Source organism: Gorilla gorilla, chromosome 17 (assembly GCF_029281585.2).
Source record: "Gorilla gorilla gorilla isolate KB3781 chromosome 17, NHGRI_mGorGor1-v2.1_pri, whole genome shotgun sequence".
In the NCBI taxonomy this organism is placed as follows: domain Eukaryota; kingdom Metazoa; phylum Chordata; class Mammalia; order Primates; family Hominidae; genus Gorilla; species Gorilla gorilla.
In genome coordinates, this window is record NC_073241.2 from 83,112,514 (window position 1) to 83,400,871 (window position 288,358).

The 288,358-nt window shown below is 38.9% G+C and overlaps 1 long non-coding RNA gene across 1 annotated transcript; it reads right to left on the reverse strand.

Moving 5' to 3' along the window:
• Positions 1–98,901: 98,901 nt before the first annotated feature.
• Positions 98,902–220,818, reverse strand: LOC134757400 (uncharacterized). Its single transcript, XR_010131288.1, has 4 exons — positions 220,714–220,818; positions 218,512–218,654; positions 201,696–201,748; positions 98,902–98,956 (listed from the first exon to the last, which is right to left on the reverse strand). It is a non-coding gene; the product is annotated as an uncharacterized lncRNA (long non-coding RNA).
• Between the last annotated feature and the right edge of the window lie 67,540 nt (positions 220,819–288,358).

The following is a 288,358-nucleotide window of genomic DNA, read 5'->3' on the forward strand; positions in this document are numbered from 1 at the left end:
ACAACATAAAAGATCCTTTCACCACTAGGAAGTTTTTGCAGCCTGACAAGCATCTGGATGTTTCCAAACAACTGGATATTTAACATTGCAGAAACAAAACAGTTGCCTGACAGTTTAATGTTTTCACTTTTTATCCAGATGTTTTAGTATCTTATGAGCACTTTCTCACTATTTTCATGCAATATATCCTTGTAGAGCTTGGCATCTTAAAGATTGTATTGTTTTAACATTGAGAAGTAAAATTAAATGTGAAAATAAAAGGAGTAAAATATCTTTCATTTCCAACTGAAAAATATTATGAGTAGATTCATGGCTATAAAGAGATGGAAAGGATTTGCCAAAGTGAATTACAGTCCAATCTTCATTTTAAAAAATAGCTTTGTTATATTTAGACTTTAGTTTTCCTTCATATTTGCAAGTTAGAATATCTATAATATTAAAGTATATATTTGAACTATTATATTTTAAAGTATAGTATTTAAACTCCAGTTGAAGGACCTTATAAAGTACACTAAGGTATTAGATGACTTTCATAAAATAGTTCATTTCTTACTTATAACTTTTAAAAGAGTACAAAAATTAAGTTTAAAAAATTCCTTAAAATTCTAAATCTTTTCCTGAACAAGAAAACTCCTTAATCTGAAAAATAAAATTCTACCTTACTCTCATGAACCTTATTCATGCATTACTTGTGTCTCTCTGATACCTTTTATTTTTTTTCATTTCCTGAACATGTATTTTTTTGTAAATGGACCTTCTGTCAGGATATCATCTCGGCCTTCCATATCCTTCTATATCCTTACAGTTTTTCTCGCTTTATTTCTTGAAGTCCAAGATAAATGAAATAAAAAGACAAATATGAGTTTGAGCAAACGGGCTTTTATATCAAACAAGAAAAAGACTTCATTCAGATCCTCTAAAGATAAATTGAGGATGGTTATTTTTATCTATACCTGTAAAGTCATTTTCAGCTGAAGAACAAGAATAGGAAGCAGAAGCCTCTTCCTCTGGTTTTGTTGTGTTCAGTGTGTCTTGGATGATCTAAAGCGGCAACATGAGACAATGTTCCACAGTTGGAGGCCACTGGAGAGATGGCTCAAAACCCAGACATTTATTTTATATATACACACACACAATTCTCTGTATAGATTCACAGAACTATTGACATATATAACTCCCTTTAGACCTGTACTGTATTGTCGATTCCATCAATATTGTAATGTAGACACTCAAATGCCTCAAAAAGCACATGAGCAGGTAGCATCGTCTTCCACTATTATCTGCAACAAGAACAATGTCGGTATTTCTCTGAATATGTGGCATGCAAAGAGTACACCCACCATCTGCTGAACTTGTCAATGAATGTGTTTCTACCACAGACATAGAACACAATGGGAAGGAACATTGGAAAGCATCGAATTCCTCCGTTAAAGATAAGAAAACTAAAGGTAGATGAGGATGTGTGACTTTTCTAAGATCTCCCCAAAAAGCCTGTGGAAGATCTAGGAGCAGAATATCTCTCTTTCAATTTTTTTAAGTGTTTTCATTTTTTTAACTTTTAAGTTCAGGAGTACAAGTGCAGGATTTTTACATATACAAACTTGTATCATGGGGGTTAGTTGTATAGATTATTTCATCACCCAGGAATTAAGCCTAGTATCAATTATTTTTTCCTGATCTTCTTCCTTCTCCCACCACCCTCCACCCTCCAAAGGGGCCCAATGTCTGTTGTCCCCCTCTTTGTGTCCATGTGTTCTCATCATTTAGCTCCTACTTATAAGTGAAAACATACAGTATTTGGTTTTCTCTTCCTGTGTTAGTTTGCTAAGGACAATGGCCTCAAGTTCCATCCATCTTCCTGCAAAAGACATGATCTCATTATTGTTTATGACTGCATAGTATTCCAAGGTGTATATGTACCACATTTTCTTTATCCAGTCTATTATTGATGGGCATTTCAGTTGATTCCATGTCTTTGCTATTGTGAATAGTGCTGCAATGAACACATGCATGCATGTGTATTTATAATTTAATGATTTCTATTCCTTTGAGTTTACACACAGTAATGGGATTGCTGGGTTGAATGGTAGCTCTCTCTTAAGGTCTTTGAGGAAGCACCACACTGTCTTCCACAATGGCTGAACTAATTTACACTCCCACCAATAATGTATAGCATTCCTTTTTCTCCACAATCTGGCCAGCATCTGTAACTTTTGGACTTTTTAATCATAGCCATTCTGACTGGTGTGAGATAGTATCTCATTGTGGTTTTGATTTACATTTCACTAATGATCAGTAATGTTGAACTTTTTTTCCATATGATTGACTATTGGCCACATGTACATCTTCTTTTGAAAAGTAACTGTTCATGTCCTTTGCCCACTTTTTAATGAGGTTGTTTTTCTCTTGTAAATTTGTTCAAGTTCCTTATAGATGCTGGATTTTGGTCCTGTGTTGGATGCATAGCTTGCAAAAATGTTCTCCCATTCTGTAGATTGTCTGTTTACTCTTATGATAGTTTCTTTTGCCATACAGAAGCTCTTTAACTAGATCCCATTTGTCAATTTTTGCTTTTGTTGCTATTGCTTTCGTTGCTATTGCTTTCAGTATCTTTGTCATGAAATCTTTGCCTGTGCCCACATTCTGAATGGTCATCTTAGAGAGTTTTTATAGTTTTGAGTTTTACATTTAAGTCTTTAATCCATCTTGAGTTGATTTTTTGTATATGGTGTAAGGAAGGGGTCCAGTTTCAATCTTCTGCATATGGCTAGCCAGTTATCACAGCACCATTTATTGAATAGGGAATCCTTTCCTGATTGCTGTTTTTGTCAGGTTTGTTGAAGATCAGATAGCTGTAGGTGTGCAGTCTTATTTCTGGGTTCTCTATACAAGAACAGAGTATCTCTAATCCACTGCTCTTTGTAGCACAATATACTTTGGCTGACTTTAGCTTGTAATGATTTATCTTCTTTCTTTCAGCAATATTAATATCTAAAGATTTCTTCCTCCCCTACTAGGTTACATAGGGTGTAAAAATATTATCAAAATATTCTCAAAAATATTATCTTGTAAAAACTACTTAGATTTGTTATCACCAGTAAAGAAATAGTGACATGTACTAATACTTTTAGTTGACGAGGAGAAAAGATTAAATGTGCCAATGACTTTTAAGGAAAAGTAACATAGGCAAGGACAAGTTTGAGCTTACAGAATGCACACTTTCTAGAAAGTTCCAGTTCATTGCCTCCCCACCAGCGTGTGTACTGAAGTAGAAGTCCCTCTATTAATGTCTCAAGATATTTAGTCCACAACCAGAAATACTTCTTTGTGGGCAGGGAAATTTACTGGAATAGAGAGGCACATTAAGCAGCATTGTGTGTTACAGCCACTGCACCCTTGAGCTATTGAGAAAAAAGGCATTCCATCTGAACACAAATATGTGGAAAATAAGGCAGTAAAATGGGGTCACATCTTAAGTACACTTCACTTACAGGTGACTTTAGAAAGAACTTATTTTCCCACCACCATCCTCACCAACATCACACACCCACTGTGCCTCCCAACGCACACACATGCAGCTCCACCACCTCACTTAATTTTCAAAATAAATATATATTTATTTAATGTATATTAAGATTAAAGAGCATGAATAATGAAACAACTCAGGGAGCAAGTAGGAAAAGTATCAAATGATCTACCTATACATAATTCACTAGTAGGTATATAACAATCTGGCATTTCCAAATTTCTGTTACAGACTCCCCTTTTATCTAGCTTGGCAAGCATCTAAATTTTAGTCCATATAAGAATCGCTTATGTTGCCATAAATATAAATTGTATATACCACACTACATAGAAAAATTTGAAATTTTAAGGGTAATTTTAGCCATATGCAATTTTTGCCTTATGCCTTACACTTCAAAATTTTGACTCCAGGCAAAATGCATATTAATTACCTGCACAAGTGGAGCCTTAACACAAAACGTCTTAATGTCTAGGTTGAGATATTCACATTTCATCTGTAAGGTTGGGGAGATGGTATAAATTCCTTAGCTAGCAAATATCATGGCAAAATATTTTTAAGAACATTAATCTAGTGACTTTGCCAGAGATACATGGGAAGGGAGAGTCAGGGATAGAATGGAAGAAGAAATATCAATTTATAGATCACTTCAATAGTCTGGGCATGCAATAAAGACATCCTAAATTAGGATGGTTGTAGAAATGTAAAGGAAGAAGGAAGCATTACAAGGAAGACTCTGGGTGTGAAAGAAAATACTAATAATGTAACACAGTTAATAAAAGCAAAGCCTTTTCTATTTTACAGAGTTGGATTAAATTCTAGTTATTACTACCATCTAATCATGTAACAACAAACTTTTGTTTATCACCGCCATGATGATTAATTTTATATGCCAGCTTGGCTGGGCCACAAATTGCCCAGACATTTGGCCAATTATTCTGAGTATGTCTGTGAGGGTGTTTCTGGATGAGATTAATATTTGAATCGGTAGACTGCATAGAGCCGAGTGACCTCTCTGATGTAGGTGTGCCTCATCTGATCAGTTAAAGACCTGAATTTAAAAAAAAAAAAAAAAAAAAAAAAAAAAAAAAAAAAAAGCCTGAGTAAGTGGTAACTCCTCCTGCCTGGCTGTCTTGAGTTGGGATATTGATTTTTTCCAGCCTTCAGACCTGAGTTGAAACACTGGCTCTTGAGTCCTAAGCCTGCCAGCTTTGGGACTGGAGCTTACACTATCAGCTCTCCTCATTCTTAGGCCTATGGACTCAGATTGGAGCTACGCATTGAGAAAGTTCCAAGATCTGCAGAATCATCTGAGCCAATTCCTTATAATAAATCTCTTTCTTGGGGGATCTGGAAAGATGGCCCAACAGCAACAGCTCCATTCTGCAGCTCCCAGCGAGACCATCGCAGAATATGGGTGATTTCTGCATTTCCAACTGAGAGGCACCTGGAACCCCAGCGAGACAGAACTGTTCACTCCTGTGGAAAGGGAGGCTGAAGCTAGGGAGCCAAGTGGTCTCATTCAGAGGGGCCAACTCCAATGGAGCCCAGCAAGCTAAGAACCACTGGCTTGAAATTTCTTGCTGCCAACACAGCCCTCTGAATTTGACCTGGGACAATCGAGCTTGGTGGGAGAGGGGCATCACCATTACTACGGCTTGAGTAGGCAGTTTTTCCCTGACAGCGCTAAGGGGCCTGGAAGTTCGGACTGAGTGGAACTCAACACAGCATGGCAAAGCAGCTGTGGCCAGACTGCCTCTCTAGACTCCTCTTCACTGGGCAGGGCATCTCTGAAAGAAAGGCAGCAGCTCCAGTCAGTGGCTTATAGATAAAACTCCTATCTCCCTGGGGCAGAGCACCTGGCGGATGGGGCGGCTGTAGGGCACAGCTTCAGGGGACTTAAACAGTTTTGCCTGCTGGCTCTGAAGAGAGCAGCAGATCCTGAGAAGGAAGGTTCTCCTAGCACAGAGCTCGAGCTCTGCTAAGAGACAGACTGCTCCTCAAGTGGGTCCCTGACCTCCATGCCTCCTGATTGGGAGAGACCTCCCAACAGGAGTTGACAGACACCTATACAGGAGAGCTCCAGCTGGCTTCAGGTCCATGCCCCTCTGGGACGAAACTTCCAGAGGAAGGAGCAGGCAGCAATCTTTGCTGTTCTGCAGCCTCTGCTGGTGATAGCCAGGCAAATGGGGTCTGCAGTGGACCTCCAGCAAACTGCAGCAGACCTGCAGCAGAGGGGCCTGCCTGTTAGAATACCTAACAAACAGAAAGCAATAACATCAACATCGACAAAAAGGACCCCCACACAGAATCCCATCCACAGGTCATCAGCCTCAAAGTACAAAGGTAGATAAATCCACTAAGATGAGGAAAAAACTGTGCAAAAATGCTGAAAATTTTAAAAAAACAGAATGCCTCTTCTCCTCCAAATTATCCCAGATCCTCTCTAGTAAGGGCACAAAAATGGACACAGAATGAGTTTGAGGAATTGATGGAAGTAAGCTTCAGAAGGGGGGTAATAACAAACTCTTGAGCTAAAAAAGCTTGTTCTAACCCAATGCAAGGAAGCTAAAAACCTTTAAAAAAAAAAAAAGGCCACATGAACTAATAACTAGAATAACCAGTTTAGAGAAGAACATAAATGACCTAATAGAGATGAAAAACACAGCACGAGAACTTCATGAAATATAAGCAAGTATCAATAGCCAAATCAATCAAGTGGAAGAAAGGATATCAGAGACTGAAGGTCAACTTACTGAAATAAGGTGTGAAGACAAGGTTAGAGAAAAAAGAATGAAAAGGAACAAAGCCTCCAAGAAATATGGGACTATAGAAAAAGACCAAACCTATGACTGATTGGGGTCCCTGAAAGTGATGGGGAGAATGGAATCAAGTTGGAAAACACATTTTAGGATATTATCCAAGAGAACTTCCCCAACCTAGCAAGACAGGCCAATATTCAAACTCAGGAAATACAGAGAACTACTAACACACTCCTTGAGAAGAGCAACACCAAGACACGTAACTGTCAAATTCTCCAACATTGAAATGAAGGAAAAAATATTAAGGGCAGCCAGAGAAAAAGGTCAGGTTACCCACAAAGGGAAGCCCAACAGACTAACAGCAGATCTCTCTGCAGGAACCCTACAAGCCAGAAGAGGATGGGGGCCAATACTCAACATTCTTAAAGAAAAGAGTTTTCAACCCAGAATTTCATATCCAGCTAAACTAAGCTTCATAAGTGAAGAAGAAGTAAAATCCTTTACACACAAGCAAATGCTGGGGGATTTTGTCACCACCAGGCCTGCCTTACAAGAGCTCCTGAAGGAAGCACTAAATGTGGAAAAGAAGAACCAGTACAAGCCACTGCAAAGACACACCAAAATATAAAGACCAAAGATACTACCAAGAAACTGTATCAACTAATGTGCAAAATAACTAGCTAGCACCATGATGACAGGATCAAATTCACAGATAACAATATTAACTTTAAATGTAAATGGGTTAAACGCCCCAGTTAAAAGACACAGACTGATAAATCGGATAAAGAGTCAAGACCCATCAGTGTGCTGTATTCAGAGGACCCATCTCACATGGAAAGAAACATATAGGCTCAAAATAAAGAGGTGGAGGAAGATTTAACAAGCAAATGGAAAGTGAAAAAAAGCAGGGGTTGCAATCCTATCCTCTGATAAAACAGACTTTAAACAAACAAAGATAAAAAAAAGACAAAGTAGGGCATTACATAATGGTAAAGGGATCAGTGCAACACGAAGAGCTAAGTATCGTAAATATATATGAATCTAATACAGGAGCACCCACATTTATAAAACAAGTTCTTAGACACCTACAAAGAGACCTAGACTCCCACACAATAATAGTTGGAGACTTTTGCACTCCACTGTCAACATTAGACGGATCAATGGAGACAGAAAATTAACAAGGACATTCAGGACTTGTGCTCAGCACTGGACCAAGTGGACCTAATAGACACCTACAGAACTCTCCACCCCACATCAACAGAATATACATTCTTCTCAGCACCACATAGCACTTATTCTAAAATAGACCACATAATTGGAAGTAAAACACTCCTCAGCAAATGCAAAAGAACAGAAATTATAACAAACACTCTCTCAGACCACAGTGCAATCAAATTAGAACTCAAGATTAAGAAATTCACTCAAAACCACACAACTACATGGAAACTGAACAACCTGCCCCTGAATGACTACTTAGTAAATAACGAAATTAAGGCAGAAATAACGAAGTTCTTTGAAACCAACGAGGACAAAAAGACAACGTTCCAGAATCTCTGGGACACAGCTAAAGCAGTGTTAACAGAGAAATTTATAGCACTAAATGCCCACAGGAGAAAGTGGGAAAGATCTAAAATCAACACCCTTACATCACAATTGAAAGAACTAGAGAAGCAAGAGAAAACAAATTCAAAAGGTACAAGAATACAAGAAATAACTAAGATCAGAGATGAACTGAAAGAAATAGAGACATGGAAAACCCTTCCAAAAATCAACACATCCAGCAGCTGGTTTTTCAAAAATATTAACAAAATAGATAGACCACTAGCCAGACTAATAAAGAAGAAATGAGAGAAGAATGAAATAGACACAATAAAAAATGATAAAGGAGATATCACCACTGATCCCACAGAAATAAAAACTACCATCAGAGAATACTATAAACACCCCTACACAAATAAACTAGAAAATCTAGAACAAATGGATAAGTTCCTGGACACGTACACCCTCCCAAGACAGCACCAGGAAGAATTCGAATCCCTGAATAGACCAATAACAAGTTCTGAAATTGAGGCAATACTTAATAGCCTACCAACCAAAAAAAGCCCAGGACCAGACAGATTCACAGCCAAATTCTACCAGAGGTACAACGAGGAGCTGGTTCCATTCCTTTTGAAACTATTCCAAACAATGGAAAAAGAGGGACTCCTCCTCAACTCATTTTATGAGACCAGCATCATCCTGATACCAAAACCTGGCAGAGGCACAAAAAAAAAAAAAAAAAAAAGAAAGAAAGAAAATTTCAGGCCAATATCGCTGATGAACACTGGTGCAAAAATGCTCAATAAAATACAGGCAAACCGATTCCAGTAGCACATCAAAAAGCTTATACACCATGATCAAGTCAGCTTCATCCTTGGGATGCAAGGCTGGTCAACACAGGCAAATCAATAAATATAATCCATCACATAAGAGGACCAATGACAAAAACCACATGATTATCTCAATACATGCGGAAAAGGCCTTCGATAAAATTCAACACCCTTTAGGCTAAAAACTCAATAAACTAGGTATTGATGGAACATATCTCAAAATAATAAGAGCTATTTATGACAAACCCACAGCCAACATTATACTGAATAAGCAAAACTGGAAGCATTCCTTTTGAAAACTGGCAGAAGACAAAGATATTCTCTCTCACCACTCCTATTCAACACAGTATTGGAAGTTCTGGCCAGAGCAATCAGGTAAGAGAAAAAAAATAAAGGGTATTCAAATAGGAAGACAGCAAGTCAAATTGTCTCTGTTTGCAGATGGCATAATTGTATATTTAGAAAACCCCAATGTCTCAGCCCCAAAACTCCTTAAGCTGATAAACGACTTCAGCAAAGTCTCAGGATACAAAACCAATGTACAAAAATCATAAGCATTCCTATACACCAATAATAGATAAACAGAGAGCCAACTCAAGAGTGAACTCCCATTCACAACTGCTACAAAGAAAATACAATACCTAGGAATACAACTTACAAGGGACATGTAGGAGTTCTTCAAGGAGAACTACAAACCACTACTCAAGGAAATAAGAGAGGACACAAACAAATGGAAAAAGATTCCAAGTTCAAGGATGGGAAAAATCAGTATCATAAAAATGGCCATAGTGCCCAAAGTAATTTATAGATTGAATGCTATTCCCATCAAGCTACCATTGACTTTCTTCACAGAATTGGAAAAACTACTTTAAATTTCATATAGAACCAAAAAAGAGCCTGTATAACCAAGGCAATCCTAAGCAAAAAGAACAAAGCTGGAGGCATCATGCTACCTGACTTCAAACTGTACTACAAGACTACCATACCCAAAACAGCATGGTACTGGTACCAAAACAGATGTGTAGACCAATGGGACAGAAGCCTCAGAAATAATACTTCTGCAACCATCTGATCTTCAACAAATCTGACAAAAACTAGCAATGCAGAAAGGAATCCCTATTTAATAAATGGTGTTGGGAAAACTGGATAGCCATACACAGAAAACTGAAACTGGGCCCCTTATTTACACCTTATATAAAAATTAACTCAAGGTGGATTAAAGACTTAAATCTAAAACCTAAAACCATAAAAACCCTAGAAGAAAATCTAGACAATACATTTCAGGACACAGGCATAAGCAAAGACTTCATGACTAAAACACCAAAAGCAATGGCAACAAAAGCCAAAATTGACAAATGGCATCTAATTAAACTAAGAGCTTCCACTCAGCAAAAGAAACTGTCATCAGAGTAAACAGGCACCCTACAGAATGGGAGAAAATTTTCACAATCTATCCATCTGACAAAGGTCTAATATCCAGAATCTACAAGGAACTTAAACAAATATAGAAGAAAAAAAACAACCCCATCAAAAAGTGGGTGAAGGATATGAACAGACACTTCTCAGAAGATGACATTTATGTGGCCAACAAGCAAATGAAAAAAAGCTCATCATCACTGGTCATTAGAGAAATGTAAATCAAAATGAGATACCACTGAGATCACAATAAGATACCATTTTACATCAGTTAGAATGACAATCATTAAAAAGTCTGGAAACAACAGATGCTGGTGAGGATGTGGAAAAATAGGAACACTTTTACACTGGTGGTGGGAGTCTAAATTAGTTCAACCATTGTGGAAGCCAGTGTGGTGACTCCTCAAGGATCTAGAACCAGAAATACCATTTGACCCAGGAATCCCATTACTGGGTATATACCCAAAGGATTATAAATCATTCTACTATAAAGATGCATGCACATGTATGTTTATTGCAGCACTATTTACAATAGCAAAGACTTGGAACCAACCCAAATGCCCATAAATGATAGACTGGATAAAGAAAATGTGGCACATATACACCATGGAATACTATGCAGCCATAAAAAAAGAATGAGTTCATGTCATTTCCAGGCACATGGATAAAGCTAGAAACCATCATTCTCAGCAAACTAACACAGGAACAGAAAACCAAACATTGCATGTTCTCACTCAGAAATGGGAGTTGAACAATGAGAACACATGGACCCAGGGAGGGGAACATAAAACTGGGGTCTGTCAGCAGGTTGGGGGCAAGGGGAGGGAGAGCATTAGGACAAATACGTAATGCATGAGGTGCTTAAAACCTATATGACCTGTTGATAGGTGAAGAAAACCACCATGGCACATGTATACCTATGTAACAAATCTGCATGTTCAGCACATGTATTATATGTGTGTGTGTGTGTGTATATATATATATATCCTATTAGTTCTGTTTCTCTGGAGAACTCTAATATGTTCACTAAGCTTTTTCTCTTGTGTACAATGAGTTCTATACATTTACTCACAGTTTTATTGAAAGGATTAAAATGACATAATGTATGTTGGTGTGATAATATGTGTAATATATACATCACATAATGATACGATATAGCATAATGTATGGTATTTTAAAAAAATAGTGAAAGCAAAGGTTTTGAAAAAATTAAGCTCATTTAAGTGATGTAGATAGAGTTGCTTTAATATATGGGTTTCTTATGTAATAACCCCTGCAAGTACATGAGGTTTAGGTGAGGAAAGAGAGGGCCAGATGTGTGGCAAGTATTTTCATGAACCCATTAATGTGCCCTGAACTGTGTTTCAGATTAGTGAGATCTTCAAAATAATTGCTGGAGGGATAGAAGAAAATATCTTGTAATTATGTAGTTGCACTACAAAAATAATCAGAGGCGGATCCCAATGCTGCTGGAAGATGTAGCAAAACCTGAGTATAACTTTGGTTCAGTGGAGTGGCCAAGATGCTCTCCCCACCTCTGCACACCCTCTTAAGGAAGGACATGATGCCTAAATATGAATTCAATTCCAATCATAAGTTCATGCTCACTGAAACTTCCTCCTGACTGCGAAGCTCCAGCTTCAGAGAATTTTCTCTGCTAAATTCTCTCATGAGGAACACAGAAAACTCTGGCTGCCTTCCTCACTTGGTGTTGAGGAAGATAGAGTAAACCACCTCAGATATTTCCTTCCCTTTAGACTTCCCATTCTCCATAGCCATCTCCATAGACATCTCCTCTGTTTTCACTCCATAACAATACTAGAGATTTCTACTAATATCTCACGTTCTGGACAAGGAATGCACTATCAATCTTATATTTCCAAAATGTATCTAGAAGACTCATTTCTCTCCCCCAAGACTCAACTCAGCTGGATGGTAAATTCAGGCTCCCTTCCTAGGATAAACACCAGGTTCAATGTTTATTTCCTTAACATCCCTCCTTCTCTCCTGGTCCCAAAGGATATGTATCAAGGTAAGAAAGGGGAAAAGTACCTCATTCAATGTTATAATTTGTTTTGTTTTGAGACCGGGTCTTACTCTGTCACCCAGGCTGGAGTGCAGTGGCGAGATCTCAGCTCACCATAACCTCTGCACCCTGGGTTCAAGCAATTCTCCTGCCTCAGTCTCCTGAGTAGCTGGGACTACAGGCACACGCCACCATACCCAGCTAATTGTTGGATTTTTTAGTAGTGATGGGGTTTCACCATGTTGGCCAGGCTGGTCTTAAACTCCTTTCTTCAAGTGGCCCACCCACTTCGGCCTCCCAAAGTGCTGGGATTACAGGCATGAGCCACCGCACTTGGCCATGATTTCTTTCCAAAGCTGGTGCTGCATGTATGACACAAGCTTTATGACTTGATTCGTTTAAGGCTTTGATTTTTATACTCCAAGCCAAGCTTTTAGAAATTATAAAACTACTTTCTTTTTTTTCTTCTTTCTTTTTTTTGGTGGGGGACCGAGTCTCGCTCTGTAGCCCAAGCTGCAGTACAGTGGCGTGACCTCGGCTCACTGCAACCTCCGCCTCCTGGGTTCAAGCAATTCTTTGCCCCAGCCTCCTGAGTAACTGGGATTACAGGTGCCTGCCACCATGCCTGGTTAATTTTTGTATTTTTAGTAGAGACGATGTTTCACCATCTTGGCGAGGCTGGTCTTGAACTCCTGACCTCATGATCCACCCACCTCAGTCTCCCAAAGTGCTGGAATTACAGGCATGAGCCACCGCGCCTAGCCAAAACTTTACTTTCTTAAAACACTCAACTTGTACAAACCAGAAGCCTCATTGTTCAAGACTATTGTCTCTGCTTTGCAATACAAAAGTTGAACATCTTGCTTCTTACATTTTGCATTTTCTATAATAAAAACATTCTGCCAAGGATAGTAGCTTTCTCAGCAATTTAATCACAATATGGATAAAATAAAGAGTAGAAAAAGCCCTTAGATTATGCTTATCTTCAGGGTGCCTCATATATTATTGTGCCACACATCAAACAGATATAATGTTTATCTTTGGGGTGCCCCATGCAGTCCTTCCTTTGGGGTGCCCCATGCAGTCCTTCCTTATTTGTCCTATTTTTACCTTGTCTTCTTTGCCAGGCGGCATACACCATCAGGCTATTGGCTTCTATGAAATCAAAGATTTTAGCTAAAAGCAAAACCCAAATCTGGAGTAATGAAATTCCCAGCATCAATTAGCCTCTGAAGAGGCACATTTTAGACCAAGGAGTGTTCCCAGAATTCTTAAAATTACACCAACAGACACTTGTTTCTCCACCAGACATTCCAACTATGTGTTAGAACTCCTATTTCTCTGATCAAAGTTTATTGTTTCAAATCCCACTTTTCAGTGATGTAGAAGAAAAATACACGCTGTACATGACCCATTCTAATAGGAAGTAAAGTATGGTAACACTAAAGTAGACTTCTAATTAAAGTATTTGAAATTAAAGTATAATTGTAAACCATATGTGTTAAATTGAAAAGATATGACCACGTAGAAGCCGCTGGGGTGTCAGTTTTATCTAAAGCTTGTTTTAAGGCAACTATTAAAGTGTGCAGGCATTTTATGGTTGAGAAAGATTTCAAAAAGCTACAAAAGATTATGTTATAATATCATATGTTGATAAATTGAAGAAATGGTCTGGAATCGATACAATGAAGGTCAAATAGTGTTGATAAAATGCAGAATAGAGCAAAGATATAAAATACAGAATACAGAAAGATATAAAATGAACAATCATATGGGAATATCTAAGGTAAGTCACACCCACAGAAATAATGATTCAGACAGACTGCAATGAATGTAGATCAACCTTGAATGTTGCCTTCTTCCCACACCTAAAAGGCAAATGCCTTCAATAAGAAGTACAAATAGAAATATTACAGATCCACATACATAATATTTACATATTGTATACACTGATTTTGAAACAGTATCAAAATCATAAACTAAAAGGACTCCAAGAATCAAAGGCCATTCAAAATAGAACAAAATGAGGTTTTTCTTAGGTAATTAAATGGAAAACCTCTGAAGAAAGAAAGTTTAGTAGGAGAAACCACTAGCCGGAAATATGCAACTAAGTTGCTCATAGACTCTTAATCCTCAGAAAATGTGAGATGATAAATACATGATACTTTAGGATGTGAGTTTTGGAGTAATTTTTTACACAGCAATAAGTAACTAATACAAGCATTAGTTATACGATAAAAGAATCTGTAGTATATTTATAAGGTTATTCTAAATGTAAATAAATTTGTCAAAGCTTATTTTCCCATCTCATAAATAAAGCTGTTTCAAATGTTTTGCAATAACTGAAAAGTAGAACAGTTGCTAGGATGAAACAGTAATAAAATACTGATTAAAACATAAAAAAACCCGAATTTAAAAAAATATGTGGTTCTGCCAATAGGATCAGTAACTGGTGACAAAGATAACTGTTTTTAAAAGTATAAATGGCCATCATTAAAAGTCAGATACTTTGGATGTAAAGAGGGATTTTTTCAAATAATGGGATTATGTGATAGTCTTAAAATTTAGATTAATAAATTTTTAGGCCAATGAATAACTTAGCAACATAAACTTGACAGAGGAGGTAAAGACAATAAAGAAAATTGATATTGATAGTCTAGTAAAAAGTAACTTTTGGGGAGACAGATGAAGCATAATGAAAATTACGCTCATCATGACAGTATAAGGAAAAACAGATAATATTTAAACATTAATCAATATAAATCTTTCCTCCTCTGAATTTATACTCACAATGAGCAATAGAACATGAGATGTATTGCTTCCATAAGTTGACAAATGGTGTTTTTTGATTATCACTGAGTGCCAAACACCATGATGATCATCAGACTACTAAAATAATATTGATACTATAGTGTCAACTTACATTTGTGTGGTGCCTCACTCTCAGCAAATCTTTTCAATTTGGCTTTCCCCGTCTGCCTCAAATTGCCCACAGACACCTTGTTCTCTTGATCTCTGACTTTACACTCCTTAAATTCTGCATTTTGAGATCATATTAACCAATTAGCTTAATCATCATTGGTTCTTGTCAATGGATCACACAAGCTCTGCTTCTAATTTTGAGAATGTTTTTCAAATCAAGCTTCGCAATGACATGGAGCAACGCTAATTATACTCTCGAGGGGTGCTGTGAAGTTCTCAAAATAAAATTAATCTTTTATTTCAAAACTAATCTGGATGCTACTTCCAGAACTGCCATCACAATGTATGGGATGCAAGAGGATAGATACAATATGAATAAATAAAAAGGCATCAGGATCACAAAACAATAAAGCATCATAGCTCTGTGGGAAAGTGTTTATTTCAAGGAAACTTTTAAAATAGAACTGAAGAAGAGGTATCAAATAATTTGAGGACTATTATTTATCTCTGACCTGGGAGCCATGGAGCTACCAGAAAGTTCCTGACTTTGAGAAATACAATTTTAATAGAAAAGACTAACAAAAATTAAAAGATAACACTATAAAAAGTGACATATGTAATATTCATAAACTATATTAACTATGTAATATTCAAAATGTATACCAAAGAAGCTTAGAACAGGGAGAGATCAGTGGGTATATCAGTACCCTAGAACTTAAAGTATAATAAAAATATATATTAAAACAAGAGAAGGGAGACCATTTTTTGTATGGTAGAGAAGAGCAAGATATGAGATCTTTTTACATTCCTGGAAAAAAGATCAGTATAAATCAGGAAATGCATGCAGAGATGTGCAGAGCAGGTGAGGGCTCCTGTGGGTGAGAATACTTAAACATAACGAAAATCTTCAGAAAGCCAAGATGATATCAGATTATAAAGGGTCATAAAAACTTCACGGTTAGTTTAGGTCAGATACAATGGCAGTGTGAAGTCATCAAGTGAGAAAATAACATAATAAACGTATTGATAAAAGAGGCTAAGCCATGCAGAGGGATTTTTTCAAAGCTCTGAATTCTAGTCTAGTCACAGCATCATTGTGCAAACTGGATGAAATCACAATATTCTCAAGGCCTGAGTGTAGCCTTAGGGTCAGCCACATGTATGCTTTATGCATACAGATGACATTGCTGGGACATCATTAATAGAACATGTGCTTTGGGTTAATTTTAAGTAGGTAGATGTTATTTGTAGCACACCCAGGGAAAAGCAAGTCTTCTTAATGAAATACCCACCCAAGGATGCTGCCAACACATTGCCCACTTATACAATGGTATCTCGGGAGCAAATTCAGTGCACTCTGCCCATTTTAAATCTGTATTTACAGCAATACTGGCAATAATTTTTTTAACTTGGGAATTTATAGAAATGACATGTCTCCAACAGATTGGGAATGACTAAACCTGTGCAATGAGAACTATAAGTTTTGACGCAGTTAATATAAGTTGATCGGTATAAAACGAACTGGAAATAGTAACTTGCAATTCTTCACCCAAAAGGGGTAAAATGGTATGCTTAAGAGAAGGAGTTCTGTTAAGTCATATTTCTTCTTGTCTGGGTCCTATTTTTAAGCTCTCTTCTACTTTTGTCATCTCGTATGTGATAAGTAGCTGCAAATGTCCAAAGTTGAGTTTAGAGAGAGTCTTTATTAATTTTATCGATAAGAAGACAGTTCAACACTCACCGCAAAAAAAAAAAAAATTGTTCACTGGTTTCTTGTGAGCAAACAGATCCTCTGACTTTTCATGCTTCTGCAGATTCAGCTTTTTGATCGTAGTACTCTGCTAATCAGCCTGCCTTTCTCTTCTGCTTGAACTGCAGCAATTAGAGTTTTCAGGAGCCTCCATACTGATATCATCTTTGCTTTCTGAAGATGTTTCCATTCTATTCAGGTGTTCTCTTCTACAGCCAGACCTCACCTGCTCTGCACATCCCTGCATTCATTATTTGATATAATCCAGTCTATTTTCCAACCTCCTCTTGTTTTGGTTGAAAGAATAACTTCGAGATTGAAGTCCAAATTTAAAAAGCAATCTTCCAGTAGACAGAAGCATCCCAAAATTATACTTCTTATGTAATATTATTAAACACTTCTTTTAATTGTAAAGATCAGGATTTTTGGCACTATTTAATCATTTCATATCCAATGTAGCCCAGTAAAACCTTTTTTCCCCTTTCTTTCAAAGGCACATATTTATAAAATTGTGAAATGTTTTGAAGTTAAGTATGTAGCTGATCACAGCTCTCCCCTTAGCAACAGACTGATCTACCCACCAACTTGCCATATAGGCTAACAAATTACCCATAAAATCTTTCTCAGTTACTAATGCTAAAAGAGAATATCAACTAGCCTAGGCATTTTAACTGAAAAAAGAAAAATGTCCACATACCCACACATGTTTATTTACTGAAATGGCATGCAAGAACTGCTTTCATAGATTAATTTAGTCATTGGATGTTTATTAAACAAACATTATGTGTCAAGCACTGTGGCTAAAAAATACCTCCGATAGACACTATATGCTGAGCTAAGAAAAGAACTGATCCGGAAACATTCTTCTGAAATCATACATACCCCTGAACATATTCTTAGGAAAAGGAATTGTGGTTTACTAACAGCACATTATGGATAAGTGGGATCAATCCAAGAAGTTTCACTTTAATGGAAAAGGAAAAGATAGAAAAAAGAGAGATTATCCTGTTAGTTCTTAAAGCCACCACTTGTCTACCATATCACTTTTTAGAGCTCATGTCCTTGTCAGTTACCAAGGGCATGATCTCAGTAACTAAAAGAGATGTGATAAATGCAGAGCAGCAGAAAACATACATAGGAAGTTGAGTTTTAAGGTGGGGTCATTTACCCACGTTGTGAAAAACGGAAATCTCTGTGGCACATGTATATCGTATGGGCTCTTTTGTTTGACAACTCATCCACTTACAATTTCTTATTTCATTTTAGGCATAATAAGTAAGTTGCTCTCAAAGCCCTCAATTGTTAATTGGTCTACTTTAAAATGAAGTAATGTTCTGTTTCTTATGGTGGGTGCTGTATTTGAAATGCATTAGTATTCATTTTTAAATGCTTAATCATGTAAAATTTTGTTTCAAACTCAATCATTTAGCCTGGCAAATTTCTAGCTGATGAAAATGTCAAACACAAAAAGATAAAAATGTTTAATCAGTTAAGTGCCTTAAGTTTTTGACAAATACTATGCTTACTTGTTGAACACTTTCTGCCAGAACTCAGAGTTTTCTTAAAAATAGAAATGGAGAAAATCAGCCTCACTAAATACATGATCCCTCATTCCCTAGGCTAAGTCAGATCTTTCCTCATGTCTCATTCTGAGTCTCTCCTCTGTGAAGGGTCATTTCTGTATTCTGTTTTGCTTGTATTGACTGTATGTTAAATAAAAAAGAGAACTGAGGAAGAAGGAAGGCTTAGGTGTTACAGGTAAATGAGTGTGAGACTCTGAATAAACACGTTTTGGTCTTCTGGCCTATGCTTACTCATCAGCAAAAGCAGGAGACTGAATCAAATGATCTCTTAGATGCTGTATTAGTTATGGCTCTCCAGAAAAAAAATATATAAATATTTATATATGTGTGTGTATATATACGTATATACACACATATATATGCACACACACACATACACACACACACACACAGAGGTAGAGAGAGAATTATGAGGAATTGACTCAAGCGTTTATGAGGGCTGAGATTTCCCAGGATCTATTGTCTGCAGGCAGGAGACCCAGGAATGCTGGTGGTGTAATTCAGTCCAAGTTCAAAGGCCAGAGAAGTAGGGGGGCTGATGGTGTAAATCTCTGAGAGCAGGAGAATATGACATAAGATGCCCCTACTCAAGCAGTGAGGCAGAAATCAAAAGGGCATGAATTCCTCTTTCCTCTGCCTCTTGTTCTATTCCAGCACTTAAGGGATTAGATGATATCCACCCATATTATGGAAAGTATCTATTTTAGAGTACATGGATTCAAATACTAATGTCATCAGGAAACAGCCTCAAGGCACTCCTAGACATAATATTTAATGTGGGCACCCCATGACTCAATCAAGTTGCCACATAAAACTAATCATCACAGATGCTTTCAGTTCATTCCTTCTATGGATTCAATTTGTAAAGTCATTTCCCTCTTCATTTCTTCCTTATTTCCTTATTTTCTTCCTTCATCCTTATGGAAAAAATGATGGAGGAAGAAAACTGCATCAATTTATTTTTTTCATTTTATTTTCTTTATAAGACTTTTATTGAGATATAACTCACATACCATGTAACCTACTCGCTCATCAGTTGAATTTTAACCATAGATGTTTTAAAGTTAATAATTAAAATATCTTCCATGCATCACATGAGATGCTTGTTAAGAAGCTTATATTCAAGTAGAAAACTAAAACCAGATAGCCAACTAGACACAGCCAGGAAGAGCTTCTCCCACCAAGAGACTACATCATCAATACTGGCACAAGCAGATCCAAGCAGATCTTTGGAGGGAGGGCATTGAGAGTGGGCAGAGGGAGGATGTAGACCCTGGGCTGGAGGAGGAGGAAGGTGGAAACACTGCATGGGGTTGCCAAGCACCAGAACTAATTCCAGACCCCCAGAAGCTACTGGGGAGGGGCTGTGTTAAACAAGCAAGGAGTGGCCCACTCTCTCCATGGACCTCTGGAATCCTTGCTACAGAAGACCCCATGACCCCCAAAGACATCTGAGCTGGCAGGGAGAGCCACTTAAAGAGGTGGCAGGGATACAACTCTAGCCTGTGTAGAGCCCAGAGTGTTTGGTGTGGGAATGGCTGCAGTGGAGCACAGCCAGGGACACCTACCCCTAAAGGTTCACCATGCTCCTCCAGGTGGCTTCAGCCTCTATTGACTCTCAGGCCTAGATAGAGCAGGCTTGTCTTGCCCATGAGATATAGCCAGTCTAATATTAGCCACTCCCCCACCCCCATAAGCTGGCCTCTTCCTGGGTCCCTGCCAGACTGTGACTGCTTGCAGTGCAAAGTCAGATGCCCAACCAGGGTGCTTTTTGGCAGCCACCACCATAGCTCTTTCACCAACAGACACCACCTAGCCATTAGAGAGCTTCCACAGGCAGGCCCATGGCAGTGTAAACCCATCCACAGCCTATCTCCACTGCTTTGCCAGCACACATTCACCTGAAGCCTTCCCTGACCTCTTTGCCAGCATGCACATACACACATACTTTGCCATTGCCACAGCCTTGTCCATACCAGCACATGCACAGACCCCACCACCCAACTGCCACTGGTGCACACACACAGAGCACACCACCCTGTCACTGCTGGCACATGTGTGTGCATGCACCTTACCATGCCACTGGAGCATGGACCTTACCATGCCATAGCCACCAGCTCATGTGTGTACACACAGGTCCTGCTGCACCATTACCCTACTGTGGCTGGGGTGCACACAAGCACAGACACCACTACCACTGCCACAGCAAAGCACTTTTGCTGGCACTCCCCATTGGAGTTGTTGCCAGAGGACCAGGAATACCTCAGCCTCTCTAAAGTAGCAGCTGCTTAAGCATGAGGGGCCAGAAAACAAAGCTACAGTACTTCTCCCAGCCCAACAGGTTATGGCATGCAGCCCAGGAGCCCTGCCTCCATAAAATAGCCAAGAAATGAAGCCAATCAATAGCAACTTCAAAGATTAAAGAAATATCACCCCACCCAGATGAGAAAAAAGCAATGCAAGAACTCTGACAACTCAAAAAGCCAGAGTGTTGTCTTACCTCCAAACAACCACACTAGCTCCCCAGAAATTATCCTTAACCAGGCTGAAATCACTGAAATAAAACACATGGAATTAAGAACCTGGATAGCATTGAAGATCACTGAGATTCAAGAGAAAGGTGAAACCCAATCCAAGGAATCTAAGAAATCCAGTAAAACAATGTAAGAGTTAAAAGATGAAATTGCCAATAACTCTATCAAACTGACCTTATAGAGCTGAAAATCAAACTACAAAAATTTCATAATACAGTCAGAGCTACTGACAGACCAGACTGAGGAAAGAATCTCACAGCTCAAAGACCAGTTATTTGAATTAACACAGTCAGATGAAAATATAGAAAAAAGAATTTAAAATAATGAGCAAAATCACCAAGAAATATAGGACTATATAAAGACACAAAACCTATGAATGATTGGTGTCCCTGAAAGACAGGGAGAAAGAGCAAGCAACTTGGAAAATATATTTGAGAATATCACCCATGAAAATATTCCCACCTTTGCTAGAGAGCTCTGAACATTCAAATTCAGAGAACCCCTTCAAGATATTATACAAGACAACCATTCCCAAGACACATAGTCATCTGATTCTCCAAGGTCAATGCAAAAATTATATATACACATATATAATAAAAATTATATATAAATATAAATAAAAGATAGCTAGAGAGAAGGGGCAGGTCACCTACAAAGGAAACCTTATCAGGCTAACAAAGGATCTTTCATCAGAAATCCTACAAGCCAGGGAGGTTCCCAGATGGCCAAATAGGAACAGCTCCAGTCGACAGACCCCAGGGTGAGCCACACAGAAGACAGGTGATTTCTGCATTTCTAACTGAGGTAGCGGGTTCATCTCACTGGGGCTTGTCAGGCAGTGTGTGCAGCCCATGGAGTGTGAGCTGAAGCAAGGCAGGCATCGCCTCACCCAGGAAGTGCAAGGGGTCGGGAATTCCCTTTCCTAGCCAAGAGAAGCCAGGACAGATGGTACCTGGAAAATCAGAACACTCCCACCCCTAATACTGAGCTTTTCCAACTGTCTTAGCAAACAGCACACCAGGGATTATATTCTGCAACTGGCTCAGAGGGTCCCACGCCCATGAAGCCTCGCTCATTGCTAGCACAGCAGTCTGAGATCAAACTGCTAGGTGGCAGTGAGGCTGGGGGAGGGGTGCCCACCATTGCTGAGGCTTGAGTAGGTAAATAAAGTGGCCAGGAAGCTCAAACTGGGTGGAGCCCACCACAGCTCAAGGAGGCCTGCCTGCCTCTGTAGACTCCACCTCTGGGGAAAGGGAATAGCTGAACAAAAGGCAGCAGAAACTTCTGCAGACTTAAACATCCCTGTCTGATAGCTTTGAAGAGAGTAGTGGTTCTCCCAGCACAGAGTTTGAGATCTGAGAACGGACAGAATGCCTCCCCAAATGGGTCCCTGACCCCCAAGTAGCCTAACTGGGAGACACCTCCCAGAGGAGCTGACTGACACCTGATACAGCCAGGTGCCCCTCTGAGATAAAGCTTCCAGAGGAATGATCAGGCAGCAACATTTGCTGTTCTGCAGCCTCCGCTGGTGATACCCAGGCAAACAGGGTCTGGAATGGACCTCCAGCAAACTCCAACAGACCTGCAGGTGAGAGTCCTGACTGTTAGAAGAAAGACTAACAAACAGAAAGGACATCCACACAAAAACACCATCTATACGTCACCATCATCAAAGACCAAAGGTAGATAAAAGCACAAAGATGAGGAGAAACTGGAGCAGAAACACTGAAAATTCTGAAAATCAGAGCACCTCTTCTCATCCAAAGGAATGCAGCTCCTCTCCAGCAACGGAACAAAGGTGGACGGAGAATGACTTTGATGAGTTGAGAGAAGAAGGCTTCAGATGATCAATAATAACAAACTTCTCCGAGCTAAAGGAAGACGTTCAAACCCATCGCAAAGAAGCTAAAAACTTGAAAAGAACAACAAAATTGATAGACCACTAGCAAGACTAATAAAGAAGAAAAGAGAGAAGAATCAAATAGATGCAATAAAAAATGATAAAGGGGATGTCACCACCAATCCCACAGAAATACAAACTACCATCAGAGAATACTATAAACATTTCTATGCAAATAAACGAGAAAATCTAGAAGAAATGGATAAATTCCTGGACACATACACCTTACCGAGACTATACAAGGAAGAAGTTGAATCCCTGAATAGGCCAATAACAGGGTCTGAAATTGAGGCAATAGTTAATAGCCTACCAGCTAAAAAAAGTCCAGGACCAGACGGATTCACAGCTGAATTCTACCAGAGGTACAAAGAGGAGCTGGTACCATTCCTTCTGAAACTATTCCAATCAATAGAAAAAGAGAGAGTCCTCCCTAACTCATTTTATGAGGTCAGCATCATCCTGATACCAAAGCCTGGCAGAGACACAACAAAAAAAGAGAATTTTAGACCAATATCCCTGATGAACATCGATGCAAAAATCCTCAATAAAATACTGGCAAACAAAATCCAGCAGCACATCAAAAAGCTTCTCCAACACGATCAAGTTGGCTTCATCCCTGGGATGCAAGGCTGGTTCAACATACACAAATCAATAAATGTAATCAATCCCATAAACAGAACCAAAGACAAAAACCACATGATTATCTCAGTAGATGCAGAAAAGGCCTTTGACAAAATTCAACAGCCTTCATGCTAAAAAGTCTCAATAAATTAGGTATTGATGGGATGTATCTCAAAATAATAGGACCTATTTATGACAAACCCACAGCCAATATCACAGTGAATGGGCAAAAACTGGAAGCATTCCCTTTGAAAACTGGCACAAGACAGGGCTGCCCTCTCTCACCACTCCTATTCAACATAGTGTTGGAAGTTCTGGCCAGGGCAATCAGGCAGAAGAAAGAAATAAAGGATATTCAACTAGGAAAAGAGGAAGTCAAATTGTCCCTGTTTGCAGATGACATGATTGTATATTTAGAAAACCCATCGTCTCAGCCCAAAATTTCCTTAAGCTGATAAACAACTTCAGCAAAGTGTCAGGATACAAAATCAATGTGCAAAAAATTCACGAGCATTCCAATACACCAATAACAGACAAACAGAGAACCAAATCACGAGTGAACTCCCATTCACAATTGCCTTCAAAGAGAATAAAATACCTAGGAATCCAACTTTCAAGGTATGTGAAGGACCTCTTCAAAGAGAACTACAAACCACTGCTCAATGATATAAAAGAGGACTCTAACAAATGGAAGAACATTCCATGCTCATGGAGAGGAAGAATCAATATGGTGAAAATGGCCATACTGCCCAAGGTAATTTATAGATTCAGCGTCATCCCCATCAAGCTACCAAGGACTTTCTTCACAGTATTGGAAAAAACTTTTAAAGATCACATGGAACCAAACAACAGCCCACATTGCCAACACAATCCTAAGCCAAAAGAACAAAGCTGGAGGCATCACACTACCTGACTTCAAACTATACTGTAACCAAAACAGCATGGTACTTGTACCAAAACAGAGATATAGACCAATGGAACAGAACAGAGCCCTCAGAAATAATACCACACATCTGCAACCATCTGATCTTTGACAAGTTTGACAAAAACAAGAAATGGAGAAAGGATTCCCTATTTAATAAATGGTACTGGGAAAACTGGCTAGCCATATGTTGAAAGCTGAAACTGGATCCCTTCCTTACACCTTATACAAAAATCAATTCAAGATGGATTAAAGACTTAAATGTTAGACCTAAAATCATTAAAACCCTAGAAGAAAACCTAGGCAATACCATTCAGGACATAGGCATGGGCGAGGACTTCATGACTAAAACACCAAAAGCAATGGCAACAAAAGCCAAAATTGACAAATGGGATATAATGAAACTAAAGAGCTTCTGCAGAGCAAAAGAAACTACCATCAGAGTGAACAGGCAACCTACAGAATGGGAGAAAATTTTCACAATCTACTCATCTGACAAAGGGCTAATATCCAGAATCTACAAAGAACTTAAACAAATTTACAAGAAAAAATCAAACAACCCCACCAAAAATTGGGTGATGGATATGAACAGGCACTTCTCAAAAGATGACATTTATGCAGCCAACAGACACATGAAAAAATGCTCATCATCACTGACCATCAGAGAAATGCAAATCAAAACCACAGTGAGATACCATCTCACACAAGTTAGAATGGCAAGCATTAAAAAGTCAGGAAACAACAAGTGCTGGAGAGGATGTGGAGAAGTAGGAACACTTTTACACTGTTGGTGGGACTGTAAACTACTTCAACCATTGTGGAAGATAGTGTGGTGATTCCTCAAGGACCTAGAACTAGAAATACCATTTGACCCAGCTATCCTGTTACTGGGTATATACCCAAAGGATTATAAATCATGGTGCTATAAAGACACATGCACATGTATGTTATTGCGGCACTATTCACAATAGCAAAGACTTGGAACCAACCCAAATGTCCATCAATGATAGACTGGATTAAGAAAATGTGGCACATATACACCATGGAATACTATGCAGCCACCAAAAAGGATGAGTTCCTGTCCTTTGTAGAGACATGGATGAAGCTGGAAACCATCATTCTCAGCAAACTATTGCAAGGACAGAAAACTAAACACCACATGTTCTCACTCATAGGTGGGAATAGAACAATGAGAACACGTGGACACAGGAAGGGGAACATCACACACCAGGGCCTGTCGTGGGGTCAGGGTAGGGGGGAGGGATAGCATTAGGAGATATACCTAATGTAAATGACAAGTTAATGGGTGCAGCACACCAACATAGCACATATATACATATGTAACAAACCCGCACATTGTACACATGTATCCTAGAACTTTAAATATTAAAAAAAAAAAAGAAATCCTACAAGCCAGAAGAGATCAGTGTCAGATATCCAGCATTCTTAAAGAAAAGAAACTCCAGCCAAAAATTTTATATCCAGCCAAACTAAGCTTCACAAATGAAGGAGAAATATAATCCTTTTTAGACAAGTAATGATAAGGGAAACTGTCACCACCAGACCTGCCTTACAAGAGGTCGCTAAGGGGGTGTTACATGTGTAAATGAATGTTAACTGCCATGACAAAAATACAGTTAAATATATAGCCCACTAAAATATAAAGCAACTACACAATCATGTCTACATAACTATCAGCTAACAACATGATGACAGGATCAAATCCACACATATTAATATTAAACTTGAATATAAATGGGCTAAATGCGCCATGTAAAAGGCACATAGTGGCAAACTGGATAAAGAAGCAAGACCGAACTGTATGCGGTCTTCAATAGACCTATTTCATGTGCAATTACACCCAAAGGCTCAAAGTAAAAAGATAGGGAAAAATTTACCAAGCAAATGGAAAACAGAGAAGAGCAGAGTATACCATTCTTATTTCAGACAAAACAGACTTTAAGCCAACAACAATCAAAAAGGACAAAGTAGGGCATTACATAATGGTAAAGGGTTCAATTCAACAAGAAGACTTAATTAACCTAAATACAAATGTACCCAACACGGGAGCACCCAAATTCATAAAACAAGTTCTTAGCAACCTATAAAGAGACTTAATTAACCACACAATAATGGTGTTAGATGTCAACACCCCACTGACAGTGCTGGGCCATTGAGGAAGAAAACCAATAAAAATATTCAGAATCTAAGCTCAAGACTTGACCAAATGGACCTACAGAACCATCCACCCCAAAACAAAACAATATACTTTATTCTCATCCACACAAGGCACACACTCTAAAACTGACTGTAAGTTCAGTCATAAAGAAATTCTGAAAAATTAAATAAAAAAGAAACTATGCCAACCATACTCTTGGACCATAGTGCAATTAAAAATAGAAATCATCACTAAGACGATCTCTCAAAAGAATACAACCATATGGAAATTTTAAAACCTGCTCCTGAATGACTTTGGAATAAACAATAAAATTAAGGCACAAATCAATAAATTCTTTGAAACTAAAGAACACAAAGATACAACATATCAGACTCTCTGGAACACAGGTAAAGCAGTGTTAAAAGGAAAGATTGTAGCACAGAACACCCACATCAAAAAGCTAGAAAGACCTCAAATTAACAAGCTAACATTATACCTAGAGTAAATATAGAAACCAGCACAAAATAACCACAAAACTAGCAGAAGAAAAGAAATAACCAAAATTCAGAGCTGAACTGAATGAAATTAAGATGTAAAAAATCATACTAAAAATCAATGAAAATAAAAGTTTGTTCTTTGAAAGAATAAACAAGATAGACCACTAGCTGGACTAATATAGAAAAAAATAAGAGAAGATTCAAATAAACACAGTCAGAAATGACAAAGATGACATTATCACCAACCTCACAGAAACACACACACAAAAAAAACCCTTAGAGTCTACTATGAATGCCTCTATGCACACAAAATAGGATACCTAGAAGAAACAGATAATTTCCTGGAAACATACAACCTCCGAAGATGAAACCAGGAAGAAATTGAAACCCTGAACAGATGAACAATGAATTGCAAAATTGAATCAGTAATGGAAACCCTGCCAACAAGAAAAGGTCCTGGACCAGATAGATTCACAGCTGAATTCCACCAGATATATAAACAGCTAGTAATAATCCTACAGTAAGTATTCCAAAAAATTGAGTAGAAGGGACCACTCCGTAACTCACTCTATGAGACCAACATCATTCTGAAACCAAAATCTGGCAGATTCACAGTGAAAAAAGAAAACTTCAGGTCAATATCCCTGATTAACAAATTTGTAAAAATCCTCCACAAAATGCTAGCAAACCTTATCCAGTAACACATCAAAAAGCTAGTTCACTACAAGCAAGTAGGCTTTATTCTTAGGATGAAAGTCTGATACAATATACACAAAGCAATAAATGTGATTCATTGCATAAACAGAGTTCTCTAAAAAGCTACATGATCATCTCAATAGATGCAGAAAAGCCTTTCAACGAACTTCAACATCCCTTCATGATAAAAACTGTCAAGAAACCAGGCATTAAAGGGACATACCTCAAAATAGTAAGAGCCATCTATGACAAGCTCATAACCAAAAGCATACTGAATGGGGAAAAGCTGCAAGCATTGTCCTTGAAAACCAAAACAAGACATCCTCCTCACCACTCTTATTCAGCATAGTACTGGGAGTCCTGGCCAGAGCAATCAAACAAGAGAAAGAAAGAAAAGGCATCCAGATAGGAAAAAAATGAAGTCAAAGACTGTCTCTTCACAGAGGATATGATTCTATATGTAGAAAACTCCATAGTCTCTGCCAAAAATCTCCTAGATCTGCTAAACAACTTTAGCAAAGTTTCAGCATTAAAAAAAAATCAATGTTAAAAAAGCAGTAGCATTTCCATACACCTGATGTGGTTTAGACTTCTGTCCCCACCCAAATCTCATGTTGAATTAGAAGAGGGCCTGGTGGGAGGTGATTGGATCATGAGGGCAATTTCCCCCCTTACTGTCCTTGTGACAGTGAGTGAGTTCTAATGAGATCTGATCATTGAAAAGTATGTTGCACCCACCCTCACACCTTGCTCCATCATGGTAAGACTTGCTTGCTTCCCCTCCCTCCATGATTGTAAGTTTCATGAGGCCTCCTGGCCATGCTTTCTGTTAATCCTGTGGAACTGTGAGTTGACTAAACTTCTTTTCTTCATAAGTTATCCAGTCTCAGCTAGTTCTTTATAGCAGTATAAAAATGGACTAATGTAGGAATTTGGTATCAGGAGTGGGGTACTGCTATAAAGATACCTGAAAATGTGGAAGCAACATTGGATCTGGGTAATAAGTAGAGGTTGAAACAGTTTGGAGAGCTCAGAAAAAGACAGGAAGACGTGGGAAAATTTGGAACTTCCTAAAGACTTGTTGAATGGTTTTGACCAAAATGCTGACAGTGATATGGACAATGAAGTTCAGGCTGAGGTAGCCTCAGGTGGAGAGGAGAAACTTATTGGGAATTCGAGCAAAGACCATTCTTTGTGTGCTTTAGCAAAGGGACTTCGTGACATTGGGCCCCTGTTCTACGGATCTGTGGAACTTTGAACTTCAGAGCGATGATTTAGGGTATCTGGCAGAAGAAATTTCTAAGCAGCAAAGCATCCAACATGGCTGCTTCTAAAAGCCCACAGTCATATGCATTCACAAAGAGATGGTCTGGAAATGGAACTTTTTTGTTTTTAATTATTATACTTTAAGTTCTAGGGTACATGTGCACAACGTGTGGGTTTGTTACATATGTATACATGTGCCATGTTGGTGTGCTGTACCCATTAACTTGTCATTTACATTAGGTATATTTCCTAATGCTATCCCTCCCGCCTCCCCCAACCCCATGACAGGCCCCGGTGTGTGATGTTCCCCTTCCTGTGTCCAAGTGTTCTCATTGTTCAATTCCCACCTATGAGTGAGAACATGCGGTGTTTGGTTTTTTGTCCTTGGGATAGTTTGCTGAGAACGATGGTTTCCAGCTTCATCCATGTCCCTACAAAGGACAGGAACTCATCCTTTTTGATGGCTGCATAGTATTCCATGGTGTATAAAGTGCCACATTTTCTTAATCCAATCTATCATTGATGGACATTTGGGTTGTTTCCAAGTATTTGCTATTGTGAATAGTGCCGCAGTAAATATGTGTGTGCATGTGTCTTAATAGGAGCATGATTTATAATCCCTTGGGTATATACCCAATAATGGGATGGCTTGGTCAAATGGTATTTCTAGTTCTAGATCCTTCAGCAATCACCACACTGCCTTCCACAATGGTTGAAGTAGTTTACAGTCCCACCAACAGTGTAAAAGTGTTCCTATTTCTCCACATCCTCTCCAGCACCTGTTGTTTCTTGAGTTTTTAATGATCACCATTCTAACTTGTGTGAGATGGTATCTCACTGTGGTTTTGATTTGTGTTATCTCTGATGGTCAGTGATGATGAGCATTTTTTCATGTGTCTGTTGGCTGCATAAATGTCTTTAGAGAAGTGTCTGTTCATATCCTTTGCCCACTTTTTGATGGGTTACTTTTTTCTTGTAAATTTGAGTTCTTTGTAGATTCTGGATATTAGCCCTTTGTCAGATAAGTAGACTGCAAAAATATTCTCCCATTCTGTAGGTTGCCTGTTCACTCTGATGGTAGTTTCTTTTGCTCTGCAGAAGCTCTTTAATTATATCCCATTTCTCAATTTTGGCTTTTGTTGCCATTGCTTTTGGTGTTTTAGTCATGAAGTCCTCGCCCATGCCTATGTCCTGAATGGTATTGCCTAGGTTTTCTTCTAGGGTTTTAATGGTTTTAGGTCTAACATTTAAGTCTTAACCCATCTTGAATTAATTTTTATATAAGGTGTAAGGAAGGGATCCAGTTTCAGCTTTCAACGTATGGCTAGCCAGTTTTCCCAGTACCATTTATTAAATAGGGAATCCTTTCCCCATTGCTTGTTTTTGTCAAACTTGTCAAAGATCAGATGGTTGCAGATGTGTGGTATTATTTCTGAGGGCTCTGTTCTGTTCCATTGGTCTATATCTCTGTTTTGGTACAAGTACCATGCTGTTTTGGTTACTGTAGCCTTGCAGTATAGTTTGAAGTCAGGTAGTGTGATACCTCCAGTTTTGTTCTTTTGGCTTAGGATTGTGTTGGCAATGTGGGCTCTTTTTTGGTTCCATATGAACTTTAAAGTAGTTTTTTCCAATTTTGTGAAGAAAGTCCTTGGTAGCTTGATGGGGATGACGCTGAATCTATAAATTACCTTGGGCAGTATGGCCATTTTCGCCATATTGATTCTTCCCATCAATGAGCATGGAATCTTCTTCCATTTGTGTCATCTTTTATTTCATTTAGCAGTGGCTTGCAGTTCTCCTTGAAGAGGTCCTTCACATACCTTGAAAGTTGGATTCCTAGGTATTTAATTCTCTTTGAAGCAATTGTGAATGGCAGTTCACTCGTGATTTGGTTCTCTGTTTGTCTGTTATTGGTGTATTGGAATGCTCGTGATTTTTGTACATTGATTTTATATCTTGAGACTTTGCTGAAGTTGCTTCTCAGCTTAAAGAGATTTTGGGCTGAGATGATGGGGATTTCTAAATATACAATCATGTCATCTGTAAACAGGGACAATTTGACTTCCTCTTTTTCTAATTGAATACATTTTATTTCTTTCTCCTGCCTGATTGCCCTGGCCAGAACTTCCGACACTATGTTGAATAGGAGTGGTGAGAGAGGGCAGCCCTGCTTGTGCCAGTTTTCAAAGGGAATGCTTCCAGTTTTTGCCCATTCACTGTGATATTGGCTGTGGGTTTGTCATAAATGGCTCCTATTATTTTGAGATACATCCCATCAATACCTAATTTATTGAGACTTTTTAGCATGAAGGCTGTTGAATTTTGTCAAAGGCCTTTTCTGCATCTACTGAGATAATCATGTGGTTTTTGTCTTTGGTTCTGTTTATGGGATTGATTACATTTATTGATTTGTGTATGTTGAACCAGCCTTGCATCCCAGGGATGAAGCCAACTTGATCGTGTTGGAGAAGCTTTTTGATGTGCTGCTGGATTTTGTTTGCCAGTATTTTATTGAGGATTTTTGCATCGATGTTCATCAGGGATATTGGTCTAAAATTCTCTTTTTTTGCTGTGTCTCTGCCAGGCTTTGGTATCAGGATGATGCTGACCTCATAAAATGAGTTAGGGAGGATTCTCTCTTTTTCTATTGATTGGAATAGTTTCAGAAGGAATGGTACCAGCTCCTCTTTGTACCTCTGGTAGAATTCAGCTGTGAATCCGTCTGGTCCTGGACTTTTTTTAGCTGGTAGGCTATTAACTATTGCCTCAATTTCAGAGCCTGTTATTGATCTATTCAGGGATCCAAATTCTTCCTTGTGTAGTCTTGTGAGGGTGTGGGTGTCCAGGAATTTATCCATTTCTTCTAGATTTTCTAGTTTATTTGCATAGAGATATTTATAGTATTCTCTGATGGTAGTTTGTATTTCTGTGGGATCAATGGTGATATCCCCTTTATCATTTTTTATTGTGTCTATTTGATTCTTCTCTCTTTTCTTATTAGTCTTGCTAGCGGTCTATCAATTTTGTTGATCTTTTCAAAAAAACAGCTCCTGGATTCATTGATTTTTTGAAGGGTTTTTTGTGTCTCTATCTCCCTCAGTTCTGCTCTGATCTTAATTATTTCTTGCCTTCTGCTAGCTTTTGAATGTGTTTGCTCTTGCTTTTCTAGTTCTTTTAATTGTGATGTTAGGGTGTCAATTTTGGATCTTTCCTGCTTTCTCTTATGGGCATTTAGTGCTATAAATTTCCCTCTACACACTGCTTTAAATGTGTCCCAGAGATTCTGGTATGTTGTGTCTTTGTTCTCATTGGTTTCAAAGAACATCTTTATTTCTGCCTTCATTTCGTTATGTACCCAGTAGTCATTCAGGAGTAGGTTGTTCAGTTTCCATGTAGTTGAGCGGTTTTGAGTGAGTTTTTTAATCCTAAGTTCTAGTTTGATTGCACCATGGTCTGAGAGACAGTTTGTTATAATTTCTGTTCTTTTACATTTGCTGAGGAGAGCTTTACTTCCAACTATGTGGTCAGTTTTGGAATAAGTGTGATGTGGTGCTGAGAAGAATGTATATTCTGTTGATTTGGGGTGGAGAGTTCTGTAGATGTCTACAAGGTCCACTTGGTGCAGAGCTGAGTTCAACTCCTGGATATCCTTGTTAACTTTCTGTCTCCATTGATCTGTCTAATGTTGATAGTGGGTTTGACAGTGGGGTGTTAAAGTCTCCCATTATTATTGTGTGGGAGTCTAAGTCTCTTTGTAGGTCTCTAAGGACTTGCTTTATGAATCTGGGTACTCCTGCATTGGGTGTATACATATTTAAGATAGTTAGCTCTTCTTGTTGAATTGATCCCTTTACCATTATGTAATGGCCTTCTTTGTCTCTTTTGATCTTTGTTGGTTTAAAGTCTGTTTTATCAGAGACTAGGATTGCAACCCCTGCCTTTTTTTGTTTTCCATTTGCTTAGTAGACCTTCCTCCATCCCTTTATTTTGAGCCTATGCGTGTCTCTGTACATGAGATGGGTCTCCTGAATACAGCACACTGATGGGTATTGACTCTTTATCCAATTTGCCAGTCTGTGTCTTTTAATTGGAGCATTTAGCCCACTTACATTTAAGGTTAATATTGTTATGTGTGAATTTGATCCTGTCATTATGATGTTAGCTGGTTATTTTGCCCATTAGTTGATGCAGTTTCTACCTAGCATCAATGGTCTTTACAATTTGGCATGTTCTTGCAGTGGCTGGTACTAGTTGTTCCTTTCCATGTTTAGTGCTTCCTTCAGGAGCTCTTGTGGGGCAGGCCTGGTGGTGACAAAATCTCTCAGCATTTGCTTGTCTGTAAAGGATTTTATTTCTCCTTCACTTATGAAGCTTATTTTGGCTGGATATGAAATTCTGGGTTGAAAATTCTTTTCTTTAAGAATGTTGAATATTAGCTCCCACTCTCTTCTGGCTTGTAGAGTTTCTGCTGAGAGATCAGCTGTTAGTCTGATGGGCTTCCCTTTGTGGGTAACCCGACCTTTCTCTCTGGCTGCCCTTAACATTTTTTCTTTCATTTCAACTTTGGTGAATCTGACAATTATGTGTCTTGGAGTTTATTTTCTCAAGGAGTATCTTTGTGGCATTCTCTGTATTTCCTGATTTGAATGTTGGCCTGCCTTGCTAGATTGGGGAAGTTCTCCGGGATAATATCCTGCAGAGTGTTTTCCAACTTGGTTCCATTCTCCCTGTCACTTTCAGGTACACCAGTAAGACGTAGATTTGGTCTTTTCACATAGTCCCATATTTCTTGGAGGCTTTGTTCATTTCTTTTTACTCTTTTTTCTCTAAACTTCTCTTCTTGCTTCATTTCATTCATTTGATCTTCCATCACTGACACCCTTTCTTCCAGTTGATCAAATCAGCTACTGAAGCTTGTGCATTTGTCACGTAGATTTCGTGCCATGGTTTTCAGCTCCATTAGGTCATGTAAGGACTTCTCTACACTGTTTATTCTAGTTAGCCATTCGTCTAATCTTTTTTCAAGATTTTTAGCTTCTTTGTCATGGGTTTGAACTTCCTCCTTTAGCTGGGAAAAGTTTGATCATCTGAAGCCTTCTTCTCTCAGGTCATCAAAGTCATTCTCCATCCAGCTTTGTTCCCTTGCTGGCAAGGAGCTGCGTTCCTTTGGAGGAGGAGAGGCACTCTGATTTTTACAGTTTTCAGCTTTTCTGCTGTGTTCTTTCCCCATCTTTGTGGTTTTATCTACCTTTGGTCTTTGATGATGGTGACGTACAGATGGCGTTTTGGTGTGGATGTGCTTTCTGTTTGTTAGTTTTCCTTCTAACAATCAGGATGCTCAGCTGCAGGTCTGCTGGAGTTTGCTGGAGACCCTGTTTGCCTGGGTATCACCAGCAGAGGCTACAGAACAGCAAATATTGCTGAACAGCAAATGTTGCTCCCTGACCATTCCTCTGGAAGCTTCGTCTCAGAGGGGTACCCAGCCATGTGAGTTGTCAGTCTGCCCCTACTGGGGGGTGCCTCCCAGATAGGCTACTCGGGGCTCAGGGACCCACTTCAGGAGACAGTCTGTCCTTTCTCAGATCTCAAACTCTGTGCTGGGAGAACCACTACTCTCTTCAAAGCTGTCAGACAGGGACATTTAAGTCTGCAGATGTTTCTGCTGCCTTTTGTTTGGCTATGTCCTGCCCCCAGAGATGGAGTCTACAGAGGCAGGCAGGCCTTCTCAAGCTGTGGTGGGCTCCACCCAGTTCGAGCTTCCTGGCCACTTTATTTACCTACTCAAGCCTCAGCAATGGCAAGCGCCCCTCCCCCAGCCTCGCTGCCTCCTATCAGTTTGATCTCAGACTACTGTGCTAGCAATGAGTGAGGCTTCATGGGCATGGAACCCTCCAAGCCAGGCACGGGATATAATCTCTTGGTGTGCTATTTGCTAAGACTGTTGGAAAAGTGCAGTATTAGGGTGGGAGTGACCCGATTTTCCAGGTGCCATCTGTCACGGCTTCCCTTTGCTAAGAAAGGGAATTCCCTGACCCCTTGTGCTTCCCAGGTGAGGCGATGCCTCGCCCTGCTTTGGCTCATGCTCAGTGGGCTGCACCCACTGTCCTGCACCCACTGTCTGACAAACCCCAGTGAGATGAACCCGGTACCTCAGTTGGAAATGCAGAAATCACCCGTCTTCTGTGTCACTCATGCTGGGAGCTGTAGACTGGAGCTGCTCCTATTTGGTCATCTTGGAACCTCCCCAGAACTTATTTTTAAAAGGGAGGCAGAAAATAAAAGTTTGGAAAATTTGCAGCTTGACCATGTGGCAGAAAAGAAAACCCCACTTTCTAGGGAGAAACTCAAGGCATGCCAGCTGCAAGAATTTGCATAAGTCAAGAGGAACCAAATGTTAATAGCCAAGAAATGAGGAAAACAACTCCAAAATGTGTTTGAGAACTTTGAGGCAGCCCCTCCCATCCCAGTTCAGGAGGCCTCTGAGGAAAACAGGTTTTGTTGGCCAGGCCCATGGCCCCACTGCTCTGTGCAGACTCAGGATATGGTGTCCTGCATCCCAGCTACTCCAGCTTCAGCCATGACTAAAAGGAGTCAAGGTAAAGCTTGGGTCATTGCTTAAGAGGGAGCAAGCCTCAAATTTTGGCAACCTCCACCTAGATTTCAGAGCATGTATGGAAACACCTGGATGTCCAGGCAGAAGTCTGCCGCAGGGGCAGAGCCCTCATGGAGTACCCCTACTACAGCAGTGCAGAGGAGACAAGTGAGATTGGAGCTCCCACACAGAGTCTTCACTGGGTCACTGCCTAGGAGATCTGTGAGAAGAGAGCCACCATGCTCTAAACCCAAGAAACGTAAATCCACCAATAGCTTGCACTGTGTGCCTGAAAAAGCTGCAGGTACTCAATGCAAGCCTATGAATGCAGCCATGAGGACTGTAACCTGCAGAGTCACAGGAGTGGAACTGCCCAAGGCCTTGGGAACCCACCCCTTGAATCAGTGTCACCTGAATGTGAGACATGGAGTCAAAGGAGATCATCTTGGAACTTTAAGATTTAATGGCTGCCCTGCTGGGTTTTGGACTTGCATAGGGCCTGTAGCACCTTTGTTTGCTTTGGCCAATTTCTCCCATTTGGAATGGGAGCATTTACCCAATGCCTATATTCCCATTGTATCTTGAGTATAACGAACTTTTTTTTTTTTTTTTTTTTTACATACTCATAGGCAGAAGGGAGTTGCCTTGTCTCAGATGAGAGTTTAAACTGTGGACTTTTGAGTTAATGCTAAAATTAGTTAAGACTGGGGGATTGTTGAGAAGGGATAATTGTATTTTGCAATGTTAGAAGGACACGAGATTTGGGAGGGGCCAAGGGTGGAATGATGTGGTTTGGATCTGGGTATCTGCCCAAATCTCATGTCAAATTGGAGGATGAGCCTGGTGGGAGGTGATTGGATCATGGAGTGGATTTCTGTCTTGCTGTTCTCATGATCGTGAGTAAACTCTCACAAGATCTGATCATTTAGAAGTATGTGGCACCTCCCCACTCCCACCCTCTCTCTCCTGCTCTGCCATGGTAAGACATGCTTGCTTCCTCTTTGCCTTCTGCCATGATTGCAAATTTCCTGAGGCATCCTAGCCATGCTTCCTGTTAAACCTGCAGAACTGTGAGTCAATTAAACCTCTTTTCTTCATAAATTATGCAAACTCTGGTAGTACTTTATAGCATCATGAAAACAAACTAATACAACACGAATAATGTCCAAGCTGAGAGCCAAATCAAGAACACAATTCCATTAACTTTAGCCAAAAGGAGAATAGAATACCTAGGAATACAGCTAATCAGTGAGGTAAGAGATCTCTACAATGAGAATTACAATACACTGCTGAAAGAAATCAGAGATGACACAAATAGAAAAACATTACATGCCCATAGATAGGAGGAATCAATATTGTTAAAATGGCTATACTGCTCAGAGCAATTTATAGATTCAATATTATTCCTATCAAACAACCAAAACATTCTTCACAGAACTAGAAAAAAAAAACTATTTGAAATCTCATATGGAACCAAAAAAAGAGCCCAAATAGTGAAAGCAATCCCAGGTAAAAAGAACAAACCTGGAAGCATCATGTTATCTGACTTCAAACTATACTGCAAGGCTATAGTAACCAAAACAGCATGATATTGGTATGAAAACAGACATATAGACCAATGAAAAAGGTTGGAGAACTCAGAAATAAAGCTTCACACTTAAAACCATCTGCTTTGACAAAGTTGACAGAAACAAGCAATGGGGAAAAGACTCTATTTAATAAATGGTACTAAGATAACTAGTTAGCCATACGCAGAAAATTGAAACCTGACCTTGTCCTTTCACCATGTACAAGAATCAACTCAAGATGAATTAAAGAGACTTACGTGTGAAACATAAAACTCTAAAATCCCTAGAAGACAACCTAATAAAAAGAGTTGAATTTTGTGAGCCTCCACCTAGATTTGGAGGCCTGAAAAAGATTTCATAATGAAGACTCCAAAAGCAATGGTAACAAAAACAAAAGTTAATAAGTTGGACCTAATTAAACAAAAGACCTTCTACACAGCCAAAGAAACTATCAATGGAGTATACAACCCACAGATTGCAAGAAAGTATTTACAACCTATGCATCTGACAAAATCTATATGCAGCTTTAACAAATTAATGAGCAAAAAAAAAAACAACCCAATGAGCAAATAGATAAATGACATAAATAAACAGACACTTCTCAAAAGACATATATGTGGCCAACAATCATATGAAAAATGCTCAACATCACTAATCATTTGAGAAATGCAAATCAAAACCACAATGAGCTACCATCTCATGCCAATCAGAATGGCTATTACAAAAACATCTAAAAATAACAGATGTTGGTAAGGCTGTGGAAAAAAGGGAACACTTATACACTGCTGGTGGGAATGTCAATTAGTTCAGTCACTTTGGAAAGCAGTCTGGAGATGTCTTAAGGAACTTAAAACAGAGCTACCATTTAATCCAGCAATCCCATTACTAGGTATGTAACCAAAGGAATATAAATAATTTACTGTAAAGAAACACGCACACATATGCTCATCACAGCACTATTCACAATAGTGAAGACATGGATTCAACCTAGATGCCCATTGGTGGTGAACTGGATAAGGAAAATGTGGTACATATACACCACGGAATACTATGTAGCAATAAAAAAGAATGAAATCATGTCCTGTGCAACAAGGATGTAGCTGGAGGTCATTATCCTAAGCAAGTTAACAGAAACAGAAAAGCAAATACTGCATGTTCTCACTTGTAACTGGAAGCTAAAAGTTGAGCACACATGGAATCTAAGAAGGAAAAGTAGACACAGGAGCCTACTTGAGGATGGAGGTTGGGAGGAGGTAAGTATGGAAAAACTACCTATCAGGTACTGTGCTCATTACTTGGGTAATGAAATAATCTGTACGTCAAACCCCTGCAACACACAATTTACCCATGTAACAAACCTGCAAATGTACCCCTGAACCTAAAGTAAACATTGGAAAGAAAAAAAAAAAGGATAAATAAGAAACACCAAAAAAAGAAAAATCGTACAAAACCACAAGCCTTCTCAGTGCTCATAAAGTAGCAGCAAGACATGGTGGCCTTACTAAAGCTAAAAGCATCCCAAATCTATTTTTTTTATCTCAGAATGCTCTCCTAATAGCCAGAACCCATTTTTCTTCCTGGTTGCTGGAAATTTCTATCTGAATATTCAGAAACAATAATTCAGTCTCCTAAACTCTTCAAGTTCCCCTTAAAAGTGTATTTTTTCGTGCACCATGATCTTGATGCACAGAACCTCTATCCTTCTTGTTCCCCATTTTGGAAGGCTAATCAGCACATTTTAGGGGTGCCTCTCCTTTGGTCTCCAACCTGAATCAGTTAACAAGATTATCCAAACTAATTTCTAAATACTTCTCTAATCTTTTTCTTTTCTTCCCACACTTAATTAGTTGCATTTATCATCTTGCATTATATTAAAACAAGCAATGGGTGGTGTAAAAGTAATTGCTATGTAATATTTGTTTATAAGTTTCTTTTTCACCGCTATTAAACTGACATCCCATGAAACTTCTTAAGTTTTTGTCCTGAGCATATTGTATAATATTTGGCACTCAGCGGGTACACAATAAATTGAGTTATACTCCTAATAATTAAATAGTGGGCAAATAAATGTTTACTACTTCCTTGTGAATTGATACTTCCTAAAATGAGTTTTATACTTTTTAAATATTCAGGGATAAAGCTTAACATCCTAGAACAATGAGATAAGCACATTTACTCTAACATGTATGATTTTCTACATTTGCAAAATCTGCCCCCACCAACTGCTCTTAAATTCTGTCTCCATACCCTTTTTCCCATGCTATCATTATATTATTTCCCATTCTTCTGAAATGCAACTAATTTAGGAGTTATTGGACACCATCCCATATAAAACAGCAGATTTATACAACCCAAATCCTAGAAACGTGTGTTCTTTGCTTGCCAGGAAAGCAAGTTGTGTGTAAAGTTCTGTTGAGGCTTCTTGTTCCCACAGAATAGCACCTAAAGGAGGCGATAGAATGCTGGAACATGTGGCATTATGCTCGGAATGTTTCTCTGCCTAATTGGCCTGAATTTATGAGTACATAATAACCCTCTCTATGCATTTTTGAGCACAGGCAGCATTATAAAATAAGCCTGAGTAATATCCAGGTTGCTTTGTTTTATGGGGATCTTTATAGCATGAGCATGTTGTGGAACAAATGCACGGGGTATGCACAGATGTTTACATTCATTTATACTTCTCTGGGCAGCAGCAGCAATATGAATGCAGTTTGGACAGCATCATTAAGAATTACACTTGGACTCACTTTATCACATAAAAAGGAAGTGTGTTTCTTCCCACTTCTAATCCACTTTAGAAGTCAAGAATTAAGTTGGTCAATAGGTGATTACATCTCTCTTTCCAAGCTCTTTTCTCAAATCATTATTATATTTCTTTTTCCATTCCAGTCACTTGGTTTCTCTGTTGTTTTGTATTTCAAATAACAATCAGCTCCAGGAGTAGAACATTACTGCTGCTCAGGGCCTGCTAGTTTTTTTCTTACTGTCTGGTTTCTTGAATTAATGCTATAATATTTTGGATGCCATTACACTATGCCAGAAAAATCTTTCCTCTGCTATGGGCACCAGTGGAGAACAGTTTGTAAGTAATATTGTACTTTCCTGATTCAATAAGTGGGTAATTTGTTCCAGTGAGCAAACATGCATGACTTTATTCTTATGAAGATAAATGAAGTAAGATATTCACCTGGATTTTCGGAACTCTACTATGAGGTATGTTTTGGATTTCAGAAGATATTAAGAAAGACAAAGAGGTAAAAACTCTGGAAAGCAATGCAAGATTCCTTGATGACATCTCAGATGCAGCTGGTAAAGAGTTTGGTCATTCTGCTTTATAATCTGCCAGGCTTCTCAAAATACAGTTTTTAATTCACAAACATCCGGTATAAGACAGAATCAAACAGGCCCACCTGAAATGACCATTCTTAACTAGGTTCATTCCAGGCAAGAGCGGCTCCCAGAGGACATTTCCTGCTCAGACAGCCCATATATACCAACATTTTAAAATCTGTAATACTTCTGGGGACTTGCAGTAATCACAAAATAAGATTGATTTTGTATTTTCTCTTATAAAATCCTATCCCAACCACCCATTGTTTTAGTAACATATTTAGCCAAAACTGCCAAATCTGCCAAATCCAACTGTCTATTCAGTCACATAATCTGCTTTTCAAAATTTCTCTAAACCAGAGTATCTCCACCTCACCACTACTGACATTTGGCACTGCATAATTCTTTGCTGTAGGGAGTTGTCCTGCGTACTGTACACTGTTTAGCAGCATCACTGGCTTCTACTCGCTGGATGCCAATAGCACCCTCACCAAAGCTGTGACAACTAAAATTGTTTCTGGACATTGCCAAGTGTCCCCCGGGGGGGCAAAAATCACCCCTGGTTGAGAAACACTGTTTTAAATAAAACCAACTCAGATTTAGTGAAAAACAAACAAACAATAACTTCTAGTGTTGCTCGATCCCCAATAAGCCAGTGTGACATAATGGTGGCACACGTTGGGGTAAACGCATGGTTTTGGAATCAGCCCACTCAGGGTTCAGTCTCCTCATCTATAAATAAGCAGATCATAAAATGCTACTTTTGAAGGTAGCTGAAACATAACACATACAAAATACTAGCAAAGTGTCTGGAGGATATTAGCTATTTTAAAAAGACCGGTTTCTTTTATTATCAGCAAATGGTATCCATTAAACTTTACTTTCAGCCTCAAGATCATGTTAGGGTCCATTTTAAAGTCCATCTTCATTGAGAAATGAAGATGATACAGAATATTGGACTAAATTTACACTAATCCCACAACATTCTTTGGACTTAGTTTTCCACATAAGTTTATCTATTTTAGGCCTGAGAAAAAGCTGGCAACTGCCTCCTATGGTGGAACAAGTTCTAGGGCTGGTAGACTCACTGATAATAGTTTCAGTCTGGCTATGAGAAGTAGTCTCCAAGCAGAAGAGCAATCCCCCATCGTGCTCTTCCAGGCAAGTTCCAGCAACCAATGTTCCCAGGAACAGCAATGGATCACAGCAAATGGACTTAGAAGTTAGGGAAGGTTTCTTATCCCTCAGTATGGGGATTCTTACGAGTCTAGGAAGAAAGATGGTTAGCTCTCAGGAGATATTCTATTCATGGGTAACAGGCTGGGGTGAGGGATCAGCTTAATGGAATTATCAGAGTCAGATATGGAATTGAATAAGAGGCTTTCAAGGCCACAAGAAGAGCTTAAAAGCAGGAACTGAGGAAGAAGCCAAAGCTTATAAACAGGAATATCTTGGCAACCTTCAAAACAGCAGTAATAATAGCTTTCTCTTCATAGGTTCAGGATCAAAGAGTTCTTCCCTTTAAGTATTTAGCCTGCAATCAGGAAGAACATGGGAAAGCACCTGCTGCAATCTGGTCTCCACATTGAAGACAAGTTTTGAATAAGGCAGCCATCTCATAGTATGAGGAGGGCAGAGTTGGGTAATTGATCTTGGAGTGACAATTGAATATCAAGCAAACAGTTTTTACTTATGTGATTAATGCATTGAACAAATTAGGTCCTTTCTTCCTTTCACTTTTACTTTTACTTTCTCAAACCCAGTCTGCAGATTTTGTTCTTTCTTCCCCTGAATGAAAACCAGGGCAAGTTCTGCAATGTATATGCACACACTCACATGACTAAATCTTGTCCATCATGTTGGCCCCTAAAACAGTCAGAGTTGAATCATAAAAATTCCTTCCTGGCTGGGTGCGGTGGCTCACACCTGTAATCCCAGCACTTTGGGAGGCTGAGGCAGGTGGATCATGAGGTCAGGAGTTCAAGACCAGCCTGGCCAACATAGTGAAACCTTGTCTGTACTAAAAATACAATAATTAGCTGGGCGCGGTGGCACATTACTGTAGTCCCAGCTACTTGGGAGGCTGAGGCAGGGGAATCGCTTGAACCCGGGAGGTGGATGTTGCATTGAGCCGAGATCATGCCTCTGCACTCTCCAGCTTGGGCAACAGAGCAAGACTTTATCTAAAAAAATAAAAAATTCCTTCCAATGCAATACCAAAGTTTGAAACTTTGGTAGGTTTGTCTGAAGATTATTGCCAGAAGAAAGAAGTAGAGTGGAGTTTGGAAATCTTTTGAACTGAAGTATCTGAAAGTTACTCTACAGCAGAGACGTGGAGAAGAGGGTAAAAAAATTTGTGCATTTTTGCAGAGCCCTCATTGCTATGGACCTATCCCCTGTCATTCTCTGCCACAGTGGTACACTTCCTGGCTGCACCTGCTAACCATTTAGGCTCCTGGTTCTCTGTAGTCCTCCTCTTCACAGACTCTTTCTTGGGGGCTCCATTCCCCTCCAGAAAGCCATCTTGGAAGAGTCCCTGCAAGGTGACTATAGACCCTAGCAGGCTCTCTTTCTCCCTGATCACCACTAGCCTTGGGAGACACGTGTGTGTAACCCATAATTTGTGGGAATGTGGCACAGTCCCAAACACAAATGCTGCACTGTGGCTATAGTTCACTTTGCCTGTTAGAACTCTTAGGCAAGAGTGAGATCATTGTCTACTATCTTGCCAACGCAGAGGCCACACAAAAGCTCTCCAAGTGTTGTCCTCAAAGCCCCTCTAATTAGCCTTGATGTGAGGGAAAAGCTCAGAGAACTAAAATTCTCCAATCTTTAACCACCACGCTCAGGCTCTGCAGTGTTAATTTTAATGTTAAGTGATTGAGGGGACAAGTGCCTAGTCCCACATCAGGGAGCTCTGGTGTCTCATCTTAGAATATGTGGAGCAATCAGACCTGACTCTCAGCCAACATTGAGAGGAAATGTTCCCACATCAGTGCACAGACAGCTCCTGGGGGCCAGCTCTCTCCAACATATTAGAGGAGTGCAACACCTTCTTTGCCTTCTGGAAATGGCAGAAACTTAAGCTACATAATATCAGAATACACACAGTGTCACTAACAGCAAGAAAGAGTGCCTGTAAAATAAAGAGGGCTGGGTGATTCATAGGCAATTCAGATGACTCAATACATTAAATTGGGCTGCTGGTTAAAATTATTTGGGAATCCCAGAGAGTTCTCTTCTGTTTTCTACCTCTAGAGTCTATAAACCTGCTTCCCTAGCCCTTTTTCCCAATTACAATTTTATCACTCTGTTCTTATTCAAATAATCACATGCCATATTGCTGCAACAGCCTTTCTCGAATGAAGAATGATTTATCTTTGAGGGTGACACACTCTGAGCTTGTGACCAATGATTGGTAGCACAGCACATACGGACAGGAAATTGTGTGTCTTCCACAGAACGCTGCTCACATATTTTACTATCGAATATAAAACACAGAGGGTATGTTTGGGGCAAAGAAACCTGGGCCTCTTGGAAATCCACATCCCTTCAAGCCCCTCACAATATGACCAAGTAAGCTAATAAATCTCCTCCATCTTCCAGCTGTATCCCTCCAACAGGGAACATCAGAGAGCTCCCTGTTTTATGGTTTTCAACTCATAATAAGTTTGAAATCTATCGAAGAGAAATCTTCCTCACTACCATTTTTCCCATCTGGAGCAGAAGAAAATTCTGAAAGAGTAGACTAAAGATGATCTCAGTTGTCAGGAGTAGCTGTTTAGGAGTTTCTTCTGACATTTACATAAGTCCATATTCAGCAGAACAACTCTTCTTTAACACAAACCAGCCTGTGGCAGAGATCCCTGATGCTGACTATGCAGTGGGTGCCAAATAAATGTCATTTGTTATCATTGTCATTTATTTCCTTATCAAAAGTAGCCTAGGGCATGAAAATGACATGTTTTTCTTTCAAATGTTTATTTTTATTGAAGATTATTTTGTTGATTTACTTCTCCTAACATTCTGACTTGCCTTAAGTAATGCATAACATCCATAACTACCTATTCTGGGGAGGTGGGCAGGGAGAAGAGGGGCATTTTTCCGTAAAAAGACAAGTGGCATTTCAGTGAATGCTAAAGTTTGAGGAGAAAAACAGTGTTCACTTGGACAACATATTCACTGAAACAGCTATAACTTTTACAAGAGCCGAATATTTAATAAACCCATATACAGACATATTATATATGTATAAATGCTCATTTCTAAATATAAAAATATATATTCCTATATATTTATATGTATTCCTAAATATATATGAGATTAAGAAAATACTCAAGAATGGAATGGAATATGTATATACTATTTCAGATTATCTATATTGTTCCTCAGTTACCACATTCTATGATGAACTTACATTTGCATACACAAATGCCTAGATAATAAAACTCAAAATAAGTCTACTTGGTTTTCTTGAAATTATCTCAGATTTCCAGTCTACTGGGTGTAAATAAAGTTCTGATTTAGATATGTTGCCCAATGTTCTGACTTCAGAAGACTGCCAGTAAGTGAATGTTGTATTTCATTCATCACATTTTGTCCATTTGAAAAAAAGAGGCACAGTTATTAACATGAGAGATCTACTTGTAGAGATTATAGGCAATGTTGCCGTGCTATTGAGAACCTTTGTGATATAACACAATTTCAGCACTAGAAAACATGCCTATTTGAATCTGAGTCAGAAAAAGCTTTAAAGAGGAGATAGGAACAGTAGGCACTGGGCATCAACGTATTTGGATTGAAAGAAGAAAGAATTCATTGCAAGAAGTGAGGGGGAGAGGTGAATATAAGAGTTACTTACAACAAAGTTCAATTGACAATTGCAACAAATTCTTAGATCTGAAGGACTTTAGCATCATAGAAGCAGCACTGTCCCAAGAGTCAGGAAACTCTGTCCACTTCCCATTGCCATCAATGTCATTAACTAACACACAGTCATGGCTGCCTTCTGGGCCTTTTTTAAACTGCTTATTTAGTAGACTAAATGGAAGAAAATAATATAAAATTTTACTTAGTAAATCACAACATTACTCTTAACTGTCTCAAGAGATAAGACTATTTTACTTCAGAGTAGACTGTCTTATAACATAAGGCCAAGTGGAAAAGTGAGTAATAGCTTCCATGGTGAAACACCATACTCAATGGTGAAAGGCTGACAACTTTTCCTCTAAGATCAGCAAAGATCAAGAATGATCAAGAATATCTGCTTTTGCTACTTCTATTCATGTAGTACTAGAGCTCCAACCAGAACAATTAGGCAAGTAAAAGAAATGGCATTCAAAATTCGAAAGAAAGATGTAAAATTATCTCTGGTTGCAGACAACATGATCTAATACATACAGAACTCTAAAGATTACACACACACGGGGCCGGGCACAGTGGCTCATGCCTATAATCCCAGCACTTTGGGAGGCCAAGCCAGGTGGATCACTTGAGGTTGGGAGTTCGAGACCAGCCTAACCAACATGGAGAAATCCCATCTTTACTAAAAATACAAAAAAAATAGCCAGGCATAGTGGCGCATGCATGTCATCTCAGCTACTCGGGAGGCTGAGGCAGGAGAATCGCTTGAACCCAGGAAGTGGAGGTTGCAGTGAGCCAAGACCATGCCATTGCACTCAAGCCTGGCCAACAAGAGCAAAACTCGTTCTCAAAAAAAAAAAAAAAAAGATTACACACATACACACACGTAAAAATAGTAATTCAGCAAAGTTGCAGAATAGAAAATCAACAGGCAAAAATCAATTGTGTTTATTTACACCAGCAACAAACAATCTGAAAATAAAATATGAAAAACAACTTCATTTATAATAGCATTGAAAAAGTAAAGTACTTAGGAGTAAACCAAGAAGACACTGAAAACTATAAAATGTTGTTACAATAAATTGAAGATACAAACAAGTGGAATGCCATTCTTTGTTCATGGATTGGAAGATTTAATATTGTTAAGATGTCAGTGCTACCTGAAGTAACCTACAGATTTTATGCAATCCCTGTCAAGATCCCAATGGTGTTTTTTGCAGAAACAGAAAAACCCATTCTAAAATTCATATGGCATCTCAGGGGACACCAAAGAGCCACAGCAATCTTAAAAAAAAAAAAAAGTTGTATGTCTCACACTTTGATTTTAAAATGTATTACAAAGCTACAGTAATAAAAATAGTGTGGTACTGCCATGAAGACAGATGTGTAGAACAGTGGAATAGAATGAAGAGGTCAGAAATATTGTCATATGACTTTTGGCAAGGGTACCAAGATGATTCAATGGGGAAAGGAGAGTTTCTTCAACAAATGGTGTTGTGAAAATCAGATATCCACATCTGAAAGAATGAACTTGGATCCTTACCTCATACAGTATTAAAAAAAAAAAAAAACTTAAAATGAATCAAAGATCTAAACAAGACTTTAAAAATCTCAAGTCATAAGGGAAATATTTCATTACATTGGATTTGGCAATGATTTCTTGGCTATAAAACCAAAAGCAAAAGGTATCAAAAGTAAAAGTATTAATAAACTGTACTACATCAAAATTAAAAACTTCTGTGCATCAAAGGACATAATCAACAGAGTCAAATGGCAACCTGTGAAATGGAAAACAATATTTACAAATAATATATAAGAGAAGAGGTTAATGTCCAGAACACATAAAGAACTCCTACAACTCAACAACAAAATAACAACAAAAAAAACTGATTAAAAAAATGGCCAAAGGATTCTGACAGAAATTTATCTGAAAAAGTTACACAAAGAGGCCAGCAAGCATATGAAAAGATGCTCAACATCACTAATCAATAGAGTGATGCAATGATATATCACTTTACACTCATTACAATGGCTACTATAAAAAAAATCAGAAAATAACAAATGTTGGTAAGAATATGGAGAAACCGAAATCCTTATATACTGTATAAACTGTTGGTGGAAACAAAAATGGTACAGTTGTATAAAAAACAGTTTGGCAGTATCTAAAAACTTAAACCTGTAATTACCATATGATCTAGCAATTCTACTTATAGGTATATATTTAAAAGAACTGAAACTCAGGTCCCAGAGAGGTATTTATACACCCGTGTACATAGCAGCATTATTCACAATAGCCAGAGTTAAAAGCAACCTACATGTCCATCAATGGATGAATAAACAAATTGTGGTGTATATGTATACAATGGAATATTATTCAGCCCTAAAAATGAAATTATGACACATGCTACACGGATGCACCTTGAGAATATGTGAAATAAGCCAGTCACAAAAACACAAATACTGCATTATTCCACTTACATGAGGTATCTGGAATAGTCAGATTCATAGAAAAAGAAAGTTCTCAAGTGGTTGCCAGGGGCTTACAGGAGGGGAAAATAGGGAGTTGTGTTTTAGGATATACAGTAACATTTTGCAAGACAGAAAAGTTTTGAATATTGGATGTGCAACACTGTGAACACAATACTACTGAACTGTATACTTAAAAGTGGTTAAGATGGTAAATTTTGTTAGGTGTATTTTACTACAATTACATTTTTTTAAAAAACATGAATAGTAGCAAAGATAGAGCGTATTAGTCTGTTCTCACACTGCATTAAAGAACTGCCTGAGACTGGGTACTTTATAAAGGAAAGAGATTTAATTGACTCACAGTTCCACATGGCTGGGGAGGCCTCAGGAAACTTACAATCATGGCAAAAGGGTAAGCAAACTCATCCTTCTTCACATGGAGGCAGGAAGGAGAAGAATGATAAAAGAAGGAAAAACCCTTTATAAGACCATCAGATCGCCTAAGAACTCACTCATTATCATGAGAACAGCATGAGGGTAACTGCCTCTATGATTCAGTTACCTCCTACATGTCCCTCCCATGACATGTGGGGATTACAGGAACCACAATTCAAGATGAGATTTGGGTAGGGACAAACCATATCACAGAGCTTAGCCCGAGAGTTTATTTGAGCCACATTTATTCTCAATTCCTTTAAAACCTTGTCTAACTCCCCCATTTACTCCAAAAAAGAACATGTCTAAGGAATTTCAACCCAAAGGAATCTTTCCCTTTTCAGTATTATATATGGCACCTAAGAATTCTGAATACTATCTATCTCAAATCCAGTACTCCCTATCAAAGTTTCTATTTCATCTTCAGGAAGTTTCATGCCCTAAGAGCAACCTTGCACTGATCTAAAGATTCCAAGAGACAATAATAATATTAAAACACTTGTTATTAAAACCTTTCCATTAAATGAGGAACCATTTGGTCATATTCTACTATTCACAAGATTTCCACTTCCCAACACTCTATTTTTCAGGGCATACCTCTAGTCCCATATTCTCCATGAAACTGCCTAACTACTTCCTTCCCTGCTACAAAATTAAATTGGTATTTTTAATGTTGGTATTGAAGACAAACAAAATTTCATGTTTTTTTAGGTAACAAACTTTGCCTTGAAATCATTGTATCTCAACTATACTATAAGCATTTTGTGAAATGTATTACATACAGATACTGCTTGATTTATGAAGTCAGTTGTTAGCCAGTTTTCCCTTGCTCATTTGCCATGGAAAGTGTTTCAATTCTCTGAGATCCCTCTTCAAATTGTACTTGCTTAATGAAGCCATTTCAATAAGGCAGTGAATTGGACTTCTAGGACATAACAATGAGAATTGAAAGAGGCTGCCGACCACGTCACTTTAGTGTAAATCATTCATCCTCCCCTGAGTACACTTCACACTTGCAATTTCTCAGTCTTACCTTGATTGTTAGCTTGCATGGCTCAAATTATGTCTCTATGTGCATGTCTTCATCTGGAGCTGGATAACTAATATCAGGTATCATACATTTACTTTTACTCATTGCAAAGATTTTCCCTGTACTCCTACTGCCCTGTACTTGTGTGCTTGTAGTATATTTAAATTGTATGGCAATACTAGATATGTGTAATGTGAAGAATGGGGGCTTATTACTCATTGCTCTGCAAGCAGCATGAGCATCATCATATTTGCACCAGTTTACTTTGTCCCCAAGTCCCACAGGCACAATGCAGATAGATGCCTATGCACACAGTTGGTGGCATTACAGGAAAGGAACTTTTAATTTAGGGATCCAAATCTTTTATAACAGCAGTATATGCCTGCCTTTTGCTCTGGAGAAAAACTAACTCTATTTTCCAAGGCTGTTCACTATATAAATATTCTTGAAAAGATAGTCCAGAACAAAGGACATTTACTGCCTCCCTCATAGTGTGTACAGAAATGCAGGAATTATCTTCCAACAAAGCATACTACTAAGAAAGAAACATGATGCCAACGCTAATTGTGCTGTGACAACAGACGTGAAATAGGACTTTTCTGGACAATTCAGGATGTAGGTTCACTAGTGGATACCTACCAGTCTCTGACACACCTTTTAATTCTGTAGTATCTACCATCTGAAGGAAAACTATAAAAGACACCAGCTCTTTAGGGACCAAGAAGTACATAAAGGTAACAGTGCCCAGTACAGCCATTTTCCAGTTATCACAACTGGCTTCTTAAACTTAAAGCCTCTAGTGTTAGGATCTTGAATGGATTTGACATGTTGTGACATTACTGTTGTGTTATTTAGTGTAAGGGGTTTAGACTAGGACACCAGGCACCTAAGATCGAGTCAGATTTTCTATTAATTTTATTTCTGATCTTGGACATGTCACTTAAAATTTAACCTCAATTCTTTAATTCTGTGTAATGTGTTACTAATGTCTTTCTCTGTCTCAGGTGTGACTTGAACTAAGCCATGGATCATGGTCTTGTAAACTGAGATGAAACTAGGTCACTGGATAACTTCCTTGGCTAAAGTATCTTTGGCTCCACTAATTCTGAGTTCTTGCCTCTTCTAGAAGATATTTCATATTTGTGCTACAGAATGCAATGAAGTGTTCTTTCTCTTAAACCTGTTACATTTTGGTCTAATTCTTGAAGAAATTTAATAGGATTTAAAGTGATTTAATTTAAGTGATTTATTTATCTTCTGTTTTCAGTTGGGTTTGCTTGTACCATAGGCCTCATATCACATACCAATCCCAGCTGCTATTCTGGAAAACTGTAGAGGAACTTTCTGAGATCATGTTCATATAGGTACAGGAGAAGAGACTGGTGGAAGTTGTGCCAAATGACTTCATCTTTTTTTCTGAATTCTCCCTCCTTATTTGCCATTGTTTGATCCATTTCTTTCCATCTAATTACTTCAAAGAACAATTAAAAGAGGGAGAATCTCTTTAATTGCTTTTTCAATAAAGACCTAAGAAACAGTTCACCTACTATGTCTACTATGTAGTATCTCCTTTTTATCCATAATCTTCAGTTAGTTCAATTAATTCTTAGGTGTTTTCTTACCTTTCATGTTTTAATTATTTTTTAATATTGGTTCTGAAGTCATTATAACAGGTTTTGTAAACTTTGGCAGTGAAAATGGGGTGGGGAGAGGCCTGCCAATATGCCTGATTTCTGATCTGCAACTTTGCAATGTTTCTATCCTTCTCATCTCATTTTCAGAAAATCCTTTTTTTTTCTTTTTCTTAAAATTGTCTTTTGCAAATTAGTCCTATAGGATTTCAGTTCAAAGAACTGGTCTAGGTCTAGGCTTCCAATTGTGGTATTTTTAAACGCAAACTCCAGGTTTCCTGTGTGGGTTCTTTGTTTTAAACTTTTTGTCAGTATCTTCTTAATTAATGTCCTTATTTTATAACAATTTCCTATTTATAATTTAATTTTTCATTTAATTTTCTTTGCTTCATAAAGAAAAGTGAATATTGTTTAGGAAGCAAAAAGAACAGAAGGGCTTATAGAGAAAATCAATAATTCTCTTTTCCATGCCTCCCCACCCACAGAGTCTTAATCCCCAGAGGCACCCTTTTAACTGCTTGCTTTTTGTTTTCCTGAGCCTTGCCTTCAAATACTTAATTAGCACATTTATTCCACTATTTATCTGTTGGCCTCCTGCTATGAGAGGATTTCATTCACACCACTCCCCACCTACTCAAACCTTTCTCTCTAGTTTTATCACTATAGCTTTCCCTCTGAACACCTCTGCAATAACAACAACACTAGTTAAATTTTCATTTCTTGGTCTATAAACTATAGAGAATATATCTTGGTTATATTCTTTTTAAGTCAACAGGACACTAAAGCCCCCACCCTTTCCTTCTCTCTTTCTTCCTTCTTCCATCTCTCATCTCTGTCCACACTTTTAATAATGGCCTGTTGATACCGTTTATAATTTGTCCTATAATCTTAGCACAGTCTTCCATGATCTATCAGCTGATTCTAAATTAATTTACTATGCCATGTTAATAACGAGTTAGGTAATAAGCTGTGACTCCATTTCTTCCTCCAGTGGCATGTTCTTCACTTAAAGTAGAATGGACTTAGAATTAGTTCAACTGGGTTCTTTTTTTTCTTTACAGTTTACCAATTTCCTTTAGCATATTCTCAAATATTTCTAGATTCACAATAGTATTATGTGTCATTTTGTTTTCCCTTTCTTTCCCTTTCAAAGATCTTCCTTTTGGAGTCTTAATTCTCTTTCCATATGTGGATTAGTTGCTTTCTAGGCTAATATACACTTTCCCTCACTGCACTCTGGTTTGGATCTTCTGTTTCCTGCATCCTATGTCTTTATTCTTTATTTGCTATTTTTCTGGAGTATATCCTCAAGGAACTTTCTGTGAAGAGGTACCTAGGCATTTTGATGAATCTGAATATGTTTTCATTCTACCATCACATTTGCTGTATTGGCTATTTTCCGTGAGTATAATGTGTTGTTGGTAAGAAGTCTAATTTCACTACGTTGTAGGCAACTTTTGTTTAAACCTCTCCATGGCCCATTTTTGGGGATATTCTTCTCATTTTTTGTGTTTTGAAATTTCATAAAAATGGGTTTATGAGATACCTACCTCTGTTAGTTATCTCTTTAACAGAGTCATTATGGTTAGTACTGTCTGAAAATTTGTATTTCAGTCTGAACATTTGTGTACTTTTTCAATTCTGGGAAATTTTCTTCTGATTTCTTCTCTTCCACATATTTGCTGGATCCTAGTCTTTTTCTTTCCCCTAAATTTAGGGCTCAGTCCTGCCTCTATATTCCTTTTTCTTTGCAGCCTCTCCCTAGATAATATCATCACCTCCTATGGCCTAAAATTTATCAATAATTTGATAACTCCTGAATTTATATTTCCAGCCTGCCCTCCTTCCAGATCTATAGATTCTAAAGACCTATAGATCCAGTTGTCTATTTGACCTACGTACTTGGATGTCTAATATACGTCTCAAACTTGCAAGGCCCAACTAGAACTCTTAATTATTTTTACCCTTAATACCCTTGTAATATATTCATTTTGTCACAAGTCAGTAACATCATCCACTTAATTGCTAACAAAATAATATAGAAGTTATCTGTAATTCCTATTGCTCCCTAACACCAAATAGCAGATTCAGCAGCAAAAGCAAAATGTATTCTTAATCTAACCACTTCTCACCAATTCATCTCATCAATACCAAAATTATCTTTTCCAAATACCAGTATCCCAAGAGTTTATAATCTGATGTGTAAGTATACATGTTCTAGAGTCCAACTGACTGGCTTAGTTTCAAATTCCAGCTTCACCACTAAATACCTGTGTGACCTTGAGCATTGTCCTTAATAAGCCTGTATCTTAGTTTTCTCAGTTATAAAATGCAGATAAGTGATTCCTTATGGGGCTGCTGTGTAGAGCACACAACACATCCTTAATGAGTGCTCTTTGTCAAGATTACTGTAATTACTATAATAACTTCCAATCTAATTTTCTTAACTACCTTCTTTTTGCCCCCATCCCCCAGCTGCCAGGATAGTCTCTCTCTCTCCTTTTACTTTAAAATCATAATGGAATATAACACACATACACAAGGTGTAACATGTGTGCACAACTCAATAATTTTCAGAAAACAAAGATCTATGAACTCACAACCAGGTAATGAAATAAAATTTTGCTAGCCCCCCAGATGAATCCTTCATACCATTGCTCAATCAACACTTCCCCTCTTGTTCCCAAAAGTAACAATTACCCTTTTCTGCAACACTATAAATGTGTTGTGTACCTTTAAGACTTTATGCAAGCCAAACTACACATTATGAATTCTTTGATATCTGGGCTCTTTTGCTTATTATCGCGCTCGTGACAATCATTCATGTTGTGTTCAGCAGAAGTTCACTTATTGCAATAGCAATTCATGATACGAGTGTTAAAAATTGTTTATTTAATATACTGTTGATGGGCACATGGGTTGTTTCCAAGCTTTAGCTATCACAGATAAGGCTACGACAAAAAATGTAGTGCATGGCTCTTGGTACACAGCCGCATGCATTGCTATTGGGTCTATAAGAGTTGAATTTGGGGGGTCATAGATTGAGTGTATGTTCAGTTTTAGCAGAAAATACTAAACAGATTTTCCAAGTGACTGCATCAATTTTTACTCCTGCCAGAAGTTTATGAGAGTTCTAGTTACTCTAAAACCTTACCAACACTTGTAATTAGTGTAATATTTTTTAACTTTTGAGATTTTTCTGGGTATGTAGTGATATCTCATTGTGGATTTGTGTCATGGTGACTAATACATTTAGGAACCTTCCCAAATATTTATTAGCCATATGGATATACTTTTTAGTGTCCAAAGACAGGAACTAGTCAAATATAGATAAGTCAAGCAACTGGAGGCAAGGAGAGGATGAACAGAGGCTAGATTCCAAGAGGCAATTTGAAACCTTGAAGGTAGTCCACTATGAAAGAAGAAGTCTGGCTCAAGTAACCAGATTCAACAAAATAGTCAAAGTCATGGTTTTTGAGGTTTGAAAGCCTTCCGGACCCCGTTCTCTTGCCTGAATGTGAAAACAGCAGGAGAAAAGGCCTGTATTCATGAACTAGAAGAGCTTTCTCATTAAACTCCTAAGCATGGCTTCTGTGGAACCCTTACACCATGGAGCGCACACAATGGGTAGAAGAGTGACACTACAACCTGGTATCTGTCAGTTCTGTTGAGATTTATACCCCAATGGTAAAATATCGGCTCTGAGAAAACTCAGTTAAGGAGGGATGAGGGCAGCATTTCTAGTTTTCGGTGAAGATAGAATTTTTGGTTATGGGAAATTACTACAGTATGAAATTTTTAGTTTGTCAGAGATGAGGTAAGTATTGTTATCTCACGCAGTGCTACTGAAGAGAGCCACTATAGGAAAGAAAAGAGAGAGGGAGATCGATCCTTCCAGCAGGTGTTGAGTTATGTTCCTGAGACTCTGTGATGAAAATTCATGTGAAATTGATTTATTTGGAAGTATTCGCAGGAAAATCTGGGGAGAGTGGGAAAGTGAACCAGAGAAGAACACAAAACTAAACAGGGATACACTATCACGTAAGCCCCATGAATGGGAATTTTAGCTCAGTCACACAAGGAAGTTGGAGACAGTGTTGGTTGTCCCTCAGAGTCACTCCCACTAGGGACATGGGAGCTGGGGTACTTATGCCCCTGCACTGTCAGCCATTGGTTAAGGATTGTTTCAGGGAAACAAACATTCCAAGATCCTTCCTGTTTTATGGAAAACCAAAGCAGACTCAGGAGTGGAACAGTCCCTAACCACAGACACTGGTGCTGGCTGTTTGGAGTGGAAGAGCACAAAATAATCAAGGAATCCAAGGTAATATGGTAGCTTTGATATTGCTTGCTGTAAGTGGCCTCCTAGTGCCAAAGAGAATACAAAAAAAAACCCCAAACTCTCTTGTAAGGGCCTCCATACCAAACATGATTGTCCATTTTTGCCTCTGCCACCTCTTCTACCATCGCTCTTCTCCCACATTCTCTCACTACAGACCCGTCTTGCAATCCCTCCCCGTCCTTCAGAGGAAGAAGTTTTCACCTCAAGGACTTTAGACTGTTTTTCTCCATACAAAAGTATACAAATGATATTTTGGATCGTCAAGTACTCAGAAATGATTTAAGAATCGGTTTCCAGGGGAAAATTACTCAGGGAACACCTCCAGCCAAAATACAAATAAACCAGAAAAACAGAAGTGAACATCCAGAATAGGAGAGATACAACCATCAGAAAATAGTGGTAAGAAAACTAGTAACCTAAAATTCCAAATGATTTAAGCAAAACCTGAAATTTAAGAATAGGGTTAGGTTGTGTAAGAAAAAAGCAGGGGGAAATGAAGTAAAACAAAGCTAAAGGTTTCATCTTCTTTGGAGAGAATTGTGCAGAAACTGTAAAATTATCTATGTATTAAAATGGTTTTTCAAAATAAATGTAGAAGGATAGAAAAAGATATAAAACTTCCAAACAACTAGAGAGAAAAAGGAAAAAAAAGAAAAACAAATTATTTCACCTAGAATAAAAAATTGAAGAATAAGAAAAAAAATTTAAAAGCTATCAAATTCCATACAAATTACATATTTAAATGCAAAAATAAAACAAAAGTATGTTATAAACCATTAGGCTGGGAAAAAGCAACACGTCATCAATACCAGAAATTGTAATAGAAATGATTAATAGGTTTAACAGCATCAAAAAAGTAAAACAAAACTCCAAAGCTTGAAAAACACAATGTATGACAGAAAAACTCAGTAGAAAAACAACACAAATGGTAGAAAAAATGGGTTTCAATATATAAAACTTCCTACACATTAACAAGGAACATATAAAAAAGAAAACATTGTTAAAAAACATAAGTAGGTAATCCACCAAAACATAAAAGCATTTGGCCAATTCAAATATGAAAAAATACCTAGCTTCACTAAATAACCAAATGAATGTAAGTTAAAATTAAGAGCTATCATCTTGTACCTATCATATTAGCAAAGATTTCAAAATAGTAACAGTATATGTGAAAACAATGAGGAGCAGGTCCTCATATTATTGATGGGAGTATAAATTGGTGCAATATTTTATAAAGCAATTTGGAATGTGCATCAAAATTTAAAATGTATTATACTGCTCAACCCAGAAATTCTCCTTCAAGGAATTTATCCTTAGGAGTACTAATGAAAGTTCACCAAGATATCTACACAAGAATGTTTATGTAGAATTATGCACAATAAAAAATGAAAAAAATAACAACTTAAAAATGTTTCATTAAGCTTGTTAAATGAAGTACTTTATAGGTTCTGGATATTAGATCTTTGTCAGATGCATAGTTTGCAAATATTTTTTCCATTCTGTAGCTTGTCTGTTTACTCTGATGATAGCTTCTTTTGTTGCGCAGGAGCTCTTTCATTTCATTAGGTCCCACTTGTCAATTTCTGTTTTTGTCGCAATTGCTTTTGAGGACTTAGTCATAAAATCTTTCCCGAGCCTGATGTCTGGTGTTTCCTAGGTTTTCTTCTAGGAATCTTATAGTTTGAGGTCTTACATTTAAATCTTTCATCCATCTTGAGTTAATTTTTTATATGGAGGAAGGTAAGTGTTCAGTTCCATTGTTCTGCATATAGGTAGCCAGCTATCCTAGCACCATTTATGACCCCTTTAAAAAGTGGGCAAAAAACATAAACAGAAAATTCTCAAAAGAAGATATACAAGCAGCCAACAAAATGAAAAAATGCTCAACATCACTAATCATCAGAGAAATACAAATCAAAACCACAATGAGATATTATATCACACAAGTCAGAATACCTACTATTAAAAAATCAAAAAACAACAGATGTTGGTGAAGCTGCAGAGAAAAGGGAACTCATACCCTGTTGTGTAGTAATGTGAATTAGTTCAGCCACTGTGGAAAACAGTTTGAAGATTTCTCAAGGAACCTATAATAGAGCTATTTTTTGACCCAGTGACTGGGTACGTATCCAGAAGAAAATAAATTGTATTACCAAAAAGACACATTCATGCATATGTTCCTCGCAGCGTTATTCACAATAGCAAAGACATGGAATCAACCTAGGTGCCCATCAATAAATGAATTGGATAAAGTAAATGTGGTACCTATACACCATAGATTACCATGCAGCCATAAAATAGAATGAAATCACGTCTTTCGCAGCACCACAGATATAGTTGGAGGCCATTATTCTAAGCAAATTAATGCAGAAACAGAAAACCAAATACCAAACATTCTCACTTATAAGTGGGAACTAAATACTGGGTACTCATAGAAATAAAGACGGCAACAATAGACACGAGGGACGACTAGAGGGCAGAAGGGCAAGGGTTGAAAAGCAACTATTGGTTATTCTGCCCACTACTTGAGTAAGAGGATCATTCATATCCCAAATCTTAGCATCATACAATTAACTCACATAACACTGCACATGTGCCCCCTGAATCTAAACAAAAGTTGAAATTATTTTTTAAAAAGCATAGTAATACAATTATGTATGGTATGTAGTATTTGATGGCAGTAATAATTGGCTAAGTTACTGCAAAAAAAACTATATTTTTAAATATATTCCATTAAGAATTATTTAAAATTATGGTATAGTCATAAAATAAAATAACCTATAATCACCAAGAAGAATGAGATAAATCTCTATATACCAGCATGGGAAGATGTCAATGACATACTAAGTTATAAAAGCAAATTACTGAAACATACTACATGTTTAAACTTCAAATATATGAGGCTAAGTTTTAAAAGATAGCTGTGAAAAACCACACATTGTATGATTCTATTTCTATGAAATGTCCAGAAAAAGCAAATCTTGAGAGACAGAAACAGATCAATGGTTGCTTGGGGCTGGGATGGAAACAGGGTTTGCCTGCAAATGGCCATGAGGGACCTCTCTGAGGTGATGAGAATGTTTTAAAACTGGATTGTAGTGATGGTGAAACAGTTAACTCTGTCAATTTACTAAAAATTATTGAATTTACTTTGTGAATTTCATGGTATTTAAATTATACCTCAATAAAGCCATTTTGTAAGAAAAGCAATATACTGATCAGTATAGTAATAGCATGTGGATATGCAGCTATATTTACATCCACAAAGAAAACTCTGCCCTGGGGTATTTCTATATTGTTTGAGTATTTTCAATAATAAATATTACTTTTACATTCAAAAATGTATGAAAAGAAATACCAACAGTATCTTTCAAAGCTCTTAGATCAGGACCCTTCATCTCAGCACCCAGAAAAGCAAAACTTGATCTCATGTATTATCTGCCAGAGATGGCAGTTTGATATATTTTGCAACAGTAGAGTGGATAAAGACGACCAAGCCATTTGTAATAACAACATCACAGAATGGGATGTAACAAAGGTACTCAGTCACTAACACTTAGTGGACACTACTGTAAGTACTTCAAACAAATTCAACTATTTAATTCATGTTGCAGTCCCAGTGTTGCGGTCCAACTTCTATGCACTTGGCAAGAGCCACAGAATTGGAGAATGTAGATCAGGAATTTAAGCCCAAGATGTCACACTTCAGTGCCTGGGCTCTAAAACCTACATCAGATTGCCCATACCCAGAGGGGGCTGTATTTCATAACCAATTCTCTGATTAGCCATGTTCACTTCAGTAGAATATTTCCTACATTATGATTCTGGTAGCAAGCTTTTAAACACATATTCATATTTTTTCACTATTTCCAAATTGCCAGTTTAAGTCAATGGAATTCTTAAAATCAGGAACTCACAGTTTTCGTTTACACAATGCTGAATAGCTACTATGGGAAATGGCACAGAGTTGGGGCTTAGAAAATATTTGCTGAAGGCGGGAGCAGTGGCTCATGCCTGTAATCCCAGCACTTTGGGAGGCCGAGGCAGGCGGATCATGAGGTCAGGAGATTGAGACCACCCTGGCCAACATGGTGAAACCCTGTCTCTACTAAAATACAAAAAAATTAGCCAGGCGTGGTGGTGCGCACCTGTAGTCCCAGCTACTCGGGAGACTGAGGCAGGGGAATTGCTTGAACCCGGGAAGCGGAGGTTGCAGTGAGCCAAGATCACACCACTGCACTCCAGCCTGATGACAGAGCAAGACTGTGTCAAATAAAAAAAAAGAAAGAAAAGAAAAGAAAATATTTGCTGAATTATATGAGATATATTTAAACAATATTTCTCTCTACAAATTCAAATAGTCTGATAGTTTTGGAAACAACCTCTAAAAACAGAAAGACATAATGAATGGGCCAAATCCCTTCCCATTTATTTCAAGTTTAAGACATCAGAAAGCCTGATTCAATAGGGATTGCCTATAGAAAAAAACACAGAAGCACATCACATTTCAATTATTTCTACATCTTCAGTGTCAAGTAATTAATAAATCAAGCTCTTAGAGACACTGATCATATATCAAATAAACATGATGTGCTCTCCTACATCTCCCACAGCAACAGGTAATGCAATAGGTTAGCACTGAAATAGGATATTAAAACCCATTTATATTCTCACATCATTAGATGAGGAAAATAAATCTGGACACTAATGTTTGGCTGATATCCTTAAAATGATGCTGATTCTGCTAAGTCCTATATTTCCTCAGAGACTACAAATGTTCACATGACAAAAAAAAGAGCCTCAGAGACTCAAAGATTTCATTGGTCTTAAAATTCGAAAATAATGGCCACTTTTTTATTAAGTCACCCATAAATCCCAAATAAATGCAAACCCCAGTGTATGCTACTGTAGAGGACTTCCACCTTTGTGTTCTGTTATTGATATTTTCCCTCTATATTTTTTTCTATCAACCTGAGATAAAAATAACTTATCTGAATCAGCTGGGTTCACAACTCAATCTAAAAAGCTTCATTTAAATATAGCTTCATTTATTAATTTTGAAATTAAGTTATATTAGCTCTTGCCATGTCAATGTTAAAGTCCTCAAATATACATGAAAAAATCATTCTTCTACAGTGTTTAAAAATTAATAATGGTGAGAGTCCAATTTTAAACTACCCACATCATAGAATTACTCAGTAAATTGCATGGATTTCTAAGTTCAGGCATCATTAGTACTTTTAGACCCCCTTTGAACTTATAAGCAACACTTATATTCTGTCGATATCATCATATTAAAACTCTTTGCATTATCAAGCTAATTTTATATATCAATTTCTCATTGCTAGGCAGACTCTAGACTGGATAACATTTTTCTGTTAAGCCATTGAGATAAGGAGTTTCTTCTGGCTGAATTTTTATTGAGAAACTTAGTTTTGTTTGAAATGTCCATTTCAATCTTTGGAATACTGATGTAAGCTCCTGTATTGTGTGTTTTGAGTTTAATTTTTCTACTGCGCTTCCAATTTTAATTTTTATGAGAATCGTTTTAGGTCATCTTCTGTTAGACAATTTAGCAACAGTTAGCATAGGTCTAACATGCACATCGAACTGTCTATATACCTATTGACTTGCAGGGAAGTGTCAAGAAAGTAAGCTTTGCTGTGCAAATAGTGTGAGTTCTCATGGAGTTTACATAAGTCACCTTACAGATGAACAAATTACACTATATAATAAAGGCAGGCTCTATAATTTTGACCTTCTCTTCCTAACAGGAAAATAAGTTTTATTTTATTTTGCATCTCCGGTATCTAGCACAATTCTCTAGCACACATTAAGTACTTAACCAGAAGGAAGAAAGGAAAGAAAAAAGGGAGAGAGGGAGGGAGGGAGAGAGGGAGGGAGGGAGAGAGGGAGGGAGGGAGAGAGGGAGGGAGGAGGGAGGGAGGAAAGAAGGAGGGAGGGATGGAGGGAGGAGGGAGGGAGGAAGGAGGGAGGAAGGAGGGAGGGAGGGAGAAAGAAGGGAGGGAGGGAGGGAGAAAGAAGGGAGGGAGGGAGCAAAGAGGGAGGGAGGGAGGAAGGAGGGAGGGAGGGAGGAAGGAGGGAGGGAGGGAAAAAGAAGGGAGGGAGGGAGGAAGAAGGGAGGGCAGGAGGAAGGAGGGAGGGCAGGAGGGAAAGAGGGAGGGAAGGAAGCAGGGAGAGAGGGAGGGAAGGAGGGAGGGAGGGACAGAGGGAGGGAGGGAGGAAGGAGGGAGGGAGAGAAAAAGAAGGGAGGGAGGGAGGAAGAAGGGAGGGCAGGAGGAAGGAGGGAGGGCAGGAGGGAAAGAGGGAGGGAAGGAGGCAGGGAGAGAGGGAGGGAAGGAGGGAGGGAGGGACAGAGGGAGGGAGGGAGAGGCGCTTTCAAGTCTGTAAATGCTGTGCACATATAAGAGCATAATGTTATCATTATTGTTTTAATCAGTACCCAGGAAAGTGGCTGATCTCTTTATTAAAGGATTAGTTGTTCTTATAGCACGTCCTCCTTATGCTTACATCTCTTGCTTTCTTGGTAGGACTGTTCCCTTGTTAAGGCTTGACAATTCCTAAACCAAAACAAATCCATCTTCTTAAGTACAAAGAACAACTGTTGCTAACCTAGGCCTGGTTGACAAGTGAATACATAGCTTCTCCATTTGACAAAAAAGAAATGTAGTCTGTGTTTTCTTTCAAATTTCACACTAACTCAGACTTGCAGATTCCCCTAAAGAAAGAATGAATAGGCCAATAGGCCATCCAGATCAACGTCACAAAGCAAAAACTACTCAAACTAAACACCGCTGCTTTGTTTTCATACAGATTTATATTGTTTATTTATCCTCTCACAGTGCCCTTTTCTGAAGCTAGAAAGTATCTTTAAATTACATCTTAAAAACAAGACTGCTCTGTGAAAATCTGTCAAGATGTGTTTTTTTTTACTAGTTATGATTGTCTAGTTTTATTAAAAATAACAAAACAGTAACATTGCTGACACGTACAAAGAAGTTCTATTCAAGGACTTGCAAGTGAAGCATACAACCTGATAAGATGTGTATATGTGTGAGTGAAAGAGAGACAAAGAGACAAAGGGAGAGACAGAGGGAGAAACAAGAAGGAGAGACAGAGGAAGAGGGCACGCGCATACTTGTGAATATGATGAATGTGTGACAGTGTGTGATATATCCCACCTTGGACAGAGCACATCAGAAATATCAGATTTAATTCTAGTTATATTTTGAGAGGAATAGTGAAAACTGGGATATGTACAGAGAAGAGTGTGATAAATCTGACTGTTGCTATATGAGAACATTTGAGCAAAATAGGCTTATTAAAACTGCATCCCAGAGAATCCACGAATAAAAGACACATGGCTATTTTCTTTAAATATTTGAAGTTCTCACCTATTGAAGATGCAGGAAGCACATTTTGCATGTCTCTTGATGACATAGCTAGGACCAATGCACTCAACATAAAAATCCAAATACCACGTGGGATATTCAGTTCCCAGCCACTTAGGGAAGAAATTCAAGAGTTTGGTTTAGGAAATGTAATCTTGAGATACCGTGTAGACATCCGAGTGGAGATATCAATGAGATATTTGATGTTCTGAAAAGAAGACAGAGCCTTTGGTATAATTCTGAAGGATATTTGAAATCTTAGGTTTACATGAAATCACCTGGAAAATAAATTTAATTAAGAAAAGAAGTCCATGGACTAAGCCCTGGGTTATTCTAACATGTCCAGAAGATAACCCAGAAAAAGTGATTAGAAGTGTCTTAATTTGGGTTCCCAAGCAGTAGACCCTGAGGCAAGGATTTGAGTACAAATAGTTTATTTTGGAGGTGGTTCCTGGAAACCCTGGTAGGAGAGTCTGAACTAGAGACAGGAAAGGGAAAACAGCCAATCAAGGGTACAACCAGAGCTGAATTTCACTTGGGAACTCTCCAAACCATTGCAGAATGCATGCTTCGAAGTGATCCTTCCAAAGAGAAAGGAAACCAATTGCCATCAGTCTTTAGTTGGAAACTGCTCCCAGGAGACACTACTTCTTTGGTACTTAGAGATTCTCATTTTTCTAGATAAAGTGTGCTTGAATGGCCAGAAGAAGCTCAAAGGTGCATAGCTGAAAATTGGCTTGAACACGCTGAACTGATGATGCCTGAAGAAGTATGGGCAGGGCAGTAGCCTCTTTCACAAGGTGGAATGGTCAAAAAAGATGGGATAAAAGAACAGAAAAAATAACTTCCTGGAAGCCCAGTGAATTACAGGTTATTAATGCAAAATAGATGCCTGCCTTATGCTTGATATTAGGGATGTGCCCTCTACTTGTCCTTTCAGCAACGATATTCTGTTATATTAATAAGCAGAATTAAAAAAAAAAAAAAACCACTGGTATCAAGTCCTGAAAGTAACATTCTCCTTCCACTTTTAAAGCAAGTTTTGTGTAATAGGAGATAGGTGGCTTATAAAGATAAATTGAGCAATATGATAATTAAAGGAGTGGTGCCGAGTGCATGAGCATTTATAACCTTGTGGCAAACAGAAAACCTCATTTTTGGAGGACATCATGGTGGATATAGTTTTGTATAAAAGATAGTAGCTGAGCAATCATCAATAATGTTTATAATTAAGTACATTATACATTTTATAAAATCAAGGGAATATGCTTATTGGTTTCTGTATCCAGCTTAGATTTCATAAAAACTTAATGACTTCTGAAATAAAACTCCCCAATTTGAAAGGTCCAAAGTCCCACAAATTATGTTCTCTTACTCATTTTACATATTTCTTTTAAAAATATTTTCTTCATTGTATGAAAAATAATTGTTTCTTTTTTAATTCTTAAGTGTGTGTAAGAGAACCAGAGGAAAACATTTATCTGTAGGAAAATAAGTAAATGAGATTTGTTCTTTTGTTCACCTTCATGTAAAAAGGTAACCTTTTGTGACTTTTCAATCAGGACACAGCACATACCAAAGAAATTTGCTGCGCAATTTATGGCCCTTAGCATAACAAGCAGCAAACATATCCTAAAGCACTCTTCCTTAGGCAAATCTTAAAAACATATTCAGCATCTGAGCACCACCATTCTGTGTGTAAAGGATACTACTTTGAAATAACTCTACTGAAACTTGAATTTGCACATTTATTTTGAAGATATTTATCAAGAAAAATAATCATAGCTGATTTTTTGTGGGCTGGACAGTGTTTCCTTGGTTGTTTGCCTTTAAGAACCATTTAAAGGACCAAGGGAAGAAGGAAAATTGAAAAGTAAATTAAATGTCACAAGTGAAGAGCTGTCACCTTAGATTTAATAATGTCATCACGGAAAGTTAAATACCAGGTAATTATGAATATGAAGACGTACAAGAAATCTACTGAATAATTACAGAAACATAACCAGGATTCTCAGAGCTGAGAAGAAATTTGACTTCACCCGAAGAAGTTTCTTATTCATGAAAAAGTCTTGATTTACTGATTTTAAAAAATAATTTCAACTTTTATTTTAAATTCAAGGGGCACATGTGTACCTGCAGAGCTACCTAAAGGACTAGGACTATATACACAGCTTGCCCTTACCAGTCCAACAAATCTAGGTAATGAGAAGTTCCTGGAGTCATAAGGATGGGATTTGGTTCAATTTTACTCAAATGCAATCTATTTTATTTTTTTCCTATGCTTTTAGTCCTTTACAGTGAATGTGGCCCACTGTCAATGGTGTATATGACTAGACACCTTGCAGACTGGTTCCCTCTGCAGGCAAACACGTTGTGATTATCTCACGTTGCACAGGGATAATAATTGTCACAGTGTTTGCAGGGATCATTCAAAAATGCACAGCACAGAGACTCATTCTTCAACTTCACTCTTCCCTACCTATTATGATATACATCATCGGAATGATGACTTTCAGGACGATATTTCAACAGCACATGTCTTTCTCTTGATGTATTGGGTTTCATACCATCGCTTTTAAAGCAACACAGAATTCCTGGTAAGTGCAAACTCATAAATAATATTACAATTAAAAATAAAAGATTACTTAGAAGGTAGCAGCATATTTAGGTGTGACTTTCAAATGATGGATGTGGGGCATTTTTCAAATCTCAGAAAGATCTATTATGTGCACTGTGAGGGAACTGGGGAGATGATGGTTTTTCATACTTTCTATACTTTTTTAATCCTTTCACAGATAAATACACAGAGACAAACTTACACTCAGATTTTAGAAGCATTAAGAACATAGGTGGATATTTATATTTTGATATGATAAATACGTTTCTCAGGTTGTTAACCTTCCCAAAGTGTCTTTGTTTTTATTGTCAGTTCCCACTCCTCTATCTTCCTCATTTTTCTCCTCATTAGTCATCTGGACAAGAATAAATGGAAGTGTAAGGAATAGGGCATGAGGAAGTGCAGAACAGCAGTTCTCTCTCAAGTCAATTCTAATGACCACTATTCCAAACTCTACTGAAGATGCCAAGCTAATACAGGATGACAATTCAAAAACTACAGGTACTTCATACAAATGTTCCAGGGACTAACAGACCAGGGACCACCTAACTCACAGAAACCAACGTGGTCCCAAGCAGTAACTAGTTCTTTTTTTCTAATTATTTAACAGATATGTTTTACAATATGTTTATTACAAAGATAGTCCATTTATGTAATTTTTAAAAAGCACAACGTTTAAAAGAGTAGACAGTAAAAACTGAAGCTTCATCTCATCTTAAATCTCCAATTCCACTCCTCAGATGCAGCTATATTTAACACTTTCCTGTGTATTTGCTAGATTGGTACTGTCTAAACTGAAATGTCATCCAAGCCATATATGTAATTTAAAGTGTTTTAGTAGCAGTATTTTAAAATTGAAAGAAACAGGTGAAATTTCCATTACTTTATTTAACCCAGTATATTAAAAATGTCATCATTTCAACTTGTAATCAAAATAATAATTATTAATAAGGTATTTTACTTTCCTTTAATAATAAGCCTTGCAAATCCAGTGGGTTCTTTGTTCTATAGCATACCTCAGTTCAGACTAGCCACATTTCAAGGACTTAATAGTCACATGTGGTTATTGGCTACTATATTACATAATACAGTTCTAGATATAATGTGCTTGATTTTTTACACGTATGGGAATAAACTTTACACATTGTTCTGTGCTCTGCTTTAACAAGGTATTACAAAAATTTCAATATTAGCAAATGAAGATATGACTCATTGTTTATTAACAACTGCATTTTGTATACTGTCTTTTGCTATGAGTATTCCTTAAAATACATTATTTGTCACATGAGTGAGAGTACAGATTTATGTGAATTTCTTGGCCTAAGAGTACATGCATTTTAAATTTTTATATTTGATACTAAATTGCCTTCCAAAGTGGTTGGAAAGATTTATGTTCTATGCTGTATTTTCAAACTTTTCAATCCCAGCCAATTGGATAATGTAAAATATGATATTTTGTTATCTCCCTGATGTCTAATTATTTTTTAATTGATTTATAAGTACTTTCTTTAATATTAACAAAATTTGCCTTTTCTCTGTCAAATGTGTTATAACATTTCCTCTAGTTTGTGGTAGGGCTTTTGACATTGTATACAGTATTATTTTGTTGAACAGGAGGTTTAAATTTTTATTTAGTCACATTTATCAACCTTTCCTCTATTGTTTCTGTATTTCTTACCCACTCTATGGAAAAAATAACTGTTTTCTTATACCACTGTTTTTGTTCTACTTTTATTATTATCTTTGGGATATTTAATTATTATCTTTTGAATACTTAGTTATTATCTTTGGACTTCAGAGCCAGATAATTAAATTAACCATAATTTTTCCTTCATGATATACTTTCATTCCCATGTATGGATGACTTATATTTAGGTATTTAGTTTCAGTAATGTAGAAATCATCAAAACCCAAAAGTTAAAACATTCACAACAAATAACAATTTACCATATGATTCCTCATATCCTATGCTCCTTGCTCCCCAACACCATCAGAAATAATTATTATCCTGAATTCTGGGTTCATCACCTCTTTGCCTAAAATTTCCTTTAAAAATTATTTGTTGTAATATTTGCTGCATTTATTTTGACTAACAAGTAAAAATTGCATATATCTATGCTGTACATCATGCTGCTTTGTTATAGTTATACAGTGTAGAATGATTAAATTGGTAATGAACATATCCCTCACCCCATCTACTTATCTTTTGTATATATGTGAAGATACTAAAACTTATTCTCTTTTTCAAGTATACAGCATATGATTACAAACAGTAGTCATCATTATATACAGTAGAGCTTTGGAATTTATTCCTCTTGCCTAACTGAAATTTTGTATCCTTTCTGTTCTGTGGGCTTGACAGTGTTTCCTATTAAACACTTGAAATGTGGATGGTCCAAATCAGATTGTGCTATAGGTGAAACTACACACTAGATTTCAAAGACTTAGTATGAGAAAAAGAATGTAAAACATCTCCTTAATAATACTTTATGTTGATTACAGGTTGAAATGTTAATTTTTAGACAAATCAGGTCAAAAAATTATTAAAATTAATTTTACCTGTTCCTTTAATATATATACATATCATTTTTAGAGAGGGGAAAAAAAACGCGACAGCCTTACCTAGGCTGGAGTGCAGTGGCATGATCACAGCTCTTTGCAGTCTCAAAGTCCTGGGCTAAAACCATCCTTCCACCTCAGCTTCCAAGTAGCTGGGACTACCGGTACATACTGCCATATTCGGCTAATCTTTTTAAATTTTTTGTAGAAATGGGGTCTCGCCATGTTGCCCAGGCTGGCCTTGAACTCCTGGCCTGAAGCAATCCACCCAAAGATCCTCACTGGCCTCCTCAGCCTCTTAAAACACTGTGATTATAGGTGTGAACCACCATGCCCAGCCCTCTAATTTTTTAATGTGACTACTAGAAAATTTAAAATTACATATATAGTCTTATGAGATATTTTTATTGGACAACACTGCTCTGCAGGATTCTTGGCATAGGTGGAGCTATGCAGTTAGTGTAAACCAAGAAGAAACAGAATTATGGAGATATAATTGCTGATGTGGTCTACACAACCAGGCAAAAGCTAAAGGGTAAAACTGGCTGCTAGTGCTACTTTTAGTGTGATCCACAGGATGACATGAGCCTACAGACTGCCACTGGTCCCTCAAAAGCAACTAAATTGAAGGTACATCTTCAGAAACTTTTATACAATTTGACAGCAATTCTAAATCTTTTGCATCTAATATCTTTTTTTAAGGTGGGTTTGTATTTTGCATATCCTTGTGTACTTTTACTTCATTTCTATTAATTTACTTTTATATTTTATAAAATTATCAGTTTGCAATATTGGAAATAGGATCTTTACCACAGACTGAAAAGCATTAAGATATACAATTTTGGTGATGCAAATGTTTAGTTTTGATATTCATGGGAACAGATTTGTGAATTTCAAATATACTTAGTGAAAGCCGGTATTTAATGGAGAAAAAAATGTATTCAAATTTCATACACCTACCTCAAGGGTTGATCTATCTAAATATCTTTAAATGCATAGACATGTTAATTATAAAGGAAACTAACCTCTTATCTCTATAGAAATGTTTCATTTTCTGCAAAATATAGAAATTAGAAAAATGTATATCTGGCCAGCTTGAAAATTACATAATTTGGAAAAATTCAAGTTTATTTGAGGAGCTTGGTAGAAGTCTTCATGACAACCTGGCCTCTCACTACCCTGAATCTGTGTAAATTGGCCATATGACATATTTCAACCTGGAAATGCGAGGGCAAAAAAAAATAGTAAATCCTATTTCATAATAATCAGAAGAAAAGACATGGAAGTTAAGTGCAACCCAGTCTGGCAGTTCATTAGCAAATAACTGCCACTATGCCAAAGTACGAAAACAAAACAAAATGAATCCTGCTTAGAAGAGCTGAAGATTTCTTTGCTTTCCTCCAAAACAAGGAACTCAAACATGTCAACAGTAATCCCTGTCTAAATGCATCAGAAAGCCAGGCAATTCCCACTGTACCCACTCCGACACCAGGGCGTTCAGAAATACTTCCCAACTATCACAGGAGCTCTTCAATCTTTGATTTTGTAAGATGTTCCCACATACAAGAGACTAAGAAAAAGACACATCCACAACAAAACAACTGGGACATTTTTAACAGAAAGGTATGTTTCTCTCATATCTAACACTCTGATTTGGCAATTCACGTAGCTTCCTTTCTCCAAGTTCCACAAAAGAGGCCACAAATGGCCCCTTGATAAAGTCTCCTTTCTCAGATGTTTTAAAGGCACTTTATGCTGGATATCATAACAGTTAATCTGACTTTCCTCCATTCCATTGACTTATTTAATTTGCTCAGAGATGTAAGACCATTCAGGGACTTGAGAGAGCTGGGGAAAATGGGGGAAGAGTGTTAAAACGAAAAATGAAAGCAGTGTATTCTAGATGTCAGTTCTTGGCAGCAGACACACTACCTTGCTCATAGCACTTAGAACAATGCTTGGCAATTAGAAAATGCTCCATAAATATTTTGACTGACTCCAGGTGGAGAAATGTTAATTAAGCATTAATCATCTACCATAAGCCCACACTGACTGAGCATTTAATTCTTCAACATAATCCTGTAATATTGGTATTTTATGATAAACAGATTCAAAAGTAAGAAAAGTTAGATACGAAATTCAGTCAACACCTTCCCCTCCACATGCATATACTCTCCTACCCATAGCAAACAGCTCAGATGCACCTGCTATGCCGCCTACTATTTACTAAGTGTTCCCCCATGAGTTCCCTTCTCACTCTGACTCTGGGTGAGTGTTAAGCTGCTCTGAAAATTAAGATAAGTCTCTTAAGTTGCACGGCATGGTTTCTCTGTGACTTTAGCTTTGCCTCTATAAAAGTAATGTCATAAGTTAAAGCATGAAAAACTCACTTCACATGCATTTGAGGTGCTTTCTGATCAACAGCTTCCCAAGGAGATCATTTACCTGACTTGTTTTCCTACAGCCACCTTGCTGGGCAGAAAAGGCCTGAACTTTGTCTTTCACATTTAGAAAAGAAAAGCTGAGTGTTTATCCCTTAAAAATATGAGGAAACTATCTGCGTGGGACTGACTTTATGCATACGGAGATTAGGCTGCCATCAGCAAGAAGGATCCTTCCTTCTACAATGTAATGTTTCTACTCTTAGCTGAAATCTAAGTTCTTGACAAAGATGACAAAAAGGTATTTTCTACTCAAAGTTTTCTTCTGCAATTACAAGAAGGCAGCGTGCTCAAAGGCTATAAGCCTTGCAGTCAGGCAGACTTAAGTTATATCACAACTTTGCAATTTAATTACTGTGTGACTTAAAGCAAAAATTTCAAAAGTTTAATCAGGAAAACCAAAATCAGTTCTAAGCCTTTCAAGTAGGAAGGAATTGGGTTACAAAATTCCTGAATGAGCTAGAGTAGTAGAAAAGAGAAGACAAAGGAAGGTGGTGCTATCTAGAACTCAGGAAGAGTCGGAAGCCTGCCATCATTGCCCAGTCCCACACTCTGTGCCACCACAAGCTGCTGCTGAAACCCCCCAGCCCAAGCTTCCACCAAGGGGCCCCCTCCACTTCTTCACTGCTTCAGGTACCCACACTTCCTGCTTCCATCACTAACACTTTTGTAGCACTCTGCACCATTCCAAAGCCAAAAGAGTAACTTCTACCTTCTTTTTGCCTACCAGTCTAATCCCAAGTAAGAGCCTCACATTGAAGGAAACTAAACAAAACCTCTGCTGGAAAATGTAGCTTCTAGGCTTCCAGCCTCTGCCATACAGGGAAAAGCAACACAAATAGCCATTACAACAAGTTGTATAATCTATCTGAGCCCCAGCTTTCTCCTCTATAAAATAAAAATAATGCCCTTATCCAATACGCATTTCTATAAGTGTCTACTCCATGTGGGTTACTATTTGCTACATATTGATCTAGGAACTGGATATAAAGTTGGTTTCAACTACAATGTTTTCTTGTATATGCTTATGTGAAATATTCAAACAGATAATTATAACAACAGTTTAATGCCCAATCTATACACAAAAATATTTTTAATATCACACCAAAGGTGGGGGGTCTATCTAACTTACTCGAGGAGGAATGGAAGAGGTTCCTAAAGGAGGTAATACCCATTTGTTGCAGAAGACTGGGGGTAGAGAAAATCCATCATTTCAGGAAGAAATGCAAACAAATACAAGAGAACAGATATAAAAACAGTATCGGCTAGGTGCGGTGGCTCATGCCTGTAATCCCAGCACTTTGGGAGGCCGAGGCAGGTGGGTCACCAGAGGTCAGGAGTTCAAAACCATCCTGCCCAACATGGCGAAACCCCGTCTCTAATAAAAATACAAAATTAGTCGGACATGGTGGCACATGCCTGTAATCCCAGCCACTTGGAAGGATGAGGCAGGAGAATCGCTTGAAACTGGGAGGCAGAGGGAGGTTGCGGTGAGCCGAAATCGCGCCATTGCACTCCAGCCTGGGCAACAAGAGCAAAACTCCATCTCAAACAAAATTTAAAAATATATAAAAACTAAAAACAGCATCAAGTGTAGAAAATAATATAGGCAGCTTTAAGTTGCTTAAGAATAAAATTCAAAGAAGGAAATGAGAAGAGACAGATAGGCCAAGCCTGGATCAGCAAACGTCTTTGTGTTCTGTTAAAAAAAAAAAAAAAAAGTTCAGATATCAGATATCAACTTGTAGGAAAAGGGGTGATATTTAGCAACTTGATGCCCAGGTGTGGTGTGGTCAAATTTGTGCTGTCTAGTGGCTATGAGAGAATGGATTTGAACAGGAGAAAACACAAGCAGAGAAGCCAGTTTGGAAACATTCAATAGTTCTGTAATGATTTAATGAAAAGCTGAACAAGATCAATGCCAAAAAAGAGAAAGTCCACCAGACACATTCTATTATAGGCATGAAAACAATGCTGGAAGTTTAACATGGTGGAGCACCTTGGATTTACAAACCTCGTTTTCGGAGTAGAAGTATATGCATTTAGAAAGAATTATTTAATAAAACAACTGGAGTAAAAAGGAAGACTGCTCACATCTCAAGGGGTCATACTTACTATATAAGGGGAGGTTCAGTCAGGAGCAGGGCTTTCATTTTACTAGATGGGGACACAAATTTAGGGTAGAGCTAAATTACTCTAGACAACAGAGGAGAGACTAAAATCCTACAGCTACCAGGAGTCCCTGTCTCTATAGGTTTTTGTTTGTTTTACACAATGATCATCCTATTAATTAGATAATATTGGTCTGAAGTGGCCCAAATTATTAGCCTGCCCTGATTACCCACATATTGAAGTCAACCATTGTCTAAATTACTGACAGCAGGAATACAGGCAAAGAGAAAGATTCTAGAAATAGAATTAAAATTGTCAGGATGTGATGGTTGGTCATGTGAAAAATGCCCAAAATGAGAAATCAGGAATGTATATTAAACAGCATAACTAATGGACACTAGCCTGAATAACTAACTGGGTGACAAAATAATCTGTAATCAAACCCCTATGACACAAGTTTACCTATATAACAAACCTGCACATGCAACCCTGAACTTAAATAAAAGTGAAAAAAAGAGCATAGCCACAGTCTCTTATATGAAATCCATATATTCAGAAGTGTTTCAGGATATGGAAAGTTTCTGGTTTAATACAAATAATATGATATATATATACATATACATATATTTACATACACACACACACACACACACACACACACACACATACATATATTTCACAGCACAGGCAGGAAGATCTACACCAGTGCCACAGTCAAACATATTAACATTTCTTCAATGAAGTATGAGTATTAGTATCAAGTGACATCAATTAAGAGGTAACTTCATTTCAGTCCAGTCCAGTTCTGCCTCAAAGGAATTGAAGCCAGGTCAGATTTCATTGCCAAATGGTTGGTGAGAACTTCTTACTTTTCAGAGTTCTTTTAACTTCAGAATTGTGGAATTCATATTTTTCTGGGGTAGAGATGAGAGTGCTGGGTGATTTAGGCAGGGTCACCCTCTGATTGTTCCTCTCCAATGGTCTCTGAATAAAGTAGGAAACTTCTTGACTACCACGAACTGAAGCAGGAATATGGATACCCAGCCACATTCTCTGACTGTCATGGGTCCCAACAAGTCACCTGACCTCAGCATAATACTTATTAGAGTTTATGAATTTTTGATGATCTTAGTGTGTTACCTAGAAGTCAGGGAATAAAGTCCCCAAGAGATTATCACCATGAGATCGTAAAAAATCTGTCAATATATGCCAGGTTGAGTAGCAAACTTAGCATAATGCATACTGCATGCTGGGTACCTTGAATCAGAAACAGCAGCAGCTCCAGGTAGAATGAGACTCTGCCTATCTCCTGAGCCAGACACTGTCTCTTCCCATGAACAGACATCATTAACTCTGACAATTTTTTTTTAAAAGCTCAATGAGGTGGTCATCCAGAGTTTAGAGTAGAAAAAAGGGTCAGGCGTGGTGGCTGACACCTGTAAATCCCAGCACTTTGGGAGGCTGAGGCAGGTGGATCATGAGATCAGGAGTTCGAGACCAGCCTGTCCAAGATGGTGAAACCCCTTCTCTACCAAAAATACAAAAAAATTGGCTGGGCATAGTGGCAGGCACCTAGTAATCCCAGCTAGTCGGGAGGCTAAGTCAGGAGAATTGCTTGAACCTGGGCGGCAGAGGTTGCAGTGAGCCAAGATCGCACCACTGCACCCCAGCCTGGGCAACAGAGTGAGACTCTTTCCCCACCCCGCCAAAAAAAAAAGAAAAAAAAGAAAAAAACACGCACAGGACATGAGTTGTGTGTTTGGAGGGAAGAGTGAGATAGTACCTATCCAAGAAATGGCCCATGGAAATCGCAGATCTGAAAATGACCAAGGATGACAGCAGAGAAATACAGAAGGTTATAACCATAAACAGCAGGGTGAGAATGATCCATGGAGCCATAGGGACTAAAGCAATATGCACCAGAACATAGAATCTGCATAGCTGTTGAGTAAGTCCTGATCACCACACCACACATTGCCTTCTAGAGGGAAGGGAGAAAACCAGAATGAATAATGTCCCTGCTTGAAGCAGCTGGGGGTGAGGGGTATGATTATGCTTAGAGGATTACTATACATTTTACATCTTTGTACTCACTAGCAAGAGTCATGTGAAACACACTGTTTATACAAAACTTGCCGGTTTATAGCTATCTAAGTGGATAGTGGTGCTACCAACCAAAATCTTTTTTCTTAAGTGGGGTTTCAGAAGAAGATGGTTAGTTCATTTGGGGTCATACTGAATTGGGATGCTTATATATTATACAGGTAGAGATGTCTCATTAGCTATTAGATATACACAGCTCAAGTTAGAAGGAGATATCTGTGCTGGAGATAGCGATTTAAGGTGTTGGTAGCAGATAAAAAGAATGTTGAAATTACTTGTAGAGAATAAGCTGATGAGAATATTGTACATTGATGATAGGATCCTGAAGAATACCACCATCTAAAGAATAAGCAGTGAGAGAAAAACCAACAGAAAAGACAGAAACAAAGATGAATGGAAGAACCTCTTATTACCAAGTCAGGAGAGAATAAGATTAATAAGGAGGTAATAATTGTCTAAGTGAGAGAAGAAAATATATCCATTATATTTGGAAACAAGAAGGATATAGATGATATAAAGGGAAATTTTTCAATACAGTGGTGGAATCGGAAACTAGATCATAGCACATAGAGGAAGAGTAGGTGGAAAGATTATGTATAGAATACTCTCTCCAGGAATTTTTAAGAGATCAGATGTCGTTTGTTAGCCGACTGCTTGGTAATTAGTGGGGATTACTGTAACACAATCATCCAAATCAGAGTGGTATAAAGCTTGATATCAGGTCCTTTCCTGAAACCATACCTGTGTAGATGAGAGGAGAAGATAGTCATTGATTCCCTGTTCATCTCTCACGACCTCTATTTGGCCACATCCAACCCTCTAGCAGACTGGAATGGCAGAGGGAGCACCTTGAACAGCAGCCTCGATGCTGCTGAGATGCTGGACCTGGGAACCAGAATGTGGGAACAAAATGTTCCACAGTAGTGGGTTGCTTCAGAAATTTATATTTGATTTCCTACTCCACAAGAAAATGCATTTAATATTTTATAATGTTTATTAATGAAACTAATGCATTTGTTGCTAAAACACTTAACTTGCAACCAGCCCAATGTATCACCTTCATAGCATTTTCTTATATGATAGATTTCAAAGCCATCCCAACTTTACTATCATGCATAAAGTCTAAAACCCTTGACAGTTATCCAATTTTTGATCTCTTTATCTCTGACATTTCAGAGATCCCTCTCATTTTCTCCTGAGGGCAGAATACCTTGCAAAAGTGCCAGACCATTTTCTTAACTCTCACTCTATCCTCTTTAACCTTCCCTACTTCCTCCACCTTCCTAATCAAGAATAGATGGGAGCACAGAAACTCAAACTCACCAAAGTTGTCAGAGATTATGGTCTTCGGGTTGGCAAAATACCTTCCAAAACAGGTGGTTATCACCTTTCTCAGAGCACCCAGCTATTCACCTTGAAGCAGATGACTAGGCAGGTACAGGGAGGCCATGACTTATTGATAGAGAAATCAAGTTTCCAGTTTTCATACATTCCATCTTTTCACAATTGCTTTTCCTTTGGGAGGCCAAGGTGAGCGGACCACCTGAGCTAAGGAGTTTGAGACTAGCCTGACCAATATGGTGAAACCTCATCTCTACTAAAAATACAAAATTAGCCGGGTGTGATGGCAGGCGCCTGTAGTCCCAGCCACTCAGAGGCTGAGACAGGAGAATTGGTTGAACTCGGGAGGTGGAGGTTGCAGTGAGCCGAGATCATGCCCACCGCACTCCAGCCTGAGTGACAGAGCGAGACTCCATCTCAAAAAAAAAAAAAAAAAATAGCAGAAGCTCTTTCCTTTTGCTCTCTTCCTTGTGGTAATGTCCGGCCCTCATTTCGAAGAAGATAGCTGCCACTATTTTACTCCTATCAGAACAGGCATGGGAGACAACACTCAGTAAAGATTTATTGGGGCTCTCTAGCATTCCATTCATTTCTTTACACCCGAAATCTGCAGAGAGACATCCTTTAACCTTGTCCCTGTGCTCTGAACCCAAACCAAATTATTCTGATCACCAGGAAAATTAGCTTTAACCTGTCTAAAGTTTTTTCCAGACAGCAATGTTGGTGGCCATAAAACAATATGACGGAAGACTTACAATGCACGTGATTAAACCAGTGACAGGAACCAGGTCTGCAGCAACTCAAAGATGATCTCATGAAGCAGGCTTAATGTCACCACTTTGTACCAATATAAATTATTTAGCTCATGAACTGCTGTCAACCCCTCCCTAAATCATTTCCAAATATGGAGCTAATTAGACCACATGTTGCTCTGAATCTGATTACAATATATTTGATTAGCATGTAGAGTTTTATCCCAGTAAATTGTCATCATCATAAGGTTGGAAACCCTATTGCCAGGGCATCCTGCAGGGAGATATACACAATTCAGCCTTTATTAAAATTCTAACTTAGTCAAACTTAATGGTGTTCTTGGTTCTCATCACTAAGTCAAAAGAATGCCGATTTCTCTCTCTCTCTCATTGATCTCCCCCAAAATTACTAGCGACTTTTGTATGTTTCCTTGGGTTTACTTAACACAAAATTTCTATTCACCAACCTTGATATCATTTTTTCCTCCAAAACCATAAATTTGCCTCTTGGATTCCCAATCAAATCAATACTACCCCCACAAAAAGGGAATACCACAAAAGTAGGAAAATTGATGCAAGAATAGTGTGTTCCATGCACAACTATTTTAGTTTAACTTTTAAATTTCCAATTATTATGGATACATCATAGCTGTACATATGTATCAGATACATGGGATATTTTGATACATGCATGCAATGTCTAGTGATCAGATCAGGGTGACTGGAGTGTGTATCCATCACCTCAATCATTTATCATTTCTTTGCATTAGAAACATTCCAATTGTACTCTTCGTTGTTTTGAAATATACAACAAATTGTTAACTATAGTTAGCATATTGTTCCACTATGGATCTTATTCCTTCTATCCCATTTTTATACCCATTAACCATCCCATCTTTATCCATCCCTTCCCAACCTCTGCTAACCATCATTCTTCTCTCAATCTCAGTGAGTTCAATAATCTTTAGTTCCCACATGAGAAAATGCAATATTTGTCTGTGCCTGGCTTATTTCATTTGACATAATGTCCTCCAATTCCATTCATGTTATTACAAATGACAAAATTTCCTTCTCTTTTATAGATAAATAATATTCTATTGTGTATATGTGCCACATATTCTTTATCCATTTATCTGCTAATGGATACTTAGGTTGATTCCATGCCTTAGCTATTGTGAATGGTGCTGCAATAAACACAGGAAAGCAGATGCCTGTAACATACTTATTTTATTTCTTTTAGATATATACCTAGTAGTGGGATTGCAGATAATATATTTCTATTTTTAGTTTTTTGAGGAATCACCATACTGTTCTCCACAGTGGCTATACTAATAATATACATTCCCACCAAGAGTGTATGAGGGTTTCCCTTTCTCCATACCCTCTAGTATTTTAAATTATTTTGATATTTGAGGCTCAGCTCATTACCCTTCCTCCATGAAGTCCTTCTTTAAGCGTCCCAGAAAGAAAACAATATCTAATGTTCTCATTCTCTGAATCTTATTGGGCATTTGCCCATGTTCCTTTGCTGGGGGTTCATTTCAGGCCCTCTTCATCTGGTTCACTCCTGCACCTGGAGATGTCACTCAAGGAGGCTGGAGAACAGCAAAGATGGGTGCCTTCTTCTTCCTCTAGGATCTCTGACCTCAAGGGGTACCGACCTGATGCCAGTAGGATTGCTCCTGTAGAGGGTGTCTGCCAACCCAGTTGAGTGACATGGGAAGGAGGACCCATTTAATGAAGCACTTTGACTGTCCCTGGGTGGAGGAGGTACGCCATGCTGGGGGGAAACCCACTCATCTGGGCTGCCCAGATTCCTCAGAACTAGCAGGAGAAAAAACTAAGTCTGCTGGTCCACAGAGACTGTGGCCACCCCTCCCCTAAACGCTCAGGCCCGGGGAGATCTGAATTCTATCCCTGAGCCCCTGACCGGAGTTACTGGAGTTCCTGTAGGGAGGTCCCGCCCAGTGAGGAGAGAGAGGCCAGGGTCAGGCCTGAAGAAGCACTCTGGTTGCAGTCTGCCACATTTGGTGTGTTGAGCTGTGGGGGACACCTCTTAGGACCAAGTGGTCCAGCCTCCCTGGCTCCAGCACGGTAAAAGCACAGTCTGGAGCTACAGAGATGGCTGCAACCCTTGCCACACTTTGGGAGCTTGGTGTGTTCAGCAGATATCAGTCCCAGTGCTGGCTGCTGCCCCTCCCCACAAGGACCTCAAATGGCTGAGAGAGCAGACAGCTGCAGCTGTGGTGCCGGTTGCCCCTTCCCCCAGGAACTCAGCAGGCTTAAGCTTTAGTTGAATGGCTGTTGAGAATATGCTTGGCTCCTAGGCTCCAGTGGTGTGGGTTCACGAGTGGGATCTTCCAATCCATGGGTGGCACAGTTCCGTGGCAAAAGCACGGTTTCCCAGGCTGGGTAGCACACTCACTCACCGTCTCCCTTGGCTGGGGGGTGGTGGCTCCCCTGCCTCATGTGGCTCTCAGGTGGGCTGCCCACCACACTGCTCTTTCTTCCTCTACATGGGTCACACCAGCTGCCTAGTCAGTTCTGGTGACAGAACCCGGATACCTCGGTTGCCACTGCAGGATTCACATGCTATTATGTTTCTTTTTGATGGGAGCCTCTGATCATGCTGCTTCTAGTCGGTCATCTTGGCCCCACCCAATATTAATATTATTTGTGATTAAAATATTTTTCCCGATAGTTTTCAATGTTAATCACAAATAAAGTTTTCTGATTAATATTGAATACTATAGGGGAAAATATTTGTGTGCAAATTTTAACCCATTGTTCCAAATATCATAAAGCAGACTCTATTGTAAATTGTTATGATCCTTTTGGGATCATGAGAGCTCAACTCCTAATATCCATAATCAACATTAAATAAAAATTTATGTAATATCTTTCCTATTCTTCTTTATTACGCAAATCACAGAGATAAACTACACTTAAAAAGCTCTGATTCTGGATAGTGAATGATTAATTAATAACACCCTGAACTATTCCTACAGAGAGATGCTTAATGTCAGAAGACGTGTCACTGCCTCATTCATTCTGCTCAGTGTAGCATCAATTTTCTCCTTGTACCCCAATTTTAAAAAGCACTTTTTCCTCAGAATAGTTGGAATGGTGGAACACTCCATCAACACAAGCATTCCCAAGAACGTTCTTCATAAAGGAAAAGAATGCACCCCAAACAATAATATAGGTTAACTCTTTGGATATTTTTTATTAGTAGGTATTCTAGACAGAATTTGCTCTACCTAAATACTGCAATGTATTCAATACTCTGGACACCAAAAGAAGAGAAGGCATGCTATCAGTGCCATTCAGAAGACTGTATTCACTGAGATCATTTCTGTCTAGATCTCATGCATATTTGTTCCACCTGAATGAATGATACTGGTGAGGCTTTCTGTGACTAAGAGCCTCATCATCACTGTCCCATGGAGGCAGACAGAAATTCTAGATTCTACTTTGTGTTTGCCAGGACTGGCTGTCATAGAAATTATTACCAAAATTCCATTTCTGCTTCATTTTCACCACTTTAGATGCCTCGCTCAGCTTTCTCATATTACTGCCCCCATAGGCTTTTTCTCCCACACCTCCTAGAATCTGCTTTCTGACCCTTTAAAAGTCAAGCATGTGAGAATATCTTTGTATGATCCCTCCTAGAAATACTTGTGTCAATAACTGAAATAAAATTTCATCCAACAGCTAGCAGGTTGTGGGAATGGTGTCTTGCAAGAGGAGAGCTAAGGCAGGGCTCTCCCAAGAAGGCCATGAAATCACACCATGCACACAGTGCTCAAATCCACCTGTGAAATGACTGGCCTGGAGTAAGAAATAAGGTTCTAGAAAAAAATTATACCTCAAATTGACCATATTCCTGCTGCATGACTGGCATTTATTAAATGTGACATTTTGTTTGGCACTCTTGTATCCTACCATTGTTTAATGACTGAGGCATTTAGGAAATCAGGAATTAGTGCTATCGGAGAGAGAGGAAAAGTTTGCCAAATAGTTGTATAAAGAAAGACAGTTGCACCTGAGCTATGTCTGCTTAAAGGTCAAATTAAGCATATCCATACTGCTTCCAAATAATGGGACAAGTAAATACATGCCCCCCTACACCCCTCGCTTAAAGGAGATTTCACCATGACAAGCAGAGTGTCATTTATTAGGCTGCTTTCAGACAAATCCACTCAAATTCATCTAATTACAAGACGTGGTCTGTCCAGAAGCTTCCTCAGCACAGCCCAGTGAAGAAAAGCATCAGTAATTGCTCAGAATGTGTCAAGTACACAGTCTTTCAAGTAGGGAAGTTTAAAAATGCCATTTCACACAACAATGGATTTGTTACTAAATATTCTTGACAGAATACCGAGGAAATGTGAAGCCAAAGGATATCTAAGGGTATACTACACCCTGCTCAATGCATGTATCCCTTCATTCAATCATTGAGTAGTTATAAGCTTTAGAGGTTACTGATGCCCAAGTGAGGTTCTTAGTATTCCTGTCATAAGTACATATATATATGTGTGTGTGTGTATATATACATATATATATATATACACACACACACATACACACACAGAGAGAGAGAGAGAGAGAGGGATGGGGAGAAAGAGGGATGGGGTGGGGGAGAAAGAGGGATGGGGTGGGGGAGAAAGAGGGATGGGGTGGGGGAGAAAGAGAGGACCCCAATGATGGGGACAAAAAGAGTGTTAAACTAAATCCTGAGCAATCTACATTTGCCCTCTTATTTTTCCCCTCTCACCCTGGGTAATGGTTTTTATACCTAAAAAATGGTAACTTACCTAGACAAAGCAAAACTGGAATGGTAGCATGACCCAGCCAAAAGAACTTCATAAGTAGCACCAAAAGATAAGATGAGAGAGAGAAAAGATCGAGGAAAGAGTGATCAGAACTGTAAAACAAGAATAGACAATAAAGTATAAGGGAAATTATGTCCTTTTATACCCCTATAGTCTTTTGTACAATCTTTTCTTATTCATCTGGAGCCAGGGAACAGTTATAAATAAATATTTCTTATTTCCACTGATCCATGTATATCAAAGTGATACTGCACTTTTCTTCTCAGGGGCCACGATATCATTAGAAGACTTTTAATGCAGTGAAATCTCATAGCAAACTTTCAAGTTAGCACCTTCAAGAATTCAGCCACATATCAGCAGACTGTCATTAAATGTAATAGAGTGAGGTCCTCTACAAGCCAGACATCCATGTACTAGGTGCAAGGGAAACATCAGTGAAGGCAAACATGATGCCTGCCCTGGTGGGAAATTTGGTCCAGTGAGATGGGGCAAGGTTACAGGGGACAGTGAGGTTGTGCAGTAAAAAAATAACTAGCAGCTTTGGGCCAGGTCTACCATTCCTGTGCTGAAGCCGAAAGCAGAGGACCCCCCTCCAGCCAGGCATGGACTATTCCTACCAATTTTGTGTAGGTGAGTTGGTGATATCATCTTCAGAAGGAAAGGACCTCACTGTCTGTGTCTCTGAGTTATGGCTCTAGGGAAACCACTCAAATTACAGGAAAGTTCAGGCTAGAAGACTTTTTATTTCTATTTATTTTTCAATCCAAGTCATTGCACCAACCCTTCAAATGCCTCCAGATGACTGAGTCATGAACACTCTTGTCAGTGGTACTTGATATTAACTAGATTGATTGCACCAGAATAGAAATCAGCCGCATGATAAGTGATTATGGCTTTTCTGAATTGGAGGGGGTATGGATCTATCTTCCATCAAGACTTCCAAAGTCAGGAGCACAGGATAAAATTAATATATTTTAATGCAATGAGGCTTATCTTCTTTTTCACTAGCATCAGCATATAATGAGGTACTTTACCCCATGTTATCCAATAGTACATTCAAACTGAACCAAACTGTAATGGCAATTAGACTCTGTATTTAATTAAAAGCTCAAGATGTATTCTCATGCATTATTCTTTACATCAATTTATATTTATAGTCCAATTCTGACAATTATGTATTTCTTATGTATCAAATTCTTCTTTTGCTCACACTGAAAAACAAAGACTTAAAATATCTGATTTAAGGATATGATAATTTATTTGGAGACAGCAAGTAAATATGTGTGAAATAATTTATAAATAAGCAAGTACTAAGCTATATGAAACAGTACCAATTAACAGTAAAATTATAAGTGGAGGCAATTAGAGAATAAAATTTATGTCATTATGAATAAGCTTCTCATTGTATGATATAGTGAAATTAAGATAGGAATGATCAAGCAGCTAATATTTCATCAAAAAAAAGGGAAGGACTCCCTGAGCAAGATATAACAATTTCAAAAGTTTGTGTTGCATATGTATAGCAGAGACCAAGTCTTATTAGTCATATGTCCTACCTCCCACAGGGTCACCCATATGGGTGTGTGAGTCCACAGGCTATTTTTTGTGGGATTCTGTTCTAAATAAACAACATGATTTAAAACTGTATTAAAAATGTGTGAGCCTTTCTGATGTATAGTGACATATTGATGAAGCTTTGGAATACTGGATAGAAAAGAGGTACCTACATATTTGTTTAGTGCCCGATCTGCATGAGAAGATCCTTTACAGTGTCCAGGAACCAACCCTTCTTGTTCAGATCCAGGAACTATCCCTTTGTGGTTTTTGTCAGATGTACCATTCTTGGCTACTTTCTACCACTTAAGAAAAAGTCAGAAACGTCATTATTACTCAAAATTCTTTAGAACCTGTTTATATGGAAACAATATTGACCTTCTTGCCTTAGAATTTGCATAATACCTTATTTAATGCTGGTTACATCATTACTAATGATGTCGCATTATCTATAAATACTGGCTTTGTACAATTCTCAGGTTATTGCTGTGCTTAGTTGATGATGGGCACAAATTCAAGTCTTATCTAAAGTATGCGGGAAATGTGAATAATTCATTGTTGAGCATACAGTTCAAAATCTTCGAGTACAAATGCAGAACACATTCTCCAACCATGTCTTTTCCTGAATTCATTATGCCATAATCACTGCATTCCTAGAATGTGATCTCTTTCAAGTTAACTGCACTCCTGCCTTCCAAATACCATCATCACATCTGTGAGCGGAGGGGAAAAAAAAGGATTCCCATTCACATAGGAATGTTTGTGTTTTATTTATCACTGCGTAAGACTGAACCAGGAAAGCTCAATGTCACGTCAATAGGAGGCAATTCAGAGAGAACGTCTACCCAAAGGACCTGTCAGTACTGGGGAGCAACAGTCTCAACAGCCAGGAGGAAATAAGTACGGCCACCCCAGGAGGACTGCCTGACACTGGCATAGAGCTGGCAGGGGATGAGGTAACTGCCCTGGGTGCCAGCTTTGGGGAACACACATGATAAAGAATACCTCCTGCCATTCCCACCACCCTTAGGCACTATGGACCAAAGGGAACACTGCAGTGGGAACATTGATGGGCAGAGGCCAACACAACACATGGCTTAAATCCATGGGTCATCAACAGATGACTGGTAGTCCAGAACCCTAAACCCATCTGTTATCTAGTATAAGTGAGAGTTATCCTAAATAAGCATGTCAGCAAAATCTGGTTGTCCAGTCTTATGCAATTCTGTGAAAGCTATTTTACACAGACTAGCAGAAGCAATCATCTTGCTACCACACCACCCTCCTGGAACTGGGGCTTATTCACAGAGCCCCAGGGAGATCCCATTGGATTGTAGGATAGAGAGTGAGAGAGCACTCTACAGAGAAGGGGAGACCAAGGACCATGTAGGTCCAGGTCCAGGCTCAGGATGACCACTCCAGATGGTATTGCCAGTTATGGCCAGTCCTAGCCACCAGAGTGAGACTTACAGAAGACTGAGACATGTATGGCCAGGCGCAGTGGCTCACAACTGTAATCCCAACTCTTTGGGAGGCCTAGGCAAGTGTATCACCTGAGGTCAGCAGTTCAAGACCAGCCTGGCAAAATCCCATCTCTACAAAAAATTTAGCTGGGCATAGTGAAGAACACCTGGAATCCCAGCCACGAGAGAGGCTGAGGGAGGAGAATTGCTTGAACCCAGGAGACGGAGACTGCAGTGAGCCAAAATTGTGCCACTGCACTCCTGCTGCCTGGGCAACAGAGCAAGACTCTGTCTCCAAAAAAAAAAAAAAAAAAAAAAAGGGAGATAGGGGCTTTTCATGATCAAGACCCACGCCACACATGCCAAGGTCTATGGTCTATGCTTAACGCCCCTGTCTAAATGGCAGCTCTGGCTGCAGCCCATCCCAAGAAATGGAGGACATCTTAAGGAGGCTCTCCAATACAAGGGACCCACTGAACCCTGTGGTCTGAGGCAGAGACCTCACTAGCTCAAATCTAAGGGCAAAATTAACCTCCACAGCACTTCATATAATTCAAGGTAAGCATTAAGTCATGCTGAATTTGATCAAGTCTCAAACCATTCTTCTTCAGTGTAGTCTATGAAAGGAAAACAGGAATGTCACAAAGAGCAGGGCACCCCTTTTCCTTTTCCTCCACTATTCCCCAAGTTACTTGAAGATCGTTTTTCATCTTGCAAACTAATCCAGAATACAAAAACTATTGAGAACTGGCAGCTGGAATTCTTTCCCCTTCATCCCAGCTGGAAGCCACAGGCATTGGTATGGGAAATTCTGATTTTATTCTGTTGAACAGAAGCTATTTCAGCTTCCATGGGGCTTGAGGCTCACACAACTTTGAGAGCCTTCTTTAGGAAAAAGGATGAAAAAAACTAAAATACAAAATTAAGTACGAATGTAAATATTTATAATGAGGAAACTCACAACAAATGACAAATTTTAAAAGCCAACATAAAATTTTGCACATAAACATAGTTGGTATTTATAGCACTACTGTGAGTTTATTTCCTACAAACACAAGAACTATGGAAATTTTATTTTGTGTGGTCTCCATAAAAAAGAGTACAATGTGTATCTCATTATATATACTGCATTTTCAATTACTTCTGGCAGAGAAAACTTCTGAATTGACAAGGTGTTGATGAGAACCTAATTTTCCATTTATAATAATTTTATATGTCTGATGACTAGCTTCTGGCTTCATACATTTAACCTTTCATTCTCTTTAACGATCCATATATTTCTGTTCAAATTGTGATACAATAAGTCTATGTTTGAATTGGCAAAGAGGGAGAAAGTTGGTAGATTACTGGATGTCATTTTTACACTGGGACAGCAATAATTTAAATGGATACATGAAATTCTTGGAAAACTATACAACAATATTCCAGTAAGTCAAAAAGGGAAGTTGGACTGGGAAAACTCTTGGACTTAATAAATCGAAGTCAAAATAGCTTCCTATTGCAAACTTTACAGAGCCATTATCACCATGGATGCACATTGCTAAGGCTCTTCCCTGGGCCTGGGAATAGTCCCATGAATGTGAGGGTTTCTGCATTAGCTTCATGTAAAGCCATCTCTGCTACTGAAACAAGCAACTTTCTGCAATAAGGACAATGATGTGAAATTCTGAGTGTCTCTATATTAGTTCATTATCACGCTGCTAAAAAAAAAAGACATACCTGAGACTGGGTAATTTATAAAGAAAAAGAGGTTTAAATGGATGCACACTTCCACATGGCTGGGGAGGCCTCACAATCATGGCATAAGGCAAAGGAGGAGCAAAAGCACATCTTACATGATGGCAGGCAAGAGAACAATCAGTGCCCAGCAAAAGGGGAAACCCCTTATAAAACCATCAGATCTCACGACAACTAACTCACTGTCTGGAGAACAGGATGGGGGAAACCTCCCCTGTAATTCAATTATCTCCACCTGGCCCCTTCCATGACACATGGGGATTATGGGAACTACAATTCAAGATGAGATTTGGGTGGGAACACAGCCAAACCACATCAGTCTCCATCCATAAACTGACAAGTAGGTTGCATGGGTAAAATGACTTGAAAGGGATCTACTATATATGAGGATGTACTTATTTCACTTTAAATGGAAATAGTAAACATGTAATTCATGTAGCTCTCTAACTTATCTGGTTGAATTTCCATAAGAAAGTGGGCAGAGATCTGGAGTGGTTTGATACAAATACTGCTCCTTTCAGTAAAGCTTGGCTTCAACATGATATGTCTTTTGGACTATTTTCTTTTCACATTGAATGTAACCAACAAACCACAGATTTCTCTTGTAGAATCTCCATTCTTTTCTGGACACACACACGTTTGTTTTCCTCATGAAATCAGCAAGAAGCCTCTGTAATCAAGGAAAACCAGCTTCTACTCATTCCCCCATCCATTCTGCCTGCTCAGTTACATTTTGTGAATTGCCTCCATGATTTTGTGTTATTTATGTTAAATGATCTTTCTAGTTATCTGTGTTTCTGCATTATTGATACCAGGTTCTCAAATGCCAAGTTTGATAGGATGATTTTTAAAGAGTTAAATCCTTAGTGATGAATACTTGCTTCTATCTTTTTCCATGTTGACTTCCAAAAGCCATTCAGAAGAATGGAAATGGAAATAATCATTTTCAGTAGGACAAGTAGTCAGAGAAAACCCTAGGCCCCAAATTAGAATAAGTGCTGCCAAAAGCAGCTGTGGCTTTCCAATGCATGAAGCCTCAGAGCAAGCAGTAACAGGAAAGACACAGGAAACAAGGAGTCCTAGGGACCTGGCTGTGGTCAGCTGCAAATAAATGATAGCAGAATGAAGGGATGAAAGATCCCAGACAGCCTCAGCACAAATACATCCTTAGAAGTGAGAGGATCCCCTTGGAATTCCATATCTGTGTCTCTTGGCGGTAGTGGCCAGGAAAAGATACGGTGGATTTGTCAGACAGGTGGTAAAAACCCTCATGAACTAAGTCAGGTTTGGAGAGATCAAGATGACATATCTAACAGAGGCACCATATATGAAAGAAATGGCAACAAAAAAGAGATCCTGTCATTTAAGGACTAGAACGGCTACCCCCTCTTTTCCCTTTTTCTCTACTATCACCATAAAAAAATTCCTGTAAATATCTGTCCAGGAAATTTCAAATTATTTGGATATGGGTGACAAAAATCATATACACATAAAATTCACATAGAAAGAAAAATACATGAAAAGGAGCATCAAAACTTTCCTATAGATAAGAACTTACCAGAAAAAAATGCTCCCATAAAACAGAAAATTGTAACAAAATATTGTAACAAAATGTACATTATATATACATTTGTACAATTTCAATGAAGTAACTATGAAAAAAGATCATAATAGGAGGTGACAGATAATAGGAGGAAATGAAATAGGAATAAACAGGAAAAATAAGAAAAGGGAAAATCATTACAGATTTAGACAAAATTAGAAAGTAAACAAAGCAAAAGGGTTGTTGTGGTAAGCACAGACACACACAAGATGGAAATTAGAAAATATAATGAAACAAAATTTGTATAAATTATTAGAAAGAAAATAATATGACAGACAAGAAATAGAGTTCTAAAACAAGCATATTTGGAGTTCCTGAAAGATTAAAATTAACTTAATACTATAGAACACACACTTTAGAATACAAGAAAAAAATCTGGAATTCAAAAAGACAATCAATATATTGAAAATGCATACTGTGTATCAGTGAAAATTGACTCAGGTCGTTCAGTATAAAAACATATCTAATAAAGATATTTATCAAGTAAAGGACTTTAATTATAAGGAAAAATTATTTGGACAGCCAAACAAACATTTCAAGTCACTTAAATAAGAAAAGGAAAATTAGGCTGGCGTTAGGGCTTCTATCCAGCAACATTTAATACCACAAGATGGAAGCAAAACCTACTTCAGAAATAAAATGAAGGAATTGATATAGAGCCAAGGATTTTATAGCCTTCAAAGTATGAGACACTGATTTTATTTTCAACTTCTAGCTCATCAAACATAAAGGCTGCAGACAGTTTTGGATACCTAACAAGTGAGAGGATACTGTTTACAGTATTTCCTGAGAAAACTACCACTAGATGGTTTTAAACACCAACCAACCAAAAGATCATGGACAAAACTTTGGCAAGAAGCACGACAGTGAAATTGAGTACATTTAAATGCAAAACTAAGCTCATTGCTTGCCTCCTCTCCATGAGATGACAGCTGAAGTATATCTGTCAGAAGTAAGAAATCAAGAATGGAAGAATATGCATATTTCAAAATATAAAAGTAAATGCTAAACTTAAACCATCTTGTTGACAAAAATTAGATGCTATAGAAAAGCGAGTATGGACAAATACAGATAATGTAAGCCAGTTGAGTTATTGCTCACAGTAAGTAACTAACATAATCTGTTAAAAGAAAGAAGTAACTAAGGCCATGATAGTGAGATATTCTATAAATATTTATTTATATTTGGAACAAAAAATGCTGCTCTAAACATCAGAAAAACCACATTTCGAAAGCAAATAAAACAGACTGCATTGTGTAAAACCTTCACATTTATAAAAGTAAGCACACTGAGTAGGGACTCTGCCATACTAATACAAATAAACATAATTCACCTTTCAAACAAATCAGATTTTCAAATTAGATCACAATTGAAAACCAACTCTATGCTGTATCCAAGAGGCATACCCAGAACAAAGTAATTCTGAAATGGGGAAAAAAATGATGCTTGAAGAAAATCTAAAACGAAAAGAATCAGCAGTTATATGAATTTCAGACACGATGAGATTCAGGTGAAAAGCACAAAAATGGGCATTATGTAAGAATAATGGATATAGCTCATAATGAAATTTACAGTTATGGATACAAATACACCAAATAATGTAATCAGCAACTTCCTACAACAGACATCACAGAAGCTACAATAAGAAATAACAACTTGTCACTGGGAATTTTAATTCACCACCCCCAATGTATAAAAAATCAAAATGTCCACATCTCATAAGCTCATTAATAAATTTAACATCATCCCTATATATATGACACAAAGTTGGGTTTTGTTTTTTTCTGAAAAAAAAAACAGAAAAGAGATTATTAAATTCTCATAGAAATTAAGGACAGCCAAGAAAATTGTGAAAAAAGAAGAGCAAGGATGTGAGACCTGCCTTATCATCTTCTGAAACATATAGTGAACCCTTCATTAAATAACTAAAACAGTGTGGTTCTGGTCTATGAGTGCATAAACCAGTGGTACCGGTAGGAAGGTCCAGAAATAGGTTTTTTAGAATAAAAGAATTAGTAAAGATTAAAGTGGCATCTCAAATCCATCAGGAAAACATAGGTTATCTAATATAGGGTCTTGGAACAAATAAGTTGCTTTGAAAGAACAATCAGGGCTGAGAAAGGAGGCGAGAAAGATAAACTATAAATAGATTAAAGCTATAAATTAATGGAATTTAAAAAAACACTTAGCAAAAAGCTAGAGCAAATTCATATATAACCTTGTAGAGGAAGCCTTTTAAGTATGATTCAAAAATCTAGAAGCCACAAAAAGTTGATAAATGTGATGCTAAAAATAAAAACAAGAAATAAACCTGCATTTTAAAAAAGAGAAGCAGCCGAGTGCGGTGGCTCACACCTGTGATCCGAGTGCTTTGGGAGGCCGAGGCGAGCGGATCATGAGGTCAGGAGTTCAAGACCAGCCTGGCCAACATGGTGAAACCCCCATCTCTACCAAAAATATAAAAAAATTAGCCAAGGTTGGTGGCAGGCACCTGTAATCCCAGCTACTTGGGAGGCTGAGGCAGGAGAATCGTTTGAATCCAGGAGGTGGAGGTTGCAGTGAGCCAAGACCATGCTACTGCACTCCAGCCTAGGCAAAAGAGCAAGACTCCATCTAAAAAAGAATAATAATAAATAAGAGAAGCAAAGTTAAAATAATAACACTTGAGATAAAATAGCTTCAACTAATACCACCTAGGACTAATGTCCTTAGTTGATAAAGAACTTCTCAAATCAGAAAGAAAATTACTATCTGCTGGGAAAATGAGCAAATCACAAAACCAGACAGTTCATAGGAAGAGAAACACGTTGCTTAAATGTACAAGAAGATGCTCAATTTTATTCAGAATAGAGAAATGCCAAAAAAATATTTCAAGATTACATTATCACATCATTTTAGCAAACACTTCAAAGATCAACAACACACTATCTGTGAGGCTGTGGAAAAAAAAGGCAGTCATATACTATGCTGTGATACAATCCCTGTGGGAGGGGAATCTGGCAACAGCTATCAAAACTAGACTCCACAGTCACACTCTGAGAAGGTATCCTTCAGAGATGGCTGAACATAAACAAAATAATGTGTGCCGGAGGTTTTCCACCACAACATTCCAAAAGACTGGCAAAAATCTAAGTGTTTGTGGTAATTAGGCAGCATGAATAAATTATGTTAAATAAAGATGGAATAATCTGCAATGGACAAAAGGAATGAGAAAGCTCCTTTAGTCCTGATATAGAAAGATCTTTAAGCTGTAAGAAATGGGAATGAGCAGCATTCAGAATAGTGCATATAGTGTGTATCTGGCTATTCTCCATTTATCTCTATCCAGATTGATAATTCACTGCCCACCCCCAACCCTTCCGTGTCTTGCTCTCTGTGCTGAAAGCATGACGGATCTGAATTGCATCAACAGGGCTTGCTTGCCATCTCACTTCCAGTGGGTTTGGTAAATGGGGGGTCATATGCAGGTGTGTGGGAAAAGAGGGAAGTCGGAGTATTTCTTTTCCACATCTCTCCACCGTACTGCCAAATATCTGGCAATGATTTCATCTAACAACAACTACAACCCCTGCCTTGGAGGCAGCCTTCCTCCATGACTCCAGCTGTCCCATGGCTCTGGTAACTATCTAATCCCCTTTACCGGACCCCCTCCCAGGTCTAGGGAAAGTAAATTTTCCAACTAGTCTCTGGGTGTCTCAGCTTTGTGTTTCTTTAATACTGCTAACCTCTATAAAAATTCATTTTATTAAATCTACTCAGTAGAACTATCTTAGTTGAATTCTGTTTCCTGCTGGGGCTCTGATTTATGTGACATGCTATCTTTCACATAAGAATAAAAGAAAAATAATTGATTAGTGTTTGCTTCCATTTACATAAAGAAATATTGGGGAAGGGTACACAATGGTTCAATGTGAGTCTGACCTTCAGGAGGTGACGGATAAATAGGAATAGGGGCAAGATTATTCATTCACATCCTTTTTGTAGCATTTTAATTGTTAAAATAGTACATAGGAATGTACAATGTTCTTTAAACACAGAACAAAAAAAAGAATATATGTAGGATTATACAGGGTAATAAATCAAGCTTGGTTAAGGAAAAATAATAAATCTGTTCTCCAGATATTGATAGAAAACAATCTCCCAAGATGTAAGTGGAAAAAATATGTAGAAAAATGTGTATAAAATATTTCTATTTGTGAAGAACAAAGGAAGGAGGGTAAGAGAAAGAGGCAGAAAGAGGAAGAGAGAGAGGGGGAAGACTGAATAGGCATATACACTTATATGTGCATAGAATATCTCAGTAAACAAGAAACACCTAACACTGAATACCTGGAGGAGAGGAATTAGAAGGAATAGAAAGAATTTTTTTTACCTTCTATCCTTTCATGTTTAAAAAGAAGTTTACTGTGCTCATTATGTTTCCAATTAATAAAAATTAAGCCAAATAATTAAAAGAACAAAAATGCATGTAACAAATTAGCATTGTCTTGAAACTTGGCATACAGTCCTTTTTGGATATTTTATATTTTAGTGGAAAACTCATTCCAAGTCAGAAAGTATGAAACCAGAACACCATTGTTCTTACAAAATGACTCAAAATCATCATCCAATTGGAGTATTTTCACAGGAAAGGAAAGTTGTTTTTTGTAATTTTCATGTGTTACATTCCTTTTCACCTCAATTTTTACAGGAAACTTCAAATGCAATTTCTGACTATCCTCCACAGTCAATTGCGAGGCATTAGGCAATTATGAACTGACTGAGATTGCATCATTGAAAATTTCACCAAAAAACAAAATTTAGCAAAGGGTAGAACTGAACGGGTTAGGTTGTAAAACACAACTGGTCTGTGGCAACATTCCCCATGTGGGTTTATTCTCATCACCTGGTTAATTGACTTAAAAAGTAAAAAAGTGTGGGGAGAAACAGTAAAGCTATAAGATTGTATCATATAAATTGAAAGGTTGCTTTTACTTTTGATGGAATGTTTTCTTTTACTGAACTCAGCCTAACTAGTTTGCCAGTAAATTCTCAAAGCTGGTTTGGGACTGCCTCAGTAGTTTCTTTATCCTAGAAACAAAACAACGTAACAGGGCTAAATCAGTTGGATTATTTTAAGTTCTTTTCTTTTCTGATAAAAAAAGAAAAGAAAAAAGAAAATTCTCCTTGTGTACCTTTCTGCCTCAAAATCTATTACATCTATTAAATGTCTATTTGTTGTATTAAATATTAAGGCCTATTATCTTATAATATGTATAGAAGAGCTATTGTTGAAATAAATAAATGGTGATAGGGCCAAGTGTATTTCATTGAGATCCACAGTGCACAAATTCTAACTGCATATTCCAGCAGGATGATAACTACTCCAGTTTATAGCATACTTCTCAAACAATTATAATTAATCCTAAAATATGGAATTCCATCTGAAAGTAAATTTAAGATCTTTTGTACTAAGAAAAGAACTCTAATTTATCTAATGTCAGCTTGATTTTTGAGCAATTCATTAAATGCTTTCAGTGTGCCCCTTATAGGCTTTAAACCAAAGTTCACTCTCAAATACTTCTGCTTCTCTGCCAGAAAAGAAAACACAAGTGACAAGAAAAGGGTTTTTTAACATTAAAAAAATTCATTAAGTAGCTTATGTTTATTTTAGGAAAAGAATATATGAATAAATCAATAAAATTACCAGAATTTCTGGCAATTTGTATTTTCTTTCTGCTCATCTAATTTTTTTCCTCCTTTTATAATAATCAAACCGGCTAGGAATATTTCACACAACCTTTGACAAGGCAATTTCACTTTTAGTAATTTATTGTAAGAAAATAATTAAGGTCGTGTACAAAGATTTGTTTACAAGATGTTCATGGTGGTATTTTTTATAACAGTGAAGAATTGATAACAACTTACATGTCAAAAATAGGGTATAAGTTTTAATGAATTATGATACATCCCAACAAAGGCATAGCCTTTTAAAAATAATGTTGCAGAAGACTACTGATTGCCTAAGAGTTATGTTCATGCTCCACTGTTTAATATAAAAGCAGGTTACAAAATACGATTCAAGTGTATATGCTTATAAATTTCAAAAACAAACAAAACCCTTTTCGAGGTCTGTTATCTGTTAGGTATCCTACCAGGTGTCAGGGACACAACAGTGAATAGGATAGAGATTTTTATCTTTCCTGGGGCTTCTTTTAGTCCGGACACAGACCAGTAAACATGCAATAACTATATAGTTTAAGATTTGTTGAAATATCAAGAAGCAAAATGAATTAACAACAGATTATAGGGGATGGAGGGGACAGGGAGTCAGAAGTTGGGGAATGGAGTATAACACTCCAGGATGCTTGCCCTGAACAGAGTGATTATATCAATTACCTATTTCTCCCTAAGGAGCCATCCCAAAATTCTGTGACTCACAACAACTGTGATTTATTTTGTAGTGGATTGGCAATCTCAGCAGTCCTTCTGCTGGTCTATCCTGGGATCACACGTGTAATGGTGGAAACCCAGTCTCCCCAGTGAAGCTGAAAGATGCTTTACTGTTTAATATAAAAGCAGCTGGCCAGCCAGATTTGGTGGCTCATGCCTGTAATCCCAGCACTTTGGGAGGCTGAGGTGTGCAGATTACTTGAGCCCAGGAGTTTGAGACCAGCCTGGGAAATACGGAAAAACCCTGTCTCTACAAAAAATTAGCCAGGCATGGTGGCACACACTTGTGGTCCCAGGTCCTAGGGAGGCTGAGGTGGGAGGATTGCTCAAGCCTGGGAGGCTGAGGTTGCAGTGAGCCAAGATTGTGCCACTACACTCCAGCCTGGGTAACAGAATAAGACCCCCCACCCTCAAAAAAAAAAAAAAAAGCAGATGGCCTCACTGATGTATCTGGCAATTGATACTGGCTACTGGCTTGGCCTCAGTTCTCCCTACGGCCTCACATTCTCCAGAAGGTCAGATGGGCCTTCTTCACAGCATGGTAGCCTGAATGTTTCAAGAAACTGAGAACAGAGTTTGCAATCCTCTAAGTCCTAGGCTGTACAGCTCGCACAATTTCCACCACACTCTATAGGTTAGGACCAACTACAAGACCAGCCAAGATTCGAGGGGCTGAAGATAAGGATATCATTTGTTAATGGGAGGAACAGTGGTGTTATATTGCAAAAGAGTATAAAAACAGGCTTGACTTACCATTATTGCAATAATCTTCCACAGTCAGGTTAAGGATGAAAAATGAAGAAGAGTAGGAAAGGGGTCCAGGAAGAGAAACCAGACATGAAAGTTCCCAAGGAGACTGAAATCACAACATGTCCAATGAAGAGGATAAAGTTCAATGGGGATTGAGCCTAGAACTGATGAGAGAAGAGAGAATCAGAAAAAAAATTATAAAGGTAGCTATTTTACAAAAGAGACAAGGAGGATAAAAAGATGATAGCTTGTGCAAAAGAAATATATTTTTAATGGCAGAGGAAGAGTTGGTTTTCAGGAGAATAAAAAAAAATTTGAAATTTAGAAGAAATCTAGAAAAGGGGTGGGGCATAGCAGCCAAGAACTTGGTCATTGTGCCACACAGAGCTGAAGGATCAAGATCAGGTTGACACTGCAGAAAAAAGATCCTTAGACTTAACTGCTAGATGGCCACTTCAATAACCCGACCTATTTCCAGGCTTAGATATCAGGAAAAGAAATATATATGGTACAATTATATTTTTATCTATTTTTGCTTTCTTATATTTTGAACTTTTCCTACCTTTGCACAATCACCCATTGATATGGTTTGGCTCTGTGTCCCCACCCAAATCTCATCTCGAATTGTAATAATCCCCACGTGTTGGAGGAGGGGCATGGTGGGAGATGACTGAATCATGGGGGTGGATTCCTCCTTTGCTGTTCTTGTGATAGTGAGTGAGTGCTCATGAGAGCTGATGGTTTCAAAGTGTGGCACTTCCCCCTTCAATCTCTCTTTCCTGCTGCCTTATGAAGAAGATGCCTGCTTCCCTTTTGCCTCCCATCATGACTGTAAGTTTCCTAAGGCCTTCCCAGCCATGGGGAACTATGAATCAATTAAACCTTTTTCCTTCATAAATTACCCAGTCTCAGGTAGTTCTTTATAGCAGTGTGAAAACAGACTAATACACCCATGATATCACTAATTAATATTTAAAAAGAAAGTACAGATATGTGTGTATATATTTTAATCATAAAAATTCTATAAAAGTTCTATATTTTTATACCTATATCCTTGTAACTTAATCAGTGCTTAGTCTTAGGGTCTAGAAGTAGACTGGCTCTATCAGATAGTAGATAAGACTTATTTCTAGAAAAGTGTGGCCAGTATATACTCTTCCAAGTAGCACATGAACACCTATTTTTTCCTACTCTTCAACCTTAAGCGTTAAAAATAAGTTTTGGTTAACTTTACAGGCCAAAACCCAGTATCACATTGTTTTAATAACTCTATGTTTTCATCCTAGTGAAGTTAAATTTTTTCAAAATGTTTATTGGCCACTTGCTTTTCTTGGAAAACAAATTACTGTTCACGCCTTTTGCCCATTTTAAAATTAAAATATTATTCACATAAAGAAACATTTTATTTATTAGCTGTATGTCACAGGGGTCATGTAGTTGTTGAGAACAGAAACCTCTTTAATCTATTTCAGGAATCAGCGAATTTATCGCTAGGAAAAGGGAAACCTAATGGAACCCAAAACTAGAATGTGGAACATGTCCTCCCAAGACCTAGAAAGTTGGCAAGCAGGTATTTCTGCTCACTCTGAGGCCATTGGCCTCTTCTGTTTCTCCTTTCATATCTGTTCCTTTCTTCTTTCCATAGACTAGTTTGCTTGATAAGACTGTTTGTATATTCATGAGATTTTATGTCCACAAGGCTTGGGGTTGCTATGAAGCCAACTCTGAGCCTCATTCTAAAAGGAATTGTAGTGTAAATGTTCTTGGAGGTGCTATAGCCAGCTACATATCTGTGTTTCCATGTTCCAATGTGTGAGGTTGAGAGCTTGACTCCTGGATCGTCCTGCTTGGAACTATGTTCACATCCCTTGTCCAATCAGACATAACTATAGAGTTCTGAAGCGGGGTGCCAAGAGTAGGGGTATGGTAGAAGTTCAGATGTCCCCTGCCTATTTAATTCATTTTCAAAGAAGGAAATGTGGACAGCCACACAAATCAACTGATAAATATCCTACACACCCCTATGGTTCTCATGTATGCTGCAAATATTTTTCTTAGTTCATTTCAATAGGAAGTTTTAAATTTTGATGTGATCACGCCTATTAGGTTTTTTTTAGCTGATCAAAATAATTTACTATTTTCACATGTTTAATTATATCTTTTTTTGAAAAATCTATTCCACTTATTTAAAATGACAATTTTTATATGTAAATATTTGTATATATTTGTCTTTATTCCATTTATTGGCATGACTCTTCTATATCAAGCCATGCAAGTATTCCCATGTTATCATTCTTTGTAAACATTTTCTTAACCATTCTAAACCATTTTTGTCCAGATGAATTTCACAACTGGCCACTATAAGCAAGACAATTGTTTCATTTGGAAGTCACAATAGTTCCAGCACTGAAGAAAGGTCTGACCATGTTGAATATATTAAAAGTCACCCTATATATTCATCTCAAACTTGCTTTCTTCCTAAGATACTGTAAAAGTATCTCATATGTATTACATATATTCAAAAGAGTGATATTTAATTACATATATTCAAAAGTAATTTTGAAAATGATTTTCTTCCCATGCATCAAAGCCCACATAAGCTGTGTGGTTCCACTATTTAGACAGTATATATCTTTAAACTCTAGAATCACAGTCAGTAGGGAGGATGTTCTTGCTTTAATAGGAATGCAGTAAATGAAACTGGAAAAACAGTGAGTTCTGTTTCCCAATCCATACACTTAGCATTGGATGAAATAGATAATATTTCAATTGTTATTCTCTCTCTCTCTCTCTTCATTGAGCATATGCAACTGAACTCATGGTTTGTTTGTTTTTTGAGATGGAGTCTCACTCTGTCGCCCAGCCTGGAGGGCAGTGGTACAATCTCGGCTCACTGCAACCTCTGCCACCCAGGTTCGAGTGATTCTCCTGCCTCAGCCTCCCAAGTATCTGGGATTACAGACGCCCGCCACTGCGCCCAGCTAATTTTTTTGTAGTTTTTAGTAGAGACAGGGTTTCACCATCTTGGCCAGGCTGGTCTTGAACTCCTGACCCGTGATCCACCTGCCTCAGCCTCCCAAAGTGCTGGGATTACAGGCGTGAGCCACCGCGCCTGGCCGAATTCATGTAATTTAAATACTTGTTTGATAGGATTCCCCTGTACTGGTTATTTTTTTTAATCTAGTCTTACTATACTTGCTACAACTTTCAGCATAATATTAAAGAACAGGCCTCTAATGGACATCCTTATAATATCTGCAGAGACAGTTTTGATATGAATGTAATTATTTGTACATTTTCAAAGTGAATTGAAGAAGAGTTATATTATTTAACCTGGAAAGCCAGGATAAATTCAGGTCTTGATGCATCATAAATGTATGATCTTTGGAAAGTTCTTTAATCACTCTGGGCTCTGGATATTAGCCTTCACAGTTCTCTCCACCTGGGATGCCCTTTCCTCCTGTCCTCCGCTAGCTCACCCAGATTCATCGCTGAAAACTCAAGAGTCCTCTCTGCTAAGAAGTCACCTTGGCCCCAACCATATTAAGAGCTCCTCCTCTGTGCTCCACCAGCTTTCGAAGGGTAGTGACCTTGGCTTGTTATTCTTTGTACCTACAACCTGTCATATAACAGCGCTCTTTAAATGTCATTTACTAATTTATTCATTAAATAAGGGAATTGTCTTTTATAACCTTTAAAGTCCCTTATTGTTCTAAAAGCCCAAATTATAATATCATAGAGATAATTTAGGTGTTAGAAATAGGTAGTAAAAACATGATGGTTTGTTCTTTAAATATTCAGATAACTTCCCCAGTTTATCACATAATCTTCTATTTAGAGATACCCTGTAACCATATGACATGAGAGAAAGAACATTAACCTGATCAAAAGGCAAATGATCTTGTCCAAATCCCACTATTTCTCAGCTGTATGAAATTGTACAAATCACTTAACTCACCCTGATCCTCAATTTCTGCATCTTTCAAGTAAGTATGATGATTTCTGCTCTGCCTGTCTTGTAAACTTGCTGTGAAGAACTGAGAAAATATAGTGAAAGAAATTTCACCCTGCACTCTTCAAATATAATGCAGAATTAAGACTCAATTAAAATGTAACATCAATTATGTCTGATTCCCATAAATATGCTACTGCATTGAGAAAAATAATATCATTTATTCTCATATTACAGCTACTTATTATAAATATTTAGTAGAAAGCAGAAAGTCACCCTGCTCATGCTAAATAATCTCAACTTCAACAGAGTTTTGTCAGTCACTTCTAATAAGACCGCAGCCAAGGAGCCGCCTTTTTAATCGCTTTGAAAGAGAAAGCGATCAGAATGCCTTTCTCACGTATATCCCACAGTAACATTTTACCCCCAGAATACATGGTATTGGTCTTTGATGAATCACTTCTTTTTTAAACCTAGAAAATATGATTGTCTTAGTTCTTAGTTACACATTTGAATAGAAAGTCCCCCCAAAAAAATTCCCCAATCTGTTTCTTTGCCTTTGCTTAAGACAGCTAGATTGTTTAAGATAAACATGTGTCCTGTTTGTTGAGACAAATTATTCCTCTGTCACCCAGCCAAGAGTGCAGTGGAGTGATCATAGCTCACTACAGCCTTGAACTCCTGGGCACAAACCATCCTCCTGCCTCAGCCTCCTAAGTAGCTGGGACTACAGGTGCATGGCCACCAGCCCTGGGTAATCTTTTTATATTTTGTAGAGATGGGGTCTCACTATATTGCCCAGGCTGGTCTTAAACTTCTGAGCTCAAGTGATCCTCCTGTCTCAGCCTCCCCAAGTGCTGGGATTATAGACGTGAGCCACTGCACCCAGCCTCACGTGTCCAGTTTATTGAGCAGATGGTTTTAGTAGGGCACAAAAAAAATGACTCTTCTTTTTTTACCACTGCTTTTCAAGTAAGTACACCAGATCTTTCTCAACCACTGAAGAAGGTCTGTCAAGTCAATGCAGTGGCTTCTCCTGTCAATTTTGGGATTTGCAGCAGTATCCTTTCAGGTGTTAAAAAGAACAGTGGGATTTCAATCAAAATACTCATCTCACATCTTAACAGCCTCCCCTTACACACGGCTCAGAGCTGGGAAGCCTGCAGCAGTACAGGGGCTGGTTCCTTTCTCTCCCTGTTCAGTCTCACTCTCTGCTGCTTCTGGCTTCCTACTCTGGGGATTGCTATGTAACAAATCACTCCAAATTTAAATGTTTATCATAACAGTCACTTATTTTGCTTATTAATTTCTTCTATGTGGAACCATCCAGGGCAACCCCAAATGGGATGATTCTAAAGATTGGGGGCTGGGATCAACTAGAGGCTTCTCTCTCAGATGTCTGGCCCATGCTTCCACGTTCCTCTAGAGTTGGGAAAGAAGGAGACAAGAACTATCTCGACTATAATCTTGTCTTGATGACTTCATTGTGACTGGTGCCTAGATGTAAATTATTTTGCTTATGGGCTCTCAGAGTCCCTTTCCATTAGGGACCCCTGTGGTCCCTCTTCCTGAGCCAAATGATGTCCTCTTAAGCTGCTTCCCCGTGGCGTCCCCTCAGCCCTCGTGTCCAATGGTACAGCACTCACAGCCTTTTCTGCTGGGGTTACCAGGTCCCCCCGAGGAAGGCACACCTCTTGGGCAGGTTATTTGTGAATGTCCTTCCAAATCTAGTCTATTCTTGCCCAGAGGGGAGCTCAATACTTTTGTTCTGCCAAACTCTGGAAACAGACTACTCTCTCGGAGTACCCTCTTATATTGTCAGCAGGAACAGATCCGGCCAGCCCTTCACCATGACGTCTTTTAAATGTGATGGTCAAACACCGATCCTCATACCCCGCACTTATCCCCAAAACTCCAGAAGATGCCTCTTACATTTTTCTGAAGGACTCAGCACACCTTGCTCTGGACCCATGGTGGCACTAGACCCCTGGGTTTCCGCAGCTCAACAACATGCAGTCCAAAAGGAAGCTAGTCAGGGAGATGTTAGTCTCCCCTTTCCCCACACAGAAACACCCCATGGGTGGGTCTCTGAAAGACCTCTCTCTTGCTCTGAGGCCAGGGAAGCAGAAACGGCACTGTCACGATGCTTTTTAGAGGAATCTTCACTCTGCCTCTCAATCACTCCTTGGTATTCGATATGTCCTGGAGGCGGCTGATGGCTTGTGGCCACCTCCCATATGCTGCCCCTCTTTTCGGAATGTGGTAAAGCTTGTTACTATCATTCTTACTTTTGGGGCTCCAGTGCTCAGAAGCCCTGCAACTGTAAAAATGGTACATTTAACATCCGTTCCATGGGCATCAAAAATTACAATAATGATGCAACCACTGTGATCAGCATGAAGGACTCATGAGATAATAATCACGAACCTTTTTTTTTCTCCTGTGGTCCCATTAAAAGTGTCCTATGGGGTCCCAGTCTCACCCTGGCCCTGTGGTAAAAATTCAAGCAGTCTCATGACATTTCTGTTTTTCGTCAGAAATGGAAGATCCTCAAGTCTGTAATTAATCAACCTATCACAGGGAAGCAGTCACTACTACTCAGAATTGTCCCCCTCTCCCAGCTCAAATGTGCTGCTTTAGGATGGGTTGGAGGGGGAGGGGATTGGGGATTGGCTGCTTCCATTTTTCTTTGTACTTCTGCCTCACTTTTCTTTCTAATTCAGTTTCTGACCCCTCCAGATCGAAAGGGCAGGAACATGGCAGTAAATTTCTTCCTCGAAAAAAATACCATCTTGAGCTAGCATTGTGATCCACTGGCCTGGCCAATGTTGAAATCCGACCTTCTCTGATTGGTAGAGTTGCCAGATAAAATGCGAAACAACCAGTTAAATTTGAACTTCAGAAAAACAACATAACATTTTCATATAACTAAAAAGTATTTGTTATTAATCTGAAACTCAAATTTTACTGAGTATCCTTGATTTTTATTTGCTAAACTTGTTGACCCTACAGTGGTAGAGTCCTCATGGGGAATCTTCAGAGGTGCTTCTCACACCCCCGCTGCTGGAGTTCTAATACCCAAAGTTCCCTTGGGGATGGGGGTTGCATCTGTATTCCAGCTCGTTCCTGACTCTACCCAGACCTTCCAAATCTGTTCTGCTGTGGTCTGCTCACCTCAACAGGAGGCTCTGTACACTAGGGACCACATCTAGCCCAGCAAAGCCCATGAGCAGGAGGTCCACTCCCAAGGCAATGAGCTCTCCTTGTGCTCCTGCCATAGCCATCAACCCTTTTAGAAATTCAAGTGTAGATCAGACTTGAGTCCACCATTTCGCCCAGGGCCAATGGACACAAATTTCTCCAAGCAGTCTCTTAGAAAGCTCATTTTCCTGGCCCATTTCCTATCCTGATATGATCACTTGAACACACACAACTAGCACCTACCACATACACCTCCCAAACATACCCACAGCCCTGGCTCGGGAGAATAGAAATGACAGGAAACCAGGTTAACGAAAATCATCCATTAAAAACACATACATACACACTTGTAAATATTCAAACTTAAATACTTTTTGTTTCCAAAGCTACGTTTTACTTCAAGGAGTTATGCAGAAACACAGAATGGAAGAATTGGCAAGCCAGGTTTTTATTCAAATTTATTTAATGAGTTAAAAAAAATCTCCAAATGTAAATTAGTAGGGAGATGTCTGATTAAACTGGACTAGTGACAGCACATGGCTGGCATGCGGGTCCACCCTGCCTGCTTAGATGCATTTTTTTGGCAGGAGCCTTGGGAAAGGTTGGAACTTTGACAGGATAGAATCTGTGCACTTCAGAATGTCTGCACATCTTTTCTGTGCGGTCACACTTTTGTAACTATGGAGAAGTAGGCTGTGAGATATCACTATCTTTAATTCCAGCCTACATGCTTCAGAAAAAGCAACCCTATACAAAAAACTGAAAAGCATTTTCACAAAACTGGAATCTAATCAGAAAAAGAAAATCCAAAACATTATTTTTGCTTCAAGCTTATATAGGGTGCAATGCAAAAGGTCAGTGTTTTCTTTTTTTCCATTTAAATGATGATGTACAGAGATGGTTTAAAATAATAGAAATGCTTACAGGGATCCTTGTGCTTGTTGCGAAAAGACTAAAACTTCATCATATTGGGCTGTAGGATATTATTTTAAGCACATGAGTTGGCCTATCCAATCCCAAGGCATAGTGGCATGAACAGGAGTTCCTCATTCATTCTCTATTTAATACCCTGGTTCCCACATCTGCCTTTAATGGCAGTCTCTAACCTTCATACCCTTTCTAAGAACCCAGGTCTCAGAACCCCAGGAACTATTAGCCTCCTTCACTGCACCTTCTCCACTCAATCAAAACCTACACATTCAACGTTCCATTGCAGGAGGGCACTATATGTGACAACAAAGCCTCACTGTTAATAAGCTACACTCAGCCAAGCTGTATGAGCAACCACATCCTCTTATTAAATACTTCTTGTCCCAGGTAACATTTTTATTTTACTAACTCCCTCAAGCCTTTAATATCATTGAATCATTGGGGCAAAGTGATTTACTGTTACTGCTTAAGTGATTCAATATTCCTGATCATTACCTCTGTCCTCATTCGTGGACAAATGTTTTGGGTCACATCTTGGGGAATCACACTGATTGAACAATATTTTCTCACATTTACCAATTTGCTAATTAAAAAGCAAAAAACAATGTAGTTTCATCAAACTTCTTTTTCTCTTGACGAAGTAGTTGTAGCTAAATGAATAAAATAGTTTTCAAATTAAACATGAACCTAGTCTTTGAGAAACAAGCTGGATTATAGGAATAAATATGACATGGTACGGGAAATGGGAGGTGACTCACAGCTGCCACAATTCCATCATCAACATTGTCAGGTGCTTGTCCCTGAACAGGACATTCTAGTCCACCTAATTTAGGTTCAGGGCAGGCTCAGCCCCCAGAAATGATTTTGTTCTCCCTTCATCAGAAATAGCCTTGCCTGCTGAACAGATGGGAGAGACCATAACTGTGATATCAAGGCATATGGTTTTGAGAACAGATAGGAGTAGTAATTGCAAATATTAGTACATTGTCTTTCAGGTTTTCATGAAAATGATACACATTCATGTCAATGGGCAAAAATAACAGATAATATTTTCAATCATCTCAAAACCTACTTGGATAAAATCAACTGATTATAAATTAGTTAGCTTGCATTCCTAAAGTAAACTATGCCATCTGCACCACTAATTTGATAATAGGATAAAAGAAATTAGGTTGGTCCTCATGGAAACCAGATTCTTCATTCATTTGTTCATTCATTCATTGAACAAATGCATGTTAAGCAGTGAGTATATGTCAAGCACTATGCTGGATTTGTGAGATAAAACAGTAAGCAAGTTGTTGTCTGGTCTGAAGGAGCTAATAATCTAATGAAAGAATACATATAAATAACCTGGGAATTACAATGAAGTGGGATAAGCACCAAGACAGACGAGACCATGGGAACCCCTAGAAGGGGCACCCATTCCTATCCAAGATGAGTTGCCTGAGACAGTTATCAAGGAGTGATATCAAAGCTGAAATCTGAATTAATGTATAGTATTAGCCAGACAAAGAGCAAGCAGCTGAGAGGCAGTATAGTGGAGAACAGTTTATATATGTCAAAGACATAGAAGAGATAGAGACAGAGACACAGATAAATAGAGAAAAGAGATTCTGAGTAGTATGATGTATTAGCAAGGGTCTCCCAGAGAAACAGAACCAATAGGATGTATAAATATGGAGAGAGATTTATCAAAAGGAATTAGCTCATACAATTATGGAGGCTGAAATGATCCAAGATCTACAATCAGCAAGCTGGACACCCAGAAGAGCCAATGGTACAGTTCCAGTCTAAGTATGAAAGCCTGAGAACCAGAAGAGCTGATAGCGCAAGTTCCAGTCTGAAAGCTAACAGGCTTGAGACACAGGAAGAGCTAATTTTTCAGTTTGAGTCCAAAGACAGGAAATCACCAATATCTCAGCTTAAGGTAGTCAGGCAGGCAGAGTTCCCACTTAGCCTTATTGAGGTATCCAATTGACTGGATGAGGCCCACAGACATGAGGGAGGGCAATCTGCTTTGCCCAGTCTACTGATTCAGTTGTTAATCTCATCCAGAAACAGCCCCATATACATACCTAGAATAATGTTTGACAAAATGTCTGGGCACCCCGTGGCCCAATCAAGTTGACACATTAAATTTACCATTGCATATAAATTATTTGCATTCTTAATTTGTCACAACCATCAGATACATTACAGTTATGATGTTGATATATGTTAATGCAACTATTTTTTTCTCCATCCATTATCTGGAAAGAAGAGGGAAAAATGATGTTTAAGTAATGAAATGTCCTAATTTGCTTAAAATTCTGATTATGGGCTTCTAATTGTTACAGAATCATGGCTATGTTATTTGTCAACATTTAAAAGATTTCAGTACCCTGTGGTGCTTCTGCTCTTCATTTTGAACAGTTAAGAACAATGTACCAGGTAAAGACAGGGCATTCTGTGCAGTCAGAGGATAAGGAATCAAGATTTGGATGTTCCAAATCTTGAACCTTATCTTAACAGATAAGAACCAATCTTAGTAGTGTTAGTAGTATCTTAGAACCAAATCTTAGTAGTGTTCCCAACTAGCGTCTTGCATCTCTTCAAATCAGAGGATGTTACTGGGGACTTGTTTCAGTGCCCCCCGGGGTTCCCAGGGTAAGATCTGAGGTAGGTAGTTGACCCACCCAGATCAGATAGATGACCCCTAGGTGGCAGTATTGGCCACTTACCTATTCCTACCAATCAGAATATCAGCTTTTTGTCCAGCCAAAATGCGTTTGAAATCACACACGATGTAATTTACAAAATAAAGTTTCACAAATAATTATTTATGGTAATATATTGACTTTAAAATAGACTACCAGAATAGAACCTTGGTTAAAACAGAATGGGGTAAACTCTACACTTGTTATCCAAAAATCTATTAGAACTCAGCATTACTTTCACGTCCTGGTTTAGATTGAGAGGAATGCGTTAGAACAGATCACCCTGAATTACATTCTATGCATCTATTTGAGTCACAAAACTTAAAATAGATATTACATATACATATGTATTTTTATATACATATACATGCATCTATAAACATAAAATGCATAGGCTATATATAAATTTAGTGTCTAAATTATATAACTAAAGTGTTTCATATCCTAAAGTTTTGTGTTTGTTTTGATCCTGCAGAGCATTGAAAATTGTTGCTTTCCCAAAAAAAAACCTTCAGAGAGCAACTGTGCACACACCAGCAGCCAAGCTGTTTATTAGGCTAAGAGTGAATTCAGGAGAACTTTTTAAAAGATAATCAATGAAAGGTGAAGATAATACGAAGGCAGCAAGTGTGTAACCCTACTAAGACTCTGCAAACACCCTAGACAAGACCCTTGGAGAAGAACATTTCTATGTACTTATACTTATCACAGATGCCTTGCACATTCTTCACTGATACTCTCCTATGATGTGCCACACAAAAGGGCTGTAGCAGGTTTGTCACAACTTGAAATTCTCCTCCTTTTATCCTGAGGGGATTGTGAAGCTCACGTGGTTTGGGTAAAGAATCTACAATCAAAATCTTTTTCTAAGTGTCTGTGGCTGAATAAAAAGTAATAATATATTTTTAAATGAGCATTTAAAGCAAAGCCAATTGCTAAGATTATGGCTGAAAATGGATGTTATCTACTATGTTTATATTAACTTATTTCTATAGAGCATTTCTATAGGGGGTTTCTGAGTTAGTAAAGATAGTACAGAGATAAAAAAAGGAACTTAATGAAACCAAAATTTATACCCTAGAAACAAGATAAAATGTTCTGTGCCATCTGTAAGAAGGCTGTTCAATACTTTTACTCTTTACTGCATCAAAGGCACAGCAGCATTTGTTTCCTCCCCCTTTGGGAGGGACAACAGTCAACAAAAAAACTGGTAATAAAATCAGGATAACAGCAAAATTATATATACACATATATAGTTTAGAAAAAGGAAAGGAACACAGGCATTTATGAATCTAGGTTTGAGAAAACCTGCTAAAGTTCAAAGATGAATCAGTTAAATTGTTTTAGGTTCTAAATAGTTTTCATGGAAATGAGCACAAAGGGGAGAGCACGGCTAAGGACTAACAATACAGTCAACGAGGGAGGCAGGTTTTGTTCTATCATTTTTCTGTTGCTCTTCCTGTAGGAGGAAGAACGGCTCCTTCAGCACGAGTGCCAGAGTGAGCAGGCCTGCACAGCAGGGCCAGAGCTCACCCACACACAAGGAAAGCTGGAAATAAAACTTTGTTTGTAAGACACTGAGATTTAGAGACAGTTTGCTATGCAGTAGAGTCAAGAGAAAGCTGGCTGATGAAACCCTGATTGGAAAACACAATCATGGGCTTGATACTACGAGGAGGTCTAGAAGGAATGTATCCAGTGTAGATTTTCCCATAACCTTTATTCTAACTTAAATAAAAGGATAACGCTACAATAAAAGTGCTATTTAGAAATCAGGTTGAAATGTGAAAATTCGAGATTTTTGGAAACATAATTCAAACTATGAAGCAATATAGATGCATTTTTTCTAATATGGCAAATAGAATACATATATTATATATTATTTATATATATTTATAAAATATAAATTGTATATATAAAATATAAATATATATATATATATATTTTTTTTTTTTTTTTGAGACAGAGTCTCGCTTTCTCGCCCAGGCTGGAGTGCAGTGGCGTGATCTCGGCTCACTGCAAGCTCCACCTCCCGGGTTCACGCCATTCTCCTGCCTCAGGTTCCCGAGTAGCTGGGACTATAGGCACCGGCACCACGCCCAGCTAATTTTTTGTATTTTTTAGTAGAGACAGGGTTTCACCATGTTAGCCAGGATAGTCTTGATCTGCTGACCTCGTGATCCGCCCGCCTCGGCCTCCCAAAGTGTTGGGATTACAGGCGTGAGCCACCGCGCCCGGCCAGAAAGAAATATTTTACTTGTTACCCTAAACTCTGGAGCCATTGGCACAGCACAAAGGAGTTTAGATTGGCAAGAAATACTCTAGTCCAGACCCAAGAGTGGCTATGAATAGTGCCTCAGTCTATTTCTGATAGAGGGATATTAAAGTAGCCAAGTATAATAGTGGATTCATTTTCTTTCTTCTTACAATTCTATCAGTTTTTTCCCAGCGTATTTTGACACTCTGTTGTCAGGTACACACACATTAAGGATTGTTGTGTCTTTCTCGGAGTATTGACCCTTTTGTGATTATGTAATGCCCTTTTTTCTTTCTGATAACATTTTTTGCTTTGAAGTCTGCTCTATCTGAAATTAATATAGTACACTCCTGCTTTCTTTGATTAGTATTAGGTTGGTATATCTTTCTCTATCCCTTTACTTTTAATCTATATGTGTTTTTAAATATAAAGTGGATTTCTTGTAGAGAACATATAGTTGGGTCTTGTTTTTTGATCCACTGACAACCTCTTTTAATTGTGTATTTAGATTATTGACATTGAAAATGATTATTGATATAGTTGGAATAATATCTACCATATTTGTTATGGTATTCTATTCCTTGTTCTTCATTTCTACTTTTGTCTTCTATACTTCTTCTGCCTTCTGCGGTTTCGAGTATTTTGTGTTTTAATTTTCTGTCCTTTCTTGGCATATCAATACTTTTTACTCTTCTAGTGGTTGCCCTAAAGTTTGTAATATACAGATGATATGCATTTGACTTAGTTTTTCAACTTTACAATAGTAAATATATATATTCAGTATGTATTGAATTTGTATAACTTCATTAATTACATGAGCTATTCAGCATTTTATTATAAATTAGGCTTTGTGTTAATTTTGCCCAACTACAGGCTAATGTAAGCGTTCTGAGGATATTTAAGGTAGACTAGGCTAAGCTATGATGTTCAGTAGGTTAGGTGTATTAAATGGATTTTTGACTTATGAAATTTTCCATTTATGATTGGTTTACTGAGACATGACCCCATCATAAGTCAAGGAGCATCTTTACACTTACAGCTAATCTAAATCTGCTTTCAGTAACACAATGCTGCTTCATAGATACTGCAAGTACCTTATAATAACAAAATATTTCTAATTCCTCGTTCCTGTCCCCTGTATCACTGTCATTTGCTTCACTCGTACATAAGCCTATGTGTACACAAGCATTCATAATTGAATACATTGTTGCTATTTTGAGCAGTTATCTGTTAAGGTTTTTATTTTGTTTTCACTTATTCTCAATGCTCTTCAGTTTTTTAATTTTTAATTTTGTTAATTGAAAGATCAAATTGTATATATTTCTCATGTACAACATGACGTTTGGAAGTACATATACATTGTGGAATGAGTACATCTAGCTAATTAACATGTGCATGACCTCACAGTTTTTTTTTTTTTTTGTAGTGAGAACAATGTACATTCACCCTCTTAGCGTTTTTCCAAGAATACATTGTTAACTGTGTTGTATCATCAGCAGATCCCTTGAACTTATTTCTAACTGAAATCTTGCATCCCTTGACCAACATCTCCCCAACTTCATCCCCCGACATCCCCCTCCAATCACCTCCTACCAGCCTCTGGTAAACATCATGCTACTGTCTACTTCTATGAGATCAACTATTTCAGCTTGCACATATAAGTGATATCATGCAGTATTTGCCTTTCTGTCCCTGGCTTATGTCACTTTAACAAAATGTTGTCTAGGTTCGCCTATGTTGTCATGGATAGGATCTGTTTATATGGCTGGGTAATATCCCATTGTGTATCTGTACCACATCTTTACCCATTCATCCATTGATGGACACTTATATTGATTTCATGTCTTGGCTATTGTGAATAATTCTGCAATAAACATGGGAAGTGCAGTTATCTCTACAAAATACTGACTTCAGTCAGGCATAGTGGCTCATACCTGTGATCCCAGCACTTTGGGAGGCTGAGGTGGGAGGATTGTTCGAGCTCAGGAGCTCAAGACCAGCTTGGGCAACATAGAAAGAGCTTGCCTTTACTAAAATTAAAAAAAATTAGCCAGGCATGGTGGTGCACACCTGTAGTCCCAGTTACTTGGGGTACTGAGATAGGAGAATCACTTGAGCCCAGGAAGTTGAGCCTGCAGTGAGCCCTGATCATGCCACTGCACTCCAGCCTGGGCAACAGAGAGAGACCCTGTCTCAAAAAAATAAAATACTGATTTTGTTTTCTTTGAATATGTATTCACTAGTAGGATTGCTGTGTCATATGACAGTTCAAGTTTTAGTTTTAGAGGGAACCATCATACTGTTTTCCATAATGGCTATACTAATTTACATTCTCACCAGAAGTGTGTGTGCATTCCTTTTTTCTACATCCTCACCAACAGTTGTCCTTTGGGGTTTTTTGTTTTGTTGTTGTTTTGGATTACAGATATCCCAATAGGTATCAGATGAAATCTCATTGTGGTTTTAATTTGCATTTCCCTGATGATTAGTGGTGTTGAGCTTTTGCTGTGCAGATTTGTAGTTTGATATAATCCCATTTGTCTATTTTAGCTTTTGTAGTCTGTGTTTTTGGGGGCATATTCAAAAAATCATTGCCTAGACCAATGTCATAAAGGTTTTTCCCCATATTTTCTTTTAGTAGTTGCATAGTTTCAGGTCTTACACTTAAGTCTTTAATCCATTTAGAGTTGATGTTTGCATGCGATAAGAATCTAATTTCAATCTTTTGCATGTGACTATCCAGTTTTCCTAACATCATATATCAAAGAGGCTGTCTTTTCTCCATTGTGTGTTCTTGGCATCTTTGTCAAAAAATCAGTTGGGTATAAGCGTGTGGAATAATTTCTGGGCTCTCTATTCTGTTCCATTGATCTGTATGTCTATTTTTATGCCGGTGCCATGTTGTTTTTGTTGTGATAGCTTTATAGTATATCATGAAATCAGATACTGTGATGCCTCCAGCTTTGTTCTTATCATTCAAAATTGCTTTGGCTATTCAGGGTCTTTTGTGGTTCCATACAAATTTTAGCATTGTTTTTCCTATTTCTGTAATGAATGTCACTGGTATCTTGATAAGGATTACATTCAATCTATAGATCACTCTGGGTAGTATGGACATTTTTGCAACATTAATTCTTCCATTATCATTAACACGGGATATCTTTCCATTTATTTGTGTCTTCAATTTCTTTCATCAGTGTTTTATACTTTTCATTGTACAAATCTTTCACCTCTTTGGTTAAATGGATTTCTAAGTATTTTTGTATTCTATTGTACATTTGATGATTTTCTTGATTTCTTTTTTAGATAGCTCACTGTTAATGTATAAAACCCTACTGATTTTTATATGCTGATTTTGTATCCTGCAAGTTTATTGAATTTATTTAGGTTCTAACAGTTTTTGGTAGAGTCTTTGGGGTTTTTTTGTATATAAGATCATGTCCTCTACAAACAAGGAAAATATAACTTCTTCCTTTCCAATATGGATATATTTTATTTATTTCTCTTAATTACTCTGGCTAGGACTTCCAATACTACGTTGAATAGAAGTGGCATGTTAGCTGTGGGCTTATCACATGTGGCTTTTATTACGTTGAGGACCATTTCTTCTATACATACCCAACTTTTTGAGAGTTTATCATGAAAGGATATTGAATTTTGTCTCACTGTTTTTCTGCAACCACTGAAATGATAAGTTTCTTGTGCATCATTCTGTTATTGATTTTGTTGAACAATCTTTGCATCCCTGAGATAAATCCCACTTGATCACAGCAAATGAACTTTTTAATATGCCATTAAATTTGGTTTGCTAGTATTTTGTTGAAGATTTTTGTATTTATGTTTATCAGAGATATTTGCCTGTAGTCTTTTTTGTTTTATCACGTCCTTGTCTATCTTTGGTATCAAGGCAATGCTGTCCTAGTAAGAAGAGTTTGGAAGTTTGGAACAGTTCAACTAGAATTGTTCGAGTAGAATTATTATCAGTTATTTAAATGTTGGTAGAATTCCACAGTAAAACCATCAGGTCCTGGGCTTTTCTTTGAGGGGAGATTTTTGTTACTGATTCAATCTTCTTACTCATTATTGGTCTGTTCAGATTGTCTATTTCTTCATGATTCAATCTTAAAGTATGCCAGAGAATTAATACATTGCTTCTAAGTTATCCAATTTGTCAGTGTATAATTGTTCTTAATAGTTTAAGATCCATTGATACTCTTCCTTACTTTATGTAGATCTAAGTGTCTGACCTTTATCACTTTCTTCTGTCTGAAGAATTTGTCAGCTTTTTTTTTTTTTTTTTTTTTTTTTGAGACGGAGTCTCGCTGTCACCCAGGCTGGAGTGCAGCGGCACGATCTCGGCTCACTGCAGGCTCCGCTCTTCGGGGGTCTCGCCATTCTCCTGCCTCAGCCTCCTGAGTAGCTGGGACTACAGGTGCCCGCCACCTCACCTGGCTAATTTTTTGTATTTTTAGTAGAGACAGGGTTTCACCGTGTTAGCCAAGATGGTCTCGATCTCCTGACCTCATGATCCGCCCGCCTCGGCCTCCCAAAGTGCTGGGATTACAGGCATGAGCCACCACGCCCGGCCTCTGTTAGCATTTTTTGCAAGGCATATCTACTGCCAATAAATTTCCTTTGATTTGTGTTTTAGAAAATATTTTTACTTTACTTTTGAAGCCTAACTGCAGGGTACAGAATTCTCATTGGTGGGAATCTTTTCTCTCAATTTTTTTTTTTTTTTTTTTTTTTTTTTAGAGACAGAGTCTCACTTTGTCAGCCAGGCTGGAGTGCAGTGGCACCATCTCAGCTCACTGCAGCCTTCACCTTCTAGGTTCAAGCAATCCTCTTGCCTCAGCCCCTCAAGCAGCTGGAGACTACAGACACATGCAGCCACACAGGGCTAATTTTTTTTTTTTTTTTTTTTTTTTTTTTTTTAAGTAGCAACGTGGTTTCATCCTGTTGTCCAGGCTGGTCTCGAACTTCTGAGTTCAAGCAATCCACCTGCCTTGGCTTTCCAAAGTGCTAGGGTTACAGACCTGAGCCACCATGCCTGGCCTTCTCTCAACACTTTAAGTACTTCATGCCACTCTCTTCTTGCTTGAATGGTGATATGGTTTGGCTGTGTTCCCACCCAAATCTTCTTGAATCATAGCTCTCATAATTCCCACGTCATGGGAGAGACCCAGTGGGAGGTAACTGAACCATGGGTCTGGGTCTTTTCCATGCTGTTCTTGTGATAGTGAGTAAGTCTCATTTATAAAATGGTTCTATAAAGGAGAGTTCCCCTACACACATTCTCTTGCCTGCCGCCAAGTATGACATGACTTTGATCTTCCTTCGCCTTCCACCATGGTTGTGAGGCCTCCCCAGCCACATGGAACTGTGAGTCCATTAAAATTCCTTTCCTTTATAAATTACCCAGTCTCAGGTATGTCTTTATTAGCAGTGTGAGAACAGACTAATACAAATGGTTTCTGAGGAGAAATCAGATGTAATTCTTATTTTCCTCCTTTAAGGGCAGGGGTTTTTTCCTCTGGCTTCTTTCAAGGTTTTTGATCTTCGATTCTCTATAGTTCAAAGATAAAATGCCTATAAGTTTTGTTCTGGCATTCATCCTACTTGGTGTTCTCTGCATCTCCTGGATCTGAAGTTTAGTGTTCGCCGCTAATTTGGGGAAATCCTCAGTTGTCCTTGCTTCAAATATTGTTTCTCTTCCTTTCCATTACACATGTTACACCATTTCTAGTTGTCCCACAGTTCTTAGACATTCTGTTCCGGGTTTTGTTAGTCTTTTCTCACTTTGCTTTTTAGTGTTTGAAGTTTATTGTCATGTCCCTGAGCTCAGTGATTCCTTCCTCAGCTGTGTCCAGTCTAATAATAAGCCAGTCAAAGGCATTCTTCATTTCTGTTACAGTGCTATTGATTTCTAGTATTTCTTTTCCATTCTTAGAATTTTCGTTTCTCTGCTTACATTGTCCATCTGTTCTTGCATGTTTTCTACTTCTCAAGAAAGCACTTAGGTTCTTTTTAAAATTCCTGGCCTGATAATTCCAACATTCCTTGCATATCTGATCCTAGTTGATTCTTTTTGAGGCTCTTCAAACTGTGTTTTTGCCCTTAGTATGCCTTATGACTTTTGTTAAAAGATGAACATTATATACTAGGTAGAAAGAACTGCAGTAAACAGGCTCATGGTAACGTGCTAATGTAGTGGTAAGGTATGAGAAAGAAAGAAGCATTCCATAGTTTTATAATAGTTTTCATTCTTTTCGTAAGTCTGTGAACTGCACTGGAGCTTCTTAGTTTTTTTTTTGTTTTGTTTTGTTTTGTTTTGTTTGTTCTTCTTAGGAAGGACAGAACAGTTAGAGAGAGCTGCAGGTATTTCTTCTTCAGGTAGGTTAGGCTCATGTAAAATAGCTTCTCCTGAGAAAAGGCTTTGCTAAGAAGAATTGAATGTTCTAGTATTTTTCAAAATGATTCCTTTTTTCTCTCCTCTTGTCAGAAGGAGGAGGGGATTTTTCTCTAATATCTGCTGAGAGAACCTGGTACCTCTAGGGGTAAAACTCATAAAAGTGTGGGGCTCCCCCATGACAGGGTCCCCATGGAGCTTTTAACGCTGAGTTATTCGCTTTGAGCATCCAGCAATTCAGATACAGTTGTGATTTCCCTACCTTGTCAAGGGTTCCTGTCATGTTATTTGCTCCGTTGAATTGTGATTCCCTGTATCCTCCTGTCTATCCAATGTTGAAGGCAGCAGTTTGTCCTGGGATCTCCTTTCTCTGACAGATCTAAGAAGGGCTGCTGATTTTTCCACTTGTTCAGCTTTTCTCTTATTGTTAGGATGCAGTGGCAATTTCTAAGCTTCTTACCTGCCAGAGTAGAAGCCAGAAGTATGTTTTGTTATTTTCAGTCTCAGCTTTGACTGATTTAAGCCAGGATGGTGGAACAGAAGAGGCTGTCCTGTGCTGGGCAGACTCAAGTGAGCAGCTATCACAAATATCAGCATCCTACCTGGTAGAAAGTGTCCAATTTCTAGAAACTATGTTTTAAATTTTTAAACCTATTTCAGTGGCAACAAATTTTACAGTCAACTTTTCCTAAATTGGTTAATCTTTCTTTTCTCTTTCCAATCCTTACTTTATCATTCCTATCTTGTTGGATATCTCCCCTGAGGCATTCTTTTTCCACAGAGACCTGACATCTACTCTGAACAATGAGTTCAGATGTGTAGTTTACCACGAGGCACACAAATACCCAAGTACTGTTGGGCTTCACAAGTATAAGGCCCCTGGTGACTGATGAGATCCGAATTAGATTTACTGTGGTCTTTTTCAATTGCTTGTACTTCTGGATCCAGAATGGTGGCTAAGAACACAAAAACTGGTGTAGCTGGGATTTGAACTCTGTCTTAGTTCAAATTCCAACTATCCCACTTAGAAGCAATTTGAGCAAGTTTTTTTAACGTTTCTATCTCCGTTAACATTATATAAAATAGGAATGATAATCTTGTCTGTCGCAGATTTTGTAAAAATTAAGAGTTAATATACATAAAGCTCCTAGGAGAACACCTGGCACACAATTTTAACTCTGATAGGACCTATTCAATAGACCATACCAGAGCCATGGAACTCTGGTAGACTGGGAAGGAGGTACAGTAATACCTGAAATATTGATCTCTTAGCTTTTGAGGTGACCAGCAGGGAACCAGGCCAATCACCTCTGGCCAAATGCAACCAGGTGTGTCATTAAAATAATTTTAAAGTTCTATGTGAGTCAAGACGCGAAAGGGAATTGGGAAGCACTGCATTTTTCTATTTCCCACAAGGATAGCATACTGTGGAGCATTTCTATTTATTCCAGCAAATGCCTTCTCTGTCTGGCTCTTAAAATGTCATGTAGTTGTTAGGTTCTGCTGGGAGTCAGCTGCGCAGTATATGCACTGACCCCTATAAGAAGCAGGTGATACACTTTGATGTCTCACTTGAAAGTTGACTTCCTAGGACCCGTGTGAAATTCAAGTGCTCTGGCTAAGTGCCCTGAACAGGTAGTAGCTGCCTGTAGCTCTCCCCTGAGCCTCGGAGCAACTGTGGCACCACATTACACTGCATATAAATGCACCATGCTGCTTTCATGTTGCGAAGAAATTCCCCTTTCATATTGCAGCTTTGTAAATACATATGGAAGCTTTATCAGGGTGAAGTTATTAGAGTAATCTATCTCCCGTTTCTCATAGAAAGATACAAATGTTAAGCTTTCCTCAAGTTTTGGGTTCTTTTAATCACATATATAAACACGTGTGTGTGCACATGTGTGTATGGGTATGTGTGTGCGTGTGTACGTATGTGTATGTGCATGTGTCTGCATGTGTGTGTGCATGCATGTGTGCATGGGTGTGGGTGTGCCTCTGGGTGTGCGCATGTGTGTGAGTGTGTGTGTGTGTATGTGTGTGGGTGTGGTGTGGGGGGGACTGAGGATGTGTGTGTGTGTGTGTGTGCGTGTATGTATGTGTGTGTGTGCATGGGGGCGGGTGTGTGCAGGGGTGTGGGTGCACATGTGTGCATGTATGTGTATGTGTGTGCACCTGTATGTGTGTGCACGTGTGTGCGTGTATGCATGTGGGTGTGGTGTGGTGGGCTGGGGATGTGTATGTGCGTGTATGTGCATGTATGTGTGTGTGTGCATGGGGGTGCGTGTGTGTGGGGGGCGTGCGCAGGTGCGTGCACGGGTGTGGGTGCACGTGTGCGCATGTATATGTGTGTGCGCGTGTATGTGTGTGCACGTGTGTGCCTGTATGCATGTGTGTGCATATGTGCATGTGTGTATGCATGTTGGTGTGTGGGTGGTGTGCGTGTGTGTGCGTGTGTGCGTGTATGTGTGGGTGTGTGGGACATGTATGTATGTGTGTGCATGTGCGTTTATGCGTGCATGTATGTGTATGTGCATGGGTGTGGGGGTGTGGGTGCATGCGTGTGCGCATGTGGGCGCATCAATGCACGCTTGTGCATGCGTGTCAGTGTGTGTGTGCACACTCGTGCAGCAACATCAGAACTTGGCAGTTCTATAAAATGACTTTTATTCACACAGTCTGTTTGTGAGAAACTACACCAGATAGTAATGGGATCTTTTCCATTTGTAAATGGCATGAGAATGTGATCAAAAATATGTTCTTTAATAATAGTGCTGTTTTGAAAAAGTGAAGAAAAGGAAGCATTCTGTTTAGGGGGAAAAATGGAGTAGAAGGAGAGCTTTCCAAATGTTATTGTTGCTGCTTTTACCCATGGGAAGAACATACTGAAAAGTTCCAGACAGCAAACACACACTAAGCTCCAGAAAATTTAAGAATAAAATAAGGATTATAAAATATAGATAATTCAAAGCCAGATCATTCAAAGCATAACTCCACTGTAATGCTTTCAGGCCTCACAGGATCTTAATTCCTTTATCTGTAATATTAGATGTGTGAATTAAATGCGACTTGGATCCCATCTAGAATAGACAGGAATAATGTCTTCCTGATCTTAAGATTCAGTGTCTAAACATGTTGGAAAGTTGACTAAAGTATCCATTAGAAAGGAACAACATCAAGGTAGAATTGTCTCTTTTTAAGACTTTATCTACATAAGTATATACAAAATTTGATGTACAAAAGTGTATCAAAACATTTTAAAGGATAGAGACTTTGTTTTGGAGCTTGTGTTGGAGGTGGAAATATTTCATCTCAGGCTTGGCTTTGTCCACAAACTTCAATAACTTTTTATCACGTTAGCACAGTCAGAGTGTTTTGATTATGGGTTATGTTCCCTTGGACTTGCAAGACCAACAAACAGAGCCAGCAAATGGAAACCCTAAGCCAACTTCACTTGCATTACTTGTAATAAAGAGAATTGGTAACCACGTAAAGTCTAATCTCCTTCATAAAGCTTCTTTTTCTCATCACTTTCTTCATGACATTTGTTTTCTCATCTTTAAAATGGAGAAGTTAAAATAAATGAAGCCTGGAGTCCTTTTTGTCCTTTGAGTATAAGATTCTATGTCTTTAGAAAACATCTGAAAAAACTCAAAAGTGCCCTTGTTCTTTCATAAGCCAATTGAACCAACATCATTCTTATATTAGTAACTTTTGTGTGTCATTTGGAAAAATATCAATTCTATAATGGTTTCTAGTGACAGCTGACTAGGCGACTAAATTCAGCCATCCTACTAAAAAAAAATAAGGGTCCTTGTACACTGTTAGTACAGCTTCTGTGGCAGTTTTTCAAAAAAATAAAAAATTACCCTATTTCACTTCTGGTTGTATACCTGAAAATTCCACGTCTGGTTGTATACCTGAAATGATTGAAAGGAGGGTCTCCACAGATATTCGTAAACCCTTGTTTATGGCAGCATTACTCATCATAGCCAAAACACAGAAGCAACTCAAGTCCCCATTTATGGGTAAATGAATAAACAAAAGATGGTATATATATGCAATGGAATATTATTCAGCCATGAGGAGAGAATTTCTGACACATGCTCCAGCATGGATAAACCTTCGGGACATTATGCTAAGTGAAATAAACCAATTGCAAAAAGACAAATACTGCATGATTCCACATAGATGAGGTACCTAGTGTGGTCAATCATAGAGACAGAGCTGAATCGTTGCCAGGGGCTGGGGAGAATGGAAAGAGAAAACTTGTTCTTTATAGGTGTAGAACTTCAGTTTCGTAAGACTAAAAGGTGCAGTGGCATGATCTTATAGACCCAGGTCCTCGGGAGGCTGAAGCAGAAGGATCGCTTGAGCCCAGCAGTTTGAATCTGGCCTTGGTAACATAGTGAGCTCCCATCTCTTTAAAAAAAAAAAAAAAAAAAAGACTAAAAAGAATTCTGGAGATTGATTGCATAACAATATAAATGTATTTAACACTACTACATGTACACTTAAAAGTTGTTAGGATAGTAAATTTCATGTGTATTTTATTACAATTAAAAAATGAAGCTTTTTTTTAAAACTAGGTAAAATTCAAAAGGCTATGCTGAAAAACATCAGATATCTAATAGGTAGAGATAAAATGACTAATTTAAAACAGGAGAAGATTAATGCTCAAAGAGGAAAGCCTGAACCATTTCTGGCCCAGGACACATGCCCATGCAGAAAGAGAAGGTAATACATGGAATGATATTTGTCAAATGGTGAGAGGTAAAGGAGACAGTGCTGAAGTCCTAATATTCTCATGTGTATCACTGCTGGAGCCTCTTTTCCTAACTTGAGGGTCTCTTGCTTGTGCCTTGAAGCTTTGGAAGGCAGCTGAAAGGTAAGCCAGTTGACTGACTCTAGGGAAGAACAAATGTATAACAGTTCAACTCCTGCCAAGGAGGAAATCCTAACACAAAATCTTTTGTGTGGGATTAGTTCCCTCAGAGTCTCCGTCTGATATGGAATTAGGGATCTAGAAGATTCAGAGGATTGCCTAGGCGACCCGCAGAAAGACTACCTTGTTCCTGGACCACAAACCTCAGATCCCCAGCAGAGGCAATGAAAATCTCTCTGAAGAAAGTCAACACTCTAGGTATTAAGTTTACATTAATAATTTCTCAAATGTATGTCAAGGAAACAATCATAGGATTCCTCTCCTCTGGACAAAACCAGATGAACCAGCATCAACAGAAACAAGAGACAAAATAAATCATCTGCTGAAAATCTAAAGATTGGAATCATCTGATTCAAACTATAAACACTGCTGTGCTTGCTAGGCTCAGGGATATAAAAGTACAAACCTAAAAATGTCAAAAACTGGGAAGCTATATAAGTAACGTTGCAGAGTTGCAAAAGAATCTGTTTGAATTTTCAGAATGGAAAGGGTCAATAGCCAAAATAAACAACGCACTAGATGGGATTAACATCAGATCAGACACACAAAAAAGAATACTAGTGAACTTTAAGATAGGTCAAAGGAAACTATCCATGATAAAAGCCATAAAGACTAAAAAAAAAAAAGTAAAATTCTAAGAGATGGTGAAGATATAGGGGATGTAATGAAAAGATATACCCATAGTTTAATTGAGGTTGCAGAATAAGAGGCAAGAAGGTGGCAATATTTGAAGAAATGATAACTGAGAATTTCTCTAGACTGATAAACTACATCAATCCAGTGATTCAAGAAGTCCAACAATCCCTTATCCTATAACAGTGAAACTACAGAAAAAGTAAAGACAAAAAATATTAAGGCAATCAGAATAAAAAAGTACCCTCATTGGAACAAGAATCAGAGACAGTAGGAGCTAAATGATGAGAACACGTGGACACATACAGGGAAAGCACACACACTGGGGCCTGTTGGAGTGTGGAGGGTGGCAGTGGAGAGAGAATCAGGAAAAATAACCAATGAGTACTAGGCTTAATACCTGGGTGATGAAATAATCTGCAGAAATACCCATGACACACATTTACCTAGGTAAAAACCTGCACATGTACCTCTGAACTTAAAACTTTTGAAAAATAAAAAATTTTTAGCAATTAAAAAAAAGAATTACAAATAGTTGAATTCTTTTTTTTTTTTTTTTTTATATACTTTAAGTTTTAGGGTACATGTGCACATTGTGCAGGTTAGTTACATATGTATACATGTGCCATGCTGGTGGTATATCTCCCAGTGCTATCCCTCCCCCCTCCCCCCACCCCACAACAGTCCCCAGAGTGTGATATTCCCCTTCCTGTGTCCATGTGATCTCATTGTTCAATTCCCACCTATGAGTGAGAATATGCGGTGTTTGGTTTTTTGTTCTTGCGATAGTTTACTGAGAATGATGGTTTCCAATTTCATCCATGTCCCTACAAAGGACATGAACTCATCATTTTTTATGGCTGCATAGTATTCCATGGTGTATATGTGCCACATTTTCTTAATCCAGTCTATCATTGTTGGACATTTGGGTTGGTTCCAAGTCTTTGCTATTGTGAATAATGCCGCAATAAACATACGTGTGCATGTGTCTTTATAGCAGCATGATTTATAGTCCTTTGGGTATATACCCAGTAATGGGATGGCTGGGTCAAATGGTATTTCTAGTTCTAGATCCCTGAGGAATCGCCACACTGACTTCCACAATGGTTGAACTAGTTTACAGTCCCACCAACAGTGTAAAAGTGTTCCTATTTCTCCACATCCTCTCCAGCACCTGTTGTTTCCTGACTTTTGAATGATTGCCATTCTAACTGGTGTGAGATGATATCTCATAGTGGTTTTGATTTGCATTTCTCTGATGGCCAGTGATGATGAGCATTTTTTCATGTGTTTTTTGGCTGCATAAATGTCTTCTTTTGAGAAGTGTCTGTTCATGTCCTTCGCCCACTTTTTGATGGGGTTGTTTGTTTTTTTCTTGTAAATTTGTTTGAGTTCATTGTAGATTCTGGATATTAGCCCTTTGTCAGATGAGTAGGTTGCGAAAATTTTCTCCCATGTTGTAGGTTGCCTGTTCACTCTGATGGTAGTTTCTTTTGCTGTGCAGAAGCTCTTTAGTTTAATTAGATCCCATTTGTCAATTTTGGCTTTTGTTGCCATTGCTTTTGGTGTTTTGGACATGAAGTCCTTGCCCATGCCTATGTCCTGAATGGTAATGCCTAGGTTTTCTTCTAGGGTTTTTATGGTTTTAGGTCTAAGGTTTAAATCTTTAATCCATCTTGAATTGATTTTTGTATAAGGTGTAAGGAAGGGATCCAGTTTCAGCTTTCTACATATGGCTAGCCAGTTTTCCCAGCACCATTTATTAAATAGTGAATCCTTTCCCCATTGCTTGTTTTTCTCAGGTTTGTCAAAGATCAGATAGTTGTAGGTATGCGGCGTTATTTCTGAGGGCTCTGTTCTGTTCCATTGATCTATATCTCTGTTTTGGTACCAGTACCATGCTGTTTTTGTTACTGTAGCCTTGTAGTATAGTTTGAAGTCAGGTAGTGTGATGCCTCCAGCTTTGTTCTTTTGGCTTAGGATTGACTTGGCAATGCGGGCTCTTTTTTGGTTCCATATGAACTTTAAAGTAGTTTTTTCCAATTCTGTGAAGAAAGTCATTGGTAGCTTGATGGGGATGGCATTGAATCTGTAAATTACCTTGGGCAGTATGGCCATTTTCACGATATTGATTCTTCCTACCCATGAGCATGGAATGTTCTTCCATTTGTTTGTATCCTCTTTTATTTCCTTGAGCAGTGGTTTGTAGTTCTCCTTGAAGAGGTCCTTCACATCCCTTGTAAGTTGGATTCCTAGGTATTTTATTCTCTTTGAAGCAATTGTGAATGGGAGTTCACTCATGATTTGGCTCTCTGTTTGTCTGTTGTTGGTGTATAAGAATGCTTGTGATTTTTGTACATTGATTTTGTATCCTGAGACTTTGCTGAAGTTGCTTATCAGCTTAAGGAGATTTTGGGCTGAGACAATGGGGTTTTCTAGATAAACAATCATGTCGTCTGCAAACAGGGACAATTTGACTTCCTCTTTTCCTAATTGAATACCCTTTATTTCCTTCTCCTGCCTGATTGCCCTGGCCAGAACTTCCTACACTATGTTGAATAGGAGCGGTGAGAGAGGGCATCCCTGTCTTGTGCCAGTTTTCAAAGGGAATGCTTCCAGTTTTTGCCCATTCAGTATGATATTGGCTGTGGGTTTGTCATAGATAGCTCTTATTATTTTGAAATACGTCCCATCAATACCTAACTTATTGAGAGTTTTTAGCATGAAGGGTTGTTGAATTTTGTCAAAGGCTTTTTCTGCATCTATTGAGATAATCATGTGGTTTTTGTCTTTGGCTCTGTTTATATGCTGGATTACATTTATTGATTTGCGTATATTGAACCAGCCTTGCATCCCGGGGATGAAGCCCACTTGATCATGGTGGATAAGCTTTTTGATGTGCTGCTGGATTCGGTTTGCCAGTATTTTATTGAGGATTTTTGCATCAATGTTCATCAAGGATATTGGTCTAAAATTCTCTTTTTTGGTTGTGTCTCTGCCCGGCTTTGGTATCAGAATGATGCTGGCCTCATAAAATGAGTTAGGGAGGATTCCCTCTTTTTCTATTGATTGGAATAGTTTCAGAAGGAATGGTACCAGTTCCTCCTTGTACCTCTGATAGAATTCGGATGTGAATCCATCTGGTCCTGGACTCTTTTTGGTTGGTAAACTATTGATTATTGCCACAATTTCAGCTCCTGTTATTGGTCTATTCAGAGATTCAACTTCTTCCTGGTTTAGTCTTGGGAGAGTGTATGTGTCAAGGAATGTATCCATTTCTTCTAGATTTTCTAGTTTATTTGCGTAGAGGTGTTTGTAGTACTCTCTGATGGTAGTTTGTATTTCTGTGGGATCGGTGGTGATATCCCCATTATCATTTTTTATTGTGTCTATTTGATTCTTCTCTCTTTTTTTCTTTATTAGTCCTGCTAGCGGTCTATCAATTTTGTTGATCCTTTCAAAAAACCAGCTCCTGGATTCATTGATTTTTTGAAGGGTTTTTTGTGTCTCTATTTCCTTCAGTTCTGCTCTGATTTTAGTTATTTCTTGCCTTCTACTAGCTTTTGAATGTGTTTGCTCTTGCTTTTCTAGTTCTTTTAATTGTGATGTTAGGGTGTCAATTTTGGATCTTTCCTGCTTTCTCTTGTGGGCGTTTAGTGCTATAAATTTCCCTCTACACACTGCTTTGAATGCATCCCAGAGATTCTGGTATGTTGTGTCTTTGTTCTCATTGGTTTCAAAGAACATCTTTATTTCTGCCTTCATTTCGTTATGTACCCAGTAGTCATTCAGGAGCAGGTTGTTCAGTTTCCATGTAGTTGAGCGGCTTTGAGTGAGATTTTTAATCCTGAGTTCTAGTTTGATTGCACTGTGGTCTGAGAGATAGTTTGTTATAATTTCTGTTCTTTTACATTTGCTGAGGAGAGCTTTACTTCCAACTATGTGGTCAATTTTGGAATAGGTGTGGTGTGGTGCTGAAAAAAATGTATATTCTGTTGATTTGGGGTGGAGAGTTCTGTAGATGTCTATTAGGTCCACTTGGTGCAGAGCTGAGTTCAATTCCTGGGTATCCTTGTTGACTTTCTGTCTCGTTGATCTGTCTAATGTTGACAGTGGGGTGTTAAAGTCTCCCATTATTAATGTGTGGGAGTCTAAGTCTCTTTGTAGGTCACTCAGGACTTGCTTTATGAATCTGGATGCTCCTGTATTGGGTGCATATATATTTAGGATAGTTAGCTCCTCTTGTTGAATTGATCCCTTTACCATTATGTAATGGCCTTCTTTGTCTCTTTTGATCTTTGTTGGTTTAAAGTCTGTTTTGTCAGAGACTAGGATTGCAACCCCTGCCTTTTTTTGTTTTCCATTTGCTTGGTAGATCTTCCTCCATCCTTTTATTTTGAGCCTATGTGTGTCTCTGCACGTGAGATGGGTTTCCTGAATACAGCATACTGATGGGTCTTGACTCTTTATCCAACTTGCCAGTCTGTGTCTTTTAATTGGAGAATTTAGTCCATTTACATTTAAAGTTAATATTGTTATGTGTGAATTTGATCCTGTCATTATGATGTTAGCTGGTGATTTTGCTCATTAGTTGATGCAGTTTCTTCCTAGTCTCAATGGTCTTTACATTTTGGCATGATTTTGCAGCGGCTGGTGCCGGTTGTTCCTTTCCATGTTTAGCGCTTCCTTCAGGAGCTCTTTTAGGGCAGGCCTGGTGGTGACAAAATCTCTCAGCATTTGCTTGTCTGTAAAGTATTTTATTCCTCCTTCACTTATGAAGCTTAGTTTGGCTGGATATGAAATTCTGGGTTGAAAATTCTTTTCTTTAAGAATGTTGAATATTGGCCCCCACTCTCTTCTGGCTTGTAGGGTTTCTGCCGAGAAATCCGCTGTTAGTCTGATGGGCTTCCCTTTGAGGGTAACCCGACCTTTCTCTCTGGCTGCCCTTAACATTTTTTCCTTCATTTCAACTTTGGTGAATCTGACAATTATGTGTCTTGGAGTTGCTCTTCTCGAGGAGTATCTTTGTGGCGTTCTCTGTATTTCCTGAATCTGAATGTTGGCCTGCCTTGCTAGATTGGGGAAGTTCTCCTGGATAATATCCTGCAGAGTGTTTTCCAACTTGGTTCCATTCTCCGCATCACTTTCAGGTACACCAATCAGACGTAGATTTGGTCTTTTCACATAGTCCCATATTTTTTGGAGGCTTTGCTCATTTCTTTTTATTCTTTTTTCTCTAGACTTCCCTTCTCGCTTCATTTCATTCATTTCATCTTCCATTGCTGATACCCTTTCTTCCAGTTGATCGCATCGGCTCCTGAGGCTTCTGCATTCTTCATGTAGTTCTCGAGCCTTGGTTTTCAGCTCCATCAGCTCCTTTAAGCACTTCTCTGTATTGGTTATTCTAGTTATACATTCTTCTAAATTTTTTTCAAAGTTTTCAACTTCTTTGCCTTTGGTTTGAATGTCCTCCCATAGCTCAGAGTAATTTGATCGTCTGAAGCCTTCTTCTCTCAGCTCGTCAAACTCATTCTCCATCCAGCTTTGTTCCGTTGCTGGTGAGGGACTGCGTTCCTTTGGAGGAGGAGAGGTGCTCTGCGTTTTAGAGTTTCCAGTTTTTCTGTTCTGTTTTTTCCCCATCTTTGTGGTTTTATCTACTTTTGGTCTTTGATGATGGTGATGTACAGATGGGTTTTCAGTGTGGATGTCCTTTCTGTTTGTTAGTTTTCCTTCTAACAGACAGGACCCTCAGCTGCAGGTCTGTTGGAATACCCTGCCGTGTGAGGTGTCAGTGTGCCCCTGCTGGGGGGTGCCTCCCAGTTAGGCTGCTCGGGGGTCAGGGGTCAGGGACCCACTTGAGGAGGCAGTCTGCCCGTTCTCAGATCTCCAGCTGTGTGCTGGGAGAACCACTGCTCTCTTCAAAGCTGTCAGACAGGGACATTTAAGTCTGCAGAGGTTACTGCTGTCTTTTTGTTTGTCTGTGCCCTGCCCCCAGAGGTGGAGCCTACAGAGGCAGGCAAGCCTCCTTGAGCTGTGGTGGGCTCCACCCAGTTCGAGCTTCCTGGCTGCTTTGTTTACCTAATCAAGCCTGGGCAATGGCGGGCGCCCCTCCCCCAGCCTCGCTGCCGCCTTGCAGTTTGATCTCAGACTGCTGTGCTAGCAATCAGCGAGATTCCGTGGGCGTAGGACCCTCCGAGTCAGGTGTGGGATATAGTCTCGTGGTGCGCCGTTTTTTAAGCCGGTCTGAAAAGCGCAATATTCGGGTGGGAGTGACCCGATTTTCCAGGTGCGTCCGTCACCCCTTTCTTTGACTCAGAAAGGGAACTCCCTGACCCCTTGCGCTTCCCAGGTGAGGCAATGCCTCGCCCTGCTTCGGCTCGTGCACGGTGCGCGCACCCACTGGGCTGCGCCCACTGTCTGGCACTCCCTAGTGAGATGAACCCAGTACCTCAGATGGAAATGCAGAAATCACCCGTCTTCTGCGTCGCTCACGCTGGGAGCTGTAGACCGGAGCTGTTCCTATTCGGCCATCTTGGCTCTCCTCGCCACAAATAGTTGAATTCTTAACAGCAATAATGAAAACTGGAAAGCGGTGAGAAACACCTATAAAGTACTGAAGGAAAACTACCAATTTTCTATGAAAAATTTAATCCATAATGGAGACAAAATGAAGACACTGTCAGACAAACAATATCTGAGCTAATTTGCCACTTGCAGACACTCTAAAACCAATGATGAGTTAATGACCATTCTTGGATTAATTTCTACTCCAGGCTGAAAGAAAAGAACAAAAACAAGAAAACAGATGCAGCCTCCAAGATTCTAGAAGAATTGAAAGCAATGAGTATAGTAAATATATGGATAAATCAAATGTATTTTGGATGAATAAAATAATAATAGTAGTATATCATGTTTAAATATGATACATTTTTATATTAAAATATGTGTATAATATACAAAAACAATAGCATTGAAGTGAAAGAGAATGAACCTTCTAAGCTCCTCTAATTTCATGGCAGAGCTTATCACTGGATAAAAAAGTAAGACCTAAACATATGCTTCCTGCAAGAAACACCCTTTAAATATGAAGGCACAGGTAGGTTAAAATTAAGTAATTGGAAAAAGATATAGCACACAAGCCTTAATCAAAGGAAGCTGGGGTGGCATTATTAGTAACAGACATAGCAGACTTCAGAACAAAGAGTATTGCCAGAGACACATAAGATTGTTATGCAAGGATAAAGGAGTCTATCTTAAGAGGACATAACAACCTTTAACATGTATGCATTTAATAGAACTTTAAGGTATACAAAGCAAAAATGTATAAAAACAAAGGGAGAAATAAATCCACAATTATAACTGGAGATTTTAATACCCTTCTTTTGGCAATTGATAAGGGAGTTTCCCCCCTCCAGAGCAATGTCAGGAGAAACTAAGTAAAACAAAAGGTTTAAATAAGATCCAGGGTCTCAAAATATAGTATTCCAAATGTCCAGATTTTCACTGAAAATCACCTGTTATACCAGAACCAGAAAAATCTCATCCAAAAAAAAAAAAGATAGATGCCAGCATCGAGATAACAGCAATCTTAGAATTATCTGACAAAAGTCTTCAATTACCCATCATAAAAATGCTTCAATGAGCAATTTCAAACACATTTGAAACAAATGAAAAAACAGATCATCTTAGCAAGCAATGCAATATGTAAAGAAGAACCAACTGGAAATTTTAGAGCTGAAAAAATACAGTAACAAAAAAACCCAATAGGTGGGCTCAACAGCCGAATTGACGGCACAGATGAAGGAATAAGTGAACTTGAAAATAGAACTACAGATATTTATCCAATCTGAAAAAGAGAGAAATAGACTAGAAAATAAATGAACATATCCCCAAGCACCTTTCCTAACAAAATCTAACATTTGTGTCACCAAGTTCAAAAGTAAAGAAGAAAAAGAGCAGGATTGAAAACACAATCAAAGAAATAATAGCTGAAAACTTTCTGAATTTGGCAGAAGACATAAACCTACAGAATCAGCTAGCTAAGTGAACCCCAAAGAGGATAAATTCAAAGAAATATCTATTCAGATCCATCATAAGAAAAAAACATCTTGAAGGCAGCCAGGGAGAAGTGAAACCTCACTGACAGAGGAAAAGCAATTCAAATGACAGTGGATTTCTGATTAGAAACCATGATGACAGAAGAAAGTGGCCCAATATTTTTCAAGAACTGAAAAGATGTCAAGCCAGAATTCTGTATGTAGTGAAAACATCCTTTAGGAAAAGGGAACATTTTGCAATGGAGAGTATGTTCTATCTCATGAGTGTGGTTTGGTTGCTCAAATGTGTATACTTGTCAAAACTCACTGAATTGCATACCTAAAATGGGCCAATATTATTGCATTTAAATAATACCTTAATAATGCTGACCAAAAACAAAAAAGGAACGAAGACCATGAGAGTCAGCATAATGGCTACTGCTGGTGGTGAATACAGGGCTCTGTGGTTCTGGTTATGCTGTTGACTTATGGCAGGAACATAGATGTTCATTTTACAATTCAATGTGTACATTTATGGTTTGTGCATTTTAAAAATTAAAAAGATGACACAGGTAGGAAGGAGAACTGTCTCTCCATTCAAGAGATATCCAAAATCCTCCAAGTAATCTCAGAGCAAAATTCTTTTTAAATGTATCTTTTTATAGAGACATATCACAATACAATTTTAAAAGTGTAAGAGATCCAGGGATACCATAGTTTTAATTTCTCCCAAAAGTGAATCAATAGACTTTACAAAGTGCTATCTAGTATTATCAAAAAAGCATGAAAAGGCCCAGTGTGGTGGCTCATGCCTGTAATCCCAACACTTTGGGGGTCGAGGCAGGTGGATCACCTGAGGTTAGGGGTTCAAGACCAGCCTGGCCAATGTGGCAAAAGCCCATCTCTACTAAAAATACAAAAAAAAAAAAATTAGCCATGCATGGTGGCACATGCCTATAATCCCAGCTACTTGGGAGGCTGAGGCAGGAGAATTGCTTGAACCCAGGAGGCGAAGTTTGCAGTGAGCCGAGATTGTGCCACTGCACTCCAGCTTGGGCAGCAGAGGGAAACTTGGTCAAAAAAAAATTAAAATTAAAAAAATTAAAAAATTTAAAAAAGAAGCTTGAAAAATAGTTATCCTTCCCTCACAATTATGACTAGATCCCTAAAAATCAAAGACTTTCTAAGTTGCGGTCAAGTAGTAAGTGTTTCTTTCAAATGCTTGAAATGGATGGAAGAGTTGATATTATGAAAAGCTCCACTGATGGATTTTCAGGACATAGTGACTAAACTCTAGAATTATCCATGAGATCTGTTTCCTAGGAAACCTATCTCACCCAAAGTTGAAGTGGAAAGTCCTTTGGGAAGAAGAAGTTGCTTCTTATTTTTAATATTTTCTTAAGAGAATAAAGTATGTAACTGCCAATATAAGTCCTTCCATGTGGCAGTTTTAGTTACATGTCACTTGTTAGGCAAACGAGGAAATCTTTTTGACAACATCATAAAGTGTTCAGAAAAACTAGATCCAACCATATGGAAACAGAAGACAATCATCTAGGACTGCACCTAATCTCAACTTTTCCTAAACCTTTCTCTTTTTATCTTGATAAAGCCTCGAAGTTAACATTTAATGCTTTATTCCATTGTCTTTTGTTAAACATAGATCTCTTTACTACAATATAGAAGTAGCTCTAAATATCAGGCCTAGTGTTATTCTTGATGTCTCCATTTCTCCTACACAAAACTGAGGTCAGGTCAACTTTAGTCTCTGCCTTGCCTCATTTTCTTCTCCAATGCAAGCAGTGACCAGAAGCATATTCTCTTTCCTCACCATGGTCCCTTTACTTTGAAATTCAGCATCAGGTTTTCTGGGTTGCTGGTTCCAACAGGCCTTTTGCCCAGTACTTACAGATGGGTTTCTACCCCAAGGATCTTTTCTAACAATCCATCAGCTTCCCCAGATTCTTTGCTAAAATTATAGCTGGAATCCTGACATTAGATGAAGGAGCACTCTGTGACTATATTTTAGTGTAATTTCTGTGCAGTGTATTTCTGTGTGGTATAGCCACTAGATATGGGCATCCAGGGTTCCTGTTCTAGCTTTGTTCCTAGACTGTAAGTGTGGTTCACCAACAACATCAGCAGCACCTGGGCACTTGTCATATATTCTGAATCAGAATGTCTAGAGTTAAGACCAGGAATCTTTTTTTTTTTTTTTTAAGACAAAACTCCAGGTGATGTGTATGCGTATGCAAATCTGGGAAGCATCACTTTAGGAGGCTCTGGCCCTACTGTGGCCATGCCTCTCCCCACAAAATGACAGGTCCACACAGGTAAGGGGAAGCACCCACCTAGTGCCCGTGTCCCCCTTCTAAGTCAAGCTCTCCGAAACTACGCCCATTCCTGAGACAAAGGAAATCTGTGACCAAAGGAGACTACTTCTAGGGCCAGCACAGACCTCTTCCTCAGCTCATCCTTCTGAGGCCAAGAAGACCACCAGACAAATGACTAGTGGGTAACTTTTTGAGAAAAGTCAGAGTAGAGGGAGGACTTGGGAGCTGCACAGCCCGTGGCATAAGCAGGAGTCCATGTGTAGTGCAGGATGGGGCAAGAAGGTACAAAAAAAAAAAGAAAAGGAGAGAGGTCTTCATTTGCACCCTTTCCCCAGAGCTTTAAATAAAGGTCTGCCTGGTTTCTATGGTTTACCCATAGGAGAAGGGTAACTGTGGATCCCTCTCTTTCCTCACACATTTTATCTGATTCCCCAACAAGTGCCAAGTTTGGAGACACTTTTATGGGATGACTGGAGCATTCACGGTATGTCCAAAGGCCAAGATCCTAAGGTTTTGGTCTTTTGCTTCTCTCTTGCTTTCCTGGGCCAAGAATATTTAAAAGGCGGGCAGATTCTGCCCTAGGCATGGAAAGCTTGCTCACCAGCCAGCCTCCCACAGCCAGCGTTCTGTCCTTTTCCTCAGCTCCTTTGTGGATAATTCTATTACTACTCTCCTGACACACACACACACACACTACAGGCAAGAGAAGATGTGACCCGCAGCCCATCTCTATTCTTACCCCACTGCTGCTCTGTATACCTAGTGACCAAGTGGTAGAAGCTAGGCCAGGCACAGTGGCTTACTTGAGGCCAGCAGTCTGAGAGTACCCTGGGCAACATAGAAAGACCCCATATCTACAAAAATAAAAATAAAAATTTAAAAATTAGCTGGACATCATCCCATCTGTGGTCCCAGCTACTCAGGAGGCTGAGATAGGAGGATTGCATGAGCCCAGAAGGTTGAGGTTACAGGAAACCATGATCACACCACTGCACTTCAGCCTCGGTGACAGAGCAAGATCCTGTTTTTTAAAAATGGTGGGAGAACATCCCTTGCACAATTCTAAGTGGTGCCACCTGCAAACACTCCACATTCTTGATTTCTGTCCTCCACATAGCCAGGTAAAATATACCAGGAAACATATGAGAGCTGAACTCTTACCTACCTAAGCCCAGTGGCCAGCAAGCTCTCTTTAGTTTCATTACCGATAATAGGTAAGAGCATGAAATCTGGATCCAGACTACCTTGGTTCAAAGCCAGCTCCACGATGAACAAGCTGTGTGAGTATGGGTGGCACTCCTAAACTTTCTGTGCCTAAACTTTCCTCATCTGTAGAATGGGCATAATGTATAACTTAAATCATATGATTGCTGTGAATATGTGAATGTGTAATATGAAATAAAATATGTAAATCACTTAAACCTGAGCCAATATGTATCAAATGCTATTTAAGTGTTAGCTATCAACACTGTTATGAGATGGGAAATTCAGGCTTGGTCTTTAAGATGAAAGCAGAGCAGGCCTTCTGGTCTAATAAGATGTAAAGAGGCTTAGGGCTTTCCTACCATTGGAAAAAAAAAAAAAAACAAGGAATCCTCCAGGTCATCCAGATGAACTCACTGAGTCCTAAGGCTTGAGGCCAAAACACATCTCGTTTATTCATCAATACACATTTTGTTGCAAGACACATTGTTGGTGAGGGGGATACAGTGGTGAACAAAGCAGAAGTCCTGCCCTCATGGAGCTTACATTGTGATTATGGTACATGTCTACTTGTTTTGCCTTGGTTCACTGTCTGGGAAGAGGTCAAAAGCAAGGTTCAGTTACTCCAGGGTTTCTGAGCCAAATGATATCTTTAATACTACCTTCTAATAATGTCCTAAAAATCTCATTATGATTTTCATTCTCTATCTCTTAAGATCCCTTCTGCTTTATTCTTGGCCTCTTGTGCTGACTTCTTTGCTACAGGAGAGCCTCTTCTTACCGTATCTTTACTTATTTGCCTTTGAACCACACTGAAAAATTTCAGGATTTAGACTTTGAATTTTGACTCTACCATTTGTTGGATGGCTGCATTAGTTTCCTATGGCCTCTATAAATTTTAGGCCCTGTACCATACATTTAGAGGCTTAAGACAACACATGTTGGCCGGGCGCGGTGGCTCACGCCTGTAATCCCAGCACTTTGGGAGGTCGAGGCGGGTGGATCACGAGGTCAGGAGATCAAGACCATCCTGGCTAACACGGTGAAACCCCGTCTCTACTAAAAACACAAAAAATTAGCTGGGCGTGGTGGCGGGCGCCTGTAATCCCAGCTACTGGGAGGCTGAGGCAGGAGAATGGCGTGAACCCAGGAGGCGGAGCTTGCAGTGAGCCGAGATCGCGCCACTGCACTCCAGCCTGGGCGACAGAGCGAGACTCCGTCTCAAAAAAAAAAAAAAAAAAAAAAAAAAACACAACACATGTTTACTATCTTTCAGTTCTGGAGGTCAGAAGTCCAAAGTGGATCTCACTGGGCTAAAATGAAGTTATTGGCAGGCTTAGCTCCTTCTGGAGGTTCTAGGGATGAATCGATTTCCTTGCCTTTTCCAGATCCTAGAGGCTGCCTGCATTCTCTGGTGCAGAGGCCATGGCTCCTTCCTCTATCTTTAAAGCCATACAGCATCTTTAAATCTCCCTCTGATTCTGACCTCTTCTGCCTCCCTCTTCCACATTAAGAGACACTTGCGACTATATTGGACCCAACCAGATAACCCAGGATAATCTCCTTTTAAGGTCAGCTGATTAGTGACCTCCATTCCATCTGCAACCTTAATTCCCCTTTGCCATGGAATGTAACATATTCATAGTTTCTAGGGATTAAGACATGGACATCTTTGAGAATTCATTATTCAATCTAGCACAGTGGCCTTGAACAAGTTTTTGAATCTCACTGACACTTGATTTCTTCATCTGTAAAATGGACATTAAACCATAGCAAACACATGGACTCATCCTCCCGTCAGTGGTAGACTGGATGAAGAAATGTAGTACATATACACCGTGGAATAGGATGCAGCCATAAACAAACAAGATCATGTCCTTTGAAGGAACATGGATGGAGCTGGAGGCCAATATCCTTAGCAAACTCACACTGGAACCAGAAAGCCAAATACTGCAAGTTCTCACCTGTAAGTGGGAGCTAAATAATGAGAACCAATGGGCACAAAGAGGGGAACAACAGACCCTGGGGACTACTTGAGAGAGGAGGGTGTGAGGAAGGAGAGGATCAGGAAAAATAACTGTTGGGTATGAGACTTAGTACCTGGGTGATAAAATGGTCTATACACCAAACTCCCGTGTCATGAGTTTGCCTGTATTAACACACCTGCAGATGTACCCCTGTACCCAAAAGTCTTTTAAGATGTAGATTAAATTACTGTGAAATACAGTTGAAATAAGGATTTTTTTTAAATCACAGGTGTTTTCTGATTGACATACTGAGCTCACTTCCTTAAGCATCTACAAATGTTACCTCTCCTTTCCTACTCAACACAATCTACTTCCCACAGCCATAACTGGCAAGATCCAAGAATGGGTCCTCATAACATCAGGTGGTCCTTTAAGGACAGAATCAGAGATAAAAGACGGAGAGGTACTCATTAGGCTTTAACAGTCATTTATATAAATGACTGCCTAGTATAAATTAGGTTTTATGAAATCGTTTCCTGAGAATAATTATCATAGTGATGGAGGAAATGGAAAATGATGGCCCTAAAACTGTCCCTGCTCCACAATTTTGCCAAAGGATAGTGTTGGTGATAATATTTTCTCAGGTATCCCAAATCCCATAAGCACAAAAAATAATTTTCCTTGTCAAGTTTTAAGGGATATAATTGCTTAATCATTCAAAATGTCCCCTTAATGAATACAATCTTTGAGGTCATGATGCAAAGAATACATCTTAGTTCACTTTGGATTCCAGTTTTATAAGTAAAAGGTAGGTGCTTATTTTGACTTACCTAACATTTTTTAAATAGACAAAATAGAAAATTATTTTCTTCTCAAAACATACTTCTGACATTCCAATGACTGCATTGCAAGGGGATAAAATGTGATGGTACAATGAAGGTCACCTGCTTCATTGAAAGTGGCTGCTGGCATGATATGGAATGGGAGGTACCCTCAAAACAGACTGAGGTGTGTATGTGTCATTCTTTCTGAACATTTTTCTGGGCGTTCAGAACATTCTATCATTTTTATAGCATGTTGGTTCCTTCCCAGGTTTGGAAAATGTTGTACCTAATGAGTCTTGATAGAAGACAAAGCCCACCTCCCCTTTCAGAAGCTGAAGTGACAAGATGTCACTTTTCCAGACTCCTTTGCAGTTAGGACATGAGCAGATGACCTAGGCTCCCCCAGGCAGAGACTTGCTCCAGGTCATTAATTAGAAACAAGTGACCATGCAGAATCTTTTCTCAAAATAGGAAGAGGCAATGGTGGCAACCACATCCAGGTACCAGGGCCTGCAGTGGCTACATCCAGTACCTCAGAGCTTGCCATCAGCAGTGCAAGCTGCAGGAACCAGTGCTCAGCAGTGACATTAGGGGGGTCTTCACAAGACCAGCAATGTGGGGCCACTGTCTCAGGCATATAGCCCTGAGTCTGATTCTGTAGCTAACCCAACAATTATTTCAGCTCCCCAGTTTTACTTTAATGAACCCCTTGCTGCTTAAAAAAAAATCCATAGTGGATTTTTGTAACTTGTGACTAGAACTTTGAGAAAGTGTTCCTGAGAGCTCTGTGCTTTAAAAGCACCTGAAAGTATATCTTGTATCATGCAAAGAAGGAAAATATCCATCTACACTTCAACGGGGGGGTTTTTCTTTGGAAGATAAAACAAAAGATATGAGAATATTAAGTGATGAAAAAAGAAGCTGATTTCAATCAGCTAATGCAATCGTATGCATTGCATTAAATATACTTTATTGATACTCAATCAGATTCACTCTTCATGTTTTGGGGTAACCTCATTCCCAGCTATCAGGGCTTAGTCAGGCATGACTGTGGACAATCAATACTGTTGAGGAAATGAATTCTAGCATGGAATGACACAATGACATCCAGGATGACACACCTGGCAGCTGATCAACAAAGAGATGCCAGTGGGATCTCCAAAAATCAAAAGTTCTCTGGAGAAATTGGTCTGGTAACAGTCCCATTTAGTACCTGTATTACTCAGGGTCTCCAGAGAAACCGAACCAATAGAATAGATATATCTACACATACATGGAGATTTATTATTAAGATTATAAAGGCTGAGAAGTCCTATGACCTGTCTTCTGCAAGCCAGAAACCCAGGAAAGCTGATGGTTTAATTCAGTCTGATTCTGAATGCCTGAGAACCAAGGAGCCAATATTATAAATCCCACTCCAAGGGCAGGAGGAGACCAATGTTGCAGCTCAAACAGGCGGGTAGGAAGAAAAGAGGGTAAACTCCTTCTTCCTCTGCTGTCTGTTCTATTTAGGCCCTCAATAGATTGGATGATGCCCACCTACACTGAGGAGAGTGATTTACTTTACTGAGTCCACAGACTCAAATGCTAATCTCAAAGAAACATCTTCACAGGTACACTCAGAAACCTAGAGATAATGTTTAACCAGATATCTGGGCATCCTCTAATCCAGTCAAGTTGACACATAAGAGGAATTATCATAGTACCTAAATAATTTTGAATTCTGTTTCACCTAACTCCAAGTTTCATAAACTTAAAATGTCAAAGCTGGAAAAGAAATTCAACGTTACCTAATTTCCTCATTTTACAACTGGAAAACTGAAGTCTAGAGAGGATAAGTTAAAAGTAAAACCACACAGCAAGTTTTAGAAGTCTAACAGCACTGATAAGATGCTTCCAGGATGGAAACCACCTTGACTTAATTTAGCTCTCAATTCCTTTGATAGACTAAATTCTTAAAGTTTTGTTTGGCATACTATATGCAAAATTCAATCACCAGACATCATATTGGGCCACCGGCAAACAAGCCCTATCTACCAGGCAGTTAAATTAAATAATTACAAGACTGTAAATTTTCAAACATAAGAAATCCATAATGAGAAGGAAATTTCATTTGTTTGCTTTTTTATTCACAGCAACCTTCGGAAGGGAATTATAGTTTAACAGGAAAAATTAAAGCCTATATAATCCTTCTTTGTAAGTAGATTAAGCTACAATAGAAGGATGAATCCCCTTATCTAAAGAAAAATGTAGTGGAGATAGTTCTGGATTGGTCACCCTTACTTCTCCTGACCTCAGAGAAACTTTTAGTTTTTTGTCTCAAAAAAACAGCAGTCTTTCTTCTCTCTCTGGTTTGACAAGCTAGCAAGACAGAACTGAAGGCACAAAGCACTCATTAGATAAAAGGTGTCACTCCTACTGATTACTTTTGTTATTAATATGTTCCTATGAGGTGCATCTTAGTATGTCTACAGTAAGTATACAAATTTGAGATGCCAAGAGTGAAGTTACCCTGACTGGGAAGGTGATAAAGTAGAATGGATTTAAACCCACTCTCTCTAACCATAAAGTTCAGGCTTTCTTCCGCTACACCTCCCTAACAGTCATTCCTCTCTTCCTAAGGCTGCAACATATTAGGCAGCAGCCTCTGACAATGGCATGGTCAACAAGATACCTCTGGGTAAAACGCAGTACAGACATGATGTTTCTCCCTCTGTGTGTCTAGACAGGAAAGACAGAAGATCAAGGCTAAACATCCAAAGTGTTTCTTCTTACAGCAGGCCATATTAGCAATTTGGAATACTAGACAGGTCAGGCTGGAAAACTAGAAGAGGTAGAAAATAGCATACTGAGCTAGGAAGCCAAAGTGGCATGACTGATCTCATAAGTTTCAGGGCCCCTTTGAGCAGCCATTTGCAAAATAACTTGTAGCAAAGGACAGTTGGTGATTCTGGACTGAAGCATATCCAGCTTGCTGAACAGGAGCTAACAACAGCTGTAGAGTTCTCCAGTCCCTTGGCACTGCTGCCAACCTATGCATTAAATCTCTCATTATAAACAACCAGTCAGATTCCAGTACTGTTGTCATCATTGTATCTCGAACCCCACATAAACTTCTCTAACCGTCAGGGTTTACCATGCTGTGGTCAGGTACCTTATTTGATGACCTCCACGCAAGTTTAAGAATTTTAGGATTTTTCAAATCTTTTTTTAGATGTATTCACTGAGCCTCCTTGATCAGATCATGTTCAGACATAGATGTATTAATAGCTTGATTTCTGAGCAGACCAGTTGACTAAAACAAGACGTTCAAAATCATTCATACCAGAAAATTATCCAGATGCCTGACTGATTACCCTGATGACTGGCTATAGCAGATGTTGTTGCCTATTCATTCTCCCTCTGCCCTCACTGCTCTGTGTATACCTAATGTAGGCTTCCACGGGCACGTGGGCTTTTTGCAAGGCAGACCAGATGTTTATGGGAATAAGCAGCCCTGAATGTAGCCCTCAACCAATGATTGATGGCATGGGTGGGTAAAGTCATCTCCCTTGGCCCTTAGTTGGGATGATGATGTATTCTACACTGGCTCTCAAAGGCTGTTTTTGGGATATAGGCCCAGTTTTCCACAGCAGCACTGGTTGGTAATGTACTCATTGTCTACCTTCTTTCCTTCTGTGTCTCTTCTTCCTTCTCTACTCCTTTTCTAATGCTTCTTGGTGTCATTTTACAAGTAATCTACTAGCACTGACAATCTTGTCTGTAGAATCTACTTTGCAAAACCCAACCTCAAATAAGGGTGATTTCCCAGTCTTTGAAGTCTTTCTGATGAGTCTATTTCATCCAACGTTGTCATTCTTAGAGTTTCACTCTAGCCATATATGGTGACTCATTCCTTCAGGCTTTTTCTGTTTTTTCCAGAAAGAAGAATTTGGTTAGCCAAATAAAAAATGGCTAAACACGAAACTGAAGATGTTGGCAAAATTCAGATTATTCTGGGCCTCATATCCATGCTAAAGGATTTAGTTAAAGTGGAGTGGGACATCCCTGAGCGAGGCAAGAGAGAACATAGTTAAATTCATTTTTTAATAGTCACTCTGACTACTATATGGACAATAGAAAGGAGAGTGACAAAATAGAATCAGAAGCCAAATCAGGAGAGGACTCCAGAGTAGGGACTTGGGTGAAGGTGATAATAGACATGAAGAGAAGTGGATGAATTCTAGCAATATATATTTGGAGTTATAGGTTTGTTTCTATGTTAGAACATCCAAATGCATAGGAAATTATAGGATATGAGGGCAGGGGATTTAAGGAGAGGGAAAAATCAAGACTGATTTCTAGCTCAAGAAATAGAAAATATAATCTCTTTTAAGAGGTGAAAACTTAGTGATGAATGTTTTTGGCATAAAAATTCAGAGTTCAGGGCATACCTAGTACAAGATACCTGTGAAAAGGCTAAATGGAGATGTCAAAAAGGCTGCTGGATATACAAGTCTGGGTCTCAAAGGTAATGGTTGGACTTGAGATGTAACTGGAGTTTAATCATCTAGAAAATGTGTGACCATGGGATTCAATGAACTCTTCCAAAGAAAGGAAGAGAAGAAAGAAAAGAGAATGTAGGATAAAGACCTGAGGTACACCAGCATTTAGATCAGTTGGAGGAGGAGAAGTAGGCACAGCAGATAAGCAAAAGTGGCCAGAGATAGGAGGAAACCAAGAAGAGCATCTTGTCACAGAATTAAGTGTAGAAAGTCACGCCAATAAAATAAATGTCAACCACATTTCATGCTGATGCATGATAAAGTTAAATGAGGGCTGAAAATTGTCTATGGGCTCTAGAACCATGGAACTCATTGGTAGCGTACCATACTTAACCTAGTTATGCTTGGAGTAGTGCAGATAATATCTGCCTTCCATGTAGGATCATTAGTAGTGATTATTTTCATTCTCAACAGTTCATTGACAATAAACCACATGATCCCCTTGGTCACTGGTGACTTGGAAAAGAGTAGTTTCAACAGAGTGGTTGTGGTGGAAGTCAGAGTGGGATGTAAACAGGAAGCAAGAAAGCTGCATCAGCTCGTGCAGGCAAGTCTTAACTATGAAAGGAAGCAGGAGAGAGAGAGCTAGAAGAGGCTCCAATGTCAAGGAAGGACTTTTTCAGTATGTTCAAAGTATATGATGATAAAAATGATCTTTCTGTGAGCACAAGATAATGAAGGAAAGAAAAAACTGAAAGACCAAAGTTCCTGGGGGAAAAACAGATTAAATCTAGAGAGAATTGCTATTAGAACTCTCACTTTATATTATAGAGAGGGAAAGACCATGATTTTTTTAGTGGTAAACAATGGATAACAATTTTTTGCTTTTAAATTTTTCTGATATTTCTCAACACTAGTTTATCATACAATGTTCAGGACTATAATTTTAGTTAGCATACTGTAATCACTCCTAAAAATTATGATAGCCCCTCTAATAACTTAGATCAGCATTTTAAAACTGTGACTCCAAAAAATGCTAGTGTTTCTTGAACTGTTGAAAGTACTCAGAGGCAAGAGGGTTCCATGATCAAATAAATTTGAGAAACACTATATACTCTATCTTTTTCTCACATATTCACAATGGTCCACAATGTATACCCCAGTTTAATTTTGTTCAACCAAGGATTTCCTCAAAATCAGATATGGAAATTCATTCCAAAATATATTCCCATGTAAGTATGCACACATATTCTGCCAATTTTTTGAGCATTCATGTAGCCTCAAAATACCCAAACCAACTTGGAATTTGGAAGAGCAAGGTATTATCTTCAAAGCTTATCCACTGACTTTAGAGATTACCTCTAATTTATCCTAGAATTCCTAAGAAGTATTTTTTCTCTCAGAAAAATATCCCTCTGTTACTTTTTCTATGCTTTAAACTGGTTGCCACCCTTGATAAAATAATACAGGCAATGCTACAGTGACTTTTAATACTTTTTATGCAAATATTGTCAAAGGTTTTAGAAAGTCTATTTTATTCTTATGTTCCCTTTTATCTACATGCATATTTATTCCCTTGTACAACTCTAGAAGATCAAAAAGCTGTCCCAATTTGAGAGGAAAAATTACAGTGCTACAGAAAGAGCCAGAGGCTGTTCCTCCACAGAGCTTGAACTAAAATGGAATAAAATTAAATAGAAAACTTTTTCTCATGGGGTATTTCCAACAACTTTCGATAGTCTTTTGGAATTTGGGCCAGAAATGTGTTTAAACATGTTAAATATGAAAAAAGTTTGGTGGGGGAAAAAAGTAGGAGTAGAATACTTTGTAAATATGAAGTTTTGTGCTTCATCTTTAAAAATGTTTTCAAAGAAACTTAAATTTTTAGACCAACAAAATTCAGAGTATGTACACTTTCTATCTGCAGTGCAAATAAAATTTGATTTGTAATACCGAAATGAAATTAGTCCAAATTTCAGATAAGAGAAAATTAGTTATAAAATATTTCATGAAGCTAAATCTAAACCATAAATGTTAATAAAAATCACTTCTAGGTAGCTAATATTTTTACAGAACATTACATGACTTCCAACTCATTGGACCTTTGTGGAGCCAAAATAGTACATAGCAAACATACTGAACAATAAAATAACATAGTATCAATACTCTTGTGTAAAATTCACCTTTGGCCAAAAAGCAGCAGAGCAAATTAAAATCTCAGAGCCTCTTTATCTAGTTATTTAAATGTAGTCTAGAGGATTTTTAGTTCGTTTCCATTAATATATATGGAAAGTCAAAAAGTCTTTTAATTAAGAGCCAAGTCTAATCACCTCTAATGCTTTTGCAATATCTTTGACAGAGGATATCCAAGGACATGAAATTGAACAATTCACATGCCATGTTTATTAAATCGCTTCAGAGTAAGATTGTCTATTCCCACAAGACAATCAGAGAGGTCAAAAGACTCCATCACAGATTTTCATAATCCACCTAAATCCTCATGTTTGCATATGATCTATGTTAATTCTAACAATCCTTCATTGTTTTAAGGAAAGATAAAACAGAAGTCAGTTGTATTGATTAACACCAATTAATAAGTATGAACCGATTATCTACCAACATGATAAAGGATATAAAAAATAAGCAGTATGTCCTTAAAATACAGCTAATGATCTCTAACGTCAGGTAGCACAGGCCTTACACGTAGTAGGTACTCAAAATATACTGATTTGCATGTGACAAATAATTCAAGATTATACCAAATTTCATGCTAAACTATTTGGGAGACACTGGCAATTATCACAGGGTAATCAGACCAACAGCATCAGCATCGCCTGATGAAACCCCTCCCTCTACCTCGGACCAAACTGAATCCAAAACTCTAGGGTGGAACCAAACATCACTGTTTTAATAAATCCTTCAGGTGAATCTGATGTGCACTACAGTTTGGTAACCACTGGCATAGACTATAGAAGCTAGTTGTTCTGGAACAGCAAAGGAAATTACTGAGGCCAGAATGACCAGAAAATGCTTCATTAAGGAGGTACTTAATGAAGCTGCTTGTTCAGAGTCAGGCTACTTGCTCCCACAATGCAATTAAGATGATGAAAGGACCTAAAGCACAGATTGTTATAATCAGAAAGATTAAACAAACTTGGTCTGTACTCATGCTGACATCATTTACATAAGAAAAACGAGGGTGTAATTGCTCTAGGTAAAATAACATGGGTGAAAGAACTTTTTGGGCAGCAGAAAATGCTAAAGTATGGTCAGATTTTGAGGTGGAGAGCAAAATAAAACATAAAAAGATTCTCTGGCAAAATCCAGCGGACACTAGCTAGATGCATGCTCATAACACAGGAGACCACACTTCCGAGCCTCCCCTGTGGTTAGAGGAGAGCTGATGACTGGCTTCTAGCCAATATAATGTCACTTGCCTGTGATATTTGTCCCACCTAGGCCTAAAAAGCACATCTCCATGTGATTTTGTGTCCCTCTCTTCCCGTCCTTCATGACAGTGGAAACTCCAGGTTTGAGAGTGGGATTATCACACCATAGAAGGAGCCTAGATCCTTGTACCACTGCCTGAAGGAACACAACCCAGCAGAGCCACCCACGCAGGAGTAGACCAGGAACAGGTGTAAAAAACAAACCTTGTGTTAAGTTTCTGAGATTTTGGAGTTGTTACCACAACATAGCCTAACCTACTCTTACTAAAACACAGAAATAACCAAGTGATGTCACAGCATGTTTGTGACATTCAAGGGAAAAATTCATCAAAGCCAAGGAGAAGCCAAAAGATCCTACTGTTCTAAGCAGTTGAATCAATCAAATTCTCAGAGCCAGAGAATTGTCTTTTTAATTTGCAATTTTGGCCAATGGACTCTTTTTGCCCCTTCACTTACAATTGAAATTCAATAGACATGTACAGTGGGTTCTTCCAGTTCAGACAAGTAACACTCAGAATATTCCCTCCTAAAAAGACTTAGTCTTCTAAGTGCATGATGGAACAGGTCATTTGTCCTCAAGCCCTCTGAGTGAATTGGATTTGATAAATATTTTCACTCTGGCAGCAAAAGTAACAGCAGTGGCTTCACAATCAAGAGCTGAATGAAGGATGATAATTTTGGCCATTCCTGCACGATCTTCCATAGTCTTTTTGTAAGTAACTGAGTCTCCACACCATAATACTAGATAATATGATTCAGTCAGGGCATTCAGAAAAGCCACTCTAGGTATCCTGATTAGGAGATTGCAACAGGAAATTGGAGGCTTACACAAACCATGTGAGGCCTGCAGGAGCCATGGTCAGGAGGGCTGCTGGATTTCAGGAAATTGGGAATCAGAGGGTAGTCTCACTAATAATTTCAGCTCCCTGCTGCCCCAGTTGTGGATCCTCAGATGCATAGAAGCTGCCATGATGATATCAGTTGCCCACAGTACAGGAAGACCCCAGAAACCACTCACAAAACTCTACATCTGCCATCTATCAATGCCCACATACCTTTCCTCAGCTGGTGCTAGAGAAGAATGGCTTGTCCCTCCCATACACCTTCCAGACTTTACCAAAGTGACTCTCATTTGCATAAAGTAACTGAAACCTCGCTGATTAGGAATTTGAAAGATTTAATTTCCGTGTTTCTAGCCCCCAACGTACAATGGAAAAAAAGAAGAGTAGGAACAGTGTTTATTAACTGACAAAAATCCGACTCAGAATGATTGTATAAACGAAAAAGACAACAGTGGACATGAAGCTAGTTAAACCTTCTTTGTAAAACTACTCTTGGGGCTGTGTTGGCATCTTGGACACATGCCCAAGTGAAGCCTGGCTATGGCAGTTGAGGTGGTTGTCTTCAAATATATTGATTGCTTTCCCAAAGTATTGGTGGCAACTGACAAAAATCAACTCTGGTTAACCAGAGGGAATGTCTAGAGAAAGTTCTCTTTACTGTTGGCCATTTGGTTTCTCTTGTGTTAATCAGTTCATAACAGAAAACCAACTCAGATTACTTTAAACAAAAAGGCAATTTCTTGACTCCTATATGTAAGACATTCAGGTGTAGAGCAGGCTTTAGACATGACTAGAGATCCAGGAATTCAGGAGATGGTATCAGGGTGTTGGGGCTGTGTTTCCTTTTTGCATCTCATAGCTCTGTTTTTCATTCTTGGTTTTACATTCCAGAGCAATTCATTATGTGGCAGACAAGATGGCAACCGCAGGCTCTCACCTATCTGAATTTGGCAACCTCAAAAGAAAAAGAAAAAAAACTTCTCTCTTTAAAATCACTCCCAGAGAGGAATTTGATTGCTCTGGGAGTGGGACTTTTATGCCAAGTGTCAGATTCCAGCTCAAGCTGAGGACCAAGGGGAGTGAACATGAGCTCATGTGGATGATCACCTAATGTGCCTCATGTGACATGGTTACATAATATACCCCGTATGGCATGGTTACATAATATGCAGAGTTGTGTGCCCTCACTCCAAACCTGCTAAGTCATGCTGTGCCAGAAAGCCGCCTTGGCCTACTCCTAAGTGAAGCCATCTCCCTTACACTCCACCCCCTAGGCTGAGGGCATCCTTCAGGCAGGGACACATGCCCACAGGGCAGAGCCCTGAATTAATAACCCACAACAATACAGAGAGCAAAAGCTCCAGGTTATGGCAGGCAACCACCCCATGGTGATGTTATCCAAATGTTGCTTTATACATTAAGCCAGGTTTTCCACTCCCCTGCCTTCAGGGGTATTGGGGCAAGTAACAACAGGTTACCATTCATCCCTATACCTGGTCAGAGGAGGTCATCCTTCCTCCCATAGGTTTTGCCACATGGCTTGGCCCCACATGGGCCAGTGACCAACTGGTCACTTCTGTAACTTCTAGGTAGTTAACCACAAGGTTAAGCCTTGATAGACTTCCCAGCTATTGGTACACATTATCATAGGTGTCACCTCCTTGGTGATCACCATCCATACTGCCCTGAGGTCAGCCCATTGGCTACTTTGTCCACACCCAGTTTCAAAACATATGGTGTCAGTACTACATTGGACTGCAACAGTGGTCAAGCAACAGTAGCACCTTGGCTAGACCCGTCTGTGTACCATGTCTTTTCAGGAATGGGGGTATGCCCTTCCTTAAATGGTGAAGGCTCAGGGTCTAGGAATGACTCAGGCCCCATGGCCTTATCCTGCATTAGGGTCCCAAGACCTCCTGCAACTCTGCTGCTAAGAGACTTGTACTCAGCATTCTCCACTGCTGCAAATAGGTTCCCCACTTTGCCAAAGTGGACGTCTGAGCTGTCCCAGTGTGGGGGCCCATTACCCATGAACACACCCATCCCACTATAAGGTACGTTATCCATATGACAACTGTAGCCCATCCTGCCACACTTTCATAAGCCTAAAGGGCAGCATACGCAGTTACTAACTGCTTCCCTATCAATGAATACTGGAGCTCAGCTCCATAGTTGGGACCAGAAGCCTACTGGCATTCTCAAGTAGTCCATGTGCTGGTCCAAAACTATCTGTGGTCACATGCACATCAAGTCTAAATGGTGCCCCTGGTTAATTACCCATAGGGCTTGTGCCTTCTGAACAGCCCACTTGGCTGCTAGAAAATCTGTCTCAGCCTCATCATCTTAATTCTAGGCAAGGGGAGCATTGCCACTTCCAAATCTGCAAGAGAATCAGAGGTTAACATAATATCATTAACAAGACCATGACATATGGTGAGGCTATACACATAGCCCTTCAGAAACCCTGTGAAAGTCCATTGTAGCCCTCCCAGGAAGGCAAACTGTTCCTGACTCTCTGGAAAAGAATGCATTAGCCAAGTTCACCATGTAGTGGTACTGTCCAATTCTGTCATCAAGCAGTCCATCAAATCTGTGATAGATGGGATAGCTGCCAAGTGGTATAAAACATCTACCCCAGAATGTATTCAGGTATGGGAGAGACATACACAGTGCATGAGTGGGGAGCCAAGCAGCTGACGATGAGGTACAGAGATACAGGTTTCACTTTCACTGACTGGTCTTCATAACCATCTATGCAGCCTTGCCTGGAAACTTATCTGGGTGCAGGGACCAGTGGATTGCCAAGTCCACATGTGGCCTCCGGTCATCCTGTATCTTCCCAAGTTCGGAACCTTGGCCTGTTCCCTCATAAAACAGGAAAGGCTTTACACCCCTGCCTGGCTGCAGCATCTAGTCTTTGAACTGAAATGCCCAGGGGGGACCAGGTCACTCAGCAATGTCCTTCTCCCCCTTGGGCATTTTCTGGAATTGCTTCTCTGGAGACAACTGTCTCCACAAAGTTAAGAATACTTCATTGGGCTGCTTATCAATTCTTTCCTGGTCAACCCTGGCCAAAATCAAATCTATGCACCTCTGTGAGTGTGTCACTCATTGGGGCCCCCTTTTCTCCCATGGGGGGGGCTCCTGTAGGTGGGGTATCATCTTCTCCTTCTTTACTTTGTGGACACCCGGGTCCTGCCAATGGCCTCCTTGGTATCAGACCAAGGGGGGGTCTCCAGCTGAGACAATGGAATCAGGCCTGCATTCACAGCAGCCTCTAATTCTTTTTCCAAGTTCTGGATGCCCCACCTGCACCTGGAGGTCCCCATTCATGGAAGTCTCTAATTCTTTTGCTGAGCTGTGTAGCCAGGCCTCCAGGCACCCTACCTGCATCTGGAGGGCTCTTACCTGTGCTGCATCCCTCAGGGACTGGGTGTGTACTTCTCATAGCACAGTCAAAAATGCCTATTTAACTCTGCCGGCAAAAGCTCACTCCTCAGTGCTCTGCACTCCCAGCTGCTTCAACACCTTCTCCATGCTCGTGGAGGACCCATCTACCACCACCCAGGTCTCCACCAGAGCGCATCCGAGTAGCACAGCTTGGGATCCTGTTCGTGATGCCAATCGTTATGCCAAGTGTCAGGTTCCAGCCCAAGCTGAGGACAAAGGGTAGTGGGTGGACCAGTGGCAGGCAGCTAGAAAAATGCTTGAGGAATCCTAGACAGTTTTGACATGGCTTTTACTTTCTCTCTGGGCATGAGCCATGGGCACAAGCCATGGGCCTGAGCCTAGGTGCAAGCTGAACCGGGCACAAGCCCCATGTACAGCATCAGCAGGGTAGTTATACCTTTTATGAACAGTAGTGGCTCCAAGCCAAGCACAAACTCACATGGGTGATCACCTAATGCACCTCACAGGGCGTGGTTACATAATGTGCCTCATGTGGCATGGTTACATAACATGTGGAGTTGTGCACCTGCGCTCCAAACCCACTGAGTCACACTGCAGTGGAAAGCCACCTTGGCCTACTCCTGACTAAAGCGCAGCCATCTCCATCTCCCTTACACTCTACTTGAACCAAATGGTCACACATCCATCCCTAAAGCCAATCACTCTGGCCAGAAGAATGGATTGCTCTGATTGGATAGGTAAGTTTCAATAATTGATAGCTCCCCAACACTAGCAGCCCCCAACCCTCCACAAAATAATCAGACAAAGAAGACTAGGAATGCCCACTGAGATGACAATCTACATCAATTGGACTGACTGGTGATAATGGGTAGAAGTGGAGAACTGGAGAAGCGAAGGGAGACCAGATTTGTGTACAGTCATATTTTGCTTAAGGAAGGGGATACTTTAAGAAATGCATCATTGAAATGATTTTATCTCTATGTGAACATCAGAGTGTCTTATGCAAGCTTTGATGGAATAGCTTACTGCACACTTAGGCTATGTAGTATAGACTGCTGCTCCTAGGCTACTAACCTGTATACCATGTTACTGTACTCAATACTGTAGGCAATTGTAACAATGGTATTTGTATATCCAAACATAGAAAATCAATAATAAAAATGCCATATAAAAGATTTTTTAAATGCTCACTTGTCTGGGGATCTTACCATGAATGGAGCTTGCAGGATTGGAAGTTGTTCTGACTGTTTCAGTGAGTGAATAGCAAGTGAATATGAAGTCTACTACTGTAGACTTTACAAACACTGTACACTTAGGTTACACTAAAATTTAAAAATATATTTTTCTTTCTTCAATAATAAATTAAACTTAGCTTATTGAAACGTTTTTACTTTATAAATTTTTAGACTTTTTGACTCTTGTAATAACAGCTTAAAACACATTGTATAGCTGTACAAAAATACTTTTTAATATTCTTATTCTGTAAGTTTTTTTCCATTCATTTTTAAAATTTTTTACTTTATATTTTGCTAAAACCTAAGACACAAACACACACATTATCCTAGGCCTAAACAGGGTCAGGATCATTAATATCACTCACTGTCTTCTTCCACCTCTACTTTTTCTCCCACTGAAAAGTCTTCAGGGGCAGTAACAGATATGGAGCTGTCTTCTCCTATGGTAATAATGCCTTCTTCTGGAATCCCTCCTAAAGGACTTGCCTGAGGCTGCTTACAGTTAAGTTGTTATATAAGTAGAAGGATTATACACTAGAATAATAATTTAAAAGTATGGTAAATACATAAACAAGTAACATAGTAATTTATCAAGTACTATGTATTGTATATAATTGTGCTATACTTTTATACAACTGTCAACACAGTAAGTTTGTTTATACCAGTATCACCACAATCACGTAACTATTGTGTTGTGCTATGGTGTTATTACAGCTATGACATCACTAGGCAATTAGGAATGTATCAGTTCCAACATAATCTTATGGGGCCACCGTCATACATGTGGTCCACCATTGACCAAAATGGCATTATGCAGTTCATGACTGTATACAATGAAAGATGATGAAGTCATCTAGAAGGGAAGAGGTGGGAGGGGAAAGGAGACTGCATAAAAAGGGCAAGAAGGATGAGAAAAAAGAGGGAAAAAATAGAACAGAAGCTCAAATGTCTTTCCCCTTTGCCTTTTCTCTTTCCACTGCTCCCTTTTCTCTTGTCTTCTTCTCCATTCCCCATCATCCATCTCCTCAACTCAGCTTTCCACTATGCAACCTCAGGAGCAGGATTTCCTCACTTTTCCCAAGAACTGTAAGAATTACTCATCTGTTAATAATCATTCTCTCTTAGTTTATGAACTCTGGTTTCTAAGAGAAAGAATCCTATTTCCTCAGCTTTGGTTAGACATGCAGTTCAGAGCAATCAATCAGCCACATCCTGGTGACAAGGTGTTATGTTTCAAGAAATGTAGTCCTGAGATGCTCATACACTCTAGTATGTTACAGCTTAACCAGATACATGTGTCTATGTTGTCATTGCTCTCTAGAGATTTCCATATCAGAACACTGAATACAAGGCATAGGAATAACAGTTGGGAAAAGTGAGTCTAAGCCTTTCTCCCGTATCTATAAAACTTTTGACTTTTAAAATGTAGCTCAGATGTAAGTGGGAAGAAAATAGGACAAATAATGAATTCTGGATCTGTTGTGGACAGGAGGATGATTTAAAAGTGTTACATAAAAAGAAAACACGGCATCCATATTTCTGTCTAAAAAGAGATTCATTTTTATCTCAGACCTCAGTCTGACAACAGTAAGAAGTTTTTAAGAACTACCTCCATGACCAAAGAACAGGTAATAACTGTCATTGAAACAGAAAGGTAAACAAAGAGAACACAAAGCCTGTGCAAACAGAACAGAAAATTATTCCCGGGGATGAAGGCTGGCACTGGAGATCTTCATGGTATACTGTGTTCCTTGACTTTCCACAGGTAGTGGTCCACAGGGAACAGGACCCACCTCACCCACGTCTTTTATCAGCTTGCCAAAGCATTCCAAAATTTCTAAACAAAACTCATCAGGCTGGAATGCATACATAGGTCAGCACCACACTACTTTGTCTACTTTGCCAGTAGACAGAGCTATTCATTAGCCAGGTCCCAGTCCCAAGTCAGAGAGCTGATCAGTATCCCACTCCTCCTCCCTGTGATTCCATAACCCTGTATGTCTCTCTCACAGTGTGACCCTCTTTGTTTCCCAGAATCAGCATGGGGACTACATAGCTATAAGTCCTCTTTTCTTACTGTGTATTAACCAGTCTTTCTACATGAGCAGTTCTCCGTGTTCCTCTTCCCAAGGTTGTCCTCCTTTTCCCACCAATAAAGCCACATGTATTCCTTTCCGTCAGAGCTTACCTATTTTCTATTTTAGCCATTAGAGTGGCTGGAAGATTTGTATCGTAGCTACAATCTCTAACAAGCTGATGGGTTAAAAACAGAGGGAAATTGAGCTTCCTCCTCTTATGTCAGGGAGCATGAACAGAATCCTTATAAGGCCATGCGTTGCATAACAAATTGTAAGTAGTACCATAAACAAGGATGAGATGCTTACAATTAATTTTCCAAAAAAGGAATAATAGGCTGGGCGCAGTGGCTCATGCCTATAATCCCAGCACTTTTGGAGGCTGAGGTGGATCACTTGAGGTCAGGAGCTCAAGACCAGCCTGGCTAATGTGGCAAAACCCCGTCTCTACCAAAAATACAAAAATTAGCTGGGTGTGGTGGTAGGCACCTGTAATCCCAGCTACTTGGGAGGCTGAGGCAGGGGAATTGCTTGAACCTGGGAGGCAGAGGTTGCAGTGAGCTGAGATCATACCATAGCACTCCAGCATGGGTGACAACAGTGAAACTCCATATTGAAAAAAAAAAGTAATAATAAATCTAATCCATAGAAAAGATATTCCAGTTCAGACCCAGAATGGTATAAACAGGAAAAAAAATCAGAGCCTGAATACTGTAGAAGAGAAAAGAATATAGCTTTTCTTTAATTATACTTCCTATTGCTTTTCACCAGTTTGTTGTTGAGGAGGAACTGGACATTATTTCTACAACCATCAGTTACTAATTTATTGTTTGTAAGCTTGTAACTAATTTTATCACAATCTCCACACAAAGTTCTTCCAATACTGAGGATTCAGTATTTTTCCATTAAGTATTTGTCAGTTCCTTCATAAAATTAAAGTAAAAAATATTATCTTCAAGGGCTATTAAAGACTTGTATCTAAGCAGGTAGTAACTAAACCACTGATAATTGCAGTCATGAATCTGGATTTTAGAGTAGACAGACTTAGTAAGTGTTCTTCCCAACTAATCATTGCCTTTCTGTCTGGGTAGACTTCATATTACATGTGGAACTTCAGGTCTTAGTTACAACTGAGATCAGTTTCTTTCTATGTGTTCATCAAAGACAAAACCAAATTTGTTTTCTGGTGGGAAAAGCTCTTGGTAAAATCACGAGCTGATTATATATGCTTAGATTTCTTGGTCTACTAATTTGTTAAAAGTCCTCTGTTATATGAAACATGTAGCGAGGGAAAATTGATGCGACATGGATTATACTTGAATCTTAAAGACATTATGCCAATCACAAAATACTACATATTAACCTAATTTGATTTATATAAATTGTTGTCCACAATAAGCAACTATATAGTCAGAAAGCAAGCCTGTGGTTGCCTAGGGTTGGAAGAGTGGGGAAATGGGGAGTGAGTGCTAATGGATGAGGCTTCTTTGGGGGATGATGAAATGTTCTAAAATTAGATTCTGTGATCATTGCTGAGCTCTGTAAATACAATAAATTCTATTGAAGTATATACTTTGGTGAATTTTATAGTCTAAATTACAGCTTTTTAAAATAAAAACAGATGGCAAGGAAATGAAGGAAGCATTTAGGTACATTGAGACTGGGACTACTGGAGACTGATGTGGTGGATAAATGCCTTCCAGGAGCATTAGCACCATGGGAGAGTGCATGAGTCTGCCTGGACCTCAGAAGGCAACTGACAAAATGCTATGGTCAATCATGAGAGCAAAACCCATAGGAAAATAGCCTGCTTCCAATAGGTACCAATGGTCATTTGGAAGGATAGATAGTGCTCACTGTCTCTAGTGCCAGCAGGAGATGCTTTTATGCACCCTCCACACCTGTTACCACTGACGATTCCTGCCTAACCCTCTCCTTGAGCTTCTACATGCTTAAATGCCCTCAGTTATTTTACTGAAGTCATTCGGCTGAAAGTTGTGTTTCTTAACAAACCACACATTCTAGGTGAGCAAACACGAGGGGCTAATATATTCTATATGAGTAAGAAGATGAACTTTCGGGTATGCATGAAGCAGAAAAGTCATGTTCAAGGCAAGATCATGAGGGCAGTATACCTGTGGGACTGAGTAGCCAACAATACATCTAATTGCTGTAACAGAAAATTCCAGAATGACCAGATGGTTAAACTGATGTGTCTTGGTGTAGAAGGAGCAAGAAGTATAAATCTAGAGTTTCTAGCAAAAAGAGGGAAAGTAACTAGGGAAGTAGTGTGGGCTTCAGTGGTTCCTAAACACTTTGACCCAATATACTGGCATCAGCTGGGGAGCTTCCCAGAATTCATCACAAGATATAGTCAGTTCTGCTATAATCTGACATACACATTCCTAAATTCACCATGCTGTGCTAAATTATGCATCAGAAACTATGAGGCTTATGGGGAAACAAGGTGAAGGGTGGATAACTAAAGTAACACAAAAAAAATAAAATAAGACCTTAATAAAAGCCAGTAGTGCAGCTTTTTACTTGTTATATGGTCAAGAAACACATAAATACTATAATAAATGTAGCAATTGACCTTGAAGAAGACCTGAACTTTGCTTTCATCCAAAGGGTTGCAGCTTATGAATCATAGTGAAGTGGTAGAAGGAGGGTTATCTGGCATTGCACAAAATGTTACAAGACCAAGCAGGAATGAGTGCAGCTCATAACACATTCAGTGAATGGAGGTAGCTGGTACCTGATTGAGGGCTGTGTGTGTGTGTGTGTGTGTATGTGTGTGCATTGTCGTCTACCTACAAGGCTTACTTGGCTAGGTATAGATTCCTACATTTTCTTTGTACTTCCCATGTACAAAAATAGTCCATGCAAACATGAAATTTACATCATGCTCCAATTATGTTCCAATTTCATTGGAACAAATTCACATTTTCAAAACAGACATCAAAGCAGAATTATATCTATTCTGATCAGGAGGTCAAAGAGACTGTGTTTTTAAAGTCCCTTAGACACCAATATCCAAGCAGCTCCCTCTAGTGAACCAGGTTGCTCAGTTCTTACCTGTAATAGGCATCAGAGCAGGCCTGAGACTATACACTGAAAGGGACTAATTTGCTTTTAGAACTTTAGACATGAATCACAAAGATCAGCTCTCACACCCTAAACTACAACAGTGGAGAGCTGATAAATTCATTGTTTAGGTTCCTCATCTAAAATCAGGGAAATTAAGACTTTGAGAAGTTGAAGTTTGGTAAAGAATTTAATATGGGGTGCCAGGAATAAAGCCAAATCACCAAAAGATGGAGTTTACACCTCACTCTTTACCTTAAATTCAGACAATCCCAAAGCATGCAAAGAGAAGGGCCTCTCATAGGATTTACCACAATCCGACTGTGTTTTAGAATTATTTATGCATGTGTCTTATTCCTTCACTAAACATGTGATAAACAGAAACTTCATCTTATTTGTCTTTGTGTTCTTAATAGTACCTAGCACAAAGTTTTGTTCAGATACTCAAACAGTATGCTGAATAGAATAGCAGATGATACAACAAAGCAAAATAGATTAACTGAATAAATGTGCTAATCTATTGGCTCAGGTAGGAAATTCCACTGCAAATGGCTGAGCAGCAACACATAGCAACAGAGAAAAATGAAAATTGGACTACCATTTATTTGTGTATTAAGAGTCTCCAGAGTTAACTGAAACCACTGAAGCTGCTGGAGCTTCCCATCTGAAAATGGGACAACTCCTGCTGGCCTCATCACAGGTGTCAAGTTAGCCTTGCTATGTCCCATATGCATGTGCCACTCTATGTTCTTTTCCTGCTCTTGTCTGTGGGTAGGAAGTAAACTGCTCCCTGTAAATCTATTCACACTCTTCACACATTCCTCGAATATGTATGGCTGTCTTGGAAAGCCATTCCCTGAAAGGGTTAAGATGCCTCCTTTAAACAGTCATAGAGCAGCAGATGGCACATTTGCTAACCAAAATGATGTTGCTCTCACTTGGGTCTAAATTTCCTCCCTCCACCTGGCATCCCAGACAGCTGTGTGAGCTCCATCTGCCCACCTTGAATTCATCAGGTGAATGCTCCATTTCCTTAATTGAGGTTAAGCTAACCCAAGTAATCAAAGACAAGTATGGAATGTTCCCTGTCATCACCATGCCACTGATATATATAACACCCATTCCTGCAGTAGTAAGCCCCACTTTAATACACAGAAAGCATAGCACAGTGAATGAAAAGACAGATCATGATAGCAGACAGGACACTTTTCAAGGGTTCATGGCTGACCGCAGGTGTCATTCTTCCTCCTCAAAGTAAGTGCCTTAGGAAAGCTCCCATTCACCCACAAGAACACTGACAGGTAACAGATACCTCCCAAATCCATGCCACCATCACCTATGCATATTTTATATGAGGGTCTCTCAGGGAACAGCTGGTGCTGGGCCTGCAGATCCTCCCACAAGCCCTATATTCATTTATCAAGGGCTCTAATTGCCAAGCATTGATCTGGGCATAGGGAATACAATGGAGTACAAGATAGGTGAAATTCCCTGTCTCATTATGCTTACATTTCAGTGGGAGACAATTAATAGATACACAGATAGACATATTTGACACTTCGTTATAAGAATTTTGAAGACTACAGATTAATAATTACTGAGGACAGAATGGAGGATAGCAAGTTGTGGAGGGAAACAAAATCCTGTAGGTAGCGGGGTAATGACTAGGTAAGAAAGGATACTACCATAGTCTGAGGAATGTGGCTCCCTAAGTAAATGCCACTTGGAATGAGACTTTGCTTCTTTGGTCACCGAACTCTTCCTTTATAATTACTGAAGCCATAGATGGAAGGCCATACATACATAGTTGGTGATAATAAATAAAAAGTAGTCCATAGATTAGTCCAAAATTAAAAAAACATATATAGCAACATTCTCCAACCAAATTGGGGGCAGGGGAGAACAAGAAAGAAAAAAAAAGTAACAACGGAAGACTACTGTCATGCCTACATCAAAAACTCCGAAAGAGCACAGACAACGTAAAGTCACATCTCAAGGAACTAGAGAAACAAGAATGGACTAACCCAAACCCAGCAGAAGAAAAGAAATAACAAAAAGCGGAGCAGAACTAGATGAAACTGAAAGAAAGAAAAAAATACAAGAAATAAATGAAACAAAAAGCTGATTCTTTGGAAAGAAACTAAATCGATAGACCATTAGTGAGATTAACCAAGAAAAGAGAGAGGCTTCAAATGAACTCAATTAGAAGTGAAACTGGAGATATTACAACCAATACCACAGAAACACAAAAGATTATTCAAGGCTACTATAAACACCTTTATGCACACAAGCTAAAAATCTAGAGGAAATGGATAAATTCCTAGAAATATCAAACCTTCCTAGATTAAATCAGGAAGAAATAGAAATCCTTAACAGACCAATAACAAGCACTGAGATTGAACCAGTAATTTAAAAAAAAAATAGCCAACAACAAAAAAAGTCCAGGACCAGGTGGAGTCACGGCTGAATTCTACCAGATATTCAAAGAAGAATTAGTACCAATCCTACTGAAACTATCCCAAAAGATAAAGAAAGAATCCTCCCTATATCATTCTATGAAGCCAGTATCACCCTAATACCAAAACCAGGAAATGACATAACAAAAAAAGAAAATTACAGACCAATATCCATGATGAACATAGGTGCAAAAATCCTCAACAAAATACTAGCTAACTAAATCCAATAGCATACCAAAAAGATCATGTACACCATGATTAAGTAGGTTTCATCCCAGGGGTACAGGGATGGTTTAACATACACAAGTCAATAAATGTGATACACTACATAAACAGAATTAAAAACAGAAAACCACATGAACATCTCAATGGATGCAGAAAAAGCATTTGATAAAATCCAGCATCCCTTTATGATAAAAACTCTCAACAAAATAGGCATAGAAGGGACTTACCTCAAAGTAATAAAAGCCATCTGTGACAAACCCACAGCTGACATCATACCGAATGGCAAGAAGTTGAAAGCATTCGCCCCTGAGAACTGGAACAAGACAAAGATGCCTACTTTCATCACTTCAGCATAGTACTGGACATCCTATCCCTAGCAATCAGATGAGAAAGAAATAAAGAACATCCAAATTGGAAAAGAGGAAGTCAAACTGTTTGCCAATGCTATCATATACCTAGAAAACCCTAAACACCCCTCCAAAAAGCTCCTAGATCTGATAAATTCAGTAAAATCTCAGGATACAAAATCAAAGTACACAAATCAGAAGCACTGCTGTACACCAACAGCAACCACACTGAGAATCAAATCAAGAGCTCAATACTTTTTATAACAATTGCAAAAAAAAAATAGGAATATACTTAACCAAGGAGGTGAAAGATCCTTATAAAGAAAACTGTAACACACTGCTGACAGAAATCATAAATGACACAAACAAATGGAAACACTGCCCATGCTCATGGATGGGTAGAATCAATATTGTGAAAATGAGCATACTGCCCAAAGTAACCTACAGATTCAATGCAATTCCCATCAAAATACCATCATCATTCACAGAACTAGAAAAAAAAATCCTAAAATTCACATAGAGCCAAAAAGAGCCCACATAGCCAAAGCAATACTAAGTAAAAAGAACAAACAGAGGAATCACATTACCTGGCTTCAAGTTATACTACAAGGTTAGCATTATTAAAACAGCATGATACTTGTGTAAAAACAGGCATGTAAGCCAATGGAACAGAATAGAGAACGCAAGAATAAAGCCAAATACTTACAGCCAACTGATCTTCAACAAAACATTAAAAAAATAACAAATTGTGGAAAGGACACCCTATTCAATGAATGGTGCTGAGAAGACTGGCAAGCCATATCTAGAGCAATGAAACTGGATCTCCATCTCTTGCCTTATATAAAGGTCAACTCAAGATGGAATAAAGACTTAAATCTAAGACCTGAAACTATAAAAATTCTAGAAGATAGCTTTGGAAAAACTCTTCTGCACGTTAGCTTAAGGAAAGAATTCATAACTAAGACACTAAAAGCAAATGTAACAAAAATAAATAAATGAGACTTAACTAAAAAGCTTACGGACAGCAAAAGAATTAATCAGCGGAGTAAACAGACAACCCACAGAGTGGGAGAAAATATTCGCGAACTATGCATCCAACAAAGGATTCATATCCAGAAAGGAACTCAAATCAGCTAGAAAAAAGGCAAGAAAAGGCCAGGCGCAGTGGCTCAAGCCTGTAATCCCAGCACTTTGGGAGGCCGAGGTGGGCGGATCACAACGTCAGGAGATAGAGACCATCCTGGCTAACACGGTGAAGCCCCATCTCTACTAAAAATACAAAAACAATAAAAATAAAAATTAGCCAGGCGTGGTGGTGGGCACCTGTAGTCCCAGCTACTCGGAAGGCTGAGGCAGGAGAATGGTGTGAACCCAGGGTACAGAGCTTGCAGTGAGCCGAGACCGTGCCACTGCACTCCAGCCTGGGCGACAGAGCGAGACTCCGTCTCGGGAAAAAAAAAAAAAAAAGCAAGAAAAAAAAATTCCATGAAGAAGTGGGCAAAGGACAGGAATAGACATTTCTCAAAAAAAAAAAAATACAGATAGCCAACAAACATGAAAAAATGTTCAACGTCACCAATCAGGGAAATGCAAATTAAAACCACAATGAGATACCACCTCACTCCTACAAAAATGGCCATAAGTAAGAAGTCAAAAAACAATAGATGTTGGTATGGATTCGGTGAAAGGAGAACACTTAACACTGCTGGTGGGAATGTAAATTAGTACAATCACTGTGGAAAAGAGTATGGAGGTTCCTTAAAGAACTAGAAGTAGAACTACAATTCAATCCGACAGTCCTGCTACTGGGTATCTATCCCGAGGAAAAGAAGTCATTATATGAAAAAATCACATGCACATGCATGTTTATAGCAGCAAAATTTGTAATTGTAAAGATACGGAACCAACCGAAGGGCCCATTAGCCAACAAGTGGATAAAGAAAATGGGGTGTATAGACAGCATGTGATATTACTCAGCCATAAAAAGGAATAAAATAATGTCTTTTGCAGCCAGTTAGATGGAGCTGGGAGATCATTATTCTAAGTAACTCAGGAATGGAAAATTAAATATCATATGTTCTCACTTATAAGTGGGAGCTAGCCTATGGGGATGCAGTCATAAGAAAGATAATGGACTTGAGGGGCAAGGTTGCTAGGGGGGTAAGGGATAAAGGACTACATACTGGGTACAGTGTATACTGCGCTCAGGTGACAGGTACACTAAAATCTCAGAAGCCACCATTAAAGAACTTAGGCATGTAACTAAAAACCACCTGTACCCTAAAAACTATTGAAGTATTTTTTAAAAATTAAGACTTTTTTTAAAAAAACCTATTGTCCTATAAATGTAAACATTCTCTTGTAAATAACTTCTGGACTAAAAAGGAAATAAACTGTGAACTGAAATTCACTCTACAAATATTTACTGAACTCCCATTAAGTGCTAGTCTCCCTTCTAGATGCCGGGAATTCTCCATGAACAATGGTCAAAAAATGTCTGCCTTCATGGAACTTAATTTTAATGAAGTTTCACTTTGCTTAAAATGAACAGTAAAATCACTGCTTTTCACAAACAATGGGATGTGGCCAATACAATACTCAAAGGTAAATTTATAGACTTAAATTCATATGCTAGAAAAAATTTTAATGTTTATCAAAATGTTAAAAGTGCATATTTCTGACAACAATTCTATTAGGAATCTGACAGAAATACTTGACACCTGTGCAATTATATATGTACAAATATGCACATGGCAGCATTGTTTATATTAGCAAAAAATTTAAAAATTTAAAGTAGAATGTTTAATTATGGCTAATCTTTAGGAATCATCAGTTTCCATCCCAGATAATGTGATAGTCATGAGGTCTTTGTGTAAAAGAAGAGGAAATGTCATCTATAATGGAGATCAACAGTGAAGAAGGGAGGGGTTCTTCTCTGGTGCCTTTTAGTCTTTTACAACATTTTACAAAACAATATAGGTAAGGAAGAGGCTAATCTATAATCAGAGAAACAAAGGTTACAGCTGCCTGTCATGTGACTGGGATCCCATAATCACCTTTAAGTCCCAAAATAATTTAAAGTTGCAACAGGTTTGATTTTGAATTACTTATTCTTAAAGCTCCTACCAGCCAAAGATGGGACAATTTAAGTGACAATACGAGTAGTAATTCTGATGGATTGAAACACATCAGTTATGTTTAAATCTATGAATTCATGCTACTACTAAATACCTCATTAATTGTATTTAGTGAATGTTCAGGAACCAGTCCAAAATATTGATAACAGGTAATAAAAGCAGAGTGGGGAAAATTAAGCAGGTACCCCATTTTGTTATACAAAATGTACCTCAAGGTAACCATAATTGATGAGGAAAATTTTCTCATTATAGAATCATTCTAATTAAAAAGCAAAAGATGACCAAATTAGATTTTACATTACTTAATAAACTAGTGATCATCAATGGTTGCTAATATTACAAAAGGAGATAAAACTAAACATTATGTTCCTCCTGATAGAAGGTACCATTTATGAAGCAGTCTTGCCAAAAGAAATCAAACTTGAATCTGATTAGCCCACTAGGTTGAACTACCAATTTTCAGGAAGTACAGACAAAGGAACCTGTTACACTACACAACATAGACACAATAGACACGTTGTTGGAAAACTCTACAAAACAAAGGACTTAGCTTCTTCAACAAAATATCAATAAGAAGAAAAAAGAAAAAAAAACAGATTTTTTAAAAAAAGACTTAAAAGACCTTATTTGGATCCTGATTCAAAAAAACCTCAAAGATTAAGTATTGACTAGTTATTCAATGCTATTAAGAAATCGTGGGGTTTTTTGGAATTGTGTAATGCTGACATTGTGGTTACATTTAAGAAGAGTCCTTATCTTTTAGAGATACATCCTAAAATATTTGCATGTAAAAATAATGATATCTGGAATTTGCTTCAAAAATCAGGGGAAGGGGCATAGAGTAATGGGAAAGTTATAATACGCTCATAAGTTGATGACTGTTGAATCCCAGAGATATGTACACACATGGGTTTATTATACTGTTCTACTTTTGTGTATGTTTAAAATTCTTCATAATTAAGAGTTAAAAGCTGGTCAGACTGCATGAAAGTGACACCGAGCCCCAAAGAATTAGATAAACATCCTCCAGTTTCCATTGTCTATTATTCTGCTAGGGAAAAAACATAATCTTATGTTTTTAACTTGTCTCATTCTTTTCTTAAGTCTCTGAATTTGGGAAAGTTTTGTTTTCTTTATTTCAGTGAACCAATTTGTTTTCTCATGAAGGAAAATCAATAGCAACTTGACAGGATCTTTCCAGTCCTTTTCCCAACTCATCCACGGCTTCGGCAGCAGGGTGCCCATAAAGTATCCTGTTTGGGGTTTTCCCTCCTGAACTGGTTCTCTTACTTCAAGACACACACTCATCATTGGCTTATGCATGGCCCACATTCCTTAGTTATTTTTATAACTCAGCACCTGCAAACTCATTACCCAAAACAATAGCCAAGACCTTGCAAATAATCTACAAATAGTCATGCATCTCTCCTTATATCAAGTTCCTGCCTCCTCCTCTACCTGCTCAAAGTAACCATCCTCCTAAATTCCATATCCATTATTTCCTTGCTTTCCTTTTTAGACTGTTCACTTGCATTCATTTTGCTTGTTTTCAACTTAATACAAAAGATATGCCATAATATGTTGGGCCTTATTTTTTTCACATAGCAGCACATCACCGAGATTCATCCATATTTTTGGGTCACCATGTAGTTTATTTGTTCTGCCTACTGAATATGTCATTGTATGATTTTTTTCCACTTATTCATCCAGTCTCTGAATGGGCATTTGCATTGTTTCTAGAGTTGTACTGATCAGAACTGTTATAAACCATCTTGTATATGTCTCCAGTTGTGCAAGCATGAGTTTCTCTTGTATGTGTTGCAGGATGAAACCGCTGGGTGACAGGAGATACAAGACAGTGATGCCTCCCATTCACTTTCCATCTGAAAAACCCTTCCTGCAGAAACACAAGCCTTATGTCTATCCCACAAAGGTGACCGTCCTATGCTTTGTCTATCATGGTTTGTTGCTGCTCTTTCTACCAGCGCTAATTTTTCCAGCCCTGGGGTAATCTAAGACATTTGTTTTCACATTTAGTGCTTCTGAATAATTGAAGAAAAAGTACTAGTGGAATCACTCTGAGCTTGGAGAGCTCCAGACATCTTTAATTGGCACAACTTTTGCAGGCAAAGTGATAGAAATTAAACTGACTGCTAACTATCTGCATTTTTCTATGCTGTAATCAAGAAAAAAGATGCGACCTTCTTCTCAATCCACACAGAAATGAAATCTATTCCAATTTTCATTTTAAGCACAATATTGACAAATTTATTCTGATATATTTAATGTTGTACTTATGGTTTCCCCCTGCTTTTCTTTCTAAGGGGACAGATTTTAAAATGAGTAACTCTTGGGACACTACCAATATTTGTCGATCTCTTCAAATGAACCCTTCTCATATTTTATAATACAAGCAAAACTACTACTTGAGGAAATAAATTGCTCCCTGACTTGAAAGAGAAATTAAGGAATGTAGGGTTTTCCGCCATCTACAGAATGTCTATACCATTTGCTCACCTCAAGTTAACTCTCACCTCTAGGATCAGGCACCAGCAGGGTGATGTGGAGAAATTTTTTTCTTCGTACTTTAATCAGAGAAAGAGAACATAAGTACTTGAAGATTCATAATATTAACAGTCTCATTAGAGTTTCTTAAATGCTGTTTTAAATTAGGATAATTTTAAATTATGTGATGTAACAACTATATAAACATAAAATGCTTTAGTTAGAGACTTGTTTGTGTGAGAAAGAAAAAAAAATCCACTTGAAGCATCAATCTGGCACTCTGCATTAACTTCCAACAGCCACAAATTCCCACTGGACTACTGAACCTAAGCAATAAGGCTATATCCATCATCCTGTCTCTAAAATTTAATCCTCACTTGTTTGTAGCCAGGTCTCTGCTCTTTAAAGAAAAAAATCAAGGCAAATAACTTGAGTTGAATTCTCATTCAAATTCATAGCAACTTCTGGAGTTTCTGAATTTGCTTAATGTATCACACTAATCACAGTCCTTCTGGGCCTCCATAAATATCATGCTATGTTACTGACAAAATAAAGGTTTTGGAGTAGCTCAATCTTGAAGGATGATAAAACAAACAAACAAAAAAACTCAAATTCTCCCTCAAGTACTTATTAACATTTAAAATCACTTTCTCCTTGTAGAATCTGATGAAAGCTATGCACTCCTCCCTTCAAAATATATAATTACAAAAAAGGTTACATACACATTCAGAAGACTTGTATACCTACTGATGACCACACCAACCTGCCCTCCTTGAATCCCCACACTCAACATTATGTCTTTTTATTATTATATGGAATCTGACCTTATGGGTCAGATTCTAACTCTTAAGGTATAAATACTCATTAATTGGTAAGTATGTATGAAGTGTCTACTATGTGCCAAAGATTGCGCTAGACCCTGGGAGTACAATAGAGAACGGTTAGACCTGGTCTCTGTCCTCATGGGCCTCATTATCTCGTGGAAGAAACAGATATTAAATTAATCATACCAACAAATGGAGAATAGGAATCGTTTAAGAAGTACAAAAAGGAGGACAGAGTGCTAAGAGAGCCAACAAATGCGCATCTGGCCTGATCAGGAAGGTTTTTGAAGACTTCTCTGAGGTTGTGACAACAGAGCTGAGGTCAGAGTTAGCAGGTAGAAAGATGGAAAGAACACTTGAGGGCATAAGGACATCAAGTTCAAAGTCTTTGAGGGAGAGGGAACATGGTATATACGAAAGAATGCCCAAGCACAGACAGTGAGAATGAGGAAGCAAGCTGAGGCTGGAGGGATTGGCAAGGAAAACTCAGGCAGGTCTTACAGCTATGTTGTAAAATATTTTTTTTTCTTTTACCAATGGGAAGTCAGCAAACAATTTTAATCTGGGAGGTGTGCAACATAATCAGATTTGAATTCTGACAAGTTCATCATGCATGCAACATGAAAAATAGATTTGCAGAGGACCATAATGGAAGACAGAGACCAGCTTAGAGGTCATTGCCATAGTTTAGTAAGATAAATAACTAGAAGAGGGTGGTGGTGACAAAAGAGATGAACATGGTTGGATTCAAGTAATATTCAGTTGGGATAATCAACAGGATGCTGTAAAAGATTGGGTTTTTCACCATCTGCCAATACACAGAACAATGCCTGCCACACAGTCGGTGCTCAACAAACATTTGTTGAGTGAATAATGAACCATGTGACAAATAATGGCTAAACATAAATTGTCAAAGAATTTTATATAAGTAAAATTTCTGAAAGAATGTGACGTACAAAAACTGCAGAGGTAGAAACGGGTTAATAAAAACAGTAATGTGTGAGAGGAGAATTTGAGTTGGTTTGACCCTGAACTGGGGGAAAGGGTACTTAAGGGTCTGGTTTGACTTCCACAATTTCTATAAAGTGAAAACAAGGTAGTGAATTACAAGGAACAGAAAGCCTGATAGAACAAGGAAAGCACTTTTCACTTTTGTTTAAAGTTAACATTCTGTGATTGTGTAATTTCCATGGAACATGACAAAACAATAATGATTTTGGAGGAAGATGTGGTGGAATACAAACATAACTTTCATAACCAGGCTTGTGCACCTCTCAGCAGTCCCATAATCATACAGCTTAGAAAGTGCCTTTGTTTTAAAATCTATAAAACCAGGTTGCTGTGTGGAAATTTTAGAAAACTAACCACTGGTGTGGGAACAAGACTCTGCAGTTTCTTGTCTCTGTCACAGCCATGACCACTGGAGTCCAACCTCAGATTTTTAATAAATCTCTGTGGAAATTGGCCCCTTGTACACTCAAATAATTCACCTTGATATCACTGCATGCACAACAGCATATGTATGATGGAAACAGGACAAGCTGTATGTTTTCCAACCTAATCATGTACTAAAATGTTCATAAGATTCTGTTCCATTAATAAGAATGCAAATTAATGCATACATAAGGGAGATTCAGTCTTACTTCTAGATTCTTTATGCATTGAAAAAATCTTGATCTTTATTACCTTTGATTTGCTCTTAAATGGAAAGTTAATTCAATGACCACACTTGCTGTATATTTTGAAACCATATTTTTAAGAAAGTGTATGCATTACATGGAGGCTTCATTCTCCCAATAGTGCTTTCCATCCAAAGCTGCCATTAATAGGATTATCGGTTTAAAGACAGGCTCATCAATAAGGCTGAGGGCACTCAAAAGTCTCTGAATTTTTCAGAAGTGAAAACAAAAATAGTGGAATCAGGGAAACAGCATTCAATGAACCTTTTAACTTGTTGCAGGAAGTCAGGGACCCCCAATGGAGGGACCAGCTGAAGCCATGGCAGAAAAACATAAATTGTGAAGATTTCATGGACATTTATTAGTTCCCCAAATTAATACTTTTATAATTTCTTACACCTGTCTTTACCGCAATCTCTGAACATAAACTGTGAAGATTTCATGGACACTTATCACTTCCCCAATCAATACCCTTGTGATTTCCTATGCCTGTCTTTACTTTAATCTCTTAATCCCATCATCTTTGTAAGCTGAGGAGGATGTATGTCACCTCAGGACCCTGTGATGATTGTGTTAACTGCACAAATTATTTGTAGAGCATATGTGTTTGACAATATGAAATCTGGGCACCTTGAAAAAAGAACAGGATAACAGCAATGTTCAGGGAACAAGAGAGATAACCTTAAACTCTGACTGCTGGTGAGCCAGGTGGAAAAGAGCCATATTTCTCTTCTTTCAAAAGGAAATGGGAGAAATATCGCTGAATTCTTTTTCTCAGCAAGGAATATCCCTGAGAAAGAGAATGCTGCCTTGAGGGTAGGCCTCTGAAATGGCCGCTTTGGGGGTGGCCGTCTTTTATGGTTGCAGCTGTAGGGATGAAATAAGCCCCAGCCTCCTGTAGTGCTCCTGTGCTTATTAGGAAGAGGAAATTCCCGCCTAATAAATTTTGGTCAGACTGGTTGTCCACTCTCAATCCCTGTCTCCTGATAAGAAGTTATCAACGACAATGTGTGCCCAAAGCTTCATTAGCAATTTTAATTTCACCCCAGCCCTGTGGTCCCGTGATCTTGCCCTGCCTCCATTTAGCTTGTGATATCTTATTACCTTGGGAAACATGTGATCCCTGTAACCCACATCCTATTTGTACACTCCCTCCCCTTTTGAAAATCACTAATAAAAACTTGCTGGTTTTGCAGCTTAGGGGGCATCACGGAACCTGCCAACATGTGATGTCTCCCCTGGACACCTAGCTTTAAAATTTCTCCTTTTGTACTCTGTCCCTTTATTTCTCAGACCGGCCATCACTTAGGGAAAATAGAAAAGAACCTACATGAAATATCGGGGTTGAATTTCGCCCAATATCAACTGAGAGGTGATCTCTCTTATAGTAGCATTTCCCCCATCATCATCTAGGCTGGAGTTCCCTAACATTTATGTTAATAGGAGCTATTTTTAATTTTCCCTATGGTCTTAAGATTTGAAAGGTAGAGGACTTCTTGATTTATGTCTGGAGAAAAAACACAGAAAATGAAATCTGAGTAAAGACAAATGTAAGGCTTTAGTATTTGAACACATCAGGGCAAGGAAAGATACCATCAATTTTTCTGTCATCCTTTCTGGTCACTGATGGATTGACTACTGCAATTGGCTTGAAATTATGCCAAATAAAATTTTAACGCCCACTGACCTGCTATTTGGAGATTCCATAAGCTAAATTTCTTTGTTAACTGTTTGTGTAGTAGCTTGACCCTTAGGCAGGTTGGGAACACCCAGCCCAGAAAACCTGTGTAATGAGAATTAGGAGCAATGGAGATAGAGTGTAAACTCTTAGCAACCAGATAGTACTCATTGCAAGCCACTTCTCCCATCTTCACAAATGATTTTGATCCTCAAAGGTGGTCCAATCCCACCTACTTTACTACATTCTTTACCGTATTCACCACAGAGATGTCTGGCTCCAAATATATGAATGCTGCCTCAAAGATGGGTTCTAATAAATGGCTCTATTTAGACAAGGTGAAGATTAAGACTACTTTGGCATTCTTATATACTCAACTCTTAATTATCCACATTAATAAAAGAATCAAGGGGATAAGAGTTCAAAATTAAGGATAATACAAAAGTAATTTATATTTGGCTTTAGTATTCATTATATGATTTTGAGGGTGAGCAAATTAACTTTCTAATTATAATTTGGCTTTTCAGAATGAGTTTCTATTCTTCTCAATTAGCTCGTGTTGAAAGCCAGCTAGTGGTGTGCTAGAAGTCAAATTAAATTTGACCTGGAATTTATAAGTTTCTGCAAATGGCTCACCCATAAATTATCAAAGTCAATTTTTTCTGCTTCACAGAGGAGGTCCAGACCACACCAATAGCCTATGGAGAGCCAAGGTTTAAGGTAATCTAATTGCATAGATTCAGAATCAGATACAGTACTGATATCACAGACTTCAAGACAAGAGTATTACTTGAGAAAGTCATTTCAACAGGGAAGCATAACAATTCAAAACTTACATCTAATAGCATAGCCCCCAAAATATGTAAAGTAAAAAAGGTCTCAGAACTAAATGAATAAACGGACCATCTCGTTCACAAGGGTTTCTGTTAATTCTCTATCCATGGCAGGTTGGCACTTTCCTCTAGGGTGGGATGTCCTCACATCTTCTGCTCAATGTTCTCCATCCCCTGGTCTCCTAAGGCACTGTCTCCCTCTCCAGCTGGACTATTTTCTTTTCCTGGATATTTTGGGCCTGAAGCTTTAGATATCAGGACTCTAATTAGCAGAAACCCTTATGAGCAAGATGACAGTTTTCATCAAAGAGAAAGAGTTCTCCAAAAGGTAAATTAAGAAAGAGGGTAAAGTATGTATTTAGTGGCTTCCTCCTAGAAGGAAAAAGAAGAACTGGAAAGATTTGTTAAAATTCAGGTCAGAGTCATCCTTCCACAGATTCCAACACTACCTAAAAATGGAGCCATCTTCACTCACAGTCGAGACATTAAAACACAAGAAAGCATGACACTTGCTGGTCTAATCTTAGAGAAGTAACTGAGACATGGGTACGCACTGCATGCATGGAAGGGAAGTCAGGTCAAGGAGAAGCTCTAGGCTCAGTAGAGCTCAGAAATGAACATTTCTAGCACTATAGGACTTCCTCCTACCTTGAGTGAAGAGCAGTGATGAGTTCACATCCTGCAGCCAACAGCCACCTCTGAGGAACAGGTGTCTGATCATGGACAGGAGAGTCAGAAAAAGAGACAGACTACCCAAGAAAATCATGAAATTCAAGGATGGCCAGCTTTGTCTGAGGCATCCCCATTCCATTTCCTCAGGGTTCCTGTCATCCCAGCCAAGAGCTGCCAATTACGCTGGTGCTTATGTCCTCCCTCACCCTGTGTACCTATATGAACTGAAACACAAAATAAGCACCATCCAGACATTAGTTATCAATGCAATAAAGAATCAAGAATATCTAAACAGCAGTAGCTTAGGGACCACAACTAGTTGAAATAGTGCACTACAGCATTTATTTTAATGCTGATGTTTGCATAGTACCACACTGTAACTTAGAATGTAAATGTCTCGGGAATGGTAGGGCAACGGGCACTATTGATGGAAATATCTTAGTATGAGATGGTGTGCTAAACCATAGTTATCTTACAAATGATGTTTTCTCTACCTCCATTTGCATTCATGGAAAAAAAATTGAGTAATTGACATTATCATTTTTACCAGCTACCATCATTCATTGAATTGAACACAAAAAGTCAAATAGTCTGTCATAGGTTCTTACCTTTTAGAATCTATAGAAGACAATATTCTTAGAGTCTAAACCCTGTTAGCTTGGACAATGAATATGAAAAAAAACTGAGATTTTTCTTTATTTTAATCTTCAATAAGCAAATAATTGCTATCTAAAAGTGTGTCTATTCCTAAGCAATTTTGTACAAGGAACTGTTGTGAGGATAGAGTGAGGAGATAATGTGAAACAGCTGAGGACTCTAACACTCAACTCGAAGGACAAAGGATGTTATTACTTATTCAGCTGTGCTACTGGGATTTTATTAGCCCTTCTACTCAACACACACAGGAGCACATACATATGTACACACATGGATACACACAAACAGTGTGTAGAAGAAGTACACAAAGTAGAAAATACACAGAAATGACTGAGTGGAATCAAAAATTAGGAGATGACATCAAGAACCCTATAAGTGGACATTGTAGAAAAGTTATTGTTCAACTCACTCAAGTTGATCTGAAACACAAAAATCGTTTGACTACATGGAGCAGCCAAACTTGATGCAGGCAAAGATATAGTCTAAGAGACATTTAAAAAAAGAATTGGAAGGGTAACAGTTGGCAAAGCAGCAAGAGGCTAAAATGATGGTTCAGGGTTGACTTACAGTGTCTGGGCACCTAAGAGGCCCAGAACAGTGATGAAATCATAACAGGTTCTCAACAAATGTTGTGTATTTGTATTGCAATCAAAATTTTGTCAGATTCAATTTGCTCTCCCCAAGCAGTCAATGTTCTAGCAGAGCTAGAGTTTTATCACTCTTAGTAATGCAAAGTTATATTGCTGCCTAAGATGTAATGTTAAAATACATTTCACTTTATTTATAAAATATATAGGTTTTAGGAAGGCTGTAAGATATATTTGATACATATTTGGGACTCTAAAGATTTTCCTAAGCTTCTATAATCTTTAGTCCAAATATATCTGATCTCAGTCTTCACCCAGTAAATTACATTTGTAGTAATAGTTTAAAAAAGAAAAGAAATTGTAGGATACTATTTATAGCTTCAAAGATAATTATACCACTTAACATTTTTATGATGCTTTATAATTTACAAAGGGCTTTCACTAACATATTATAATTCCTCACCTTTTCTTCTGTTTCTGTTTCCTGGTTTTGAAATGCCTACAACACAATACACCAAGACAGGCCTAATTATACCCAAACTGCATATAAAAAACTGCAGCTGAATAATTAAATGAGGCAATTATTATCAAAATTTTATGACAAAAATCACTAAAGTCAGAGGGAGATGAATCCTCAGAGTCTGAGAATATAATCCAAAGCAATCTAGCAAGATAAAAAATTACTTTTTAAGTATCCTGCTTTATTTTTCCAACTTCTGGATGTGGGTAGGATGTAGTAGGTAGAAATAAGCTCACACAACAATTATGGAATAAAATAAATCAAAGTAAGTAATCAACACCACCATAAAAGTCATATTGTTAATGGCATTGAATATCTATTGAAGCAAAGATGACTAAGTTAATTTAATACAACAGAGGATAAAGTCTTAGGTGAGCTGATATGAATGCTTCTTTTCTACCTTGGAGGCATCTGCTGAGTATTGATTTAAAATTGAACTTGCTATAGGAGAAAATGTCTTTTGGGAAAAGATAAACTAGTGGAGTTTTTGATAACTCCATAGGGGCTAGAATGTGAATTGGAATCTAGAGGATCACCAAGGTCATATCCCAGTTTTCTGAATGAGAAATTTACTGAGTCCAGGAGTAGGATGAGAGGCTAGACGCTAAGAAGAAAAGGCAACATAAAGTCACCCACAATTTCTGATGCTTAAGAAACAAAGTCTGGCTTTGGGGAGGAACCTACAACAAACATTCAAGAAGTTTCATCTTCGAGACATTTGGAACCAAAAGAAAATGAAGTATAAGCTCAAGACAGCCTTAACAGACCTAATTAAACTTATTTACCCATTACTCTCTGGAGAAAAATAAAATCAACTTCAACATTTATTATTTTATACACGAATCCTGTGCATAGTAAATACATATATATTAGACATGTGAAAAGATAAGAAATGTGACAAATAGTCAAGAGAAAAAACACACTATAAGCAGATCCACAGGTGATACACAGAGTTAAGACTTTAATATGAATGTTAAAACAAGAGATAAAAATGAAGGAAAAGACAATTTCAACAAATAATTGGAATCAATAAAAAATACAAACATTCCAGAACTGAGAAATACAATAAATAAAATTAAAAATTTATTAGACACATTAGCAGGTTTGGCAAAGCAGAAAACAAACTCAAAGACAGGTCAATAAAAATATATATAATTGAAACACAGACCAAAAATATACAATAGAACAGAGAATAAGAGACAGGTAAGACATAGTCAAATGGTCAGACATTCATATAATTGAAGTCCCAGGAAAGAAAAAAGAAAATGAAGCTGAAATAATATTTGTAGAGATGATGGCTAAAAATTTCCCAAAACTGATAAAAATAAATATCAAATTAACAGATTTTGGATGTATTGGTAACCCCAAGTAGTATAAATAATAAAGGAATCACATCTAGGCACATCGTCATGTAATTGCAGACAATAAGAAAACTAGATGCAACATGCTCAGATATAAAAATAATTTTGCAACTATTTTTAAAAAAATCAAGGAAACAAGACAATAAAATGATACCTTTAAGGTTCTAGGGGCAAAAAGTCTACCACCTTAGAATTCTAACTCCAGTGAAAATATTCCTCAAATGTAAATCTATTTTCAGACAGAGCCCACCCCCCGCCCAAAAAAAAGTAAAGAAGTCATATTCAGCAGACTAACACTGTAATATACCAACAAATTCCCCAGAGGTAAAATGAACCCAGATAAAAGCATTATTAAGAACAGTAGAAAAGAAATATTAGGGTAAATATAAAATATTGCTCTTTAAATCAGCAATATTTAGAGTGTCTTGTGGAGTTTTAACATAGGTAGAAGTAAAACACATGACAATAATATGCAAAGGATAGAAAGGGGTAACCATATTTAAACTGCTCAAGGTTCTTGCATTTTGGAGAGGAAATGGTAAAAATACGAATAAGGTAGACTCTAATTAATCAAACTTACTTTAATCTCTAAAGCAGTTGTCTGCAAATCACAGCCTGTGAACAAATCTGGCTAGCAACTTAGTTTTATAAAGTTTTATTGGCACACAACCGCAGCTATTTGTTTACTTGTTATCTATGTTAGCTTTCACATTACAACTGCAGGGTTGAGTAGTTTCCCAGAGATCACACAGCTCCCAACAACAAAATATTTTCAGAAAAAGTTTGCAGACCCCTATTCTAAAGGAAAAAACAAAGTCCGTGACTCAAAAAGTTAACAGAGAAGATAAAATGGAATTAGAAGACATGATTAGGACAAGAAAAGGCAGGAAAGAAACAATACATAAAGATAGAATTAAAGCGAAAACAACTGGTAAAATGGTAGACATACGCCTAACCAACAATAGTAGGCTAAATACTTCAATGAAAAGAAACCAGCCTGGCGGCACAGGCCTGTAGTCCCAGCTACCCAGGAGGCTGAGGTGGGAGGATCAACTGAGCCCAGGAAGTCCAGGCTGCAGTGAGCTGTGATCACACCACTGCACTCCAGCCTGGGCAACAAAGGCAGACTCTGCTAAAAAAAAAAAAAAAAAAAAAAAAAAGGCAATGAATTTCAGGCTAGATTGAAAAATATGTAACTGAGCAAAAGACACACATTTTAACTTTAAGAAAGGACTGAGAAAGATTTACCAGGCAGACAAAAAGCAACAGATAGCTAGTATAGTGACATTAGTATCAGACACAATAGACTTCCAGGCTAAAATATTACTATGTAGATAAAGAGTAATTTCATCAGGAAAACATAAACATCCTAAATGTATAATAAAATAGCCACAAAATATATAAAGCAAAAATGTATCTAAAGGTCTTAAAGAAACTCTAAACTTCTAAAGAACTTAAAGAAGAAATAGACAAAGCACTGATCATAGTTGAAGAATTTAACACACCTTGCTCAGTAACTGAAAGAACACACAGACCAAAAAAAAGCAAGGATACTGAAGATTTAAACAACCTATGTAAACCAAATTGACCTAGTTGACAACTATGAAAGACTGTATCAAACAGCCTAGAGTTCTTACGGAACATTTATCAAAATAATCCATATGCTAATCCATAGAGCAAGTCTTAACAAATTTCAAAGGACTGAAATAATACTAAGGTCTGTTCTCTATCGTGGACTGCAACTAGGAAAAACATACAGAAAGCTAACTAGAAATAAAACACGCTTCCAAAAAATCCATGCCTCGAATAAGAAATCATAATGGAAGCTTTAAAATATGTTGAATGGAACCTAATAAAGATATGATATGTCAAAGTTGGATGTAATTAAGGATCTGGTTATGGGGAAATTTATAGCTTTAAATGCACATAAAAGATTGAAAACCAAAATCTGAGTTTTCATTTTAAAAAGCTAGAAAATAGCAAATTAAACCCAAAGAAGAAAGATGAAACAAAAATAGGAGAAAATGCAGAAAACAGATATTATCTTTAACAAATGTGGAAACTCAGGCAGAGAGAAGTAAATTGCCCAGATTGCATTATTAGCAACGGGCAGCACTATGACTTGAATCCCGGTAGTCTGATACCAGAATTTATACTTTTAGTGGTTATCTGAACAGACTCACAGAAAGACCCAACCAGGTTTTGAGCATCACAGCTAAGCAATATTCCACTGTACACTATTGAAGCCACCACCAATGCTCTCTCCAGCTTAGTGTGAGATTCTGCCTCTACTGCTCTGGCCCTGACTATTGATGACTTACCAGGTGCCAACCTGGTCTATAACTGCTCCTGATCTGAGCCCACTATACAACTGCCACTTAGACCCATATGTTAAGCAGCCTCACTGTAACTCCTGGCTCTAATCAAAGCTTTAGTTGCACCTGCCCCTAAACGTGTCCTGCCCTGGAAACTCACTCTGGCCACACTCATACCTCAGAAGCTCAGCCAGTGCTATTCTCCATCTCCCATTGCCTGGACCCACTAGAATCACAAAAATGTCAACTAGGGAAATAGACCTATCTGTCTCCCACTTTGGCCACAGAATCTACAGAGTGAAACAACATAAAGAATACTATACAGAGCTTTTGGGTGGGGGGAGTGGGGGAGGGATAGCATTGGGAGATATACCTAATGCTAGATGACGAGTTAGTGGGTGCAGCGCACCAGCATGGCACATGTATACATATGTAACTAACCTGCATAATGTGCACATGTACCCTAAAACTTAAAGTATAAAAAAAAGAATACTATACAGAGCTTTTTACTGAGCTGTTACAAAGAAATTCCAAATAAATTTGAGCAGAAATTTCCTTACAAGTTGTTCCAAGTCATTTTTCCATAAAATATACACAAAGAAGGCAACTTGTTGCCAATTACCCAAAAAATTAACTAAAGAGTTGGCTTCGGGGTTTTTAGTTTTTGTTTTGCACTGCACAGTTGTTTGGGAGACAGTGGATATTAACTAAAAATATTTTGGTATCAGAGTATGTAGTAAAGAATGACCCTGACCAAAGAAGAGATAGGGCCTTTGTCCTGGACTTCTGGGAGGTAATTTCTGAGCCCTTGGAATGTTATGCCTCATAGGAGTGTCTTTGTTTGCCTGGGAACACTGAGTCATCCTAGATACTCCAACTGTATGACTTAGGGTGAGGGCTGGCTACACCCATGAGGTCTTAGAGTGGGGCCTGGTCACACCAGAAAGACTAACAATGTAACAGGGTGGTTGCTTTCTGTATACTGTATCAGGTGACCTGGAGGCTGAAGTCAACTACATGGACAATCAATCATGCCTATGCAATGGAGTCCCAATAAAAAGTCTGAACACTGAGGTTCAGTGAGCTTCCCTAGTTGGCAATACCCCATATGTATTATCCCACATAGATGCTGGGAGGTGATGTACCATCGGTAGAAGATAACAGGAACTCATTTAGTACTCTCACAGACTCTGCTCTATGTATCTCTTCACTGGGCTGATTTTAATCTGTATCCATTTTTCTGTGGTAAACCATAAATGTGACTGTAACAGCTTTCTGTGAGTTTTTCTAGTGAATTATCAAATTGGAGAATGATTGCTGAGAACCCCTCCAACTTGCATTTGGTGTCTAAAGTAAGGGCAGTCCAGGGGGCTGCATCCTGTAAGCTTTGTAGTTGGCCCAAACTTCTCATACAGGGCACAGTCTAAGTTTGCTAGTGTTCTACCAGCCATTTTTAATAAAAAGTCAGGCAAGGTTAGAGATTGTTTATATCACTGTTTTATTAATATGTATCTGCCCTTCCATCCTTTGTTACAGACATGCTTTACAACATCATTAAAATTATATATTCCATGTCAACTGGGCCCCTGTCATTTATACAAACACAAAAGCAAAGAAAAAAGTTTCAAAACTGAGTCCTTCTACAGCTCCCAAGGTCCCTATTGTCTGATCATGCCATCTTTACCCAACTCCTTTGCCTCCTTGACCTTGATTTTAAGCAGACTCCTTCCTGCCTGACCACATTCTTTGTTCAGGCCTCTATGACTTAATGCATGCAACTCCCTTTCCCATCAACTCCTTCCATCCCCTCCTTCCTGTTTAATGTCACCATGTTTCAGAGAAAGAAATCAAGTCATTCCTTCTCCATTATGTAGCCATCATTTATGGCAATGACCTCACAAGGTTGATAAGGCTTTCAGTGAAGTAATATTTATAAAGGAGAACATTACTTGACACATAGTAGGTACAATGTTAGCCTTAGCTACTGTTAATATTACTATTACTCCTATTGCTATTGCATGACAGTCATTTTTGACCCCATTTTATAGTGTCTATGACAATTAAGCTTTCAATTGCATCTATAATTGTTATTCTCTATTCTATGCCCATTACCTTCTGGATTATTGTGCCATAAGGGCAAAATCCATGTCTGTTATTTTCCTTTGCTGATAGAGATTTCAGGTACAAAGTGCGTGCTGAATCTTTTTGACCTACTGATAGATTCTGAGAATATTGGAATGATAGCACATAATCTACCCATGTTAATGAGGGACATAATATTTGAACCCCTACAATATGTCAGTGTGTATCATTTATTCTCCAGGGTCCTGGGTTTTAGAGTTTTATAAAGATTTCAGATTTACAGCCATGACAATTTGTTACTAGAAAATATGAAAGAAACAATAGACATTGAGCTCTCTGCTTCATGTTCAATTTGCTCATAAAAGATATACTAGTATTCATCAATACCAACTTCTCCTATACTTGTAATCACAGGAAAGACAGTACTTCCCAGTATTTGAAAACTGTTTTGTGACCCCTTGCTTTCTTCTGTTTCTCTTGAGGATTGGTGACATTGCAAATAGTGGAGTCTCTTTCAGTCTAGGTCCTAGAGGAAAGCCCAAGTCAACTTGCATTGGACATGAGAGAGAAACAACTGTGGTATGGAGTGACTAATATTTATGGATTAATTTGTCATGGCACAGTACCTAGTCTCTTCTGGTTGGTACTCTAAGCAAATAGGAAGAAAAAAGCCGTTCAAAATACTTGTATCATTTTATTAACACTGCCTTCTTGTACCACAATTTTTTTAAAAAACCACTTCAGTTATGATTGACAAAAAGCTGTACATATTTAATGTATACAACATAAGTTTGCAAATGCAATCATAAAATCATCACCATAATCAATGCCATAAACATATACATCAACTCCAAAAGTTTCATCTTACCCTCCTGACTTTGCGATAAGAGCATTTAACATAAAAATTTGCTAAGAGGGTAGATACTAAGTGTACAAGTATTGTCAACTATAGTCACTATGCAGTATAGAAATTTCTTTTTGGTTTTCTTTTTTCATTTTACAATGGATTTAATTATTTCTAATTAAATAATGGATTTGATTATTTGCAATGGATGTGATGTTTTTATATTTTATTATACTTTAAGTTCTAGGGTACATGTGCACAACATGCAGGTTTGTTACATAGGTATACATGTGCCATGTTGGTGTGCTGCACCCAGCAACTCGTCATTTACATTAAGTATATCTCCTAATGCTATCCCTCCCCCCTCCCCCCACCGCACTACAGGCCCCACTGTGTGATGTTCCGCTTCCTCTGTCCAAGTATTCTCATTGTTCAATTCCCACCTATAAGTGAGAACATGCAGTGTTTGGCTTTTTGCCCTTGCGATAGTTTGCTGAGAATGATGGTTTCCAACTTCATCCATGTCCCCACAAAGCACATGAACTCATCCTTTTTTAGGGCTGCGTAGTATTCCATGGTGTATATGTGCCACATTTTCTTAATACAGTCTATCATTGTTGGATATTTGGGTTGGTTCCAAGTCTTTGCTATTGTGAGTAGTGCCGCAATAAACATACATATGCATGTGTCTTTATGGCAGCATGATTTATAATCCTTTGGGTATATACCTAGTAATAGGATGGCTGGGTCAAATGGTATTTCTAGTTCTAGATCCCTGAGGAATCACCACACTGTCATCCACAATGGTTGAACTAGTTTACAGTCCCACCAACAGTGTAAAAGTGTTCCTATATCTCCACATCCTCTCCAGCACCTGTTGTTTCCTGACATTTTAATGATTGCCATTCTAACTGGTGTGAGATGATATCTCATTCTGGTTCTTATTTGCATTTCTCTGATGGCCAGTAATGGTGAGCATTTTTTCATGTGTCTGTTGGCTGCATAAATGTCATCTTTTGAGAAGTGTCTGTTCATATCCTTTGCCCACTTGTTGATGGGGTTGTTTTTTCCTGGTAAATTTGTTTGAGTTCTTTGTAGATTCTGGATATTAGCCCTTTGTTAGATGAGTAGATTGCAAAAATTTTCTCCCATTCTGTAGGCTGCCTGTTCACTCTGATGGTAGTTTCTATTGCTATGCAGAAGCTCTTTAGTTTAATTAGATCCCATTTGTTAATTTTGGCTTTTGTTGCCATTGCTTTTGGTGTTTTAGACATGAAGTCCTTGCCCATGCCTATGTCCTAAATGGTATTGCCTAGGTTTTCTTCTAGGGTTTTATGGTTTTAGGTCTAACATTTAAGTCTTTAATCCATCTTGAATTAATTTTTGTGTAAGGTGTAAGGAAGGGATCCAGTTTCAGCTTTCTACATGTGGCTAGCCAGTTTTCCCAGCACCATTTGTTAAATAGGAAATCCTTTCACCATTGCTTGTTTTTGTCAGGTTTGTCAAAGATCAGATAGTTGTAGATGTGTGGTATTATTTCTGAGGGCTCTGTTCTGTTCCATTGGTCTATATCTCTGTTTTGGTACCAGAACCATGCTGTTTTGGTTACTGTAGCCTTGTAGTATAGTTTGAAGTCAGGTAGCATGATGCCTCCAGCTTTGTTCTTTTGGCTTAGGATTGACTTGGCAATGCGGGCTCTTTTTTGGTTCCATATGAACTTTAAATAGTTTTCCCAATTCTGTGAAGAAAGTCATTGGTAGTATGATGGGGATGGCATTGAATCTATAAATTACCTTGGGCAGTATGGCCATTTTCACGATATTGATTATTCCTCTCCACGAGCATGGAATGTTCTTCCATTTGTTTGTATCCTCTTTTATTTCATTGAGCAGTGGTTTGTAGTTCTCCTTGAAGAGGTCCTTCACATCCCTTGTAAGCTGGATTCCTAGGTATTTTATTCTCTTTGAAGCAATTGTGAATGGGAGTTCACTCATGATTTGGCTCTGTGTTTGTCTGTTACTGGTATATAAGAATGCTTGTGATTTTTGCACATTCATTTTGTATCCTGAGACTTTGCTGAAGTTGCTTATCAGCTTAAGGAGATTTTGGACTGAGACGATGGGGTTTTCTAGATATACAATCATGTCATCTGCAAACAGGGACAATTTGACTTCCTCTTTTCCTAATTGAATATCCTTTATTTCTTTCTCCTGCCTAATTGCCCTGGCCAGAACTTCTGACACTGTGTTGAATAGGAGTGATGAGAGAAGGCATCCCTGCCTTGTGCCAGTTTTCAAAGGAATGTTTCCAGTTTCTGCCCATTCAGTATGATATTGGCTGTGGGTTTGTCATAAATAGCTCCTATTTTGAGATATGTCCCATCAATACCTAATTTATTGAGAGTTTTTAGCATGAAGGGCTGTTGAATTTTGTCAAAGACCTTTTCTGCATCTATTGAGATAAACATGTGGTTTTTGTCTTTGGTTCTGTTTATATGCTGGATTACATTTATTGATTTGCATATGTTGAACCAGGCTTGCATCCCAGGGATGAAGCCCATTTGATCATGGTGCATAAGCTTTTTGATGTGCTGCTAGATTCAGTTTGCCAGTATTTTATTGAGGATTTTTGCATCAATGTTGATCAGGGATATTGGTCTAAAATTCTTTTTTTTGTTGTTGTGTCTCTGCCAGCCTTCGGTATCAGGATGATGCTGGCCTCTTAAAATGAGTTAGGGAGGATTCCCTCTTTTTTTATTGAAAAGGAATTTCAATAGAAATTCCAGAAGGAATGGTACCAGCTCCTCCTTGTACCTCTTGTAGAATTCGGCTGTGAATCCGTCTGGTCCTGGACTTTTGGTTGGTAAGCTGTTAATTATCACCTCAATTTCAGAGCCTGTTATTGGTCTATTCAGAGATTCAACTTCCTGGTTTAGTCTTGGGAGGGTGTATGTGCAGAGGAATTTATCCATTTCTTCTAGATTTTCTAGTTTATTTGCATAGAGGTATTCGTAGTATTCTCTGATGGTAGTTTGTATTTCTGTGGGATCATTGGTGATATCCCCTTTATCATTTTTTATTGCGTCTATTTGATTCTTCTCTTTTCTTCATTTGTCTTGCTAGCGGTCTAGCTAGCAAGAAAAGATCAACAAAATTGATCCTTTCAAAAAACCAGCTCCTGGATTGATTTTTTGAAGGGTTTTTTGTGTCTACCTCCTTCAGTTCTGCTCTGATCTTAGTTATTTCTTGCCTTCTGCTAGCTTTTGAATGTGTTTGCTCTTGCTTTTCTAGTTCTTTTAATTGTGATGTTAGGGTGTCAATTTTAGATCTTTCCTGCTTTCTCTTGTGGGCATTTAGTGCTATAAATTTCCCTCTACACACTGCTTGAAATGTGTCCCAGAGATTCTGGTATGTTGTGTCTTTGTTCTCATTGGTTTCAAAGAACATCTTTATTTCTGCCTTCATTTCATTATGTACCCGGTAGTCACTCAGGAGCAGGTTGTTCAGTTTCCATGTAGTTGAGTGGTTTTGAGTGAGTTTCTTAATCCTGAGTTCTAGTTCGATTGCACTGTGGTCTGAGAGACAGTTTGTTATAATTTCTGTTCTTTTACGTTTGCTGAGGAGTGCTTTATTTCCAACTATGTGGTCAATTTTGGAATAGGTGTATTGTGGTGCTGAGAAGAGTGTATATTCTGTTGATTTGGGGTGGAGAGTTCTGCAGATGTCTGTTAGGTCCACTTGGTGCAGAGCTGAGTTCAAGTCCTGGATATCCTTGTTAACTTTCTGTCTCATTGATCTGCCTAATGTTGACAGTGGGGTGTTAAAGTCTCCCATTATTATTGTGTGGGAGGCTATGTCTCTTTATAGGTCTCTAAGGACTTGCTTTATGAATCTGGGTACTCCTGTATTGGGTGCATATATATTTAGGATAGTTAGCTCTTCTTGTTGAATTGATCCCTTTACCATTATGTAATGGCCTTTTTTGTCTCTTTTGAGCTTTGTTGGTTTAAAGTCTGTTTTATCAGAGACTAGGGTTGCAACCCCTGCCTTTTTTTGTTTTCCATTTCCTTGGTAGATCTTCCTCCATCCCTTTATTTTGAGCCTATGTTTGTCTCTGCATGTGAGATGGGTTTCCTGAATACAGCACACTGATGGGTCTTGACCCTTTATCCAATTTGCCAGTCTGTGTCTTTTAATTGGAGCATTTAGCCTATTTACATTTAAGGTTAATATTGTTATGTGTCAATTTGATCCTGTCATTATGATGTTAGCTGGTTATTTTGCCCATTAGTTGATGCAGTTTCTTCCTAGCATCAATGGTCTTTATAATTTGGCATGTTTTTGCAGTGGCTGGTACCAGTTTTTCCTTTCCATCTTCAGTGCTTTCTTCAGGAGCTCTTTTAGGGCAGGCCTGGTGGTGACAAAATCTCTCAGCATTTGCTTGTCTGTAAAGCATTTTATTTCTCCTTCACTTATGAAGATTAGTTTGGCTGGATATGAAATTCTGGGTTGAAAATTCTTTTCTTTAGGAATGTTGAATATTGGTCTTCACTCTCTTCTGGCTTGTAGAGTTTCTGCCATTCTCTCTGGTTGCCCTTAACATTTTTTCTTTCATTTCAACTTTGGTGAATCTGACAATTATGTATCTTAGAGTTGCTCTTCTCGAGGAGTATCTTTGTGGTGTTCTCTGTATTTCCTGAATTTGAATGTTGGCCTGCCTAGCTAGGTTGGGGAAGTTCTCCCGGATAATATCCTGCAGAGTGTTTTCCAACTTGGTTCCATTCTCTCTGTCACTTTCAGGTACACCAATCAGACGTAGATTTGGTCTTTTCACATAGTCCCATACTTCTTGGAGGCTTTGTTCATTTCTTTTTATTCTTTTTTCTCTGAACTTCGCTTCATTTCATTCATTTGATCTTCAATCACTGATACCCTTTCTTCCAGTTGATCAAATTGGCTACTGAAGCTTGTGCATTCATCACGTAGTTCTCATGCCATGGTTTTCAGCTCCATCAGGTCCTTTAAGGACTTCTCTGCATTGGTTATTCTAGTTAACCATTCGTCTAATCTTTTTTCAAGGTTTTTAGCTTCTTTGCTATGGGTTTGAACTTCCTCCTTTAGCTCGGAGAAGTTTGATCATCTGAAGCCTTCTCTCAGCTCCTCAAAATCATTCTCCATCCAGCTTTGTTCCATTGCTGGTAAGGAGCTGCATTCCTTTGGAGGAGGAGAGGTGCTCTGATTTTTAGAATTCAGTTTTTCTATTCTGTTTTTTCCCCATCTTTGTGGTTTTATCTACCTTTGGTCTTTGATGATGATGATGTACAGATGGGGTTTTGGTGTGGATGTCCTGTTTGTTAGTTTTCCTTCTAACAGTTAGGACCCTCAGCTGCAGGTCTGTTGGAGTTTGCTGGAGGTCCACTCCAGACCCTGTTTTCCTGGGTATCAGCAGCGGAGGCTGCAGAACAGCAAATGTTGCTGCCTGATCGTTCCTCTGGAGGTTTCATCTCAGAGGGGTACCCGGCTGTGTGAGGTGTCAGTCTGCCCCTACTGAGGGGTGCCTCCCAGTTAGGCTACTCAGAGGTCAGGGACCCACTTGAGGAGGCAGTCTGTCCGTTCTCAGATCTCAGACTCCATGCTGGGAGAACAACTACTCTCTTCAAAGCTGTCAGACAGGGACATTTAAGTCTGCAGAGGTTTCTGCTGCCTTTTGTTCATCTCTGCCCTGCCCCCAGAAGTGGAGTCTACAGAGGCAGGCAGGCAGGCCTCCTTGAACTGCAGTGGGTTCCACCTAGTTTGAGCTTCCTGGCCACTTTGTTTACCTACTCAAGCCTCAGAAATGGCAGGCACCCCTCCCCCAGCCTCGCTGCCGCCTTGCAGTTCGATCTCAGACTGCTGTGCTAGCAATGAGTGAGGCTTTGTGGGCGTGGGACCATCCAAGCCAGGCATGGGATATAATCTCCCGGTGTGCCGTTTGCTAAGACCATTGGAAAAGCTCAGTATTGGGGTAGGAGTGACCCGATTTTCCAGGTGCCATCTGTCACAGCTTTGCTTGGCTATGAAAGGGAATTCCCTGACCTCTTGCACTTCCTGGGTGAGGCGATGCCTCTCCCTGCTTCGGCTCACACTCAGTATGCTGCACCATCTGTCCTGTACCCACTGTCCAGCAAGCCCCAGTGAGATGAACCCAGTACCTGAGTTGGAAATGCAGAAATCACTTGTCTTCTGCATCACTCATGCTGGGAGCTGTAGACTGGAGCTGTTCCTATTTGGCCATCTTGGAATCACCCACAGTATAGAAATTTCTAAAACTTATTCATCTTGCATAACTACAACTGTCTATCCTTTGACTAATACCTGTTTCCTTCTCCCTTCTAACCCAAATCTTTGGCAATCACCATTCTTTTCTCTGCTTCTATGAGTTTGGCTTCTCTCTGCTTCTGTGAGTTTATATTCCTTATATAAGTGGGACCATGTAGTATTTGTCCTGTGTCAGGCTAATTGATACAATTCTTAAAACAGCGAAGAACCTAGTTTGTTTTTCTCCCTACAGTTCTATTTTCAGTTTACTTTATTACTTTTATTTCAGTTTACTTTTATTTTATTATAGTTATTTCAGTTTATTATAAAGAATTCAAAGAAGTGTAGAAAATTGTACAGTTAACAGATACTCACCACCTAAATTCCACATTTAACATTTTAGAATATTTGCTTTATCACTTATCTACCCATGTATCAACCCTCTTCTCCCCTCCATCCACTTACACCTTCTACATTTTGATGCATTTTAAAGTTAGTGATATCAGATTACTTTCCCAATTCTCACACTTCACAGATGGCCCAAGATCAATATCCAGGAAGTAATGAGTAAAGGTTTACAATAGATACCTATTAAGTCCCTATGTGCTACACACCTCAGATACAAATAAGTGAGCTTCAAGGCCAAAACAGCAAGATGTCCAACACTTCCAAACACTTGCCAACACAAACATCCTCTCACCCTCCTTCAAACAGTGAAGATGCTGAGCTGTCCATTTGTAGCATCATTTGTTCTTTCACAGCTGCTTATAGAAAGTGCAGTTCTCAGCTTCAGACACTGAAGTCCAATGAATCAAACATCATGAGTCTGACATGTCATTGACTAAAACCCAGGCAAAATGCTGTGGGTTCCACACCATTGCCTCAATTAAAGTCATGTCTTAGATTTTCATTATTTTGTTGCTATAGACACTTTAACAAATTGTTGGACGTTATGTTTCCACTAAAAGTTTTCTTTGTGCTTTTCCTGTTTTCTCAGGATCCACTGGTAAATATCTTCAATGATATCATCTCCCAAAAGTAAAGTAGGTTTGAAGATAATAAAAATAACTTAAATATTTTAACATGTAATATTAATACACAAAGTCTTATATAATGTAAACTGCAGTATTGTATACATTCCATTGTTATTCTCCCCTTCACCTTTTTAGCTATATAAAAAATTGTAGTTGTCATCATCACCATTTTACAAATGAGAAGACGGAATCTCAGACAGATTAAGCCTCAGAGGTGATAAGCTATGGATCTGGAGTTCAAATGCAGGCTTCTAGCTCCAAATCCCATAATTTTCCCTCTGCATTTGATGTAAGAATAAAATAAAAGTGTTTGGGGCAATGAATAGTTCAACCCTATGTGAAATGTATAGCTTTGACACACTAACTCAAAATCTTAAATATGTATTGTATTTCATGTGCATGTATGCAGATATGTTGTGTGTGCATGTTACACATGGATTTAAGTATATATACACCCATATATAACAGAAAAATCATTTGGACAGTTTCTTCCATGTGACAAGTTTTGTGCTAAGGGCTTTACAAATATTTTAATTTCATGCTCAGAGAACCCTTGTGTGTTGAGTATTATTACCCCTAAGGTACAAAGAAAACTGAGGCTCAGTGTAATTAGGCAATGTGCCCACTGTTGCACTGATAATATGTAGCCAGGACTGTCTGGCTACAAAATGCATGCTCTTGAGCATAATACAATAGTCAGTGGAATCATTTTGAAACACTAGCTAGAAGAAAATTGAATAAGTGTTCACGTATTACATTTGTGTATCTATTGCCAAAAAATTGTTAAATTGAATTTTAAAAAGAGGCATGGTCATTGTCTTTGTTTACTCATTTATTTATTATTTATGCCAGGAACATATTTCAAGCTGGTGATGATGTGATAAACATGACTAGGATGGTCTGACTTCAAGAAGCTTGAACTCTCATGGAGAATGCTAGCAAATAATAGTTTTTTAAAAAGCTAAATTTTTCTCTAGACCTGCTTCACATACCCTATTTTTCAGTTGTTGGCGACTCTGTCTTTCCAGAGGTTCATCTTTGGAGGCATCTTTGATTCATTTTTCTTAGCCCTATAGTTTGTCAACTAACACTGTTAGCTCTACCTACAAAATATGTTTATAATCCAAACTTTTTTTCATAATTCAAACATTTATTGCTGATTCTACTGCTACTACCCTAGTCCAAGTCACAATAATCTCAAGCAGATTACTACAATATTCTCTTAAATGGCTTCACATTTAGCTCCCCCCAGTCTATTCTTAACACCACAATTAGAAGGATCCTGTTAAAACTGTAAACAAGATCCACTCATCTGCTCACAGTGTTGGTAGCTACCAATTTCTCTCAGGAGAGAAGCAAAAGTCCTCAATCCAATTAAAATATGGGTGAAGGATCTCAATAGTTGTATCTCCAAATAAGATATAAAATGGCTGACAAGTACATGGAAAGATGTTCATCATCAGCTGTCAGGAAAATGCTTATCAAAACCACAATGATACCACTTTATACATATTAGGATGGCCCGAATCAAAAAAAAACAAATAACAAGTACTGTCAAGAATGTGGCAATGCCAGGCGTGGTGGCTCACGCCTGTAATCCCAGCACTTTGTGAGGCTGAGGCAGGCAGATCACAAGATCAGGAGTTTGAGACCAGCCTGACCAACACGGTGAGACCCCACCGCCCCTAAAAATACAAAAATTAGCTGGGCATGATGGTGCATGTCTGTAATCCCAGTTACTCAGGAGGCTGAAGCAGGAGAATCACTTGAACCTGGGAGATGGAGGTTGCAGTGAGCCAAGATTGCGCCATTGTACTCCAGCCTAGGCAACAGAGCAAGACTGTGTCTCCAAAAAAATAAAAATAAGTAAATAAATAAATAAAAATAAAAAGTGGCAAAATTGGAGAACTTGTACACTGCTGGTGGTAGCCTGAAAATGGTGAAGCTTCTTTGGAAAACTGTCTATCAGTTCCTCAAAAGGTTAAAAACAGTCATAATATGACCCAGTAATTCTACTCCTAGGTATATACTCAAAAGAAATGGAAATATATGTCTACACAAAACCTTGAACATGAATATTCATAGCAAAATTATTCATAATGGTCAAAACGTGCAAACACAAAGGTACATCAACTGATAAATGGATAAATAAAATGGAATACAAAATACAAAGACTACCATGAAGAGAAATGAAGTTCTGATATGATGTACTATAACAAACCTTAAAGACTGTATGCTAAGTTTTAAAAGCCCATGACAAAAGCCCACATACTATGATTCCATTTATACCATTTATAGAAAATGTCCAGAATAGACAAATCTATAAAGTTGGGGCTGGGAAGGCTGGTGGGGGATGGGCAGTGATTTCTAATGGACATAGATTTCTTTTTGGGATGAGGACAATGTCCCAAGATTGATTGTGGTAATGGTTGCACAACTATGAATATACTAAAAACCACTGTATTATATATACCTAAAATGCGTTCATTTTATGAACATGTGAACTATGCCTCAATAAAGTAGTGAGTTGTGTGTCTGTGTGTGGGGGTGCCTGGACGAACAAAGTCCTTAAAATAGCTTCTGAGGCCCTACATCATCTGGTCGCTGCCTCCCCCAGTAGCTCTCTAGTATATCCAGATTCTCTTTCCCAGTCACTCAGCAGGAGCCAAAGAGGTCTTTTTGCCCTTTCTCAGACATATTACTCATCCTTCAGCCTCAAGACCTTTGCACTGGCTGTTACTCTCCAGAGTGCCCTTCTCTGACATATTGACATGGCTCACTCCTCCACTTCCTTCAAATCTTTGCTAAAATGTCATCTTGTATGTGAAACCTAGATTGTAATACCCTTCCCCATCATGCATAACAAATTCCCGTTATCTTGCTCTATTTTTTCCCCAGAACATTATGTTTTTGTAGTAAAGGCTTTGGATGCTCACCCATATCTGATTCTCTTCTCCTTTCAAGCATACAGAAGAATTAATCTTCCCTGCACCCCGAACCCACCACCATAGAAATGCAGACATGTGATTAATTCTGCCCAATGGGTCATCAGCAGCACTGACATGTGCCATTTCTACACCAAGATATTTAACTGTCAGTACAAGGCCTTCTAGTGATTTCTTCCACAACTGTAGTAATCACAAAGCTGACTTCATTTGCAGATTGAGATGCTGAAGATTAAAGCATTCCAGATTGTAAAAGCACTACAGAGATAAAAGTTTCCCTGGAGAGTCATCCAGACCTACAGCACATTTTTCATGGGTGATCAATTTTATGTGAGATTATGGGCTTGCTTGATACTGCAGCATAGTTTAGCCTATGTTGATGGGTGTATCTAATAGTACTTATTTTTATTGTTCATTTTTTCTTTAGTGTCCTTCTCATCCCACAAGAATGCATGGCATAATGCCAAGTGGTTGCATCTCTTTTGTTACCAGTCTCTCTCTAAACCCCTGAAACACTACCTGGCACATCTTAGATATTTATTAGATGAACAGAATGAAGTAATATATAATTTTAAAAAGCAGGCTAGGTGTTGCAGCTCAAATCCCAGCAGTTTAGGAGGCTGAGGGAGGAGGGTCAGTTGAGGCCAAGAGTTTGAGACCAATATGGGCAACATATCAAGACCCCAGTGCTACAAAAAATTTTTAAAAATTAGCCAGACATGGTGGTACATGCCTATAATCCCAGCTACTTGGGAGGCTGAGGTGGGAAGATTGCTTAAGCTCAGGAGTTTGAGGCTGCAGTGACCCAAGGTCTTACCACTGTATTCCAGCCTGGGGAGCAGAGTGAGACTATATCTATGTATTATATATTATATGTAAGTTTATATATATATTTAACACATATTAAATAAAATTTCACAAGTGTTGTGAAAGAGAAATACTCCACAGTATTAGTAGAGTGACCTCACCTATTCAGTGGATTAGCATAGTCTTCTCTAATGAAATGACTTTTAAGCCAAATTCTGAAAAAAATCAATAGTAGTGAGTTAGGTGATGAGAATTACGGAACCAGGAGGCACTGTCTTGCAAGGCTCTGAGCAATTACAACTTGGACCAGTGCTAGGAAGGAGTTACAGTGTCATGAGAGCCTATGATGGGAGGAATTGGCCCCTTCAGGGCAAACGACAGTGTAACAAAAGTCATTGGTAGGAAGGAAGCAAAAATAAAATTAGGAGAAGAAAAGTGAGATCATATACAATCAAGTAAATTTGAGGTACAATAATATGTTAACAATTATGCCAAGAATATAACAGCATATATTAAAGAATTTACAGAAGGCGTTATGGAAGAGTGAGTGAGAAATGAGCTGGAATTTTAGCTGCAGACGAGGATGAGAGAGCAAAAGAAAGCAGGATACCCCACTGCTCACTGGGGTCTGATGCTACGCAGAGCAAAGATCTCACATAAACACAGACACAGGAATGCCATTAGCACAGATGTAAAACCATGGGGAAACCAACGTAACTAGAATTGAAGGGAGCATTTTGAGGGCAAACTCCTATTGCAAAAGCAAATGGGATAGATAAGATGGGATCAGTTCCTTGGGAGCTGCTAATGCCTGGACTGAGAATATGATCAGAGCAGTGTGATGAAAAAAGTATTTAGGAAGATGACTCAGGCACCAGTGGCAGAACAGCCCAAAAGTTTTTAATGAGAGGGAAGTTGAATGGCCCAAACCACTGCTCCATCTAGCAAATATTTATCAAGCAACTACTATATACAATGTAAATAAGGCATTATTTTTAATGTCTAGAATATATTCCTTAATTTTCTGGTTCTGATATTTGTAATAAATGTGAATGTTTACACGTACAAATAATTACTCAGATGCCCTGTGAATGTCAGACTAAAACTGTAAATTGGGATCAGATTGACTTATATCAAAACCACTGGACAATTTAATTTCTACAGTCCCTTTACCTGGAGAGATGCTTACTTAGAATTCTTGTTTTGAATTAAGAAGGACACACAGTTTAGTTGCCTCTAGGTATTTGGGCCTTTTAGAGGTTATCTTTAGAAAGATTTGTTTTGGGAGAGGTCAGTTGGTCTACAGTTCCAGCTGAAAAGTTTTATGGCTAGAGCTAATTAGTTTCCTTAGTACTATTTTTGGCCCTTCTCTAATCTCTGTTAATAACAGGAAAATACACTGAAAATTGCTCCGAATCCACAAAGAAATAGGACAGTCATGATGCCTTAGTAGAAAGAAGCTACAAGAAGAAATAAGTCAGTTAAAAGGAACATATTAAAAACAAGTAAAATAATGTATGATCAATAATATGTAGTCTGAATATTGAAAACATTTTAGATGGATTATATTTCAGAAGATCATAAAATATCTTGACCCCTCCCACTTAGAAGTATCACAAAATTGCCCTACGATCATAAGTAATTCTCTTTCAAGTCTTCCAGAATGCCAAGATGATATATAGTTGCCATCAGTCAAATTGTCTGAGTGACGCTTTAAGTATATATATAAAGTAACACCTATAAATAATGAGACAATTTCAGAAAGAACTACATACTTATCTTTTTTTTGCTATAAGATGACCTATCAATTCACCCTTAAATGCTAATCCTGATGAAAGTCTTATTTTAAAGAATTTTTTGCAGATACATATCTTGAATACAGTATACACTGAATAGCAATAGAAATTATACACTCTAGGACAGTACGAAAACTAATGTGTCAAAGTTAACATTTCATAAGGTGTATTGAAAAAAATTGTATAGAGTTCTCTTAAGAAGATTCGGAGAATTCTGGTTCTGCCAATATGGAGTAGCCCATTCCTCCCAGGTCCTCCCTCTTGCAATTGAAAAACCCTGGATGTAACACAAGCATAGGAAGACTCTGAAAGGTGAAAACAGAGGCAGACAATCTAACAGCCTTAGGATTTGTGGAACTACATGGAAGCAAGTTCTCTGGGTTTCTGTATTGCTTCCTGTATGTTCCAGATAGGAGCTTACAGTTGCAGCAGCAGTGGATCTAGCATGCATCCTTCCCACCCACACCTCCTCCCAAAAGAAATAGACAGGGGTGATCAAATTCCCCCATTGGATGGTCTCTACATGGCCAGGCAGAGAGCTAATCTTGCATGTCCCAAACAGGAAGCAGGTGGTGTTTTTATTCCCCTGCCAGCATTGTGACCATGGAGCTGAGTAGGTAGCTGACCATAACCCTTCCCTGTTCAGCAGAAATAGGTGGTGGCCTGAGTTTCCCACCAGGAAGTGCCCATGTAGTCCAACGGCAAGCTGAGCCTCCATCTCCACCTGCTACTACAACTGTGATGAATCTTTAGGAACTCATGTGGAATGAAAAAAAAAAAAGCCACTCCCAAAAGGTTGCAACTCTGGGATTCCATTTATACAATAGTCTTAAAGTGACAAAATTACAGAAATGTAGGCTGCGCGCAGTGGTTCACACCTATAATCCTCACGCTTTGGGAGGCCAAGTGATCTGTAGATCACTTGAGGTCAGGAGTTCGAGACCAGCCTGGCCAACGAGGTGAAACCCCATCTTTACTAAAAATACAAAAAAGTTAGCCAGGCATGGTGGCAGGTGCCTGTAATCCCAGCTACTCAGGAGGCTGAGGCAGGAGAATCACCTGAACCCAGGAGGTGGAGGCTGTAGTGAGCTGAGATCACCCCACTGCACTCCAGCCTGGGCAACAGAGTAAGATTTCATCTCAAATGAATAAATTATATATATATAATTGTGTGTGTACACACACACACACACACACACACACGTATATACACATATAAACATACACACACACACACACACACACACACATATATTACAGAAATGTAGAAAAGATCAGCCAGGGCTCAGAGGTTGGGAAGCAGGGAAGGGGAAGGAGGAAGAAGCTATACAGCAAATGAGAGATCCTTGTGAGGATGGAAATGTCCTATATGAATGTCAGTATCTTGGCTGTGATACCGTATTATGTTTTTTGAAGAAGTTACCATTGGAGGAAACTTGAGAAAAGGGTACATGGAACCTCTATATTATTTCTTACAACTCTACATGAATCTGCAGTTATCTCAAAATTAAAAGCTTAAAAGGGATTTAATCAACAGGTATGAGATTATTCATTAAGGAATCTTCCAATTGTCAGATTAAACATTATTATTTTGTATTTTAATATAAAATTATTCAATTTCAATATAAAATTATTGTTTCTTAACCAAAATAGGAGAGGTAGTTATCTCCATTTTCTGGAGATTGGACTAAAAAATTTTTCTTCATCTAATAGACTGGATACCAAAATTCTATCACATTAGTATTCATTCAATCATTAAACATTTGTTAAGAACCAACTACGTACACTGCTCTAAGTTATAGGAATAAAGTAATGAATGAAACAAACTGAATACTTGCTCTCTGGTGCTTACCTTATGAGAGAAGTACTCTGTATTTCATTCATGTTGGTCAACTAGTTCTTTTTCACTATGCAATCAGATTAACTTTCTCTCAGGCCTTTGCCATGATATAAACCAATCATGCTGAAAGGTTGTGTTTCCTACCTACTACTTTGTTAGGTTGAAATACTTCTTTCTTCCTTTGCATCAGTAATCCTTAGTGAAATTAAAAGGATATCTGAAGATATAGTAAGGTAGGAAGCTGAAAGAATGTGAGTCACTTAGGATTTTACTGGAAAAGCTCTGTAAGCTGAAAATGTTTCCAGTAGGATCAGTTCTCACTGTTTGTGTGTTAATATCTATATCTATACATGGGATATAATGTGATGGAGGGAAACTAGAAGTAAAACTGAGACTCTTCTTACTGGCATTGATGATTTCAGTCTTTTCAGTGACCCATCTATGGCATCATTTTGAGTGTCACAAGGATAAAGTTTACATTAAAACACAAAGGGCTTTCAGAGGAAAAATTTAATTTCTAAAATAATGAAATTAGTTTTTTTAATAAACACTTGATTGCATTTTTTCCATAAATACACAAACACCTACCACAAGCACTATGAAGAATGCAAAGATATTGTATCATAGATACACCAATAAGCTCTTAAAGAACTTAGCCAAATCTGAAGTAGGGTATATATGGATACAGAACATGAAAAGATGGTTCATAAGGAACCAAATGGACTTGTCCTCCCATATGTGGTGTCCAGTATAGTTCCATGATCCATGACATAAACCCCATGAGACTATAAAGATCAAAAAATATGAAAGTCAGAAACACAAATATGGAGGCACAGTGAGCTTTGCAAATAGCCCTAAAACAGCAGCTTTTTTATGACATGTATTTACATGTGGTTTGCCATTTTATGCATGTCCTTGATAAGAACAATATGATTGCATGCTTCATTACCATTCAAGTACCAACTGGAGGCTTCACAGATTCTACCACTTTGTATACAGACAGCATAAACAGAAGAAATACTTAAACTTTTCTATTTCACGTTGCGGCCATAAAAACAGATTGTTTATCCAGCTGAACTCTTTCATGTGAGACACAAGAGCACTATAACCAAATACCGAAACTCAATGGCAGGGCCCAACTCTTCCTAGAAATACAGTAATGAACCAAGAAGCAAGTGGTCTTAAACTCAGTTTGGCTTTTCCACTAGATAAAGTAGCCATCATACTAACTAAGTACGTAATCTTTATCTTGACTCTCCTGCAGTGAGGTTTTTTGTTGTTGTTGTTGTTGTTTTGTCTTTTTAAGACCAAGTTTCGCTTTTGTCACCCAGGCTGGAGTGCAATGGCGTGATCTCAACTCAATGCAACTTCTGCCTCCCGGGTTCAAGTGATTCTCTTCTCATGTCTCAGCTTCCCGGAGTAGCTGGGATTACAGGTGCACGCCACCACACCCAGCTAATTTTTATATTTTTAGTAGAGATGAGGTATCACCACGTTGGCCAGGCTGGTCTCAACTCCTGACCTCAGGTGATCCACCCGCCTCAGCCTCCCAAAGTGCTGGGATTACAGGCATGAACCACGGTGCCTGGCTTGCAGTGAGGATCTTTAACAGTTATCCAGATCCACCCCAGGTGTCCATTTTAGCAGTAATACTTTACCCCCTTTACAGTTAATCATGCACATAACAAAAGTTGCAGATAGATCAATGGAATTCATAAATGCCCTAACTCCAGGAATTAAGAGAAAATTTAACTTGGTATTTTGAATTCCCACTCAATTCAGTTAATTCAGAAATGCCTGGGCTGGGCACAGTGGCTCACGCCTGTAATCCTAGCACTTTGGGAGACTGAGGAGGGCAGGTCACGAGGTCAGGAGATCGAGACCATCCTGGCTAACATGGTGAAACCTCGTCTCTACTAAAAAATACAAAAAACTAGCTGGTCGTGGTGGCGGGTGACTATGCTCCCAGCTACTCAAGGGCTGAGGCAGGAGAATGGCGTGAACCTGGGAGGCGCAGCTTACAGTGAACCGAGATCGCGCCACTGCACTCCAGCCTGGGCTATAGAGCAAGACTCCGTCTCAAAAAAAAAAAAGAAGAAAGAAAAGAAAAGAAAGAATACCTGGAAGTAAAAACAATGAAACCAAGTACAAGTTGTACTGGAAAAAAACACCATAAACATAATACTATTCCATGTGCAAAATATCCATGTGCAAAATATATTATAGTCATACCCATTTTGACAAAACATTCATCCATGCATTTTAACACATCTCTCAAACTACGTCATCCAGCTCAGTGTCTCTGATTTAAGAATAGTATATCAAGTAAAGCCACTCAGACGTATTTAGCACTACTTTGATAACAGTCCATTAAAACTATTCGTAACTCTCTGTCTCTGTGGTAAATTAGATCTTGGATCACCTTAATGCCAGAACTGCTGTGGTCAGCACCATTAGAATGAACACATAGAGGCAGCCTGTGCTTCATCTGAAAACTCTGCTCCTTTGTCTTATTTGAAATTACATCCTTCATCCCAAGACCTGAAAGGGCTCGAGTTGTTGGGTAAAGCAAACATCTCTGTCCTCTCTCAGACTGCTGCTGCCAGGCATCAGCAGGAAGGACTTTTGCAGCCTAAAAAGGAGAATTTGGCCCGTCAGTTTAAATGACCTCTGAGCTATGTTATTTGATGGCAACCAAGAGAGTACAGTGAAATGTAACATGTAGGATTTTACAAGAAAGGAGGGCCAGGGTGGGTTTTGTTCCTCTTCTCAGATAAATTTGGTCCGTCGGTTATTCTGTGGAAAAGGTACTCACTCTCCTCCAAGGTCACTTGGATAGGAACCACAGATTTCTAGGAAAGCTATGTTATTAAATTGGCTACTTACACATAAAAGGAAGATCACATGGCAGAATTTAGCCCAGGATGTTCTGGGCTGGGAATAAAACAATCCTTTGGTAGGGAATCCCAGTGCTAACTAAATATTCCCAAGATCTGAGAACATGAAAAGCAGGGTACTATACGGGAGTTAGGGGAAATTGCAGGGCTAACAAATTCATGGAATGACTCATGGCAAAGTATTTGCGCAAACTGTTTGCAATGAAACCACCTAGGGAACATCAGGGCTATTTCACTAGATAGAGGCCACTGGTTTTGACTCACCGTGAAAAAATCCAAGATCTATTTGTGACAACTTGGATGAACCTAGAGGACATCACATTTAGTGAGGTAAGTCAGGCACAGAAAGACAAATACCACCTCATCTCATATGTCAAATCTAAAAAGGCCAAATTCAAAGCAGAGAGTAAAATGATGGTTACCAGTAGGGCTGGGGAGGTGCTGGTCAAAGTGTACAAAAACTTCAATTAGAGAGGAGAAATTTGTTCAAGAGATGTACTGTACAATGTGGTGGCTACTAATAACTATGTGTTTTTTTGTTTGTTTGTTTTTGAGATGGAGACTTGCTCTGTCGCCCAGGCTGGAGTGCAGTGCTGTGATCTTGGCTCACTGCAGCCTCCACCTCCCGGGTTCCAGCAATTTTCCTGCCTCAGCCTCCCCATTAGCTGGAATTATAAGCACATGCCACCATGCCCAGCTAATTTTTATATTTCTAGTAGAGACGAGGTTTTTCCATGTTGGCCAGACTGGTCTCGAACTCCTGACCTCAGGTGATCCGCCCATCTTGGCCTCCCAAAGTGCTGGGATTACAGGCATGAGTCACCGCCCCTGACCATAACTATGCATTCTTGAAAATCACTGAGTATAAACTAAGTTTTCTTATCACACAAAAAAAGAAATATGTGAAGTAGTACCGATGTAATTAGCTCAATTTAGCCATTCCAGTGTATACATATTCCAAAACATGTTGTACATAACATAAAATTGTCAATTCTAAAATAATTAAGAAAAGAAAAAAAATCTAAGATCTGAGCTGCCTGAATCCCAGGATACAATGATAAGGAGAGGATACATTGGCTTAGAAACCACTTAGTTTGCCAGCAGCAATGGAAGAGGATTCCCTTGATCCAGAAAAATGGGTCAGGTTATATAGAGACACAGACTCATTAGAGGTACGATACTTCTTCAAAGTATCGTACAAAAGTCCCTCCTAATGATCTAGCTTTAACTTCACTGCCTCAGACCTATACTGAGGTAATGAACTTAAAGCTAGATCATTAGGAGGGACTTTAATACAGCCCGACTAGTGTCCTTACAAAAATGGGAATTTGGACACAGATATAGACATGCATAGAAGGAAGATGTAAAGAGACACAGTATAGGGAGGAGACAGTCATCTACAAGATAGGGGATGAAGGGAGAGGCTTGGAACAGATGCCTCCCTCATAGCCCCGGAAGGAACTAACCCTGCCAACACTTTGATTTCAGACTTCTGGCCTTCAGATCTGTGAGAAAAAATTTCTATTGTTTTAAGTCATCCAGTTTGCAGTACTTTGTTATGGCCACCCCAACAAACTAATACACCTGCAAACCATGCAGATGTTTATATAGAAAAAGTCATCATTCTCTCTCACCTTGACCATTTCCTGCCCTTTGGGTAACTGATATTAGCATTGTGGAGTATATCTATTCACACCTTTTTCCATACACATGATTTTTACTGGTTCATTTTTAATTAAATTATGATAGCACTTTGCAATGTACTTTTTTATCCATCTTCCAGATGGACTTATTATAACTCTCACTCGTTAATTGCTATGTGATATTCAATCTTATGTATCACTCTTCTGCTGGTTAACAATCAGGTTATTTCAGGTTATATGGCATCACACAAAAAATGCTGTGATAAACATCCCTGGACATATGTTTTCAATTTTAAAGCATAGATTTCTTAAATTAGAATTTCTCATTCAAGAATTATGTGCATTTCCTATTCTTCAATGCCCACCCCCACCAATGTATCAAAATATTTCTCAGCTAACAGTGCACATAAATTTCATAAACCTACTTGATTATGTTTCAAAAGCCTGTTTAAAGAGAATGATAATCACAAAGAATCTGATTAGTCCCTTAGATGGAGGTCTTTGTTGCGTTCTGGTAGATGAGGAAAAATATAAGTCATGAACACTATTTTCATCCACGCAGAAATAGAGTCCCTTCACAAATCCCTTTTTCCTGGATTTTGTTTTTGTTTGTTTCTTGAGATGGAGTCTCGCACTCTTTCCTGGGCTGGAGTGCTGTGGCGCAATCTCGGCTCACTGCAACCTCCGCCTCCCGGGTTTAAGTGATTCTCCTGCCTCAGCCTCCTGAGTAGCTGGGATTACAGGTGCATGCCACCACATCCAGCTAATTTTTTGTATTTTTAGTAGAGACAGGGTTTCACCATGTTGACCAGGCTGGACTCAAACTGCTGACCTCTGGATTCACCCGCCTCAGCCTCCCAAAATGCTGGGATTACAGGCGTGAGCCACCGCGCCCCACCCCTTTTTCCTGTTTTTAATGGAATGTGTCCCATACAAACCATTGGTTTCCATGAATGTCCATTTTTATTACTTCTTTATGCATTTAAGGCAACCTAGAAATGCCAGTGCCAAAGCCCAAACTGAAGCTAACAGATGCTAGCCAGTGATTCTTTCAACTACAGAGTAATTTCCTGGTTCTAGCAAAAAGCATGGCAAGGTCTCTGTTCCCCTCAATCCACTCTCAATTAACAGAAGAAGCTTTAGAACCTTGTGAAGAAGTGGGAATGCCCAGATATTTCACCTGCAATGGACTCTACTGGTGATTTCGGGGGAGAGCTGGCAGGAAGTAGAACACAGCCTGTGGAGATTTTGAGCACGTACTATGATTCCGAAGCCATTATTGAGGCAACTTTGCTGAAGTCAGGGCTCCTGGGAGAAAGGGACATGCATAGAGCATTTCTATTGCTGAGCAAATTGGCCATGACTTACTATGCAGATCTTCAGGAAAATGAATGAATAATGTTGAGCTTGAAAAATGCACTGGGCTTGCAAATGCTTTTGTCATGTCAACACAACTGAGATTGGCACCTCAAGAAGAGTGGCTCATCCCTGACAGATCACTCATGTGTTCCTCTAAAAAATGAGAATTTAGGATGAGGCTCAATCATAAATTATTCATTTGGGTTTTTTTTTTTTTTCATTTTATTTCAGAACATTCTCCTGGTCATGTCTTAAGTGAATTTCTCCCTGGTCCCATCATTTACAAATGCAGACAATTCTCAGTAAAGGAGCCAGATCTTAAGCAAGGAGCCACAGGACTTCCCCTCCCTTAAGAGAAGTCACTCTAGCCCTCAGTTGCTGCCCTCAATTGCTACCCGCTTTCTAGGCCAGTAATAGCTGCAGCCCAATTAAGGCTGTAAAGGTGAACCTTATTAACATTTTAAAAATAAAGCCATCTTCACCTAAACTTGGTAAGATCAAGTATTTTTCTTTTACCACCATCAAACCTCAAACACACCAAGATTTTCCTCTGTGAAATCACTGCATGTTTTATATGCTATATTTATGTCTCATTGTAAAGCATTCATTGGTTTATAGACCTTGGGTCCTCAAGGAAACATCACAAATCCTTATTATACTTCTTGGTATTAAATTTGGTGTTAGAATCTGATTTATCTGCCAGCCTAACTCACATGTAAACAGACATCTCTCTCAAAGCTTCTTCAAATTCAATAACCCCCCCACCACCACCAAAAATAGTTCATGCTAAAGCTCTAGCCTTGAAGTTCACTGCAGTTACGTTGTCAATGTGTAAGGATAATGATAAACAAATTGTACTTAGTTCTTTCCTCATTATGTTCACTTTTCCTTACACACACACCCCCATACACAGACAAGGGACCAGAAAAGTGTAATTTTGAAGGCCTTTTAAAGACAAGTATTGGTAGGCTTTCTAAGTGAATACAGTAATCTTCTTTAAATGAAGGAATGAATCAATCACCACGAGGTGACTGTGAAGTCCAATAAACAGGGCAATAAATAATGATCATCTAATGAATGCAGATTAAGGACTCAGCCCAAGGACATTCCTCCTTGTAAGTTATCACCTTTCCAAGGAATGCAAATATTAAAAAATCTTCATATAAGTTTATATTGCGATTTGCTTTCTAATTGCCACATAAGATTGTTCTGATGGGAACTTATATAGAAAATTTAATCATTTGAGTATCTTTTAAGAGAATCTGATTATATGTAAAGTTTTTTGCAGATGTCATCCTCCTGGTTGTTCCTTTTAGTGATCGTAAATAGCATAGCATTGCCAACTACAAAATTACAGAAGAAACCCTTTCCTCCTTTGACATTTTCAAAATACTGAAATATTTAAGTAGATGTTTAATAAGTATGATTATGTACTACTGAATATATTTCTAATGTGAAATGCACATTATATGTATGAAAAGCCAATCAGAACTTAATTCTGATTCAAGTTAGTAAAATGTTATTGTGTTCCTATGATGTGCAAAGCATAATGCTAATAAGGAAGAGAGTAAAAGATATGGGATGGCCCCTGCCCTCAAGGAACTTCCAAGTCAACTTACCTTTTTCTCTTTTTTTTTTTTTAATTTGAGACAGAGTCTCACTCTATCACCCAGGCTGGAGTGCAGTGGTGCAATCTCAACTCACAACTCACTGCAGCCTCCGCCTCTCAGGTTCAAGCAATTCTCCTGCCTCACCCTCCCAAGTAGCTGGGATTACAAGTGCCCACCACCATGACTGGCTAATTTTTTGTATTTTTAGTAGAGACAAGGTTTCACCATGTTGGCCAGGCTGGTCTCGACTCCTGACCTCAGGTGCTCCACCCACCTTGGCCTCCCTAAGTGCTGGGATTACAGGCATGAGCCACCGTGCCCAGCCACCTTTTTCTGTTACGTGAACTAAATGGTCTTTAGTTTTCAAAGTAGAAAGAAATTTTGAACAATAGTTTCTATATCAAGGGTCCTTATAAATCACATGTGTAGTTCTCATGCTCAAGAATGAGAAAAGCCACTGAAAACAAACCACATATTTTTTAGATAAATACACACCAGTTGTGGGGGTTGTCCAGATCAACCAAAATACTTTTGAAAATCAAGATAGGATAGCATATTTAGAAAGTATATCATATTTAGATTATTATTTAATCTTTATTTTGGTTGGATCTGAACAGTATTTTGAAATTATTCTAGAAATAATGCAAGGAAAGAATCTAGTGTAATTTTATTCATAAAAATCAAGAAAGCTACTGATTTTGCACATAAGTCAAAAACAAAGTACAGGTGAAAAATATGGTTAAATTATAGAATATTAAACATCACTAAATTTCTGTTGTGGGTTTGTTCTGAAATATTTTTCAACAAGTTGTATAACATCTCTGTACAGTAAATTAAGGATTACCTTGTAAAAATTTGAAATTATGAAGTCAATTATTAAAATATTATTTCAGAATATTTTAATAGATGAACTAAAGACTTATTCAAATAAGGTGGTTATAAGTTACTTTCTATGTTTGCAGAATTTCCAAAGCCTTTGAATCCTGTAGGTTTGTAGAATTCTATCTTTTGACATCTTGAAAAAAGATAACTGAAAAATATGGTTCAGCAGATTTGAAACTGCCTGCACAACAGTTCCCAAACAGTATTGATTACTAGATCAATTTCAAACTAATGGGTGGTTGTCAATTTTATGCTAAAGAAATCTGCCCTTGGTTCTGTTCAAATATTAAGAGTGACTTCGATGAGGACATGGATAATCTTTACCAAACCCATAGATGACAAAGGTGATGCAGATGGCAACTCTGCAGGTTGATCAAGTAGAGTCAGTTGGTCTCAATAGGATGAATGATGTATTGGATTACATGAAAATGAATACGATAAATGTATAAATCTGGCACATGAGTTTATAAAAATGTATGAGTATAGAAGAGCAATGGTACAGCAACTGTAGTACACCCTCATAGATTGCAATTCCAATACAAAAGCAGGTGAGGTGTCAGTAGGAACTAATATTTACTGAATGACTTAAGCTCCTAACCACAGGCATCAGAGAGTCCCAAGCATTGATATTATTCCCATTTTATAGAGAAACAGACATAAAATAATTTCCCCTATGTCCTACAGACTATAAAAGGTGAATCTGGAATTTGAATCTAGAGCAATCTTTCTGTAAAGCCCTGCTTTTATCAAGCCATTATCATGTAAACAGTGTAATAAAGATACTGCAATAACTAATGCAATCCTGGATTACTATATTAGTTCGTTTCCACACTGCTGATAAAGACATACCTGAAACTGGGAACAAAAAGAGGCTTAATTGGACTTAGTTTCACATGGCTGGGGAGGCCTCAGAATCATGGCAGGAGGCAAAATGCACTTCTTACATGGCGGCATCAAGAGAAAAATGAGGAAGAAGCAAAAGCGGGAACCCCTGTTGAACCCATGAGATCTTGTGAGACTTATTCACTATCATGAGAATAGCACAGGAAAGACAGGTCCCCATTCAATTATCCCCCCAGGGTCTCTCCCACAACATGTGGGAATTGTGGGAGATACAATTCAAGTTGAGATTTGGGTGGGAACACAGCCAAAACCTTATCAGTTACATTAGCAGAAGTAGAAGGCAAAAAAAAAGAAATAGTAGTCTTTCTCTAGTTTACATTAAGTCAGATGTTTATGGAAATCTAATGTAAAGATTAACACATATACACATTCATCAAGATGAAAAGAGAAAAACAAATACGAGGGTATTTATACAATGAAATACTACTCATCACTAATAAGGAACAAACTACTGATAAAACAACATAGGTGATCTAAAAAAAAATAAAAGTTGAGCAAAAGAGTGTGCGCTGTTTAATTCCACTAGTATGAAGTCCATGAAAAGGCCTAACTCGTCTATGCTGATAGAACAGTAGCTCCCTCTGGGAAGGTTGCCTGGAAAGGAGCATAGGGAATTTTCTGGAATGATGAAATGTTTTATATCTTGATTGAGATGGTAGTTACAGAAGTATATACTATTGTCAAATGTATCAAACTATACACTTAAGATTTGTGCATTCTATTATATGGAAGATATACCTCAAGTCAAAGAAAAAGTAATGTATAGAAACTAGAGACTATGGTACTATGACAGTGAAGTATCAAGAAATCATGACCTATGTGAAACATGCAATCTAAGAAATACTATTTGCAAACATTTACTTTATTAGCAAGAAGTCCAGGAAAAGGGAGATAGAATGAGGTATAATAATGATGTTTAAAATTATACCCTAAGAGAAAAAGAATAGACATAAGTACTTTTTAGGGAGTGTAATTAGGATGAATAAGCAGACATTTTACCTCAGTCTAAAAATTGTCCATACTCAAAGCAGTTCAAACATGAAATTATCTGCCTATGAAGTTGTAAATTCCCCACTGTTCCAAGTGCCAGGCAGAGCCATACAGCCTCCTATCATAATGTTCATAGAGGATACTTGGAACCTAAAGCAGTTCTCGCCAGTGCTGACACTATGCAGCTATGTCCTGAAACACACCTTGAGCCTCCATGGATGAAGCTCACATACTAAATGGCATCCAGACTCTCAACCCCACTCTCAATCTACTCATAACCCTTGGGACACACAAACCCTGGGTCCACAAACCCATGTGCCAGTGATTAGCAGAAGCAGCCTCTACCCAACTTCTACTCCAACCCTACCACATGCTCTAATGTCAGATTCTAAAAAACAGTGGTTGAAAAAAAAATACACTTTCATGTTTGGAGCACTTCTTAATAAAGAATATTTTGGTTCACCAAAGATTAAGTTATTTAACTTTATCTATTAATGAGGGTTACTAAATATCTAGCATGCTCTGAACACTGGAAATATAAGCAAAAAAAGACAACAGTCCCCATTTGGTGGAGCTTACATTCTTGGTTGACATCAAGTGGATTAGGACAGGAACATCTCTGTTCTTTGGACCTATCCCTAGCGTAACTCTGCTGTACATGTAAGAGGGTGATGAATAAATACCCATTAACTTAACTTGATATGAGAAACCAACAGAGCAGGAATATATAAAAGCCTCATTGGGGAGACAGGGCTTATCCAAGATTTAGACATGGTATTTTGCTACTCAGCTCAGCAAAAATCTGTTAGATGTCAGATGTTGACAAAATACTCATTTTCACCATCGTTCTTACACCTCAATAATAAGCCAATACACTGTGACTCAATGGATTTACTCTGAATTTACAATTTGGTTAATGCTACCCCCCAGAGTGACTCCAAGAGCCTTAGTAGAGCTTAACAAAATTGACTTCAATAAAATAAAAGGAGTGATGTTGCTGAGCTATGTCCAATAAATCACAGAGTCTATTAGCTGACATTAATTTATAATTTCAGGCACAGCAATAAAATTATTCACAATGCCTACCTTTAAATTGGATGAGAAGCCCAGGTAGCAAATTCTGAATGCAGCAAATCCTTCTAGAATAAAAACAGAAAACAGTCTCTATGGCAATAGCTTTGGGAAGTTGCCTTTAACCTCACCTAATGAGCCAACAAAATGTTTTAAGTGTACACTTAAATGTACAATTCAAGAAGTTAAATTGGCTAGACCCACATTTTAAGACCTGCTGAAACACTAGCTGCAAACTTTACAGATTGACTCTCCAAGGAAAATTAGGTATTTGCTATACACGCATCAGAGGCGAAAAGTTCAAAGGAAATTGTGTATAAATTACACATATATAAGGATGAGAATTAACAATTCTGTTAGTTCTGTCTATGTACTTCCTCCATGTGTAATCTTTTCCTCTTCTAGTCGCTTATCTGTAAACCTTTTTTTGGTCTCTAGCTACTGCCCACCACACACAGTCATATTAAATTTTCAATGGAAAAAGATAAAACACATTTCCTCAAAGGTCTAAAGTCATCAGGAAGGAGTGGGCAGGTGTGTCTTCAAATCAGTACATTCATACATTTGGGAAAGCATAGAGGGGAGAAGGAAGAGGAAAATCATGTAAAAAAAAAAAACTGCTCTAAAGGTGATCCTACTGAGTAAGGAGCTGTGTCAAAAACTAGAAGCACTATACCAAAGGGCATAGTGGCAATTCGCCAGAAGGGAAAATGGTGGGAAGGAGGCACTGCAGCAGAAAACAGCTTGGAAAGTATTGAAAACTGCTATCTACTTGATATTTGAGAAACCTCACATTTGGGTAGTTTAGTGCAACGTAGCTAAATGTTTAAACTAAACCTCACAGTGGTCAGAGGAATAAAAACAAGGTGATAAAACCTTTTTCTAAGAGTAGGCATAAGAGGTGATAAAACTGTTTCCTAAGAGTAGACATAAGAATAACTTTATTTGGCCAGCACTTTGGGAGGCAGAGATGGGCAGATCACTTGATGTCAGGACTTTGAGACCAGCCTGGCCAACATGGTGAAACCCCATCTCTACTAAAAATACAAAAATCAGCCGGGCTTGGTGGCAGGCACATCTAATTCCAGATACTCGGGAGGCTGAGGCAAGAGAATCGCTTGAACCTGGGAGTGAGAGGTGGCAGTGAGCCGAGATCGCGCCACCGCACTCCAGCCTGGGCGACAGTGAGACTTCGTCTCAAAAAATAAAAAAATAAAAAATAAAAATAAATTAAAAAAAGGAATAACTTTATTCACCTTTGGCAACTTTTCCTAAGTCACCTCATGTCATCTATGTTAATCTGTATTACACCCAGGGAATCCAAGAAAGTGAAATCGCTGTAGGGAAATGTCACCAGCCCCATAGGCTTCCCCTGGGCAGGGGATATTCTGAAAATGGGATTATCAGTGACTGTCTACTTCCAATATTAACATTAGTTTCAAAAGGCGAAAACTTGTAAATAGAAATTCTGGAATAGATAGTAACATATATGTATTTATATAGAAAAGGAAGATGCATGATGAAAAATATAAAGATAACTCAGTACCTATAAATAAATACTTAAGAGGGAAGAAACGGGAATATGACTAAAAAGACAATGAATTAGAACTTTTAACTCAATAAGTCACTTTTCTAGAAGGACAAAAAAATAAATCACTGCCACACTTAATGACTTTTCACATTCTGAGGAAGACAGGAGTTTAAATGTAATTTGATACATATATGAATGTTATGTGTAAGTCACTAGGCTAGGTGCCATAAGGACTTATAGAGATTTTAAATATAAAATGGCCAGGCACGGTGGCCCACGCCTGTAATCCCAGCACTTTGGGATGCTGAGGCAGGTGGATCATTTGGTCAGGAGATCAAGACCATCCTGGCTAACACAGTGAAACCCTGTCTCTGCTAAAAAATAAAATACAAAAATTTAGCTGGGCAAGGTCACACGTGCCTTAGTCCCAGCTACTCAGCAGGCTGAGGCAGGAGAATCACTTGAGCCCAGAAGGCAGAAGTTGCTGTGAGCAGAGATCGCGCCACTGCACTCCAGCCTGGGCGACACAGCGAGACTGTCTCAAAATAAATCTTGGATTTTGCAAGATGGCAGGGGAAATTAGCCACACAGATAGATCCCACTTTACAAGGGGCACACTGATCCTAAAAGGTCAGTTGGGAGTTAGCTCTTTGAAGCGTAGAGGAATTACCATGGGGGAAAAAAAAAATCAGAGTTGGGAGAAACAATACACTACTTTACATTTGAATTTCTGAGTGGAAAATTCAGGCTATAAGAAGGAATGAATAAGAGGCAAATTGCAAATTTGTATTTTGAATCAATTAGAAATGTAAACTGTCAGGACTGTCAAACTAATCTTAACCCTATGTTAACTCGAAGATAATTTCTTTAGCATAACCCAAATAGATGGTTTGTCTTTTCTTTCAACTGTGTTCATACATTTGTTCAGTGCATTCTAAAACCATTGAGTACGACACCAAGAGTGATGGATTAACGGGTTATTAAAAATTGACTTTATTTTAAATAATGGTTTTGCATTTCAGGTTTTATTTCATCAATTTTACTCTTTTCCCTATTCACTAGCAAGAAGTATAAAACTCCCCCCTCAATTTTTCAAAATGGAACTAACAGTAAACAGAAGAGGTTATCTTTAAAATTTTTCAGCCAATAGTGATGGAGAGGAGACAGATTGCTAGGCATGTGGTTACCAACAGAGTGTACATGAATAAGTCAGTCTGCACTTCCCAAGCTGTCGCCAGAAGGAAGAACTCAAAGAGGGTCTGCTTTAAGAAAAATAAGAACCCCATTGGTGGGGTTGTTGCCCAATAACAAGATTTTGGAAATTTCTTATGCCAAGTTTATTCACCCTTTCCTGTGGGGAATAAATGCTATAGAGCAACCATTTTATAGCATCTATGGTGACAAATGCTATAGAACCACCACAGGGAAGAAGTGTTGCTTAGGTTAAAGCTTCCATTGAGTGTGCATCTTCCTGGTATAATTGAGATCTGATGTATATGTGTTTTGAGTATGTGTATTTAAAATTAATGCTCTTCTTTTGTAAACATATTAAGTAGTGTTAGAATTAATACAGTGAGATCAAAGTCATAAATTGACTTGTGCTGATAATATCAATTGTATATAGCTCTCTAGGGATTTTTAATCTGGTTATTATAAACGTGGATATGTTTTTACCAGCTATTACCCACATCCTCAAAATGCAATACTCAAGGTCATCACCACTTGCCCCTATGAGCTCCTTACTCAAGACATATATCCCTCTACAGAAAGTTATAGTAAAATAGTTTTGTTAGAACATCTGCTAGGAAAGTGTCACTTTTTTAAATCAACAATGGCTAAGATGTCAATGGCTCCTGTTTAATGCTGGTGCCATTGCATATGCATGGCACAAACTGCACAGAGAAACCACATCCATGCACTTGGGAGGAATTAGAACTGAGACATGAGAATAATCCATAGTCAGCAACAGTAGTCCCAGTACCAAGAGTTCAACTGTAAACAGTGTCTAGCATTTTCAGTTTGGGTTATAACCAATTTTTTTTTATTAGACTCTTAAAGATCCAAGTTATAAATACAGTATAAGGTACAAGAATTCCACAGTTGTTCAATATAAACTGGCCTGGAGAGGAAGAAAAGGCAAATGGATAAGAGGCTACATCATGAAATTGAGTAAGCGATGATAATGGCTTTGAAGAGGGAGGGAAGAAGTTGGCCTTTAGAAAACAACTTGCCCAGTGGGTTCCCCGCCACACACACTCTACTTCTGCTTTCCGTGGCATTTTCCCTTCTACTCTGAATGTATCTGTTCCCCAAAATCCACAATGGCTTCCATAAGAGATGTGATAGAGGTTGTAAGCCTCAGAGCTAAGTAAAGCTAGGCAAGGCCAAGAACATCAACTGTTTGCATGACTCACTAGTTATAATGTGGGTGTTTATGAACTGACTTCATAACTACCTGTGAAAAGATAATTGGAACAAAGATATGAGATGAAAGGAAAGGGTTTGTGTAAAGTAGAAGCAGAGTTAGATAATATCATAGTATCAATAATATAATTTGGATATTTGTCCCCTCCAAACTCTCATGTTGAAATGCAATCCTCAGTGTTGGAGACGGGACTGGTAGGAGGTGTTTGGATCATGGGGGCAGATCCCTTATGAATGGCTTAGTGCCATTCCCTTGGTGATGAGTTCACACGAGATCTGGTTGTTTAAAGGTGTGTGACACCTCCCTTCTCTCTCTTCCTCCCATTTTTGCCATTTGATATGCCTGCTCACCTTTCACCTCCTGCCATGATTGTAAGCTTTCTGCGACTTCAGTAGGGGCAGATACTGGTACCATACTTCCTGCACAGCCTGCGGAACTGTGAGCCAATTAAGTCTCTTAAGTTACCCAGCCTCAGGTAATCTTTTATAGTAACGTGAACAGACTAATACAGAATCATAGGCAATGAATTAGGTTTTAGAATTAAGCTTAATTGTATTAAAGTTTGTTGAATGAGTGAGCAAATGAACAAATGAGGCTATAACAACATCCACCAACCACTAAAAAGTTGACTTTGTAATTTCTCAGTTCTAGTAATCAGTAGCCACAGATTGCAATAGAGTTGACTTAAGAAATGAGAGCAGGCAGCAATATAAGTGAGTATGCAGCAACGAACCTCAGTCCTAAAGGCTAAAATACAATTGCCTTGACCAAGTCAAACTTTGTGAGACTTGGGAAAGAAAAATACAACCAATTCTGATGAAAGAAAAGAATTGACATGGGGGAGGCAGAGTAAGGTGGGCAAACAAAACCCTCCAGCAAATGCTTCCCCTGCAGAAACACCAAATTGAGCAACTTATCCACACAACAACCAAAAATAGGTGAGAGATCACAGTATCTGGTTTTAACATCATATCAAGGAAAGAAGCCCTAAAGAAGGTAGGAAAGACAGCTTTGAACTGCTGATACACCTTCTGCCCCATTCCAAAAGCAGCTATGTGGCATGGAGAGAAAATCTGTGTGCTTCTGGGAGGCAGAGCACAGCTATTAAGGGACTTTTCTTCAGAACTCAGTGCTGCCTTGTCACAGCAGAAAGCAACACGGGCCAATTAGAAAACTGAACTTGCCCAGTGGGTTTTCCCCACCAATTCTACTTCTACTTTAAGTGTACCCATGGAGGGAGCACTTAAACCAGCCCTAGCCAGAAAGCAATTGCCCATCCCAGCCGTCAGAGCCTGAGTTCTGACAAGGCTCACCACCACAGGATAACGTGCTCTGGAGACCTCAATAAACTTGAAAGTTGGTATAGGCCACAAGGACTACAATTCCTGGGCAAGTCCTGCTGCTGTGCTGGGCTTGCAGCCAGTGAACTTCGGATGCACATGACCTAGTGAGGTATTAGCCGCCAGGTGGCCAAGGGAGTGCTTGCATCACTCCTCTGCCAACCCAAGGCAGTGCAGCTCACAGCTCATGGAGAGACACTTCCCTTATGCTTGAGGAGGAGGAGAGAGAGGATAAAGAGGACTTTGTCTTGCAAATTGGCTACCAGTCCAGCCACAGTAGAATAAGGTGCCAGGAAGGGTGCTCTATTTCAGGACCTAGCTCCCAGAAGACTTATCTAGGCACCTTCCGGGCCAGAATGGAACCTGCTACCTTGAAGGGAAGAAACCAGTCCCGGCAGGATTCATCACTTGCTGTCCAAAGAGCCCTTGGGCCTTGAATAAACATCAGTGGTATATGGGCAGTTCTCAATGGGCTTTGGGTGAGAACTAGGGCTAGCTGTGCTGGCTTCAGGTGTGACCCAGCACATTCCCAGCTGTGGTGAGAGACTCCTTCTGCTTTAGGAAAGGAGAGGATGAAGTAAAGCGAACATTGTCCTGCAGCTTGGCTACCAGAATGGCTACAGTGAAGTAGAACACCAAGCAGGTTCCTGGGGTCCCCAGTTCTAGGCCTTGGCTTCTGTGTGGCATCTGTGGATCTACCCTGGAGGGAGAAACCCAGTACCATTAGTAGCATTCATCACAAGCTGACTAAAGAGCCCTTGGGGCTTGAATGAACATTGGTGGTAGTCAAGCAGTGCCTGCCATGGGCCCGAGGAAGTAGGGGCCAGAGGGAGAGAATTCTTATGTGTAAGGAAAGGAGAGGGAAGAATGGGAAAGAGGCTCACACGTGCCAGCTTAGCCACAGTAGAATAGAGAACCAAGTAGAGTCCTCAGGTTCCCAACTCCAGGCCCTGGCTCTGAGATGGTATTTCTAGACCTGCCTTGAGTTGGGGTAGAGGAAGCTCATCACCCTGAATGGAAGGGCACAAGCCTGGCTGGATTCACTATCTGCTAACTAAAGAGTCTTGGGCCTTGGATGAACATTGGCAGTAGTCAGGCAGTGGTCACCACAGGCCTTGGGCAAAACCCAGTGCTGTGCTGGCTTTGGGACCGACTCAGCACAGTCCCAGTGGTGGTGGCCACAAGGGTGCTTGTGTCACCATTTGCCCAGCACAAGGCAGCTCAGCACAGAGAGAGGGAATCTGTTGTTTGGAGGAAAGTAAGAGAAGAGAACACAAGTCTCTGCCTGGTAATCCAGGGAATTCTCCTAGATCTTACCCAAGAACACAATGTTGGTACCCTTTAAGTCTGTAAGAGTCACAGCATTACTGGGCTCGGGGTGCCTCTTAATGCAGATACAGCCGCAGTGACCAAAGAGTTAGATCAAAATATTCAATTCCCTTTAAATACTTAGAAAGGCTTCCCAAGAAGGATGGGTACAAACAAGCCCAGGCTGTGAAGACTACAACAAACAACTGACTCTTCAGTGCCCAGATAAATGATGCACATCCATAAGCATCATGGACCATCCAGGAAAATGTGACCTTACCAAATGAGCTAAATAAGACACCAAGGACCAATCCTGGAGTGACACAGATATGTGACCTTTCAGACTGAGAATTCAAAATAGCTATATTAAGGGAACTCAAAGGAATTCAAAGTAACAGTGAAAGAATTCTAAATCTTATCAGATAAATTTAACAGATTGAAATTTTTTAATCAAGCAGAAATTCTGGAGCTGAAAAATTCAGTTGACATACTGAAGAATGCATCAGTCTCAAAAGCAGAATTTATCAAGCAGAAGAATTAGTGAGCTTGAAGACAGACTATTTGAAAATACAGTTAGAAGAGACAAAAAAGAATTTTAAAAAATGAGGCACACCTACGAGATCTATAAAATAGCCTCAAAAGGGCAAATCTAAGAGTTACTGGCCTTAAGGGAAAGTGGAGAAAGAAAGACAGGTGCAGAAAATTTAAAGGATCATAAAAATGAACAATTAAATGTCAATAAATTAGAAAACCTAGAAGAAATGTATAAATTCCTAGATACATACAACATAAAAAGATGAGCCATGAAGAAATTCAAAACCTGAATAGTCTAGTAACAAGTAATAAGATCTAAACTTTAATAGTCTCCCAGCAAAGAAAAGGCTAAAACCTAATGGCTTCACTGCTGGATTTTATCAAACATTTAAAGAACTAATACCCATTCCTACTCAAACCATTCCATACAATAGAGGAGGAGGGAACACTCCCAAACTTATTCTACAAGATCATTTTTACCCTAATGCAAAAGCCAAAAAAAGAAAAAAAATACTTCAAAAAAAAGAAAACTACAGGCCAGCTTCCCTAATGAACATTGTTGCAAAATTTTTCAAAATACTAGCAAACTGAATTCAACAACACTTTCAAAAGTTCATTCATCATGACCAAGTGGGATTTACCCTTTGGATACAAGGATGGTCAAACCTATGCAAAAAAAAAAAATCAATGTGACACATTATATCAATAGAATGAAGAAAAAAACATATGATCATTTCAACTGATGCTGAAAAAGCATTTGATAAAATTCAACTTTCCTTCAAAATAAAAACCCTCAAAAAACTGAAGGTAAGAGGAACATACCTCAGCACAATAAAAGCCATAAACAATAGACCCACATCTAGTATCATACTGACTGGGGAAAAACTGAAAGTCTTTCCTCTAAAATCTAGAGCAAGACAAGGATACCTACTTTCACCACTGTTATTCAACATAGTACTAGAAGTCCTAGCTAGAGCAATCAGACAAGAGAAAGAAATAAAGGGCATCCAAATTGGAAAGGAAGAAGTAAATTATCCTTCTTTGGAGATGGTATCTTATATTTGGAAAAGGTAATGACTCCACCAAAAAACTATTAGAATTGATAAATTCAGTAAAGTTGCAGGATACAAAAATCAACATACAACATAAAAAAATTGGTAATATTATTTATATATGCCAATGGTGAACAATCTGAAAAAGATATTAAGAAAATAATCCCATTTATAATAGCTACAAGTAAAATAAGATATGTAGGCATAAACCTAACCTAAAAAGTGAAAGATTTCTACAATGAAAATGATGAAACACTGATACAAGAAATTGAAAAGGACACAAGAAAGGAACAATATTTCATGTTCAGGGATTACAAGAAACAATATTTTTTTAAAATGTTCATACTACCCAAAGCAATCTGTAGATTCAATGCAATTTCAATCAAGGTACCAAATGACATTCTGTGCTGAAATAGAAAAAATAATCCTAAAATGTAAGTGGAACCACAAAAGACCCAGAGTAGCCAAAGCCATTCTGAGATTTCAAAACTGAAAGAATCACATTACCTGACTTTAAATTATACTAGAGCTATCTATAGTAACCAAAACAACATAGTACTGGCAATAAAAACCAAACACATAGACCAATAGAACAGAAGAAAGAACGCAGAGATAAATCCACACATCTACAGTGAACTCATTTTTCAAAGATGCCAAGAACATACATCAGGGAAAGGCAGTATCTTCAATAAATTGTACTGGAAAAACTGGATATCCATATGCAGAAGAATGAAAGTAGACTGTAATCTCTCATCATATGCAAAAATCTACCCAAAATGGACTGGACACTTAAATGGATTGGACACTTAAATTGGACAACTCAAACTGTAAGATTGCTGAAAGAAAAAAATTGGGGAAACAATCCAGGATATTGTTCTGGGCAAAAATTTCTTGATTAATACCCTAAGGGCACAGGCAACCAAACCAAGAATGGACAAATGGGATCACATCAAGTTAAAAAGCTTCTGCAGAGCAAAGGAAACAAAGTGAAGAGACAACTAAAAATAGGGGTAAATATTTGTAAACTACATCAGACAAGGGATTAATAATCACAATATATAGGCAGCTCAAATTCAACAGTAAAAAAATCTAAATCCAATTTTAAATAGGCAAAAGACCCAAATAAACATTTCTCAAAAGAAAACACACAAAGGGCAAACAGGCACATGAAAAGGTGTCCCCACATCATTGATCAGATAAATGCAAATCAAAACTACAGTAAGGTATCACCTCACTCCAGTTAAAATGGCTTTTATCCAAATGCCAGGCTATAATGAAAGCTGACAAAAAAGTGGAAAAAAGGGAATCCTCATACACTGTTGGTGGGAATGCAAACTACTATAGCCACTATGAAGCTTCCTCAAAGAACTAAAACTAGAACTACCATGTGATCCCATTGCTTAGTACATACTCGAAAGAAAATTGGTTTATCAATGAGATATCTGCACTCCCATGTTTACTGCAACACTATTCACAATAGCCAAGATTTGGAAGCAACCTAAGTGTCCATCATTAAATGAATGGATAAAGAAAAAGTGGTACATATACAAAACTGAATACTATTTAGCCATTAAAAAAGAATAAGATTCTGTCAATTTTTTTTTTTTTTTTTTTTTTTTTTTTTTTGAGATGGAGTCTTGCTCTGTCACCCAGGCTGGAGTGCAGTGGCGCCATCTCGGCTCACTGCAAGCTCCGCCTCCCGGGTTCACGCCATTCTCCTGCCTCAGCCTCCCAAGTAGCTGGGACTACAGGTGCCTGCCACCACGCCCGGCTAATTTTTTATGTTTTTAGTAGAGACGGGGTTTCACCGTGTTAGCCAGGATGGTCTCCATCTCCTGACCTCGTGATCCACCCGCCTCAGCCTCCCAAAGTGCTGGGATTACAGGCATGAGCCACCACACCCGGCCAAGATTCTGTCATTTGCAACAACATGGATGGAACTGGACAGTATGTTAAGTGAAATCAGGCGGGCATAGAAGGACAAATTTCACATGCTCTCATTCATTTGTGAGAGCTAAAAATTAAAACGATTCAACTCATGGAGATAGAGAGTAGAATGATCATTACCAGAGGCTAGGAAAGGTAGTGGAGGGTGGGAGAGGGAAGGAAAGTGGGGATGGTTAATGAGTACAAAAATGCAAGTAGATAGAATGAATAAGATCTAATATTTGATATGACAATAGGCTATGGTTAACAATAATTTACTGTACATTTTAAAATAATTAAAAGTATAATTGGAATGTTTGTAACTCAAAGAAATGGTAAATTCTTGAGGTGATGGATGCCCCATTTACCCTGATGTGATTATCACACACTGTGTGCCTGTATCAAAATATCTCATGTACCCCATATATACACCTATGTACCCACAAGAATAAAAGTTAAAGAAAGTAACTACATGAATTTACTTTGAAAAATATAAATTGTTATGTAAATGTTAATACAAAAAAAAGTGATTTAAACAAAGAACCTTGTCTCTTCTGCATAAAATGTAGGGAACATAGGGCTTGTATGGTGGCTTGCCATCAGGTACCAGAAGACATCCAGTTTTCTGCTGCTTATCTCTATGGTATAGTTCTTATCTTCATAGTACAAGCTAGTGATTCAGGCTCATCAATGTTGCAAGCAGCAGAATCAAGGAAAAGGGAGGAAGAAGGGTAAGAGACAGGTACCAGCTATCATTTAAGAAATTTCTTCAAAGCTGTCACAGAACAATTCTATACAGGGCTACACCTAGCTATAAGGGATGCTTCAGTCTTCATTCTGAGTGTCTGTGTGTCTGACCAACAATTGGAGGCTCTGTCAACACAAAGACAATTGTTTGTTGACAGACAACTAGCATTTCTGCCACTGTTACAATTAAAATTGTTTTAGGCCAAGGCACAGTGGCTCACAACTGTAATCCCAGCACTTTGAGAGAGTGTATTAGTCCATTTTCACGCTGCTATAAAGAACTACCTCAGACCCAGTAATTTATGAAGAAAGGAGGTTTAATTTACTCATAGTTCCACATGGCTGGGGAGGCCTCAGGAAACTTACAATCATGGTAGAAAGAGAAGGGGAAGCAAGGCACATCTTACATGGTGTCAGGAGAGAGAGAGTGAGGGGGGGAAACCATTAGATCTCATAAGAACACTCTGTCAGAAAAACAGTAGAGGGGAAATCTGCCCCCATGAGCCAATCACCTCCCTCCGCATGTGAGGATTACAATTCGACATAAGATTTAGGTGGGGACACAGAGCCAAACCATATCAGAGGCCAAGGCAGGAATATGGATTGAGGCTACTTTGAGACCAGCCTGGGCAACACAGTGAAACTCCATCTCTATACAAAATAGTTTAGCTAGAAAGCTTGTGATAAGATCCTGAGAGGAGTCTAATGGTCATGCAATGCATACCTTACACAAAAGCTCTGAGCCAAGAAGGGCAAAGGAGACTGAAATCCAGCCAGCACTCTTCCAATCAATGTGTTATCCTGTCCAGGGGGTGTATTCTAGCACAAGGCCTTGTCTGTCATGCTTTCTTGGACAGAGACCCACAAAGACAGCAAGCCATGTGCCCATCAGGCTGTATCCACTTTCAGAAGTTACCTTTTTCTAATTCATCTACCCAGAGAGGTTCTCTTTTCCTAATTCAGAAAAAAAAGTATTGCCTTGACAAACTCTACTATCTAAAGAATAACCTGGATCCACAGCAAGTTACCATTCCATTTTATTGGTAAGCATCACCATAAAACCACAGAAAAGTAACATTCTTTTCTTAAAAATGTTGTGTGTAAAACTTGGTAAAAAAAAATTGTTTAGCTACAGAAAATACACTGTCTACACACAGTAACAAAACATGAAGAGGGAATTCAAGAGTTTTATATCCTTGGTTTTACTTATTGAGAATTAAATACTGAGGAAGTAAAACACAGTGATTAAAGACCAATGGAGTCTAGGGCTAGAACCCCAGAGTTTGCATTCCAGTTGTAACTTCTAGCTGTATAACTTTGGGCAAGCTAAATTCTAGATGCTTCTGTTTCATCAATGGTAAAAGAAATCCCTCCAATTTTCAGAGATTAAATATATCCACTTATGGAGCTTAGAACAATAAGCAGTCAGTAAGTGTTAAGTGCCACTTAAACACACAATTGAACATTAACAAAACTTGAATAAGCAAATTTTTCAAAAAGGTGCCATTTTTAAGAGAAGAAATGGAAGAGTGAACAAAAGATATAAATTTTGCCTTCCAAAGCTGCTTGCATAAAGACAACAAAAATAAAAAGCTTCAGAATGCTCTTTAACTATTTTGGTTAGTTGCAGATATTTAGGGCATTAACTTGAAATGCCATGGCTTTCCAGCATCAAGTTCCCTTGAATTTCATTTTTATACCAACTAAAGAACTAGAAAACCACAAATCCAGAGAAAGTATTTCTCAAAAGGCCCAAAAGAAACTTAAAACCACAGCTTAATATCCACCAAAATAAAAAGTATGTAAGTGCTTGCATCTAATATTCCATTTTTAGTGCCCTATTCTATATAAAAGACATGCAAAGAGGCACAAATATATATATAAATCAGTAATTATAGTATTTTCCTTTGAAATTTTTCAAATATAAAAATGGATAGAATAGGGTAATGAACACTCATGTATTTACCTCTGAGCTATTATCAACTAATGGCCAGTTTCTGGTTTAGTCCCACCTATTTGCTCTCTACATCAAGAAATATTTTAGAGCAAACCACAGACATATTTTGGTCACAACATTATTTCAATAGGTTTAATTAAAGAATTGGCATACAACCGGCAATGTATGTTTAAAGTATACAACTTGGCAACTTTTAACATAGGTCTGTCTATACACCCGAAATAATCACTACAATGAAGATAATGAATGTATCCATCACCTCCAAAAGAATCCTCCTCTTAATACTCCTTCCTCCCCAACCAACCAATCTACTTTCTATCACTTTAGATTAATTTGCATTTTCAGAGTTTTACATAAATGGCATCCTGTTATATATACTCTATTTTACAACATTCAGCATAATTAGAGATTCATCCATGTTGTCGTGCAGATCAATGCTTCATTCCTTTTTACACAGCAGTATTCCATTATCCACCTGTATCACAATTTCTTAAGAGACGGAGTTGCTCTGTCACCCAGGCCCAAGAGCAGTGCCACAACTATGGCTCACTGCATCCCAGACCTCCTGGGCTGAAGAGATCCTCCCGCTTCAGCCTCCTGAGTAGCTAGTACTGATAACAAAAAACTCAAAGACAGAGCTCAAAAACTCACTAGTCAGGCAACTAATTACCCTGGACCCACCTGGCCACTCTCTAACTGGGTATCCTGGCTTCTTCCAGTCGTTGGTCCTCTAATATCTATCTTCCTCCTCCTCTTATTCAGGCCTTGAGTCTTCCAGTTAATCTCTCAGTTCCTACAAAACTGCGTCCAGGCTATCGCTAATCACTCTATAGGAAAAAATGCTGCTTTTGACAACCCCACAATATCACCCCTTACCCCAAAATCTTACTTTAGTCTAATCTCTCCCACTTTAGGTTCCTGTGCCGGCCCTAATCCTGCTCGAAACAGCCCTGAGAAACGTCACCCATCAACCCTCCATACCGCCCCCAAAATTTTCACCCCAAGTTTTCACTACTCTTTCTCATTTTATTTCTTCATTATTAACATAAAAAGACAGGAATGTAAGATCCTCTGAGCTGACTGCACCATGGTCAAACCATCATATTCCCCCGCCCTTGTGATAATGTAATTTGTGATATTCCCTGTCCTTGTGAATGTACTTTATAACATTCCTCCCTGCTCTGGTGACAATGCACCCTCCCTGTCCTTGTGAATGTACTTTGTAACATCCTCCCCACCCTTGTGACAATACACCCTCCCCACCATTGAGAATGCACTTTGTAACATCCATCCCCTGCCCGCAAAAAAAATTGCTCCTGACTCCACCATCTATCCCAAACCTATAAGAACCAGTGATAATCCCACCACCCTTCGCTGACACCTTTGTCGGACTCAGCCCACTTGTACCCCAAGTAAATAAACAGCCTTGTTGCTCACACTAAGCCTGCTCAGGTGGTCTCTTATATAGACATACGTAACAAGGACTGGTGTATACCACCACACCCAGCTATTATTAAATCTTTTATAGAGATGAGGGTCTTGCTATGTTGCCTAGGCTGGTCTTGAACTCCTCCTCAGCCTCCCAAAGTGTTGGAATTATAGTTGTAAACCACTGTACCCAGCCCCACAATTTCTTTATCTACTCACCTATTGATAGACACTTGAGTCACTTCCAGGTTTTGGCTATTACAAATTAAGCTGCTGTGAACACATATCTAAAACCTTTTATAGATTCATGCTTTCATTACTCTTGGGGAAATATCTAGATACGGAATGGTTGGGTCATAAGGTAGGCATATGTTTGCTCAAAAATTCCAAGATGGTTTTTCCAAAGTAGCTGTACCTTTTACATTCATATCAGTAAGGCAGAAAAGTTTCAGTTACTCTAACATCTCTCACAAATACTTGTTATTATGAGGTTTTTTCTTTAACGACATCCTAATAGGTATGTGGTGGCAACTCAATATGGTTTGACTTTGTATTTTCCTAGTTATATATGTTGAACATCTTTTCCTGTGCTTAACTCTCATGCATTTGCATTTTTTGCTGAAATGCCTGTTTGAATCTTTTACCCATTTTTAATTGGGTAGTTTGTTTCTTAAGTTTTGAGAGTTTTTTTATATTCAGGATATTCCTTTATTAGATGTGTAATTTGTTATTTTATTTCAATCTATAAATTGGTTTTTCATTCTTTCAAACAGCAGCTGTTCTTAATTTTGATGAAATCTAATTTATCAAAGCTCTCTTTTATGGATCGTGCTTTGGGTGTTATATCTAAATGTTTCCCTAACCTTGAGGTCACAAAGACGTTTATAATTTCTTCTAAATATTTTACTGTTTTAGGTTTTCTCTAGTCTATAATGTAAAGTTAACTTTTGTATTTGCTATAGACTTTTGCATATGAATATTATTGCTGAAAATTGACCACAAGTGTGTGGGTTTGTGGCTGGACTCTCTTCTGTTCCAATGATCTATTTCTCATTCTTGAGATCAATACCACACTGAAGTTATATGGTAGAAGTCTTCAAACTTTGTTCTTTTTCAAAATCATCTTGCCTACTCTAGGTTCTTTATATTCCATCTGAATTTTTAAATTAACTTCTTTTTTAGAGTGCCTGCTGATATTTTTATTAGGACAGCATTGAATCTGTTGATCAATTGGAAAAAATCTACACCTTAAAAATACTGAGTTATTCAACCCATGAACATCTCTCTCCATTTTAGGCCTTCTTTAATTTCACTGAGCTATGTTTTATACTTTACAGTGTACAAGTCTTACAGATATTGTGTCAAATTTATGCCCAAGAATTTCAGTTTTGAAACTGTTAGTAGTACTGTTTTGTAAAATCAGTTTTTCTATTCTTTATTTCTAATAGATAAAGACACAATTTTTTAAGCTGATCTTATGTTCTACAGACATGGCTAAACTCCCTGATTAGTTCTAGAAGCTTTGACTCCATAAGACTTTCTGCTTAGACAATCATGTCAGCTGGAAAAAAGACAACTTTACCTATTTCCAAACTGAATTCCTTTTATTTCCCTTGTATTATTGCACTAGTTAGAACCTCCAGTACAATAAGATGAGAGTGAATGTCTTTGTCTTATTCCTGATGTTAGAGAGAAGGCATTTAGTCCTTCACCATTAAATATTATGATTGCTGTACGTTTTCATGGATAGCAGTAAATTTTTTATCTCAAATATGGTAGTTTTCATCTCTACGAGTTTTATTTTGGTCTTTTATATCTCCCATGTCTCTACTTAACATTCAGTATTTCCTTTTGCTTTTTGAACATGTGGAACACTGTCATACCTCTTTTAATGTCTCTACCTACTAATTCTATCATTTTTGTTATTTGTAATTCAGTTTCATTAGACTGATTTTATTCTTAATGGTGAGTTGTATTTTCTCTGCCTGCCTAGGATCTTTTGATTGGATGCCAGACATGAATTCTACCTTAATTGATACTAGATATTTTTCTCATCCTATAAGTATTCTTAAAAATTGCTCTTAACATGGTTGCATTACGTAGGAAGAGTCTGATCCTTTTAGGTCTTATTTGTAAGTCTTGTTTGTAAGGACAAGACCTGCATTTAATCTGGGGTTAATATTTTCCCACTACTGAGACCAGATTCTTCTTAGATTTCTATCTGATGCCTCCTTAAATATCATTTTCCACTCTACCTGTTGGAAACAGGCACTTTTGCCATCCAATATAAACCCTAGACACTATTTCCCCTAATTACTTTTCAGTGGTTCTCTCCCTGTCTCAGTAGGTCTCCTCCCAAGTGTGCACTGATCCCTACTCAATGGAAACCTCTGAGCATCTCAGGCATCTACCCTTTCCTCTCCTGTCTCTTATATTCTGCCCTGTGAACTCCAGCCACATTGGTTTCTCCAGGTTTGGGAACATAATCGTGGAGACAGCCAGCCTTCCCTGGCTTCCCCATTCCTGCACTGAGACCTGAAAGTTTTTCTCAAACCGTAAGGTTCTGGCAATCATAGTGCTCACCTCTTTTTTTCCCATCCCTCAGGGATCACTGTCCTTTGTTGCCTGGTGTCCAATGTCTTGAATGCCATTATTTACTATATTTTGTCTGGGTTCTTTTTAGTTGTTACAGGTGGGTAGGTGAACACATTCCCCCATTACTTTTCCTTGATGAGGAACAGAAGAACAGAACAATGTTTTTTATAGCAACACTGAAGGCAACATAGATATTTTTCATTAGTGACATAGATGACTTATGGTAAGGAAATGATTTATCTGCTAAGTGAGTTTATTTCTAAACACAGCCTATTATCAATGTTCTCCAGTGAAAGACTACCAGGAACACACCTATAATTGAACGGGTTGTGTTATTTCTTGTTGAAACAAGGAAGATAGATGGGAAACCACAGGGCATCTCAATAAGAGGGTGTTAGAAAAGATTTTAGGACTTGGGCTTGTGGAAAATTCAAAGGAGCTGGCTCCACCCCAGACTGGATGCTACCATGAAGTAGAGGTAAGTTCCATGCTTGACCAGTGTAAAAAATCCTATCTAGGAAGATGACAGAGTAGAGAAAAGCTAAAGCTATAATTAGGAAACAAACAGTAGTCACTCATTTTCCAGGATAGGGGAGTGTCTGGTCTTTTTGTGGCATTGGGAATATGTTTTGTTTGCATTCAATGGTTTCATTTTTGTCTCGATCCATCATAGTCAGAATGGCCTTGTCCAATGTTGATATTCCATGAAATTGTTTATGTTAAAAAGGAGAATATTAAAGCTAGCTGCAAGTTTCAAGCTAGTTCTAGATGTCATGGGCTACTTTCCTGTTTCTCACTAGTAAGAGAACTATAGACTCACCACTCTTGCTAAAGGAAAGACTGAACTATGTAATTAGAGGATTAATGGATTGACTTTCAGGACTAGAGTCTACACCTCCACAGACCCAGGAGTGCTGCAACTCACAGATAAAGCCTACCAGAATCGTTTGGAAGCTAAAAGTAATGAAGCATCAACATTGACTCCCATGTAAGAGAGTTACTCCTAAAGAGAAGGTTTGGTTTGCTGGATAAAAGAGCTTAAAGAACATTTTATATATGGGTCCAGAATGAACCTGAGGAGGGAGAGCAGACTAGGACTGGAATGAGCATGCATGAATGGCATTTTCCTAGTGAAGGTCAAAGAACTGCAGTATTCTCTTTGTGTGGCTCTAGGGAAATCTAGACTTTGCTAGTGTTTCAGCCTCTCAACCTACAATATTCTTACAAGAATGCCCAATTCTTGAGTAAAAAAATGTAGCTACATGCTTTTCAGTCCAGAGACACACAAGAGTTGGTATAGTGAGGACTAGCAACAGGACAAGGCAGTCAAGAAAGATACGATATGTTACACCATTTTTCTCTGGGATTCAGTGAAGGTGGAGGAAGGGATAGAAAAGCAATATCAACACCTCAAGTAGAATTCCTGGAGCCTCTTATTGATGGACAATGGAATAGACAGTAAAATAAGTAAAATCCACCTTCCTAGTTGCCTCAGAGGTAAAGAAAGGCAACTTTGAGAGAAAAGCAACACCCAGCTTTCTCACAAGGTGATACATTCCCATGTTCGTGTGCATCTATTTAACATAGTCCAAGCCATCACCATCTTGTGGCTGGATTACTGCAGTCTGCTCCTGACTATTCTGATTCTACTCGTCTCACCCAAATTTATTTCCTAGATAGCTGAATCAGCATGATCTTTTTCTAAGATAAATCAGATTATGTCTCACACACTCAAAAAAGGAAGAAAAAAAAATCTCTACCAATGGCTTTCCCAGCATCCTTAGGGAAAACACTACAAAGTTCTTTCCACGGCCTATGTGACCCAGCTCCTGGATGTTTTCCTGGTCTCTTTCCCCATCACTCTTCATTTGCTTGGTGTCTTTCAATTGCAGAATGAAGAGCATTGGGGGGTGGGAAGAACAGGCAGAAAACTACTGGGGTCCTGGCCAACATGCAATACCATGGCATAGAACTGTCAGTAAACTACAGGTAGTAAAGATAAGTAGGTTTAATGTCACTTGTTTCAGTGTGTTTTGTGTTTTCATCCTAGGGTTGCTGTAACAAAGTATCATAAGTTGTGTGGCTTAAAACAAAAATGTATTATCTCACAATTCTGAAAGCCAGAAATCAAAAATCAAGGTGTCATTAGAGTCATGCTTCCTCTGAAACCCTGGATAGACTCTTCCTTACCTCTTCCTAACTCTGGGTGGTTACTGGAAATCCCTGGTACCCCTTATCTTACAGAAGCAGCATCTCAATCTTTGCCCCTGTCATAACACAGCCTTCTCTCCTTGTGTCTCTAAGGAAACTGAAGAGCCACCGCACTCCAGTATGACATCACCTTACCTGACAGTATCTACAACAATCCTATTCTCAAATAAGGTCACATTCTGAGATTCTTGGGGTTAGGATTGCAACATTTGTTTTTTTGAGGGGGACACAGTTCAACCGGTAACAGTTGGGTTGGGCACAGTTGGGCTGTGTATGTTACGAAATAAAATGCACATAGTACTGTGTGCCACAATCAGAGCAGCTTGACAAACTCTGCTTGGCTTAATCTACTTCAGTAACTCCAGCCTTCTTGCTTTTCCCAGAACAAAACAAGTTTGCTCACTCCCAATGCAGAGTCTTTTTGCTCCCTCAACCTACAGGGCCTCCCCTGCAGCCCTGTGGCTCCCTCCCGCCATTTATCTAGATCTCTGCTCATGTGTCACCTCACCAAGAGAACTTTTTCCGGTCTACCCTTTTTAGGTAGCACCTTCTAATCGCTGTTCTTGGACTCAGCCCTACTTTTCTTCAGAATCTATGGCACTCTAACATTTTATAAACATATTTACTTTTCCTTCCACTAAAACATAAGCATCATGTGGGCAGTAACTGTTTCCCCAGTCTTTCAAACAATAGCCATTCAAATCCATGTTGTTGAATGAGTCTATATCGATTGTGGAAATAAAGACTCATCAAATGAGAGAAGCAAAAGCTATTGATTCTGAGGTTGCTATAGAAAAGGCCTTAGTCTGTGTTTGGCACAAACTCAAAAGTAAAAGCAGAGGAGTAGGAAAGCTCTATAGTTGAAGAAGGGAAGGGTTCAGCTATGCCCTGATTGGAGGCTGTTGGCATGGGGAAGCTGTACGCAGGCCAACTAGACTTACAGAATCACATGCAATTGTTTAATTTTGCACATTTGGCTTTCTCTGGTTTAGTCCTCAGTTGGAAACAGGGAAATAGAAATTAAGGAAGATGTCAATTATCAATCAAATCCGAGCTGTCCTGGGCTGATTGTTACAGAGAACTTTGTTTGGCTTTCCAGACCAGTTTCTAGAGTTATCGTCTGACTTTCTGTAAGTCTCACATAGAAAGCAGGTTGGCTTCCTGGCTGGTTAATGTAAATAACAGGTTGGTTTCCTGAGCTTGTTGGTGGAGATTACAGGTCAGTGTTCTATTTTTATATATGGTCTGGCCATTGTCCATTGTATATTCAGTTTCTCACTATAAAAAAAGTTATTAAATGCATAGCAAAAGAAATAGAAGATACTGTTAACTGGGTGGGCTGTACCGGGGTGGGGTAGGAGATAAAAAAGGACTCAGTTTTATTTTGTATACACACTTGTGGTCTACATTTTTGCAATAAGCATGTATTATTTTTAACTTAGGAAAAAATAAACAGTATAATCAAGCAAAGGCAATTGCAAGACATACCACCTCATCTGATGTTTACAAAATCTACTTGATGAAACCCTTGGCTTGGTTATTAAGCCTCCTGTTATTTTGTTTTTCATTTTTTGCTTTTCTGAAAACAAGATAAACATTGTAAAAATATGCTAAATCCTATCTTGGAAGTTTCAGTTCATGTATTCCGAGTGAATTTCTGGTTCACTCGTATTTTCAACTGAAACCATAAAACCAACTCTTCCATTGACGTTTATTCAATGAGTATGTATTGAGTGGCTAATATGTTCCAGACATTTTCTTCCCTAAAAGGAAAATGTCATCATTAAAAGAATGTAGTGAATTTAAATTGAAATAAAGTTTGATTTGAAAGTCTGCTTCCCTAGAGACATAGCCCCATCTTGTGGAGCTTTAGAATATTTTTGGTGATGATCTTATTTACGTTGCGTTTTCACAACCACAAATGTCGTGGGTTAACTCTCAATGGATCACAAAATTCCAGTAACCAAAATATTTCATTCCTCAGGCATTCAGCTATGGGAACCTTTATTTATTCTAGTTCTTAGCAAGGAAAATAATGTGTAAGTCTTTTCTTAATGTTGTCTAAACACATTTGTTTCCAATGTTACTGTCAAAGAACATACCTTGCACATAGCCTCTTATGGGAGTTAATATAGTTATATTTGCAGCTGTGTATCAGATACAAGTGTACATGGACCACATGTCTGTACCCCTATTGCCCAGTTGAGGACCTCACATATAGATGTTCAATGTTTTAAAAGAATGGCAGAAGCCCCAAGGCATAACATAGATCAGGAAAAAAACTTCATTTAATTCATTTATAACATATTTATGTATAGTAGTCAAGGGTATAGTGCTTTTTAAAAATATATAAGCTCTCGATTTAGAAGAAAAAAGTATACACAATGATTTGAGCCAGAAATATAATATTCAGAGAAGTGCTACAGAATATAAGCTCTCCCACAGTTCAGAAGGATGAGAAATTATTTCCTGCTGGGATGATTAAGAAAGGCCTCACATTTGAGAGTCACTGGGGAATATGCCCTAAAACTACTTGTAATGGAATATACTGCATATCAAGGCCTCATTATAACAGGTAGATATTCTGTTTGTAAAAATCATTGCCTTCACATAAATGTATCAAATGTTCTACTAAAAAAAGTCTAACTCAAGGTATACCTTGGCTACCTGTTAGAATTAGCTTTGCTATAATAAAGGACATGAAAATAAGACCCTCACATTGATATAAAATCCAAGTTCTTAATTAACACAGAGCAGGCATCTAGTACATGATGCTGAGGAATGAATGAAGTTTTACTTACCCACAGCAGACCTCCCTGCAAGTTCCTATGCATCTGTGGGACTCACCTCCTCTCACCAAATAAGGGTTGTCAGAAGTATCAAATTAAAACAATTGAACCCATGGAGATAGAGAGTAGAATGATGATTATTCAGAGGCTGGGAGGGGTAGTGGGTACAAAAAATAGTTAGCATGAGATCTAGTATTTGATAATACAGAGTGACTAGAGTCAATAACTGTACATTTTAAAATAACTAAGAGGGTATAATTGGAATGTTTGTAATACAAAGGATAAATGCTTGAGGTGATGGATGCCCTATTGACCGTGATGGGATTATATGTTACATGCCTGTATCAAAATATCTCATGTATCCTATAAAACATATCTACTATGTACCCACATTTTTTTAAATACCAAACATCCTTTGCTTCTGTGTCTATACCTCAATTCATAGCTCTATCTTTTGATGGCTTGCGTGGGAATTTTTTAAAAACATAACAGTGATAAAAATATTTATGTAATTATTTTATACTATCCTTACATACATTGAAGGAAGAATTATTTATCCCACTTTATAAGTGAAGAAACAAAGGCCACAGGCTGAGTTATTCAAGATCAGGTAGCTAGGAAGTTTCATTCGGGATTTAAACCCATATTCATTGTTGTTTGCACAGACCAAAGCTCACTCAGACTACTTGATTTTCACAAAACTGCCCATTAATTGCCAATTCTGCCATTTATAAGCATAGATTAATTCGTTCTGTGATCTTAGAGAAGTCACTTGAACCCACTGTGCCTCAGTGTACTCAACTGTAATAAAGAAGAAAATTATACCCCTCTGCCCTACTTGCCAATTTGATTTAAGAGCACAATCAGATGCAGGAAGCATAAGCATATTGCTTAAAAGCATGGACTCTGGAGTTAGCTGCTTGAGTGTGTATACCACATGAGCAGCTTATTAATGGTCCACCCACGAACAAGTTGTTTAACTTCTCTAAACCTCCATTGTATCGTCTGCAACATGAAAATAAAGGTTATTCCCTCCTAGGATTGTTCTGAGGATTACATGAAACTGTTTATATAAAGTCCTTAGCAGGGGACATGGAACACGGTACTTATGTCAGCTATAGTTATTAACATATACACCTAAAAGCACCAGAAAAATAAGACTTTATGCAATTATGGGGTTGTTATTGTCTATTCTAAGCCAAGTTGATGGGTCCCACCTGGCCCTACCCCAAGTTGACTTTTCCCCCCATTTATGTTTTACTAAATCATTCTAAAAATATTAAGTGTTTTTGGCTACTAAGGGCAGAAGTACAGGACAATAGATGAACTCCCAAGAAACCTCTATCTTCAGAATTCCTGCAAAAATATGACATAGTCAAAGCATTAAATTTTGATGAAGGGGCTATTTACCAAGGCTTAGGCAGGGTTCAGGGAATCCCTAGTGACAGTGAAACACCAGGACTTGGGCAGGTTGAGAGGTTTTATTCCTACTCAGCCTGAACAAAGATATAGACAGTAATGTTCCCAGACCTGAAGAAAGCTGGGGCCACCCAACAAGATGGTAGCCACTGATGACAGCAGGTGGCCTACAGTCAATAAATACCCTGCCTCTCATCTCTTCCTTATGCCTCCCACTGGCCAACCACCACTGGAAATCAGAGGGCAGAAAGCCCAGAGATTTAGTCATAGATGGTAAACCTCTGTGAGCCAGTTTAAGATAGAAAAAGGAGAATCTACTGGTGTGGGAAATGGAGAATGCCCAGCACATAGTCTTAAATTAGAACTAAACAAAAATATAATCAGCGAAGTATAATTTCCTTCAGTATACTGGCTAATCATAGCCCTAACGTTTAAAACAAGACAGCCTGAATTCAACTCCTGGCCCTAGTACTTACTAGCTGGGTGTCCTTATGCTAGGGCTAGTTTCCTCACCCGTAAAATCGATATAATAGTAATATTTATCCTCCAGGGTTGTAGTCAGAGGTAACAAGTTAGTATTTGTATAATAGTATAGTGTAGAGCACTTAGCAATGTATAAAGTTTATTATTGTATTATCCTTTGTCCTAGGGTAAGATTATAAATGCTTGTGGAGCTAAGTCATACACAAGTGACTTCTTCAAGTAATAGGAAAAGGGCATGACTATACTTGTTATGTGTCACGTATACAAGCAAAACATACTGACTCAAATTGTACTGTGGCAGGGGGTGGACTGAACAGGCGGAAATACAACCCTAATGTCAATTCATCATCACAACTCACACTGGAGAAGTACCACATTTTGTGGTTTCCTGAACTTCAACCAGGCAAGCACAGACTGAAGAGAATAGAGTCAGTACACTCAAAGATTCTCCCTACAGAAGTGTCTTCTTATGAGGCCCACCAAATGCATGAAGGTATGTAGACTGACACATGTTAATATACCTTCCTTTCGAAGCACCAAACGTGACATTTCCCAAATGGGCTTCAGTGTGCTGTTTTCCTTTTCTTCAGACCAAAATTGCTTCATTACAAGTTTTGCAGACGGTATCAAGGTTCCCGTCAACAAGGCCAGATGGAATCTGAAGCTGGTAAACAACAGCAGAGAAGCAGGGTCCCTAAAACCGAGCCCAGTGCTGTCATCATCTGCCGTCCCAGACTGCAGACAGTTGAGGCCTCGGCAGCCATCCAATCACAGGACATCCTCAATCCAAAGATGTAAGCACATGTTGGCCAGGAGAGGTGGGGACGGGGTTGGGGGGTGGGGGGAAGAGCCCAGTGGAAGGAGAATTTTTTTTTTTTTAAGTAGGAGAGATAACGGAATAATTGAAGAAAAAGGAATTGCAAATGAACTCCTTAGAGAAGCAACAAGAGGATCAAAGCAGCAAAGTGTTCAACAGAAACACCAGGGGAACTTCAAAAGTACCAAGTTTAAATCACACCAAAGTTTTTACAACATAAAAGCACTAAATTCTATTTTCTCAAGCATGTTTACCTCAGATTCCTAAATACATCTCATCCCTTCACAACAAATGATCCCTTCCTCATGTACAGCTACGAAGCACATAAGCACCATATTCACCAACTCCTCCCTCCAGGATGACTGTCATTTTACCAGGAAAAACTTCATTTTGATTAAACTGCACTGTATAACCCTGAGCTGATGTAGTTTTGGGTGTTTGCTTTGTTTTCCCGTCATCAAATCACTGCTGCCCAGAGGAAGGTCATGGATGTCTAAGGCTTGTGTTTACTTTGATTCAGATAATAAATATCTCCAACTTAGAGGACTCTTAAAATTTCAGAAGTTTTACAATCATCATCCCATTGAATTCTCAAATGCTCTGTAAATAGGCTGATTTGTATTGTTTCCATCTTGCCCTCAAGAAAGCCAAGGCTTAGTTTAAGTTTATGAAATGCTTAGAAAAATCATTATAGCTGTTTGCAGTTAAAAAAAAAAAACTGTTAAGAGAAAATGTGTAGAAAATTTAAGCCAGATACTACAAAGGGGAGGAAGTTCTCCAGCTGTCCAAGAAGGGTGAAATTGACTACAAGAATACATACAGCATTGAAATTTAGTTGTTCAGTGAGACTATCATTTCAGCAAAATAACCTGTCAACTGGAGCCTACCATGAATTCGTTTAACACTGAGGGTTGGCATAAGCACTTGTTAACAAAACAGGGAGAGGCTCAGATGGAAATGTTTCCTTGCCCAAGAGGTGACTGAACAGAGCAGAGATGAAAGCAGAGTCCATGTCTGCTGAGAACAGAAATCTCAAAATTCTCTAGGGTGGAGTTAAAAGAAGGGCCCATGCTTAATGTGAGTTTCTGTGGTTCCCTCAGAGTCCAAAAGGGCTGCAAACTTTCCCAGCCTTGGTCATTAAAAAGTGAAAGAGGACTGAGAGAAAGGAGATGGCCTCGGAGGACAACTCAGCATGGTACAGGGCAATGGGCCTCCCACCTAAGAAGGTGAATGGGCTTGTGAATGCCTCCCGGTTGTCCCTTTTCCGAGACAGGTGGGTCTTTCAAGTACCCAAGCACTAAGTTAGGGATGGTCAGTTGGAAGTTGGCAAGACACTCAGCAGCTAGAGTGCTGAGGGCAGCTCAGGAGACAGATGGAGAGCCGGGTGGGGAAAGGCAGTAGGAGGGGACAGCTCCAGCACTACCATTTTAGAAACACACGTGCCTTGCTGTGGGTGAAGTGGTCACCACCGAAGTGGCTTAAGCTGTTTGGCCAACACTCCCCAAGAGGACCATCTACTGGTAACTGTCTCTAATTTGTGGGGCACAGTACAAAACAGGAAAATGAGGGGTCCTGGTCAAGGGTGAGAAGTCAGTCTTCCCTTTCCATGGTTTCACCACCCCAGCCTATAGTGGAAAGGCAAGTCCCAAAGCACTGCAAACTCCTGCCAGGATCACTTGGCATCTTGACTGGGGCTGGGCAAGAGGCCTCTGCTGAGTTGCCCACCGAAAGGACTGTGGCCCTGTCAGCCCAGGGCAGTGAAAAGTGCCTCCTTGTTCTGCCCCAGGACACAACTGGACATGCACCCAAACCAAGCATCCCCACACCCATGTTCCTGTCTCCATACAGCATTTCTACTCCTCTCTCCCCACCCCCAGTCACACCCCAGGCAGAAAGCAACAACAGTTTCATGGCAAGGACAAGGATGGGGAGGCCTGGGGGACCAGGACATGAAGGAGAGGGAAAAGGCAACCAAGAACCTGTGTGGGGGAGGAAAGGGGCAGCAGGATGTGGGTTTGTTCAGGGGCCAAGGCTCTGAGCCCCTTGTTCATGTTCCATTTATCCATCAGACTTTAGTTCCGCAAAAAAAATTCAAAGATAAAACTAAGAAGTTCAACATGGCACCTTCCAAGAATTAAATACCAAATGTGGAGCCCTCCTGAGTACAGGCTCTATACAACTACCCTGGTCACTTGTCCAGGGAGCAGAACTTCTTGCTGGGCAAGAGGAACCCAGCAGCAACAGGCTGCAAGGTAGATTGTCCATGCTGGGGACTGGGAGTCAGGGAGGAAGGAGTAAGCTCCACTCAGAAATTTCTGAGAAACTTTATACAAGGAAGATGCCTTGAGGGCCCTCAAGGAGCAAAGGATATCCCTGAGAATGCCACTATGTGGCTGCTTGTCCTTCCAAGGGGATTGATAGATGGACAACTAGCAGAGATGAAGCCACAGGCAACAAGTGGGAGAAGTCAGTTTGCTACCTCCAATCTGAAACTGATCACATTATGAAACAGTCATTCCAGACACCACATGGAGGACAGCTAGTTCTCCACCTGAGCTTATACAAGATTGTTCCTTCCTTTTGGCACCTCAACACCCTGACAAGAGGCAACAGCATGGGGAATGGAGATTGTGAAAGTGTAAACTACACCCCAGACACACTCCTGGTTTCCAAACAGAAATGCAGTCCTTGCTGGGTTTGTAGGGAAGTAGGAAAAAAATAGGAAGCCCTGAAATGAAATATGGCTGAGGTTATAAAGACAACATGAAAAGTTAAGAACTGAAAATAAGACTATATTTCTAAAGTGACTGAAAAATTAAGAAATCAACACCAAATGTCATTAAAGGAGTCAGCTTCCCAGCAGGAACGAAATTCTGATACAATCCAGTAATGGAAAAATAACGTCATGCATGTTTATATCTGACAAGTCAAAACTGCTCAATCAAAATGGTTACACTCAGTGTAATCTCAGTGATTGCTCCAAAAAAAATGGAAGATATTTTGCCCTTATTTCTGAGAGTTTTAAAAAGCAGTTTCCCTGCATATAAATTACTGTTCTCCTCCTTGAGGCTTCAGGACATGCACCCATCATTCCCAGCCAAAATATAGATGACCTGTGTCTCATAAAATATGAATGCTTAGGCAATTTGCAAATGACTTCCTGTTACCAATTTTTGCAACAACTTTAGAAGTTTCCTAATTATTTGTTTAAATTAATTCTAAGGCAAACTGTGCCCTCATTCAGAATATGATTTAATTAGATGCTCTTATAGCAGGCTTAGTGAGAAATGTATATTACAAGTAGACTAACTTTCAGGTAGATTGGTTCCTGGAGGAATATCTGTGTAAATTACATCAAGGTTATGCCTTGGCAAGAGCATACTATTATGCCTGCTTGACCAATCAGTTCTGTGCAATAAACTGTGAATCCACTTAATATACTGAATGTACCAGTTGTCATGATAAATTGACTGGATAAAGAGTAGTTTCTATATCATGTAAACAAAGTGGAAAGCCATACCTTATACTTTGGTTTTGGAGAAAATACAAATTCTTGAGCCTCATCTGAAACCTATTTGGTCTTTCTCAAAGCTATTCTTGCATTACAATTACAACCAGATCGCTCTTTTGGATTCATGTAACCAGGGGTTAGCAAAGTACAGACTACAGGTTAAATCCTGCCACCTGCATTGTTTTTGTAAATACCTATTCATTGAAACAGTCACATCCATTTATCACATATTGTCTACAGCTACTTTTGCACTTTGACGGCAGGGTTGAGTAGTTGCAGAGACCATCTGGCCCTCAACTCCTAAGATGGTAACTACTGATCTTTTACAGAAAAAATTTGGCTTCACTGGTAGCAGTCCAGGTCCATATCTTCCTTCCATTGCCTCTACCACAGAGGAATGGTTATTTCTGAAATCTTTTTGTTCTATCCTTCAGCTTCATTTTACAATGTCTGACCCTCTGCCATAAATCAAGAGATGCATCACTTTAGAGTAATGAAAATAACAGTCATTGCTTTATAATTGCACTAAAATTGTCCATATGCTTGCCGTTCTAGTTTCTACTAACTGGGATTTTACAAAGTCACCTTCCATCTCTCAGCCTCAGTTCCCAAATAAAGAATTTGGACTAGACAATGTCTAAGGTTCCTCTTAGCTTCAATATGATGAAATGACTATGATTCAAAGAGAATGTTTTCATTTTAAGAAAATGTAGTTTAACCACCAAGGGTCATAGGAATTTTTCTGGAAGCTCACTTTTATAACAGACATTATTGGCTGCTTACATAATATTCATCCCATCCAATCTCCTTCCTAACCAAGTTCTGCCTGATGTCAGCCCCTCCTTCCCTTGGCCCTATGCTTTGAGAGAAACTAACCCACGAATAGTCCAGGGACTAGACCTGACTTTGTAAGTCAGTCATAGTAAGTACCTTACCCCTTGCCAGTTTTCTGTTTTGGACATGTCACAAATTCCAGCCAATGAGATGTATGAGAAAGTTGGCTGTGATAGGGGAAGGAAGGGGGCACTTCAAGGAAAAACTTTTAATTGAGAAAAGAGACAAAATCTGTACTTTTTCTAGCAATTACCTAAATATATTGCTGGAACTCCTGCTGCTATTTTGTTACAAGTCTGAGGATAAAGTCACCCCAAGAGAAGGGTAGAGGAGCAGAGCAGGCTCAGAAGTACATCTGAAGCCCATTTTACCTCTGGGTTTTTTTTTTTATTATTAGAGAAAATAAATTATGTTACTGTTTAGGCCAATTTTATTACTGCTAACTACTGGCAAAAATCCAACTAATATCCTAGTGGAATATGGAGCCAGGTTAAATGCCGCTTTCATGGGGCTAAAGACAACTAGAATTATGAGAAATTACTTTCAAAGATAATAGTAACTAAATAGCAACACTGTTTTCCTAAAATAAACTTATCTCCCATTATTACATGGCTACCAATATCTAGTGGATACCAAGTGTCTAGCTTGGGTCATTTCAGTCAAAAGCAATTTGCAAGCATTCTTATAACATGCTATGGTCTGAATGTGTTTCCCCCAAAACTTGTATTTTGAAACCTGATCACCAGTATGATACTGTTAAGAGTTTGTCTTCTGGGAGGTGATTAGGTCAGGAGGGTTGAATCCTCATGAATAGGATTAGTGCCTTTATTAAAGAGGCCCCCAAGAGCTGCCTTGCCCCGTCCACCATGGCAGGACAGCTAGAAGACACCATCTATGAACCAGAAAGCAGGCCCTCAGACGTGGAATCTGCCAGCACTTTGACCTTGGACTTCAGTCTCTAGAGCTGTGAGAAATAAATTTCTGTTTAAGCCACCTAGCTTATGGTATTTAGTATAGCAACTTAAATGGACTTAGGCAAAATAACAAAAATAGCTTCAAGAACATTATTTTTGTCAGTAGTTATTTTAACATGACGACCATATGTAACATGATACTTAAGTTTTGAATAAAAGGTAATCCCTACATTTTCTTACACTTAGGTCCTCAGTACTGAGAATCCTTCATCTGATGACATTTCTAAAACTCCAAGCAAGAGAAAGAAAAAAAGATTATCAACATATGGCTAAGAAACAGTAGTGCCCAAGTGGTCAAACTCAATGTTAAACATCTCAGAACTAAGGACTCCCACTGTCTTGGGGGGAAGTGTAAGAGGAATCCCTGTCCAATCCCTTCTTCAGCTAGAACAGGTTGTTCCATTTTCTCTATCTAGGTGCTTCCCATTAAAGGAGCTCACTTCTTCCCAAAGCAAAACACACCACAGCTAAAATAACTTTAGAATGTTTTTAAATATCTAACAAATTCCAAATGAAGGACATTTCCATCAACACTCCTCCCATACCCCTCAATTTCCCAAGGACAATTCACCATTTTAATTACAACTGGGCAGAGGTAGAGTTGAGAAAGATACTACCACATACAAAGCACACACATAATATGTACCACTTCACTGAATAAGCTCAAATTCCCAAACCATTTTACTGAAAAGCCCACTTCACAGAAAGTAATCATAAATCAACTTTTTATCTTTCTCTGTTCCTTAAAACATACCTAGTGGGACCACTTATTCTCCTGCACTAAAGACAAAAGTTGACGCCATGAAGTCTCGGTTATTCTTGTCATAAAGAGTCCAACTGTCATTTTAAGTCATAAAAGACAGTTTTGATTTGGTAACGGAAGTCTTCAGTGCCATATTATAATCCAAACTTGGTCTTGATATCAAGTTGAAACTTCTTACCCCCTTTATGTCTGCTGCAAATGGAAAGCAGAGTGGGAGAAGGGTATGGTTTCCCAGCCTAGGTTCCCATGTCCTACCCCTCAGCTCCACAACTACAACTTGTAGTTTCTAATTCCCCCAGAGTTAGAGGGGAAGGAGGGAAGGAAAGGGAGCGGGAAAGTCCCGGCATGACTGATGCTGTCATGAGCTGGTGTCAGCACTGTTCAAAGCCAGCTGGCAGGACACATGTTAGATCTACAAGTGGTTTCCTTAGAATTGAGGGTTGGGGGGAGGGGATGGGGTGGAATGGTCTCCTTTGACTTGAGAAAACAGAGGAAGCACAACTTGTACCTCCACATAGATTTTATTTTGACTTATTCTCCCCATGAGGTCACATCAACAGCTCTCTGACATTATCCTTTGAAAGTCATTCCCAAATATCTAATCCCTGCCCTTTTATTATACCCTCTGTGAGCAGTGTTGTTGATAGTCATGATTTCTTTGCCTCACACCCATTAGGTTGGCTATCATCAAAAAAAAACAAAAAACAAAACAGAAAACAAAAAGTGTTGCTGAGCACAGAGAAATTGAAACCCCTGTGTATTTGGGTACAGATGTAAAGTAATGTAGCCATTTTGGAAGACAATATGGAGGTTCCTCAAAAAATTAAAGATGGATGATCCAGCAATTCCACTCCTAGATATATACTCAAAAGAAGTGAAAGCACAAGCTGAAACAGATATTTACACTTCCATGTTTAATAGCAGCATTATTCACAGCAACCAGAAGGTAGAAGCCACCCAAGCATCCATTGACAGAAGAATGAACAAGATGTGGGGTATATGTACACAATGGATTATTCAGTCTTAAAAAGGAAAAAAGTTCTGAACATGCTACAGCATGGATGAACCTTGAAAATATTTTGCTAAATCAGCCGGCCCCCCAGGGGCAAATACTGTACAATTCCACTTATATGAGGTACTTAGTCAAATTCCCAAAGGCCAAAAATAGAATGGCAGTTGCCAGGGGCTGGCAGGAGGAGGGGAATGAGGAATTAGTGTTTAATGGGTACAGAGTCTCAGTTTGGGAAGGTGAAAAAGTTCTGACAATGGATTGTGGTGATGGTTGCACAATAATGCAAATGTACTTGATACTACTATACTTAATACTACTGAATTGTATGCTTAAAATTGTTAAGATAGTAAATTGTTATGTTATTTTACAATTAAAAATTAAAAATTAAAAGTCCTGCTACCATCTTTGAAAATATCATTTCTATCATAGTCACAGCTAAAACCTCCATGTTAACATCCTACCATACACTCAACCACAGGTATATTCTGTCTTCAGAAATATTAAGATATGAAAACATGATTTGTCTTACAATCAGCAATATTCAATATTTTCAGGAAAATAAGCCACAACTCTAGAAAAGTTACTAAAGCTTAGTGGCCAGTTTACTCCTGAGACTATTACCTCATAATTGTTTTAGCAGAGTATAAGACACTTTTCCTTGAATGCATTTTCCAAGCTCCAATTCTCACCACACTGATTTAGAAAATTAACTTGTCTCTCTGGAGCCACTTCTGAATTAAAATTAATGTTGCAAGTCTTTTTGACCCATACCCAATCACTCGTACACACAAAAGAGAGGAGTTTTATGCTATAGAAATATTCCACACTTAGAATTTAAAATAGCATTACCACAAATTTTCCAATTACAGAAAACTCACCTTGAGAAAAAAAAGAATAATTGGATGCTTATCCTGAAACAATCTTTTGGGTTGGTTTAAGAAAAAAAAAAAATTCATTGAGTTTCATTATTTTCACCCTTGTCTCAAAATATAATAAGAGGTGCCGATTCAACATAAGAAAATCCTCAAGAGGAAAATGGTAAGTCATTCATATTATGACAAGGAAAGATTTACAGTTGTAATAGACAAAGCATAAATTTAGCAAGTGAAAGGTTAAAACAGTATTATGAAGTCTGGTTAGCATTAAACCCTGAGCTGTACTACAAAGGTGTTGAAATTGACTATAGAGATCCAAAAATGGGTTAGCCACAACAGGAAAAATACTAGTTTTGCATCATACCCAAAGCAGGCAAACACTAATCAGTATACATTACCAAGCTGTGCATAGTCTGCAGACCTCTGCACAAGGAGAGTGTAATGGGAAATTAAGAATCCCTCTACTGCAGCTTAGTGGTTATGGAAGCCAAGTTCATTTTGTGAAACCCCCTCAGTTCAAATTTCAGCTCTGCCCCTTATTAGTTCTAAAACCTTTAATGAAATTCTTAATCCTTATGTCTCTTTGTCTACAAAGTGGAAATTAAAATAGCAATGAATATAGAAGATGGGAAATTTCAAGGAAATTAGGTAGCTAAAATACTAAGCATATTAGCACTTTCCAGTTAATGTTATTTTTTAATGTAACAGAAAAATAAGCTTTTCTTCAATAACAGAAGTTTTGGGAGAAATTTAAAAGTAACTTATGTAGGTTTTTTGACTCAGATTTCATTTTTCTTGCCTATATAAATCCCAGAGCAATCTCAAGTTAATTAACAGGTTGCTAGTGAATCTACAGCTGTGGTTCTTAAACTTGGGTTGCATCAGAATCACCAGGAGAGACTGTTAAAACACAGATTGCTGGGGCTCACCCCCAGAGTTTCTGTTTTAGTAGGTCTGGAGTATGCCTGAGGATTTGTATCTCAAAAAAGTTCCCAGGAGACCCTGATGCTACTGGTCTGGTAGCCACATTTGGCGAACCACTGATTTACAATACTTGACCTGCCCCCACCTCATGACCACAATCTTCCTTTTCAGAGCTTTACTCCTAACATTCTTCCTAATCCAAGAACTAGCCATGCATGCCTCATTCCAAAGCCTAGCTGTCACTCTGTTCTGATGGCTGGCTGACAACATGTTGTCTCCAACAGAACTAGCTAATGAAAGGCCAACAACCTTAGACTCCACCTTAACTGGGCCCTGATCCCGGGGAAGCCAGAGCCCATAGGTCCATTAGGAAGTGGTCACACTAAGTCCTATGCCTGTTGTGCAGGTGCCCTCAAATGTAAACAGCCTTCACATGCCTGAGAACTGACTAAGGGAGCAAGCCCTTTCTGCCTTCTTTCTGCCTAAGTCTCTGGTACCTTATTCCAACCTACAGGGTCTCCAATATCTGGGGACCTGCAGTGAAGTCATCTAGTAGATTAACAGAACCTGATTTTCTAGCATTCCTATCCAAGTTGCTCTAGCTGTTTTTATTTACAAGGAGATCACAATAGCATATTTTACATGCAGATTAATGAGTAAAACTTTATTTTTAAATGATATGTGGTTAGAGATATAATCTTAAGAATAATCTTGAAAACTAACTTCCCCCACATATACAACATAGGATAGACATGACTCCTCATGATCTGGGTACAGACATTCCTTACAGAAATTCCCTGACCCCAAAATAGATACTAGATTGCTTTTCCATCTACCATGGCTTTGATAAAAACGTTGACTTCTCCTTAAATACATTTCCTAACTTATGAGAAATCAGAGTAGCAGCTTACTACAACATTTTGCCAATTCCAACTTCTGCATGACTACAATAAAATTTAGGTACAAGCAGCATTTTAGTTGCCTAGCACAAGCAGATTTTCTGTAGAAAATCTTCTTATTGGAAATTCCCAATTTCCGTCATTGCCTGCTTTACAAAACCTTCCCACCAACAACATTAGATGTACTGAGGAACCGGATTTGACATCCCCAAGACTAGAATAGAATTCAGTTTCAGGTGTCTCTATGGTACCTGACCCAGAATTATCTGATTAATCATCTCACACTGAGAGCCTCTTAGCCCAATACATCTGGCCCTATAACCCACTTTTTGCTCAGATTGAGCCTCTAAGCCTTTTGACATTGAAATTTGTCTGAATTTGTCTTGAGTTTGCCACCCACTGCTGGATTGCACGTCGAGTCAGTAGGCTTCCAGCACTCTTGTCAGTGTCCTCTCAGCTGCACACTGATAGAAACTTGGACCCCTCTCTTCGGTAAGAGCCCCACTAACTATAATGGCAATGCTGGGTTGATGTAAACATTCATGTAAAACTGATGCTACACAAATCCCTTCCAGCAATCAGTTTCATAAAACAGCATCCAGAGCTTATCCCTACCCTGACTCTACCAGCACTGAAAGTTTTCAAAATATAGTGGAATTACCATTTCCAAAGGATTACATCAATAAGCTAACACACACACACACACACACACTCTCTGCTTCTCTCCGATTGCCCTTTCATCCATGCCATAGAATTTCAGACCTCCAGTTTATTTTCAGAGCAGCCAGTCAACAGATCCTGTCTAAAGTCAATAGAAATACAAGCGTACTATTTAAAATCACAATAATAACCCACAAAGAACAAAACAAAAACCTATTCAAAGTGTTCACTTCTAGAAAATTCGATTTTAGAAATGAAAAGTGTGAATGGCTCAGAAGAAATGCTTTGCTTTATATACCTGTCTGTACTATGCACGTTCCTTGATCTATGCATATGATTCCTATAACTGTAAGAAGCAAGTAAAAAATGAGTAAACAACATCCTCATCAGTAAGATTAGCTAAATAAAGCATATGCCTACAGTGGAACATTATGTAGATACAAAAAAAAGCACAATATTTAGTGATATAAAAAGATAACCTTAGAATGCCAGTTTTTTTAAGTTGCAAAGGAGTATAGTCTGATTCAACTTAAGAGAAATTACACACATGCACACATACCACAGACCTGTATAAACAGAGATACCATGGAAATATGCCAAACTGTTGGGACTTGGAGAAATGGGGAGAGAAGGTCTTTCACTTTTTATTTTCTATGCTTTTGTAATTTATGAGCTTTATACAGTGAGTATACAGTGTCTTTGCAGTTTAAGATTCTTTAAAATACACACACACACACACACACACACACACACACACAGAGGTGTGCTTCAGAGCCAGAAAATATGAAGCAAAGGGCTTACATCATATTTGTAAATTCTTAGAACCTTGATAGAGAAAGAATTTTAAGAGGCCCAGAAAGAATCGATGCCTTTCGCAGAATCACACTGCTGGAAAGTGTCAGAACCAGGTTTAGCTCACAGGCATACTGCAGGAGGAGCAAGACAACGCTTTCAGAACTTCAAGTTCTAACAAATAAATCAATCATTGTGCCTTCTCCCTACTTCACTTAATACTTTAATATAAATAGGTAGGAGCAAGGTAAATATTCTGTCCATTTTACAGATGAGTAAACGAATGTCCAAAAGGACAGACTCCCCTGAAGCCATGTAGCTATCCAGCAGCAGAACCAACTGTAACTAAGACCAGCGCACTTCTGGTCAAAGCTTATTCAACTACAGTACAAAATTAAAGCACTTCAAAAACAGGACATTATCCTATGCTAGCTTTATCTTTTCCTCAAAAAAGTTAATGAACCTTGAAGGAGAGGTTCTACACAAGGCATTGGGAATTAGAAAAAGAAGAGTTATTTATAGGTTATAAGGCAAGAAGAGGAAAAGAATGCTTATTAAGCCTTGATTTGCTCACACGTCTCATTATAACAGCTCTGTATGACTAACCATGTCAAAGACAGCAATTTGTCATCCAAAGAAGTCTGATTAAATAATAAGACTAAGGCCCCATCACACACAGAGGCCACCAGGTTACTTTACAAGCAGCCTTCAAAGACAGTTTGACCTCACAAGGTCTCAAGGAAAAGAGAAGTGGTTCCTACAGCTTAGCAAAGTCATTTAGTGGCTATTTCTATCAATCAGGACTTCCTCCAAAGGCAAGAGGACAAGTAAATTTATCATTTTCCTGCCTCTCATGTTAAAGTAGAGAGACATGACACCTTGGCAAGGTGCTGATTGCCATTTTCTCATGTGAAGTAGCAGAGAACAGCTGGGAAACCAGCAAACTCTCAGAGCTGTTACTCTAATCAGGGGAGAAAATTTTCACAGAGAAGTACCCCACCCCCCATTCTTTTATTTTACTTTAAGTTCTGGGATACATCTGCAGAACGTGCAGGTTTGTTACATAGGTATACATGTGCCATTGTAGTTTGCTGCACCTATCAACCCATCATCTAGGCTTTAAGCCCCGCATGCTTTAGACATTTGTCCTAATGCTCTCCCTCCCTTTGCCCCTCACCCTGCCACGAGGCCCCAGTGTGTGATGTTCCCCTCCCTATGTCCATGTGTTCTCATTGTTCAACTCCTACTTATGAGAACATGCGGTGTTTGGTTTTCTGCCCCTGTGTTAGTTTGCTGAGAATGATGGCTTCCAGGTTCATCCATGTTCCTGCAAAGACATGAACTCATTCTTTTTATGGCTGCGTAGTATTCCATGGTATATATGTGCCACATATTCTTTATCCAGTCTGTCATTGATGGGCATGTGGATTGGTTCCAAGTCTTTGCTATTGTGAATAATGCAGCAGTAAACATACATGTGCATGTATCTTTATCACAGAATGATTTATAATCCTTTGGGTATATACCCAGTAATGGGATTGCTGGGTCAAATGGTATTTCTGGTTCTAATCCTTGAGGAATCTCCACTCTGTCTTCCACAATTGTTGAACTAGTTTACACTCCCATCAACAGTGTAAAAGCGTTCCTATTTCTCCACACCCTCGCCAGCATCGGTTGTTTCCTGACTCTTACAATAATCGTTATTCTAACTGGTGTGACATGGTACCTCATCGTGGTTTTGACTTGCATTTCTCAAATGACCAGTGATGGTGAGCTTTTTTTCCATGTTTCTTGGCCACATAAATGTCTTCTTCTGAGAAGTGAACACAGAAGTTTCCTATATACTTTTTCACTCTCAATATGGACATAAATGGCCAGGTGTAGTGGCTCATGCCTGTAATCCCAGCACTTTGGGAGGCTGAGGCAGGCAGATCACCTGAGGTCAAGAGTTCAAGACCAGCCTGACCAACATGGTGAAACCCCATCTCTACTAAAAGAAAAATACAAAATTAGCCCAGCATCATGGCTGGCACCTGTAATCCCAGCTACTCAGGAGGCAGAGGTTGCTGTGAGCCGAGGTAGCGCCATTGCACTCCAGCCTGGGCTACTAGATTGAAACTCCATCTCAAAAAAAAAAAAAAAATATATATATATATATATATACACACACACACATAAGTTTGTGTGTTATTTTTTAATTAAGACTTTTTTACAGCAGTTTTAGGTTCACAGCAAGATTGAGCAGAAGATACAGAGAGTTCCAACATACTCCTTCCCTAATCCCCCATACACACAGCCTCCTCCACCAACATCTCCCACAGCGGTATATTTGGTACAAGAGGTAAACCAACGTTTAATGCATAATCAACAAAACCTATAGTTTACCTCAAGTTTCAGTCTTTGTGTTGTATATTCTATGGGTTTTGATAAATGTATAATGACAAGTATCCACAATTATAGTATCATACAAAATAGTTTCACTGCCCTAAAAATCTTCTATGCTCTACCTATTTATCCCTTTCCCCCAGCCAATTCCTGAAAACCACAGAAGATTATGTTTTTATACTGTAAACCCTAATGGGAGAACTTCTTATAACCTGCCAATACTCAGCATGACCATAATTTTGAACCAGAAGCCAGGCTGCCAAACAGTATTTATGGGAATCAATAGACAAAAATTCAGGGCTGTTCCAGAAACTCCAGGACATGTGGCTATCACACTGCTAGCAACATGAGCAGGTGAGGAGGGACACCAGAAAGCAAGGCAAAGGCAGGGCTGGAAACAGCAAGGGTGCCCTTGGTCACCATCATATGGATGGAGTGTCTTTTCTCCTTGAACTCATAGCCATGTGGAAATTCATGACTCATCTTGCTTTGAGCTTCTCAAAGAAGGTTTCGTCTCCACCTGCCACCCCCACAAGTCTCCAGCAAGCCTGGGACACCATCACTCTCCCCTCTCCCCCCAACACACACGCACACACACACTCTATAGGGCCCATTTGTTCATGCTCAGGGCCATAGAACTTCAGAGTTGAAACTCAAGACCAATGAGTTCAATAGAAATGTAATGCAAGCCACACATAAGCTTTACATTGTCTAGAGGCTGCATTTAAAAAAGTAGGTAAAATGTTTAAACATTTTAGCTCGATATATCCAAAATGCTATTATTTCAGCATTGCATTTATTTAAGTTATTAGTAAACTCTTTATATATTTGTCAAACTAAGTCTTTGAAACTCTGCACAGTTTAGATTGACGGCACGTCTCATTTCAGACTAGCCACCTCTCAAGTGCTAAATAGCCTCATGGGCCTAGTGGCCAAAGTTTTGGACAGCACAGCTTGAGAACTCATCCACATCAGAAGATTTTAGATTGTTAAAGAACAGAAGCCTACAAAGTCTATGCAGGACACCAACGTATAAAAGATAAAAGAAGGATGGCTTTAGTTGGAGTGGAAGTCTGGGACCCCTTCCCGCATGGCTCCCTTAACTGTCACAATGGCCTCTCTCTGAAGCCGCCTGGCTCCAAGAACAAAGTTTGACATTCTCCCTACTCTCATTCAACCCCATACATTAAACAGGAGGGAGCCAAGAACTACAGAGGTGAAGCAGTTTTCCTCCCTGGGACAAAACTGAAACTGCAGACCTGCTGGCTCTCAGCTCATGTATATCTAGTCCGAGAAGGGAGCAAGCCCATCATAAACAGGCAGGTTACAAAAAGACACTGTTCTCATCAACCCCTAGCTGGAACCAGCTCCACTGCCAATTTCAGGGACAAGATCATTAACAGTGAGGTATTTTCAGTTTTTGGAGGAAAAGAATAGAGGGGGTAGAATAGAGTGAAAAGAACATATTGGTGTCCATTCATGTAAAATGCTCAACTTTCTAACAGTATAAAAGAGGTCAAAGAGTATCATTTATTAAGCACAAACTATATTTGGTAGACAGGCAGTGTGGTTGAAGGTCATTGTTCCCTTCTCCTTATGACACTGCTCCTCACAAGAGTGAATGACACAAGCTGATGGGTCCAGATTTCGAGTGGGACCCTCACTGAGCAGGAAAGGTCCCAGGCAGCAGGCTCTCACCCATTTCATGCTCCCTCCACACTAGGGGACTGTTAGGCTGAACAAGGACCTCCTTGAAGGCCGGCCCTCCTGTGTGCTTTCATTTCTTCCTCTCACTTTAGATTGGTGGAGTGTAGTGATGAGACTGACAATAACTGGAGAGGGAATGGCAGTGTAAAGAGATGCCAATATGATCCTTGAATCCAAATGAAAAGCTATAACACAACTGAAGGAGTAAGTGCCTTGTGTTAGAGGTTTGGGAATCCATTTGTGATTAAATGACCCAACCATTCACTCATATTTACCTAGTATCTATAAAAGTAGTGATAATAATCCCTGCCCTCATGGAATTTACTATGCTTTGTACATTTACTCTATTTAGGGATTCATTGAGAGAGAATTATAGGTGAAACAGCGCAAAGAGATTCCCAAATTTCTAGCCACAATTCCATCATAATACCATGAAAGTTCCACCATACAATTCTTCAGTACTAAACATTAATTAGGCACTCTATAAGCATTATGTAGTTAAGTCTAATAATAACTCTGAAGCAAGGATTAATATCCCTCATCTTATGGATGGAGAAAGCAAGGCATGAGGAAACCAAATAATTTGACCAAGTCCTAGCAGCTAACAAATGGTGGAAATGGATTCAACTTTGTCTATGACCCTGATACTCCTGTGACTTCCATTTAACCACACCTTTGTGTCTAGAACATTAATGATCTTTATTTAAAAAAAAAAAAAAACTCTTCCAAATTTGAGCATTTTGCTTGCTTCCAAAATAAAGTGCTGTTCCCATGGAGAAAATTAAACTAAATAAATAGAAAATAAGCTACTTTCTTGATCCAGATGTATCACTATATCCCCTATGTCTGATTATTAATCCACATCATTTTTTATATTATTTATGTACTCCATAGTCACTGGACTTTCTCTTTTGTCAAAAAGGGGACTGGTTTCCCTGGAGTGAATGCAGCCTCTTCATGCCATGTCACCAATGGCCACGAAGCAAGCCTATAACTTATAATAGACCTGTTAATAGCAACCTAAGGAAGGAGAAAAATCAGAAATTCTAGTGGGGGGCGGGGGGGAAGGAAGTCATAAAATTAAGATTTGTTAAGGAACTACTCTGCACAAGGCCTATATCTATGCTGTCTCATTTAGTTGGTTTATAGTGACATTCTTGAAGCTTTATTGAAAATAACAGGGATCTAGAGGGTTGAAGAGCCGTGAGAAGTGCCAGCTGCAGTTCGAGTAAGACCCATGTTGAAAAATAATGTAAAAACTCAGCCTGAAAGGCTTAGACAGGAGAGCTCAGGTCTTCCTGACTCAGGGTTAAAGGAGATCTGAAATCTGTAAGTGAGCCCTAAGGAGCCCATTAGATGGATTGAGGGAGTAATTTCAGCTAAAATGTTAATGACTGAAAATGGCATAGGGGAATGCACTTAGAGGAGAGGTCCCAGGAGAGAGAAAGACATATTCAGTTGATGATGAGTAAGTTCTTCCCATTCCCAGCAGCTATACCAGTTGCTCAGAATCCTCTATAGAACTTATTCCAACCCCAAACTTTGAGACCTCCTTTTTATGAACATATCCAGTTAACTCCAATCTTCTTACCTGGCATTCAGACAAATCTGCTTGTCACCTGCCCATTCAGTCTATTTCCACTTTGCTTTGACTTGTGCTGATATTTTCCATTTCTAAATCTCTAAGTTCTTTTAGCTAACATCTAAAAGTTCCATTCTTAAAATTACTTTCAGGCATTTTTTCCGTCCCAAGCAGGTTCTTGGGAGCCCCCTGAGGCTAAGGGCAATGTGTTGAACTTTTCTTAGTTATTTACCACAGCATCCAGCAGAGTGTAGGACTTGTGGTTCCATAGATGCTCATAGTTATATGCTGATGGAGATTGATAATTATTAATGGGGAGGAAAGAGGTACTCTAAAATGTTTCTCTAGGGAACCCAGAATTAGGACTTATAACATCGGATGTAATGTAACATCAATTGTCATGTTTTTAATCCCTGGAATTAAGTTCAATATTATCTTAGACAATTTAGATTTACATCCTAGCTTACTCTAAGAATCATTTTGTCTATTATTTTCTGTTTTGTTTCTTGTCAGTATTGCCAGAAACTATTAACATTTTAAGATGCTTGGAAAATACAATTTAACAAAAACCATCCTGGGAGGACACAGCCCTCGCATGATCTCCTTTTGAACAAGGACAGATTCTAACAGTTTTTTGTTTCCATTCTGCTTAGCTGTAAGGTGACAATATTCATCCCTTGTATCACAGAGGACTAATGACCTATTCAACTGAACACCAGCTTCTTACAACATATTAACCAAATGCATGTCTTGACCTTTTGTAGTTTCTCTCCATGGTATCATATTTTCTTTGGGCTTGCATTAGAGCATCCTACTTTAAATGGAAAGCCAGCTTCAAGCTTCACCATCTTCCAGGCTTGATGCAATATGAGGTTGCAAGTTTGCTACTAAAGTTAGGAGCTCATCTCTCCCCAGAGAAATTGCCCAAAACCCTATACTATAGGAAGTCCTACTATGAGACTTCCTAAAGTACACACTATCTCGAATTGCCTTTGGCCCCCTCCCCTCAGACACTATCCTAGGCAAGTCCTTGAATTGGGTAGTGCAGTAGGGGTTGGGGGGAACACCGAGGGAGCCTGTTTATATTGTTTTCCTTAGCACATAATATGTAAACAAAAGGCAAGCTAGAAGGACAAATTCTGGATTTGCTAATCATATAATGATAATAGAACAAAACTAATTAAAAACATCACTCATAATAAAGGCCAACATCTCTTGTATACTCAACACGAGCCAGGTTCCATGCTAGATCTGTGTAAGTAATAAGATTTGGAGGAGTCTCGGCTTACTGGGGCTTTTGGAGGGCATGGAGACTATTTTTTTCTGTTAATAATTGTCCCCATTATGCTTTATGGGATTCTGTCATCCTTACAGGATGGAGTAAAGAATCTTACCAAGATTTCTGACCCCTTAACTTCCTTAACAGTGATCAGTCTCATACTGATTCTCAGAGACCCATCCTTTTTCATTTTAAACTTGTAGACTCACTTTAAAACCAAAGTTCTCTTTTCTACAGAGTAGACTTTGAGGTTCAAGCAGCTGAGCATGGGGGCCCTGGCCCGTTCGCACCCACTTGCTCTTCTATGCTTTGCCCTACAAGTTGGGGTGAAGGGAGGAAGAAAATGGGTAGGTTTCCCCCTGTAATGTCCCCACAGCATGGTGGGGTCCCCCTGCTTCTCTGGGGGTTGCCTCTGTGTTATAGACATCCCATGCCAGCTCTTTCAGGGTTCGGGGAGGTACTGGAGCCTCCCACAGCACAGCTCCTAACCTGGAAGATCTGCTGTGGACACCACTTCTCTTGCTCTCCCTCAGACACCTCCCTGCGAGGGGCAGCCCCTGGGACACTCAGGCAGGAAGGCTCAAGTGTCTTGGGAAGACTGAGCTCCCTCATTCCTTCCTGCCCCTTTGTCCTGCCCCACAGCACTGGAAGCCATCAGCCTCCAGTCCCCAACTCAGTACAGTTGAACTTTGGGCAACTTCAAAATTGACAGCAATTCTGGGGTCTCCCACCAGGAATGTGGTAAAGGACAGGAAAGGCCTCACTACCCAAAGGGTAGGCCTTCTCCAATATCCAAAGTCTGGCAGTGGCAGAGGTGGGACATAAGGGTAAACTCTGTAAACCAGCAGCTGGTCCTAGTACTAACACCTTCCTGAATTCAGAATATAACTAACTAAAAGCATCTGTACTCAGTTCAGGGCTTTGCCACACTTCTAGGAAAACATGAAAAACACCACTAGACTTTCTATTACACAAACATTATTCCATTTAATACTCAAATCATTCCTATAAGGAAAGTATTAGCCTCATTTTACAGATGAGATTGATGTTTTTAAATAAAGTAGAAGCACTCTTGAGTGACATGGTTACAATCAGTAGTTAATAATATATCTGGTCACACAATGAAACGGCCTCAAAGCAGTGCCACCCAGTAGCAGTGACTATACCCAGATCTGAATTTTTAAACATGAAATGGAGAATTTCTATTTTCCAGTAAAAGGAAACAGCTTCTTGGACAAATGGCTACCTCTAGGGCTGAGGCAGGGAAATACAACATGAGTCCAGAGGATTTACTGTAAGAGAAAGCAAAGCAGTAGTCAAAAAAGTGTCAAAAAATCAGGTCATGTTAAAGGGACACAGCTAATTTGAAAGACCTCTCAATGCCCAAAACTAGAATAATTTGAACAATCACAACAACAAAAAATTAGTAACATAGTATTGGATCACAACCCAAAATATGGGATAAATATGAGTTTATATTGATATAAATGATTGAATAAATTGTGGGACAAGTGGAGGAGGAACAAGTCTTCCTTTTATGTACAGAAGAATAAAACAACATGAGTAGATACTCTCCCTTCCTCTCCCAGGCTTGAGTACCAGCTGTACTTAGTGACTTACTTTCAGAGAATAGAGTATGGAACAGGATTGTAAACTTACAGTGGAGAAACTTGACAGACACCACCTTAAGCAACTAGTGAAGTCCACCATTCCCAGTGAGACCACGTGGATAGCAAGTACCTGATATTATGAGAAGGGACTTCACCTCCGTGGTATTTTTTCCAAAAAAACAAAACAAAACAAAACAAAACAAAACAAAACCTGTGTCAGCCTAAACATGGGGAGTGGTGGCGGAAAATCAGATAAACACAAATTGGGCAACATTCTACAAAGCACATGACTAGTACTCCAACTTATTAAAGTTATGAAAATTAAGACTGAGAAACTGCTAGACTAAATGTAACATGGTAACCTGGATTGGATACTGGAACAGAAAAGGAACATTAATGGAAAAACTGAAATATGAAAAAAGTCTAGAATTTAATAGTAACATAACAATGTTGGTTTCTTCGATTTGGCAAATATACCATGGTAACATAAGTTGGTAACTGTGGGGGAAACTGAGAAGTATACTGGAATGTTTTATCTTGGCAACTTTGCTATATATCTAAAATTTTTCTAAAATATAGTTTTTTTTAAAGTTGAGGTGAAAAGTCTTCAAAAATACATTCTTAAATGTATTTCCTCTTAAGTATGTAAATGTACATTCATTATCTATTGTTAGAAATGACACTAAGGTGATTTCTTCAAATATGGATCCGCTGACTGAACTTCATTTTTCCTAAAAAATTGTAACCACAGAATTAGGCATCTATAATTTTCAATTTTAGTTTAAGTAGTGATTTGAAGGAATTGAAAAGCCTTCTGATGCCACTGTCATTTTAGAGTTAATACTTTTCCAATCCTTTACAGCTAATGTTATATTCAATGAGTTTACTTTAATTAAAATTTGTAATAAATTTTATGTAATGAATACACAAAAAAGGGAGACCAGCAAAATAAATGTTCACGTACCCATTACTTGGCTTCCACTTTTAAACAATATTTTTCCGATTTCGATATATACTTTCTTAAATATTTTAAAGCAAATCCCAATCACATTTTGCCACCCACACTTGTGGAACATCCCCAGAATCATAAGACCTTCTCTCTAAATAACCACCATGCCTTTATCACAACCAACAAGATTAACTCTAATGCCACAGTATCATCTAATTCTCAATCCACATTCAAAGTTAATTAGAAAGCTCCTTTTTCTAGCAAATCACTTTAAGAAGGATTAAATTTGGTTTTATAAAAACTAGAGCTTTCTTTTCATCCTCACTTTGATGCACAATTATCCCAATCTGGTGATATGATTGAGACAGACATAGTTAAAAGATGTAAACAGTCTTTATTGGTAAAGAATGTGGAAGTTTAGCTGTTTTGGAAACCATTATTGAAATGAGTAACGTAACAGGGGAAAAAAAAAAAAAAAGACCAACCAAATGCCCAACAAAAAAAGTAACAGATTAAACAAACAGAGAACTGTACAAAGAAAACTATGCCCCAAGGGCATAGACATTATCCTGTAGGCAATGGGGTGCCACTGAATGATTTTGGACCAGGCAGTGTTAATAATGAGTTTATTTTTCCACTTTCACTGAAAGATAACTAGGAGAAACGGGGAATCTGAGAATGGAAGCAGAGAGGCAAATTTGCAAAAGGAGGTATTATAATATCTTAAGAGGGAAAATTTTTTCCTATTCCCATTATTTCTCTTGAAGTGAAGGAAGTTCCACAAACTGAAGCCAGCCCTGGCTTCTCTCTATCCCCTAACTCATTCCCCTACCCCCAGAGGAGGAATTTAAAAATCAGAAAATGGGCATGCATATCCACTCATTATGCTGCTGTGAACATTTGGGAGTAAAAGAATAAAACATGCCCATATGAAAACATGTTTCCAGTTGTTCATAGCAGCATTATTCACAATACACAAAGATATATCAACACATAACTAAAACGTAGTATATCCACACAACTGAATGGCAGTCAACCACAAAAAATGAAGGGCTACATTCATATGCTACAAATAGACAAACCTTGAAAACACTATGCTAAGTGAAAGAAGCCAATCACAAGATCCCCCATACTGTATGTGTCCCATACTATATGCGCACATATTAAACCTTATGTGCCCCATTATTATGTTGTGTGCTTTAAAAGAGCCTTGTTTTAAAAACTTTAACACTGAACTAATACATATGCTGATGTCCTGAAGAAATTTCACCCATTCTTTTATTTAATGTCCATGCTATGAACAGAATGGTTGTATCATGCCCCAAAATTCACGTTTTAATACTAACCCCTAATGTGATCCCCAAAATTCACATGTTTTAATACTAACCCCTAATGTGATATTAAGAGATGGGGCCTGTAGGAGGTGATTAGGTCATAAGGGTATCGTCCTCACGAGTAGTATTAGTGCCCATTAGAAAAAGACATACGATTGAGCAGGACAGACTGGAGAGAAAAAAAAAAAAAAAGCATGGGAGAGCTTGCTTTCTCACTCCCTGCTCTCTACATTTGAGTATACAAAGAGAAGGCAGCTATCTGCAAACAAGAAGAAAGCCCTCAGATACCACATCTGCCAGCACCTTGATCTTGGACCTTCTAGCCTCCAAAACTGAGAAATTTCTGTTAAGTTACCCAGTCTACGGTATTTTTGTTATAGTAATCTAAGCAGACTACGACAGTTTAGAATAGACATAGCCATAGAGACAAAGTTGTTGCCAGAGGTAGGGAAGAGGGAATGGGACGTAATAGCTAATGAGTTCAGGGTTTTTTAGGGGATGACGAAAATATTGTGAAATTAGGTCAAGGCAATTGTACAACCTTATGAATATAGTAAAAACCACTGAACTGTATACATTCACAAAGTCAATTTATGGCATGTGAATTATATGCCAATAAGCTGTTTTTTAAAAAAAGGACATATTTGAAGAATTGAAGGGAACAAAATGAAATTTAAAGTGGTTTCTCATGGCCAATAGACTTCAGTGAGAGGCAGGGAGAGTCCACCTGATGGTTTCAGTACCCCTACACTGGGTCACGTGGGTATGAACAGCTGTGCAGATGATCTTTGCAAAGATTACACAACTTGGAGAATTGAAGGGACTAAGACTCTGCGAGCTTACTGTCATAAGGCTTGATGGAGTCAAAGCACGTGGAGAAAATAAGCACCAGCAAGCCTCAGGGTCTGAGAGAGCTCCAGGTGCAACTCCCAAGGGTCCTTTCTTAGTCACAGAATCTACTTTATCTCCGGATTATGAATCGCCAGGATATCAGTGAGGAGCCTTGGTTTTGTTAGAGCTCAGGCAGAAGTTTCCAGTGGTTGTTTTATGTCCCACTAGTCATATAGCCCAAGCTGGTTATCCAGTTAAGTCAGGTGTAAGCCATCAACCTAAATCTCTAGACAATGCAAACAACTTAGCACTGGTATATTTTAAATTACTAACTTGCCCACTAATCCTTATCTTGGCCAAGAAGTCAGTTCCAGGCTCACTTGGTCAGTTCCAGACTTCCAGACATCCTCAGAAATAAATAGAGCTGTATAAACCCAGCTGTAAAATAACTCAATCATAAACAGCCTTTAACTGCTGTGGCCTGGGAAAGAAGTTCCAAGTTTTAAGCCTCAAGATATTTTTATTCTTGCAGGCGACCATTCAAAGAATGACTGCTACTTGGAAAGCATGGCATCAAGGAGAGCTGGAGGTCACAGTGGTTTAACGTAGAATGATGTGGCCACAGGCTGGCCTGGCATTCCAGATTAGCTAAACAGGGATTAGACATTTTAGGGCCTAGATGGGCAGAACAACTTTTGTGCTTTTAAAACTGAAAGAAATCAGTTCTGCATGTCCTGCAACAGCAGATCTCAGCCAAGATGATTTTGCCTCCCTAGGGATATTTGGGGATGTCTTTAGACATTTTTGTTGTCACACTTGGGGTGGGTGGGTCCCGTGGGCATCTAGAGGATGGAGGTCAGCAGTGCAACTAAATATCCCTCAGTACACAGGGCAGCTTCCAACCAAAAACAAACATAAAAAGAACCATCCAGCCCAAGTTACAAGGGTAACCTATAATTCACAAGGTGAATTTACAAGGCCAAGTCATTTCTCCACCACGTAGTCTAGTTCAGTCTGATTGGCTTAATCACATATGAGAAGAAACCTTCCTTAGGAGACAGGTTATTTAGACCTAAGAAATTCCATAATACAAAGCTAAAGATGCCTGCCCAACAGAGAAGATGGAAGCCTCATCACTAATCAGAACCTACACATGATTTAGTACTGTAGCAAGCAAAACAAAAAAGGAAGGGGAAAATAAAGTTTTTTTATCTGAAGTTTTTTTTTTTTTTTTTTAATTTGCTGAAGCAGAAGGAAAGGGCTCTCAAATACTATCAGGGAATTGTGACAACCACCACTGAAAATTTAATTTACTCAAACACCATGTCTGTGATACAAGGCCATATGCCTAAGTGGGCTTTTCCCATAACATGGTAGAGCCAGAATTACTGGACAATTATTCCCAATAGAATTTAAATGGGCATCCATTGGCCAGCATCCCAATGAAGCTAAAAGTAAAATTTACCCTCTCACTGGCATAATTTTTGACAGCAATGCAACCTGGATTCTAAGAATAATTTCATCAGAGAAAACTGGTCTATAGGCTTAGAAATGACTTATTTTCTAAATTATGGGCCTGGTGATGTAAAAGCCTTATGTGCCCCATTACTACTTTGTGTGCTTTAAAAGAGAGCCTGGTTTTAAAAACTTAACACTGAACTAATACATATGCTGAAGTCCTGAAGAAGTTTCACTCATTCTAGGCTGCAACTGTGAGAAGAATGCCAATTCCACCCAGGTGTCTCCAACCAGCTTCATGAGACAATCAGTGAGAAACAAGGGAAAACTCCAAAACCTTTGACATTTAACTCACAAGAGCAAAAGAATGTAACTTTGAACAGATTTAAACTTTCATCTTACAAAGGGGGTTAATATCTGAACTTTAAATTCTGGGCTAAAATGAGAGATTAAACACGTGCATCTTTATTACCTTCCTGGAACCCAGCCAACACTACACCCAAAAAAAAAAAAATTTTTTTTTTTTTTGAGACAGAGTTTCACACTTGTTACCTAGGCTGGAGTTGGAGTGCAGTGGTGCAATCTCGGCTCACTGCAACCTGCGCCTCTTGGGTTCAAGCAATTCTCCTGCCTCAGCCGCCTGAGTAGCTGGGATTACAGGCAACACCACCACGCCTGGCTAATTTTTTTTTATTTTTAGTAGAGACGGAGTTTGCCATCTTGGCCAGACTGGTCTCAAACTCCTGACCTCAGGTGATCCACCCACCTCGGCCTCCCAAAGTGCTGGGATTACAGGTGTGAGCCACCACGCCCGGCCATGATTTTTTAAACAAACTTATTTTGAAATAATTTTAGATTTGCAGAAAATTTGCAAGATGGTACAGAGTTCCTGTATACCCTTCACTCAGCTTCCTCTAATGAGAATATCTTATATAACATCACACATTTGTCAAACCTAAGAAATTAACATTGGTACAATATGGCCAAAAAACTATACATGTTGTTTGGATTTCACCAGTTATTCTGCTAGTGTACTTCTTCTGTCCCAGGATCCAATCCTGGACACTATATTGCATTTAGTTGCCATGTCTTATTAGTATCTTAGTTTGTTCTGCTATAACAAAATACCTGAGATTGAGTAATTTATTTTAAAAAACAAAATGTCTTACAGTTCTGGAGGCTGGGAAGTCCCAGGTGCCAGCAGGTTCAGTTGTCTGGAGAGAGCTGATTGCTCTGCTTTCAAGATGGCACCTTATTGCTACATGGTCCAAAACACAGAAATGCCAAATCCTCACAGGCCAGGACAAGCAAGCTGAAAGCTGGATGAAGGCTCTTTTATAAGGGCCTTAATTCCATTCACTAGGGAGGAGCCCCCCATGGCCCAATCACCTCTTAAGGGCCCCACCTCTTAATCCTATCACATTGGCAACACCTGAATTTTGGAGGCAACACTTTCAAACCGCAGCAGTGTCCTCAACTCTGAGACACTCTCTCAACAGCAAAAGGTTTTTTAAGAGATGGAAACACAGAAGAACACAGCGAACAGGGAGGAGATAATAGTAACAAAAATGTGAAATCTGAATCATAAACCAGTAAAGGGAAAGATAAACAAACTGACGTATGCTACAGATTTTTCAAACAGCTCTGTTCCTGGAAGTGATAAGAGGAAGAGAGTGGGAAGAAGAACTATTGGGAAAAACACTATTTGAGAAATTATTTGAGAACCCTCGATCCTTCCATGCTTCACAGTGCTAGGAAACTGGCCCTCACCTATCCTAGAGGAGATCTAGAGATGTAAACTCTAAATTGTGGTCTGCAATCTTGAGAATGCCAGGCGCAGGTACTTTGGACCATTAAAGAAGAAATTCTGTTTAATGTTTTAGCTGCAAGGAAGAGCAAGTTAATAACTCTAATCTGGTTAATCTTCACTTGAAACAATCTATGATTTTTTGCTGTGACAATGTGACTCAAACCACAAATACTATTGTGATTACTTATCTATTTGGCTCCTTGCTAAAATACTTATGAAGTTTAATTTATCTCTTACCTTCAAGTGAGAAATACCTTTAATGTAAGTGTAAACTTTGACTTGTATCAGTTAATATGCAATCTTTGAAGAAACAGATTTAGGTTTCTTATCGGGTCATACTAATTCCTTCGCCTGAACCATTCCACCGTTGTCTTTATACTTAGCAATATTCTATACTTCTCTGCAACAAGACCCACCCCTCCATGGCATTTATTATTTTTCAAACATATTTATGTGATTGTCTGACTTCTAGCACCCATCAATCTGTATATTTTCTTATGTACATATGTATCCCTTCTGTCTAGGTTTACTCCCTAATTATCCCGTATGTACTATTCTTCGTTCCTCTGTCAAAGAGTAAACTGCAGGAACCCAGGAATCATGTTTCACATATCTTGCTTTTCATGTCATGCTTAGCAAAACTCTAAACTCACAATATATCAATGTTTCACAAAATATGGTTATAATTCCCTGCCTCAAATTAACCAAGGGTTTTTAAAAAGCATATTATTAAGTTCTGGTGAGGGATAGTGGTGATGGTTGCATAACAATGCAAATGTGCTTTATTCAACTGGTTAAAATGGTAACCTTTGGGTTAAGCATATTTTACCACAATAAAAAATGAATTTTAAAGCACATTATTAAGCCCAGTGAATTGATGAATAAGGACCTGCAGGAACGGTGCCTGGGAACCTATATTTCCACAGTTCTCCAAGTATTTCTTATGCAACCTGGTCTGAAAAACCATCACATTAGATAGCCAGTAAATACCTGTGGTTTGCATGAATGACTGATTGATTGATTGTTGATTGACTGATTAATTGATTGATTGATTGGAGACAGGGTCTCTCTCTGACACCCAGGCTGGATTGCAGTGGTGCAATTATGACTCATTTCACCCTCAACTTCCCACGTTCAGGCAATTCTTCTACCTCAGCCTCCTGAGTATCTTGGGCTACAGTTGTGCACTATCATGCCAGGCTACCATTTTGTTTTTGTTTTTGTTTTTTGTTTTGTTTTGTTTCATTTTGTTTTTGTAGATACAGGGTCTGTCTATGTTGCCCAGGCTTTTCTCTAACTCCTGGTCTCAAGCGATCCTCCTGCTTTGGCCTTCCAAAGTGCTGGTATTACAGGTGTGAGCCACCATGCCTGGCCTTATGTGATTAATTATTGAGAACTTTTATCTACATTTTGATTATACACAATGCTCAGGAAGCCAAGTAAGGCCCCCCTCAAAAAACGACTTACCTCTATTGCCTAGAAATATTAATTCTCTACAAGCCCCTATTTTAAAAGCCTTTCATGAAAAGAGCTTCCTATACATATTTTCTATTTCATGAAGAGTTTATGAGGAATCATGAAAAGTATAAAAGCCTGTAAAATAAAAGTGCAACGTTAATCATCAGCAACATGACCACAGACACCCAATATGCCCCTGCATGATTTTGGTCAAGTTCATCATCCTCCAAACATTCAAGGGAAATGTTCTCGGTAGGAACAAAGACATTCTAAAGCTTTCTCATCACTCAAATTGCTATCATGAGTGCCACATGAGCAGTGGTTTGTTGAATTGAATGATCATAAGCAAAGATTTGCTGAATTGAATGATTCAAGGTTTTCTGAATATGCTTGATGGAGATTGACTACTATATTAAACCTAGCATCTATTTTAAATGATTGAAAACCCTGAAATAGTGCTGAGACCATATTATTCTCCATCAAGCATATAGACTGACAGGATTTCATATGTTTAACCTCCCACTAGGCTTAACTACCTCTAACTGCTGGGGAGATCTATTTATCTGTAGATGTGTGGCTACGAGAAATAGCCTCAGTCTATATCTGAGGGTGGCTGGTAGCCCAGGGCTCCAAATAGAAAGTTTTCAAGGGTAACCTGGGAAAATATTTGGAAACTCTGGGGCAGGGTGCCACTGAAGGCAGAGCTGTAGGCAAAGTGGAAAATATTGCTCTGGAAAGCACAATGATGAGGCTATTCAAAGCATGTAACTGGACAGAGTTACTTGACATGCACGATAAAGTCAATGTAGGAGCCAAAGCTAAACCTCAGAGATGTGAGTTGAAGAACTGAGTGAATAGAGGCATCATCTATAAACACAAGGAAGTAAGCAGAGGATGAAGGCTTGGGTTAGAAAAGTAATAAGCTTGTTCAGAAACAGAAAATACAATGGTGTTTGCCAGAGGCTGAGGGGAGGAAGATGGGAGGAAAAGGGAAATTTTTATTCAATGGGTGTAGAGTTTCAGTTGTGCAAGATGCAAAAGTTCTACAGATCTGTTGCACAACAATGTAACTATCATTAACACTACTATACTGTATATTTAAAAGTGGTTACCATGGTCAATTTTGTGTTTTTACCACAATAATAAATACAACAATAAAAATAACGGGCTTGTATAGATTGACTTAGGCACAGTGGCCTATGGTGGGCAACATCTTATAGCTCTTCTTCATACTGATATTCAACAGATTGATCTTAAATTCATATTATAGCTTGAACAAATAGGTAATTTTATATCACTGTTACCTGGCAGGGGTAAACACTCAGAAAAATACATTTATTCTCATCATCCACAATTATACTGAGCTTCCACAGAGGTGTGACCACACATTGAGGGCTGTCAAGTGTATAATATTTTGATAGATAATCGTCCTTCCTGGAAAACACTTAAAAGATCATAATTTTTAAAATCATTTTTTGCCATTTGTCTGGCTAAAATTATAACTCATCCTGAGCAAGTGGTTTTAAGTTAGCCTGAAATAAGAAGCCACTCTAATGAACTCTCTCAACCATGTTATTCCCACTTGAAACAGATGTCTGGGTTGAAAAATATTCATGGCTATGTTTCAAATATGTTTAAGCACTAAACCAAAAATACTAATATTTGAAATAAGAATATAGTAATAACCCATGCTTCTATGCTAGTTATATTCTACCATTTGCTAAATTTAAACCCTTTGCTTTAAAAACCTTAACATGTCAATGAAATATTTTAAAAATAATATTAGAAGATAAAACTTACTAGCCACTTACTAAGCCTCACAATAATCCTTCAAGTTAAGATTTATCCTATTTCACAGGAGGAAACTGAGGCTCAGAGGGATTAAGTAACTTAATCGAGTCACACAGCCTGAAGGCAATAGATCCTAACTTGAAAGCTAGATCTGCCCAACTTCAAAGCCTGTCCCCTTTCCATTTCTCAGCCCTGCTTATAAGGAAGTCAAAACCCTTGGAATCATGCATAATGGATTAGAACCAGTAAACTTGAAATAATTTCTAACATTCTTTGGTTACATCTATAAAACATCTAGGCACTTAGATGTTGAAAACAGAAAAGTTTTAAACAATTAACAGTGCCAGAAGTAGCAGCCAGAACAGTTCTACAATTGATTAGTTTGCTATCCATCTAGGTCTATCCTTACTAAACCTAGCAGTAAATAGAAAATTGAGAACCACTAAGTCATTCTCAAATGTGTTGACCACATTCATCTTCTGTCTCATTAAACAGTATTCACCAAACACTTTTGATCATACACCACTTTTGGTCAAAAAAAAAAACCAGCCTCTATTTGCTGGTTATCTATTGTTACATAGCAAACTACTGCAAAATTTAGTGCTTTCAAATAACCACCGTATTATCATAGCTCACAATTTTGTTGGCCCTGCTTGAATTAGGAAATGGCTCAGCTGGGTGACTCTTCTACTCCTTAGATAGGGTCTCTCAGTGGCATTCACCTAATGACTCAGCCAGACTGCTGAGGGGGTTCAAGACCACTTCAGTCACATGCCTGGTGCCTTATAGGGGACAGCTGGAATGTGGGGTTCATCTGGGCCCTTCTGTCCATCCATGAGATCTGAGGCCCTTTCCACATGGTCTCCCCAGCAGAGTCATCACACTCCATCATGTGACTCAAGACTTCATGAATGAGTGTTCTCTAAAAGCTGAAGTGGAAGCTGCCAGTCTTATAAGGACTGGCCACAGACACTGACATACCATCACTTCCACTATATTCTGTTGGCCAAAGTAGTCACAGAGCTGGCACAGATTCAAGGGGAGGCAATACAGATCCCCACCTCTCAGTGAGAGGAGTTTCAAAAACTTTGAAACCAACTTTAATCTGCCATACCATATTATAAATATATGCTTATACTACGGAACATTGCATGAACAATTGCAAACACACACAAAATAGAAAATGATTAGGGAAGAAACAAACACATAAATAAATATGCTAACATTTTCTTCCCATGGCCTTTGAATCATTTTGTACATCTCCTAAGGTGAACACACTTCCACTATGGAGTCTACTGCTCTACCTTCCTGCATCTCTATCCCTTAATTCAGCAAATATATAAAGAGAGCACCTTACATGCAAAAGACATATTACACACTGCTGAACAAATGAATAAACATGAACGTTCCTCTTCAGGAATTTACAACCCAGTGGAAGAAAATGAGAGTAAATAATTACAACTTGCATGAAAATATTGCTAACTAGACCTGGAGGAGTCAAGGAAGCAGACGCAGACCAATCTTTCTGGACACTACCTTGTATGTCATTGTCTTCATGAGTGGGCCATAGTTCTGCTGACCCCAAAAGACTACAAACTCCCTGAAGACAAGACAATATGTACATTCCTTTTGCTGTCCTATGCTAAATGCTCAGCTAATATTAGAATTGTTGGAAGTAATTGATTAGATCTTTTTGCACCTAGGGTGAAAAACGGTCCCCCTAACCACAACCAAATGGTTGGTTAAAGGGTGGGGAGATGGATAAGAGTACAGAAGTAATCAGCCTAAATTTATTAACACTCATAGAAATATAATAATGATTTATATTTGACAGCACTTAAGAAATTACAATAAGATTTTACATGCATTCATTCATTAAGTAACCAAGATATTAAGAACAAATTTTTGGCCAGGCACGGTGGTTCAGGCCTGTAATCCCAGCACCTTGGGAGGCTGATGTAGGTGGATCGCTTGGGGCCAGGATCTGTTGTTGGCCAGACCAGCCTGGCCAACATGGCGAAACCACCTCTCTACAAAGAATACAAAAATTAGCTGGGCATGGTGATGGGTGCCTGTACTCCCAGCTACTCAGGAGGCTGAGACAGGAAAATCGCTGGAACCCAGAAGGTGGTTTCAGTGAGCCAAGATCGCACCACTGCACTCCAGCCTGGTTGACAGAGCCAAAAAAAGAAAAAAAAAATTCTAAATGAGTAAAACAGAATTTTTTTTTCTTTTCTTTTTTTTGAGATAGAGTCTCACTCTGTCACCAGGCTGGAGTGCAGTGGCATGATCTCGGCTCACTGCAACCTCCAACTCCCTGGTTCAAGCAATTCTCCTGCCTCAGTCTCTTGACTAGCTGGAACTACAGGCAGCCACCACCAAACCTAGCTAACTTTTGTATTTTTAGTAAACACGGAGTTTCATCATATTGGCCAGGAATAGTCTTGAACTCCTGACCTCGTGATCCTCCCGCCTCGGCCTCCCAAAGTGCTGGGATTACAGGCGTGAGCCACTGCGCCCGGCAGAAAAACAGGATTTTTTATATTCTTCTTAATAGTACATCACAGAACATTCATCATCATATTACTTGATTACCTTCTTCACCTGTATGTTTCTGAGATGTACATATACAACCAAAACCTCTTAGAGGACCATGGAAAGAGGCGGGAAGAAAGTAAACCATTTCCTTCCTGTTTGTGAAACAGGCCCACCTGTGATAAGTAACCACCTTTACTTTCTGAATCTGCTGAGAACTAAACCTGACAACATAGAGTCTGACTGCAGCATGAGGGCCGACAGGTAAAATATTATCACCATCATCAGCCAATGGTTACTGAGCACTTAAAGCATTCAAGATACAGTGTAGTGATAGACACTGTGAGACTCTTGATAGAGTTAGGTGGCAGAAAGGATGATTGAGGATGGTCCCAGAGACCTTTTAGAACAAGTTAGATAAAGCATCTGTCTAAAGTGATTTAGGTGGAGCTGGGCCTGGAAGCACAAGTGAAATGCATGATGTTTCAGGTCACCATCCTTCTGTCTTTCTATGACATTTATAACAAATGAGAGAATTGTTCACTTTTAGAGCTGGAGAGGTTTGATCTATTCCAACCCCCTCATTTTATGCTAAGGAGACTGAGGCCCAAACAAGTGAAATGGCTTGCCCTAAGATACCTGGCTCAAAGTTACCAAGTCTCCTGGTTCTTGTTAGTTCCACATTCTTGGCATCAACTTCCCCAAGCCAACTTGAGTAGGTCACTTTGAAGTCATGCTAAGAGACTCAGATGTAATGATTCTATGAAGCAGTCTCATAACACTTTACCTTTGCAAAGTAAAATGTTTATGAGAGAAAGCTTTAACTCTGTTTTCAAATGAAGAAATTGAAGCTTAATTAATGAGCTTAATTGATGTCAGTCAATGACAATAAGACTTGAAATACATGAGTCCTGATTCTGGGACCTGTGGTTAGTATCATAGTCATAGCTGCAAAATGAAGTGCCCATATTTAAGGAACAGTAGCAGGGGCGAGGCTGAGTGTCCCAACACTGCAGGCAGACCAGGCTATTAGCAGTAGAGGAGCTCAGAATGAAAAGCAAGATGTGTAAGGAATGCTCTGATTTCAATATTTCATTCCATGCATTTGCTCCTCCTTCTATCCCTTGTTCCCTCTTTCATGACACCTAGATCTCCTTTGGTATTTAAAACAATAAATTTAATATCACTTCCCTTCTTTTTAAAAATCCTATCCTCAAGCAAAATCTGTCAGATAAAAATATTCTTTATTTACAAGGATCCAAATTCTTACTTGTGCTAAGTTCTCCCACTATCACTGGGAATGAGTCATGAGGTCCTGTTTCATCTTCTCTTCTCTCGGCAACACCTGGCATCAATTGTAGGTCATTTTCAGAGCCTCCTCAGCCCTGGAATGCTAATGTCATTTTGGCAATCAAACAACTTTTATTATGTTGTAGCTCTATTTAGATATCATAGGCCTTTAATTTTTCTTCCTTGGCATTGGCCATTGCTCCAGTAAAATTCCAACTATTGATTCATCCTTCATAGGCTCATCCTAATACTGACCTGTGGTTCAAGCCTCCAATTGCCATCTTCCCTTCCTACACTTTCACCGTATCCTTTAGAAGCTCTATTCCATTATCAATAATTTTGTATGCCCTCAATCTCTGTGAAAGGTATTCACTCCACTTTTTGGCACAATTGAATTCTGACATTTTCTCCAGGATCTCCACCTCTTCCCTGTTTTCAAGTTACTTGGAACTTCTATGCATCATTTTGAAGACTTCTGAAGTGAAGTCAGTTCTCTCTTCTATGCCCATATGGCAGAGCCAGCATTCTCCTAGTTGCTTATCCCCAGTTTAAAGCCATTACCCATCCACTTTCTGAAAAACCCTCTCATCATTTGATATACCTGTCACTACAGATTTGTCTCATCTCGAATATCTTCTATCATCACCAGCACCCTCTCAGATTGATTGGTTAGTTCCTGGACCTTTCATCATCCATTTGTTTTTCCACTCTAACCCCAACACCAACATGAGGAACATCAGATATGTATATAGGTGAGTTTCTGAGACCTCACACTTCCTGGAACTTTTCTACTCCAATGAGTTTATCATCACTCTTCCTCAGCACCAGGATGAGCAATCCATCAGCACCAGGATTGCTCTATTGCATTAACCTTAAACTCTATTCAATGACACTTACCTCTAATCAAGTCAATTTTCTCACTTGCCTTCTCCTACTGCATTTACTTTCTGAACTCATCATAAGCTGCAGTCTCTTAACTCTTCCCTGTTTTCAAGTAACTTGGAACTTCCATGCATCATTTTCCTCCTTACAAGGCAGGACCTTGTACAATTCACATATCCCCTCTGAACAACATGCTCACTTGCTCTCTTGTCTTATTGTCTTTCCACTATACTCTTCTAACAGAATATGGGCATGGATTAATCCAGTTATCAATCTCTTTGGCTCCCTCAGGAGAGTTGGAGGCAATGTTGGGTTGATTTCAGGCTGGGACTCAAGTATGTCTGAATCTTCCTTTACTGTTGATCCCTTCCCCTACCCCTGCACAGAAACAGCCACAGCAGAATGGGAGTCAAAAATATCTTTTGTTAGTAAGCAAATACTTGGTGACTTCCACTAAAGGGCTCCTTGTTAAAAGCTTAAAGAAGAAGATTTGAACATGGAAGCTAAGAGGGGAAGTTAATGTTGGGGTTACCGTCTCCTCAGGGATGCAGAAGCAGTGACCCCCACCAGGTTTCTTGGTCAACACTCTAACTTACTAAAAGAAAACAAAGAGAGTTACTATTGCAGGATGCTTCCGCAGGATATACCTTGTCTACATGGATGGCTTGTTGCAAATAAAACTGGAATATATAGATTTACAGGATGCTCCTGGCTGTAGAACAGAAGTTAGTCAAGGAATCTTTCTACACGAGTGACAAACCAAGCATAAAAACTAAGGAGCTATAAATAAAAGTGGCTTCATCTGAGCTGACATACACTACTAAAATTGTTAGTCCTCACCTTTTCTTTCAACACTAAAAATGTCCCTGTACAGGGAAAGTAGCTTTAGGAAGCTGCGTATGTCGGGTTCAGGGTCCCTCTGAGAGAAAATAGCTTTAAATTTTAACTAGCAAAGCTTGTTTTTGGATAAGACATATAATTAGCAGGACTTTGCTTTGATAATCCATCCTTTTGTAGTACTGCAAAAGTCTTAGTGATGCCTTCTTCTTTCTCCTCCCTGAATCTAAGATGACAAAATCTATAGTTTCAAGGGCAGAGTAAATGAATAGATGAAAAGACCTAGAGATTTGGCCAGTACTGACCAAGCAGTTGAGATCTGTCTAGGTCAGAGGTATCAGGTAGAAAAGGTAATAGCCAGCCTGATCAGGTGGATTTGGTAATGACCATTTGTACTTATCCCTGCCTGCATGTGCTTTCTTGATGGACAAAGTATAGAAATCAAGAAGAGGAGTGAATAGGTAAACTCCTCCTCTAAGGCACAGTAATCCTACCCGTTGAAGAATAGGGCCCTGACAATGCCACACTGGGATCTGGCCAACCACATGGGGTGCTCCTCCTCTCTTAGAGAGGGGTGGGTACTTGCAAAGCAGTGGGTAGAACAAAAATGTTAAGTAGAAAAATTGAATGCTCTGTTTCCTATATCAATCAGGGTTCTCCAGAGAAACATAAATAATGGAAGATGATAAATAGATGATAGATACATAGATAGGGTTTTTTTTAATTGGCTCATGAGATTGTGGAGCCTGGCAAATCTGAAATTTATAGGGAGCCAGCAAGCTGGAACCTGAGACAAGCGTTGATGTTGCAATCTTCTGTCCGAAATCCATAGTTCAGGTAAGCAGTTGGAAACTCAAGCAAGAGCTGATGTTGCACTGGTCTTGAGTTTAAAATTTGTGGCTTAGGACAGAAGGTCGAAAACTCAGGTAAGATTTGTATGTTACAGTCTCGAGGCAACATTCCATCTCTGGGAAACAGTGTTTGTTCTTAATGTCTTCCACTGATTGGGTAAGACCCACCCACATTGATGAAGGTAATCTCCTTTACTTAAAAATCAACTGATTGTAGATGTTAAACACATTTACACAATACCCTCACAGCAACATCTAGTCTAGTATTTGACTGAATAACTGGACCCCATTGCCTCACCAGTTTGTCACATAAAATTTAACCACCACACTCCCCAATGATAAAGTGAGCCTAAGAAATAACACAACTATTGGCCTTGCTACTCTCTATGTGTGTGAGTTTCAATCCCAGATGCATCCTCAGCACTTCTCAGAAGCACTATTACAGCTTTCTACCGACACTCCTCCCACTCATCTAGTAGCTACTTCAAATCATCACTACCTTAAATTCTAATCCCACAAGTGCCACTTCTCCCTCTCTCAATTGATCACCCTGATTCCTATAAAATTCCTTCAGTTTCCCTTCTCACCTTCCTCCCATCAACTTTCATACCTCTATCCATAATAAAACAAATCCCTCCCTCTATCCAAGGTTAGTTTACCCAAAGCCAATGCTGCAATCTCACACATCCTCAGGCAATTTTTTTTCACTTGTTATTCTCCCTATTGTGTGTTCAACCACTTGGACCCTATTAATTAACCCTTGTCCACATGTATATATGATTAAAGATCATGAAAAGAAAAATATTCCTCTTTTAACTCTATGAAACCCACCGCTGGAATTATCTACAACTATACCTTTTTAGAGTCACTCACTCCCATTCACTTACATGAGAAGCAACAGTTCATCTTAAGAGTGTGGACTCTGGAACTAGATGCCTGGATTTAAAAGTCTAGGCCTGGCTGGGCAGAGTGGCTCACACCTGTAATCCCAGCACTTTGGGAGGCCAAGGCAGGTGGATCTCTTTAGCCAAGGAGTTCAAGACCAGCCTGTGCAACATGGTGAAACCCCACCTCTACAAAAAATTCAAAACTTAGGCAGGTGTGGTGATGCATGCCTGTAGTCCCAGCCACTCAAGAGACTGAGATGGGAGGATCGCTTGAGCCCAGAAGGCGGAGGTTGCAGTGAGCCAAGATCACGCCATTGCACTCCTACCTGGGCAACAAAGACTCTGTCTCTAAAATAAGAAATAAAAAAAATAAATAAAAGCCTAGGACTGGAGGAGAGAAAGTTTCTAAATCTCTCTAAGTTTCAATTTCTTCATGTGTAGAATGGGGGTAATAATAGTGACTTCATACAGTTGTGAGGATTTAAAAAGTTAACCCATGTCAACTACTTAGAACAGTACCTGAATCTCAGCAAGTATGCAGTAAATATTAGTTACTATTTGTTGCTAAACCCTTTATTATTTGGATTCTGACATTCATACTCCACTGAAACTCTTTTTAGGGAATAAAATTATTTTAAGTCCCCAAATACATCAACTCAACTTTAGTTAAAATTGGACAGAGGGAGACCCCAAGTCCCTAGACACAATGGTATATAAACAACTTCCAGATAATTACCCTTTGTTTAATGTGATATGGAAACATTATTTACACATTATTTTATGTTCTAACCACTTCATAGTATTTTTTAAATAAGAGAGAAGGTTGAAGAATAATTATAATTCAGTTACCATAAAGGCTGATATTATTGTTTAAATTAAATCTGTATTTATATTAACTGGTTTTGTTCAGAACAGCAGAGGACTATATAATCTATATCTTTAAGATTATGGAAACAGCGTCTCTTAACATGCCTACATGCGGAAAGTATAAATGTGTCATGGGACAATGCATTTGCTCGCCAATCTTGTAAAAATTGACCTGTTGGCTGTGATCTTAATAATCTAGTTATAGTTGACCTAACTCATATATTAACTGTAAAAAATTTGGTAAGTTTAAAAGTTTCTAAACCTCCCTCTTCTAAGTTATTTTGTCCAGAAAAATAAATTAGTAGTTCTAATGGACTCACTCTTAAAATACAATGTAAAATTTCATTTTCAACTCTCTGTGGTCACCAGAATTATTGGATGAGCACTTCTCAGTCACCAACCTATTTGATATATTTAAGCCATTGGGTTTTCTTCAGTGTTCTGCACATTACTCTTTTCTCTTATCACTCTTTACCAAGGGATCTCAAATTTTACTGTACAAAAGAATCACTTGAGGAGTTTTTAAAATGCAGTTCCCTGGCCTCATACCCCAAAATTCTAATTGCCTTGCATTGTGCTGGATCCAAGGAATCTGTTCTTAACAAGGGGGTAATTCTGTTGCTAGTAGTCTCTAGGTCACACTTTAAGAAGCTATATCCTCAATGGATGACTTTATGCATTTCTGTGCCTTTAATGATCTTTAATTTACTAATAACTTCCAAATCTATATTTTAACTCAAACTACTCTTTTGATATGCACATTCATATATATTCTCTATTAGACATTGCCACCTAGCTTCCCATTGATCTCTCAGAATAAAACTGACCTTCTTCTGCTATTTTCCTTAAAAAATCTGCTTCCACTTTTTAATTTTCTGTCTCATATCCTTCCCTGTTTTTACCCGTCACATACAGTAACCCCCAAGACCTATCAAACATTTTCCTGCTACCTTTCTCCGCACTGCCACTGCCCTTGTTGTGGACTTCATCATATTTTGTTTCATCGATTTTCATTCAGAATTTCCAGTGAAACCCTAGAAAGGCCATGTATTAAAATAGCCACATGCCAGGTTACTGGCTATGTCCTAAGACTAAGGGCAAAGCCAAAATAGACTCACAATAACAAAGCCTAAAACAAAGACTAGAAAGAATCAACATGATCCACCCTATAATTTAACTGCTTACTAAAACAAGTCAACACTTTTCAGAGAAAAGTAATAGAATCCAGAATTTCTATATAATACCATCCACAGTGTATGGTACACAATCAAAAATTATGAGACATGTGAAGAAGCAGAAAATGGGACCTATAATCAAAAGATAAATAGTGAATAGAAGCAGACTCACAGATGTCCCAGATGTTTGAATTAGTAGACAAAGGTTTTAAAAATCATTATTTCAAATATGTTTTAGGGCTGGGTGCGGTGGCTCATGCCCAAATCCTAGCATATGGGAGGCCGAGATGGGTTGATCACTTGAGGTCAGGAGTTCAAGACCAGCCTGGCCAACATGGTGAAACCCCATCTCTACTAAAAATACAAAAAATTAGCCAGGTATGGTGGCAGACACCTATAATCCCAGCTACTTGGGAGGCTGAGGCAGGAGAATTGCTTGAACCTGGGAGGCAGAGGTTGCAGTAAGCTGAGATCACGCCACAGCACTCCAGCCTGGGTGACAGAGACTCCATCTCAAAAAAAAAAAAAAAAAAATATATATATATATATATATGTTTTAAAGTTTATAGAAAAAAATAGATATACTAAGTTTAAAAATGGGAAATTTCAGGATAGACACAGAAACACTAAATGTGCATGAAATGAAATCCTAAAACTAAAAAATTATATATATATGATAGAATTAAGAGAAATTTACACACTGCAAGAGAAATGTTCAGTGACCCTGATAAGGAGACAATAGAAATTATCAAAACTAAAACATAAAGAGAAAAAGAGATTGGAGAAAATATGAACAGAGCTTCAGTGGTCTGTGGAACAAAACACACATATATATCATATATGTCATATATATGTTATATATGTCATATATATAACATATATATATATAATATAGTCCCAGAAAGAGAGGAGAAAGAGAATGAAATAGAAAATAAAAATTTAAAGGAATGTGGATTTAACTGTTTCCAACTTTTATTAAAAATACAAACTCACATGTATAATAAACTCAGTAAAACCCAAGGAGAGTAAACACACACATGCAAAAATCACACGTAGAAATAGCATAGTGAAACTGTTTGAACTAAAAATAAAGATAAAATCCTAAAAGAAGTCAGAAAGAAATCACATATATACAGAATAATAATAATATAAATCACAAACAACTTCTCACCAAACATAATAGAAGCTAGAAGGCAATAGTACAATATTTTTAATGTGATGAAAGAAAACAAACTATCAACCTAGAACTCCATATTTAACAAAAATATCCTTCAAAACTGAAGGTGAAATAAAGGCATTTTCAGATCAATTGAAAGCAAAGAGAATTAATTGCCAGCAAATGTGCACTATAAGAAGTGAAAAAAAAGTTATCCAAGCCAAAGTAAAATAATACCATACAGAAATTCAAATATACAGGATAGAATATTTCAAGGGGACTAAAATTATAATAACATTAGCTAAATATATTTTCTTAATTTCTTTCAGAGACAAAGAGCTTTTAAAGCAAATGAAACAGCACTGTAAGATGAGGTTTGTAATATATGAACAAATAGGATATGACAATCACAAAGTTCAAGAGGGGAGTTAATTGATTATTGTCTCATAAACTTCTTATATAATTGGTATAATATCCATTCAAGGTAAACTCTAAGTTAAAGACACCTATTGTAATCTCTAGAGTAATCACCAAAGCGTAATACAAACAGATACATAGCCAAAAAGTTAAGAGAGGGATTAAAATGAAATACTAAAAAAGACTCAACCCAAAACAAAGAACAAAGAACACATAGACCAAATAGAATACAAGATAAATTCAAATATATCAATAAGCGTATTAAATATAAATGCACTGAACACTCTGCTAGACACTGCAATTAAAAAGTGATATTATATTGGATTTTTATAAAAGTAACACTTAACTATATGCTGTTTACAAAAGATGTACTTTAAATGTAAAGAAATGGACAGGTTTAAAGTAAAATAATGAAAAAACACACCATGCAAACACTAAGCATAAGAAATCTGTTGTAAAAGCCAAAATTGACAAATGGGATCTAATTAAACTCAAGAGCTTCTGCACAGCAAAAGAAACTACCATCAGAGTGAACAGGCAACCTACAAAATGGGAGAAAATTTTCACAACCTACTCATCTGACAAAGGGCTAATATCCAGAATCTACAATGAACTCAAACAAATTTACAAGAAAAAAACAAACAACCCCACCAAAAAGTGGGCGAAGGACATGAACAGACACTTCTCAAAACAAGACATTTATGCAGCCAAAAAACACATGAAAAAATGCTCATCATCACTGGCCATCAGAGAAATGCAAATCAAAACCACAATGAGATACCATCTCACACCAGTTAGAATGGCGAGCATTAAAAAGTCAGGAAACAACAGGTGCTGGAGAGGATGTGGAGAAATAGGAACACTTTTACACTGTTGGTGGGACTGTAAACTAGTTCAACCACTGTGGAAGTCGGTGTGGCGATTCCTCAGTGATCCAGAACTACAAATACCATTTGACCCAGCCATCCCATTACTGGGGATATACCCAAAGGACTATAAATCATGCTGCTATAAAGACACATGCACACGTATGTTTATTGCGGCACTATTCACAATAGCAAAGACTTGGAACCAACCCAAATGTCCAACAATGATAGACTGGATTAAGAAAATGTGGCACATATACACCATGGAATACTATGCAGCCATAAAAAATGATGAGTTCATGTCCTTTGTAGGGACATGGATGAAATTGGAAATCATCATTCTCAGTAAACTATCGCAAGAACAAAAACCAAACACCGCATATTCTCACTCATAGGTGGGAATTGAACAATGAGAACACATGGACACAGGAAGGGGAACATCACACTCTGGGGACTGTTGTGGGGTGGGAGGAGAGGGGAGGGATAGCTTTAGGAGATATACCTAATGCTAAATGACGAGTTAATGGGTGCAGCACACCAGCATGGCACATGTATACATATGTAACTAACCTGCATATTGTGCACATGTACCCTAAAACTTAAAGTATAATAATAATAAAATAAAATAAAATAAAAAAGAAATTAAAAAAAAGAAATCTGTTGTGACTCCATTAAGATTAAATGAAGTGAACTTCATGGTAAGGAGTATTAACAGAGCTTTAAGAGGAAGACATCATTCCAAAATGTATATATATCATACAACAGAGTTTTAAATGACACTAAGCAAAATTTAACAAAACTAAAAGTGGGAAATACATGAATCCATTTACATAGATGATTACTTAATTAGCCTACTAAAAGCTTAACTATCTATATGCTTACTGACAAGGTCGGCCACCTTCTATGATGTTCTGATGCCAAAGTTTCCATAGCTCCTTACCACGTAAGTAAAATACTACAGCATTTAAAATAGAGAGAGAATATGAAAATAGAACTAAAGTATATATCCTACCAATTGCTTGGGCAGAGGTGATACCTTTCTCTGTAAAAAGTCTCTATCTCATACAGATACAACCTCTGAGAGCTTAAACATCTTAAAAATCAAGGTTAATGAAATACCTCCAATTTTTTTTAGTTCTTAGGATAAACCGATGTCATTTTTTAGCAATTCTTAAATATACAAGCACCATAACTATTTGAATCAGAGTCTACATAAAACATCTTTTAAATCAGCCTTTTTTCCCCTCCTTTCCAGAATCTAACACACAATTACTACTGTTTTATACTAGCATATTATATCTTGTTTTTAATTTGGAATAATGTATCTTTCAACTCTATTTATTTTATCTAATTTGTTAAGAACATCAGTATCATCAAACTAATTATGAGAGGCAAATGGCTTAACATAAAATTAATGTTCCTAAGCTCCCCCAAGTTAGTTATTATTTAAAGTCACCAATTCTTTTTCTTCATGTGTAATTACTTTTAGATGTATGAACGGAGATGATTAACAATAAGTAAAAGAATAAATTTATGAAATTGATTCATGTGTTCTACTTTTCAGTATCATTAAATATTTCTGAGTCTCTCCAAAGCTGAAAGGACCATTATACAGACAATGTTCTGACAGATAGCAACCAAGACATCCCAAGGCGAAACTGTCTTCAGACTCATCTTTCTAACCTTTTTTTCCCATTTTTGACACTCCTGCTACACTCATTCTTCCCCTCAAAATCCCAAGTTCCTCCACAGTCATTGTTGTTTAATGAAGTACATGTCAGCCAGAGAAGAGAAAAAGCAATATTCTGTAGGCTGAGTTCTGGTGGTACAGAGAGCATCAGTTTTCCATTCCGGGTAGAGGATCTAGAGAACGGCTGCACTTCCTGATCAAAATTTTCCCTTTATAAAGAGTTTGTACCTAGCTCATTCCAACACATCCACAGAGAGGTAAAGGCCAGTTCCTCAACTCTGTGTCAGCTATTTGACTATGACAGGTTCTTCAACCCATCATTTGTAAAATGGTAATATCTGAGCTAATTCACCAGTGCTTGATTGAAGCTAACAAGAGTTAACTGCTTACTCAAGAGGAAAAGATCATAGAATGTAAAAATTGTATTACATGGCAAAAGAAATTATTATAAAATTCTATTACATGAAAAGTTTAAGGTCATAGTAATATAACTCAGATTTATGCCACTCAGTAACCATTAAGATAATTTTCTGTGCCTTCTCTTTGTTCAGTTTTGATGTTGTGGAAGAAGTATAAACTGCAGAGTCAGCCAGACCTGGGTTTGAAGCCCAATTCTGACAAATCTACACTGTCATATTATAAAACAAGAATAATAATCCCAAACTTCCAAAGTTGTTCCAAGGATGACATAAAGTTATACATGTGAAGTGTCTAACTAACGGTCTGGTTTATAGTAGGTTCTTAATAAATAATCACTTCCAATATTCTTTTCATTTATTTAGCTTCACCAACTATAATGTAGGTTAAAAACAGGAATTATATATTGGTCTTCTTAGTCATCTTCAAATATCTCAGTCTTAGCCTTCTTTAAATACTCCCTTAGAACCTGTAAAATTGCCAAGACCACAATTAGCATGAAATAAATTCCAGGGGAGAAATAAATGGAAAAGGAGAGACAACGAAGACATTGATCTAGAAAACTAATTTGCTTTAAGGTAATGGTCATTAGAAGATGAAGGCCTGAGAACAAAAGCTGGGGCAAGAAGGGGGAAAGTCCAGAAGACTTATTTTTGGTTCTAACTTTTTTAATAGAACTGAAAAATGCAATTTCTTGGCTTTTTATTGTTATTGATACAGACATTTAACATCTTTATCATGGCCTGATACTTTATTTACATAAAATATAACTCATTTTTTGTTTCAAACAAAACAGTCCTGGGTAAACACCAAGGAAAAAATTCCCTATGCTCTCCCTAAATCAATTCCTTATTTCCATTACCTGAGGCAGAGTTCTGAGTCGGATAAAACTGGGACTGACCCAAGGTGACATTTCTCACTTTGTCAAGGTAAAGGTCTCATTAGGAAGCAGATGCATCAGCATACTGAACCTCCAGTTAGCCATTAGCAGCATTATGAAGTGCTCTGACTAGCATTCAGAAAAATTATGTACTTTTCAAATGATAGATCACATAAACCGAGCCTTTACCCCACCTTGCCAAAACAACTCACTAAAAATGAAGAAATTGACCAAATTGGTAATTTGGTGTAATTAAGGGCATACTCCTCCTACCCTCCAACGTGCAAAATAAATAATCACTTAACTGAATTCAACCACCTTTTAATGAATTAATTGGATGCATTAATTTTGCATTTAGAACCACTCTTGGTAAACTTATCTGGGAACTTCAAGGAAAGAAATAGAAAATCCATAAATTCCTTGGAAAACATGTCAAGTTCTTGTGTTTCTATCTACATTAATCCTCCATAAAGTGATTGAATGTATTGAAGAAGCTATCAGAATAATATGTTTCCTAAAAATTATCATTTTCATGACTGGATATTTCAAGTGAATGATTTTTAAGCTTAAATTATCCTGATAATTGCCTCAAAGACACATTTTGCTTTTCAAAAAGATACAGAAGTTCATCCTAGCATGTAGCTTAAATTCAATCTATTGATATTTGCCTGTTTTTTCTTCTCTTTAGAAAACTAAAGAAATGCTATTTTCTAGCATATTTAGCTGGAGATATAAGTTTGTATATGATCTAAGATTTCCAAGAAACTAGCCAATCAATTAAATTTCTTGTTACTTGTAACACATGGAGTATTTATTTAGGTAGAATTCTTCAGATCCTAAAATCAATGATTTTTTTCCTAGAATTATTTAACCAGGAATGTCCATATGTCCTTGCTAGCTACCATAGTCTGATTTCTATAGTATTTAAAAAAAAAAAAAAAACATGCTGTGGTTTCAATATTTTTGTTCCCTCCAAAGTTTTAATGGGTTTTCAAAGGAAAAGAAAATCCTCTTCCCTTTTTGGGTCCTTTCCTGATCCAGGAGAGATTAAGTAACAGTCTTTTAGGGTCTGATCAGAGACATTTACCATCTGTTTTTCTCTGAAGCCTGCTACCTGGAGGCTTCATCTACATAACAAAAACCTAGGCCTAGGCTTCCACAACCACCCTTATCTTAACTAGATTTTTTTCCTGCTGACTTCAACTCTTCAGGCAGAGTTTAGCCCTTTCAAAAAATTTTCAATCAGGAAATCTTTAAATCCACCTATGACCTGAAAGTTATCTCCAACCCCCATGCCCCTCCACCCCTCCCACCCTAACCCACACCCAGCTACCTGGCTTCAAGATGTCCCGTTTTCCAGGCTGAACCAATGTACACCTAACATCTATTGATTTATGTCTCTGCCTGTAACTTCTTTTCCCCTAAAATGTATAAAATCAAGCTGTAACAAGACCACCTTGGGCACACTTTTCAGGATGTCTTGGGGCTATGTCATGGGTAATGGTGCTCACATTTGGCTCAGAATAAACCTCTTCAAGTATTTTACATAGTTTGACTCTTTTTTGTCCACAGTAATGAGGATTCCACTCTTATAAATTGATTAATGTATTTATTAAAAGGGCTGGCAGATGTGGGTTTGTCAGAGGCATTTGAACCAGAGCAACTCCATCTTAAATAGGAGCTGGGTAAAATGAGGCTGAGATCTGCTGGGCTGCATTCCCAGATGGTTAAAGGCATTGTAAGCTACAGGATGAAATAGAAAGTCAGCACAAGATACAGGTCATAAAGACCTTTCTGGTAAAACAGGCAGTAGTAAAAAAACTGGCCAAAACCCACCAAAACCAAGATGGTGGTGATGAGAGTGACCTCTCTCGTCCTCACTGCTACACTCCCACCAGTGCCATGACAGTTTACAAATGCCATGGCAACATCAGGAAGTTACCTAATATGGTCTAAAAGGAGGAGGCATGAATAATCTACCCCTTGTTTAGCATATCATCAAGAAATAACCATAAAAATGGGCAAACAACAGCCCTCAGGGCTGCTCTGTCTATGGAGTAGCCATTCTTTTATTCCTTTACTCTCTTAATAAATTTGCTTTCACCTCACTCTACAGACTTCCCCTGAATTCTTTCTTGTGCAAGATTGAAGAACCCTCTCTTGGGTATGGATCTGGACCCCTTTGCTGTAACAGGTTTGCTCTCTTGCTTGCTTTGCCCTTCTGCCTTCTGCCACATAATGACATGGCAAGAAGGCCCTCACCACATGACCTTGTTTTGAGCTTGGACTCCCAGCCTCCAGAACTCTGAGGAAATAATTTTCCATTCTTTATAAATTACCCAGTCTCAGGTATTTTGTTATAGCAGCACAAAAAGACTAAGACAAACCAATAACACAAAAATGCCTAAAATTGCGTAACTACAGTTTTATTCTTTAGTTTAAAAAAAAATACTATTAAAAGGCAAATGTCTTTGGGGAGATAATTCTTTGAATTAGTAGTTTCAAATTTATCAAGCCTAATATTTACCTGGAAAGTTTTATAACATGCAGATTTCCAAGCTCTATCTCCTGATATCCCAATAGAGTAAGGCTGGGAATCTACATTTTTAGCATGACTCTGAAATAACTCCAACTGCACTTTGAAAAACCAGCTATAGTATAATTTTATAATGGATCCATTGTTAATAGTTTGGATGGGAAAATAAGTAGAGTGAGCATGGATCCTCTGGGTTCCTCTAGGGAGGGGAGTAATGGAGTCAGTAAGAACAGACAACAATTAAGAATTAGGAGACTGGAGGAATAAATAAGACAAATTTCACTTGTTTCATAAACTTGCCTAGTGCTTCCTACACCTAAAAATGGAGACTATGTCAAAATTCCAGTGGCTCTTTTTTTAATTTTTTTATTGATACATAACATAATATTTGGACAAATTTATGGAGTATGTGTGATATTTGTTAGATGCAGAAAATGTGTAATGATTAAGTCAGGATATTTAGGTTAAGCATCACCTTGAGTATCATTTCTATATTAATGATGGGAACATTTCTTTATATATATGTGTGTGTGCATGTGTGTGTATGTGTGCATATATATATGTGTATATATATGTGTATATACATATGTGTGTGTATATATATTTTTTTTTATTTTTTTTAAGTTCCGGGGTACATTTGCAGAATCTGCAGGTTTGTTACATAGGTAAACATGTGTCTTGGTAATTTGCTGCCCTACCAACCAATGATGGGAACATTTCAAGCCTGCTCCTCTAGCTATTTTTAAATATGCAATACTTTGTTGTTAACTATAGCCACCCTGCTCTGCTATCAAACATTAAAACTTGTTCCTTCTATCTAACTGTATATTTGTACCCATTAAACAAACTCTCTTTATCCTTCCCCTCACCCACCCACACACTCTTCCTGTTATGCCCAGACCATTTGTTCCCCAAAGAAGACCACCAGAGTCCAGAGTCAAAGCCAAGCGGCAAGGATCTTTACTACAAGTTCGAACCTGGTCCCTCCATTCCACAGCATACAAGAGGGCCCTGAACAATGCGAGTGTTTGCTTTTTATAGCCTGAGAGTTACAGGGGAACAAAGGAATTCTTTTGGTTCCCGCTTTTTGAGTAAAACTTTGAACGGCTGTCTCCTTATCGGAGACTTTCCTGGTGGTGTTTGTACTGGGCTCAGGAAGTTTGAGAGATATATGGCGATATGTGGTGAGATGGGAGGATGGGATGTGTTTGTACTGGGCTTGTTTGTTTTGAGCCCGGGGCTGAGGAATGTGCCCGGCTCCTTTCATTCCCCCCTTTTCTTTTCAGGTATTTTTAGAGCCAATCTTGGGTCTTCTAAGTCTGATTCTGTTTCAGCGTTTACAGGTTGGTATTGGGCTCTGAGGACCATGAGTTGTACAGTGTCAAACCTTTCTCTAACGAACCGCAAAATTCTGTTAACAACACAAGGTCCTACGGTAAGCAGAAATAGTAGACTCAGCAGGGGTCCAAGGAAGGGGGCTAACAGAGAAAACATAGATGAGTTCCACCATTGGTCTGCAGCTGAAGCAAACTGCCGTGTTCTTACTTCTGTGCTTAACTTGCGTAACTGTTGGACCCAGTCTTCCACGAGCCCTGATTCATTTATGTAGAAACAACAGTCTTCCTTTAGAAACATACACGTTCCCCCTTTTTCAGTAGTGAGTAGGTCTAAGGCCCTCCGGTTCTGCAAGGTTACCTGTGCTAGGGATGTGAGCTGCCGCTGGAGGGAGGCAAGGGACTCAGCTGAGTCCTCCATAGCAATGGCAAATTGTTGGTACAGCTTGTTACTTTCTATAAGGGTGTGACCTAGGGCTCCCCCAGCCAGTCCGGCTGCCATGAAGGATGCGGTGAGGGAGATTCCTGCAATGAGGGGGAGAAATATGGCTTGTGCAGGTCTCGGTCCAGGGTCTGGGTGAATAACAGCACTAGTCCAGTTACCAGTATACCCTAGGAACTCGCCGGCAGTAAGCAGAGTTAACCGGGGAACTAATGTGACAGGAAGACACAGTAGGTTGGTAACAGAGGGGCTTGATAGGTTTTTAGATAATGTTCCATTACACCAGAAGAATAAGCCTGACGGAGCCCTTAAGGGGATGTTAGGGGGCGTTGCAGTGATGCTGCAGAGGCTGGAATTAGTTCCTGAGAAACAGTAGGGAAACTTTTCTTGACTGGGGTTTAGGTATAGTGGCACATTAGGGATAGGGGCGTATGAGAGGTTTCGGTGGTTGTTAGCTTGGGCTGAGGTGGAGGACCCCATGGCAGGGGGACAGCGGTTAGCGGTGGATGCCCTAGAGTGGCACACAGAAAGCAGCCAGACAGGCTGTGAAGTCCCGTAAGGTTGGCAAGTTCTAATCCTTCTTGCAATAATTTTAACCAGGAAAAAGGACGTAAGTCTTGTGTCAGGCGGTTTTCTTGTCGCTGGATATTTCCATGGACCAGGGGCCGTACCTGCACTAGACCCCGCCACAGATAGAGGTGACTGCTAGGCCATGTGGAGGCGGAGGAGTAGTATACAGCCCCGTGTTGAGGCGTGGTCCAGCGGGAGTTCCAGGAGTCTCTAACTATCCATGTATATGAAAGGTCTCTATCTCGTCTGCGATGGAAGGGCCATCTGGGATCTATCTGTTCTTTTCCACCCCACCATCAGTATTTATGGATGTTACAATAGTTATAAGGGCAGCCGGCACTTTGGTGCCACCAATAGTGCTTACAATTGTATTCAGTCTGATCATACTCGAAGCATATTATTGGTGCCACTGGTTTGGCTACTGGGAAATCAGTAAAATTTAGTAAAATTGGGATATTGCACCCTGAGAAGGGGCAATCTGCACTGGCCACTAATTTCCCGGGCTTATGAGGTTGCCCAGGGTGGGTTTGGTTTTCATAAAGCCAGAATCTCCAGACAAAGGGATTAGGAGCTGGCTTTATGTTTTCCCCAGTGGCCACTAGGGCGACTAATGTTAGAGTTAGACTACCTAACTGCATGTTTGCAGTGAGCTATGCTGCCAGCGCAGGGTGAGTTTTAAGGGGTTGTTCTTAGCTCTGTCCACAGTCCACGTGTCCGGTGCTTCAGCCGCCGCCGTGATTGGCCCCAGAAGGTCGGAGGTTGGGTCCACTGGCTTGACGTGGGTGTAGTGGATCCACGACGCAATGCCTCCTACCTTCAGGGCGGTGGGTGTGGTCAGGAGTACTTGGAGTGGTCCTTTCCACCTGGGCTCTAGGGTCTCTTGTCGGTGTCGCTTAACCAGGACCCAGTCTCCCGGCTGGTACAGATGGGGTGTCGGTGGGGGACTGGTCTCATATAGCTCTTTCAGCTTGGGCCAGATTTCTTGGTGAATTTTCTGTAAGGCTTGTAAGGAAAATAAGAATTCAGAGACATTTTCTGTTTCAGACTTAAGCAGGTCATCTTTTAAGCTAGGAACCAGGGGTGGAGGTCTGCCATACATGATTTCGTAAGGGGTAAGGCCCAGTTTGTAAGGGGTATTACGGGCCCGGAACAGAGCATAGGGGAGAAGGACTACCCAATTAGCGCCAGTCTCTATAGTCAATTTAGTTAAGGTCTCTTTTAAGGTCCGATTCATCCTTTCTACCTGTCCTGAACTCTGGGGCCTGTAAGCGCAATGTAGTTTCCAATTTGCCCCAAGGATGGAAGCCAAGTCCTGACTTACCTTAGTGACGAAAGCGGGCCCATTATCTGACCCTATCTGGACGGGGAAGCCATACCTGGGAAGGATATCTTCCAGAATTTTCTTTGCTACGACCTGAGCAGTTTCTTTTTTTGGTTGGGAATGCTTCAGTCCACCCTGAAAAAGTATCTACAAAGACAAGTAAGTACCGGTACCCGTAATTTCCTGGCTTTATTTCAGTAAAATCTACTTCTCAGTAGATACCGGGCCTGGTTCCCCTGAGCCTTGTTCCTGTTGCAGCTTGAGATTGGGGGTATGCGTTGTTAAGCTGGCAGACTTTGCAACTTGTCACGATACTGCTGGCCATCTCAGCTATATGTCTGATTTTGAGCTTGGAGCGTCTGATCAGGTCTTTCATCCGCCGGGCCCCCAGGTGGGTGGTTCGGTGGATGTGTTCTAACACCTGTTGTCCTAATTTTTCTGGTAGGATGGTTTGGTCATTAGTATCAGTCCACCACCCATTCTGGATTTGTTTCAGGGGAAGTTTGTCAATCCACTGGAGATCTTGTTCTGAATATTCAGGGAAATATGGCAAGTCCCGGGGGCCCGGGTCAGGGAGCTGGAGTGCAAGGAGTTGGCTGGGAGCCTTCGCCACATTCCTTGCAGTTTGGTCTGCCAGAAAGTTGCCTTGAGCAGTTGGAGTAGTTAGTTTCTGATGCCCTGGGCAATGAACAATGGCTAATTTTTCTGGCCTCCATAGGGCTGTTAGCAGGGCTAGGATCTCTTGCTTGTTTTTTATCTCTTTTCCTTCAGCCGTCAGTAACCCTCGCTCCCTGTAAATGGCCCCATGTATATGCGCCGTTGCAAAAGCATATCGGCTGTCTGTATATACTGTCAGCTTTTTCCCCGCCCCTAAGGTAAGAGCTTGGGTGAGCGCTATCAGTTCGGCCTTCTGGGCCGATGTCCCCGGGGGCAGGGGTTCCGTCCAGATTACCTCAGTCTCTGAAGTTACTGCCGCTCCAGCGTACCTCTGGCCTTGATGCATGAAGCTGCTCCCATCAGTGAACCAGACGAGGTCGGCGTCAGGAAGTGGGCGGTCCTGCAGGTCTTTGCTCAGATTATCATGCCGGGGGGGCCGCCTAGGTTGGGTGTACTCTGGCTGTAGATGCTCTTTCTGTACCACTGCTGCCAGGACCTTGGTCATTTTTTCAGTGGCCTTAAATTGCTTTTCCTCTGGAGTATCTCTGTTATTGTAAACCCGCTGGGCTATCTGAAGGAGGTCCTGAATCTGCTTTCCCTCCAAGTCTTCTAATTTCTGGAGTTTTCTCTTAATATCTGGGGCTGCCTGATTTATGAAAGACATTATAACAGCTGCCTGACTTCCTGGAGCCTCTGGATCTATGGGGGTGTACTGTCTAAAAGCTTCCATTAATCTTTCTAAGTAGGTAGCTGGGCTCTCTGTCTTCCCCTGCAGAATAGAATATACTTTAGCCAAATTAGTGGGCTTGTGAGCAGCTGCCTGGAGACCTGCCATTAGAGTCTGGCGATAAAGGTGTAGCCATCCCCTACCTTCTGCCGTATTGTAGTCCCACACCAGCCTGGTCAGAGGAAAGGTTGCGTTTATGAGGTCGGGGTTGGCAGTCGGTTGACCGTCGTCCCCCGGGACCAGCTTTCTAGCTTCTATCTGTATTCTCTCTCACTCCTCCGTGGTGAACAAGATTCGGAGGAGCTGCTGACAATCATCCCAAGTGGGCTGGTGGGTGAACACGACACTATCCAGTAAAGCCAGTAAATCTTTGGGGTTGTCTGAAAACCGAGCACTCTGAGTCTTCCAGTTATACAGATCACTGGTGGAGAATGGCCAGTACTGGAGCCTGGGGATTCCTGTGTCATCTGGGGGTCCTATTTCCCGAAGGGGTAAAGCCACCGTAGAGTCAGGCGGCTGAGGGGGGCTAGTCCGTGAAGTGCACCCTCGCGTCCGCCCCGCCGGCCCTTCAAAGTTACTTTCCCTTTCAGCGGGCCCGTGTGTGCCGGCCGCCTCCCGTCCGCCTGCTCCCTCCTGCAGCTCAGCCAGGGGGGCTGGGGCCTGGAGCCCGGAGGGGTACGGAGGGGGTTCTGTGAACAGTGGGTCCCCGCTGTCAGGTAGAACAGGATGGGGGGGGGCAGCTGGCTGCTTGGATTTTAGTGGTCGAGCAACCAGTGCCTTACAGGGTTCAGAGGCTAATTGGAAAGGGGACAGCCAAGGAAGCAGGTTCTCAACAAGGTCCTGCCATATGAGGATATATGGGATTTGATCTAAGTGGCCCGCACGCCCAGGTAGGAAAATCTTGGACTTTACTCTAGTGATGACAGCAAGTCGGAAGGTCCCTTCGGGTGGCCACCCCACATCAAAGGCAGGCCATTCGGAGCGACACAGAGTAATTAGCTTTCCTTTCCTGATTTCTATACCAAGATCATGGCCCCTTGCTCTAACTTCTTTGAAATTACTCGTAAGGAGAGATAGGGGAGTGCTCTGGGTATTACCAATCCTGTAATAATTTGTAGTCTCTTCCTATAAAGGAATGTGGGTTTGAATCCCTGTAAAGGAAATCTGATTTGACTTCTTAATGATATCTAATCGCAGGCGCACTTTGGCAGCCTTGGTCAGAGTTAGCTGCCTAGATCGTAGTCGTGCTGAGGCAGCCCAGATCAGAGGCAGCTGCTGCCCGCCAAAGCGGGGCAGTTCAGATCGCAAGCGCGCACCGGAAGCCCGGGTCAGAGTTAGCTGCCTGGGTCACGGTCGTGCTGAGGCAGCCCAGATCAGAGGCAGCTGCTGCCCGCCAAACCAGGGCAGTTCAGATCACAAGCGCGCACCGGAAGCCCAGGTCAGAGTTAGCTGCATGGGTCGCGGTCACGCTGAGGCAGCCCAGATCAGAGGCAGCTGCTGCCCGCCAAACCGGGGCAGTTCAGATCGCAAGCGCGCACCGGAAGCCCGGGTCAGAGTTAGCTGCCTGGGTCGCGGTCGCGCTGAGGCAGCCCAGATCAGAGGCAGCTGCTGCCCGCCAAACCGGGGCAGTTCAGATCGCAAGCATGCACCGGAAGCCCGGGTCAGAGTTAGCTGCCTGGGTCGCAGTCGCGCTGAGGCAGCCCAGATCAGAGGCAGCTGCTGCCCGCCAAACCGGGGCAGTTCAGATCGCAAGTGCGCACCGGAAGCCCGGGTCAGAGTTAGCTGCCTGGGTCGCGGTCGCGCTGAGGCAGCCCAGATCAGAGACAGCTACTGCCCGCCAAAACCGGGGCAGCTCAGATCAGAGACAGCTGCTGCCCGCCAAGCCGGGGCAGCTCAGATCAGAGACAGCTGCTGCCCGCCAAACCGGGGCAGCTCAGATCAGAGACAGCTGCTGCCCGCCAAGCCGGGGCAGCTCAGATCAGAGACAGCTGCTGCCCGCCAAGCCGGGGCAGCTCAGATCAGAGACAGCTGCTGCCCGCCAAACCGGGGCAGCTCAGATCAGAGACAGCTGCTGCCCGCCAAGCCGGGGCAGCTCAGATCAGAGACAGCTGCTGCCCGCCAAGCCGGGGCAGCTCAGACCACAATATAGATCAGATGAGAGCCAGGGGACGTCTCCCACCGGTCTCCGCTGGCCATCCTATAGCGCGTCCGCCAGGACTGTGCCAGCTCCACTTTCAGACCTCGTGAGTCACAGATTCAGATTCAGAACAGACACAGACAGACAAACGGAGACGAGCCAGCTCACCTATCAGTAGATCGATCCTAGCAGATCCGTTGACCAGGGGTCTGGTGGGCTTGGGGAATCCTGGACAAGCCCCCAGATGTTATGCCCAGACCATTTGTTCCCCAAAGAAGACCACCAGAGTCCAGAGTCAAAGCCAAGCGGCAAGGATCTTTACTACAAGTTCGAACCTGGTCCCTCCATTCCACAGCATACAAGAGGGCCCTGAACAATGCGAGTGTTTGCTTTTTATAGCCTGAGAGTTACAGGGGAACAAAGGAATTCTTTTGGTTCCCGCTTTTTCAGTAAAACTTTGAACGGCTGTCTCCTTATCGGAGACTTTCCTGGTGGTGTTTGTACTGGGCTCAGGAAGTTTGAGAGATATATGGTGATATGTGGTGAGATGGGAGGATGGGATGTGTTTGTACTGGGCTCAGGAAGTTTGAGAGATATATGGCGATATGTGGTGAGATGGGAGGATGGGATGTGTTTGTACTGGGCTTGTTTGTTTTGAGCCCGGGGCTGAGGAATGTGCCCGGCTCCTTTCATTCCCAGCTTCTGGTATCTATCATTCTACTCTCTACCTCCATGAGATAAACTATTTTTAGCTCCCAAATATGAGTGAGAACGTGTGATATTTGTCTTTCTGTACCTGGCTTGCTTCACTTAATATAATTTTCTCCAGTTCCATTCATATTCTAGAAATGACATGATTTCATTATTTTTACAGCCTAATAGTATTCCCTTATCTATATATACCACATTTTCTTTATTCATTCATTTTTTGATGAACAATTAGGTTGATTCTACATCTTTGCTATTGTGAATAGATCTGCAATAAATGGGGTTGCAAGTATCTCTTTGATATACTGATTTTCTTCCCAAGTGGCTGACTCTTTTTATTTTTAATTGAAAAGAGGTAGAGAGGAAGGAAGGAGAGAGAGCATGCATGAGAGAAGAAAACTAGAGGAGCTAAAGACCAAAGCAATGAAGAGGAGGCTCTTGTCTATCTCCCGTCACTGTGTTCCAGGTGGTTCGTTTGTTTGTTTGTTTGATTTTAATCTTTTTTATGTACTTAAAGTTCTGGGGTACACGTGTAGAACATGCAGGTTTGTTACATAGGTATACATGTGCTATGGTGGTTTGCTGCACCCATCAACCCGTCATCTACATTAGGTATTTCTCCTAATGCTATCCCTCCCCTAGCCCCGCACCCCTTGACGGGCCTTGGTGTGTGATGTTCCCCTCCCTGTGTCAATGTGTTCTTATTGTTCAGCTCCCACTTATGAGTGAGAACACGCAGTGTTTGGTTTTCTGTTCTTGGAAACCATCACTTTCAGTAAACTAACCAAGTGGCTGACTCTTAATGCTCAGACACTGTCTCTCACATCACCCCTTCCTTTCAAATTTGAAAACCGAGACATTTCAAGTATCAAACGGTCTGGTACCAAAACGTAAGGCTCAGCAAATAAAACCCCAGAATTTATAACAGTTTGGCTCCTTAAATTAGATTTGAATGCCATATATCCTAGAATTCTAAGAAAGCTTCTTGTTTTTGAAGAAAAATATGGATAAACATGGGGACCAAATTTGTGGCCAAGACAGTTTGCAAGTAAGATTTATTTATGAAGAAAACTGAATCTGCCTAAGTTATTGTCCTCCAAATGTGACAATATTTATAGCACTACTCATGTTCTGCAACTAATAAAAATGACCTGAAAAGATTCTTCACCAAACCTTATATTACTGTAAAATTATCAGAGAAAAGAAAAGCGCAAATCAGTTAAGAAAAGCAGCATTAGACAATAGCCCCAGTGATGCCTGGAACTCAAATATTTCATTCCTACTGTAGGTAGTTTTGGAAATATCTGTGCTTTGTACATAGGGAGATACCATATATTCCCTGCAGGTAATTGTGAATGATTGCCAAAGTAAAGCATAAATTCAGGAGAAGCTTAGGCTGGTAGGAAGCAAGGACTGTAAATCTGAACTTCCTGACATCTAAGGTTGAATTCTCAGCCCTTGTATCTCACAGATAATTTTACAAGGGAAGGGATTTTTTAAAGCGCCCTTACTAATTAAGTATTTATCACAACAACACTGTAACTCTCTGGTCTGGCAAATGACTTAACCAAGAATATAACATCAGAGAGACAATAAGAATCTCAGTCAATGGAGCAAGTTTTTTGTGTTTTTTTCTATTGAAGATGAATGTGCCGTGAAACAGGTGTCACTAGAGCCTTACCATGCATGTGAAGGACCTGTCATTAGCGAGTAAGCCACAACAGTAATATCTACTAGCAGTTCACTTGCAATGGGCAACACTGAAGTTTCTAATAAGAAAAATAAAAACAGCTACCATTTATCAGGCACTTACTTCTTGCCAAATACAATAATAAGAGCTTTATTTGATTTAACTAACTTAATCCTTACCATGTCGCTAGAGGAAAGTGAGTGCTTCTTTTTATAGATGAGGACACTGAATCTCTGATGGTTTAAGTAACCCCAGTTAGTCACAAAGTTGGCAAGTGGTAAAATTAGGTTTCAAATTTTACTTCAAATTATGCTATACCAATTTTTAATTCTGGTTTTTAAAAAATACTATATTTATTCAATTTAGAGATGCCAATAATTATAAGAATTGTTTAATTGCTTGGGAAGAAGAGATGGAAGTCAAGAAAAATTACCACAATACAAAGACCCATCAACAGTTAAAAGCTGCATCTATACCTAACAAACATTCAAATGTGAAATAAAGTATGTCTATTCTTTCTCATTTATTGGACCTTGTTAAAGTACTTAGCTAATGCCCAGGCATCAACCATATGACTGGCCTCATGGATAGGTATATTGTCTGTCTATCTGGAAGGCCCCATGGCTTATTTGTTAACTCAGTCTCTTGGTTCCCAGTGACCTCCTCCACCATTGGTCTTCAGCCATCATTTCCCACAATTATATCCATAACAGCTCCATCTCCAAAAGTGCTAACTCAGATATACTGTTCTCTGACCTCACCTCTTCTCCATGTAACTGCTCCTACTTCAACCTCCAGAGCATTGATTTCTCTGCTTTCCCTCACTCTATAAGCCCTCTATTTTCATAACTCTCTTACCTAGCTAAGATTACATTTTACATCACTTCAATAATATCTTGAGTTTTTTTTATTACATTCATCTGGCAAAAATCCAACCCTGAATAAATACATCTGTTTTTTAATTTTTAATTTTTGTGGTTACATAGTAGGTGTATATATTCATGGAGTACATGAGATGTTTTGATACAGGCATGCAATGCATAATAATCACATCATGGAGAATGGCATATCCATCCCCTCAAGAGTTTATCCTTTGTGTTACAAACAATACAATTATACTCTTCTAGTTATTTTTAAATGTACAATTAAATTATTATTGACTATGTTACCCTGTTGTTGTATCAAATAGTAGGCCTTATTCATTATTTTAACCATTATCTTGTACCATTAAACATCCCCACCTCCCTCCCACTCCACCCCATCCCACTACTCCTCCCAGCCTTCGGAAACTATCCTTCCACTGTCTTTCTGCATGAGTTCAACTGCTTTGATTTTTACATCCCACAAATAAGTGAGAACATTCAATGTTCATCTTTCTGTGCCTGGCTTATTTACTTAACATAATGATTTCCAGTTCCATCCATGTTGTTGCAAATGACAGGATGTCACTTTTTTAAAATAGCTAAATAGTACTCCATTGTGTATAAGTGCTACATTTTCTTTAGCCATTCATCTGTTGATGGACACTTAGTCGGCTTCCAAATCTTGGCAAGTGTGAACGGTGCTGCAACAAGCATGAGAGTGCAGATATCTCTTTGATAGACTGATTTTTCTTTCTTTTGGATATATACACATCAGTGGGGTTGCTAGATTATACAGTAGCTCTATTTTTGTTTTTTTGAGGAACCTCCAAACTGTTCTTCACAGTGGCTGTACTAATTTACAATTGTCCATTTAACCCACCTGAACACCAGTGAATAAACTTTCACAACAAGGCGAATTAATTCCTCTACAAATTCATGATCACCATACTCAAAAGCAGTCTCAGCTCTGCACATCAGTCTTACAGCACTGCATTTCATATGCCTATTTAGGAATTTTTTTGCTCACCTCAAATCACTGAACGCTCCCAACTCAAGCTCCCTCCTTGCTTTCAGCATATGACTCACCTCCTACTTTACAGAGAAATTAGAAGCCATTGGTCAAGAACTCATTCATCCTCCTCATAGCAAATACGCAAATTGGCCACACCTGCCCTCATTTTATCATTCTCGCCTCCAGCCTCCATTCACGCTCCAGTTAAAGGTTACACTCCCACCTCTGGATGCCATCTCCTCCCTCTTTCTCAGGGATACTACAGAATACAATAATCTGTTTTGTCTTCTCTGCCTTCCCACTGGATTTTTTCCCAATCTTTTTTTTTTTTTTTTTCTTGAGACAGAGCTCCCATTAAAGAAGACTCAGTTTTAATCTTATCCTTCTACTCTCCTTGGAGAGTTGGAAAGTCAGGCTCTCAAAATAATCGTTAGTATTTGCTGTCCCTATTTTCTCTTCTTCCACTTACTGCTCAAACTACTCCAGTCTGGCTTCTACTCCCATTGCTACATAGAAACATCCCTCACAAAGATCATATAACCACATTTTCTTATTTTCTAGGCCTTCAAGCATCATTAAACTTCTTCCTTATCAAAACACTGTCCCTTTGACTAATAAGACACATAGCTTTTTAGTTTTTCTCCTAACACTCTGACCATCTCTTTTCTATTTTCTTTTCAGATTCACCCTTCTCTTCCTAACCATAAAATATCAGAGTTCCTCAAGGATACATCTCAGGCCCTTTCTTCTTTTTACTTGACATTTTCTCTTTAGGCGATCTCATTCAAGTGTGTGGCTTTGATTACAACTACATGCATACAGATTCATTATCTTATTTCTCCACTTCCAAAAATCTTTCTTCTGAGTCCCAGACTGTATGTCGACTGTCAACTAGACATCCCCAAAGCAACTCAGACTCAGCTTGTTCCAAGTTAAGTTCATGATACATTCTCAGTAATGTTTGTGGAATAAATGCACAGAAATGGCAATACCCACACAAAAATTCTATCAGTGTAGGAAAACTAAGTCCAGAAGAGAGACAGCATTTTGGAAAAATCAGTTGTGAAAGCAGCAAATCTCTGTGTACAGAAGAGAGTCTAAAGACTAAATTGAGTAGATACAAACCTCAATTTTAATGAAAACAATAAACTGATGATAAAAATAATGGAGGTGAGGAAAAGGGGTATTGAATGACTAAAAAAGAGACTGAACCTGGACAAAGTAACAGTCCCCAACTGAAGATGGAACAACTTACTGATATTCATCTGTTAATAATCAAGAGTGAATATCGAATTAATGTCAGTTAATTAATACCGGCATTCTATATATTGATTAAAAACAATTTACTTCATGTAGCGTCTTCTTAAAAATTAGTACAGCTTCCTCCTTCCCCCTTCCCTGTCTCTAATATTTGTTGAAAGTGACCAGTATGGTTATGGGCCAAGCCAAGAAGGCAGCCAGGAAAAGGGGTATTCCTTCCATTATCAAGAGTTTGTGTATATGCAGGAAAATTTATCTAACAAATGAGTGTATCAGGAATACTAGGAGCAAAGTATTTCATTGTCAAAGAAGCGAATTACAAATATGGAAAGGGGTAGTCTAGAATAATCCCTCTGATGTTGCATTGGAATTGGAGGAACCAAAGTGTACTCACGGTTTTTAATACACATAGCAAGATATCAAAATAAATATAGATATAAATACATATTATGTATATACATATTCTAATGTGTGCCTAAATTTAAAAACTGCTGATTCCCTGATACACACTCTCACACATACACACGTACACACACACACATTTATCAGTGGATTGGGAGTTTTTAAAGATAAATGTGCATCGCCAGAATCACTTGGTTGGAGAGCTTTTTAAAACACAAATTAAATTACTGCCCCCCACACTCCCCCAGTCGCCAGAGTTTCTGATTCAGTGTGTCTGGGGTGGAGTCCAAGAACTTTCATTTCTAATAAGTTCCTAGGTAATGTCGATTTAGCTGATCAAGGGACAACACAAACCACTGAATAAAGGCAAACACACAGTGTGTGTGTGTGTGTGTGTGTGTGTGTGTGTGTGTGTGTGTGTGTGTGTGTGTGTGTATTCCCAAGCTCTATCCTGGAAGAGGTCAAGAAGCAGTGATAGCCCAGTGGCAATAGCATGCCTGGCACCTGTATCATGGTTTTTAAAAACCATTCACTACTGAAAGGAATGAAGGCTCCTTTAAGAAATGGCTGGTTCTGGAGCTGGAGCAAGAAAAACAAGAACTGAACCTGGAACATCCTTTTGTGGAAAAAGTAAGGAAGTGCTCTAAGAATGACGGGACATGTCAAAATCACACACAAGCCAGCTTAAAGGAGCTCCTGCTGGCCAAATCTGGGACAATTTGAACATCAAAATAAATAATGGTAGTAGCTTGGCCAGGTGCAGTGGCTCATGCCTGTAATCCCAGCACTTTGGGAGGCCAAGGTGGGCAGATCAAGCTGAAAACAGTTCAAGACCAGCTTGGCCAACATGGTGAAACCCTGTCTGTACTAAAAATACAAAAAAAAAAAAAATAGCTGAGCATGGTAGTGTGCACCTATAGTCCCAGATACTCAGGAGGCTGAGGCAGGAGAATTTCTTGAACCAGGAGGTGGAGGTTGCAGTGAGCCGAGATCACACCACTGCCCTCCAGCCTGGGTGATGGAGCAAGACTCCATCTGAAAATAAATAAATATATTAATTAATTAAAATAAATAATGGAAGCAACTGATTATAACCTATTGAAAACATATTCAATAAAGTAGGAACCCATGAATATATACTGATATAGTGTAGGCTCGTAGTAGAATCCAAGTTAATATTGCTTATTTATTAACAAATAATAAATAAGTATTAATTCACTTTATAATGAAGAGACCTTACTATCTTGTGTGTGTAAATTTGGGGGGTACAAATGCAGTTTTTTTACATGGATATATTTTATAGTGTAAAGTCTAGGCTTTAAGTGTAACCATCACTCAAATATTGTATGTTTTGTACCCATTCTGTAATTTCTTATCCCTCACCCCCTCCCACCCTCCTACCCTTCTAAGTCCCCAATGTCTATTCTTCCACATTCTATGTCATTGTATACACATTCTTTAGCTCTCACTTAAAAGTAAGAACACACGTATTTGACTTTCTCTTTCTGAGTTATTTCACTTAAGATAATAGCCTCCAGTTCCATCCATATTCCTGCAAAAGACATGATTTCATTCCTTTTTGTGGCTGAGTAGTATTTTATTGTGTGTATATCTGTATATCACATTTTCTTTATCCAATCATCTGTTGATGAACACTTAGGTTGATTCCATATCTTTGCTATTGTGAATAGTGCTGCTATAAATATATGGGTATAGGTATGGAAACCATCTTAACCAAAAGATAAAAGTTAACATCACCAGAAATGTGATACTCTGTGTCTCCTGAAATGGTGCAGAATACAGCATCATATGTGAAGTGTTCCTGACAAACATGCATGATCTCATTCATGAGGAAATATCAGATAAACCCAAGTTGAAAAACATTCTATAATGTAACTGACCTATACTCTTCAGAAAAGTCAAAACCATGATAAGGAAAGACTGCCGGACTGTTCCAAATTGAAGAAGACTTAAAGAGACATTATAACTGAATGAAATTTATAAATCTGGAGTATATCCTGGACATCATTAGGACAACTGGAAAAAGTTCAATGAATTCTGTGAATTAGTAACAATGTATCAACGTAACTTCCGATTTTGATGGCTGTACTGTGGTTATATAGAATTGTCTTTGAATGATATATGTTCTAAAGTATTTAGAGGTAACAGGCAGCATGTCTGCAGTTGTATCACTCAGGGCTCTCCAGAGAGACAGAACTAATAGGATATAAGTATATAGGAAAGGGAGATTATTAGGGAGAATTAACTC